Source organism: Talpa occidentalis, unplaced genomic scaffold (assembly GCF_014898055.3).
Source record: "Talpa occidentalis isolate TD23 unplaced genomic scaffold, MPIMG_talOcc4v2.1 talOcc4.16, whole genome shotgun sequence".
Lineage (NCBI taxonomy): Eukaryota > Metazoa > Chordata > Mammalia > Eulipotyphla > Talpidae > Talpa > Talpa occidentalis.
In genome coordinates, this window is record NW_023601653.1 from 44,033,296 (window position 1) to 44,321,653 (window position 288,358).

Below are 288,358 nucleotides of genomic sequence, written 5' to 3' on the forward strand. Positions count from 1 at the left end.
CCCCTATGTTTATAGCAGCACTATTTACATTAGCTAAGCTATGGAAACAACCCAAATGCCCAAAAATAGATGACTGGATCAAGAAGATGTGGTATATATTTTTGTTTCTTTTAAGAGATTGTGAGCTTCTGAGGTTGCTTGAAATATTGGTTGGAATTGCTGTTATTTACTTAAAGATTTTGTACCACATTATTAACCTCCACAGAAATATCTGCTTCTACTGTCTTCTGAAAAATCAGTCAGTCCCTGGCCACTCTTGTATCAGTTAAAATTTCAATACTTTGAGCCACTGTAATAGAGTTTATTAGAAGATCTTTTTAATACATTAAAAATTGGTGGAAATCCAGTAAAATATTGTGATGGGCAACAAAACAAAAACAGACAATTATAAACCAGAGATATCCTGCAGGGGAGGAAGGGGGAGCAGGATTAGAGGGAGGGAGGGAGGAGCACAGGGGACTGTGGTAATGGTGCACAGGTGCCTTGATGAAGGAGATTCTATGGGGACTACACCTGAGGTGGCGGGGAAAGCAAATATTGTTTAAATATAAACAATGATGTAAAAAATAATTAAAAAATAAAATATTGTGATGGGGTTAAAATTGAAGAAGAAATATACATGAAAATATCAGTTATATAACATTTTTACTTGGTTTATACTTTTGTGATTTTTTTTTATATAGAAGAACTGGAGTATAGGCCAGAGATGTTGGGGTGAAGGATTTCCCAGAGACAGAGTGGGGAGCAGAACAGGTGGATCTACTGAAATCCACTGCTAGGGGGAGAAGCAGGCAAGACAGGAGAGGTCTGCTGCACCCTAAGTGGGTCAGCTCCCTGGCTGGGGATCAACCTCAGGCCATAGCAGTGATAGAGCTGAAAGTTAACCGCTAAGCCACCAGGAAGACCTCCTTTTTTTTTTTAATATATTTTATGTCAAGCCAACACTTGGAAACTAAATCCTTGAAGGGTCATGTAGCTAGAGTCCAGATACTTTGCATCTCAGCTTGCCTTTCCACATTTATCTGCTGTGTTTGCTGCCATCTGCTCCGAAATGGTTTCACACCAGAGTATCATTGTATGTCTGGTTTCACACCAGACATAGTATGTCTCATGGGCTTTCCCTGCCACTGCTCATGCTATTTACTCCACTTAAAATTCTCTCCACTTCTGAACCACTCTTATTTCACTTTCAGCACTCATTTAAAACATTATCATACCATATTTTCTAATTCCCCATATAATTTTTATTACTTCTTTCCTTACCACACTGTATTCTGTATTTACCTCTTATTACATTGTGTAGTGAAAGTATCTGCCCCAGCAGTAAATCTATTAGAAACTGAGACTTGTTTTTGTTTCTCTAGGATCTAGAACAATATCTGACCATGATAAGGTCTCAAAAATTACTCAGTGCATAATGGGCAAACGAGGGAATTCATTAGTAACATGACTTAAATTATTTATTACTTTAATTAATTTAAAAAAAAAAACATGGTAAATACAAAGATTTTCCCCCACCACCACCACCATCATGTGATTTAAGGAAATACTAAGCAAAATTTTAGGAAGTAAAAAAAAAGCTTTTGGATTCTAAATCTGCTTTCTGTTCTGCTGTCTGTTTGGGGAGATTTGATTTCAACCTTTCATTAAGCTTTGTTTCTCCCTTGCCTCTGACATCTTCTGAAAATTTTCTAGTTCTGGAATATGGAACTCAAAGGATAGGTCACCTTCAGCCTCTCTCTTTGTGGAGAGAGTGAGACTCAGCTAATGAAGGAGACAGAGGTAAAATAAAGAATTGTAATAAAATGAAATAAGTGTGATACTGTTCATGTATGATGTTTACACATTCATAGATGATGATGTAATTGATTTCAACCTTTCATTAAGCTTTGTTTCTCCCTTGCCTCTGACATCTTCTGAAAATTTTCTAGTTCTGGAATATGGAACTCAAAGGATAGGTCACCTTCAGCCTCTCTCTTTGTGGAGAGAGTGGGACTCAGCTAATGAAGGAGACAGAGGTAAAATAAAGAATTGTAATAAAATGAAATAAGTGTGATACTGTTCATGTATGATGTTTACACATTCATAGATGATGATGTAATCAGCTCTATAAAGTGTGACCTCCATCAACTTCCTGCCTTTATAGCTACATATCTATATCTGTACTCTGTTATTATTCCATTCATCCTACAAATATTTATTATGCAATCACCATGTGCCACCCACACTCATTGCTTTCCCTCCATCTTACAGATATCTCTTCTGTTTCAGGCTACCACCCAAGGTTTGCAGAAGTAAAATATAACAGTGATTGAGCAAGTGGAGTTAATCTGCCTGAGTTCACATGATTTACATTGCTACGTGCCTTAGGTTCTTCATCCATGAAATGAACATAATCACATTTATCTTCTATGGGCATTGTTAAGGTTATGCAAAACAAGCATCAAAGCCCTACCCCAGTGCCTGAAATGGTAGGCTAGGCAACATCTAAGTATTATCATCATTAATAATCTTTTCCTTTCTAAGACAGTTTTTCATTTTGCCATATTTTCAATCTTTCTTTAATGGTTCCTTCTACTCATCGTAGCCTACAAATATATGCTCATGTCTCATCACTCATGAAATATCCCTAATTCTATATCTTTCTTTCACATATCCTGATGATTCTTTATATATACATATTATATATATATATATTATATATATATATAAATGTTCAGATATACTGACAGTCACTATTTTTCATTTCCTTACAGCAAATTCACTTTCCAGACATTTTTCAGCTGCTGCCTCTGACTAATAACTCTATAATTTCCAAGTCCAAAGATCATTTACTTGATTTACTGTAGCATTCCCAGATTTTCCTTCGTTGACTTTAGCACACTGATTTTTCTGGTTCTTCTTCAACATTTTGAACCATTTCTTTTTAGTGACTTTTGTAGATTCCTCCATCCATATACAATTAGTTCTAGACTTCTGCCATTATACATTCGTATTTTTCTCTTTGTTATCCACTCTTTTCACACAACAGTTGTCTTAGCTCCAATTCTTTCTACATCTTATTTAAATCACTGCAGCCATCTTCAAGGTGGCCTGCAGCTTAGCTTGTCACCCCTCCCTCATTTCCTGTGCAGTAGTCAAATGTAATATATTGCACATTTCCCAGGTCAAAACAGTATTTCTCCTTCCCCAAACTCTTAAACCCATGTAATCATGAAAAAAAATCAGGAAAATTCCAACACAGGGAAATTCTGCAATATACCTGATCAGTTCTCCTCAAAACTGTCAATATGGAAAACAAGGAAAGTCTGAGGAAATGTTACAGGTGACAGAAACTTAAGACAGGATAGTTAATTGGAATATGATATCCAGGCTGGGATCCTCAAGCAGAAGAACATTAAATAAATCTGAATAAACTGTGGACCTCAGTTAATAATCCTAAATTGATATTAGCTCATTAACTGTAACAAAGGTACATTACTAATTTATTAGTAATAGTGGCAAAACTGCAAGGGGTGGACATCTGGAAAATTCTATGCTCTGCTTAATTTTTCTGTAAAATGTAAACTATCATAAGAATAAATTTTATTAATTACATTAATTTATTTTTCTTTACAGCCCACCTCCTCCATGGAAGAACCTCTAGACCCCTTAAATTCCACTCCAAATATGGGAGCTGAGTAGTCACTTTGTTGTCTGCTATTTTTCTTCTCTCTTGTTTGGGCTTCTAAAGAAAAAAGAATAATGCCTTCTACAAAAGAGGGGGGTCCTCATTAGGGCACCAAAGCCAGAGCTGCTGCGCAACGATGAAAGTGTCCAAGTCCTTACAAAGCCCACAGATACCAAATATTCCTGCCAAATCCATTGATTCCACTACTGGGATTTGAGGACACGGTCTTGGGATTTGGGATTCTCATGGGCATCTTGTGAAATCCTCCTTTTAGAGTCATTGCTTTACACTGCAATTCTTTCTTCTTGTGGCTCAGGCATGAATCCAGAAGGACTGGGAAGGAAGACATTCTGTATTGCTAAGCGCAGTTTCACTGCTTTTCTGTCGTGGATTGCATGAGTCCTAAGACTCCTGCTTATGGATTGACTTATTTCCCAGGAACTTTCATGACTACTCTTGCAAACTAGTTTGGGCAACTAGCCCTCAAAACCTGTCCAGACATGTCTAAATCTGGGGGAGAAAACAGCACAGGCTCAAGTTACAAAAATATGATCATGTAGTTCCACTGTTAAGAATTCTTAGTGACTCCTTTCTGCCACCTACTATGGCTCTCACATATCTGCAGTGTATTACTCCAGCCTCAGCTGGAGACAAATTGCTCGGACTTTCTGGTCTAGTCCTGAATTATTTTCAGCACCTACATAGCATACATATTCCAGGCTTCTCATGTCTTCACGGTGTCCAGTTTGGGTTAGTTACCCACCTCTCACTACCAGACAAAAATATATTATAAAAAATATCGTATCTGTTCTGCTGTCATAGCTCATTGTGTGAGTTATTTATAGGTATTTAACAAATCATTCCCAAACCTACTGGCTTAAAAAAAAATCAACATTTATTGTACCTCAGTTTCTGTCAGGAGTCCAGGCATAACTTAATGGGATCTCCTCTCTCAGCATCTCTTACAAGGCTGCAATCAAGGTGTTGGTCCATGCAGTGGTCCACAAGAAGGTTCAATGTGAAGGTCCGCTTTAAACCTCACTGTTGCTGCTGTTGGCAGGCTGATGGACTGAGGGCCTCAATCCCTTGCTGGCTGCTGACCCAGGCTTCCCTCAGTTTCTTTTCATGTGGAACTCATAGGGCACTTCACAACAGGGTGACAGGTTTTCATCAAAGCAAGAAAGAAAGCAATAAAAGATGAACAAGGGGGCAACTATAGTCTTTTTGCAATCTACTCACAGAGGATTTATATACTCCTAAAACTTAAATGTAATGAGGTAAATCACATTTGTTGTACTATATTTATTAGAAACAAGTCACTGGGCTCAGCCCATATTCAAATGGAAGAGATTCTACAAGGGCATGGACACCAAGAGGCCAGGATCATTGACAGTGCATTAGAGGGCAATAAACCACCAGCCATAACTGGTTCACATTTTTGAACTGCTGTTCACACAAATGCACCAAGATGGTATGAAAATGTTTATTACCAACATAATGGCACTTTCTGGGAAATGTAGGGCAGGTTCAAAAGCCAGTCTGGAAGATCTTCAACCAAGAGAAAAACAGTGGCTTTGGTTTTTATTGTAGTTAAGGGGTGGGGCTTAGGTGAAGGTTCCCATGGAAATGGGGTTTGGGGTTTGAACTTTTCCACCATCAACGGATGAAGCTCCAAGGCTTTCTTATCATCTTGCTCTGATGTGAGGCCAAAGAGAAAGAGGGACGTTAGGGCATGAAAGCTATCAGGGTTCAAACAACAAAAATGAGTTCCAGTCAGACTGCTCATTACAAGGGGTGTGTTAGAGGCCGTCTACCACATCCATTATAATATAATTGCTTGTTTACCTGTTTGTCTTTTACAAGATAAAGAATGTATTTTATTCATCTTTACAGTCTCAGAACCTAGTGCAATGACTGTTTAATAAATGTTGATTGAATGAATAACTTAGCAGACTTCTCCTTCCCTCTTGATGATTGCCCATGTCCTTTTGCATAGCCATTGAACTTTCAAGATTCAAACTAAAATATTATTGCCTCTATGATGCTTTTCTTGGTCCAGTTCCCCTCCTTTTTGGTAGAACTGACCATGCCTTCCTTCCTGTACCCTACTGCACAGGGTACAGATTTCTTTCCTAAAACTGACATAACTAAGGGGCATTTATTTCTTTACAGGATTGTGTCCTTTATCAGTCTGAAAGCTTACCGAGTGCAAGAACTTACCTTGTTATATTTTTATTTTCAGTGTCTAGTATGACAGTACACACAGAACTTAGTTAATGGTATATGAAAAATTCAATCCTTTCTACTATGGAGAAATAAGTAAGAAAATGCTAAATATGAAGGAGACATTTAATCTGGAATTTAAAGAATAGGTAAAAAAATGATGGAAAGGAATACAGGGGAGGGAAGGAAGACTTTGGAGAAAGAATATCCTAGATACAATAAATAGAAGCAGTAAAGACAACAAATTGCAAGAAAGCATGGTATATTTAAGTAATAGTAAGATTTGGTTGGTGGAGATGAGGCTAAAAAAGCAGGTTCACATCCAAATTGTAAAACTTTGTAGTTGATATTAAGATCTATAAGATAACTGAGAATGGTTTAAACTTTTTTAAAAAAGAACATTAGGATATTGTTAATCTAAGTAAATCTATTCTCGAAAAGCAATTCTGACATCAGACTAGGCTGGAGTCAGTGAGGATGAGAAGTTGGTGGATGCACTTGGACAACAAGAATTCTACCTGGAAGAAATCAGAATGTAGATGGAAGACAGACATCAGCATTATAACAGCTGCTGAGAAGAAACTAGGAGCTCTGAGATTGGGGAATTGTGGAAAAACAGAAAATCCCATGGAAAGAATTATGAGGATATATAGACAATAGAGATAAAGCCCACAAAAAAATGAATCAAAGATTAACTTCAATTTTCTTGACAATTGTTCAGTTGGTATCCCCAACAAGGACTTTAGTTCACTTTCATATCGAATATGCACACATTTTATTTTTTTTAAAGATTTATTTATACATACAAGAGCTGGGGTACAGGCCAGAAGTGCGGGTGTGTGTGTGTGTGTGTGTGAGAGAGAGAGAGGATTCACCAGAGACAGAGCAGGGAACAGAACAGGCAGATTGACCAAAGTACACTGCCAAGGGGAGCAGTGAGTGAGCCAGGAGAGGTCTGCTCCGCCATGTGGGTTGCTTCCTGGAGGGCTGGCTGGGATCGAACTTGTGCTGCAGAGGCTGCAGACATCTTCCTAGGTTGTGTCTTAACCACTTGTGCCACCAGGGAGGCCCCTGAATACACACACATTGTAATCTAAGACTAATGAAAAAAAGAGAAGACCTATAATGTTCAAAGCATACTAATTAATATGTAAATTAGTTTTCCCTGTCTCCCTGGGACTAACTCTATAGAAGTGCATTATCTTCCCAAACACTGTTATTTTGGTTCTAAAAGAATTATCACACATTTCCGTATCAACTCTCAAACTATTTTCTAACATAGGAATTTCATAGCCTGTTTTGTGTCCAAAAAAGAATGCTGCAGTTGTTATAGTTTAGAGTACTTCATGGGCAATTGTGAGAAAGAGAACTAGGCATGTTTTAAGATCTTGTGTTTCTAATTTAAGCTGGAGTCTAAAAGTATTCTGGTTAGATTCTATACTCCTAAATGCAGTAAGGGCTACCCATAGCTAGCAGATGTGTAATACAGGTCATTGGGCAAAGAAATACCTATTAGTTCTCCTTTAAATTATCTGTATCATTCTGAAGAGTAGCCTAAGAATTATGCATAGAATTATTTTTCAAGGATTTTTAGAATTTTAGAACTAGCAGAAATCTCACCAAACATTCCAGTGGCTCTACATGCCCAAGCACTTGGTATCATGGTTCAGCTACTTTCACATTAGATTTTCCCCTTAAGAGTAGGCAAGATGGAAGAAGGAAAATTAAAGCCAGAAGGGCTTGGCATGTAGGAAGAGGAATGAAGACAGGCTTTTGAGATGCTGAAACTGTGTGAGAATGACTGTTCCACCCATCCAATTAAAAGAGTGTATTTGAAGTAGCATAATAATTAGACTCAACAATTTAGCCTCATTCAGTGTATCCTTCAAAGAAAAAGTTTGTGTTTTTGAAATGAACCATGGGGAAATTCATTTCAATGATGTTTAGAGCTCTGTAAAACACAGTTGCAGATGAAAAATCTCAAGAGAACTGGCATTCTTCTCTTCAAGAGCTTCTACTACATACTTTCTGATTAATCAGAATGTTGGACAAAGTGACATCTCTTTACATATCCCCTCATTTATTCTTTATGACTAAACCATTACTCTTAAAACTAAAATATAAAATTATAATTAGGTCTTATTTTTCTGAACTTATGCATTTCTTAAAAACCTTACTCCTATGACATACAGGGTTAGAAGTTAGAGACAGAAATTGAGTTATTATATATAAATCTTAACTGTGCATATTATTTATTTCAAATAATGAAACCAGGAAAATGACCACCTTAATGAAGAATTTAAATGCAGAATATTGTCACTTATTTCATTAAATACATCAAGTATTTTTTCTTTCCTTCAGGATGAATTTTACAAATGATACAAAATTTGATTGAGATAAAAGAAAGGTATGAATGCTATTTTTTGAGAATAAAGGGAACATTTGGCCTTAAACATAACAGACACTCCATATTGTCAACCAAAAATGTTTTTAAGTGAGATGGATTTAAACAAACAGTCACTTGTTGACACTTGAGCACTTTAGAAGTATATAAGAGAGTGTGATGTTATGTTCTGGCATGGAACCAGAATGTTTTATTTTTTTACCAATATTTTATTTCCCTGAACTCTAAAAGAAGTGACAGGTTATTTTGTCTGTAATGGTGGTTATTTTCAACTTCAAAAACTTTGCTGTGATCTTAAAACCTTATAATTTGTTCACAGTTACAAGTTAATACAGGCGCTGAGCAGCATCTGCATGTAATTTTAACTGAGAGATATAGTGGGGACTTTTGGTCCTCCCGGACTTATTTCCTTAGACATTCACTGTCCAGAACAAGTCTGTGGCAAGTGGAGCAGTGAGAGAGCTTAACTCCGATCTCTTGCTGGATCTCTAACTGGAGATGTGAATATTGATGCATTTTTAAAATAGATTTATTTTATTTATGCATACAAGAACTGGGATGTAGGTCAGAGGTGCAGGGGGTGAAATGATTCACTACAGACAGAGTGGGGAGCAGAACAGGTGGATTGACTGAAATCAAATGCTGAGGGGAGCAGCGGGTGACACAGGAGAGGTCTGCTTCACCCTATGTGGGTCAACTCCCTGGCTGGGGATCGAACTCAGAATTCAGGTTGCAGCGGTAATAATGTAGAGACTTAACACCTAGGACACCAGGGAGGCCTCCAATTTAGCTTCTTAGTGGCATCCCACATCAGTTTTATTCTCTGTCATCTGGGGACATGTACCTTAAACACCACACAGGAGTTGGCTATCCCAGGCTCTGTAGTTGTGCTTTCTCACATGTTTCATCATTTAAATATGAAGGAAGACTCACTTCTCTCTTGACACTACACCTTTCCAGCTATTTCTTTTTGAGTGTGATACCCCCTTCTGAGGCTGTCCTTCCGGAGCAATCATGGCGCACCACAGATTTTCTCCTCCCCCTCTGCTTTCAGGCATTTCTCTACAGTGTGACTGTGGCTTTCTAGAAATGTAGGACTTCACAAAAAGTAGGCTGAGAAGAGAAAGGATAAGGATGTCGGCAGAGCTACACCTCAGAACTCCTCAAATCACACAGAAACTGGTCCTCCCTTCATATAAGAAATCAATCTTACAGGCCTGTTGACATGAGGGATAGAAAAATTCAAAAGGAAAAAAAAGAACTTTCTATGGAAAGGTAATTCAGTTTTGGTTGAAGTTTCAATTATTAAAAATGTATGAAAGATTCGAACTTTGTAATAAAGTTGAAGAGTGTCATATATGTGATCTTCGGACCAATGTGGACAATGTGCATTAAAAGGTAACAAATTGTACAGAACTGATGGGAATTTTATGCATTTTCAAAACTATCTGCCTTAATATACTGTCTATTTGCAATTGTGCCAAACTATGAAAAGCTTAAACAAATCTTATCTGATACATTAGTAAATGAATTGATTAAGATTTTAGATGAAGTGACTTCTTTGTCGAATAGAGGTGTGTCTTTCTCACTGTAAAACAAAAGCAGGAACTCTGCTGATTATTATCCATGTAAGGTTCTTGGTGACTAGCAATGAGGAAAGAGACTGGGGTGCTTTGTGGTAGCAGCAAAAAGCTGGGAATGGAAAATATAGAACAATGGCTCTGTTATCTGTTTCCAATTCTTGCAGCATAGAGCTGGAATCTAGAAAATTTGCCACTTTGAATAATTCAACTTTCAAATCTGTAGGTGGTTCATGACCATTCTGATTTACTTTTCCTAGGTTCCTTCACTAGTTTCCCACCACCCCCAGCTTAAGTTCTTTGATTTTAGAATCAGAGTGGTGATCTCTTTTAAAAATGCTAAGCAAGACTGTGTAGTCAGAAACGGATATACAAAGAAAGATAGATGAGATAAGTCAAAAACAACTTCTAAAATAAGAAAAAGTCAGTTTGAATTTTACAAAGCTTTATGATTTTATAATGACCCTCTTACTTCACGCTAATGTTCTAGGAGAGCTTTAGAGCTCACATCTTGCCTGGAATCTACTTCGTAGATAACAAGGTTGACATGTTTCAAATATTTACAGTGGGGCTCCAGAGTGTTAGAGAAAATAAACCAGCCTCTCAAACATGGACCATGAAACCAGAATCTTCATTAGTGTTGCAAACGGTGATAGGGTGGAAATAAACAGTCTAAAATAGGCAAGCCTTGGCCTCCCTGGTGACCTAGGGGTTAAGTCTCAGTGGCATCACCATTACAGCCTGAGTTCAATCCCTGGCCAAAGAGCTGACCCATATGGCCCAGCAGACCTCTCCTGTATCACCTGCTGCTCCCCTCAGCAGTTGATTTCAGTCAATCCACCTGTTCTGCTCCCCACTCTGTCTCTGGTGAATCCTCTCAACCCCCGTACCTCAGGCTTACACCCCAGTTCTTCTATGCAAAAATAAAAATAAAATGAAATAGGCAATCCTGGGAGAGCAAGGCCGCATCAGCTAAATGGTGATAAACATTCACGTGTCTTCCCAATAGATATTCTGTTATATATGCTTGCATTTTAAGAAAATAATTTTGTTTCAATTAGTAAACAAAATGCAAAATGGAGGAGATGATTACTACTTTCCTAATAAAACCTGTGTTTTCTTTCTCTGCCTCTTTCCCTTTTGTCTTTTTCTCTTTCCTCTGTTCTCTCTGCCCCTTTCTCCTACAAACACACACACACACACACACACACACACACACACACTGTAAGGGTCAGGAACTGACACGGTGCAGATTTTCTGATCCAATGCAGACCAGGTAAAGGAGCAGTCAGAGTCCTCAGTGGTTTTTTGCAGGTCTTTTATTGGGGTTCACCAGGCGTATGGCAGGCAGGGGTGCTGGGGGGCCAGGAGGCTGGCAGTCCTCCCAGCCCCCAGCAAATCCACACTCTCTCTGGGCTCTCTGGCGTTCTCTGCTTCTGCTTCTTTGCTTCTCTCATCGGCTTCTTTCTCAGCTTCTGCTGGCATCCCCGTGACGCCACCCTTAAAAGCACAGTCTTAGCTCAGCTGAATCCCATCTACCTATGCCCACACCCTATTCCAGGAGCCCGCCATCAGGCATGCATTCAGGACAAGGATCCATCAGGTATCCTGATGGCGAAAGGGCAGAAAAGCCTAACATTTTCTTTACCCTACACACACACACCCACACACACTGCTAAACTTGCTTTTACTGACCTTCATTCACTCCTACCTCAAACTGACTTTGTCCACATTAGTGAACACGGCTGGGAGCAGCAGCTTCTGTGCAAACATGATAGCTTCATGCCTCTGAGGAAAGACATGCTGTCTCTGCTCTGTGCATAGTGCTGCCGTGGAATAATGCTGGTTAAGCTAGTTTCAGTCTTGTGCCAATACTGTACACTAATTCCTTTTGCTAAATCAATGGGAACCTCTGAATGGGCAGTTTGGTTTGTGTGCCCATGACTGGCAGTCTCACTGGTGGAGAAGTTAGAGCAGAGGAAGACCAGCTCCCTAAAGGAAGATGTGGCATCTGCTAGAGGAAGGGGAAAGGGACATGTTCAGCCAACAAAGATACAGATGTCAACTGTGAGAATTGCCAGATATGCTGTTTTGCAAGAACTGGTAATATGATTTTGTACAAAAGATGACGACGTGTTTATTATTTATTTAATAGACATTTATTTTAAGTGTCTACAAATGTAATCCTTGACATGCAGTTTCTTTTATGATGGGATAGAGGAGTGAGAAATAGCTGAAATTCAAATTCAGGCCCTTTCTCTGGTGGTGTGGTTCACCCATGCTTCTGGTGACATTAGAGTGTCCCCCTGCAGTGACCAGATGCTGTTTCCATAATACCTTAGCAATTCTGTCACTGGTCTTTACCAGTGACACTCTCACAGCCACGAAGGTTCCTCAGATTCCCATTTCCCCACTTCTATGGCCTGACTGAATCCTGACTTGGTGTTTGTCATCTTCCCTTTGATGCTTTGTTCATATCCTCATGGTTTTCAGTGTTTTCTTTTTTGCTGTCAGTTTCATCTTCGGCTGTGGTTAGACTCAGATGAAGAAACAATTTCTTTTGTTCAATGAAATAACTCTTAACTGGCTCCAAGATAGTATCCCTTCTAGTGCCCTAAAGATAAAAACCTGTTACTAGGCTCCATTTTTAAAGATAATTCACCTGAGACTTCCAAACCCAACTTTGGGAGCTGTTATTACAATCTGTGCCTTGCAGTTTCGTCCCTCACACACTTCTGCTAGCGCCCTAGGACTGAGTCCTTGTCCTTTTATACTGCTCACTCAGGGTCTCCCTGGGGATCAAGGGGGTAAGTTTTTGTGTTATCACCCTACAGCTTGAGTTCAATCCCCGGCCACGCAGCTGAACCACATAGGGCACAGCAGACTTCTCCTGTCTCGCCTGAGCTCCCCTCAGCAGTGTATTTCAGTTGATCTGCCTGTTCTGCTCCCAACTCTGTCTCTGGTGAGTCCTCTCACATCCCATCCCTTTGGCTTATTACTCCCCAGTTCTTCTACACCAAAAAAAAAAAAAAAAGAATAAAAAGAATACTGTTCAGGGCCTCCCCTGGTGGCGCAGCAGTTGAGCGCTGGGCTGCGAAGTTGCCCGCAACCTCTGCAGAGCTAGTTAGATCCCCGGCGGCTGGGGAGGGTCCCACATGGCACGCAGACCTCTCCTGCCACCTGCTGCTCCCCTCAGCAGTGTACTTCAGTCCTTTCGCCTGTTCTGTTCCCCGCTCTGGCTCTGGTGAATTCTCTCACCCTCCCGCGCTTCTGACTGTACCCAGTGCTTGTATAAACAAACAAACAAACAAACAAACAAACAAACAAATAAATATAAATAAATCTTTTTTTAAAAAAATACTGTTCATTCAGTTTCATCACAGACTGATTCCTCACAGGTCAGGAGTTTTGCTTGACTTTGGATTTGTTCAAGGGTCTCCATCACTGCACTTCCAAGTGGGCTTTTTGAGCTTGCATGCAACTAGAATCTCCCGGTGCTATTCTTTTTTTCCTTGCTATGTCCAAAATGTCCGGAATTTATGTTGAATGTGGATAGCATTTTGGACTTTTGTCTTGTACCCTTGCTGCATGACTAACCATAATATAAAACAGAATGAAGCAAGATCAAAAACTAAAGAACACAGACAAGGTCAGTAGAATATAACGGACTAACTGATTCCAACTGTGGAGATCAGGTAACAATTAAGCTCTCATACTTCACTCTTGTATTGATTAGCGTAGGAGGAGCCAGAGGTCAGGCAGCTCACGTGGGAAATGAGACACCACTGGACTTCATGAACATCCTCATCAATTTATCCAAGATTCCTCTTTTCCCTCTATCACTAGGAATTCATTTTGCCATTTTGCCAAGTGACTCTCTAGACTATTAGAGAGAATGGTTTCTGGAATACTTGGGAAATTCTTAGTAAGTCCTATGATGATGTATCCTTTAGATTTTAGCCAAGGCACTTCTAAATGTATTTCAATTTTGTAACTTTTCATTAAAATATAAAATGTTAAGAGAAAGTTGTACATTATCAGCAGGACACAGATCAGTGGGTTTCCACAGTGGACATATCTGTGAAACTAGCACACAACAGGAGCAATTCCCTTTCCAAGTCACTACTTACACCCACCCCTAATATTAAATACCATATTGACTTTTGACAGCTTAGAACAATTTTTCCCGGTTTTATATTACACAGTGGAATCATAATTTACTTTTTGTCTATTAACCTCAAGTCGGGAGAGACACAGCTGAATATTCAAGTAAACCAGAGAAGTCCTATCTTACATTATTTTATATTTGTAACTATGAATATGAATGAAAAAGTTCTTAGTTGGAGTGTGTGACATGCAACCAGAGAGCAATTTCCAAATTCAGAATCTGCCACTTCCTGGTGGCATAACAGGAATTCTCAGTACTTTATCTTCCTCAAGTAGAAAGCAGGGATGCTCACGGTATCCATCTTTTGTGGTACAACAATGCTAGCATTTAATGAGTTAATACATTTAAATAGTTTTGGTTATTGCTTGACCACAGTAATTTTTATCTATCACTTGTTTTAATTTCCTAGTAGTCTCCCAAATTATTCTTTTTTCCCTGCTCCTCTTACATTGCAATATTAGGGGGATATTAAGAGTATGAGCACATAATTTCTCTCAAGTATCCAAGTTCAAATATATTCTCTAATTAAGTGATGAATTAAAGTATATCCATTTCAGTTTGGGCATAGATGTTAAAATGAAAAGTGTATCCAGTTACTTAACTAAGGGTCAATTTTATTCACTGATTACATCAATTGGAGCTGGGTAAATTTTCAGATACTAGGGATTATTGTATCAGGGTTTATGCCTTTCAAGAATGGATAAGAGATTGCTGGACTGGAATGAAGAGATGTGAATTAAACTCATGGTTTGACAATACAACTGTGTGAATACAGACAAATCATTGTATTTCCTGGGTCTCAGTTCCCACATTTGACAAATGAAGGAGTTGCACGAGATGGAAGACATGATGAAGAGATGGACTCTGGTGATGGAAAGAATGGGTCCGTGTTAACTGCCACCCGACACATCTGTAGTCATGTGCAAGTTATTTCACCTCTCTAAGGATCATTCCCTTTTGTCCAAAAAGAGGGAGTTAATAGTACCTGTCTCTCAAGATGTTGTGAAGTTTAGAAAACTTATCTAAGTGCTGAGCTGTAAATGAGGCACATCATAAGGAATCCAGAATACTATTTAAATGACAAATAACTACTATTATTTTGGGTTTTATGGTTACATGCAGGGACCATCAATTAAGGCTGTGAAATTGGTATTTTACTGACTGCATTTCCAGAGGTCAGTCCTCCAACATTTGGCTACTGCCTCTTTCTATTGCTCTACTGATGCATTAATTAAATTTAACGACCTCCCTTTAGTAAGTAGACTCCAGTGTCATCTAAATACATATTCTTGTGAAAAAGTAACATATTGAAAGTACATTTGGGTCTTTCCACATGAAATTTGCCTACAAGTAATCTACCTACCTTTTATTCATCTATCTATCTATCTATCTATCTATCTATCTATCTATCTATCTACCTAAACACTTTGTACTGATTTTATAGTGTGCTATATGTTTGACTCTGCTAGGTGTTTGGGACATAATGTGAGAAAGACATGATCTCCACCCTTAATAGGCCTACAGTAATAACACCTAGAAATAAGAGAAAGCTCTGGTTCCTTCGAAGTTTCAGTATTCATGCATTTAAATTGGCTTTAAAGCCTATCTTTAGATGGTCACTTTATTTTTCCTCAGTATCCTTTGTACTAAGTGGGTGGGTCCTAATGAAAATAGCTTTCACGTAGGTCTGGCGCCACCACAAACCTCCCTAACCTTAAGGGACTTCTCAATATTTCCTAGTCATCCTTAAATGATGGCCCCATTATCTCCCTCTGTGGCCTCCTCAGAACAAAAATATGTTTTAAACCTCAATTTTTATGAAAATTCTTATCCCTTGCCCTTACCTTTCTCTTGAGGATATAACTTAGTTTCTTTTGTAAGGAAAATGGAGACAATCAAACTCCTTTTCACCTCCTGCAACCAGCCTCAACAACCACCAGAGGTGGCTTTGCATTCCTCCCAGATTTAGTTGCCCACACATGATAATGTGTTATCGCAAAAACTGCTTTGGGAAAGGAAATGCAAATGGCTAACACACACATAAAAAAAAATGTTCAACATCCCTTATAATTAGGGAAATGCACATTAAAACCACAATGAGATACCACCTTAGAAATACCACAGTAAGAATGGCACATATTAAAATAACTAGCAACTACAAATTTTGGCAAGGATGTGATAAAAAAAGGAACTCTCCTGCACTGCTGGTGGGAATGCAAACTGGTCCAACCACTATGGAAAGCTGTATAGAGGTTCCTCAGTCTACTAAAAATGGCGCCACCGTATGACCCAGCAATTCCACTCCTAGGGATCTACCCAAAGGACACAAAAACATTAATTCAAAAGAATACATGCGCCCCTATGTTTATTGCAGCACTATTTATAATAGGTAAGACTTGGAATCAACCCAAATTCCCAAAAATAGATGATTCGATCAAGAAGATGTAGTACATATACACAATGGAATACTATTCAACGATCAAAAAAATAAACTAATGCCATTTGGATGGAGCAACATGGATGGAGCTTGAAGGGATTATACTCAGTGAGATAAATCAAAAGGAAAAAGAAAAATACTGTATTGTTTCACTTATAGGAGAAATATAGGGGATAAGGGAAAAAAGCAATAATTACAGCAACAAAAAAACACAACCGTAAAGTCAGGAATACCCCAGTGCAGGTTTTCTATGATCCAGCAGACCGGGTAAAGGAGGAATCAGAGTCCTCAGTGGCTTTTTGCAGGTCTTTTATTGGGATTTACCTGGTACACAGCAGGCAAGGGTGCTGGGGGGCCGGGAGGCTGGCAGTCCTCCCAGCCCCCAGCAAATCCTCACTCTATATGGGCTCTCCGGGGTTCTCTCTCTCTCAGCTTCTGCTGCTCTTGCTTCTCTTTCATCTTCTTCTGCTGGCGTCCCTGTGACACCGCCCTTAAAAGCCCAGTCTCAGCCCAGGTGAATCCCATCTACCTATGTCCCCACCCTACTCCAGGTGCCCGCCACCAGGCATGCATTCAGGACCGCAAGGATCCATCATCTATCCTGATGGCAGGAGGGCAGAAAAGCCTGACATTTTTCCTTACCCTACAGTCCACTCTCTCAGGGTTTTCTGCCATACAGTCTTCATATATACAATTTTCTTAGCAAACATAAACAATGCAGCCATGGCCCACAAAAGCAAATACATCACAATATAACAACAAAATACAATAGAACACAAATAAGTCCAGGCAGGGCCCCAATCTAGTGGCAAATGACAATTATTGGTACCAGCAGATGAGCCACCAAATCTGCTGCCGAAGGCACTGCTCATACGAGGGAGGGGAACCACTCACGGCATCTGCTGTAACACACCAGGAGCCGTTAGGCTTCCTGGCCTTCTCTGGCTGTAGTCTCGGCTACAAGCCACACACAGCATCCATCCCCAGGATGCACTAGCTCTGGGATTGGCGATTCTATTCTACTGTTGGGGGTAATCACCCAACCCTCAGAGTTTCTGTCTGTAGTCGCTCCAACACTCGCCTTCATAGTCACCAATGCGACTCGCAGACCCCTGCACTCAGGCCAACCCACTGCACAAGCACATGGGTCGGGGATCCAAACTCTACATTCAGCTTGGGCTCCACCCCAAGCCACATTCCCCCCCCCTCCCCCAAAGACGGGTTCCTCAGCTCTTCACCCACACTCGACAATGAACAGGGCATCACCCACAGGTGATTTTACGAGACTCACTTGTCTTCAGCATACTCAGGCTGCTTAACAGCCACTCAGGGCTTCTCAACTTAGCATCAGCACTAGCTTTTGCCTTCTCAGTTGGCTTTTCTCCTCCATCTAGCTGCTGGGCATACACAGGCTGCTTTTGGCCATCCTACTGGCCACCCCCAGATTCCCAAAAGACATAATCTGCCAAGATCCTCTGCCTTCTGGGGGGATTGTCAGTCCAAGTCCATCAGTCCAAGTCCATTAGGCCTCTCCCTGCCATCAGCACCGGCGAGCTCCAAATCGTGGCCCCCTCTTCCTGACGATTCTTGCTGCCTCAGGGGTCTCCTCCTCCAGCTGAGGTCTCGTCCCGCAACTCCCGTACCTTGTCCATCTCCTGTGCCGCCACGACACCTCCAGCATTGTCACAGGCACACAGTCTGTTACTCCTCAGTCCCTCCAGGTCTTCAGAGGGCTCCATACCCATCTGCATGGATCATCTTGCCGACCTACTCCAATTGTAGGGGCAGGAATGGACACAGTGCAGGTTTTCTATGATCCAGCAGACCGGGTAAAGAGGAGTCAGAGTCCTCAGTGGCTTTTGCAGATTTTTAATTTAGATTACCAGGTACATGGCAGGCAGGGGCGCTGGGGGGCTGGTAGGTTGGCAGGCCTCCCAGCCCCAGCAAGTCTTCACTCTGGGCTCTCCGACCTTCTCTCACATTCTCTCTGCTCTTCCTATGGCTCTGCTTCTCTCTCGGCTTCGGCTGCTCTTGCTTCTCTTTCGGCTTCTTCTGCTGGCATCCCTGTGACGCCACCTTTAAAAGTCCAGTCTCAGCCCAGGTGAATCCCATCTACCTACCCCACACCCTACTCCAGGTGCCCACCATCAGGCATGCATTCAGGGCCGCAAGGATCCATCATCTATCCTGATGGCGGGAGGGCAGAAAAGCCATCTATCCTGATGGCGGGAGGGCAGAAAAGCCTGACATTTTTCCTTACCCTACAACAACAAAACAACAAAAATAAACAGACAACTATAAATCAGAGACATTCTGCTAGGGAGGGGTAGGGAAAGGGATCAAAAAGAGAGCGGGAAGAGCACCAGGGATGATGGTGATGGTGCACGGTGAATTGGTGGTGAAATTCTATGGGGACTACACATGAGAAAAGAAAGTAAACATTATAAGAGAAAAAATAGATTTTTAAAAAAGTGCTTTGGAGCACAGGCTCAGGGCATACACCTATGATTATGGACACTGGGCTGAGAAGTAGTAGAACACAGGCATGCACATATATAGGTGCAGACATCTGGGCTGAGAAGTGAGATTGAGAAAGAGAAGAGAAGCCAAAGGGAAGTGAAAGAGATGGCTGGGAGGCTAGGTTGCTCCACACTCCCTGCCTGCCCTCTGCCTGCCTCCCTGCCCACTGGTCTTCCTGTGTACCTGGTCCCCTGCTTAAGCATTAAAGGTCTGTCAGATCTACCGAGGACTCCAAGATTCTTTTCCATTTGCTGAATCAACCATGACCCTAGCCAGCCTGGGATAGTTGCATGACACAATTATCAGAAGGAAAATAGAAGTCTGAAGTAGAACTCTGCTCAACTTCTTTTCTGCTACACTGACATACTGATTTGAATTGTCACCCCCACTCTTTCACCATCTGGACATTATTTTCTGCTCAAGACTAACCCACCCACAGTGATCATACCCTTGCTCCCTTTTCTCCCCCCCGAAATGTTCAACTCCTCTATCTTCACTGGTTTTGTCTCATCAGTTTTTAAATATATTAAAGACACTTCTGGCTTCCAAAAGTTTAGAAAAGTACAAATTCTTTTCAACCATGTGTCTCTCAGACCCACTCCCTCTTCATAACAAAATTACTTAAAAGTGTTGTCTGGGGTCTCCCCTGGTGGCACAGACAGTTGAGCGCAGCGCTGTGAAGCTGTCCACAGCTTCTGTAGCGCCGGTTGGTTCGATCCCAGCCAGCAGGCGAGGGTCCCACATGGTGCGGCAGACCTCTCCTACCTTGCCTGCTGCTCCCCTCAGCTGTGTATTTCGTCAGTCTGTCTGTTCTGCTCCCTGCTCTGTCTCTGGTGAATCCTCTCACCCTCCCGCGCATCTGCCCTGTACCCCGGTTCTTTTGTAAATGAATTATCCCAAACCACTTTCATTTGGCTCCAGTTCCATACCAATAACCTCCAAGGTCATCAGTGAATTGTATTTTTTTTTTTTTGCGAAAGTCAGTAGACATTTATCATTCCTCATTTTATTTGACTTTCTCCCCACCTTCTTAGTTATCTACCCCCAACCTCCTGGAAATGTTTTCACTTCTAAAATAAGCTAATTTTGACTCAAATTTTAACATCCTCTTTTAGACAACATCCTAAGACTCTTTAAGACAATGTCTTGAATGAAAAAATCCCCACCAGTTCTGATTCCAATACCAGCTGTGATGAACCAATCCCACAGAGGTGGGAATATCTCTAGTTTTGTTTTATATTAAAATGAGAGAGAAAGGGATATGGAGGTATGGAGATGGGAGAGAGAGAGACCAAATGAGAGAAACAGAAGTAAATGTTGCCAATAAGCATAAACAGAAGTAAATGTTGCCAATAAGCATAATATGGAGGCCAATTTTGAGAGAAGTGGTGAGGATATGTGCTTACTTAGCATTCAGTAAATATACTGGAAAAAGGAAAATGCTGAGTATTGTATTAAATCAAAACAAAGACGGAGTGAGAGAGTTGGGTTTTAAATCAGTTCACCTGTGGGGCTTGGGAATAATAATTGCAGACTCTTGCCTGGCAATTCTCACCGATTAGTCATGGATGTGCTTTCTGTGGTGAGTGCACACATTGCTTTGGCTCCAACCCTGCTCCTCTTAAGTTACACTGAATAAATCACAGCACAAATAAGAATAATTATTCTTCTGGAAAACCACTGACAAAAGTAGATAAATAAGCCTACCATTTCTATTTTGAATTTATTCAAGGAAATGTATAGTGCAAGATCAGTGTGCATGTTAGAATGTTTCTTTCCTTCTAGAAGAATGGAATATGGAAGTTAAAAGAGGATAATATCTGAGATGTATTTTAGTATCATTTCTATTTTGGAGACCACAATCTTTGTGTGTTCTCAGCATCATCTCATAGGGAAGGGAAAGTTACAATACCATTTGTTTGTATTTATTGAAAATCATACCAGTGAAGAAAGAGTATGACATTTTGCAGGCAGATGTCATGATTTTTCAAGGTAATTCCTAAAAGTCACTTAGATTAACTGTCTGACTGAAGACAGTTTTATCTTATAAGTATATAGTCTTATATTAATTGTTACTAAGAGATTTGATATATTTGTTTTAGTTTAACAATGCCATTGAGCATCACTCAAATGAGCTCATATTTCATCAAATAAATGGCTGCGATGTTTTAAAAAAATGTGGTAATGTATATTGGCACAAAAAGACCTGGATGGATTTTTGCTTGGTGTCATATTCTCCTTACTGCAGACATTTACTTGACTCTGCAGACACTTAAGTCTTATATTTAAACCATTCAATCATCATGCTAGCCTGATGGATTGCCAGGTTAGAACAGAGTTGTATTATTAGCTCCTCCCATTGCTGCCAGGATTTTGTAATTCAAGCTGGCCACAGAGAGAGCACTGCTTCTTCTGCCCTTGGAACCATGCCATCCCTACCATCCTTAGCTTTAAAGTCTCCTTGCCTTATGTTCACCCCAACCTGGTGGTATTCCACCTTATTTGGCATTCAATCAAATCACTGGGATAAACTTCAAGATTGGCTTCAGTGTTCTCTGACCTGTCTTTATTTTCCTGGCAAAAAAACTCTACTGCCTATTATATGTCAAGTGTCCATTTCCAATTTACACCTCCCTAAGAGAAAGTTACTTTTGCTTTTTCTAAATATAGGATATCTTTGCTTTAGTGTAGAATTCAAAATGTATTAATGGTAATAATTTTTTGACCTTTTCTATTCATAATGTTTTGCCAGAGTTTTGTATTGCTAGCAAAATACATTGCCAACTATGTCACTTCTATAATTTATCTGAAAGGGAACATTTTATTTATATAGACTTTAGAGCAGAAAATATCAAGAAATTGTTTTGAAGAATGTCCAAAAGACCAACTTTTAGGAGCAAGAGAGATCAGTTGATTATATTTTGCAGAATTCCAGTATAGAGAATATTTAAACATAGACAATTGTGTAACTAGTTAGAAAAGTGTATTTCTTTATAAAACAGTTGAGTCTAATAATTATATTTCACCATCATGGACTGTTAATATATATTTTTTAATTTTTAATTTTATATTTTTAAATCCCTTTTCATTTTTATGCAATGTATGCATTTTTATCTTGGTTATAGTCCCTGTAAAATTCCCACCACTCTTGTTTTGATCCTACTCCCTTCTCCCCCCTTGTAGTGTGTCTCTGGTTTATAGCTGCCTGTTGATTTTGATTTTATTATTTATTTTTCCTGATCTCTTATTTGGGTCCTCTACTATCCTTCTATAAGTGAGACCATCTGGTATTTTTCTTTTTCTTTTTGGCTTATTTCACTGAGCATGATCCTTTCCAGCTCCATCCATGTTGCTGCAAATGGCATGAGTTTATCTTTTTTGATTGCTGAGTAATATTCCATTGTGTATATGTACCACATCTTCTTGATCCATGGACTGTTAATATTTTTGTTTAGAAAGGCAATGGATGTATATTCAGTGTGAACCCATTTTGTTAGAAAAATGCTTCTTAAATAATGCTATAATATTTGTGTAAACATCAGGTCATAGTCCATATATAAAGTAGAGTACAAAATGTCATTTACTAACAAATTATAAAAAGATGACTAGGCCAAACAGAATTCTACATTCTTTTGGGTGAATTTAGCACTACTTAGTTTAAAAGAAAACCAATGAATTAATCACGAATCCTTCAAAATTCAGGTAAATAGACTTCCTTTCTTCTTCCCTTCTTCCTTCTCTCCCTCCCGCATTCTCTCCAAGTGCCATGTAATTAGAAATATATTTCAATTAAATACAAACATGTTCTTTGATGATTACATACTCCTCTTTCTTTCCTTTTTCATTTAAAAAGAAATTTTCAATATGTGATTAAATGACTTAAAGTCATGGAAGATATTTTTGCCAGAATTTTTCTGATATTTTTATGTCACAAAATTCCAGTTATGGGATCTTGTTATTGGATTAAATTGTGTCTGGAAATAAATATTTACTCTAATGTATTATTTAACTACCAAGCATTTCTTTAAACTTTTTCCAACAAATAGTGGAAATTTTTTTAAAACAACATATTTTAATTCAAAACATCTATTACTGTATTACAAACACATTACAAGAAAAATTACATATATAGAGAGATATATATATCATTACAGGAAAATATGTATCAGGAGTGAAGATGTATGAACATAACCAAAACCACCTCTATAAATAAAACCCAGACTTAGAAACAGAATATTTCCTGCATCTTTGAAAACCCATCTTAATTCCAATTTATTATCCACATACCAATAATTAATCACTATCTTGACCATGACATTGGATAGATAGCCTGCTTTTGTCTATTGCATATAATAGCTTGAGTCATATAGTTTGTACTCTGGGTGTGGGGTTTGAGCCTTTCTCAAACAATATTTTTGTGAGAGTTACTGATATTACATGTAGTTAGAGACCATACATTCTCATTTTGTCTGGAATTCCATGCTGAATATATATCACAACTTGTTAATCTATTTTAGCATTGATTGGCTTTTGGAGAGTTTCTCAGTTGGGGCTTATAAAAACAATTCTGCTGTGAACATTCTTATACATGTCTGTTCTTGAACCTGTGGGGATATACAGGTTTCTCCTGCTATCTGAAAGTAGAATATTCCTATTAGGTATGATCTGACAGTTTATTTCTTGGGCCTGGGACAGCTATTACTATTAATTAATGTGGAAAATTTTTTGAGTGTACACAGATTAAAAACATAACCTACCAAATCATGCCAAACAGAGCTGGGGGAGTCACACACTATGGCTATGTGGAACAGCTCCTAAGGTTGAGGTAGCATTTTGCACTTCTATTGACAGTGTCTGAGTACTCTTCATCCTTGTCATGGTTTGACATTTTCATATTTTAAATTAATCCATTCTGCAGGGATGCAATTGAATAGTCAAATTTAAAATTGTGAGTTTTTTCCTCTGCATTTTCTTGATGACTAATAAGAATCAGCACATTTTTTATATTTATTGGCTATGTTGATATTCTCTTCAACCAAATGTATTTTTCAGTAGTTGAGGTATATTTCTATGTGTCTGTCTGTTTTTTTTATTCAAAGGACTTTTTCTCTAATATATTCTGGATTCAAGTTTTTGTCAGATTAATGTGTTACAAATAATTTCTCCCACTCTTTTAATTCTGCTCTTAAGAGCAGAAGTTCTTAACTTTAATTATAATTCTTATTATCATTTCTACCTGTATATATTTAGAAACAAGTTCTATGTCATATATATGATTACAAATAACTTATTTCACATTTTTCACTCTTCTACTGGCATCTTTTGATTAAAAGAAACTTACTTTTAACTATGCTCCAGGTTATCATTTTTGGTTGACAGTTTTGTATCCCTTTAAAGAAAGTTTTGTCTAATTCAGGGTCACAAATTGTTATCTTATGTTTTATTTAAAAGTTCTATTATTTTGTATGTCACTTTTAAATATATAGTCCATCTTGAATGATTTTGAGGATTGCTGTGAGGTAAAGAATTTTATTTCAATTTTATTACTTAATACATGTTTATTATTCAGAACAGGACAGTATTTATAATAAAATAATACCATCACTGACATTGTGGTATCTGTCTTTCCAACCATGGTTTTATTATTTATTAATTTTGTTACTTGTAGTGCTGTTATAAAAACTATTTTTTTTAATTATCAGCTATGTAAACTAAGAATAAGATATATATTTCTTTTTCTTGGGCTCTCACCCTTAACACCAATGAAAAATGGGACAAATTAAAAAAAAAAACTTGTTCTTAGGATAATGTGAGTGCCTTCTTAAATGAAGAATTACATCAGATGGGCTTAATAGACATTTGTAGGGCACTGTACCCCCAAAAGAGAAGTACATATTGTTCTCAAGTACACAAGGATTATAACTGGGGATAAACCACATGTTGGGTTACAAAACAGTGTCAGTAAATTAAAGAAGATTGAAATAATATTAAGTATCTTTTCCAATCACATTAGTATCAAACTAGAAATCAGTCACAAAGAGAAAGGTCACAAATCTCAAGTATGTGGATATTTAACAACATGCTACAGAATGACCATTGGATTAGTGAAAAAACCAAAGGAGAAATTAAAAAAAATATTTGGTGCAAACAAAAATGAAGATCAAAACCAAAAAAGAGCTACAAAACCTATGGGACATAGCAAGAGCAGCAGTAAGAGGGAAGTATGTAACACACTGCAGATTTACATCAAGAAACAAGAAAGGTTTAACTTCCTCCTTCCTTATTTGGATTCCTTGTATGTCTTTCTCTTGTCTTATTGCTCTGGCTAGGACTTCCAGTATTATGTTGAAGAGCAGTGGTGAGAATGGACATCCTTGTCTTGTTCTAGATCTTAATGAAAATGCTTTCAGCTTTTCACCATCGAAAATGATACTGGCTATGGGCTTGTCATATATGGCCTCTATGATATTGAGGTATGTTCATTGTATCCCGAGAATTTCAAGGGCTTTTATCATGAATGGGTGTTGTACTTTGCTGAAAGCTTTCTTGGCATCTATTGATATTATCATATGGTTTTTATATTTCTTTTTGTTGATGTGTTGGATTACATTGATTGATTTTTGGATATTGAACCATCCTTGTGTCCCTGGAATAAATCCTACTTGGTCGTGGTGAATTATCTTATGAATACATTGTCAGATTCTGATAGCTAAAATTTTATTGAGAATTTTTGCATGAGTGTTCATTAGAGAGATTGGCCTGTAGTTTTCTTTTTTTGTGTTGTCCTTGTTCAGTTTTGGTATTAGTGTAATGTTGGCTTCATAGAATGTGTTTGGTATTATCTCTTCCTTCTCAATTTTTTGAAAGAGCTTGTGAAGGAAGTTACTATCACTATTCACAGATGATATGATAATATACATAGAGAATCCCAAAAACTCCACAGAAAAACTAATTCAACCAATCAATCAGTTTAGTAAAGTGGCAGGATACAAAATCAACACGCAAAAATCAGTAGCCTTCCTATACACAAACAATAAATCTGAAGAAGAAGAAATTAAAAAAAAAATCCTTTTTATTATTGAAACAAAAAAAAAAAAACAAATACTTGGGAAAATATCTAATAAAAGAGGTAAAGGACCTATACAAAGAAAACTATAAAACACTGTTAAAAGAAATAGAAGAAGACACAAAGAAATGGAAAGACATCCCCTGCTCATGGATTGGAAGAATTAACATTATCAAAATGTCCATCCTACCAAAAGCAATTTACAGATTCAATTGCTATCCCAATAAAAATTTCAATGACATTCTTCAAAGAAATAGAACAATTATTGATGAAATTCATATGGAATCACCAAAAACACCAAATAACCAAAGCTCTCCTGAAAAAAAAAAGAAGGGAATGGAGGCATCATACTCCCAGACTTCAAACTATACTACAAAGCCATAATAATCAAAACTGCATGGTATTGGAACAAGAACAGACACACCGACCAATGGAACTGAATATAAAATCCAGATATAGGGCCTCCCCTGGTGGTGCAGGCAGTTGAGCGCAGCACTGTGAAGCTGTCTGCAGAAATAAACCCACAGATTTATGGACAACTAATCTTTGACAAAGGAGCAAAGAATATGCACTGGAGCAAAGAAAGTTTGTTCAATAAACGGTGCTGGGAAAACTGGGTCGCTGCATGCAAAAGAATGAAGCTTGACTACTACCTCACACCATGCACAAAAACCAACACAAAATGGATTAAAGAATTAGACATAAGACCTGAAACCATAAACTATATAGAAGGAAATATATGTGAAACACTACATAACATATACCTCAAAGGCATCTTTACAGACACATCACCCAAAGCAGTGATAGTAAAGGCAAAGATAAATAGCTGGGACTACATCACATTAAAGAGCTTCTGCATAGCAAAAGAGACAATAACCAAAACAAAGAGAAACCTCACTGATTGGGAGAAAAGTTTTGCATACAACACTAATGATAAAGGACTGATCACAAAACTCTACAAAGAGCTGATGAGACTCAACAAAAACAAAGAAAATAATCCAGTCAAAAAATGGGCAGAAGAGCTAAAAAGAAGTTGCCCAAAAATAGATGACTGGTTCAAGAAGATGTGGTACATACATATAATGGAATATTACTCAGCAATCAAAAAAGATAAACAGTTTGCAGCAACATGGATGGAGCTAGAAGGGATCATGCTCAGCGAAATAAGTCAGAAAGAAAAAGAAAAATACCGGATGGTCTCACTCATAGCAGGAATTTGGAAAACCTTAATAAGGGACCAGGAAAAAGAATAATTAATACAAAGTAAAAATCAAAATCAACAAGCAACTATTAATCAGAGACACACTACAGAGCGCGGGCGGGGGTTGGGGAGAGATGGGGATAGGAAGGATTAGGGTCAAAATAAGGGGGTGCAATTGTATGGGGAATATAATCAAAATGAAAATGCATACATTGTGCAATAATGAAAAATGATGGAAGAATTATATAAAATAAATATTTAAAAAACAAGAAAGGTCTCAAATAAATAATTTAACCTTCAAACTTAAGGAACTAGAAAAGGACAAACAAAAAACCTATAGAAGGAAGGAATAAAAATGAAAACAACAATAAATAAAATAGACATTAAAAAGTTAATGAAACAAAAATCTGGTTTTAAAAAAATAAATAGAACAGAGTAACCTCTAGCTTAGTGATCTTAGGATCACTAAGAAAAAAAGGAGAAAACTAATAAATAGAATCAGAAATGAAAGAAGAGAATTTACAACAGACATCTCAAAAATACAGAGGATCATGAGATAAGTATGAAGTTTTTATATGTCAATAAATTTAGCAACTTAGAGAAAAAGAACAATTTTTAGAATTGTACAATCTTCTGAGAATGAATAAAGAAAATACAGAAAACCTGAGCAGAACAATCAGTAGTATGAAAATTAAAATAGCAATTAAAAGTCACCCCCCCAAAAAAAAGAGCCCAGGACCAGATGGTTTTTACTAGTGATTGTTACCAAGCCTTGAAAGAGAAACTAATACCTATCTTTCTTAAACTTTTCCAAATTATTGACAATGAGGTAATGCTCCCAAATGCATTTTATGAGACCAAAATATTCTGATACCAAAAACAGAGTCATCACCACAAAGTGAAACTACAGAGCAGTGTCAATATCAACATCAATTATGTGAAGAAAATAAATGCAAAAATTCTCAACAAAATCTTAGCAAACTGAATTTAATAATACATTAAGAGGATCATTCATCATGGCAAAATGGAATTTATTCCAGAGATATACCTATGGTTATACAAATTAATTAGAGTGATTCAACACATCAATAAGAAAAAAAATGATCATGTCAGTATATGAAGAGAATGCATTTGACAAGATTTATCAGACCTTTATGATAAAAACTCCATAAAATGGAAAAAGAAGTAACACACCTCAATTTAACAAAGAACCTATATGGCACACGGAGTTATATTGAATAGCGAAAAACTGAAAGTTTAACTCTTAGATCAGGCACAAGTCAAGAATGTCCAGTTTTAGTTCCTCTATTCTACCAGTATTGGAAGATCTACCTAGAACAAGTAGGCAAGAGAAAGACACAAAGAAAAAAAAAAGTAAAACTCACTATTTGCAGATTACATGATAATATACACAGACAGCCATAGGCAACGAAGTCAATATGTAAAAATCTGTTGCATTCCTAAATACAAACAAGGAGTACACAAAGTAGAAAACAAATCAAGAAAATAGTCCCATTTATTAATTGCTATATATAAGAATTCAATACCTAGTAATAAACTATTTCAATTTGGGGGTGACATTTTTGCTTTTCCATATGTGTACATGTTCAATGCACCCTCCACCAAACCATGCCAATATCCCATCTACTTCCCCGCCTTCCTCTTCTTTCTTCCCATATTTACCTGTTTCACTAAGTCCAAGATGTATTTTGTTGTATTTTACCTGTGTATATTTTTTTTTAGTTACTTATCCTCTATAGATAAGTGAAACCATACAATATTTATCTTTCACTTTCTGACTTATTTCTCTTAACATAATCACCACAAGGTTCATCTATTTTGTCCCAAAAGTCACTATTGCAACTCTTTTAACAGCTGTGTAATATTCTATTGAGTACATATTCTGTACTTTCTTTATCCACTCATCTGTTGGAGGGCACATAGGTTGGTTTTATGACTTAGAAATTGTGAACAGTGCTATTGTGAACATAGGCATACATAAATCTTTTCATTTTATTTTTATATTTATAGGATAAATACCTAATAGAGTATTGTTGAATTATACAGAATTTCAATTTTAAATTTCTTAAGGAATTTCCATTTTCCATAGAGGCTGTACCAATTTCTTTTCCCAACAACAGGGGCTAAGAGCTCCTTTTTTACCATATCCTTTTCAGTTATATTTCCCAATGTTCAGAATTGGACCCACTGACACACACACATGAGTAAAGTTCTTCCAGGGAACTTCACAGTATTCAGGCGTGTCCCATTGTGGCTTGGAGAGCTGATGCCCAAACTGTTCACCAGCTGGAATACTCTCCCAGTCCATACTCTCCTTGCTTCCTCCCATTCCTTATTCTCAACAGTCACCAACCTTAGTTTGAGTTCTTTGTGGGAAATTCCTGTGACAATATGGGGGAAATCTGAATCTTCCTTTGAGCAATTATGATTTTTAGAGTGGTATATTTGTTTTGGGGGAGAAGGTGATCCCAACCTCTCTATTCTGCCATGTTGTGCCTATGAATAAACTTAACAAAGGAAGTAAAAAACATGTACAATGAAAACTACAAGACATTACTAAAAAACACAGGAAAAGACACAAAGAAATGGAATGGTGTTCCTTGATCATAGATGGAAAGAATTACCATTGTTAAAATGGTCATTTTACCCAAAGCAACATACAGATTCAGTGTAATCCCTTTGAGAGTTTTAATGACATTCTCCAAAGAAGTAGAACAAATATTATTGAAATTTATACGGAAATACAAAAGAACTTGAATAGTCATAGCAAGTCTAACAATAAGAAAGAGAGAATAGAGGTATCATATTCCCAGATTCAAAGTATACTACAAAAGTCATAGTAGTCAAAACAGTACAATATTGGAATAAAAATGTCTTTTCAACAAATGTTATTGGGGAGACTGGGTAGCCACACGAAAAAGAATGAAATTAGACACACTCTCACACTAACCACACAAAAAAATTCAATTAAAACTTGGACATAAGATCTGAAACCAAAAAGTATATGGAAGGAAACATAGATAAAACACTATGATACTGACTACAATGATATCATTGGGGACTCAACTCCTACAGAAAGGCAAAAGACAAAATAAATGGAACTACATCAAATTAAGAAGCTACCACAAGGCAAAAGAAATTGTTAATACAAAAGACAACCTACTGAATGGGGGAAATTTGCATAAACTACATCTGACAAGGGTTTAATATCCCACATCTATATAAAAGAACTCATACAACTCAACAAGAAGAAAACAAATAACTCAATTGAAAAACGTCAGAAGATCTAAATAGCTATTTCTCTAAATATGGCCAACAGGCAAATAAAAAATACTCATTATTACTAAACATCAAGGAAAGGCAAACCAAAATTATGAAGAGGTATCACTTCAAGCCTGTGAAAATGGCCCATATGAAAAAGACCAGAAACAAATGATGTGAGGGTATGGAGAACACTGTAACCCTCACACATTGTTACTAGGCATGTAGACTGGTCCAGACCCTGTGGAAAACTGTATGGAGATTTCTCAAAGTATAAAAAATATTCTTTCATATGACTCAGCAGTCATACTCCTAGGCATTGACCCCCAAATGCAAAACACTAATTAGAAGGGATATATACATTCCTATGTTTATTATAGTAGCATTTGTAATAGCTAAGCTATGAAAAATTAAGGCGCCATTAAAAAATGAGTAGATAAAGAAGATGCAGTGTACATATGCAGTGAAATATTACTTTGCTATAAAAATTAAATGTTTTGATAACACAATAAAAAGAAAAAAAGAAGAGATGAGAGCTTATTATTTGCAATACATGGATGTGACTGAAGGGTATTATGTAAGTGAAATAAGTCAGGAGGACAAAGATAAATATGGATGATTTTACTTTTATGTGGCATTAAAGAAAGCAATGGAGAGTAGAAAGAATCAAATCGAATTTGTATTTCTCAGTTAAAAATTATTCAAAATTCACCATTATTCTTTACCCATTCTTTTGGTTGGCTAACTTTTGTTCTTTAATAAAATATAATCTGAGTCCTTACATATTCAGAAGTATTTGCTTTAATATGCGTTTGAAAGAGAGCTTAGCTGGCTGGATACAGTCTTTGGCTAAAATTTTCCTTCTTTAAATATATATATATTTATAATATATGTTCATAAATTTTTTTCGTTCATTTGTTTCTTTGTTCCTTGGGGACTATTCCAAGTATATGTACATGGATCTTGAAAGCATATTTTTTTCTATTTGTTTTTATATAATATGTATTTTACATGTAATATATCACATATAATATGTTTTATATAATATATAATTTGTACACACATATAATCTATAAAACATCATTCCACTGTCTTCTAATGTTGAATGTTGTAGAGAAATATGCATAAAATCTACTTTTATTATCCTCGTACATCATTTTGTTTCACTGATCAAATAATATAATACCCAACAGCTTATTACAGAATATCTTGATGATCATTCTCAATTTTTGTACTCTTGTATCTTCCTAATATGTAGAGTAACATTTTATTTCAACAAAGCCTCTTGAGATTATAACTTTAAATTTTTTTCATTCATTTCATTTTTCCCTTGGGGATTATTCTAAACATGTGTATGTAGATCTCTAACGCATGTCTTTTCTATTTTTTTTCTCCCTAATACTTTCATTCAGTCCTTTTTTTCATTTCCTTTCATTCCTCTTTATTTACATTTCAATGTGGTCACTTTCCCCATTTTTTCCAGATTTTGTATTCTCTCTTATGCTGTTTTCAATTTTTTTTTTTTTTTTTTTTTTTTTGGCTATGATGATTCTCTCCCATACATCTTTCCTGAATTTTGTTAGGTTATATTTTGTTTCTTTCCATTGATTTTCTACCTCTTCTCTGACTTCCTGTATTTCTGATGTGAGGTCTTACATCAAGAGGATTCTCTTTATTTTTTAAAAAATCCATAACAAAATGGTCATTTTTTAAAATTTTCTCCATAGGCAATATTTTTCTGGTTTCTTCATCTATATGTTAATTTTGATGCTATTTCCCACATCTGTTTCCTATCATATATTTGCATTTATTTTCTGTAATCCTTAAAGAAACCAAAAAGTCACCCTTAAATTAAATAAATTTTCCTGGACCACCTATTTGTTGAGGCTGAGAGATGCAAAGTAGTCTTCTAGCTGCATCCTTTCTCTCCTGTCACAAAACAGACTTTTATATAGTTCTGTCTTCTTTTTGTTTTTATTTGCATAGCCCACTTCCTCTGCTTCTCAGGGCAAAATTTGATCTTGAAGCATTTCTGTTAAAAGACCTGCTTACATACTTAATCTCTGATGTTCCACACAAAGAATACAGCTTCACAAAACAAGTGAGTACTCATATTCAGAAAGTGTATTTTTCTGCTTTTACTTGACATCTGCCCCTCTGAAAAGTCTTCTTCCTTTCTGGATATTTCCCTTACTTCTTGCACAGTTTTTTTCTTTTAAAGATTTATTTATTTATGCATACAAGAACTGTGGTATAGGCCAGAGTTGCGGGGGGCGAGGGGGAGGTGGCGGGGTGGGTGTTGACAGAATCCACCAGAGACAGAGCAGGGAACAGAACAGGCAGAATGACTGAACTACACTGCCGAGGGGAGCAGCAGGCGAGTCAGGAGAGGTCTGCTGCGCCATGTGGGTTGCTCCCTGGGCGGCCTGCCAGGGATCGAACTTGTGGCTACAGATGGCTTCATAGGTTGCGTCTTAACCCCTTGAGCCACCAGGGAGGTCCTTCTTGCACATCTTTTTAAACCGGATATATTTATTATGTTATATCATCTGGGAACTCATATTCTTTTTTTTTTTAAATTAAAAACCATTTCCAAGAGGAGGTGAGCTATCCTATATATACAATATTCACTGTCAACAATGATTTTTACATGTATTTTCTCATACTTGAAGAATATGAAATATTTCAATGTCTATAGATAGCACATATGTGAAGAAATTTCAGATGACTAGGGAGAGGAACAAACAAAAGTATTAGAAGTTAACAGTATTTCCAGCTTATATGGGACCAGAAACCATGTCTGTTATCACTAATCAGACTAAAAAATGTTGATTCATAAACACGGAGGGGTCTTGCTCAGTAGTGGGGAATAATCATCTCTAGGCTGAGCACTGCTTCACTTTCATTTAATAAATTATAACTGCAAGATCGGAAAGGGTCTTTTTTCAAGCAATGGCACTACATCCCAGTACAATGCTGAAGATTTATAGGAACACAAATATATCCTGCAAAAATAAGGTAACACAATGAATTACATCCAAGACAAAATTATCAGGCATTCACAGAAACAGAAAACTATAACCAATACTGAAGGGGAAAATATCAGTTAATAAAAACTGACCAAGATTTTAGGATAAGTTTAGCAAGGTTAAAATAAACACCAGAGGAATAATTCCTGTTGCATTACATATGTTCAAACAGTTAAACAGTAAGATTAAAAAAAAAATAGAACTGAAGACCAAAATAATGTTATAGAGAAATAAACAATAATATGTGAGATGAAAGATACAATGAGTAGGATTAATGACAAATTAGACAATTCAGAAGAAAAGATGAGTAAATTTGAAGATAGCAACAAAAATGATCTACAATAAAACAGAAAGTCAAAAAATTGGGAGATGTGTGCTACTTCATTCAGCCTCATCAAAGTATAACAAGGCTGTATGGGATGAGAGATGGGGAACAAAAATTATATGTGAGAAAATAATGGCCTAAATTTTGTAAATTTGATGAAAATAATGAACTCATATCCCTCCCTCCACCCAAATGCTATGAACTCCAAATACAAAGAATTAAAAAAAATGATATCGAGGTATACTATTGCACAAAACTAGTGGTGGAAAGAAAATTGTAAATGCCACAACAAAAAGCCTTTGTACAAAAGATAAGACAGATTTTTTGTGTTAGAAAAAAAAAATGCAAGCAGAAGACAAAAGATCAATATCTTTAAAATAAAAGATATCTAAAAGAAAAAGGAAAAAAAAAAAAAAACGCAACAATGCTCAATCTAGAATTCACTACCCAGGAAAAAATAGGTTTCAAAAGCAAGGTGAATTAAAGAGTTTCTAAAACATGAAAGTTGAAAGAGCATCACCAGCAAACCTACACTTAAGAAATGTTACAGAAAACACTTCAGGCAGAAAGAAAATTAGATCAGATGGAAATAATTTTTTACTGAGGTTTAATTGACATGTAACATATTAGTTTTGGGTGTACAACATAATAATTGGACATCTATATACACTGTAAAATTATCACACTAAGTCTAGTTATAGTCCATCACCAAACAGACTTACACGTTTTTGTGAAGAGACCTTTCAAAATTTTCCTTCCTTCCCTCTTTCCTTTTATTGTGGCAGCATTGGTTTACACAACTGTTTGAGTTTTAGAAGGATAGGATGTCTCCCCTCACATTTGTTTCCAGCAGACCTCACCTACCACAAAACAGCCAAAGCTCACCAGCATAGTCCACAGTGCTCCCTCTCCCCCTTGCTCTGGCCCTTACCCTTACCCACTTCCTCTGGTAGCCACAGTTCTAAATTCTGCTTTCTAGGGTTAGCTCTTAGTTTGGTTGTATCTGACCCTTTGGTTTCTGAATAGGCCACATAGAAGTGATACTGTCTGGTATTTGTGTTTTTCCTTCTGATTTATTTCATTTAGCATAATCCCCTCCAGCCCCATGCATGCTATTTTTAATGGCAAGAGTCTATCTTTTTTGATAGCTGAGTTATATTCCATTGTGTGTAGATATACCATCTTCTTGATCCAGTCAGCTTGTCTTTGGGCATTTAGGTTGCTTCCATAGCTGGACTATTGTATTAATAAACACTGCTGCAATGAACTCAGGACTGTATATTTCCCTTTGAATTGGTGTTTTTGTTTTCTTTGGGTAGATACCTAGGAGAGGAATTGCTGGGTTGTAGGGCAAGAGAGGAATTGCTGGGTTGTAGGGCAGATCCATTTTTAATGTTTTGAGAAACCTCCATACTATTTTTTTAACTTTTTTTAAAAAACTTTTTTATTTTTTACATAATTTTAAAACAATGTTTGCTTCCCCCTACCCCATCAAGTGTAGTCCCCGAAGAATTTCCTTCACCAATGCTATTTTCAGTAGGAGCTAGACCAGTCTATATTCCCATCAACAGTATAAGAGGATTCATTTCTCTCCACAAACTCCTAGCACTTCTTGTTTTCTGTCTTTTTCATATGAGTCACTCTCACAGGTGTGTGGGGGTTTCTCATTGTGCTCAGGATTTGAATTTCCCTAATGATAACTGATGATAAACATTTTTTCATGTGACTCCTGGCCGTCTGTACATTTTCTTTGGCATAGTGCCTACTTTAGCTCTTCTGCCCATTTATTGATTGGGTTTTTGTTTTCTTTTTGTTGAGTTGCATGATTTTTTGTAGCTGTTGGATATTAACTCCTTGTCAGATGTATGGTGTGCAAATATTTTCTTCTACTCACTAGGGTGACTTTTTGTTTTCAGAGGGCTTCTTTTGCTGTGCAGAGCACTTTCATTTGATGTATCCCAATTATTTGTAGTCTCTTCTGCTTTCCTTGCTGCAGGGTTTGAAATCTCAAAGATACCTCTGAAGTCAATGTTGTAGTGTGTTTTGCTTAAGATTTCGTCTATGTGTTTTATGGTTTCAGGTCTTACATACTCATCTTTTATCTGAGTTGATTTTTCCCATGGTTTAAAATAGTGTTCTACTTTCATTGCTGTGCATGTGACTCTGCAGTTCCCCAACACTATTGAAGAGGCTTTCCTTGCTTCAATGTATATTGGCTCCTATGTCATAGATTAGCCGTCCATATAGGTGTGGGTTTATTTCTGGACTCTCAATTCTGGTTCATTGTTCTGTGTGTTTTATTGCTTTATAGTAAGTTTGAAAGCTGGGCATATGATTCTCCCATTTTTCCTCTTTTTTTTTTTTTTTTGGTCAGGATTGCTTTGGCTGTTTGGGGTTTTTTGTGATTCCATATGAATTTCAGTAATGTTTGTTATAGTTCCTTGAAGAATGCCATTGAAACTTTGATAGGGATTGCACTGAATCTGTATATTGTTTTGGGTAGGATGGCTATTTTGATGATGTTAATTCTTCCAATCCATGAGCAGTGGATAGCTTTCAATTTCTTCATTTCTTCTATTTTCTTCTATTTCTTTTAAAAATGTTTCATGATTTTTTTTTGGTATAGTTCCCTCACCTTCTTTTTAAAGTGTTAAATCACTTTATTTGCTGTCTTGTGGCACAATATCTGGTCAATTCTGGAGAATATCCCATGTGCACATTTATAGGTGTATTTATTTTTGGTATAATTGTTTATGGGATCATATACAATTGATCCCTGCATAAAGGAAGGTAACTGATTTTTTTCATTGATTTTGTAACCTGACACTTTGCTGAACTGTTTCAATTAGTTTTTCATTAGGTTTTTTGGTTTTTGGTTTATATTATCATGTCATCTGCAAATGATAGCTTTACTTCTTCTTTTCCAATTTGGATTCCTTTTATATCTTTCTTTTCCCTAACTGCTCTAGCTAGGGCTTCCAAAACTGTGCTGTATAGTAGTAGTAAAAGTGGATATCCTTGTCTTATACCCAGTTTTAGTGACAAAGCTTTCTTTTTTTTTTTTAGCCATTGAGAATGATGTTAGCTGTGGTTTTTCACATATGGCTTTTATTATGTTGAGATATGTTCCATTTCCCCTAGTTTTCAAGGGTTTATATCATAAATGGATGTTGAATCTAATCAAATGCTTTCTTGGCATTTTCTGATATGACTGTATGGTTTTTTTATCTTTCCTTCTATTGATGTGGTGAATTACACTGATTGATTTTCAGATGCTGAATGATCCTTGAGTCCCTAGTATAAATTTCACTTGGTCATGGTATATAATTCTTTTAATGCATTGTTGGATTAGGCTTGCTAAGATGTTGTTGAGAATTTTTGCATCTGTGTTGAATTGGGAAATTCATTTGTAGTGGGATGTGTTTGTGTGTGTGTGTGTGTGTGTGTGTGTGTTGTCTTTTCCTGGTTTTGCTATTAGGATAATGTTGGGCTCATAAAATGTATTTGGAAGTATTCGTTCTTTCCCAATTTTTTGAAAGAGTTTTATTTAGTAGGTATTAGTTCATCTTTGAAGGTTTAGAGAACTTAGTTGTGAAGTTGTCTGGTACTGGATTTTTTTTTTGGGGGGAGGGCTTGGTTTATTGTTTCAATTACCTTGTTTGTTATTCGTCTATGTCAGTTTTCTATTTTTCCCCTATTCTGTCTCATATGGATGTATAATTCTAAGAATTGGTTCATTTCTTATCGATTATTGAATTTATTAGTATACAAATGCACATGACATTTTCTATTATCCTCTTAATTTCTGCTATGTCTGTTGCAATTTCTCCTTTTTCATTTCTGATCCTATTTATTTGAGCATTCTCCATTTTTTAAGTATAAACCTAGCTAGAAGTTTGTCTATTTTGTTTATTTTTTAGTGAATAAGCTTTTGGATTCATTACTTATCTGGACTGTCTTTTTGATTTGTATTTCACTTGTTTCTGCTCTTCACTTGTTCCTTCCTCTGACTGGCTTTTTGATTTATTTTTTTTTCTATTTCCTTGAGGTTATTTGAGTGCTTTCTTGTTTTTTGATTTGGTCTTTACTGCTTTATATTTCACTCTAAGTACTGCTTTTACTATGTCCTGTAAGTTCTGGAAGGTTGTGTCCTCATTGTCATTTATCTCAAGGTATTTAACACTTTTCCCCTCATTAACTCAGTAGCCATTCGGTAGTATGTTGTTCAATTTTCAAGTATTAGGGTTTTTTCCTGGTTTTGTGGCTGATTTCCAGTTTGATACTATTCTGGTCAGAATAGATGACTGACATGATTTAATCTTCTTGAATTTGTTGATATTTGTCATGGGACACATTATGCAGTTAATCCTGGAGAATGTTCCTTATGCACTTGAGAAAAATGTATATTCAAAGTTCCAGGGGCACAATGACCAATAAATGTCTATTAAGCCCATGTGGTCTTGTTCTTTGCCTAAGGCTATTGCGTTCTCGTTTATTTTCTGTCTAGTTGATATCCATTGGTGAAAGTGAGCTATTGAGGTCTCCCTCCATGAATGTGTTTTTCTCAATGTCTGTTCACAGATTTGATAGTAATTGCATTATACATTTTTATTCTCCTTCATTTGGCGGGTATATAATTGATGAGTGTTAAGTTTTCTTGACATGTCATGTCCTCAATTATTATATAGTGTCCATTCTTGTCTTGTTACCTTTTTTAAGCAGAAAATATAGTTTACTTAATATAGCTATTGTTGTTCCTGCCTTCCTTTGGGTCCCATTTACTGGTAGGATTGTTATACGATCTTTTATTGAACCTGTGTTTATATTTGGAGTTTAGGTGCATTTCCTGGGGTCAGCAGAAAGTTGGTTTCTGTTCCTAATCCAACAAGACACTTTGTGCCTTTTAACTGGCAAACTTAGTTCATTTATATTTAGAGTAATTATTGATATAAGAAATTCTTTTGCTGCCATCTTGTCCTTAATTTTGTGATTTTTTTCTTTGTTCAGTCCTTTGTATATGTTCCTCTCTGGTTTGAATATGAGGAGAGCTCCTTTTAACATTTCTTATAGGGGGGAATCTAATGTTTACAAATTCCTTCACCTTTTTGTTTTGTCTGAGAAGGTCTTTATTTCTTCTTCATGTCTGAAGGAGAGCCTTGCAGGGTGGAGTTTTCTTGGCAGCAATTTTTATCTTTAGTTATTCTGATCAAGTCATTGTAGTCTCTTCTGCCCATAATGTTTCTTATTGAGATCCAGCATTAGTCTGATTGGTGTTCCTTTGTAGGCTATCTGTTTCTCCCTCTTAGCCAGCTTCTACATTCTCTCTTAGCAATATAGTATTATTAAAAGTCATCTGCATGACTTATTTATTTGATAACTAGTATTTTGTGACTTTGAACTCTTTCACCCATTTCAGGAATATCTAAATAACAGCAACAATACAATATGGGATTTCTAATATTTAACTTTTGCAACTGTATAAAGCACATACTACATTGTTAAATCCCATGATGACAACAATAGCACAAAGGTTGGAAGGGGAGCAACTGAACTGGTGTATCACTACTTGAAAGAAGACATAGATAAGTTAATGATGTATACCATAAAAGCTAGAGTAACTGTCTATATAACAAAAGAAAGAGTTACAGCTAACAAAGAACTAACAAAGAACATAAAATATGATAGAAGACCTTCAGTTAATTCAAAAGAAGACAGAAAATAGGGGTAAAAGTAACACATTGGACAGATAGAAAGTGAATAAAATAGTAGACTTGCAAACATGTTATTATATTAAGTATAAATGACAAATATTCTAATTAAGAGATACAGATGGTAACAGATTGACTGATAATGTACCTAATTATTCTAGGTTTTATAAGTTTGAGCATTAGTACTTATTCACTCAATGAATATTCATTTCTATTCCTTGGGGGGTTACAGAATCTGGTACTGGGAATGCTACCTCAAACAGGATGGCCCTCTCATGTGACCCTTATTATCTGTTGTTGAATAAAGACAAGTTAATAACTTGAACAGAGGTTAATAAGTGAGGAGCTTGAGTCTTTTCTGCAAACCTGGAATTATAATGCTTTAAAATTATTAAGACAATCACCACAACTTTTACTGTTTTAATGACAAAGAAGGTTAGCTTTCCACACCTGTTACAATTAATTAAGAATGAAGCAGTATCTATGGGACCTTCTAGCATACCCAATTCTGTGCATTTATCATTTCCTATGACTCTCTCCTTGGAGGTCAATGGTTCTCAACTGGGGCCAGTTTTGTTCCTATGGGGCATTTGACAATGTCTGGAAATATTTTGGGCACTAAATATTGTCACAAAATGTGGCACTACTGGCATTGACTTAGAAGAGGTCAGGGATGCTATTAACCTTTCTACAATGCACAGAGGAGTCCCCTATAACAAACAGTCACCTAACTCAAAAAGTGAGTATTACCTTGATTGAGAGACACTGAACTTGGGTGACCAATTCTCAAGTGTTAGCACTGAGAGTTTGGCATCTCAGGAAACTCCCCAGACTCAGGTAAAGATTGAGTACCTTTCCTCCTTACCTACAAATATTAGAAAAGCAGTCTGTATTTAAGTAATTATTCATTTGGTATGAACATGCAGGTCCCCTGAGTATTTTATGAAATAAAAAGTCATAATTAATATGAACATATATCAACACATATCTTGTATAATATTATGCCAAGAATGTTACCTGTATTATTTCTTTTAATCTACCTTAACATGTGTATGAGTTCACAATTATTGCCTCCATTTTACAACTGATAAAAGTAGGATTATAGATTTTAGGAAAATTGCTGAACTTTATACAGTTGATTATAGAAATAGGATTATAAAACATGGTCTATATTGAGTGCAGTGCATATAAGGAGCATATTCTTTTTTTTTTAATTATTTTTTTTTTTAAGATTTATTTATTTGTACAAGCACTGGGTACAGTCAGAATCGCGGGAGGGTGAGAGAATTCAACAGAGCCAGAGGGGGGAACAGAGCAGGAAGACTGATGAAATACACTGCTGAGGGGAGCAGCGGGCACGGCAGGAGAGGTCTGCGCTACATGTGGGACCCTCGCTGGCGGCCAGGGATTGAACCGTCGCTGCAGAGGCTGCGGACAGCTTCACAGCCCAGCACTCAACCGCTGTGCCACCAGGGGAGGCCCAATGAGCATATTCTTGTTTTGCAAAATTGAAAATATTTCTCCACACTGTGCCAACCTGATAGCACAGCTTGCATTTACAATGATGACTATTGGAATTACAAAACACGCAAACGTACATTTGATATATCTATGCTTTCATTTTTTGAGTCGTTGCTGGTTACAACTGCACTGCATCATTTTTGCTGGTATGAAGAGGACAGTTTTCTTTTAAAAGCATGGAATTTGAAACCCAGGAGATTTGAGTTTAACTTGATATGTGATCTGGGTGAATTACTTAAATCCTCTGGGTCCCATGGAGGGAATGCGTAAATTAAATGAGGTAATCTTTGCAAGGTTCCTTGTATAGTGCTGAGTATGTCCAAAAAATTCCACAAATGGTATCTATGCTTATCAATGTGAGGAAAAAACTTGATTTAAATGACTTATTAACTAAGCTTCTTAGTAGGCTTGGCCATAACATTTTTATTAGTAGAGGAGACGGAAGTGACGTGGGTAGTGTATGAAAACGTAACATTTATCTTGTATAAAATGAGGGAAATAATGTAATAAACAATAATGTCATGGATTACAAATTCCATACATCTTTCCATTGCTTTAACAAAAGAAAAAACAGCCCCATTCTTTTTTTTTTTTTTTTTTTGTGGGATCCTGGCTGGTGGCAGGGGAATGAACCAGTGCTTCAGAGGCTGCGGGCAGCTTTGCAGCCCAGTGCTCAACCGCTCCGCCACCATGGGAGGCCCTACAGCCCCATTCTTAACACAGTGTTTCCAAAAAGGTAGAGAAGGTGGAAAATGAATACCCTATTGCAAATACTTCTTTGAGTTACATTCAGTGATGGAAATGAAATTTCTCTTTTGCCTGCTGCTAGCAGTCAGATGGCCAAATGAACAGGTGCAGTTCTTTTTCTGTTATTTGCATGAGGGAGGGCACCGCTCCTCATGTAAATATGCCTTTCGAGTTGCAATGTAATACAAATGAGTCTAAATTATAATGCACTGAAGGTAACCACTAAATAGAAAGGTATGAATCAAGTCCATTTTGCTTTGTTTAGAGTAAGCGTGCTTAACTTAGGAAAAAAAACACTACAAGTCTAATTCCATGATGATTAAAATAAAACTTATGAGGAAGGGGTAAAAAGGAGGGGGGAATGATCCTAGAAGAATCATGGTCACCAAGCTGGGCAATTCCTTGGCAAAAGCAAGATTAAGCTCTCCTTGCTTGAACAAGATTGCTCCAACATTTGTGATAAACAACAGATGGATGATGTGTAAGATACGAAAGTAGGGAGGCCTGCCAGGAACTGTCCATTCAAAGGGAACACAATTTCATTTTCATGAGCTCAGAGGAGGAAGGGCAGCCAGGAACTAACTAGAGAGCATATTCCTTTGTGTTTGTGAAGATTTACTTACCATATCGGCCTTGACTTTTTCTCTATATTCTTTTTCTCTTCTGGTTGGACTTCATGACAACCTGACTACTTATTCCTCCCTTTTTGTTTTCAGAGTGGTGAGGAGAGACACCATCATGGAAGCTGCAAATCCAACAGGTGAATTTGGAAAAAGAGAAAGTAGTTCTGAAATGATTGCTTCTGCTGCCACTGAGGCCCATCTGAACAAATAAAAAGTGACACTATACAATTATATAATTGAGGATTATATAATAACTGAGGCTGATAGCTGTGGATATCAGCTGATAGCTGTGGATTCTGTGAAGGAAGGACCCACGAATACTCTATAACCACCACAGACAGACCCCAAAATAATCACCCACAGGCAGCGGAAGCTCCAAGTTCCGTGGCGCTTGATGTTCATACTATTAGGGGGGACCTTTTATACAGAATTAAGTACAAAAATAAATATCAAACCAAACATTGACATCGCAATAAGACGCCAGAACTTTCGAGACACAGATACTTTTCCTTCTGCAATTTTGAGACAATTGCTAGAACTTCTCATCAGAAGTATCAGTACTAGCTGATAGACATTTCAGCTTCCCTCGTCGACAAGAAACACTCGTATCCAGTTAACCTGGTGCCCACAGAGGTTCAAACGGGGCCTCACCACTCCAAGTCACAGGTGGCATCTTCTTCCGACTAGAATTCATGGAGCTCACGTTCTCTGGTCTGAGGACACCAAAAATGACCGGGGAATCCAAACAAGACCCTTCCCAGTGGATGCTTGCCGTTTCGGTGTGAAAACTCCAATCGTCACGTACCCATCACTTACTGGAGATCTGCCCATAGGCCCGTGGGAACGCCGGCTCGGGCAGGCTTGGGACGGCGTCGGGCCGCGCGGGACTCGCACCTCAGCGCGCGGCGCGGGGGCGGGGGCGCCGGGGAGCGCGCCCCGCGAGGGCCGGGGCGGGGGGCGGGGGGCGCGGGCCGGGGGCGGGGTGCGGGCCGGGGCGGGGCGGGGGCGGGCGCGCGCGGGCGTGGAGCGGCCGCGCCTCGCGCTGATTGGCGGCGCCGGGCCAGGGGCGGGCTTCGCCGCGCTCGCCGGCTGGGGGCGGCTATATTGGCTGCGCTCCAGCGAGGTCGGGCCGCTGCCTCGCGCTGAGCCTGACCGCGCGCGGGGGCTTCTGAGGGCGGCGCGGGCGCAGCGGACGAGCGAGGCTGCCGAGACGGCGCCGGGGCCGGTGGGGCTGCAGTGCCATGAAGCAGCGGCTCTGGGAGCAGAGGCAGGCGGCGTGGCGAGACGGACCGGCCGGGGGCCGGGCGGCTGCTCCGGGGCTGCTGAGGCGCCGCGGCGGCCGGCGCGGAGCGGGCGGCGAGGAGGAGGAGGAGGAGAGGCGGCGGCGCGCGGCGGGAGCCGGCGGAGCGGCGCGCGGCTGGGGTCGGCCTCCCGGGCTGGGATCCCCGGGGGGAGCCATGCGGGTGGCCAGGTGGCTGACGGGGCTGCTCTGCCCGCTCTCGCTCTTCGTCGCCAGGTCTTGCGAAGTTCACTTCCACCCCCGGCAAGGTGAGGGAGCCGCGGGCGCCTTCGGCCGCGGGCGGGGGGCCCGGAGGATGGAGGCGGGTGAGCGCGCGCGGTGGGGAGACTCTGGCCCCTCAGGAGCTCCGGGACGCCGCGCTCGGTGAGCCGGAGCATCCCGAGAGGTGGCGAAGGCGCGAGTTTTCGAGGAATCGCGCGCCGGGGGCGCGTCTCTGCGGGACCACGCGGCGGGGGCGCCGGGAGGGCACCGGTGGGCGGCGGCGGGGACTCGCAGAGGAACGGGGGCTGTTGGGAGCTGCTCGGGGCTGGGGGCGCCGGGGTCCTGGCTCGGAAGGAAGCGGCGATCGAATCGGGGTGTGGGAAAGCGGGCAGAAGCCGAGCGTACGTGTGTGTGCGCGCGCTAGCGAGCGTGCCGTTTTGTCGCGCGCGGGGGCTGTGCGACCCCGGGAACGTGGACCTTAGCTTGTGGAAATAGGGGTTGGGAGTGGCCAGCGCGGGGGGCTCAGTGACCGTCTCGCTGTGATTGCAGAAGCCCTGGTGAAGACTCTGCCCTCCTACGAGGTGGTGACTCCCGCGCGGGTCAACGAGTTCGGAGAAGTGTTCCCCCAGAGCCGCCACTTCAGCAGGAGGAAGCGCAGCTCCGAGGCCCTGGAACCCACGCCGTTCCGGACCCACTACCGAATCAGCGCCTACGGGCAGCTCTTCCAGCTAAACCTGAGCGCCGACGCGGCCTTCCTGGCCGCTGGCTACACCGAGGTGCACTTGGGAACCCCTGCAGGCGGGGCGGAGGAGCTGGGCAGGACACCCCCAGATCTGCGCCACTGCTTCTACCGCGGCCAGGTCAATGCACGGGAGGAGCACACAGCCGTCTTCAGCCTCTGCGGAGGCCTGGTAAGCCCCCCTCTCGAGGGGGACCCATTCCGAGGCCCTTGGCATTTTCTTGGGATCCATTCAAGGTTTTGACACGGTGGTTGGTAACCTGAGATCAGAGTGGGCTGTCAGAGGGATGAACACCTAGGTGAGCATAAGCCAGAGATCACTTCTTCCTGCGACTGGCAGAGGGGCTTGGGGGATCAGTGTGTCTCTCCCTGCTGGGTAAAATGGATCCTTCTTTGCAGACTTGCTTATAAGGGTCAGATGCTGGGCTAGTGAGTCAGGAAGTAGCCTCTGGGATCTTAACTATGAGTGTCCTTTCACTCAGATACACCCATTCCTGATCACCCATTGAGGCAGCATCCCTTAAATCCACTCATTTTCCTTATGCTTGTCCCTTGAATTTAGAATGACATAAGGAAGAAGGAATGAATAACCTTGAAATGAAAAGGTTTGACAGGGGAAACGTTGAATTTGCTGGTAGTATGAGGATGGTCATTAATTTGTGGAGTGCAGAGTAGGGGAGAGCGTGAATCTGCCAGTTTGAAACGCGTGGCATTTAAAAAGTAGAGTCTGTCTTCAAAGACAGGGGCGGCAAATAAGAAGTGGTCGTTAGAGTGACAAGTAAAAAAGGTGAAGACGTTGTAAAGCCTTACTGTGGAGAAAGGAAATGAAATAAGATATTGAGCTGGGTTTCATTTATTTTTCTCTCCAAAACCAGTTCTAAACCATTTTTCTCCCTTCACAAGAGTGGGGGAACCCAGGAATCTTAGCATCAGTTAAAATGCATAAAATGGCATACAGGTTACTCAATGGACTTTAATGCTGACAATAATGAAAAGATTACATAGCCATTGTGATGTCTTATATTTCACTAATGCATTAAATAAGATCTATTGGCAAAAGAGGTGTATTTACTACTATACTTTTGTAGTGGTGATGAGTATAAACAATTGAGATGGTTACATCAACCCTAATGTGATATAAATGGATAATTGTATTGGTCATGAAGTTTGGTTTTACCTTCAGTCATAATTGAAGAAAATGTTAAATATCAGTTAGAAGTTAGTGAAAATACAGATGTTAGTGAAAATAAAAATGTAACTTTTCCCATCCAAGTTTATGAAACCTGAGGGTAAGAACACCTGTTTTAAAACAAACAAACTCAGTTCATTATTAACTCCTCAGATAAATGCATGTTCAAGAGGAAACACCATTCTTCCCAAGTGTTCTCACTTTTGTTGGGCTAAAAATACATATATTTTAAATAAATCATTTTTTTTTACTAATTAAAACTTCAATAGCCATTCTCTTCAGATTAAATATAATACTTCCTCTGAGATTGATTAACCTGTCTTTTGGGCTCTGAGTATTGGTTATCACTAAGTACATTTGTTAAGTCTCTGCTCTTTTTCTTGTTATTATCTTGAACTACATTTTCATGAAATGCTTTAAACAATTTCTGCTATGAAAAATGCTTACAACATCAGAATGGCTGAAACACACTATTTACACAGCCACTATACATCAAAGGAAAGAAAAATATTATTTTCTAGAAACTTTCAAAATAATGTTTAGTTTGTATGGAAAATTCTAGATTTATTACCACACATTTGTCATGGTTGATATGTTTGCTTGATTTAGTATTTTATGGCATGGAAACATTCCAGATGGGAAGCATTATTAGGAAGCATTATTAGGAGTGCTCATGTTTACTCCTAATGTTAACATAGTTCAAAAATCATTATTCAATATTACCTCTTTGAAATCAGAAAGAAGTTGAAAATGTCTTTAGATCTCAGTAGAGTTCGACCTTTTTTGCTTGTCAACATCAGTTTGGATACAGTTGCCTAAGTTTTTAGGCATTATTCTGATTTATGTACATACTTTGTCTTTGAGATGCTTATTGATATTGTCAGCTTAACTCTTAAAAACTTGTTTTCATATCTATGCAACTTAGTTTTATATTATATTACATTTGTAAGACTACAGTGATAAAGATCCTAAACTTCCATAATAACTGCAAATGACTAGAGATAACAGGATCTTAAATTCTTTTCTTAGTGGTGTGATCATGACCAATATAAGTCTAAATTGCTAACGAAATTGGTGATGTTTCTTTGACTTTTCTTGTTTTTATATTAACACTAAAATAGACTGGGTGTGTGTGGGTGTGTGTGTGGGTGTGGTTGATTGTGTATTTTATTTCTATCCTTTCTCTGTCATGGACTTCCTCTCTTTAGTCTCATATTCATTTTCAGTCTTTAGTTGGACTAGTCGGGCAAGGTTTGCACATCAGCCTTGATGTGAGGCCCAGAAGGCAGTAGTGCTCACCTTCTCATCTTCCTCTTGCTTGCTCCCTGACTTGCCATTGTGACTGTGGGCAAGCCTGTGATGCTCTCTAAGCTTGAGGTTTGTTAAAGGATTTTTAGAACCAGATTATTAAAAGAAATCCTTTTCTTTTTCTAGTTACTTTTTTGCTGTGTTTTGGTTTTACTCTTAATCATGACTGGATATTATACTTAGTCAAATGCTTTTCTTTAATACAATAAAATGAGCATAGGATTTCCTCATTTTTTCCCGCTAGCTTGTATTTTCTCATACATTACTGGATTCAGGTATGATTCGCCATGGAAAGCTGACGACAAAGCCATAAAGACCCTGTGTTCTGAGGTCTTTGTCATGTTTGGGAGGAAGGTGGAAAACCATACTTCCCTCCTCTAGTCTATTTATATCTTGTGGTAGCAGCAGTTGAGTCTGGCCTTGAGAATCTGTGATCTTTCTTCTCATTGCTCAATTTGGGCTCCATGGTCTTGCTTCCTAGGCTCTCGGTGGTGCTGCATAGCCCTTTTGAGTTTTGGCTACAGTACCTACTTGATTTTTCATTTGGCTGGTATGTGGTGTGGCCCTTAGACACAGGGGACACTTTGCCTCTGCTGCAGCTCCCTGCCCATATTAGATGGTTTTGTAATGCTAGACTTAGTTCTGAGTGCTTGAAACCTTGGCATGGCGTTTGAAAGTCGAGGGTGACTTAGTTCCTGCCTTTGCCAAACCCTTCCATACCTCTGATTTCAGTGTGCGGGTATCTCTCTCTCCGAGTGCCTTCCCTTAATCCCACATAGCTAAATTGGGGACGCTCTTCTCTTGGCCTGTCACAACTTTTGTGTCTAGGATTTTAACCCCTAGGGAAGATGTAGCACATGGGCATCTTTTGATTGATATCTGTTTCCTTTGCATCCATCACTCTAGTCTCCCTGGAATCTACTGAGTTCCCCCTACACATCTCAGTTAGTTGGCCCATTCCCCTTCCATATTTCTACTTGAGGTAGTTTCTACCCTTCCTTTCTCTGGTGGCTATTGAGGAATGTAACTTTTAGAGGAAGGACTGAATGCATTTTCAAAATATTGTTCCTGTACAGAAAGCTTTAAAAAATTTGACACCCCAACATATTTGACTCCATTTAACTGCTAATATTGCATTAACCCCAAGCATTTGAACTAATGTTTTAATTTGGGTGGGTGATTTTTTAATGTTTTTAATGTTTTTTGATTTTTTAATGTTTTTTATCTGGGTGGGTGATTTTCACCCCACTTTTAGAAGTCTTGGTATTTAAGATGTGTTTCTCATTCACTAAATCACTGAACCATGAGTAGTCTTGTTTAGTTTAACTGCTTTGTGCTCAAGAGTCATAAGGGGTTAAGACTCTGCCAGGAATTTTCCTCCAAAATGAGTGTAACTTTTGTTTTTCTAATAGTTCCTTTTCTGTAAGTTTTCTTTCTCACTAGTGTAATTATTTATCATATAACCCCAGTGTTTCTGAATCGATTTATTTATGCATTTCCAGAATATTATAGTAGATATGATAATGGAGTGGAATAATAAAATTATCTAGAAGTAATATAATGGTTAATCAAACTTTGTTTTTAATCCATTGATAAACTAGCATAGAATATGTGGTTATCAGGCCCTGACTGTAAACTTATTTTTACAGGCCTTAACTCTAACCTTCTTTCCTCTTATCTTATATGTTAAACACTCTTGCCAAAGTCTGGATCAGTATTTAAGCTGGAACATACTTGGTGTCTATTGTCAGGATGGCGCTTTGCACAGAGGCCATTCCCAGTAACTCCAGTGCCTCTCCTGGCCCTTTTCTCATGTTACCTGGTGCATTCCCTCTTCCAAAGGTCCTCAGGGAGCTACCCGACCGCCTAGACAGCCTCAGTATTTCTTGATGGGGTTTGAAGCAATGCAGTCTTTTTGGTTGAAAGAAACAGTTTCCAGATGTCATAAAATCAGACATTGCATCTGGCTTATTCAGTATTCTCATGGAGTAGCTTGTAGTGGCTGTGTGTACTTTTTTGAAGTTTCTCACGTGAACCATTCTGCAGCATGTCAGGCACTAATGCTCTCTGATGACTGATTTTTGAGTTGCTGTACTAACTTCTTGTTCAGACAGGAAATAACTGTATGGAAACTGTCAGTAGTGTCTTTACTGGTTTTTGTCTATTCTGGGAAAATTTTAGTTTTATTTTCTAAGCTTCCAGTGTGCCCAAAACTAATGTAGCCCCCGATCATCGCACATGCCAGTTTCGTATTCATATATTTTGTTGGAAAAATTCATAAGTCTCTTTTAGTTACTCACACACTCACTGTAGTACTCTGATGACATTAGGGAGAGTTTCCTGTGTCTCTGCTCTCGGTATTTTAGTGTGTGTTCATCTAGGTCCCTAGGGGGTCAGATGCCAGAATGACTTTAAGGTGAGGGATTTTATGGAAGGAAAGTCCTGCATTAGAGAACCAATGAGCAGGGAAAATAAAATCTGAAACAAATAAAGAGAGGGGAAAAGGCAGTTGTGTAGGATCTGCTGGTCTGTTGAAACAAGGTTCCGTAAGCTAAATTTGGCCAGAAGATTGAGTCTACCCTTTGTGTCCCATTGTGTTCAGGTACTGACTGGGAGTAGGACTTGGGAGATACAGCTGGGCAGAAACCCTGTGAGGGATTTCAGAGTGCAACCTGAGGCCCTTGGCCAGATATGCTCAGCTTTCTCAGGGCTACCTTATAGTGACCCCAGGTGCATAAATGCTTAATAAAGATTCAGACTCTTAAGTGCTGTTAAGAATACAAAAAGGGTTTTAGGACAGCCCAAATACCCCAAAACAGATGACTGGATCAAGATGTGGTCTGTATACACAATGGGATACTACTCAGCAACATGGATGGAGCTGGAAGGGATGATGCTCAGTGAAGTAAGTCAGCAGGAAAAAGAAAAATATCAGATGGTTTCACTTACATGAAGAATATAGGGGAACAAAATAAGGGATCGGGAAAAAAATAATAACCTAACCCTAATAATAATAAACAAAAAATTAACCAGCAACTATAAATCAGATACATTCTGCAAGGGAGGGGGAGGCAGAGAGATCAAAACGGGGGAGGGAAGAGCACAAGGGACTATGGTGACGGTTCATGGGTGACTTGATGGTGGGAATTTTACAGGGACAAGACCTGAGAGGAGAAATTATACATTGTACAAAATGAACAATGATCAATGATGTGTTTTGTGTGTGTGTGTGTGTGTGTGTGTGTATACACATATTTATATATATAAATAAATACAAGGACTGTGTGATTTTTGTAGAAGTGATTAAAGACAGAGTAATTAAGAGTCTTAAGAATTCCATGTTGAGAAGACTTCTTAAGTGGACTTTAGGGTGGAGATGAGTGGACATATGTTGATAAAAGATTCAAAGACTGCTTGTGGGTCTGTGCAGGTAGGTTGGGTGGTGAGGGTGAAAGGTAATGTTGAAACCGATTGTTAAGGACCTGGAATGATTGAGAAGGAGTGAGAGTTTGAACTATAGGTGGTGGGTTAGTTTGAAATGTTAGAGGGGTCTCTCTGATCACGACCCCCTGTACAGCATAGAGAAGAGGCAGTGGGTTATGGGGAAGAATCCTGTCATTGTTCTGCTGTGGGTAAGGAAAAGAGCCATTTGAAGTAGTGGTGATGAAGAGTAGGTGCCTATGGATGGTGCACTGTGTAGACCAGCAGTTCTCATTGTGGGTGGTTTTGCCTGCTCCCCCATCCTCAGGAACATTTGGTAGCATCTAGAAAGATTTTTGCTTGTCACAACTTGGGGGAGGAGGATGCATACTAGCATCCTCCAGTATGCCTTATCCAGTAGTGGATAAGGCCAGGGGTGCTGCAGTACATGCCACAACGCACAACTTCCTACAACAAAGACAGCTCCAGTTCGATCCCCAGCCACCGGCGAGGGTCCCACAAAAACAAAAAAACAAACAAAAAAAAGACAAAGAATTACCAGGTGGCAACAGTGTTGAAGTGGAGTGAATTTGGAGGAGACCTGTTACACCAAAACGTTTCTTAAGACTGACGTGAGTGACTGGTCTTATGGCCATTAACCATGAAAGGGAACAACAGACCAAGAGGTAAAAAGAGAGTTATCCTAGAAACATTTGATTCTATCATAGGTTAATTTTAATTTTAATTATTGTTTGATTTTTTGTTTGTCTTTCTCAAACTATTACTTATCCTGCCAGATCCATTTTTGAGCCTTCCTATCTATTCCCCTATGTTATTGCTCACTAAGTCTTCCTTGTTCCACTACTGGAGTTTTTATGCATCATACTGAATTGAATTTTTTGGTCCACATTTTTATATCATTTTAAGTGTAGGGATGCTAGTCATGCTTGTTTTAGCACCTAGTACAGCATATAGAAATGCTCAATACATGTATGACTGAATGAGTTAAAGTGACTAACTTTAATTATGTTTTAATATGTGGCTAGTTATTAAGAGGTTAACTTTTTTTTAACTTAGTTCATTCAAAGCAGGGCTGTTTTGGCAATTTTACTTGAAGTATTTGGACATATTGAATGTTTTGATATATTTAAAAAGTTTTTCAGGTGGTAACTAATTGTATTCTTATTACTTCATTCATATAAATTTATATATGGTGTGACTTTATTCATGTTTTGCATATAACCATCATTTTCCATAAAACATTTAATTAAATGCTGATTCATATTAATATTTGAAAGAAGAAAAGTTTATTTTTTTAAAGATTTATTTATGCATACAAGAGCTGTGGTACAGGCCAAAGGTGTTGGGGGGCAATAGTGAGAGAATTCACCAGAGACAGGTGGGAAACAGAACAGGCAGATTGACTGAAATCCACCGCTGAGGGGAGCTGTGGGCGAGACAGGAGAGGTCTGCTGTGCCATGTGGGTCACCTCCCTGCCCAGGGATCGAACTTGTGCTGCAGTGGCTGTGGATAGCTTCATAGTGCTGACACTTAACCCCTTGTGCCACCTGGGAGACCCTATTTGTTTTTTTTAAACAAGTACTCATCAGTCATTTATTAGGTTCAGCCACTATTAGATAGTGCCTGGTACAATAACATCCTTACTGGTGGAACAGTATTAAATTTGCTAATTAAAAATATTCATGAGCTACATAAATACTTTGTTGCCACAGTAATAGCATGGAGAAGGCATGCTGACTTGACTTGACTACCTCTGCTTTATTTATTTATTTTTAAAAGGTTTGTTTGTTTGTTTGTTTGTTTGTTTATTTATTTATTTATACACGCACTGGGTACAGTCAGAAGCGCGGGAGGGTGAGAGAATTCACCAGAGCCAGAGCAGGGAGCAGAGCAGGCAGAAAGACCGAAGTACACTGCTGAGGGGAGCAGCAGGCGGCAGGAGAGCAGGAGAGGTCTGCGTGCTACGTGGGACCCTCCTCCTGTGGCTGGGGAGCAGTGGGGGATCAAACCTGTGCTGCAGAGGCTGCGGGCAGCTTCGCAACCCAGTGCTCAACTGCTGCGCCGCCACCAGGGAGGCCCGACTACCTCTGCTTTAAAGTGACAAATACCACTTATGAGAACTGGTTGCCTGGTTTTAATGAGACACAGAGGGCTAGAAAGTGGACAGTGACTAGTATAGGGAGAAAAGAGGAGCACAGACACAGGTGAGCTCCAGCAGATCTACCACAGGTGGCACTTCTGTCACCATTTATCACTTTGCTTTCTTCTTCCTGCACTTCAAGTATATTCATCTTGCTTACAAGGAGAGAACCCTGTGGGGGTGCTATCTTTGACTCAGTCCAGGATCTCTAGATAATGCTGTCTTCTTCATAAAGCCCAGATATGGCTCTTTGTGGTTTGGCAACTTATGAATTAAAAAGTCATTATCTGCTTTTCCCTCAACTCAGTAAACACAAAGAGGATGTCTGTAACCATAAGCTTAGCTTCCTATGAAGGGAAGGAGTGATATCTAGTAGTCACTGAAATACACTGCTGAGGGGCAATTTTGGACTTCCAGAATTGTGGGGACCTGCTATGCTGGCAGGTTAGTTTTATTCATCTTTCTGGAAAGTTGAGCAGTCTAATTCTTCCCATCCTTCTCCAAGCCCCAAAATAGATCTTGTGGAGAATTCTGTCAGGAATGCTGGGGTAATTCTGAGGATCTACAGGTTATCTTACAACCAACACAGTCAAGGCTTCTTCAGTGCAGGCTCTTGGTTTCTTTGACCATGTAATCCCTCAAAAGCTTTTGATGGCAGATCAAATTTTGATCATAACTTCAAGTTTGTTTGTTGTGACAGTTGCCATTTATGTTATATCTGGGAATGCCAAGAATCTATTATAAGGAAAAACAAAATAAAATTCTAGCTGCACTAAAAAAAATAACAAAACTACAATATTATAATCTTTAGATACAGAACTCATAGGAAGATATAATAACATGCAAAATCATTATTTACCTAAATAATTGAATTGTACCATATGCCAATTATTGTAACTATATTAAAAGATACAGTAGAAAAATATATCAGTATGACAGATGGTCTGGCAGATGTATGTCATGTGTTCTTTAGCTATTTTTAATGTATATATACATTTGTCTGTTTTTAAGTACCATTGGTGTCATATATATAAAAAAATTCTTATTAATTTCTGTTTTAGACTTCTAATTGTTTAATGACTTTAGGTTTTATGTCTTCATATATATTCTAGTAAGAGATTGGGAGAGGTCATTCTAAGTACCACTGTCCAAAGCCTACCAAATGCTGGCCATTTCTTTCATAGTTCTCTCTATTTTTAGCAAGTTTATATGATTTTAAGAAAAAACACCTTGGTGACTAAGAAAGAAGTGTTAATTTATTCCTTGTAATTGATGTTGCTGGGACACTATTTGAACCTGAGTCATTCCCACATACATAAATTGTGGGTAGATGAGTCCAGAATCTATTTTCCTGATCCTGATGGGCCAGGTCTGGGTAAAAGATCAGTCTCTGGTTAGGTAAGGATCAGCACTGGAGATCTAGAATCGTTCTCTGAAATGGGAAATATAAAATGCTGTTGAGGGAGAGGAGAGAGACCTGTTTTCTAAAACCATACATTGGATTTTTTACTTTATGCTTTTGGAACTGGTTATGTTTTCCTATCTTTCACTGATTCATTCATCATCAATAATATAATAATGAGGATCTGTAAGGGAGAGAAACTTTTTTTTTTAAGATTTATTTATTTATGCATGCAAGAACTGGGGTGCAGGCCAGAGGTGTGGGGGGTGAGAGGGTTCACCAGAGACAGAGTGAAGAGCAGAATAGGCAAATCTACTGAAATCCACTGCTGAGGGGAGGAGCGGGTGAGACAGGAGGGGTCTGCTATGCCATGTGGGTCAGCTCCCTGGCTGGGGATTGAACTCATGCTGCAATGGCTGGTGATAGCTTGATAGTGCTGAGACTTTAACCCTTGTATCACAAGGGAGGCCCAAGAGAAACATTTTTGAATGGAGTATCTCAAAATAAAAAATGAATCTGAATTGGTATTTAGGCAATATTGCATAATTATACTCTGCTTAGGGTAAAAGGATGGCTGTAACAAAAATATTTTCTCAGTATCGTACCTTGTTCAGGGATCCCTTGTTTTTGAATGTTGTTCTCTGGTTGCTAATGCTGATGTGCTAACAATGATTTGGAAAAAGAGTCCTAGTGGTTTATATTTTGTTCTTGCTGTTTTTCAGCTTAAGTGAAACCTGAGAGTGCATTGCTGGTTGTGGCTATAGTAGATGTGTTTGCCATGTATTTGGAAAAAGCTGTATGGATGAATGCCACAATATTGAAATAAGAACACTTTGGAAAAACAATTGTATAAAAATATTCCAAACATATACAAATTTTGACCAGTGAGAGTAAATTGGAACCAGTTGTATAAATACTTACTGCCTTTTAGAACAGCTTGGCAGATAGAAGATTGTTGCTCCAAGTAATTGGGAAACTCATGCTCAAGTGAAGACTAGTTTTGCTGCTTTTAAGTCATCAAAAGAGAGTGTTTGAAATTTGATTGGCATTTCTTGTGAATCTAATTGCCATGCCCATCTGCAGATTGGGTTGCTTAAAAATATGGCATGATCTAAATATAATTCTATGTACCACCTGTTAAGTCCTCCAGTTCCTTACCAGCTTCCTCTCCAAGTTAAAAAAAGAATCAAGTGCCTCCTTTGGAGCCTTTAGGCAAAGCTCTAATAATTTTATTATTTTCACAGAAATTTCTCTGCAGTAGTATTGATTATAGAAAATTTGGTGGAAATAAAATACTTTCAAGTCCTTCATTGATAAATATAAGGTAATCACTTTAGGGGCAAATTATTTGCCATTTTTTTCTTTATACTATAAAGGTTTTTTTTTGGTAAGAAAATTGGGCCATTATATTATAAAGGCAATATTCTCAGCAGGCTTGAGTACCCTAAGTACAGCTTAAAAAGAGCTGCTGATGGATTCTAGATAGAACTGCATTCGCTTCTCCCATGGAGGCACAGCTTGTATCCTGTGCAGTTTTATTGGGACATTATGATTAGAAGTATCTTCTATTCAGATTTTGCTCTGAAGGAATATAAACAATTTCCAGGTATTCATGCTTTCAGTGTTCTTGGGAAAATGTGACATTATTCATTGTAGCTTTGTAGGTGCATTTAAATGAGTAACAGGCTGACTCATGTTTACTTGTGTATTTTTTTTTAAGATTTATTTATTTATTTTTTATTTATACAAGCACTGGGTACAGTCAGAAGCACGGGAGGGTGAGAGAATTCACCAGCGACAGAGCGGGGAGCAGAACAGGCAGACTGACGAAATACACTGCTGAGGGGAACAGTGAGCCAGGCAGGAGAGGTCTGTGTGCCATGTGGGACCCTTGCCGGTATCGAACCGGGGCTGCAGAGGCTATGGGCAGCTTTGCAGCCCAGCGCTCAACCGCTGCGCCGCCACTGGGGAGACCCTACTTGTGTCTTTTACCAAGATACTATCAAATTTCCCTTCTTCAGCAAGATTTTTTAAAAAGAGTGATTTTTCAGAGGTCTGTTTATTTAGGTTTTGAAACCAGTGTCTTTGTTAATTTCATCTGTACTGATTTTTCTGGAAAGGAAGGAAAGTTAGAACTTAGGTGTACATTGAAAATAAGTAATTTATAGTTATGTAGACACTGGTAAAATGAAATATGTTAGACTATAGGACACTAGAAAACTATCCAAGCAACAGATAAATTCTGAATATATATATATATATATATATATATATATATATATATATTCAGCTTAATATATATAAAGCTTTTATTTTTTAGATTATAATTTCAACATCTAGAGTTTTCATTTTAAACCTTTAAAATGTGTAATCCTAACATATTAGCACATTGCCTAACAAGAATGCCTAAACATTTTATTTTTCAGCATTGAAAAAAACCAAAAAAGATCATGTAAATACATCTCAGACATCTCCCAAACTCCCATAATTTAAGAACAGAGAAAATTTAAAGATGCCAAAGGGTATATGGAGAAAAATTAGGTACTTTATCACCCTGTTACAAGAATATTCATTTCTACAGATAGGTCTTGAGTGCCTATTATGCTTCAGGCAGTGTTAGGTTTCAGTACTGTGAAAATATTAAAGGATTTGTTACTTTTAAGGAAACATTGAACTAGTAAGAATTGTGAATGCTAGGAGAACTCTATAACTATAGTTGCCACTAGTATTTAAATGACTTTAAGTGATTCAAATAGTGATATGAAATGTTTTTTAATTATTTATTTATGTGTGTATATATATATATTACATCATTGTTCATTTTTGTACAGTGTTTGCTTTCTTTTCTCAGGTGTAGTCCCCATAGGATTTCCACCACCAATTCACCAGTGCTCCGTCACCATAGTCCCTTGTGCTCTTCCCGCCCTCATTTTGCTGCTTCTCCCTCCCCCTCCCCAGGCAGAATGTCTCTGATTTATAGTTGCCTGTTTATTTTTGTTTTGTTTTGTTGTGATTGAAATATGTTTTTTATAATGAAATTTAAAACAATTTAAAAGTTGTTATCTCTGCATAAGTTTAATATATTTGCAGTTAAGAAATGGAAAGGAAGTCCCATTCTCTAAAACTGTGCTTATCATAGGGTCTGTAATTCAGTAATTCATTTCTGAATTGGTTCTTCACAGAAATAGGCTTTTTCTAAGAGGGAAATTTGTGAGGTTTTAACTGTTAGGCAAGTGTGTATTTTGTGTCTTCTGAGATGTGATGAGTGCTTTCTAACTTCCAGTGTAAAGAGTGCAGCTGGCTCCTCTCTGTCTAGCTTCATGTTCTCTCTGCTTGTCTCCTGTTGGCACAGTTTCAGCCTTACTGTTCTCTCTGCCACTTGAACCTGCTAAGCTTCCCCTTCTCGTTGCTTCTGTTTGGAGTATTCTTCCAGAATTTCCACATCCTGACTATCCCAGCCTCAGCTTACCTTCTCCCTCTGTTTATCTCCTTGCCATACTTTATTTTCTTTATTGCATTTTTCACTACCTGGCATATCATATTTTTATCTGTCTTTTCCCCAGTAAGTCCAAATTAATTGAAGGCCGGGATCTTTTCATGTTCACCTCTATATCTCTGGCCCCTGAAATTGTTTGACAGTATGTGTGTTCATTAAATGCTTGTCAACTATTTTTCAGCCTTTACTGAAATAGGCACATACTTATTGGTATAGTGTAGTGGGCTAAGGCATGAATCTGGGTTCACATCTTGGTGTATTACTTGGACAAGTTAGTTAAATTTTCAGAATTTTTTTTCAAGTTTTATTGTTTAAATCCTTGTTTATTGTTTTGTAATATAGTATTGTCCCCTCAGGTGTGGGCACCATAGTTTTCCTACCACCCAAGTGCCCACAGTCCTCTACCATACTTCACTACACTCTCCTCTCTCCCTCTTCTCTACTTTCTCTCTCTCCTCACCCTTCCATCTCTCAGGGTCTCAGATCTATGATCTGCTTTCAAGGGTCAGACTTACAGTTTGTCTTTGTCTGATTGTTTGTTTGTTTTTTCTAGATGCCACATTAAAGTGAAACCATGGGTAGTTTTCTTTCTCCTTCTGGCTCACTTCACTTAGAATAATCCCTCCCAGCTCCAGCAATGTTGTCCCAGATTCCATGAGTTTATCCTTTTTGATTGCAGAGTAGTATCCCACTGTGTATGTAGACCACATCTTCTCGATCCACTCATCTGTTCTGGGGTATTTAGGTTGTTTCCATATATTAGCTATTGTAAATATTGCTGCTATAAACATAGGAATGCAGGTTTTGAATTAGTGTTTTGTGCTCTTTGGCTAGATATCTAGGAGTGGAATTGCTGGGTCATTTGGTAAATCCGTTTTTAGTCTTTTTTGAGGAATTGCCACATCTCTTTCCATAAGGATTGGACCAGCCTGCAGTCCTACTTACAATAAATAGCATTCCATTTTCTCCACATCTTCTCCAGCACTTGTTGTTTATGGTTTTGTTTGTTTGTTTGTTTTGATATGGGCCATTCTTACAGGTGTGAGGTGCTATCTTATTATAGTTTTTAGTTGCATTTCCCTGATAATAGAGACAATACTTTTTTCATATGCCTTTTAGCTGTTTTCGTATCTTTGTAGAAGTGCCTATTTACTCTTTTGCCCATTTTTTGATTGAATTGTTTCCTTTTTGTTGAGTTGTATAAACACTTTGTAGATCTTTGATATCACTCTCTTATCAGATGTATGGTGTACAGATATTTTCTCCAGTTCAGTAGGGTGTCTCTTTGTTTTTGTCATGCCTATTTCACTGTGGAAGCTTTTTAGCATGATAGAATCCCAGTTATTTATTTTCTACTTTGTTTTCCTTGCTACTGAAGATGTCACCTTTGTGTTCCAACTGGCATACCATCATATCATAACTGCTGGTACTTTTTGCTACCATCCAAAATACAGTGTCACTAGATTAAATTTCATACCTTATAATAGTCATTCATTTGCTACAGATTTATCCAATATATGGCATATGATAGGCATGGAGCTTGAAGAGAGGACTAGAGGCAAAGTTTTGCTATCATAGAGTTTATATTTTTATTTCTGTTTGTTACTTGTCTGATACTGTCCACTAAAATGCATCAGGTCATGCTCCCCTGAAGAAAAAAGAAACTTGATAAAGGGGAAAGAGATTGAAGCCTGGGTACCACTTTTTATGTAGAGTGGTGAATGTCGAACAGAAATATGAAAAAAGTGATGGAGGGAGATCAGGAAGAAGTACTTGAAGCTGAAGGCTTATGTCCAAAGATGTTAGTTTGCCATGTTTGAAGAACAGCAAAGACTGAAAATAGAACCTTAAAGTGTGTCAAGGTGGAGGGAGGAAAGGGGAAGTCACCACTATTGGTTTTCTCTGCTTGGAGATGGGGTTGAGTGAAGGTGTAGGCAGATAACACAGAGCATCATAGACCATTAGAAGGGGTTTGAATTTTACTGAGTGGCTTAAAAAGTTGTTAGTTTACTTTTGTTTTTGTTTTGAAGAGTGACATGTTCCAGACATCAGAAAAGTTACGGAGATTCCTCTGTGTAGCCTATAGAGGGCTAGTGATTCCATTCAGGAAAGAGAATGTCAGATTGTATCATGGATGTGGTCCTTGAGTTTGGGAGAAATGGTTGGATTTTCACTGCACCATCAACACTGAGTCATCAGAATTTGCATGTGGAGTAAATATAAGAAGTGTACTCCACCTCAGAAATGCTAGTACCATGGTCATTTACTGGAATATGGAGCATTAAAGAAACAGCGGGTTTGGTCCAGAAATCTAGAGTTTAGCTTTGGGCATGTTAAAATTGAGAATGCTCTAGTTATGTAAGTCAGATGTCAAATAGCAAGTTGGATATTAGATTCCAGAACTCAGAAGAAAACTTCCATGACTCCCCGTTGCTTACACATGAACTCTAAATTGCTAGCAACTGAGATCTTTTATCAGACTCCAGCCTGAGTCTTGTCTTGGACTGTTATCTACTGTCAATACATAGTCCAAGCTAGTGAAGCTTTCTTATTTCTAGAATGTTCTAGAATTTTCCCATTTTGATGCCATTCATTATACTTGGAATGCCTATCATCTCAACGTTGCCGACTGGAATACTCTCCAGTCTTCATTGCTTTATACATGGGAATGGAGAGAGATAAGTGAGTCAAAATACTCATTTTAACAACTTTTAATGAAAAGATTCTAGGCTGTTTTGCTTTGGTGTGCTCATCTTAACAGCGGCATAGAATGCTTTCTCCTTTTTGTGACAAAAATGACTTTTTTTTTTTAGATGGGAACCTTTAAAGCACACGACGGTGAATATTTCCTAGAACCTCTACTGAAAGCAGATGGAAGTGAACATGAGGATGATCACAACAAGCCACATCTTATATACAGACAGGAATTAAAGAGGGACTATTATCTACAATTACATAAGCCTTGTGAAGTTTCAGGTAAACTATGAAGTAAAACTTTATAAAACTGCGATATAAACTTAAGCCTTATGGATTAGAATTTAAATATTTTCCTTGAATATTGAAATGTATGCTATTTTAGACACATCTTCTAGATCTAGATGTGAGGATGCATTAGAAATTAATTAGACTGAAAAAAAACAAAAAAGGGCCTCCCCGGTGGTGCAGCCGGTTGAGCACAGTGCTGTGAAATTGTCCGCAGTCTCAGTCCGCAGCGCCGATTTGATTCCTGGCCGGCCAGGGAGAAACCCACATGGCAAGGCAGACCTCTGCTTTCTCGCTCGCTGCTCCCCTCAGCAGTGCTTTTGGTCCATCTGTCTGTTCCACTTCCCACTCTGTCTCTGGTGAATCCTCTCACCCTCCTGCGACTATGGCCTGTTCGCCAGCTCTTGTATAAATAAAAATAAATCTTAAAAAAAAAACCCACTTAAAAAAAAGAAATTAATTAGACTGGCATTTAAATCCCAAGAAAGTATTCAGTATGTGAGATTTTTAGCAAATAATCACAGTAAACTTTACATCAATCTGTTAGTCATATTAATATGATTTTTCTCAGCAGAATTTTAGCTAATTAAATAAAAAAAACCCTGAACTTAAGTGCATGCTTTTAACCTTTAAGTAAAGGGAACATATTGCATATGGTTTTCTGTGACTTATTCTTTTTGCTCAGCATGGTTTCTGAGGTTTGTCTGTATTGTTGCGATTAGCAGCAGTTTATTCGTTTTCATTGCTTTACAGTATTTCATTGCCTCATTGGGTTCATGTATCTGTTTTCCTGTTGATGAACTTTTGTGTTTGCAGTTTTATACAGAAGACTGGCATGAATATTCTCATCTCTATCTCTGTATTTGAGTTTCTTCAGGGTACACATATGGTACTAGATAATTAAACATTATTTTGCAATGACTTTTGTTAATGTATACTTCTTCCAGCAATATACGAGAGAGGTATTCCTATAAAATTCAGATTACCAAAGCCTCAGAATAGATGAGAATCTAGAAATTACAGCTTTCTATAAAGTATAAGTCCATTGCTGGTGAAATGTACATGACATAGATGTCCTTTTTATCCAAGGTTGTGTCCATATATGTATGTGAAACTTCATTTTTCATAGAGTGATACATGATGATGTGATGGAGAAAATCACCTGCAGTTATCATCAAAGCACAAAATCCAGACAAAAGAGTGAGATTGGAAAGGATTTATTTGAGATTGTAGCTGTCCATAAACTATAGTTCTGAATGCTATCATGCCATCTGTTTTGGGATATAATGATATGTTGGCCTTTTGAGGGCTTTTCCTTGGGAATACACTTCCTAACCTTTGCTGTTAAAAGAGTGCCATTTTGGAGAGGTTCTCTCTGTGTCTCTCTGTATTCTCACTATGTTTTAAATCTATTGACATAATAGATGCTTTTCTTATGCTTTTAATATGAGCATAAGGGTTTCATTTTATGGCTTCAAAGAAAACACAAGTGGGTACAGCTTCACAATAGAATTCTACAGAAGGCAGCTTATGCTTGCTCTGATCTACCATTCAGGAGAAGCTTGTTTAATGAATTGTTTAGCTTCTTAAGAAGAAAACCACCAAGTAGGCACTCTGAATGCATAAATGTTTCTCATAATGATATGCAGGGTTTCACATTCACAGTCATTGTTATTAGGAGAGAAATGATTCAAGAAAAGCCAAGCCCTATGTTTAAAATATTTTTATCCTGAAGATTGATTATAAACACTACAAATAAAAAATAACTAAAAAGCTGTGGGATTTTTTTTAAAAATCATAAATGTATTTTTTACAGTATTTATTCACTAAAATATAAAAGTATCCATTCTTAATTGTTCTAAATTCTTAATTATACTAAAAATGGAAGTAATTTAACATACATAATTTTAATCATTAACAAAGGCAGTCATTAATGGCCTAAATAATTAGCTGCTAATCATCATTTTGTTAGTAAGAGAGTTGTGTTTAGTATGAATGTAATTCAGTAAAATGTTATTTAAGACCTTTTCTCTCTCCAGTTCACACATTGTTTTTCAGAAATTTCTGCAGGATCTTACATATCCTAAAATTAAATGTTTATTCAGAAAAATCCTTAAATAGAAATGTGACTCCCTTCCATATTTCTGTTGATGGATTTAATTCATTATGGTTCTACATGTTGCAATTTGTAGTGGCTTCAGCCTTGGAGAATTAAGTTGTTTTCACATCAGATTTCACCATGTGCCTTGACATCATACACATTTTGTTTGGCCTCTGACCTTGCTGTGAATGCCTGGCTCACAGGTAGATATAGATATCAGACATACTCTAAGTAAAATCCAGTAGAAATGGTAAAACATGAACAAGCAGCCTTTACACAGCATCATCAAAATAAAGCTAAACAATTAAAACCCAAAGAAGGGAAACCCTGAAAAGACTGACAGAAATGAAAACAAAACAATACAAAACTCTGGATTTGGTTAAATGTAGTTTTACTTTTGTTTATCCTTCCACAGAGGCTCAGAACTGGCCCATGTTCCTCAGGAGACTCTGATAGCCTTGCTCTATTTCCCCTTGTCTAGTCTGCCTGTCATCTCAGCTTCACGGCATAGGGATGTGGAAATAAAACCCAAATATCAAATTTCTTAACAAAGTTTAAATAGATTATCAAGCTGACTCCAGCTTACCTCTTCAACAGCACATCGTCTGGCTGTCTCCTGGTATCCCGCCCTTTTCTTATTTAACTGCTTTTTGTTTCCTAAATGATCAAAGCACTGTTTCACCTTCAGGTATCTGCAGATGCTGCTGTTACATTGCTATACTCCCTCCCTCTCCCCAGATAATTCCAAATCATCTTTTGGTTGTCAGATGAGTGATTTTCCCAAGCAAGTCCTTTATGACATCCACATTTCAGCTAGATCCTCCTCCTAAGTGTCCTTGAAATCATCTTCTGAATGAGCCTCACGTTTTCTGCAAGCAGAAAAGTTATTTTGGTACTAACATTTCCTCAACTGTTTGCATAGCAGTTGTTGACAGGGTATTAGTTTCTGTGAAAAATAAATGTAAACATTTACTTTAAGGAACATAAACACAGAATTTTAAAACTGACAGGTAGAATATAGTACAAACGGGATAATATTGGCATGCAACAAAATTAAAAATGATATGATAATGTTGATTATGTGCAGAATAAGTAGCACAGTCCCTGGCTATTCTATGACTAGGGATAACAAATTCCACACTCATGCAATTGTGAGGACTAGGGCACTTTTTTCATTCTAATTATAAAATAACAGAATAGTAATTTTCAACCATCTACAATTAGTAAAAAAGCTTAAAAAGGAATGTTTCCACTTTTATTTCCATAAAGAATACCTTAAGATTTAAATAGAGTTACTAGTAGCTCCAGAGATCAACATGGCAGCAGGGAAACGTTGTGAGTAAGATCTCCCATTAAAAAAAACGTTAATAGGGAGGAAAAGAGCAGGTTCCTGTGAGAACTGGGACACAAGATAAAGGGGCGACTCTGGCAAACTGCCCTAGGAAGAAAGTTGCCATAAAAGAGGACTAGAAGGGAGGAAAGCTCAGAACCCTGCTACTCTTCCCCCACCCACAAAGTTGGCACTCTCCAACCAGCAGAAAGGAGGAAAACAAACAAAAGCAACCAACAAGAACAAACTACACATCAAGAGGGACTGTGAGTGGAAAGGAACTATTTCAGGCACCACACCCTGTGAACTGGAACTGTGGAGAACAGGGCAGGAATCACTGTGGAGGTGGGTGAAAGGTTCCAGGCACCATTAAAGGAAGATAAGGACTCCATGGAGACCTACAAATAGCTCAAGACCAGCCGGTAAGCTTGTGCAGAAAAGCAACATGCTCGAAAGGTATATGCGGATTGCTGATCACAGCTGCCCAGGTCCCCGCGCCTGTGACCTAGGCTTGCGGGGAGACACGTGGGAGCCCTCATTGAGGTGAATGTCCCTCACTGAGTAATCAGAAACCAGGCGCCCAGACATGGGAGTGGGGTACAAAAGGCACCATTTCTGCAGACACTGAACTGGGCTACAGCCTGCATCTTGGATCTGAGGGCTTCAGAACAGACACCCGGGGCAGGAGATTCGGGGCACGGGATCCCCACGATGGTGGGGCACAGGGCAGACACAGCACCCCCATGCCGTTGAGGCTCTCCACACCACTCCCACTCTGTTCCCCTGAGCCCACGGGGTAAAAAAAAAGAAGCTCTGGAAGAACACTAGGAAAGATCTCTGGCGCCACCTAGCAACCAGAAAAAAAATCACCAACATCCTGATAATTGGAAACCAGGGATTCCAAAAACACCCTCAGGCTCTGAGAGAGGGTGGGCCACGCAAATGGGGGTAAGGAGGGAAATAAGGCGTGGAGCAAGACCCCATCCTGGAACTGAGAGCCAGGCGCAGGATCTGGGCATGGGATGCACCATACCAGCAGGGTGACAGCCAGTGTTTTGGATCTGATACCCGTGGAACTGAGACCTAGAGTGCAGAAGTCAGGGCGTGGGATCCATACAGCTATGGGCACAGCAGTGGGTGAACACGGGGCAGACACACCACCCAGCTAGAATTAGAGCCCCTGTGTTGAGGTGCTCCCTTCAGTACCCCCCCCCCATTTCTCAGGAAACCACTGAAAAAAGCATAGGTCAACAAATTCGGATTTCTGGTACCACCTTGTGACCAGAACAAAATCACCAACTAGTTGATTCCCTGTTGGAACTAAGTAAATACAGAGAGAGGAAACTGTAAGGGACAGCACCCAGCAACACAGCATCAACACCTTGGTGGAGTTTTGGCCTACCAGTGCTGGTCTCAGTCTGGTAAACAGTTTCTGGCACCCCCTAAAGGAGCACTCCAAAGAGATGCCTGCCAATACCAGTGGCACAACGTCCCAATGCATAGAACTAATTAGAAAGCAGACAACAAGGAGAAGAAAAAATATAAATAACCAAGCAAGCCTGCAGGAGAACACACCATGAAAAGAAATATGGTCACCAGAGCTCAACAATGACATGGAAGAACTTCTTGGTCTATCAGAGAATTAACGATCATCATGATTAAAAAGCAGAAAGAAAACGAAAAGGAAAAAAAATGATTTGAGACAAATAATCACTGAACTGAAGAATGAAATTGAGACCTTAAGAAAGGAAAGAAAAGAAACGCAGGAGATTAAAAGATTTTTAGAGGAGATAAAGAACTCTGGGAAAAGCAACGAAAATAGAATTGATGAAATGGAAGAACAGATCAGTACTATTGAAGATACAGAAATAAAAAGAGCCAAAAGAGAAAAGCAGAGAGAACTGCAAATGAAGCAGTATGAGGAGACTCTTAGACAATTATCAGACTCCATGAAGAGAGGAAATGTAAGAGTTATAGGCATTCCAGAAGGTGAGGAGAAAGACAAAGGAATTGAGAAATTATTCAAGGAGATAATTGAAAACTTCCCCAAAATGGAAAAGGAGATGAATATAGACATAGAAGAAGCGAGAAGAACTCCCAATTACCACAATGAAAACTACAGCAAGACACCTAATAGTAAAGCTTACAAGAGTCCATGACAAGGAAAAAATAATGAAATTGGCAAGAGGGAAGAAACCGGTAACTTAAAAGGGAAAACCATTCAGGTTAACGTCAGACTTCTCTGAAGAAACATTATGGGGAAGAAGAGAATGGAGTACCATATTCAGCAAACTTCAAGACAGCAAATGCCAACCAAAAATACTTTACAAAGCTCTCCTTCCTCTATGAAGAAAAAATATGGACCTTCTCAGACAACAGAAACTCCAGAAATTCATTACAACTAAACCCCCACTCCAAAAAATTCTACAAGAAGTCCTAAAGCCAAAACCAACGGAGGAATCAACAAGAAGAACAGAATAAAGCAAGGAATAAAATCACAAAAAGACAAACAAAATGGCAAACACAGATGCCAACATATCAATATTAACTCTAAATGTTAATGGATTAAACTCATCAATAAAAAGACACAGAGTAGCAGGCTGGATTAAATAACAAAATCCAACCTTCTGCTGTCTCCAGGAAACACATTTAACCACAAAAGATAAACATAGATTGAAAGTAAAAGATTGGAAAACAATCCTACAAGCAAATGGACTGAAAAAGAAGGCAGGAACAGCCATACTTATATCAGATGAAATAGACTTCAAATTAAAAAAGGTAAAAAGAGACATAGATGGACACTACATTATGATCAAGGGGACAATACATCAGGAAGATATAAAACTCATCAACATATACTCACCAAATGAAGGGGCACCAAAATGTATTAGGCAATTATTATTGCTGTGAAAACAGACATTAAAGAAAATACATATATAGTGGGAGACTTCAACACCCCACTCTCACCAATGGACAGATCAACGAGACAAAAAATAAACAAAGACACTAGAGCCCTAAATAAAGACATAGAACTCATGGACTTAACAGACATCTATAGGACACTGCACCCAAAAAAATCCGAGTACACATTTTTCTCAAGTGCGCATGGATCATTCTCCAGAATCGATCACATACTGGGCCACAAGACAAACATCAACAGATACATGAAGATCAAAATCATTCCAACTATCCGATCATAAAGGCATCAAGCTAGAAATAAATCATGAAAAGAAAACAAGGAATCCTCCCACTTCATGGAGATAGAAATCCACACTACTGGAAGACCACTGGATTAATGAGGGGATCAAAGAAGAAATTAAAAAATACTTTGAGATGAACGACAAGGAGGACACCACTTTCCAGAATGTATGGGATGCAGCAAAAGCAGTAATAAGAGGAAGATATATAGCAATACAGGCTCACATTAACAAACAAGAACTCAAAGAAACAACCTAATCTCACATCTCAAAAAGCTAGAAAAAGAACAACAAAAAAAACCCCTAAACCCAGTAGAAGAAAGAAAATAATAAAAATCAAACAGAAATAAACAAATTGGAAATTAAAAAAAAATCCAAAAGATAAATGAAACCAAAAGTTGGTTCTTTGAAAAAATAAACAAAATAGACAAACCTCTAGCCAGGCTCAGAAAGAAAAATTGGGAGAAAACACATATAAATAGGATTACAAATGAAAGAGGAGAAAGCACAGCAGACTCAGTAGAAATCAAAAGAATAATCAGAGATTATTATGAACACTTATAGGCAAACAAATTCAACAACCAAGATGAGATGGACAAATTCCTAGAACGATATAATCATCCAAAGCTGGGCAAAGAAGTAATAGAACAACTAAACAGACCAATTACAAGCAGCGAAATTGAGGCAATAATTAAAGCACTCCCTAAAAACAAAAGCCCAGGCTCAGACGGCTTCATAAATTAATCCTACCAAATGTTCAGGAGTGAATTAGTGCCTATACTACACAAACTCTTTCAAAAAGTTGAAAAAAAAGGAATACTACCAAATACGTTCTATGAAGCCAACATTACACTAATACTAAAACCAAACAAAGACAGCACCAAAAAAGAAAATTACAGGCCACTCTCCCTAATGAACACTGATGCAAAAATCCTTGCCAACTGAATCCAACAATGCATCAAAGGGATAGTACACCACGATCAAGTGGGATTCATCCCAGGAGCACAAGGATGGTTCAACATACAAAAATCAATAAATGTAATCCAACACATCAACAAAAAGAAAAATAAAAACCATATGATCATATCAATAAATGCTGAGAAAGCATTTGACAAAGTCCAACATCCATTTATGATGCAGGCCTTTGAAATTCTTGGGATAGAAGGAACATACCTTAACATGATAAAAGCCATATACAACAAACCCACTGCCAACATTATTTTCAATGGTGAAAAGCTGAAGGCCTTTCCTTTAAGATCAGGAACAAGACAAGGATTGTCCTCTTTCACCACTGCTTTTCAATATAATACTGGAGGTCCTAGCCAGGGCAATAAGACAAGAGAAAGACATACAAGGAATCCAAATAGGGTAAGAAGAAGTAAAACTAACACTATTTGCAGACGATTTGATAATATGCATAGAGAATTCTAAAAACTCCACAGAAAAACTACTCAAAATAATCAACCAGTTCAGCAAAGTAGCAGGATACAAAATCAACACCCAAAAATCAGTAGCCTTCCTATACACAATCAAAGAAGAAGAAATCAAGAAAACCATCCCTTTTATAATTGAAACCAAAAAAATCAAATACTTGGGAATAAACCTAACAAAAGAGGTGAAAGACCTATACAATGAAAGTTCTAAAACACTGCTAAATGAAATTGAAGGAGACACAAAGAAATGGAAAGACATACCCTGCTCATGGATTGGAGGAATCAACATTATTAAAATGGCCATCCTCCCAAAAGCAATGTACAGATTCAGTACTATTCCAATAAAAATCCCAATTACATTCTTCAAAGAAATAGAACAAATACTGATGAAATTCATATGGAACCACAAAAAAACATGACTAGCCAAAGTCCTACTGATGAAATCAAAGGAGAAAAGAGGGATCATACTTCCAAACTTCAAGCTATACTACAAAGCCATAATAATTAAAACAGTTTGGTATTGGAATAAAAACAAACACACAGACCAATGGAACCAAATAGAGAGCCCAGAAATAAAGCCACACTTATATGAACAACTAATCTTTGACAAAGGAGCAAAGAATATGCAATGGAACACAGACAGTTTGTTCAATAAATGGTGCTGGAAAAACTGGACCTCCACATGCCAAAAAAAAAAAAAAAAAAAAAAAAAAGAAACTAGACCATTACCTCTCACTGTGCACAAAAATCAACTCAAAATGGGTAAAAGAACTGGACATAAGACCTGAAACCATAAAATATATAGAAGAAAATATAGGTAAAACACTTCAAGACATACATTGCAATAACATCTTTAAAGACTCATCACCAAAGCAGTGATAGTGAAGGCAAAGATAAACACTTGGGATTACATCAAACTGAAAAGCTTCTGTACAGCTAAAGAGACATTAACCGAAACAGAGAGACACCCCACTGATTGGGAAAAAAATCTTTGCACTCCATTCAGCTGATAAGGGACTGATCACAAAGATATACAAAGAACTCACAAGGCTCAACAAAAACAAAATAAACAACCCAGTCAAGAAATGGGCAGAAGAACTCAAAAGACATTTCTTCAAAGAGGAAATGCAAATGGGCAACAGGCATATGAAGAAATGTTCAGCATCCCTTATCATCAGGGAAATGCAAATCAAAACCACACTGAGATACCACCTTACACCCTAAGAATGGCACATATCAAAAAAACAAGTAACAACAAATGTTGGCGATGATATGGTGAAAAAGGAACTCTCCTGCATTGCTGGTGGGAGTGCAAAGTGGTCCAACCACTGTGGCAAGCTGTCTGGAGATTCCTCAGTCTACTAAAAATGGAGCTACCATATAATCTGGCAATTCCACTACTAGGGATCTACCCAAAGGACGCAAAAACAGTGATTCAAAAGAGCACTTATGTTTATTGCAGCACTATTTACAATAGGTAAAACCTGGAAACAACCCAAATGCCCAAAACTAGATGATTGGATCAAGAAGATGTGGTCTATATACACAATGGAATATTATTCAGCAACCAAAAAAGATAAACTCATGTCATTCACAACAATGTAGATGGAGCTAGAAGGAATTATGCTCAGTGAAATAAGCCAGAAGGAAAAAGAAAAAAAAATATTGGATGGTTTCACTTATAACAGGAATATAGGGGAACCAAATTAGACATCAGTGTAAAAAAATAATAATAACAGTACAAAAACAACAAAGCAAAAACAGACAATTATAAACCAGGGACATCCTGCAGGGGAGGAGGAGGGAGAGGGGTGAGAGGGAGGGAGGGAGGAGCACAGGGGACTGAGGTGATGGTGCACAGGTGCCTTGGGGATGGAAATCTATGGGGACTCAATCTGAGGGGGTGGGTAGCAAATATTGTCTAAAGAAATGTAAAAAATGATAAATGTTAAAAAAAGATTTAAATAAACTCATATTTAGTTTTTTGTTTTTTTTTTTTTTTTTTGAGCAGACACCTCACACTGTGGAGGGGAAAAAAAAAATCATGGAAAATATTCTCAAGGGATAAGTGACCAAAAGTAAAGTACAGAGTCAAAGTAAAAAGAAGACGTTACTGAAGAGTGAGCGTGGTGACAGAGGAAGTGTAGGTCTACTTAGTTCTAGTGTGGAGGCTTACCTGTGCTGTCAAGTGATACTCCTAGAAACTGTACCAAGTTGCAGCAACTAAAACTCGTACATTAGAAATTTCAAAACAAGAAGTAAATCAAAAACAGAAAACTTCTATTTTGTAAAATTTTTTTTGAATTTTGGCATAGAAGAACTGGGGTTAGGACAAAGGTGTGGGAGGTAAGAGGATTCACCAGAGACAGAGTGGGGAACAGAAGAGGTGAATTGACTGAAATCCACGGCTGAGGAGAGCAGCAGGCGAGACAGGAGAGGTCTGCTGCGCCATGTGAATCAGCTCCTTGGTGGGGGATCAAACTCAGGCCGTAGTGGTAACAGAGCTGAGACTTAACCAGTAATCCACCAGGGAGGTCCCAAACCAGACAACTTCTTTATTGAGGTACAACAGAAAAGTAGATGTACCATATTTTTCAAAGAAGGAATAATAATATCAGTTGGTCCCTCTTCAGTGGTAGATTTGATGAACACATGAATCAGAACAGGTTAACATGAACTGAAAAAAAAAAAAATCAGAATTCCAATCAGCAGTCAAGAAACTCTGATTCACAAACAGTGAAAAGCAATCAAGTCATAACAAAAGTATGAAGAATATTTGGACACCATTATATTCATGACACTCTACCATGGAAAGAATTAAACCCACCAACAAATCAGGCCACAGTTAACTGTTTCACTAAGACATCTTGGCCTACTCCAAGAAGGCATTTTCTTTGGATCTTTGTTCCTGGGAAAAGAGCCAGAAAACTGAAGGGAAAAATCTCCCTCCCCACCTAACCTGTAAGTGTGGAGTCAGTAACTTCCTTTGCACACATACAAATACACCTGGATGTTAGATTAACTACTGGTGTTAAGTAACATTGACAATTACATTCTTTTAAGAAACGCTGATTTATTAAATTCTGAAATATATAAAATAGCAAAATACCTACTTAAAATGGTTCAGTCTATCAATGTACAAGTTGATTTTTCCACATTTTTCTCAAAAACAAAATTATAGACCAATAAAAACTGATAAAAGCAATGTGAATAAAAATTTGTTTAATGATAAAGATTTACTTATGCTTATGTTATCACATATAATTTTAAAAGTTTCATATTTGTGTTTGGCTTTCAAGTAGACTAAGTTTTTCAGTGTTAAGTTTACTTTGGAAATATATTTAAAAATAATCTTTTATTTTTTTAGAAAAAAAATTTTTTAAGATTGATTTATTTATGCATATAAGAACTGAGGTACAGGTCAGAGGTGTAGAGGGGTGAGAGGACTCACTAGAGACAGGGTGGGGAACAGAACAGGCAGATTGACTGAAATACACTGCTGAGGGGAGCAGTGGGCAAAGGCAGGAGAGGTCTACTATGCCATGTGAGTAGCTCCTGGCTGGCTGGGCATCGAACTTGTACTGCAGAGGCTGCAGATAGTTTCATAGTGCCGTGCTTAAGCCCTTGCGCCACCAGGGAGGCCCCTGAAAAAAATAAAAAATAATCTTTTAAGTAAGTAATCAAAGTATTCAAGGACAAATATTTCATATGAGAAGATAAAACTTCTGTAGGAAATGCTCATGATATTTCAACAAGCTAGTTAATAGTAATATCTAAAAAAGAGTAGTATTTGATGCCTGCATTTATAGAGCAAATAGAGAAGTTATAGTTCTTACAAATGTCTACTGTGAACTCGCTTTGCATCTGGGAAGTTATTTTGGAATGCTCACTACTTAAAATTACCTCAAGCCTTTTCTGGGGTGATTACATAGACATGAGATAGATTTTCAGACAGTGTGGGAAATTTTCTAGCTTAGGAGCAACAAGGTAAAATTCTGAAAAAAAAAAAAAAAATAAAGCAGAATTATATTAACCTACTGTTAAAGCATAGTAGCTTGACCTGGTTTGTAGTGTATAGCCATGAAGGCTTTTCTGAAAATAGGAAGATAGATTGATAAGGTAGAATTCTGTATTGTTTTCACTTTTAATAATCTTATGCCATATTCTAATATTACCAGACATAACATATGCTTGCTCACTAAATATAATGTTTAACATTAATTCTGAATAACTGATTCTCTTGAAATAATTAAAACTCGCATTTCACTGACATGTTCATATCTTAGGTAAACCCTTTAATTCATCGATGAGATTTACAAACATCTTTTCAAGTAGCAATAGAGTTTAGGATCTCACATATGGGCATGTATAAATGTCCCTCTAAAATCTCACATTTGTATCAGTTGGTTAGTTTTTCCTGAGAAAGGATAAGATTTGTAGGCTTGGGAAAGCACTTTTTATAACAAGATGGGCTACACAAGTATTTTTTTTTTTTTTTAATCCTTCAAGTGTAGAGGTTGGGATACCAAAACCTGGAAAAGACAGTGGTACATGTGTTTTTCACTAAAAACAATCTTAAAGGTTTTGAATTTGCAAATAAATGGTTGTTTTCAGTGTAACTTGTAGGACACCTGACTCAGCGTATTAGGGAACTCTGTCTCATTCATCTTTAGACCAATCCCCTGCATTGCCTTCTTGAGAATGTGGAAGAAGAAAGGGTATTTAGGCTCTGTAATACCTTTGTGTGCTCTGTCTTATCAGCGCACAGCAGAAGGAACTTGAATTTCTTAATGAATATGGGATTGATGGTGTAATTTAGGAAGTTTCTAGTGCCCTCTCTTTTCTTTTCAGGGTCACTGAGGTAAAAGGCAGCACTAGATCAAGTTTATGTGAGGCAGCTGAGTGCCTTTATAACCAAGCCTGAACTCAACTTTATGCTTGTGAAATGCAAGAAAGAATAGAACCCGTATTTTCATGAATATGACTAACTAATTCCTCTTAGTATTTTAGAAGGAAGCATTTTCCATTATGACACTGGCTCCTAAATTCTTAACATTCTACATGTATTACCACATACAACCTTTAAAAGAGTCATGTGATGTGAGTTCAGATGTAATAATTGATATTGTGGAAATATGAATTCATTTCTTTGTTATGCCACTTAATCAGCTGGTGGCCATTGAAATTTCATGCAACCTCTGTCACATGTCTGTTTAAAACTGTGTACTGTAATAGTAACTGATGCAGTGAGGACTAATGATGTAATGATTCTTCAGTGTTTCAGGTTTCAGCAGGCTACTGGCAAGTTCTTAGTTTTCTGCACAATCATTTCTTGTGGGTGGGGTTCTAAGTATTCATTTGAGAACTATTTGAAATAAAGCACTATAACATACTTTATAAGATTTGTGCTGGGGTTCTATGGTTGATATTTATATGGTTGAGATTCTATGGTTAATGGTTGAGATTTAGAATAATATCAACAAATAATAGTGGACTATAGATATTTATGTTTTTTATGTTGCGGAATACAGCTCTTTTGAAGAATAGATATGTTCCCAAATTATATTTTGTTAACTGCTATGAGCAGTCAACTTAGCCTTTCTTTTTCTCCATTTAAATATAAAAGGAGTGTAGGCATAGTACATACCTTATAGAATTGTTAATAATAAAGAAGATAACTAGGGAAGTGTACCGGTAGTACCTGATATATAGTAAGCATTCATTAGATATTATGTTTATTATTATTATTAATAGCAAAACTCAATAGTGAGGTGATATAGGACATGTAGAAGATCCAGTAACAGTTTAAATCATGATATGTTAGATTTCATAGTATCTGATTTGATCTCTATTTTAAAGCACAACCAGTTATTTGAGCTGGGAGTTCTGTTGGCCATTTAACAGGTGGTTTAAAATGTTGATGGTCTACAATAACCTCTGTGTGATTTTATGTCCTCATTTTTTAAATTAGGTGATGGTTACATGCTATTGGAGAAATACAGAATTTGTTTCCTTATCTGGTAAAATCCAGAGTGTTAATATCAATTCTAGCTTATAGTCAGACCAGAGTAAATACTGTACATGATGTTAGGGAAGTCAAAGGCAACCTTTTGCTGCTCTTGTACATCCCTATTAGTATTGCCCATACTCTGGTTTGCTAGCCTGATAAACTTTCTTTTACCTTGTTCTTCATTGTTTTCCTTTCTTCCATCTCTTTCTCTTCCTTTTTTTCCCATCTGCCTGTCAGCTTTCTGTCATCCTTCCTTTCTTGCTCCTAATCCTCTTTACTTCTTTCCATGAATATTTACTAAGCTCGTTCTCAGTCTTAAGTGAGCTTATAGCTTGATGATGGTGGTGGTGGTGATGACGTGTTTAGTGGTAGGTTTTCTCTTATGTGCAATAAGGATGTATGATGATTTCTTGAATAAGGGTGAGGTAAAGGGACGTTCTTAAAAGTGAATCTTTATGGACATAAAGGAAGGATCAATGAGAGGGACAAGAGGCTAAAGATAGTGGGGCCATTTATGAGACTTTGTCTGATTTTGCATTCAAGGTCTGAAGTTCTAAGGTGAGAGAATTCTGAATAAATTTAGAGTGAAGGACATTGTTGATAACAGGAGTAATGCAAGGAACAGTTTGAAGGGCAAATGGCAAAATCTGGGACTAAATACAAAGGGTTAGGTTTAGGTAGGATTAGGTAAAGATAAGGAGAGTGCAGACGAAGTGTAGAGTTTTGAGTGTGAATTACAGATATTAGGAGGTTATTGTTCTTACTAATAGAAATAGGGAAACTAGGAATAGGAAAAGAAAATATCAGTTTTATATATTTTGAGTATGAGGTGCTAGTATGATAATCAAGTAGAATTATGGGTTTCTAGTTACTTTATAATAATTTTTGCAGCAGTTTAGATTCATATGCATTGTTACTAACTTTGACAATCTTGTTGCTAGAATACACTATGCTCTTTTAAGGATTCTTTTCTCTGATGTAATCTTAAGTATGTTATGTTCTTGTGGACAGATATTACTATTCTATGATATCCATAATTGAGGATTGATTGGATCTCAATTAGTTTTGGGGCATAACACTTATTTTTAATAAAGGACAAGAAAGCACTTTAACATGTGACCCCATAGTACATAAATAGAAAGGTAGGCATTGCATAGAATGATATAATTGAGCTGACAAATAAACTTTGAATAATAGCCACTAGTTTAGAATATTTGGAACAAAGTCATTTTTTAACTACTTAAGTACAGATATCCTTTCCCTATTTATTTCTATATATATATATATTATATCATTGTTCACTTTTGTGCAGTTTGTTTTTCCCTCTCAAGTGTAGTCCTCATAAAATTCCCACACCAAGTCACCTGTACACCATCATCATAATCACTTGTGCTCTTCCTGCCCCTGTTATAATCCTGCTCCCTTCCCCTCTCCTGCTGAATGTCTCCGATTTATAGTTGCCTGCTAGTTTTGTCTTTTTTTGCCCCTGATCCCTTATTTGGCTCCCCTATATTCCTCCTATAAATGAAACCATCTAATATTTTTCTTTTTTCTTCTGACTTATTTCACTGAGTATAATCCCCTCCAGTTCTATCCATATTGCTGTAAATGAATGGCATTAGTTTGTCTTTTTTGATTGCTGAATAGTATTCCATTGTGTATATAGACCACATTTTCTTTTTTTAAAAGATTTATTTATTTATTTATTTATTTATTTATTCACTTATTCATTTATATAAGCACTGGGTACAGTCAGAAGCGTGGGAGGGTGAGAGAGAATTCACCAGAGACAGAGTGGGGAGCAGAACAGACAGACTGATGAAACACACTGCTGAGGGGATCAGCGGGTGTGGCAGGAGAGGTCTGTGTGCCATGTGGGACCCTCACCGGTGGCCAGGGATTGAACCGGCACTGCAGAGGCCGCGGGCAGCTTCGCAGCCCAGCACTCAACCGCTGCGCCACCAGGGAGGCCCTAGACCACATTTTCTTGATCCAGTCATCTATTTTGGACATTTAGGTTGTTTCCATATCTTGACTATAGTGAATAGTGCTGCAATAAACAGTAGTGCAGATATTTTTATTTATTTATTTTAGATTTTAAAAGAGATTTATTTATGCATATAAGAACTGGGGTGTAAGCCAGAGGCGTGGGGACTGAGAGGATTCACCAGAGAGAGTGGGGAGCAGAACAGGCAGACTGACTGAAATCTACTACTGAGGGGAGCAGCAGGTGAAGGAGGAGAGGGCTGCTGCCCCATGTGGGTTAGCTTTCTGGCTTGCCTCGGATTGAACTCATGCTGCAGTGGCTGTGATAGCTTGATAGTGCTGTCTTTAACCCTTGTGCCACCAGGGAGGCCCAGTGCAGATATTTTTAAATAAGTACAGATATATTAAAAAAAAGATAATGTGCCAACTTTGTATCTTGAAATTAGTTTGCTCAAACATTCCTACCAATGTCAAGCACCATTTAAAACGTTTTCCCCACCTATGAGCAATAGGACCCTATTGTGGGGAGTTTGTAAGTTATTTTAAGTATTTCAAAAGCTTATCAGAAATCATAGACTGAGATGCCATCACCATGGTAGCAATATAAGAAGGAAATCCTTTGCTTATTACTCCCAAGAGGAACAACTAACAATTGACTAGTGGGACCAAGAGAGCCCTGTTACTTAGAGTAGGACTGAAGCACCCCATTGACAAAACCCACAGAGACTTCACAGAAGAGACACAGGAGAGTCATTCATTGCTGAACAGAAGGTGAATGGAAGGAACCACTTGAAGTCTGATCTGAATGGGGGACACAGTAGTACTGCAAACCCAGCCAGAGGCCCAGGGTTGGGGACCATGGACATGGTGTCTCCACACAGCCTTGATCCAAAGGAAGCTCAAACAGAGGAGCTTAGGTGTCCCACACATTCCAGTATCCCTGTAAGGGTTTTAACTACACACCCCACCTCCTTTCCCACTCTTTGTGACCGGTACTGATGAGACATGTACCAACAGTGGACATGCTACTGAGTGTCAGATCTGGGACCTCAGAGAAAAGGGATATCAGTGGTGCCACAAACATAAACAGTCCCTCCCTGCCAAAATATTGTTACTGTTCCTGGATGCCTCAATATTCCTCCCCACTCTGTGGACCCTGTAAATGAAACGTATTAGAAGCCTACAGAGGCCAAGAAAGAAAATAAAATCACAGTGCCACCTGCTGGAAATGTAAAAATAGTTCAACCCCATAATTTTTAGATACTGACAGTTTAAAAAATAGGGAAATTTAGGGCCTCCCTGGTGGCGCAGCAGTTGAGCGCTGGGTTGCGAAGCTGCCTGCAGTCTCTGCAGCGCCAGATCGATCCCTGGCCACTGGGTGAGGGTCCCACATGGCGCGCAGACCTCTCCTGCTGCTCCCACAGCAGTGAGGGTCCCACATGGTGCGCAGAACTCTCCTGCTGCTCCCACTGTGTCTGCTGCTTCCCTCAGCAGTGCACTTCGGTGGTCTTTCTGCCTGTTCTGGTCCTTCTGCCTGTTCTGCTCCCCGCTCTGGCTCTGGTGAATTCTCTTACCCTCCCGTGCTTCTGACTGTACTCGGTGCTTCTGACTGTACTCGGTGCTTGTGTGGATAAATAAATTAAAAAAAAAAAAAAAAGCACCACGCTTAAAAAAAAAAGGGGAAATTTAAATTAGCAATACGGGCAGACAAAAATCTTAGCACATGATGACTTGGGAACACAAAGGAGTATGACATCATAGGAGAGACCAATTATTCAGAATTAAGCTATAAAAGCATGGACAATTACAGTTGCTTAGTTCAATGTTGTTCTAATTAAGAAATTCAGAGATTGATGAACATTCAGAAAGCAAGTCGAGTAACAAAATTCAGAAAAACTAATCAAAGAGACATCAAAATCCTCAGAAAAATAAATAAATGACTTCAAAAGTAAACCTGATAAACAGCAGAAGATGTTGAAGCTTAAAATATGAAAATAACAGATTCAGGGTATACAATAAAGGACCCAATAAATGAAATCAAGTGATTTAGAAAAACTTATAAAAGTATAATATGCCAAATGAATGCTTGATTCCGTTATTTTGAAGAAAGTAATGCACAAAAGACTCAAATGGAAAATGAGAGAGAGGTAAAAAAATAAAATATGAGAATTATCTCACTATTAGGAAAGGCAACATAAGGATAACGGGGTATCTCAGAAGGGGAGGAGAAAGAGAGGAGAACAGGGAGCTTATTCAAATAATAGTAGTGGAAAGCTTCCCCACCCAGTGAAGTTATCTAAACTGGTTTAGAAAACTGGTTATCTAAAACCTGGTTATCTAAGTGCAACACAATAATAGAGGGGGACTTTAACATCCCACTTCAACAATGAACTGATCATCCAGACCAAAAAAAAAAAAAAAAAAAAAAAAATCACCGCCGTACTCTTTTTCATCGTGACTGAACCAGTTTACATTCCTACTAAGAGTACACAAAGGTTCCCTTTTCTCCTCATCCTCACCAATACTTGTTATTTCTATTCTTTTGGATTATAGACATTCTAACAAGTGTGAGGTAATATCTCATTGTGGTGTTGATTTGCTCTTCCATTATGATTTTAATGATGCTCACTTTTTAAATGTACTTATTGGCCATTTGTATATCTCTTTGGAAAACAATCCATTCATATACTCTGCCATTTTGAAATCAGATTGTTTTTTGCTATTGAGTTGTATGAGTTCTACATATATTTTGGATATTAACTTCTTATCAGATACATGATTTGAAAATATTTCCTCCTAATCAGTAGTTGTCTTTTTATTTTGTGATAGATTTCTTTGCTGTGCAGAGATGTTTCAGCTTTTTGTTGTCACTCGTTTATATTTGCCTTGTTACTTTTATTTTTGGTGTCAGATTGAAAAATCATTGCCAGGACCAATGTCCAGGAACTTACTGCCTATATTTTCTTCTAGGGATTTTATTGTTTCAAGTCTTACTTTCAATCTTTAATCCATTGTGAGTTAATTTTTTGTGTATGGTGTGAGATAGTGGTCCATTTCATTTGCATGTGACTGTCCAGTTTTCCCAACAGCATTTGATGAAGTGATTGATATTTTCCTATTGTATCTTGGCTACTTTGTCATAAATTAATTGATTATTTCTGGGCTCTCAGTGAGTCTGGTTTTTGCCAATATCACACTGTTTTGATTACTGTAGTTTTGTAATATAATTTGAAATCGGGAAGCATGTGTCTCAAGCTTGTTTTCTTTCTCAAGATAGCTATTTTGGATCTTTTGTGGTTCCATATATGTTTTAGAATTATTCCATTCCAGGGAAAATGCCATTGAAATTTTGATAGGGGATTGTGGTGAATATGTAGTTCGCTTTAGTAGTATTGATATTTTCACATTATTAATTCTCATTATTAGGAATTGAATTAACTGGGTTCTTTTCTTTTTTTTTTTTTTTTTTTGAGTTGTGGGACTTTTCAAAAATATATTCTAGATATTAAATCCTTACCAGATGCAGTAGATTCTGAATAATGTTTCATTCAGTGTCACTTAATTGTAATGTTGATGAGAAAAAATATCCTTGTAAGTATTGAACAAGATCTTATTCAAGAGTCTTTTTTCATTATGCCTCTTTTCACTTGAAGTCAGTTTCCAAGAATCTACTGATTATTTTAAGTGAGGACTGACTGCATGCTTTGCTGATATTTTCTCCCATTCAGTAGGTCATCTTTTCACTTTGTAGATTATTTTCTTTGCACACAAGCTTTTAAGTGTGATGTGTTCCCATCTGTCAATTGTTTTTGTTTTTGAGGATAGTTTGGTTTACAACACCGTATATGATTTAGAGGGACAAGATCACCCTGTTCAGGTATATGTTACCATAATACACCCACCACCAGAGCACCTATAGCCCTCCAGCAAGGCCATGGTTTATTTTTACTTTGGTAACATTGGTTTACACAACACTGTTTGTGATTCAGTCATATAGAATCACACCTTTTCAGATAATAGTGCAACTAAATCTTGATTATTTTGATATTATTTGGTTTATGAAGTATACAGGATCTTTTATTTCTTCTTACCTGATTGCTTAGTCTATTTTTGGAACAAGTAGAAAAGGAAATATGTTGACCACCTGTGCTACCTATGAATTTTTCTTCCACTAGCACAAATAATCAATACTTTAGAAATGACTTCTATAAGTGCATAGGACTTAACTACTTAAAAGTAGTTACCATAACTTTATAATGTTCACTAATCATATACACATATACATTTATATAGAAGAAAATAGAACTAATCAGCTATTTTATATACTCAAGTATAAAATTTATATCAATATTTAGCTTTATAGACTCAGAAAACCAACTATTGTTCAACTGATTGGCTATCTTTTACTCTTGGTGTTCTTTTTTTTTTTTTTTTTTTAAAGATTTTATTTAGGGCCTCTGGTGGTGCAGGTGGTTGAGCGCCACACTGTGAAGCTGTCCATAGCCTCTGCAACATGAGTTCAATCCCGGCCGGCCAGGGAGATTCCCACATGGCATGGCAGACCTCTCCTGTCTCACCCGCTGCTCCCCTCAGTGGTGTATTTCTTCAGTCTGCCTGTTTTGTTCCCCACTCTGTCTCTAGTGAGTCCTCTAACCCTCCCATGCATCTGGCCTGTACCCCGGTTCTTGTATAAATAAATAAATCTTTTTAAAAAAAAAGATTTTATGTATTCATGCATACATTTATTTATTGTATAAATAAATAAATCTTAAAAAAAAACATTTTATTTATTCATGCATACAAGAACCAGGGTACAGGCCAGATGTGCGGGAGGGTGAGAGGATTCACTAGAGAGAGAGCAGGGAACAGAACAGGCAGACTGACAAAATACACTACTGAGGGGAGCAGCAGGGGAGACAGGAGAGGTCTGCGCACCATGTGGGATTCTCCCAGGTCGGCCGGGATCAAACCCATGCTGCAGAGGCTGCGGACAGCTTCACAGTGCAGCGCTCAAGCTCAACCACCTGCGCCACCAGGGGAGGCCCTTACTCTTGGTGTTCTTTACATGTTTGACTCAAGTTTGTTTTGGCCTATATTTTATGAAGTTTCATCCTAAAAAATGTGATTATTCTGTATGAGGTTGAATGATATCAGTGGCTTAAGGACCCAGTGTTAGTATATAAGATATTTATGTACTACAAAAAACATTGGTGTTAGCATGTGACTAAGGGGCACCCTGGGACTCCCAAACTTGCACGCATCTATGCACACAAAAGTAAAGGAGACCCTTAGTGTCAAAGAACTTTCATAGAATTAATATACATAGAGAAGAAAGTATATTAGTGACCCAGTAAAACACCCAAGATAACCTATCTCCTTATGGGCACATGTCCAATCAAACAGGATTGCCCAAAAAGAGGGCTGCTGAGGCCTGAAAGTTGGCCACAACTCTAAGGCATCTTCTCGTAGGGAACCATGGGAAAGGCATCCTGAAACAGATTCCAGAAAGCTGGGACCAAAGGAGATACCACATCAAGGTGATGGCTGCCATTGTCAGCCTATGTATCTTTTCACCCACGTGTCTCTTCCTGGTGTGTCTGCATGTCTCTCTCCCACTTGTCTGCTTCCTTGTCCTCCAAGTCCCTGGGGCAAGTTCAAAGCTGAGAAGCAAATATATTCTCTTCCTGAGTCTGCCTGCCTTCCCTGTTACATGCTTCATCTCACTTCTCAGCTACACTTCATTTGACTTCTCAGCTACACTATCCTTCAGTGGGTTGGGGAACATGGTACCTCCCCCTTTTATGGAGATGCCTCTGTAACATAGGGACTTTTGACTTATGTTTATTTTATACCTAGAGGCTAATAAATGTCTTTGTATAGTCATAGCTGTTGACATAAGATTTAGGTATAGTTTTAGTGGAATCTATGAAAATGTGAACATTTTATTACAATGGATAGTAATGGTCAAAAGAATACTGTCTCACACTGTTTTAAATTACTTCTTTTTGTCATTTTATTGTTTTACATTGGGAGCAGATGGGTAAATAGCCAATATTTTTGGCTATTCTGTTGTGTACAGTAATTTTGTTTGCTTTTAATTTCATGGCTCTACATTATATTCTTTTTTCCTGCAGAGAGCCAAATAAAGAAAACTACTTTACCATTTCACAACTACAGCAACATCAATGAAGATTTTAATGTAAAGAAGAAAATGGTCTTAGAATACCCTTCAAGAAATATATCATTGGAAGATGAAAGAAGTCAATTACATTCCAGGAGAAAACGTTTTTTATCTTATCCAAGATATGTGGAAGTTATGGTCACAGCAGATGCTAAAATGGTTCATCATCATGGGCAGAATTTGCAGCACTATGTACTAACTCTAATGTCAATTGTAAGTAGACGCGATAAGCTCTTTACATTTCCTAAACTTTAATGTTTTTACATTTAATTAAAAATGTTTTTTCCAAACTCCAGATGTAGTTGAACTGTATCTAGATTGAAGCCAAAAATAGTTCATTGAAATGTAGTTTTTGTCCATAACAGCATGCATGCCCAGTCTAAGTAGACAAATTTCTAAAATGTTTAAAAATCTTCGAAACCATGTGGAGAAAATGCTTAAAATATTCTTTACTTCCTCACATGAATGGTTTCTGCCCTGTAGTGACAGGGAAGAGCCTAGTAGCATTGCTCTTTTGCCTTTGAATATGGTTTTAAAATATCACTCTATTTCTGCACATAGAGGAGGGGACATACTTTTTACTGTTGCTACATTTGTCAGATCAAATGATATTTTTACCTGTAAATATATGCATGGGCTAAAAGGATAGGCTGTTACTAGTAGAGCTGCTGCAGCAAATTGGAGATACAAGATTACAGTAGCTATGAGTCTTTGATCTGAAATCACTATTTCTGTCCTATAGTGTGGTGGTATCAGCATCCATAAACTAGATGAGAGGTGGTGAAGAACACTGGTTCTGTTAGCTGTAGCTATCTGTAACCCCCCCCCATATATGCAAACATATACATGTATAGGCATAGCCACATCTTGTACATATGTCCACATGCAAATCTTTTTTTTTCCTGTGATACTTCCTTTTTGTGTTTTGTCCCTTCACTTTCTCCTTAGTCACTTGCCTTTTCTTTAAGTCTTTCCTTTTATTATATTTTATTTTTTAATGTAGAAGATCTGGGGTATAGGCCAGAGGTAAGGGGCAGAGGTGTGTGTGTGTGAAAGGATTCACCAGAGACAGAGTAGGGAGCAGAATAGGCAGCTTGACTGAAATCCACTGCTAAGGGGAGCAGCGGGTGAAACAGAAGTCAGCTGCACCCTATGTGGGTAAGCTCCCTCCCTACCTGGGGATCAAACTCAAGCCACAGCAATGATAGTGGTGAGACTTAACCCATAGGCCACCCAGGGGGCCCAAAGTCTTTCCTTTTTACTTCAATCTTTTTTACTGTTCTTCTCACTTAATTTTTCTCCCTGGACACTATAATTTCTTCTCAGACACTTCCCTCTTCCCCAAGATTTCCCTTTTCTCTTTGATACTTTCCTTTTTCCTTCTGATACTCCTTTTTTTTTCCCTTTAGACAGATTACATTTAGCCAAATTTCATTTCTGTTTAGACACTGCAACTTCCGTTCCAACTAGAACTTCACTGAAGTTTCTCTTGAAACACTTGCTTTTCTGCTCACTTTGCTGTTTTCCTCAGACATCCCTATTCTCTTCAAACTCCAGTTCTCCTCAGAAATTGTCCTTTGCTTTGGCCACTTCTCTATTCTTCTCACCGCTCTCCACAGTGTCTTCCCTTTTTTTCTCAGTTCCTTTCCTTTTCTTAGTTCCTTTCCTTTTCTTCTCGGACTGCCCTTTTCAATTCATATGCTTCCCAGTTCTCAGAAATTTCATTTCTCACACACATTACAGTTTTTCCTTAGGTACTGTAATTCTCAGACATTTCTCTCTCCTCCTCAGGCTCTTCCTTTATTCCTATTATAGATGTGTAGGGGTACACATTTCTTTTTGAATTAGTGTTTTTGTGTCCTTTGGGTAGATTCCTAGGAGTGGAATTGCTGGATCGTATGGTAGATCCAGTTGTTAGTGTTTTAAGGAACCTCCACATCATACATCTGATAATGGACTGATTTCAAGGATCTACAGGGAGCTCACACAACTCAACAAAAACAAAGCCAATAACCCCATCAAAAAATGGGCAGAAGAGCTAAAGAGAAAGCTAAGTAGATACTTCTCCAAATAAGAAATGCATATGGTCAACAGGCATATGAGAAAATGTTCACTATCACTTATTATTAGGGAAATGCTGTTTAAAACTATGATGAGTTACCAATTCACATCTGTGAGAATGGCCTGTATTAAAAAAAATAATAACAACAAGTGCTGGCAAAGATGTGGTGAAAAAGGAACTCTCTCACACTGCTGATGGGGATGTAAACTGGTCCAGCCACTATGGAAAGTATCTCTTTTGAAGTAGTTTGGGCTTCTGTAGATATATGTTTTACTTCTTACCCATAATCAAATTTCAGATGATTCCTAAATTGCCTGAACTTAATAGTTTTTTATTCTTTTTTTCTCTCTTTCATTGAAAAATGTTTAGATAAGGATATGGGAAAGTCAGGAGCCTTTATGGCTCTATACATTTGTTGTTATTTTATTAGTGATAAAAGTAATCACACTTAATTTCATGGATGCAAACAATATAAAAGGTGAAAGGAAACGTAGAGAAAAAGTGACAAACCCTCCTGTTTTGCCTGGAACTTTCCTAGTTTTTGTATTAAAATTCTTGTTTATCTGGAAGCCCCTTAGTCCTGGGCAAACTGGAACATTTGCTCACATTCACATTACATAGAGATCGCCAAGTCTAGTCCAAATTATTTTATTTCCACTATGAAGTCTATTTCTAAAACTGCTTTAAAGAGGTAAGTATAATAATAAGTATCCTGAATGTGCTCACTTGAGTAAGGAGCCATTCATTTATTGTATATTTTGTTTTAATATTTTAGAAAACATTAGCTGCTTTTGTTCAAATATGCACATTTGTAATATTGTTCTTGTGTTGTAACACTTGTTAATGTATTGTAGCTAAGAAAATTTGATTTAAACTTGGAATATCATTGTAAGCCATTTAAATATAAGCTCAATGTCTAAGAGAATAGTGGGGAAATAGCTAAAACCTTTCAGCATTGAACCAACTGTTTCATAGATACAATTTAGAGAGAAGGTAGTCTACCCTTACCCATCTGGCACTAAGTAAATAATTATGCTGTCTTCTCAAACTTTTCTTGCTTTAAAAAAGTTGCTTTTCTGAGTGCTGTATGCATGTTGTAAAAATAAATTAGTGACCTCTATTTTTCAAAGGATTTCTGGAATTAACATTAAAATTTGTGGGGAAGAACACAATTGTAGTATATAGTATATCTGGTAAAATAAGTGTTTATGTTAAATAAGTGGAGATATTCAGTTAATTGATATTCCAAAGCTTTTATCCTTAGACAATTTGGAAGATGGTATCAAGTTAAAATGGCATTTACTTGGGCATTACTACACTATCAAAGTATTTGTAAACCAGAGCAATTACTTTCTTCAACAGATTTATTTTGATATTCACTGACTTGTTATTTAATAAACTTTGAAAACATCTCTATGTAGGAAATCTTTATACTCCATTGTGTTTACAAAGGTTTTACTTTATAATAGTCACTTTGTAATAGATTTAATAATGCAAATTTAAGAAACTATGGGATCCTAAGGGACTAGCCCTGTTTATTAAAATAGTATTATTAGTTATTTACAAACTGAAGACCCTCACTTCCATTAAATTAACTTAGTATCTTTGTTTTCAATTTTTTGAGTTGCTTTTACTGATGAATTTCAGGATAGGGAAATTCTTCAACCACACTAAAATAAAAAGAATCATATACTTTCATAATTAAGGTATATTCATTTATTTTTTCCTTTTTCCAAACTCTGTGCTCTGTTTATAAATTCTATATGTTTACTTTGTACCTCTGTGGAATATCCTTTTCTAAAAAAAAGATCTTTCTGACAAGTATAAAGACCAGTGATCTTTATAAACAAAATGATGACTTTTTTATGGATGTCTTTATACTTCCCAATGAGTGCTGTCTCTAAACATGCTACACGTGAACATTTGCTAAAGCTGTATGTAGAAATTAGTTCAAAATGGATGGTCAATTAATGATGATAGTGATTTGTTTCAAGTTTTGCATGATTTGTTGTTTTGCCTAGAATTTCCTTAAAATATTTAAACAACATAATTATTACCATTACTTCTGTACTTTTTGCTAAATAGCCATGAGGTAATGTTTACTATTTTATGAGACATGCAGAACTACGCACTCTATGCCAGAGAAATAAACACTGAAGAACAAAGAGTAGATACATCTTAATTAGATCAATAAAACTCTACCAGCACTCTAGATAGTGAATGCAGTAGTATATATCAATATTATATCAATATTTATAGTATGGGAAGATACCTAAGAAACTTGGTCTAGCATTTTCTAAGGAATAGGATCCTTGTTTTGTGACATGCTATGTGAGAGGAGAAAAAGATCTATGGTCAAATAGTTGTGTGAAATATTGCTTACACTTCTCTCCCATAGATTTAATGTGTTTGTGTGTGTAGTGTGTTGTGTGTGAGCTTTTTGATGACCCTGGAGTTGTCTCTCTTACTCAAACATTTCTTAAAGTGGAATGATTTTGTTCACTAAAACCAGTGTCCTCCATACCCCTAATAGTACTTGTTAAATATTAATCCAGCACACTGGGATTTTGTGACCAAGGTTGCCTAGTGCCTCAACATAGTTGGATATTTTGAGAGAAAAAATAGATAAATCCATTTCCAGAGTTGACCAAATGGCTTGTAACTAGCAATAGAGCTACTTTGTAGCCCAAGCTACTGTAGCCCAGGGCTTCTGAATGACTTGCTCTTCCCTAACTCATGGCCAATTAACAAGAGCAAGATAATGTCGGGGCCTAAAAGCATAAACCATAGAAAGTTTCTGAAATAACTTTTGTACCAAGAGCTCATTTTGAAATACTTAGGACAGATTGTTGAAATTTCATATGGTTATATACAGTAGAGCTAAACCCAGACTGCCTAGGATGGAAATTTTTCTCTTCCATATCAACCATCTATCTTTCAGGGTGTTACTTAACTTCTCTGCATCTTACTTTCATTATCTGGTAAATGGGCAGAATAATAGTCTCATAGGATTTGTTGAGAATTAAATGAATTAGTACATTTAAACTTAGAAGGTGGAAAGGGCCTAGAGCATGTTAGGAAGTGGGCACAGTGGCCTGTAGTGAAGAACTGTGGCTATACATAGTGACTGCACTGTGGCCTGTACTTTCAGAATACTAACAATTATGTAAACCAATGGATACCTCAATAAAAAATATATACTTATTCATTCATGAGGCAATAGCAAACATGGTACCTGACCATCAGAACAATATAATATAGGGGGGTAGTTTTCAAGATGAAAAAAGTGTTGAATATGCTAGTTAGAAAAACCCCTGAGTAACAAATTGGCATTCACTATTCAACTTAATTGAATAGTTATTCACTAATAGCACCTTTAAACATCCAAATATATGAAAAAGTGTGTGTGTGTGTGTATATATATATAATGAACACATAAATTATAAAGGTCAATACAAGAAACAGTAGAAGGTATATACAGTTAAATGATCACTGTGTCTTTTTTTTAAAGATTTATTTATTTATACAAGCACTGGGTACAGTCAGAAGTGCGGGAGGGTAAGAGGATTCACCAGAGCCAGAGGGGAGAGCAGAGCAGGCAGACTGATGAAGTACACTGCTGAGGGGAGCAGTGGGCGGCAGGAGAGGTCTGCGTGCCATGTGGGACCCTTGCCTGGTGGCAGGGATTGATCCAGTGCTGCAGAGGCTGTGGGCAGCTTCGCAACCCAGTGCTCAACTGCTGCGCCACTGGGGAGGCCCAGTAAGGTGTCTTTAATTCATTAAAGAAACTTACATTTTAGTAAAAAAAAAAAAAATAAAGCAGAATATTAACCTGAGGGTTTTGTTCAGGTGTTTGTGAATAATTATTTGGAATTAATTAATGGAATCTTTTATTTTTAATCTCCCCCCCCCGCCACAGACTCTGTTTTTTAAGACTCATGTGTATACATTATGTCTTTTAATTACACAGTGTTTGATAAGCAGTAGATATGAAATAAGAATTGAAAGAGGCAATGAAACTCTGATGCTTCTGATGGTCAGGTACCATGTTTGCTTTCAATTCAAATCACTCCTTGGTGTCAGGGTGCATAAGTTCTAAGATTAAAATCCACATATCCTCAAGTCCCTGTATAAATGGCGTAGATTTACATATAACCTATGCACATCCTCCTGTATACTTTATATCATCTCCAGATTAGTACGCCTAATAAGTAAATGCCATGTAAATAGTTGTTATACTGTACATTTTAGGGGACAATGACGGGGAAAAACATTCCATTTGTTTACTACAGAAATAACTATTGTAGGCCTAACTACAGAGTATGTTTTTTTTCAATCTGTGGTTATTTGAATCTGCATTTTTGAAGTAGTAGTAATAATAATAATAACAATCGTGAGTGATCCCTGATATAAATGCTTTTTGCACACCATCTCATTTAATCCTTATAGCAACCTTTTAAGTAGGTGCTATCAACAAGTAGAAGTTAGAATTTGAGGCTATTTAAAAGGACTGTGTATTATAACATTACCTATCTTGCGTAATAATTATTTGAATTCTTTTCCCTTACATTGCAATTTAAGGAAATTTTGCTGTGCTAATATATTTTAAAATATACTTTCAGAACACTAGGAAGATATTTCCAAATTCTAGCTGTTAGTTTGCCACCTTTCAATACAGGTACAAAAGCTGTTTCCTTCTGAAAGTGAAAATATTTTGGCAATTATTCATTTTATAACTAATGTAACATCCAGATTTTCATTTGTAGTCAACATATTTGGGAAAATAAGTAGAGAAATGAACCATTTAGATACCTCATAGCTCTTAAACGACTTCTCTCTGGAGTGCTGGGAATGTATGATCTCCTGTGACATAGAAGTTTTCACAACTGTTTTTAATTTTTAGGGGGAAAGAACTTTTGTTCCTACCTTTGGGGTACATTCATTGTTTACCTTGTAATTTGATTTAGAGAGGCATCTACTTTTTAACGCACAGGAACTAAGGATAATTGTTAGGTCACAAATATGTATATACTTTATTTTCTATGGTAGATATATTTTTAGAAGTTGCATGGGAAGTGAAGATCATTTCAGTGCTACATTTTCACAGCCCTCATTCTGCATTACTAACAGACCTGCTTGGCTTCCGCTTATTTGACTGTTGTTAACTGAACACACTGTCATCCCCACAGTGGTGACCACCACTTTTTTTTTTAACTACATTTATTTTCTTACATCATTGTTCATTTTTCTACAGTATTTGATTTCTCCCCTTAGGTGTAGGTCCTGTAGTTCTCCCACCAACATAGTACTTGTGAATCATCTCCATAGTCCCTTATGCTCTTCCCGCCCCTGTTTTAACTTGTTTCCCTTCCCTTCACCTCCTGGATGCCTCAAATCTATGGTCAGCTTGCAAGTTTTGCCTTTTTCCTGACCATTTGTTCATTTTCTCTGGATTCCACATATGAGTGAAACCATCTGATATTTAGCATTTTCCTTCTGACTTATTTCACTGAGCGTAATCCCAGCTCTATGTTGCCACAAATGAATGCATTTATCTTTTTGATGGCTGAGTAGTATTCCATTGTGTATATAGACCACATCTTCTTGATCCACTCATCTGTTGTTGCATATTTAGGTTGTTTCCATATTTGGCTATTATAAATAGTGCTGCAGTGAACACAGGGATGCAGTTTTCCTTTTGAATTAGTGCTTTTGTGTCCTTTGGGTGGATTCCTAAAAGTGAAATTGCAGGATCATGTGGTAGCTCTATTTTTAGTGTTTTGAGGATCCTCCACACAGTTTCCATAGTAGTTGGACTGGTTTATGTGGTGACTACCACTCTTGCCAAAAACAATGTCACCACCATAATCAGAAGTGTCACTGCAGGTAGAGATGACAGACCTTAAGTATTTGTGGCCACACAACTAAAACAACAGGAAAGATGCCAGAAAGTGCATCTGGGTCCATGCCAACCTCACAAAGTCAGCAGTTTCAGGGCTGCTTTTAGCTCTTGTTCTGGTAATACCCAATTTGGTGCAAAATTCATCAACAATCATGTGTATGCATTATGTGGAAACAGCTTCAGCTGCCTCATTACTGGCACTTCTGGCAAACTTCAACCTCCATAAAATCAGGGGCCATGTTCTTTTCCTTAGTTCTGGGTCTTGAGGTAATAGAACAAGGAGCAGATGCAGAATATTTATTAAGTGAAAAGTAGCACTTCTTGAAGCAATTGCTGTCTTGGTTTGTGCGGTTAGTCAGGAGATGGTGATTCAGGTTTGGAAACAATTGCTATTGTGCAGGTGGTTTATGTGTCTGAGGGATACAAGGAAGAGTCATTGCATATGAAGACACTCTTACTGTAATGGTGATGACTCAAGAAGAGGGAGGGCCTCTGTGGTGGCCTACGGGTTAAGTTTCAGCTCCATCACCACTACAGCCTGAGTTCAATCCCCAGGCAGGGAGCTGACCCACATAGGGTACAGCAGACTTCTCCTGTCTCACCTGCTGCTCCCCTCAGCAGTGGATCTCAGTCAATCCACCTGTTCTGCTCTTCACTCTGTCTCTGGTGAATCCTCTCAACCCCCTCTGGCATACATCCCAGTTCCTTCACATAAATAAAATAAAATGTTCAAAAACAAAACAAGAGAGGAATTTGTGAATTGGAGAGCATTTCAACCAGGAAGCACAAACCAAGCCCATACAGAGTGCCTCATACACTTGTATTCTCCAGTTTTGAAAAATTTAGGACCAGGATGTGACCTGGGACTCCTTCTATGGCTTTTCTGTCATTCTGGATGAGCCAGTCTGCATGGATTCCAGTAGTGTTAAACATCAAAAATAGCATAGGTGTACTCATATTTAAAAATACACAACCATGTCAGGAAAGATTGGGTAAAACTACCAGTGAAGATGAGGTTAAGCTAACTTTTATGGAGACCTATGGTTAAGTAAATTGTGGATTATGATGTAGAATGAGGTGAATTTCTTGCTGAATCATCGAAAACAGTAGTTTCCAAACTCTAATGTATACAGATCACTGGTGACTCTTATTTTTTTTTCCTACTTATTTCTCTCTATGTATTTTACATCTTTATTCATTTTTGTAGTTTGTTTTCTCCTCTTAGGTGTAGTTACCATAAAATCCCCACCACCAAGTCAACTGTGAACCATCACCATAGTCTCTTGTGCTCTTTCCACCCTTGTTTTGATCCCTCTCCCTCCCAATCCTCTGTTGAAATGTCTCTGATTTATAGTTGCCTGCTAGTTTTCTCTTTTTTCCCCCAATCCCTTATTTGGTTTCCCTATATTCCTCCTATAAGTGAAACCATCAGTATTTTTCTTTTTCCTTCTGTCTTATTTCACTGAGCATAGTCCCTTCCAGTTTCATCCACATTGCTACAAATGGTATAAGTTTTTCTTTTGTGATTGCTGAATAGTATTCCATTGTGTGTATAGACCATATTTTCTTGATCCACTTAGATCTGTTTTGGGGCATTTAGGTTGTTTCCATATCTTACCTTATTATAAATAGTGCTGCAATAAACATAGTGATTCAGGTATCCTTTTTAATTAATGTTTTTGTGTTTGGATATATTCCCAGGAATGGAATTGCTGGGTCATATGGTAGTTCCATTTTCATTAATTTGAGGAACCTCTACACAGCTTTCCATAATGGCTGCATCAGTTTGCATTCCCACCAGCAGTGTAGGAGAATTCCTTTTTTTCCAAATCTTTGCCAATATTTGCTGTTGCCAGTTTTTTTTTTTTGTTTGTTTGTTTGTTTGCTTGTTTTTCATATGGGCCATTGTCACTGGTGTTAGGTGGTTTTGAAATTATTAAAATGTAGATTCTGACTCAGGATACAGGCATACTTTGGGATTCCTAATCTGCTTTAGGTGATGTGGACTCTCCTGTTCTCTGCACAAAGCTCAGTCTGGATCTCAAACTTGGCTTCACATTAGACTCATAAAAAAAATAATGGAGAATTTCAATAGATGCTGATGGGGGCATCTCAATCCTAGGGCTTCTTACTTTTTTGGTAAGGGGCGTGGTGTGAGTATCAGAATTTGAAAAAAGCTCTGAGGAAAGTCCAATATACAGCTAAGTTGGAAAAAAAAAATGATGGGCTAGGCCTGGTTTCAGTGTGCTTTGAGAAAAATTACTCATCTTAGACATCTAATCCTGCATCTTTCCCTTGCAGGTTGCAGCAATCTATAAGGACTCAAGTATTGGAAATCTTATAAACATAGTTATTGTAAAACTAGTTGTAATTCACAATGAACAGGTAAGAAACAGGTCTAAAATTATCATTTTTTGTAATAGGTTTGGAGTGGGAATATACACATAGATCAGAAACATTTTACAAATGAGACTTAAAGTTGATGTGAAACTTGATTTGAAAAGGAGTGAGATTACCTTTTCTGTTGTGATGGAAACAAAATGGAATGATAGAGGAAGTGTCAAGAATCATTGATTAAAAATTCTAAGGTTAAACCCTAAACATATGGTTTACTTTTTGATATGCGCAAATGGTGCATTACTCTAGGTTGAAAATTCTATTTTTTTTAAAGATTTATTTATTTATGCATATAAGAATTGGGGTACAGGTCAGAGGTACAGGGGGTAAGAGGATTCACCAGAGAGAGTGGAGAGCAGAACAGGTGGATCTATTGAAATCCACTGCTGAGGGGAACAGCGGATGAGATGGGAAAGGTCTGCTGTGCCATGTGGGTCAGCTCCCTGGCTAGGGATCGAACTCATGCAGTGGCTGTGGATAGCTTCATGTACTGTGACTTAACCTCTTGTGCCACCAGGGAGGCCCTGAAAATTCTATTTTTGAAGGATTTAAAATAAGGTAATTTTTACAAGTAGTTTGACATTAAATATGGAATGATTACATTGTGAATATCTAATAAAATTACATTTTGATCCTAATTTTTGAGTATTGCTAAATACATTTGAGATGTGAGGGAAATTCATTTGTGTGAAAAAATGCTATTTGATAAATTGAGTGACAAAAGGCCAACACACTTGGAAGGAAAAGAGACCATGAGTATTTTGGTGTAATATTGAATTGCTTGCTTTTTTGTGTAGGAAGGACCAGTCATCAGTTTCAATGCTGCAACCACATTACGCAACTTTTGTTTATGGCAACAATCTCAGAATATTCTTGATGATGCTCACCCTTCCCACCATGATACTGCTGTTCTTATCACTAGGTACCATTTTAGAAATCACCCTTTCGACCCTGTTTACTCTTTCTCTCCTATGTGATCCTTGACACTTCTAAGTACCGAATACCAATAATACATACAAGTGTTCTGTGAGAACATGTGTTACAAATGATACTGTTGAAATAAAGTTTTTTACTTTCTTTCAGATCAGAATGCTGGTTGATTCCTTAGGAAATTAGCATTATTAGGTTGCTAAGTCATGTTTGGCTAATCAGAATAATTGCCTTAATATTATTATATTTCATAATAAATTTAATTTCCATATTATATTAGTGACAGAATAAGAAAGCTTAGAAAAATATTTGGAAATTGACATAGTTTTAGGACTAAGCAAGTTTTGTTCATTCTCTTGATCTTTCAGTCACTTGGAAAGAAGAGCTTTACAATTTATTTGGTTGCCTACTCTTTTGGACTCCCTGTACTTTTAAAAATCTGTTCTTTGTTTTGATGCCCAATATATGTAATGACTAGGCTGCTTTTTATAACCTTTTATCAAACCTAACAGCTTCTGCTATTATAAAATGATTACCCATTGTACTGTACAAACACCAAGACATATTGTAAATTCACACCTTCATTTTATTTATTTTTTTAGATTTATTCATTTATTCATAGAAAACCTGGGGTGTAGGCTAGAGGTATGGGGGGTTGTGAGAGGATTCGCCAGAGACAGAGTGGGGAGCAAAACAGGCAGATCTACTGAAATACACTGCTAAGGTGAGCAGTGGGCGAGACGAGAGGTCTGCTGCACCATGTGGGTCAGCATCCTGGCCGGGTATTGAACTCAGTTCTTGGTGCTGATAGCAAATATCAGTATATTTAGACCTTAGAATACTTTAGACTTGGGGGTCAAACAATCAGTTTTCTAGAACCCTGAAATGAAAATCTTTAGTCTATGTAAAATAGTTGACAGTTGTTCATGTGCTTTTTTTTTTTTTTCAGTTTTCAGAACTAAAGCAGAATTGACTTCATTTTTATATACAGTTTTCTGTCATTTACAGAATTAATCCAGGTTCTGCCCTGGATTGCAATTTGTAATTAGAGCTAAGCAACAAAGACTGGTAAGAAGAGAGTAAAGATAGGAGAGAAAAAAATATTCTTAGAGGAAAGCATAAGGAAAGACAAATGACATGTCAAATTGAATAGTGAGGCACTAAGTAATGTGTAATCAAACAATTCATTCAAGTTGGTAAAGTATGAGAACATTATTTATTATTTTGCGGCAGAGAATAATAAAACTCATGATGACATTGAAACATCAAGAAAATGATTATGGTGGAATATTTTAGGTGCTTTGGTGGTAGGTGTGGTGTGATAACATACATATATATAGGTACGAATTTGTACTCCTAGAGTATGTACTGTGTTGGACATCAAAATTAGCGTAGTCAACATAATTAAAAAAAGAAAAGATTATATTGCACATAGTACAAAAGTGAAGGCAGAAATGTAAAAAATGTACTTAGAAAGCTTTTCCTTGAACTTCATCAAAGCTTCAACTATACTCAAGCATTTCTATATACCACCTGTTGCTAATTGACATGCACTAGTAGTACATTACTCTAGGTTTAGACTTATTGAAAGTATAAGAAATGGATTTTGGAAAACAATTTGTTGTAATAGGCACACTGTGGTTGAAGATGCTTTATTTTTGCTTTGGCTTGTTGCAAAAATATTTTCTGAAAATGCTTCATAATACATTTTTTTTGTTTTGTTTTGTTTTAAGGGAAGACATTTGTGGAGCCAGAGAAAAATGTGATACATTAGGTAAGTTATTTTGGGAATGAAACATAGCTTATATTATTGTTTAATGAGTTATTTAAATAACATTTAGTCTGCCTTTTATTTTACCTTTTAATCATTTTGATTAGTTGTCTCCATTGATTACAATAACCGCTTTTATTGACTTTGCTTCTATAAAACTTAATAAGAATAAAGACTAATATTTATGAGCCAGGTATTGGATTTCATTTGCGATGCAAATCATATTTTAAAGTGTGATCCATATAAAATAATGCTTTAACCCATATGCAAGTTTAAAGTAAAATGGTAGAACAAATAGTCATGAATTCTCCACCAGATTTAGGAGGAAGGACTTTATTTCTCACCTTGATGGCCTATGCTAGGTCCTTATCAGATCCCTTGTGTTTCCCTACTTTCCCATTTGTATTGTGCTTCTCCTTGCTTTTTATTTTTTAAAAGATTTTAATTTAATTTTTATTTTATTAAAATTTTTTTTTACTTTTTTAAAGATTTATTTTATTTATTTATGCATATAAGAACAGGGATATAGGCTAAAGGTACAGGCCATGAGAAGGTTCACCAGAGAGAGCGGGGAGCAGAACAGGCAGGTCCACTGAAATTCACTGCTGAGGGGAGCAGTGAGCAAGACAGGAGAGGTCCGCTGCACCATGTGGGTCAGCTCCCTGGCCAGGGATCAAACTTATGCCACAGGGATGACAGCCTGAAACTTAACTCCTGTGCCACCAGGGGGACCATGGTTATCCAGTTTTAAAATGAATTTTCTTATATCATTCTTTTTATTTTAGTGTGGTTGAAGGATTTCCCTATCCTGAAATTCATCAGTAAAAGCAACTCAAAAAATTGAAAACAAAGATACTAAGTTAATTTAATGGAAGTGAGGGTTTTCAGTTTATAAATAACTAATAATACTGTTTTAATAAATAGGGGTAGTCCCTTAGGATCCCATAGTTTCTTAAATTTGCATTATTAAATCTATTACAAAGTGACTATTATAAAGTAAAACCTTTGTAAACACAATGGAGTATAGAGATTTCCTACATAAAGACGTTTTCAAAGTTTATTAAATAACAAGTCAGTGAATAACAAAATAAATCTGTTGAAGAAAGTAATTGCTCTGGTTTACAAATACTTTGATAGTGTAGTAATGCCCATGTAAATGCCATTTTAACTTGATACCATCTTCCAAATTGTCTAAGGATAAAAGCTTTGGAATAGCATGTAACTGACATCTCCTCTCATTTAACATAAACACTTATTTTACCAGATATACTATAAAACATAAAGATGTTTTCAAGGTTTATTAAATAACAAGTCAGTGAATATCAAAATAAATATGTTGTTGGGCCTCCCCGGTGGCGCAACGGTTGAGCGCTGGGTTGTGAAGCTGCCCGCAGCCTCTGCAGCACCGGTTCGATTCCCGGACTGCTCCTCGGCCACCGGAGGAGGGTCCCACACGGTGCGCAGATCTCTCCTGCTGCCCGCTGCTCCCCTCAGCAGTGTACTTCGGTCCTTCTGCATGTTGTGCTCCCTGCCCTGGCTCTGGTGAATTCTCTCTCACTCTCCCGCGATTCTGACTGTATAAATAAATAAATAAATCTTTAAAAAAAAAAAATCTGTTGAAGACAGTAATTGCTCTGGTTTACAAATACTTTGATAGTATAGTAATGCCCATGTAAATGCCATTTTAACTTAATATGTCTTTTAACTAGATACACTAAAATTTACTTTGCGGGGTCTCCCTGGTGGTGCAGTGGTTGACCACTGGGTTACAAAGCTGCCCGCAGCCTCTGCCGCGCAGGTTCAATCCCGGCCACTGGGTGAGGGTCCCACATGGTTTGCATACTTTTCCTGCCCGCCCACTGCTCCCCTCAGCAGTGTATTTTGTCAGTCTGTCTGTTCTGCACCCTGGTCTGGCTCTGGTGAATTCTCTCACCCTCCCACGCTTCTGACTATACCCAGTGCTTGTATAAATAAATAAATCTTTTTTTTTTTTAAATTAACTTTGTGTAAAGCTGTCTCCTATAAAGCAATACTTTAGATAACTGAAACTTTGACTTCCTCTTGACTTACATGGTGTCGTTGTCCACAATTTTATTTCCATAATTTTGCAAACCTTCCTTACTAAAGGTTATGTTTTGTATACAGTATTTGTTTAAATTTATGATTATGTTTGTAAATTTTTCATAATTTCTTCTGTATCTCCAGTGTTACATCTAAGGGAATTTTCCTTTCTTCCCATGCATTATAATCTTTAAATAGTCTTTTAAGTGAAATTAGTGAAGAATTGTCTATTTTTATTTTTCTGGAAATATCTTTATTCATTTTTCTGGGCGCCAATTCTGTGTTGACAGTTATTTTCTCTCAGGTTTTAAATATATCATTTCATTATCTTCTGATTTTGCCCTTGAAAAACCTGTAGTGTGTTTAGTGGAAGAATCTTTGGTGATCTTTTATTCACTAGTCATCTGAAAAACCTTTCTTCGTCTTGAATATAAGGCAGTTTTGTCAAAATTGTGTCTGTTTTTACTTTTCCTGCTTGGGATATTTGTAACTTCTGTATGTATTGATATATTTCAACTGTTCTAAAAGTTTCCCACCGTTATAATTTTTTTTTCAAATTTTGCTCTTTTATTTGATTTGTCTGTCTCTTGTGTGGCCCTGATTATATTTGTACTAGGATTCCTTATCTTGTTCTCCATACTTTCATTTATTTTTCTCTTACTGCTTCATTCAAATAGATCTGATATGTATTCTATAGTTTTTCTCTCTTGTGTCTAATTGGATATTTTACCTATCCTCTGAATTTTCCATTTTGATATGTATGTTTTCAATTTAAACATTTCTGGTTAGTTGTTATTGAAAATATACTCTTGGCCTCCCTAGTGGTGCAAGGGGTTAAGTACCACACTATGAAGCAATCCGCAGCCTCTGCAGCACAAGTTCAATCCCCGGCCAGCCAGGGAGCAAACCACATGGCGAGGCAGACCTCTCCCAACTCTCCCGCTGCTCCCCTCAGCAGTGTATTTCAGTCAGTCTGCCTGTTCTGTTCCCCACTCTGTCTCTGGTGAATCCTTTCACTCCCTGCATCTCTGGCCTATACCCCAGCTCTTGTATGCATAAATAAATAAATCTTAAAAAAAAAAAAAGAAAATCTACTCTTTCATTGTGTTTATTCTTTACTTTTTAAAAATACTTTCTTATATCTGTAATTGTTCATTGTGCTTAAAAATTTTCATATGGAGTATTTTTTTATTAAGGCAACATTGGGTTATAATGCTGTATATAATTTACTTTATTTAAAGATTTTTTTTCTAATTGCCTTGACCAAGTTACCTGTGCCTATACCCCATCTGCCTCTGTACCCCATGCCGTCCACCCTTTCCCCTGTTCCCTTTGGTAACCATTATCTTCTTTGTTTGTTAGTTCAAATTTTTATTTTTTCTGTTGTTTGCATGCCATCTGTGAATAGTGTAAGTTTCACTTCTTTTCCAATTTGGATTACTTTTATGTCTTTTTCAGGCCTAAGTGCTTCAGCTACGATTAACAGGACTATGTTGAATAATAGTGCTGGTAGTAGATAACCCTGTCTTGTTCCTGATCTTAGTGGAAATGCTTTCAGCTTTTCACCATCGAATGTGATACAAGCTTTAGGTTTGTCATATATGGTTTTTATAATGTGTACTTACTAAGTTCCATTTATTCCCATTTTGGGGAGAGTTTTTATCATAAATGAATGTTGGATCTTGTCAAATGCTTTTCTGGCATTTATTGAGATGATCTTGTGATTTTTGACTTCCTTTTTGTTGATCTGATAGATGACATTAATGATTTATGTAGGTTGAACCAGTAGTTTTGAAGCCTATTTGATCATTGTGGATTCTTCTCTTGATATGTTGTATACGATTTGCTAGGATTTTGTTGAGAATTTTTGCATCTATGTTCACTGGTAATATTGAGCTATAATTTTTGTTTGTACTGCCTTTGTTTGGTTTTGGGATCAAGGTAATACTGGTCTCATAGAATATATTGGGTAGATTTCCTCCCGCTTCAGTTTTCTTGAAGAATGTGTGTAAGGTAGTATTACATCTTCTTTTTAGGTTTGGTAGGACTCACTGGTGAAGCCAGCTGGTCCTGGGATTTTGTTCTCAGGGAAGCTTTTTATTACTCTTAGAGTATCAGCACTTGTGATTGGACTATTTAAATTGACTTTTTCATCTTGGTTCAATCTTGGAAGTTATATGAATCTTAGAATTTGTCCATTTCTTGTAGGTTGTCCAGTTGGTTTGTATAGAGACTTTTATAATAGGTACTTATTACTGTGTGTATTTCTGCAATATCCATTGTAATTTTACCCCTTCCATTCCTGAATCTATTAATTTGGGTTTTCTGTCTTCTTTGTAAGCATAGCTAATGGCTTGTCAATTTTATTTTTTCAAAGAGCGAACTCTTGGTTTCACTGATATTTTGAACTGTCTTTATTTTCTAATTATTTCTGCTTTAATTTTTATTATTTCTTACCTTCTACTGGCTTTTGTGGTTCCTTTTTCTAGTTTAACTATAGAGTTAGATTGTTAAAGTGGGATCACTCTTGTTTTTTTATTTGGTCCTGTATCGTTATGAATGTTCCACATAATATTGCTTTTAAAGCATCCCATAGGGTCTGGTAGCTTGCCTCTCCATTTTCATTAGTCTCTAGGTAGGTTTTTTTTTAAATTTCTTCTTTGATTTCTTCCTATTTCGCAATGTAAATAAATCACAGTGACCTTTAGAAAAATGGACTGTGAAAATGAAAGCATTTTTGTATCCTTTGTTAAGGATGATGATGATGATAATGGTAGATAGATCTGAGTGTTTACTATATATAATGTACTATATTAAAGCTTTACATGACTTAACCTATTTAATATTTACAACAAAGTTAGCAAGTAACAGCAACTATTGCATTTTTTATAGGTGAGGATAAATAATTTGCTCACAGCTACACAACCGTATTTACACAAGTATTAATAACTTATGTTCTCATCTAAAACACCTGGAAAAATAAACTAAGGATAGTAATGACAAAAATAAATGGTATTGGGAGAATTACCATGTTTCTTGCTGTATCTCTTTTTGCAAGTATTGCTCTCCTAGTCTCTGATCGTTTCTATAAAGTATGTTGACAATTGCTGTGTATTTCAAGATGCAAGACTGAGGGTCTCTGCAGCTTCTCGCACTTCCAGACACAGGGTCCTGTATCAAGTTTGGACTTATGCTACTTTATTCTGCTTTTGATCACTTTTCAAAAACCTTGAATGAGCTTGAATGAATCTAGGTATCAACTAGCTGCTTAGTACCATAATGGTAGGCATTCACTTTGATTTTTATTGATTTTGTCTGTTAATAGTAATGTTTGAATTTAATTATATCCAGTGCATATTTTCACAAACCTATTAAGTAAATAAAGAAATGTTCAGTTTAGAATTGATATGTCTACAAGCATGAACATAAAATTTGGGTATTATGGAGTCAATAATATGTTCCCCAAACCTAGGACATCTCTGAAAAAGAATATGTTGGGTTTAAGCCACTAGGCAAATTGAAAATACTAATGAAGGCATGGGAACAGCAGGCTATTCAGAAAAATATGATGCATTGAGTTTTAGCTCATTTTTAAAATTTTTAAAATTTCTTAGAAAATTGACTAAGAATTGCAGCTGGAAGTACAGATTTTATAATCTTAAGGAAAACAGTAATTTCCTCATGCTTCCACATAGAAATATTAAAGAATATCTAGCTCTTTTTTTTCTTGCTTGCTTTTGGTCTTGATTCTAATTATGGAAAAGCTTTTTGGGGGGAGGGAAGAACTTAGCCCAAGACATTTTATTCAAATGTATAAGAAAAAGTGCAAAACTTCCCCGTTTGTTGAAAAGTATTGGTGAATGAACTTGTTATTCTGACTTTCCCACCACTTTTAGATTCCTTAGCTCAACTTCTGTCTCTTTTAAAGCACAACAAAAATATTCCAATTGTTAGGAAAATCTACCTCAAATGCTAAGAAAGTATCAATTTTTTAAATCCCAACTATTGGCTTTCTTCACTTTTACTTTTTGACACATGATTGTGAATGTATTAGACAAAGGGACTAAAAATATTGATTTGATTTTTGTATTGGATTGCGTAATTGTGTTCTTTTTCCTTCATCTTATAAAATGTTTGTGCAGTATAAACAGCCAAACTCTGCATTCATCCTCGGTAAAATTCCAATGGTAAATGCTTTAAAAATTATTTCTCAATGCTTTTGGTATATTTCCCAGTTTGATGAAATGTAAACATGAAATTTTTCAGGGTTAGCAGAACTAGGGACCCTGTGTGACCCTCTGCGGAGCTGCTCGATTAGTGAAGAAAATGGACTCAGTGCTGCCTTCACTATAGCCCATGAACTTGGGCACGTGTAAGTTTTCCTTCCATCACCTCAGTGCCATGTTTTCAGAATGCTTGACATTCCCTCTTCAATTGAGTCATTAGCGCCTTTATTTCTTTATAAAATATTAGTGTAAATTTCATCCTTGAAATGCTAACTCTGGCTCTTTTGTGATCTAGGTCAGGTCAGACAGGCTGCACAGACCAACAGACTAAGCAAAGAACTAGAACTTGGGATTTCTTTTATTTCATTTACTGTATTGGATTACAGACAAGCACTTCTGGCCTCTGTCCCTTGTTATCCTATACATGACCAGGTACTGTCCTCTACCATCTTACGGGAGGGCCTATAGGGGCTCCTGGTTCTGGGGAACTCCTCCCCAATACTTGTATTACCAACTATTTCTTGCTGGTAAAGCTCAGAGCCCCAGCAGAAAATGGGACCTGTGGGAATTTCTTAAAAGATATTTTCAGAAGTTTTTTTCCCCCAGATCCCTAGTTTTTTTGTAAAGACTTGGGATTCTTCTATTTGATTCTGCATTATTAAAAATTCTGCTAATGTTGTATGCACTAAGATTTGAGGCTATGATTTTCTGTGGTGCCCTTGGAGTTCCACTGGAAAGTTAGAAACACCTAGAAACACCTAGAAACTCATTACATTTCCCAAATGTGCCCCTCGTACTCCAGGGGTTCATGGTTTTCTGATAATAAAGAATGGAGGCTAGTGTGGCCTTGCTTATTACTAAGATTACTTTTTCCTGATCATACTTGATATCACTAATAGCTTGGATAATTCAAATGAAGGTCATTTTTCACTGAACTGGTGACGCTTAAGTTCCCTTCTCGCGTAGTTGTACATCATGGTGACCAGCAAGGTAGACAGTTTGATCTTTAAGTTGCTTGTTGTAGCGGGGGCAGGATCAGGAGCATACCTGAAGACTGTAGGTATCTGGCAGTGATAGAGAGAAACCATTATGTGCTCGTTTTCCAGACTGCTAGCTAGTGGAAAGCTGTTCTTACAGAGTACCCTCTTAGACTTCTACCTGAGAAACTACTTAGGTGTCTTTAGAATATGGGTAAGTAGTTTAATTAAAATACTGATTTTTAAATGCAAATTTCAGCTGCCTAGCTCCTGAATCAGCTGGCATTAGTGTTCTTTATAATTTCTGTTTTCCTGTTAGCTGCACCAAAGGTATGTCCTTATTAAAGGGCTTGAGGCACAGGATCAGTATCAAAACCCCCCAAAGTCCTATCAGTTTAATAACAATGGGAAACCCTAAAAATGGAAAACTGAGGTGTCAGGGAAGAAGCTCTTGGCTCAGGGGCACTGGCATCCCTCCTCATGGCACTAGATCTGGCCTTAGGGCTCTTGCTCTTGAAGTGGGGGCAGCCATTGTCTTGGGGGAGCCATCAGTGAAGGGCCAAGGACCCTCTTCTGGGGTGTGCCGACATCTGTATGCCCAGGGCTTTGTCTAGCTGGCCAGAGATGGAGGCTAATGGGTTCATAACAGTCAGCCAGCGGTCCCTGGTGGACAGCAGGGTGTGGTCACCTCGGTGCTATACACCTGTGTCTGGCTCAGGTGCTTTTCTTTCTGACAGTTGTAGAGATGAGAGAGCCAGGCTCATGCCTTCTGGTCCAGATGCTCCCATGGCTCCTTGTCTGGTCTAGTCTTACTTGACAGTGACTTTTGGATCCTTTCTGGCCCTTATCTCCCCCCTGCAAGGATCCTAGCCTTCAACCCTAGGGTGCCTCTGAAAGTAGACACTGGGCCCTGGGCCACTACTGCTAACCCTGGAGCCCAGGGCCGGCAATTTCAATTGCTCCCCATCTCCATCTACCAAGGCAGCCACAGGAACCAAGTGTGGAGGTTAGGCAACACCCCCCCCGGCCCTGCTCCTCCAGGACTTGCTCCCGGCCACTGGCTCAGTAAAGCTGAGCTGATCCTATGAGCTAATCTTAGCATTCCTTTTAAACTTAAGTTTATACCTGGATCCTCAAAACTTTTGTTGCTGATCAACTAATTATTTAATATCATTGCATTTGTGAAGATTTGGTTGCCCTTCAGGAATGTGTTCTATGGATTATCACTCAAGGGTTATAAACCAGTACTTAGGCTGCTGCTTCATGTAAGATAGATGCTTTTGAATTCTAAGAAATCAGGAAAGAGGTTCCTTTTGATACCAGTTGAGTCAGTGGCATAGAAGTTAGCATGTATCATCACCTTTACCCAACCTGTGCACACACATCTCCTAAAATATGCACATTGAAACCTGATGTTATTTTTATGGGTTATTGCTATGCAGCTGTTTTTATGATGTGTCCTTATTGCTGCAGATGAGCTAGAATCCAATTATTTTCACTATTTAGACTCAGATATCACATCAACAGGCTTTGCTAGCAATCAAGTTTATCTAAAGAGCAAGTCCCTCCAAACATGAAGTTAACTCTAGTTTTATAATGCTTTGAGGAGAAATTGAGAGTATAAATTCTGATGTATTAGATTTGTCTATATCTTACATTATAAATGTAAGAGATCTGTTACTAATGTTGTACATATATCTCAGTATTCTCAAATGCTTATGTTTGTTTTTAGATTTAATGTTCCACATGATGATAGTTTCAAATGTAAGGAATCTGGAATTAAACATCAGTATCATGTAATGGCTCCAACATTAAATTACCATACAAGTCCTTGGACCTGGTCAAAATGCAGTCAGAAATATATCACTGAATTCCTTGAGTAAGTCTAAATTTATGATGCTGGAATTTTCTTCATTTTATTTTTCCCAATTTTATTAATTTGCCAATTGTGGATATAAGTGTGTGATTTGGGGAGTATAGCTCATAACTTCATATGTGCTTGTGTTATTCTTCTTCTCCATCAGAGTGCAATGTATGTTACTTTATTTATACTTCAACATTTACTACATTATAAAATGTGGTATTTGTATGTTCTTTTAAAGTGCTTCTGTTTGTTTGCTTTTTCATTATCTAAATTTCACATTATAAATTTGATTTGTTTATGACATGATTAACAATCATGTACAAATTTTTCTTTCCTTCTGACTTATTTCATTAAACATAATCCCTTCCAGCTCCACCAATGTTGCAAATGGCATGAGTTTATATTTTTGATGGATGAGTAGTATTCCACTGTGTATATGTAACATATCGTTTTGATCCATTCATGTATTTTTGGACATTTAGGTTGTTTTGATATCTTACTTATTGCAAATAGTGCTGCACTAAACATAGGAGTGCAGGTTTCCTTTTGAATTAATGTTTTTGTGTCCTTTGGGTAGATTCCTAGGACTGGAATTGCTGAGTCCTATGGTAGATCCGTATTTAGTAATTTGAGGAACCTCCATAATGCATTCCCACCAGTTTGCATTCCCACCAGTAGTGTAAGAGGGTTCCTTTTTTCAACATTCTCGCCAACATTTGTTGTTGTCAGCTTTTTTAATGTGGGCCATTCTCTCAGGTATGAGGTAATAGCTCATTTGTGGTTTTGATTTGCATTTACCTATTATAAGTGATATTGAACATTTTTTTATATATCTGTTGGCCATTTGCATTTCCTCTTTGGATAAGTTTCTTTAAGCGCTTCTGCCCATTTTTTGACTGGTAGAATCCCCTCTTTTTCAAAAAAATTATTTATTTATGCATATAAGAGCTGGCGTACAGGCCAGAGATGTGGCGGTGTGTGTGTGTGTATGTGTGAGTGAGAGAGAGAGAGAGTGAGAGAGAGAGAGAGAGAGAGAGAGAATTCACCAGAGACAGACTGGAGAATAGAACAGGCAGATCTACTGAAACACAATGCTGAGGGGAGCAGCGGACGAGACAGGAGAGGTCTGCCTCGCCATGTGGCTTGCTCCCTGGCCTGCTGAGGATGGAACTCTTGCTGCAGAGGCTGTGGACTGCTTCATAGTGCAGTGCTTAACCCCTTGCACACCAGGGAGGCCCCAGAATCCCTTTTTTTTATGAATATTTATATTCATAAATGTGTCACACAATTATGGTCAATAGTGATACTTGCATGGGGACTTGGTTTAAAAGCATGTCACACAGTTGCTGAGCTACACATGATTACATATATCAATAGCTTGGCTCAGTGGCTAGCTGAGGTACTGATGTAAAATACCACTGGGTGTGGTTATTTTGGGGATGGGGTGATGTGATTCTCTCCAAGGGAAATTTCAAAAGTTACCTGTTCATTAGTTTTGGACAGAATTTAATGTGTCTTTAGCCAGTATAGGTTAAAAAAATTATTTTAATTGTAATGGAACAAATTGTTGTTTTTAATTCCATTGGAACTGTTGAACATTTTTACCAAGTTTTCTGTAGACTGGATATTCAACAAACTAGGAGTAACAAATATACATTTCCTCTTGATTTTTACCACTTTTTAAAGTCTTTTAAATACTGCAGATAATATATGCTAGTAGCAGTTTGCAAGATAGATATTACTACTCTCAACTTACAGCTGCAGAGACTTAGATTTAGGGAGATTAAGTAACTTCCTCAGAGCCATGTATTTTGGGAAGTGGTGGAACCGAACTGCAAGTTCCCAGTACTGGCATTCTTGACTGTTTTGCAGTCCTTGAGAAACCTCTTTAAGGTAGAGACAGTACTTCAAAACTTCATTTGTTTTGTTGTTGTTTTCTGAAATGGATTCAAAAATATATTTTTACATTTCAACAATTTGGTCATTATAGCATAGCAAGCTGAAACGAAAGTGTGTAATCAACATGTACACATTTCATAAATTTTATTCTGGTGTTTATTATGTTTATTATTTGTCTTTTTGAAATTGTGATCTTCAAAGCAGCTGTGGAGATCAAATAAGGGCAAGCACGTAAAATATCCTTTAACAACTGTGAGATTTTTGCTGACTTTGATAAGTTGGTTTTAAAATTATGAAAAGATACTGATATTCTCTTTGACAGTGCAGAACTACAGAAAATGTGCTAAGGAATCTTTTTTTTTATTTAAGATTTATTTATTTATGCATACAAGAGCTGGGATACAGGCCAGAGGTGCGGAAGGGTGAGAGGATTCACCAGAGACAGAGTGGGGAACAGAACAGGCAGATTGACCAAAATACACTGCTGAGGGGAGCAGCGGGTGAGTCAGGAGAGGTCTGCTGTGCCATGTGGGTTGCTCCCTGGCTGGCTGGGTATTGAACTAGTGCTGCAGAGGCAGTGGATTGCTTCATAGTGCAGTGCTTAACCCCTTGCACCACCAGGGAAGCCTGTGCTAAGGAATCTTGTACTGAAATCTTGTACTGAAACCCATACGTATTCATGATATTTTATTTTCTGTCATTGGTCAAGTACTGGTCATGGAGAATGCCTCCTTGACAAACCAAATGGAAGAATTTATGATCTTTCTTCACAACTTCCTGGATTAATATATGATGTAAACAAGCAGTGTGAACTGATGTTTGGTCCTGGATCTCAAGTATGTCCCTATTTGGTAAGAAAAATTCTTTTTGTTTGAAAACTACCATAAAGTTGTAGATAGAATGTATTTTAAAATGTCACTGAACAGAGGGTTCAAAACTAAATGTATCTTGAAAGGTTTATGTCTTAGAAAAATTTAGTGTTTATAAGAAAGTTCTTTTTTAAAAAGGGAAAGTAAAATTTATTGAGTGCTTTTTAAATGTTAGGTACTGTGTTTTCTAACTCTTACAAAAATCCTATAAAGTACACTCATTTAGAAAATAAAGTCATGAAAACTGCAAAAATTTTCAAATGTTACTAAAAGTTTAAAGCATTCAACTATTCTTTTTTTTATAATAAATTTTATTTTTATATTCCCCATACAATTGCAACCCCCCCATTCTGACCCCAATCCCTCCCCTCCCGCCACCCACCCCCCAAAAAATGTCTCTGGCTCATAGTTTTTTGTTGATTTTGATTTTCACTTTCTTATAGTTATTCATTTTCCTTGTCCCTTATTTAAGTTTTCTAGATTCCTGCTATGAGTGAGACCATCCGGTATTTTTCTTTTTCTTTTTGGCTTATTTCACTGAGCATGATCCCTTCCAGTGCCATCCATGTTGCTGCAAATTGCATGTGTTTATCTTTTTTGAATGCTGAGTAATATTCCATGGTATATATGTACCACATCTTCTTGATCCAGTCATCTATTTTTGGGCATTTGGGCTGTTTCCAAAGCTTAGCTATTGTAAATAGTGCTGCTATAAACATAGGGGTGCAGGTGTTCTTTGGAATGGATGTTTCTGTGTCCTTTGGGTAAATACCTAGGAGTGGAATTGCTGGATCATATGGAAGCTCTATGTTTAGTAGGTCCAGAAATCTCCACACAGCTCTCCATAGTGGTTGGACCAGTTTGCACTCCCACCAACAGTGCAGAAGAGTTCCTTTTTCTCCACAACCTCGCCAACATTGGTTGTTGCTAGTTTTTTTAATATGTGCCATTCTCACTGGTGTAAGATGGTATCTCATGGTAGTTTTGATTTGCATTTCCCTGATTACAAGTGATGTTGAACATTTTTTCATATGCCTGTTGGCCATTTGCATTTCCTCTTCAGAGAGGTTTCTTTTTAGCTTTTCTGCCCTTTTTTTGACTGGGTGATTTTCTTTGTTGTTGTTGAGTCTCATCAGCTCTTTGCAGATTTTGTGATCAGTCCTTTATCATTAGTGTTGGGTGCAAAAATGTTCTCCCAGTTGGTGGGGTTTCTCTTTGTTTTTGTTATTGTCTCTTTTGCTGTGCAGAAACTCTTTAATTTGATGTAGTCCCAGCTGTTTATCTTTGCCTTCACTATCACTGCTTTGGGTGATGTATCTGTAAAGATGTCTTTGATGTGCAAATCCCGTAGTGTTTCGCCTATATTTCCTTCTATATATTTTATGGTTTCAGGTCTTATGTCTAGTTCTTTAACCATTTTGAGTTGATTTTTGTGTATGGTGTGAGGTAGTGGTCAAGCTTCATTCTTTTGCATGTAGCAACCCAGTTTTCCCAGCTCCATTTATTGAACAAACTTTCTTTGCTCCAATGCATAGTCTTTGCTCCTTTGTCAAAGATTAGTTGACCATAAATCTGTGGGTTTATTTCTGGATTTTGTATTCGATTCCATTGGTCTGTAGGTCTGTTCTTGTTCCAATACCATGCAGTTTTGATGATTATGGCTTTGTAGTATAGTTTGAATTCTGGGAGTGTGATGCCTCCATTCCCTTCTTTCTTTTTTAGGAGAGCTTTGGCAATTTGGGTTTTTTTGTGATTCCATATGAATTTCATCAATAATTGTTCTATTTCTTTGAAGAATGATGTTGAAATTTTGATTGGAATAGCATTGAATCTGTATATTGCTTTTGGTAGGATGGCCATTTTAATAATGTTTATTCTTCCAATCCAGGAGCAGGGGATGTCTTTCCATTTCTTTGTGTCTTCTTCTATTTCTTTTAACAGTGTTTTATAGTTTTCTTTGTATAGGTCCTTTACCTCTTTTGTTAGATTTATTCCCAAATATTTGATTTTTTTTGTTTCAATAATAAAAGGGATGGTTTTTTTGATTACTTCTTCAGATTTATTGTTTGTGTATAGGAAGGCTACTGACTTTTGTGTGTTGATTTTGTATCCTGCCACTTTACTGAACTGATTGATGAGTTGAATTAGTTTTTCTGTGGAGTTTTTGGGGTTCTCTATGTATATTATCATATCATCTGCAAATAGTGATAGTTTGACTTCTTCTTTTCCTATTTGGATTCCTTGGATGTCTTTCTCTTTTCTTATTGCTCTGGCTAGGACTTCCAGTATTATATTGAAAAGCAGTGGTGAGAGTGGGCATCCTTGTCTTGTTCCAGATCTTAATGGAATTGCTTCAGCTTTTCACCATTGAGAATGATACTGGCTGTTGGCTTCTCATAGATGGCCTTTATGCCCAAGAATTTCAAGGGCTTTTATCATGTATGGGTGTTGCACTTTGTCGAAAGCTTTCTCAGCATCTATTGATATTATCATATGGTTTTTATATTTCTTTTTGTTGATGTGTTGGATAACGTTGATTGATTTTCGGATGTTAAACCATCCTTGTGTCCCTGGAATGAATCCTGCTTTGTCGTGGTGAATTATCTTATGGATACATTGTTGGATTCTGATAGCTAAAATTTTGTTGAGGATTTTTGCATCAGTGTTCATTAGGGAGATTGGCCTGTAGTTTTCCTTTTTTGTGTTGTCCTTATTCGGTTTTGGTATTAGTATAATGTTGGCTTCATAGAACGTGTTTGTATTGTCTCTTCCTTCTCAATTTTTTGGAAGAGTTTGTGAAGGATAGGCACCAATTCATCTTTGAATGTTTGGTAGAATTCGTTTGTAAATCCATCAGGTCCTGGGCTTTTGTTTTTGGGGAGGTTTTTCATTACCATTTCAATTTCGCTGCTTGTAATTGGTCTGTTTAGGTGTTCTATTTCTTCTTTATCTAGCTTTGGGTGATTGTAGAGTTGTAGGAATTTGTCCATCTCCTCTAGATTGTTGAACTTGTTTCCATACAACTCTTCATAGTAGTTACTGATTATTCTTTTTATTTCTGCTGTGTCCGTTGTGATTTCTCCTCTTTCATTGATGATCCTGTGTATTTGTGCTTTCTCCCTTTTTCCTTTTTGAGCCTGGCTAGGGGTTTGTCTATTTTATTGATTTTTTTTGAAGAACCAGCTCTTGGTTTCAGTGCTCTTTTGGATTGTTTTTTTAGTTTCAATTTCATTTATTTCTGCTTTGGTTTTTATTATTTCTTTCCTTCTACTGGTTTTGGGGTTTTTTTGTTGTTCTTTTTCTAGATCTTTGAGCTTTGAGATTAGGTTGTTTCTTTGAGTTCTTTCTTGTTTCTTGATGTGAGCTTCTATTGCTATATATTTTCCTCTTATTACTGCTTTTGCTGCATCCCATACATTTAGGATATTGGTGTCCTCCTTGTCATTCAATTCAAAGGATGTTTTTAATTTCCTCTTTGATCTCCTCATTAGTCCAGTGGTCTTCCAGTAGTGTGGTTTTTAGTCTCCATGAGGTAGGAAAGTTCCTTGCCTTCTTTTTATGTTTTATTTCTAGCTTGATGCCTTCATGGTCAGAAAAGATAGTTGGTATGATTTCAATCTTGGTGTATCTGTTGATGTTTGTCTTGTGCCCCAGTATGTGATCGATCCTGGAGAATGATCCGTGTGCGCTTGAGAAAAATGTGTACTCCTTTTTTGGGGGTTTAGTGTTCTATAGATGTCTGTTAAGCCCAAATGCTCTAGATCCTTATTTAGAGCTTTAGTTTCTTTACTTATTTTTTGTCTATCCATTGTTGATAGTGGTGTGTTGAAGTCTCCCACTACATATGTGTTTTCTCTGATGTCTGTTTTCAGAGATGACAACAGTTGTCTGATATATTTTGGTGCTCCTTCGTTTGGTGAGTATATGTTAATTAGTGTTATTTCTTCTTGAAGTATTGTCCCTTTGATCATAATGTAGTGACCGTTGGGATCCCCTTTTATTTTTTTGAGTTTGAAATCTGTTTTATCTGATATAAGTATAGCTGTTCCTGCTTTCTTTTTTGGTCCATTTGCTTGTAGGATTGTTTTCCATCCTTTAACTTTGAGTCTTTTTATCTTTTGTAGCTAAATGTGTTTCCTGGAGACAGCAAAAGGGTGGGTTTTGTTTCTTAATCCAGGCTGCAACTCTGTGTCTTTTTATTGAAGAGTTTAGTCCATTTACATTTAGGGTTAATATTGATATGTTAGCATCTGTATTTGCCATTGTGTTTGTCTTTCCTTTGATTTTATTTATTCTTTTAATATCTTTTTTTTCCTTGCCTTCTTCGTTGTTATTCGTCCCTCTGAGGTTCTGGCTTTAGGATTCCTTGTAGTATTTTTTGGAGTGGGGGTTTATTGGTAATGAATCCATAGTTTCTGTTTGTCTGGAAGGTCCTTATTCTTTCTTCATAGAGGAAGGAAAGCTTTGCGGGATAGAGTATTCTTGGTTGACATCTGTTTTCTTGGAGTCTGTTGACTATGTCCCTCCTCTCTCTCCTTGCCCGTAGTGTTTCTTCAGAGAAGTCTGTTGTCAGCCTGATTGGTTTTCCTTTGAATGTTATTTGTTTCTTCCCTCTTTTCAGCTTCATTATTTTTCCTTGTCCTGGATTCTTGGGAGCTTCACTATTATGTGTCTTGCTGTATTTTTCCTTTCGTCATGGAAGTTTGGTGTTCTTCTTGCTTCTTGTATATCAATTTTCAGCTCCTTCTTCACATTGGGAAGTTCTCTTCATATTCTCCTGGAATATTTTCTCTGTTCCTACATCTCTCTCCTCTCCTTCTGGTATTCCTATAACTCTTATATTTCCTTTCCTCATGGTGTCCGATAGTTCCCGAAGTCTTTCTTCGTTCTTTTTCCTTCGTACTTCTCTTTCCTTTTCTGTTTTGGTTCTTTTATTTCTGTGTCTTCAAGAGAACTTATTCGTTCTTCCATTTCATCTATTCTGCTTTCATTGCTTTTCCCAGAATTCTTTAGTTCTTCCATTAATTCTTTGATCTCCTGCATTTCTTTTACTTCCCTCTTTAGGGACTCAATTTCATTTTTCTGATCATTGATTATTTTTCCCTTATCATTGTTTTCCTTTATGAGTTCTGTCATTTTTTAATCATGGCAATTTTAAATTCTCTTTCTGGAAGGCTCAGAAGTTCTTCCAAGTTACTGTCGTTACAATCTGGGGGCTGGTTTTCTTTTTGTGGTGTGCTTCTTCCCTGAGGAGTTGCTATGTTGCGTGTGGTTCTTCTACTCCCTACTGTCTGTTTTCTAATTTGCCATATGCGTTGGTACACTGTGTTGCTGGGACTAGCCGGCATCTTGGGTGAGCTTCTCTGCTCCCCTCTGGCTCCTCCGGGCGCCATCTGTCAGTTTCAAGCAGTCTTTACTGAAGAAAGGTCCCTGTTCTAAAATGCCGATGTGGGGACACACTCCCCTGTGCTCCTGGTCTGCCCCGGCAGTGGGTTCCCTCTCCCCCTCTGGGCTTGGACTGCAGGCCAGAGGTGTTCTGGTGTGGGCGAACTTCCCCTGCTCACCTCTGGCTCCTGAGGGAGCCTTCTGCAGGCAGTCTTTACTGAAGAAATGTCCCTGTTCTAAAATGGCGATGCGGGACACACTCCCTGCGTGTCCAGTCTCAGGCACACTCTTCTGCGTGCCTGGTCTGCCCCGGCTTTGGGTACTCACTCCCCTGTGGGCTCAGACTACTGGTTGGCAGGGGCCCGGCGTGGGCTAACTTCCCAGCTGGCCACTGGCTCCTCCAGGAACCTCTGCTGGTTTCAAGTCGCTAGGTGGCGCCTGAGATCTCTCCTAGAGCCCTTGGGGAGCTGTTTTTTTTTTTTTTCACCCCGTGCGACAGGAAACAGAGCGGGAATGGTAGGGTAAACCTCAACGGCTTTGGGGTGCTGTGTCTGCCTTGTGCCCCACCATCGTGGAGAACCCACGCCCCGAATTTTGTGCTCCAGATCTCAGTTCCAAAGCCCTCAGGTCCAGGACGTGGGCTGTAGCCCAGTTCAGTGTCCACAGAATGGCGTCTTTTGCACCCCACTCCCGTGCCTGGGTGCCTGGTTCCTGGATACTCAGGGAGGGACTTTCACCTCAGTGAGGGTCTTCGCGTGCGTCTCCCTGCAAGCCTAGGTCGCAGGCACGGGTACCCGGGCAGCCGCGGGGACCTGGGCAGCCGCGATCCCAATCCACGTTTGCTTTTCAACCGCGCTGCTTTTCCGCGCTATCCCGATCCGCGTTTGCTTTTCCAGTGCACAGCTTTTCCGCGCAAGCTTACCGGGCGACCCGGGGCTGTGTGCTGGTCCTGGCCTCCTCCTGGGGGGCGGGGTCTCTGTTTAATGGCGCCCGGAGCTCACCTCCACGGCGAATCCTGCAGGGTTCTCCGCAGCTCTCGTTCACGGGGTGTGGTGGCTACAATAGTTCCTTTCCACTCACAGTCCCGCTTGCTGCGTAGTTCGTTCTTGTTGGTCGTTTTAGTTTGTTTTTTTCCTCCTCTCTGCCGGTCGGAGAACGCCGACTCTATGGGTGGGGGAGGGGAGCGGGGTTCTGCACTTTCCTCCCTTCTGGTCCTCTTTTATGGCAACTTTCTTCTTCGGGTAATTTGCTGGAGTCACCCGTTTATCTTCCGTGTCCCAGTTCTCACTGGGACCTGCCACTTTTCCTCCCTATTAACTTTTTTTAATGGGAGATCTTACTCGCAGCGTCTCCTCTCCACCATGTTGCTCCGCCCTCCCATTCAACTATTCTTTTCAAATAATATTAATATGGGCACAGGGAAGAAAATATAAATGCTTTGATGTACTCCTGTGAATGGCCCTAAGAATCAAATGTGTACTATGTATTTTTTTAAGATTTATTTATTTATGCATTCAAGAACTGGGGTATAGGCCAGAGGTGTGGGGGATGAGAGGATTCACCAGAGACAGAGTGGGGAACAGAACAGGCAGACTGACTAAAATACACTGTTGAGGGGAACAAAGGGCAATACAGGAGAGGTCTGATGCACCATGTGGGTCACCTCCCTGGCTGGGATTGAACTTGTGCTGCAGTGGCTGCAGATAGCTTCACGCATGCTGTATTTTAATGTATATAGATTTGAATCCAAAGATATAAAATTCGGGGCCAATTGTTTAGACTTATTAAGGTTGTTTTACTCTATGACTTATTTTCAGAAATTTTCACAAGTTAGAAACTTTAAATTTTTATCGAAATAGCTGATTTAACTTGTTTGCTAAATCTGTAACCATGATTTTGTTTTATTTGGGCATAGATTTAAGGTTGAGTTTGAATAAATGTCATCATTTTGGTGGATCCCTGTCCTGCTTTCCCAAACAGAGTAGTTACTCTCTTTTCTCCATTCCTGGACAAAAATTTGCCATTTGCTTACTACAGCTCCAGACTGTAAATATCCTTAGGAATACAGCTTCATTCATTCTTTTAATTAAAGGTATATTCCCAGTGTTAAGGATTTACCATATAATCAGTGCCACAAAATAAAAACTACTGAATGTTGAATGAATGAATGTTACTAAACAGTAAGCAAAGTGATGTAAAAACCACAGTGACTATCACTGTTAAAATCTTAAATTTATAGGGCCTCCCTGGTGACACAGGGGTTAAGTTTCAATGCTGTCAGTCTATTGCCATCCACTTCAGTCAGGGTTCAATTTCCCAGTAAGGGAGCTGACCCACATGGCACTGCAGACCTCTCCTGTCTCATCCGCTGCTCCCCTCAGCAGTATATTTCAGTAGTATGCCTGTTCTGCTCTCCACTCTGTCTCCGGTGAATCCTCTTACCCCACACCTCTAGCTGATACCCCAGTTCTTGTATTCATACATAAATAAAAACAAATCTTTAAAAATATTAAATTTATTATCCCACATTTTAATAAGCCTTTAGACATTTAGTATAGTGGAAGATTTGCTTTAACTGTTTGTTATATAAGATGCATTTCTTTCCTATCTGATTTAGATTCTAAATAAACTCTCAATTTAAATTCAGAGAAAGGAAAGCATTACTGACTTACAGTTCCTGTGTGACTCAGTGGATTTTCAGTTCAGAAACCTTTGTTCAGAAGTTGAAAGTCTGCATTATATCCACAAAAGAGGAAGCCAGTGTACATTATGCAGTTTTTTATGCACATTATTCATACTGCTGGATCAAAAGGGGCTTTTGGAAACTTTGCAAGTAACATTAAACAACAAAAAGCCCTTTAGAAAACTGTCTTGAAAAGAATAAAAAAGGTCTCACATAATTTTGAATATTTCCACTCTTGATTTCTCTCTCATTGCTTAATGTAGCATAGATATCCCAAAGTTTTTCAGAATGAAAGCTTGCTGTTTTATGTGTTTAGAAGAAAATTGATAACTCAAACTTTGTAAAGATTTGTACTTATTATTTCCAGCTTTGTTCGGGAAACCATATATCGGCTCAACTTAGGAGCCTGTCATTATATAGAGTTGGTCTGGTGCTTGTAACATGGTTTTCACTCCTGCCCAACACCTTTTGTCACTCCGCAGAAGCAGTGCAGGCGTCTCTGGTGCACGAGCGCGGAGGGCGTCCACAAGGGCTGTCGCACTCAGCACATGCCTCTGGCAGATGGAACCAGCTGTGGTCCTGGGATGGTAGGTTTCCTCCAAGGGTGAGTCTGGTATCGAGACAATCCGAGGATGGAATGGCTCCACGTTTCATCACTCTTCAAAACTCACTGTCAGCTGGTGTCCTGCCAGTTGAATTAATGTGATCGCCCTGTTTGTTTGAATGGTACATTGTCAAGTGAAATACATTTTTAACTTTACCCCCCTTTTCAAGATCAAGCAGATGAAGATTACAGTTCTCTCTAGTTATTAGACAACTAACTATATGGATGTATAGTAACCTAAGTACATAATAAATAGTCTCGTCATTAAAAATGAGTATAGACCTAGAATTTCTAATATTTCAGTAAAAAACCCAAATTCAAGAATATTACCATTGCCTGCATTTCCTCTCCTAAAATTTAGGCAATCATAATTGAAAGTTTATCGCTACAATAAACTGCCTGCTGTACTATATCTTTATAATTCTAACACCAGTCATGGATTCTCCTAAATTTGCCAGTATGATAGTGAGAGGTGGAGTTCACTATGATAATGAAACATGCAGTAAGGCTGAAGTCAGATGTACTTGGTGCCCCAGGGTAAAGTCATCTTCTTTTGTCCTTGGTGGCTAGTACTATCAGCACTTCCTAACTTGCATCTCTTAGATGCCTCTGAACTACAGCATTGTCAAGGAAGCCTGCCTATTTTGTTAACTTCACATTAGCTAACATCAGTTCACTGACCGAATTTGTATCTTTCCACCTGTTGCTCCATTGAAATATTTGTACCCGCTACTGGTTTTCTCTTGAATCACTTTTCTATAAAAATCACATCTGAATTGATTTATTTGGATATCTGCAATTTTTGCAGTAACTGAAATACTCATCAAAATGGTCTAGAACTCATGATACTTTTTTTTAATTTTAGCATCAAAATTCTAGTGGCCTTCAGTTTATAGATTTAAGATCAAACTGAATTTTAAAATTTATTCTTTAATTTTTAAAAGTTTCTCTTTATGAAAATAACAATTAATAAAAGAATAGATTTTTTCTCACTTCTTATTACCAATAGTGACTGATTTTTTTTTTTTTTTTTTTTTTTTTTGTGGTGGTAGGGGAGTTTTGTGGTGGTAGGCATTTGTGAGAGTTATGTGAGAATGAGCAGAAAAAAATCTTTTAGAGTTTGAGTCCTGGGCTGCTGATATTAGGTAGTCTTGCTCCAAAATAGTCACCTGATTGAATTCTCAGGTTAGGCCTTAACCCTTGCCTTAGAAAATTTTCAAATAATTATATGCCATGGATGCGATGATTGCATGTAGCTAAAATAATGATTGCTGTATTTACAGTTATCAAGAGACATACTATTAATAACTAATTCATTGAACATAACTGATTCAGTTTGAGCATAAACATGAGGTTTTCAATGGGATATTATTCAGCCTTAAAAGAAAGGAAATTTTGACACATGTTACAACATGTGTGGACCCTGAAGGAGTTTATGTTAAGTGAAATTAGTCTCAAAAATGTGAAGATTGTATGACTTCAATTATGATACATCTAGAGTACATGAATTCATAGAAAGAAAAAGTAGAATGGTGTTTTGAGAAGAAGGGAGAGTAGGAGCTGTTTAATGGGTATAGAGTCTCAGTTTGGGAAAATTAAGCAAGTTCTGTGAAAAGATGGTGTAATGATTGCACAATAATGTGATTGCACTTAATGTCACCAAGCAATAACCTTAAAAATAGGTGATAATAAATTTTATATAATGTATATTTTACCACAGTTCAAAATCAACTGTAAGATCATTTTTAATTGTTAAGGTTTATAAACAAAAATTTCCTTGGTCAGAATCCTATAAGCTTCTGAATGGTTTATTCTTCATTTTTGTGCTCATTTCTGAGACAGATTCTGGATAGGTCGACAGGGAGCTATATTTGGTCTAAAAGACCCTAGAAATGAGCATTTTGGGGGTACCTGTTTTCGGATGTCCCCTCCCTGCAGGAGAGAGCTGTCTGTTTTCTTACTGCTAAATAAACTCTAAAACTCACTCCTCGCAGCCCATGTCCTCAATTTTTGTGGAATGGGGACAAGTACTCGCCACCATGTGCCATCTCCTCACAGACTGACAGCGAGTAGTTCATAGACCAGCATCAGTGCATGAACCACGTTTCTCTTGGCTTTAATGTAGAGGAGACAGGAGTGGTGATGAGGCAGGATTGATGAGAGAATCCTTGGGGTGATATTTTGAGTAGTGAGCATATCAAGTACATGGGTGGGGGGGGGTTGCAGTTGCAAGGGCCATGGATTTTTTCAGTTACTGATAACTGAGAAGGAGGAGTACTAGGCACAAATGCTCTTGGGCAGATAGAAGGGGTATTGGGAAGTTGTGGGCAGATTTTCCTTTAAGTTCCCATTTTCTTGATGAAAGTAAGGAACAAAGTGTCTGTGGCACTTTGGATGAGATGGAGTAGAAAGTTAACAAAGTGAGTGGGAGAGTGACATTTCACATAAATGGGAACATGGCTATATGCTCTATTAATATAATATATAACATATTTGTAATTAATATAATATATAATATAATGCTCTATTAATGGAGTTTTTATTTGCTTGTTTTAAAAAATAATTTTCATTTTACTATCTTAGTTTTCCCCATAGGTTTTCCCTCTACCACTAAGACTAGATCTTAACAGCAAATCTAACTTTTTATTTTTATTTTTTATTATTTTATTTTATATAATTCTTACATCATTTTTCATTTTTGCACAATGTATGGGAAATATAACCAAAATGAAAATGCATACATTGTGCAAAAATTCCCACCCCACTTATTTTGATCCTAACCGCCCCACCTCTCCAGTAGTATGTCTCTGGTCTATAGTTGCTTGGTGATTTTAATTTTCTCTTTATTATAATTAGTCTTTTTCCTGGTCCCTTATTTAGGTTTTCTAAATTCCTACTATGAGTGAGACCATCTGGTATTTTTCTTTTTCTCTCTGGCTTATTTCAGTGAGCGTGATCCCTTCCAGCTCCATCCATGTTGCTGTAAATTGCATGAGTTTATCTTTTTTGATTGCTGAATAATATTCCATTGTGTATATGTACCACATCTTCTTGATCCAGTAGTCTATTTTTGTGCATTTGGGTTGTTTCCATAGTTTAGCTATTGTAAATAGTGCTGCTTTAAACATAGGGATGCAGGTGCCCTTTTGAATTAATGTTTCTGTGTCCTTTGGGTAAATACCTAGGAGTGGAATTGCTGGATCATATGGAAGCTCTATCTTTAGTAGGTTGAGAAATCTCCACACAGCTTTCCATAGTGGTTGGACCATTTTGCACTCCCACCAGCAGTGCAGGAGAGTTCCTTTTTCTCCACATCCTTGCCAACATTTGTTGTTGGTAGTTCTTTTAATATGTTCCATTCTCACTGGTGTGAGATGGTATCTCATTGTAGTTTTGATTTGCATTTCCCTGATTACAAGTGATGTTGAACATTTTTTCATATGCCTATTAACCATTTGCATTTCCTCTTTAGAGAAGTTTCTTTTTAGCTCTTCTGCCCATTTTTGATTGGATTATTTACTTTGAATGAAAGAGCTTCTGTACAGCAAAAGAGACAATAATCAAAACAAAGAGAAACCCCACTGACTGGGAGAACATTTTTGTACACAACACTAATGATAAAGGACTGATCACAAAAAGCTATAAAGAGCTGATGAGACTCAGCAAATCTAACTTTTTAAATGTCATAGATCTTGTATTTACTCAGTAGATACTCAGAAAATGTTCATAAAGTGGCATCAGATGTGATCATATTCTGGAATTAATAGCATTTTGCTTTAAATTCTGCATATCTTGTTCTAATGATCATTATGTTGCTATTATTCTTACTGTGATGTTTCATTTCCATGCACAAGAGTCATTTCTCCTGTGCTGGTTTTTGCAGCATTGCCACCACGGTCTGTGTGTCAACAAGGAGATGGAAACACGCCCTGTGGATGGAGAATGGGGGCCATGGGGACCTTACAGCTCTTGTTCCAGAACGTGTGGAGGTGGAATCAAAAGTACAACCAGGCTCTGTAATCGTCCCAAGTATGTCTTTTTTTTTTTTAATATAACTGTAAGTTAAGATTATAGCAAGTCACCAGAAAGTAAACATTAGTTTTATTCTTGTCTCTAAGTTTTCCCATCTTGTGTTAAAATGCTTGTCTCCTAGGCATATGTGAATTTCTCCAGCTGGGTCACCGTGCCTGCAATTTTGTTTCTTTGTCTCCTCCTTTTAACTTGGTGGCTAGTGAAGGAGAGGGGGGATGCTGAAATGCAAAGACCCTCGATGACAGTCTTATTGTGCAGGGTGGACATTCCATGTGTAAAAATGTCTGCTGTGTCTCCTTCCCTTGCTCCCCAGAGCCCATACTCTCCACTGTTCACAGATTCCACACTCCAGGGTCCAGTCTCTTTGCCACCTTCACTGTGGTACATGCAGGTCTCTCCCTCTGACTCCTAGGAGCAAAAGGGTAGGGGCTTCCCCCATCTGCACCACTGCAGCCACATTCTTTGTGACTAATCATACAGTTCTAGCACCCATGTGGGTATAGATTTTTATTCCTTCCCCACTAAAAAAATTCCCCTGCAATGGCTGTGATCCACACCATTCATGCTTGTCCCATTTTTTTCCCCCAGTTGTCTGGCTTGGCCAGTGCCCTGGCTATGGCCTTCTTACTTTCTTCCTGTTTTTTCCCATAGCAAGCCACCAACCTTAGATTAAAATATCCATGGGTCTGTCCCTCATCACCAGTCATGACCTGCTGAAATTTGCTGTAAGCAAAATTTAATGTGTTCCTGTTGTAATTAGTGGAGATGTTCATCAGAACCTCACAATTCCACCATGCTATAGGTGGAGCCTGGAAGTCTTCGTCTTTAAAAAATGCTGACACAAATAGTTTTTCCGAAAATAATGAGATGGATGACAGTGAAACTCTATATATTTTGATAATCCCTGATATAAAGAGATGGATGATACAATTAGTAATGAAACTCTTTAAACTGCCAGGAAGGATATATATCACAAAGGTGCACAAAGATTTTTTTTTTTTTTATGTAACATGGTGTTATCTCCCTCTGTTTTCTGCTTTGGCTCAAGTAGTATTTCTTTTTGTTCTCTAGAAAATGAAGAAACCATTTTTTGAAGTTTTAAAACAAATCCCCATCATCACTTAATTCTTTGCTAGTCTAATCATGACTAAAATATTATTTCACTCTGTAGGCCGCCTTGTCCACCCTAAGATGGATACTTTCGCATTTGTTAGTCTTAGATTAGTTAAAATATCCTGTTACATTTGTTAAAAACAAAACAAACAAAAAGAAAACATTAGTGGGACATCAGTAGTTACCAGATCCTGGAAGAGAATGGAGTAGATTTGGAAGTAAATGGCAGAAAAATATTGTACTGATGTGCTTCAAAATGTAATGAATTTGACTAGGCCAAGAAACGGAGGAAAGTTCTGTGTGGGCCGCAGGATGAAATTTCGGTCATGTAACACTGATTCATGTCCAAAAGGCAAGCAAGACTTTCGTGAGAAGCAGTGCTCTGACTTTGATGGCGAACATTTCAACATCAGTGGCCTTTCCCCTAATGTGAGGTGGCTCCCCAAGTACAGTGGCAGTAAGTGCTCCAAATATTACATTTATTGTAAGACTTTTTTGAGACCTAGGAAAGCACAGCCATTCATTGTACAAACAATGTTTGACGTGTTGTTACAGTTGCCATAAAAGATCGCTGTAAACTCTACTGTCGGGTTGCTGGAACCACTAACTTCTACCAGTTGAAGGATAGGGTTGCCGATGGTACTCCTTGTGGGACTGAAACCAATGACATCTGTGTTCAAGGCCTGTGTCGGGTAACTAAATGTATTATACTTAAAGTGACTTTGAGAATGATATTTTGTCTCTTTATTCAAATATTCCTTCTATTACTTCAGAATGTATTCTTTTAAAAAAAATTTGTGTGGGGTGGGAGAGAAGAATTGGGGTGTAGGCCAGATGTTTGGGGGTGAGAGGACTCCCCAGAAACAGAGTGGAGAGCGGAACAGGTGAATGGACTGAAATACACTGCTGAGGGGAGCAGCAGGCTAGACAGGAGAGGTCTGTTAAACCCTTTGTGGGTCAGCTCCCTGGCCGGGGATCGAACTCAGGCCATAGTGATAGTGCTGAGACTCATCCCCTAAGCCACCAGGGAGACCCAAGAATGTGTTCTTGTGAATCCCAGTGCAGCAGCCTTTGGTGTTGTGCTCATACTGTCTACAGGGTGGCCTTAGGAGACTTGTAACTAGGCAGTTCTCTGTCATTAAGAGTGATTCAGGGGCCTCCCCGGTGGCATAGCGGTTGAACGCTGGGCTGCGAAGCTGCCCGCAGCTCCTACAGCACCGGTTCGATCCCCAGCTGCCGGCCGAGGGTCCCACATGGCTCGCAGACCTCTCCTGCCCGCCTGCTGCTCCCCTCAGCAGTGTACTTCGTCAGTCTGCCTGTTGTACTCTCCGCTCTGGCTCTGGTGAATTCTCTTACCCTCCCGCGCTTCTGACTGTACCCAGTGCTTGTATAAATAAATAAATAAATCTTTAAAAAAGAAAAAAAAAGAGTGGCTCAGGAAGCATTAAGGTAAGTTTGCTGATTTTGTTTTGCCTTTGGTACTCAAAATCAAGCTGAGTGAGGAGGTCAACTCCCTAAGAAAGAGAAATAATAGGACAGAAGGGCTAGAAAGTCTTTTTAGTATTTTGAATGTGAACTTTTTTCCCTCTGTGTTAAAAGTGGTGTTCCCCACCATTATTCCCCCTTCCTGCCTTGTCTTTTACTTCCTGTGCACATTCAAGTAACATTTACTGAGTACCTGTTGGATGTCAGATACCTTTCTAGTCACCTGGTTGAAAGAATGCAACAGAGCCCCTGCCTCACAGGCAGTCGCAGATTTGTTAGGGTAGATGTGTTAGCAGTCAGATTGCAGAGCTCTGAGGTCATGCAGAAAGTGGCACGAGACACGATTTTATGTGGCCATGGCAAAGCATTCCGAGAATGCCCATGGATGGTATGAAGCTTGAAGTAGTTGAGGATGAGTAGGTTTTAGAAAGGTGAGGAAGGAAGGAAGGGGCCAAGGATGGAGCTGATTGTTCTTATATTTACTTTTTTCTGAAATCCTCGGAGCTCCCTGGAAGGATTTGGAGTTGAGCAATATTTGTGATTCTGAAGATCCTAACAATGTGCTGGATTAGAAGATTGGCTATAGATGGGCCATTTAGTAGTATGCTTTGTGAAAATAGATGAGACTCTGAATTAAAGCACTTTCTTTTGCAGATGGCAGTCTTAAAAATGCTTGGTGAGTATGAGAGTAGGATAGTGAATGCTATATGAAGAATACAAATTGAGCTTTATGAATTCACTCTTTTGGTTAAGGTGAAACTTAAAAGGACCCTACAGTTCTTTCTATAATCCTCTATTACCAGTTACTTAGGTGATTAAAGGGCCTTACACCCAAAGCATTACTGAGAATTAAAAAAAAAAAAAAGCATACACATTGGAAATCATGTAAGTACTCAGAAAAAGGGTACTTGGTGACCTGAAAAACCTATATTTTACCTAAATTAACAGCCAAATGACATACACAATGAAAAAATATGAAGATTATCAGGATTTATAGATGTATGCTATATGGAGAAAATAACTGGATAAAATTTTTATTTTGAAAATAATTGCGTTATGTAGAATAAATTTTTTTTTTTTTAAATATTAAATTTTATTTTTATATTCCCCCATACAATTGCAAACGCCCATTCTGACACCAATCCTTCCCCTCCCGCCCCCCACCCCCCAAAAAGTGTCTCTGGTTCATAGTTTTTTGTTGATTTTGATTTTCACTTTCTTATATTCATTTTCCTGGTCCCTTATTTAAGTTTTCTAGATTCCTGCTATGAGTGAGACCATCCGGTATTTTCTTTTTTCTTTTTGGCTTATTTCGCTGAGCATGATCCCTTCCAGTGCCATCCATGTTGCTGCAAATTGCATGTGTTTATCTTTTTTGAATGCTGAGTAATATTCCATGGTATATATGTACCACATCTTCTTGATCCAGTCATCTATTTTTGGGCATTTGGGCTGTTTCCAAAGCTTAGCTATTGTAAACAGTGCTGCTATAAACATAGGAGTGCAGGTGCTCTTTGGAATTGATGTTTCTGTGTCCTTTGGGTAAATACCTAGGAGTGGAATTGCTGGATCATATGGAAGCTCTATGTTTAGTAGGTCCAGAAATCTCCACACAGCTCTCCATAGTGGTTGGACCAGTTTGCACTCCCACCAACAGTGCAGAAGAGTTCCTTTTTCTCCACATCCTCGCCAACATTTGTTGTTGCTAGTTTTTTTAATATGTGCCATTCTCACTGGTGTGAGATGGTATCTCATGGTAGTTTTGATTTGCATTTCCTGATTACAAGTGATGTTGAACATTTTTTCATATGTCTGTTGGCCATTTGCATTTCCTCTTCAGAGAAGTTTCTTTTTAGCTCTTCTGCCCATTTTTTGACTGGATTATTTTCTTTGTTGTTGCTGAGTCTTATCAGCTCTTTGCAGATTTTTGTGATCAGTCCTTTATCATTAGTGTTGGGTGCAAAAATGTTCTCCCAGTTGGTGGGGTTTCTCTTTGTTTTTGTTATTGTCTCTTTTGCTGTGCAGAAGCTCTTTAATTTGATGTAGTCCCAGCTGTTTATCTTTCTCTTCACTATCACTGCTTTGGGTGATGTGTCTGTAAAGATGTCTTTGATGTGCAAATCCGTAGTTGTTTCGCCTATATTTCCTTCTATGTATTTTATGGTTTCAGGTCTTATTCTAGTTCTTTAATCCCTTTGAGTTGATTTTGTGTATGGTGTGAGGTAGTGGTCAAGCTTCATTCTTTTGCATGTAGCGACCCAGTTTTCCCAGCACCATTTATTGAACAAACTTTCTTTGCTCCAATGCATAGTCTTTGCTCCTTTGTCAAAGATTAGTTGACCATAAATCTGTGGGTTTATTTCTGGATTTTCTATTCGATTCCATTGGTCTGTATGTCTGTTCTTGTTCCAATACCATGCAGTTTGATGATTATGGCTTTGTAGTATAGTTTGAAGTCTGGGAGTCTGATGCCCCATTTCCTTCTTTTTTTTTCAGTAGAGCTTTGGCTATTCGGGGTTTTTGGTGATTCCATATGAATTTCATCAATAATTGTTCTATTTCTTTGAAGAATGCCATTGAGATTTTGATTGGAATAGCATTGAATCTGTATATTGCTTTTGGTAGGATGGCCATTTTAATAATGTTTATTCTTCCAATCCATGAGCAGGGGATGTCTTTCCATTTCTTTGTGTCTTCTTCTATTTCTTTTAACAGTGTTTTATAGTTTTCTTTGTATAGGTCCTTTACCTCTTTTGTTAGATTTATTCCCAAATATTTGATTTTTTTTTGTTTCGATAATAAAAGGGGTGGTTTTTTTGATTTCTTCTTCTTCAGATTTATTGTTTGTGTATAGGAAGGCTACTGACTTTTGCGTGTTGATTTTGTATCCTGCCACTTTACTGAATTGATTGATGAGTTGAATTAGTTTTTCTGTGGAGATTTGGGGGTCTCTATGTATATTATCATATCATCTGCAAATAGTGATAGTTGACTTCTTCTTTTCCTATTTGGATTCCTTGGATGTCTTTCTCTTGTCTTATTGCTCTGGCTAGGACTTCCAGTATTATATTGAAGAGCAGTGGTGAGAGTGGACATCCTTGTCTTGTTCCAGATCTTAATGGAATTGCTTTCAGCTTTTCACCATTGAGAATGATACTGGCTGTTGGCTTGTCATAGATGGCCTTTATGATGTTGAGGTATGTTCCTTGTATCCCAAGAATTTCAAGGGCTTTTATCATGAATGGGTGTTTGCACTTTGTCGAAAGCTTTCTCAGCATCTATTGATATTATCATATGGTTTTTATATTTCTTTCTGTTGATGTGTTGGATAACGTTGATTGATTTTCGGATGTTAAACCATCCTTGTGCCCCTGGAATGAATCCAACTTGGTCGTGGTGAATTATCTTATGGATACATTGTTGGATTCTGATAGCTAAAATTTTATGAGGATTTTTGCATCAGTGTTCATTAGGGAGATTGGCCTATAGTTTTCCTTTTTTGTGTTGTCCTTATTCGGTTTTGGTATTAGTGTAATGTTGGCTTCATAGAACGTGTTTGGTATTGTCCCTTCCTTCTCAATTTTTTGGAAGAGTTTGTGAAGGATAGGCAATAATTCGTCTCTGAATGTTTGGTAGAATTCATTTGTAAATCCATCAGGTCCTGGGCTTTTGTTTTTGGGGAGGTTTTTCAATTACCATTTCAATTTCGCTGCTTGTAATTGGTCTGTTTAGGTGTTCTATTTCTTCTTTATCTAGCTTTGGGTGATTGTAGAGTTGTAGGAATTTGTCCATCTCCTCTAGATTGTTGAACTTGTTTCCATATAACTGTTCATAGTAGTTACTGATTATTCTTTTGATTTCTGCTGTGTCCGTTGTGATTTCTCCTCTTTCATTTATGATTCTGTGTATTTGTGCTTTCTCCCTTTTTCCTTTGTGAGCCTGGCTAGGGTTTGTCTATTTTATTTATTTTTTCAAAGAACCAGCTCTTGGTTTCATTGATCTTTTGGATTGTTTTTTGAGTTTCAATTTCATTTATTCTGCTTTGGTTTTTATTATTTCTTTTCTCTAAGGTTCTGGGGTTTTTTGTTGTTCTTTTTCTAGATCTTTGAGCTTCGAGATTAGGTTGTTTCTTTGAGTTCTTTCTTGTTTTTTGATGTGAGCTTCTATTGCTCTATATTTTCCTCTTATTGCTGCTTTTGCTGCATCCCATACATTTAGGATATTGGTGTCCTCCTTGTAATTCAATTCAAAGAATTTTTTAATTTCTTCTTTGATCTCCTCGTTAGTCCAGTGGTCTTCCAGTAGTGTGGCTTTTAATCTCCATGAGGTAGGATAGTTCCTTGCCTTCTTTTTATGATTTATTTCTAGTTTGATGCCTTCGTGGTCAGAAAAGATGGTTGGTATGATTTCAATCTTGGTGTATCTGTTGATGTTTGTCTTGTGCCCCAGTATGTGATCGATCCTGGAGAATGATCCGTGTGCGCTTGAGAAAAATGTGTACTCCGTTTTTTTTGGGTTTAGTGTTCTATAGATGTCTGTTAAGCCCAAATGCTCTAGGTCCTTATTTAGAGCTTTAGTTTCTTTACTTATTTTTTGTCTTGTTGATCTATCCATTGTTGATAGTGGTGTGTTGAAGTCTCCCACTACGTATGTGTTTTCTCTGATGTCTGTTTTCAGAGAGGACAACAGTTGTCTGATATATTTTGGTGCTCTTTCGTTTGGTGAGTATATGTTAATGAGTGTTATTTCTTCTTGAAGTATTGTCCCCTTAATCATAATGTAGTGACCATTGGGGTCTCTTTTTATTTTTTTGAGTTTGAAGTCTGTTTTATCTGATATAAGTATAGCTGTTCCTGCTTTCTTTTTTGGCCCATTTGCTTGTAGGATTGTTTTCCATCCTTTGACTTTGAGCCTATTTTTCTTTTGTAGCTAAATGTGTTTCCTGGAGACAGCAAAAGGTTGGGTTTTGTTTCTTAATCCAGGCTGCAACTCTGTGTCTTTTTATTGAAGAGTTTAGTCCATTTACATTTAGAGTTAATATTGATATGTTAGCATCTGTATTTGCCATTATGTTTGTCTTTCCTTTGATTTTATTTATTCTTTTAATAACTTTTTTTTTTTTGGTCTTCTTTCGTTGTTATTCGTCCCTCTGAGGTTCTGGCTTTAGGATTCCTTGTAGTATTTTTTGGAGTGGGGGTTTAGTCGCAATGAAATTCCGGAGTTTCTCTTTGTCTGGGAAGGTCCATATTCTTTCTTCATGGAGGAAAGAGAGCTTTGCGGGATAGAGTATTCTTGGTTGGCATCTGTTTTCTTGGAGTCTGTTGACTATGTCCCTCCACTCTTCCTTGCCCGTAGTGTTTCTTCAGAGAAGTCTGATGTCAGCCTGATTGGTTTTCCTTTGAATGTTATCTGTTTCTTCCCTCTTGTCAGCTTCATTATTTTTTCCTTGTCCTGGATTCTTGGGAGCTTTACTATTATGTGTCTTGCTGTGTTTTTCCTTTCGTCGTGGAAGTTTGGTGTTCTTCTTGCTTCTTGTATATCAATTTTCAGCTCCTTCTTCTCATTTGGGAAGTTCTCTTCAATTATATCCATGAATATTTTCTCTGTTCCTACATCTCTCTCCTCTCCTTCTGGAATTCCTATAACTCTTATATTTCCTTTCCTCATGGAGTCAGATAGTTCCCGAAGTCTTTCTTCATTCTTTTTCCTTCGTACTTCTCTTTCCTTTTCTGTTTTGGTTCTTTTTATTTCTGTGTCTTCAAGATTACTTATTCGTTCTTCCATTTCATCTATTCTGCTTTCATTGCTTTTCCCAGAGTTCTTTAGTTCCTCCATTAATTCTTTGATCTCCTGCATTTCTCTTACTTCCCTCTTTAGGGACTCAATTTCCTTCTTCTGATCTATCACTTTTTTAATCATGGCAATTTTAAATTCTCTTTCTGGAAGGCTCAGAAGTTCTTCCAAGTTGCTGTCGTTGCAATCTGGGGAGTGGTTTTCTTTTTGTGGTGTGCTTCTTTCCTGAGGAGTTTTTAGGTTGCGTGTGGTTCTTCTACTCCCTACTGTCTGTTTTCTAATTTGTCGTATGCGTTGGGACACTGTGTTGCTCGGACTGACTGACATCTTGGGTGAACTTCTCCGCTCCCCTCTGGCTCTTCCAGGAGCCATCTCTGTCTTCTGGGGGAGCTTTCTGCTGGTTTTAGGCAGTTTTTACTGAAGAAATGTCCCTGTTCTCAAATGGCGAAGCGGGATGCAGTCCCTGCGCCTCCGGTTTCAGGCACACTCTTCTGCACACCCGGTCTGCCCCGGACGTGGGTGCCTGCTCCCTCTGTGGGCTCAGACTGCTGGTCGGAAGGGGCCTGGCGTGGAATAACTTCCCGGCTGGCCACTGGGTCCTCCAGAAACCTTCTGCCCTTTTCAAGCAGTCTTAAGAAATGTCCTGTTTTATAGGGTGTTAGTGACTTTTTTTTCCTGGTCGCTAGGTGGCGCCAGAGATCTCTCCTGGAGCCCTTGGGGGGCTGTTTTTCGCCTCCCCCCACCCCGTGGGACAGAGAACAGAGCGGGAATGGTAGGGTACACCTCAACAGCTTTGGGGTGCTGTGTCTGCCTTGTGCCCCACTGTCGTGGAGAAACCACGCCCCGAATTTTCGTGCCCCGGGTCTCAGTTCAAAGCCCTCAGTTCCAGGAAGCGGGCTGTAGCCCAGTTCAGTGGCGCGGGAATGGCGCCTTTTGCACCGCTCCCGTGCCTGGGCGCCTGGTTCCTGCTCACTCAGGGAGGGACCTTCACCTCAGTGAGGACCTCCGCGCGTCTCCCCGCAAGCCTAGGTCGTCTCCCCGCAAGCCTAGGTCGCAGGCGCGGGGACCTGGGCAGCCGCGATCCAGGTCTGCACTTGCTTTTCAAGCGTGCTGAGCGAGCCGCTTTCCCGCGCCAGCTTACCGGCAGCCCGGGCTGTGTGCGCGTCTCCCGGGGTCTTTGTTCTTCTCTAATGGCGCCCGGAGCCGTTTGCTCGCCGCCGCGGCGAATCCTGCAGGGTTCGCCTCAGCTCCCGTTCACGGGGTGTGGTGGCTGCAATAGTTCCTTTCCACTCACGGTCCCGCTTGCTAAGTCGTTTGTTCTTGTTGGCCGTTTTGGTTTGTTGTTTCCTCCTCTCTGCCGGTCGGAGAGTGCCACCTCTGTGGGCGGGGGAGGGGAGCAGGGTTCTGCGCTTCCCTCCCTTCTAGTCCTCTTTTATGGCCAGTTTCTTCTTCGGGCAGTTCGCTGGCGTCACCAGTTTATCTTCCGTGTCCCAGTTCTCACTGGGACCTGCCGCTTTTCCTCCCTATTCACTTTTTTTAATGGGAGATCTTACTCGCAGCGTCTCCTCGCCGCCATGTTGCTCCGCCAGATGTAGAATAAAATTTATGAAGAAAACACATTTTCTTAACTTTGCTGATGATTAAGTTTAGACATGTATTCTAAAGAAAAAAACAGTTATTGCCACTTATTCAGAGGTATAACATCTGCATGGAGATGAGCTGCATTATACTTTTAAACCCCTGAGACAAGTGATTTACTTACGCCTTTACTCATTTATCTTTTCATAGATGCCATTTATTAATGCTGGATACTAATTTTGGAGAAATTGTGTCTTTTTTTTAGATTATTTATGCACACGAGAGCTGGGGTAGAGGCCAGAGGTGCCGGGGGTGAGAGGATTCTCCAGAGACAGAGTAGGGAGCAGAACAGGTGGAGTAACTGAAATCCACTGCTGAGGGGAGCAACACATGAGACAGCAGAGGTCTTGCTGTGCTGTGTGATCAGCTCCCTGGCCGGGGATTGAATTCGTGCCGCAGTAGCTGTGGGTTGATTCACAGTGCTGATGCTTAGCCCTCGCCAGCAGGGAAACCCCAGAAATTGTATCTTTCAAATGTGCTCAATTTATTCCCAGAGTTTTAACATCTTGAGATTAAAAATGAAAGATAAAAGGCATTTTTTGGATATTTTTTAGTGTGTTACTTTTTGTCTCCTTGAATTATATTTACTTAAAGTGTGGTTTTCAGGGCATCTGTGGTGGCATAGGGATTAAATCTCAGTTATCTCACTGCTAAGGCCTGAGTTTGATCCCCAGCCATGAAGCTGACCCGCACAGGATGCAGCAGACCTCTCTTATATTGCCTCCTGCTCCCCTTAGCAGTGGATTTCAGTGAATCCACCTGTTCGTCTCCCTTCTCTGTCTCTATTGAGTCCTCTCACACTCCCATCCTTCTACCCTAATTCTTCTATCCCAAAAATAAAGTGTGGGTTCCAAATGATAATGGGTATAAGATTCACTGTCAATGTTTGCTAAAATGAAGATTCTCCTAGGCCTTACCTCTGAGGTTTTTAATTCAGAATACTGGAAATCTACCTTTTCAATGATACCCCATACAATTTTGATACGGGAAAAGCACTTTTTATCCATCCATGTCAATTACTCATCCACATCAACACATGTGTGAATAGATTAATGTACTACAAGATTTCTGAAAAGATGTTGTGATATCAAATGTCCTATTAATTGAGGTATTTATGAAAAGAACTTTGTAAAGTAACATGCTTAACCTTAGTTATTTTTAAATGTTGATTGTCATTATTCTGTTTTGAAGCAAGCTGGCTGTGACCATGTGTTGAACTCCAAGGCCAAGAGAGACAAATGTGGAGTGTGTGGTGGGGACAACTCTTCATGCAGGACCATGGCAGGCGTCTTCAATAGCGCTCATTATGGTAATCTGTGTATTTGTTTCCACTTTTCCCTTTCATTTGCCATGATGGAGTATATCGTGAAGGTATAATAGCAATGACTTATTATTTTTACTTCTCTAAAGTTCAGCTCCATAGTTCAAATAATTGCTAAATAAGAATTTCCTAAATACAAAAATTAAATGGTCTATCACATGTAAAGTACATTAGTAAATTCACTGCTCTTTGACAATTATTTATTAATAGTTCCCCATAATGAATGAAGTGTTTTTATTGTTCTTGTAATATGAAATGTATATATTTATTATTTTTTCCTGGAAACTCCTTGCAATATTTATCATCCTTTGAAATTCTTTTTTCTTTTGATATGGCCTGGCTTATCTGTTCTGTTTACTGTTAATTACATATTGAAAATTATCAAAGATAAAGAATGAAATCACTAATTTAAAAATTGATTGAAATTATCATGATGTTTGATTTTTCCAGGTAGAATCTGAATTGATGTATTGATATTTGACCATTTTTTTCAAAATTGTTACAAGAATATAATATAGCAGATATTTTCCATTTTAAAATTTTCTAGGAAATCATTTTTTCCTTTTATGGTAATAAAAATATTCCTTGCAACCTTCCTTGATCAACAATAATGTATTTTTTAAAATTTTATTTATTTATTTTAAACATTTATTTATGCATACAAGAACTGGGGTACAGATCAAAGGCATGGAGGGGGCTGGTGAGAGGATTCACCAGAGACAGAGTGGGGAACAGAACAGTCAGACTGGCTGAAATACACTGGTGAGGGGAGCAGCGGGTAAAACAGAAGAGGTCTGCGCCATGTGGGTAGCTCCCTGGCCATCCGGGATTGAACTTGTGCTGCAGAAGCTGTGGATAGCTTCACAGGGCTGTGCTTAATCCCTTGTGCCACCAGGGAGGCCGTAATAATGTATTTTTTAGAGTCCTGTTGTTCAGTTTCATTTTTTAGAGTCCTGTTGTTCAATTTTTGTGTTCACGTGTTCAGTTGTATTAATTCCTACAGTGAAATCAGTTTGAATAAAACACTATTTATATTTCTATCTGTGTAAAAGTATACTGCATTTCATAATTTGCTGATGGTTATCAATCTTAATTACTGGGTGATTTAACATATTATTTTTCTACTTGTTTTTATTATTTCCTGAGAGCCACATACATTCGCTCCATTATAACCAATGGTGCATATTTATCTGTATCAAGCAAAGATTTTTTTTACTGTATAAATCCACACATACTGAATCAAATATTTAAACTTTCCACAATTGTAGTACGAATTAATTGCTTGGCAGATAGAAAAAAGTTAAACCTTTGCAAAGTCTGAATGAAATGCTGCCCCCTGGTGGTAGCATTTGTCATGTCACCTTTGCAATTAATTGTTGATTGGTCACCTCTAACAACTATAATGTAGTATGTGCAAATTCATCAAACATTCAACAATAAAAATACATTATTGTTGATCAGTTCCTTTAAAGAGATATTAATAAATTAAGGCTGCTCTAAAAACCTTCAAGATAATTTCACATCAGGGTTGCAAACTAAGTTCTTGTAAATCCCCCTTTTCCTACATTTTTTCGATATTTATCAATGTTAGTATATAAGAAAAATTACAGCTCCTTTTTCAATTTTTTTAAATAGAAGGGAACAATCCTAATAAATATGAAAAAGGTAAAACTTAGAATAATATCATTAGAGCAAGGTTAAATGTTACCTGAATCCTGAGATTATTTGGATAACTATGTTATGTGCATGTTTTTAGTTTGGAGAAAACATTCTTCTTTAACACATATTTTATGTGGCAGTTCCTCATCTTTTGAGCAGTACTCACAAAATGGAAATAATATTTTCATTTTTCTCAAACTAACTTTTTGTTTTCCTCATGACAAGTTCGTTAGTAGACTTTTAACAGCTATGTGAAAGGGATTCCTATGTAGATTCCTGCTTATACTATAAGCTAAAAGCTTAAGAAAATATCTTTCTCATTAATATTGATTATTTTTCTGTTCACTGAGTTTTTGTGACTCACAAAGGCCTATTTTAGTAACTCATGGGTTTCTTATAGCACTTGAAAATCTGTTTTTTTTTCCCATTGCAAAGTATAAAATGTAAAAGTATTAGTCAAAATTAAAAATTAACGTGTATTAAATATCTAAGGAACTAAAATACTAGCTTCACTGCCATCCTATATTAGAATTCCAGAAGTAAAAAGAAAAAGACAAACAGAAAATTAGGAAAGGTTGTATCTTAAATGTCCCCAACCCTCTGGTTTTAGGTAATTACCATTTTTTCTCAGTCCTAGAATTTTGTACAAGGCATTGATTCAAGAAGAATAGGCACTATGTCATTTTTTAAAAGATAAAATGAAACTATATCTGACTCTGTTTTTCAGCTTTTCAACGACTCAGCAGTAATAACTCTGGACCATTTGTTTTTTGTTGAACTTAACATATATACAATTATATTGCAGGTTATAACATTGTTGTAAAGATTCCCACAGGAGCAACAAACATTGATATTCTTCAGCACAGCTACTCAGGAAAACCAGAAGATGACAATTACCTTGGTAAACATTTCTAGTAAACAGCAGCCAATATGTAGTTTGTGTCTAATTTCACGGAGGTCTGTGGTTGATGTAAATTCTTGGAAGGCAAGAAGAGCCCCTTGAACAAACATGCAATTTCAGTTCCTGCTGAGTTTAAGTTGTCTGGTTCCCTATATGTGTGTTCTTTCCTTTTTTAAAAAAATATTCTACATATTTTTACATCATTTTTCACTTTTGTACAATGTATGCATTTTCATCTTGGTTATAGTCCCCATACAATTCCTACCACCCATTCACCCTGCCTATACATGTTTTCTTCTCGTGCTATACATAGGTCCTGTTTTTAAAAATATTGAACCAGATTCTGAAAAGTACTTTTAAGAGTTTTGCCGTAAGAGATAACCAAAGATTATATTCAATTGCAAGTTGCATGTGTATTTAGAATAAAATTATTTTATCTAAAATTAATCATTGACCTCTTAGGAACTGAATGTTTTAAATAATTTGCTGAAGTGTTTCTATCATGTAGTAAAAACATTTAAATACATTTTTTTAAGGTCTAACAAAATAGAGCTAAGCTTTTATATTCTTGATTGTTAATGTGAAGGTCACAATATATTATTGTGTAACTATTTCTAGAATATAGGCTTTGTTTACATTGTTACTTTTTAGAAGTTAGCTTTTAGGTTTAAAGAATTTCACATAGTACCAAAGACAAAAAGAATGTTTGACAAACCTTTTGCTTTTGTCTGAGAAACACCTTAAAATTCACTGTAATTCATTAAGCTGGAATAGGTGGTGGCATAGAGCTGATGGAAGATTGCCCTGTTCACATTAATGAAATGTGAAATATTCCTCCTAGGAATAGATGCTTATAACTGGGAATCTGAATTTATAATAAACAACATTTCTTCATAAGGTCCCATATAGAGATTTCCCTTTGGGGTGATGAAAACATTTTAGAACTAAATAGAGATGGTATTTGCACAGCATTATAACTGTTGTAAGTGTATTAAATACTGTGGAATTACTTTATAGTGGTCATGCCAATGCCCCCTCTATAAAAAAATTACACTACAGTAAAATAAAGCTTATTTCCTTACTACTAATTTTCACTTACATTCTTTAATTTCTAATTATTTTCTGTGCTATTGACTGATTTTACTGTTTCATGAACACTATCCTTTTGCAGCATTATCTGACACTCAAGGGAATTTTCTTTTGAATGGAAATTTTGTTGTAAGTATGTCAAAAAAGGAAATCAACATTCAAGGAGCTATTTTTGAATATAGTGGCTCAAACAACTCAATTGAAAGAATTAATAGTACTGATCGACTGGAAGATGAACTTGTTTTGCAGGTAAATTCTCTAAAGTTGATAATAAAATTTGCCCTGACTCATATAGAACTGCGATGGTTAATTTATTTGCATTTATTATTAAATATAAAAGTGAACTAGACCTATGGTGCTGTCATTTGCTATATACATATGTCAAGGTGGGAAGTTGTGTGTCTGAAATATATGCAGTGCTGTAAACCACTGTCTTCAATTAAAAAAATGGTAAATGTAGAAGTAACATGTATGACAACAAATCAGTGTCTTTTCGTGAGGACAAAAGAGTAAGTGGAAATCAGTAAGTTCCTTGGAATCTTTTCCTCAAGTAGTAAGGGAGAAGCTACAAAGAAAATATTCTGCACAGGGCTCATGAGCGTTGTTTTGTTCCACACGGGCTTAATGGCAAACCTTAGTTGGTGTTTCACCACCTGCCTTGACATCATCTAGGACTTTGAGTGTTGAACTTAAATGCAGTCCATATGCAGTTGACTTATCAGTTGAATTACACCTGAAACTTGCATGATGTAATAAACCCAAGTCACTTTGATAGAATTTTTTAAAGACAGAATGCATATTTGGTGAATTAATTGTATGCTCCTTCATATTTTTGAGGTTTTGTGTGTGGGTAATTTATACAACCCTGATGTGCATTATTCCTTTAACATCCCTATGGAAGAGACAAGTGACCTGTTCGTGTGGGATCCATATGGCCCGTGGCAAGACTGCACCAAAATGTGTCAAGGTATATGGGGATGAAATGAAAAAACAAAGTTGGTGCATGCTGGTGTAATTTGGGGTATTTTACAGTCTGCCTTCCAGAATCCTCCCCACTGTCTAAGCAGTATATCACACAGACAGACATGCAAAGTTTTCCTGGCTTTCTTCCCTTCCTACCTTTCTCCCTACTCATTTTTTCTGTTTCTTATATTAATGGTCTCACGTATTGTGTCCTTTTCAGCAGTCCATACTGCTCCTTCCCTTTCACATTCTCAATCTCTTGGTCACACTTACAGCAAGTTTCTCAAACTCCTGTACAATTTTCCAGTGAAATACCTGTCTTCTTGACACCTCCTCTCCAAACATATTTCCAGCAACCTATCTCTTCCATATAGTGTTGGGGTATCAAACATTCTTTGATTCTTTTACTCCCCATCTGTGACCACAGGGAAAATATTTGCCCTGATAGCATGAATAACTGAAAGGATCCTACTAGGAAATGGAAAAGCAGGGAACCACAGTAATGAAAATGAGGAAACTGGAGTCTTTGATCAGACTTTAATCAGAGATACTTAATTGCATTATAATATGTTCTAATCAATAAAAATTTATTGTGGGACTACTTTGTTTCAAACTAAGACCCTGATTCTGCTTTCAAGTCTTAAAGCCTAGTGGACAAAACAGAAGGCATGAGCAAATTACTTTAATTTTAAGTGCTAAGTATAAAGCTATAGGTGTGCTTGGAGACGATCATAGAAAAGGTAGCGGGAACAGTCTATGAAGAGATAAGTTTGAAGACATAGCGAGGTTTGATAGAGTGGAAAAGCTGTTTTCATAGGGACTAGGGAAAAGGTTTGGGAATTTGGGCAGCAGAAGGTCAGAAAAGAGGATGCTTAGCTCATTGTGGAGATGAGCTAAGAGAAGGAGAGTGGCCAGAGGCAGTGACCAGTCACCAGAAATTTGAGGGATAGTCAAATGAACTGACCTCAAAGTGTTAGAGGGATGGTGTCATTCCATTCCAATAAAAAGCATAGACTTGGTCCTATAATATTGGGACAGTGGTTCTAAGGCCCAGGCATTCCTATTGGACAGTATCTCAGTAGGGAGACTGCAGTAGATGATGCAAGGCTGACTGGATGAATGATATCAGTAGAAACAAAGAGCTGGAGTAACACAGAAGGAGAAATTCATTTTGACAGAAAGACCCTGGGTATATTTTCCATAAGAGAATGTGAGTTCTGGGAACTGAGGCCAGCCTTTCAGCTTTGAGTGGGAAAGCTGTTCTGTGTTAATAAAATGGCCAACTAGGAACCAGTCCTAGGAACGAGTGGAGGATCACCCTAAAATGTGGGGAACTCACCAAGCAGACTAAATGGAAGGTTGGACAAGATATGGTGAGAAGGTTGGGGAGACAAACAAGGAGAGGTTTCTAAGCAGCTCTCCAGGGGCCTTCTCCACAGGGCACTATTATTATATTGCCCCTTTCTGAATAACATTTTGATTTCTCTAAAGTTAAATCCAGTCGATGTCATTTGTTTACTTGTTTTTCTGTGTACTGAAAGCTATCTGTCCCCAAAGCAAAAACTTAAAATTTTGTCTTTATAGTCTCAAGAACATTATTTAATCTATTGGTTTTGGTTTTTCTTCCCTTTCACTTCATCTGTTGTTACCATAGCTCTTTTCTCTTGCTCTATTTTGAATTGCTTTTCTAGACCTGCTATATGGTTGTTATTTTGAGATTCCCTTTCATTGTTATCCTGGGAATTCTCTTCAACTTTCTCCAGTGTTGGTTTCCATGTAATTATAAATCCCATGAATTCCACTTTTTGATTTCTTTCCCCACTGGGTAGAACCTGTCATTTTCTTGAAAAAGAAAGGTAATTTTTTGAGCCCTTTAATATCTGAAAATGGCATTTCCCCAAACTTACATTTGATCAGTAGATAGACTAGCGTAAAATTCTAACTTAGATCATGTTCCTTAAAATATTGAAAGCCTTGTCTGATTTCCTGTACTTGTATGTAATACTTTCTTTTCTGGAAGTTTGAGGACTGTTTAATTCAAGAGCTGTGAAATTTCAGAAAAATGTACCTTGATGTGGGTGTTTCTTTCATCTCTTTTAGGATGTTAGGGTGCCATTCTGATTTGGATACATACATCCTTTGTCTTGAGAAATTTCACCACATTATTTTATTTCTTAAATAATTTCCTGATATTAAATTTCCTCCCTTTCTGAGGTTTTTGTTTGGTTGTGTGACTTCCTGGACTGATTATTTTCTTATTTCTTCTCTCAGTTTACATAATTATTTTAATACTTCTTCTTAAAATGTAGCTTTTGTTTCATTAATGCAGTACCTTTTATTATGTATTATGAAGATATTAATCATCATCTTTAAGCTTCTTTCAGTTCCCTGACATACCTGTTTCATTGTAGTTCTATTTTGTTTTCATTCATTTTGGTCTGTGTAAGTGGCTTCCTAAAGTGTCTGCTGAACTTTGCTGGTTGTTCACATTTAAGAATTACTAAGATGCACGTTGAAAGTCCCCTGTGGCTCACACAAATCAAATAGGGGCCTCATTATGAGTATTATCAGTAGCCCTCCCATGTGTCCTATGACGGGGAGCCTTCACTGTCATTGTCAGTTTAACTTTCTTTTGGGGCTGAAAAGTCTCCCAAGAGAGGAATTCTCCCATCTTCTGATGGTTAGTGAGGAAATGGGAAAGTAATATAATTGGTTTGGAACCAGCCAGAAATGAAGAATCCAGTGAGCCTGGATCTTATAATTCAATATGGAGATGTTTACTCAGTCACCCAATTTTCAGTGCAATGCTTCCTCAACTTTCCTTAGTGTCTATACTTCAAGTTCACCTTTTCTGGAGCTGTTCAATATGGTAGTCATTGCCGCATTTTTCTAGGCCATTGAAGCATGCTCTACGTATGAAGTACAAAATGAATTTCGAAGACATTGTAACAAAGTAATATAAAATATATTATCAATTTTTATATTGATACCACACTGAAATGTTCATATTTTGGATATCTCAGGCTAAATACTATTATTAATTTCACCTATATTTTTTTAGTCTATCGATATGGTAGGAAATATACATATGTGGCTCACATTTGGTGTGTAAGGGTGGGAGGCTGATTGTTCTTTGTAAATACTTTCCAGTTAGTTCACCATCTTCTCAGCCTTCCCCTGGCACACTCACCCTGTGGGGAGCTGTTCTTGGATTCTGTGGCAAGAATGATTTGTTTTTTATTCACTTTCCCCCTCCTCAGGCTTAAGTTTCAACTTCCTTGGCTTTTTAAGTAGCTATTTTCATATTTAAAATTTCTTTTTCTGCCTGCTCTGTTTCCTTACTCTCTTTTTTTTTTTTTGTATTTTAGGTATATGCCTTTCCAAAATACCTTATGGTTATTTCAGAGGATATTTAGGAAGGAACAGATAAAAATATAAATTTATTTTAGCTAACTGGAAATAATACAGTTGACCAAGTAGAAATTCGATCATATCCTGACTACTTGAAATTCTTTACTGTCGCCTCATTGCAGAAAATATGTAGTTCACAGTCCGCTCACTCATTATATAACCACTTTTAGATTGCCTTCACTGGGGTTATGTGACATCCAAACAACTGCCAGATCTCTCTGACTTTGAACAAGGATTTATTTCTTACTCCTACTATGTTTTGACTGCAAATTGGCTATGATGCTTCTCCAGTTTGATATCTGTATGCTTGTCATTAAATATTAAAAGACTTTATTTTTAGGGAAGTTTTAGATTTACAGAAAAATTGAGCTGAAAGTACAGAACATTCCCTCCTCCACTTTCCCTATTTAACATCTTGCATTCGTGTGGCACATTTGTTACCACTGATGCTTTATTGTTAACTAAATAATGTCCACACTTTATATTGGGCTTCATTCTTTGTGTTGTACATTGCATTGGGTTTCACAAAAGTATTTTGACATGTATCCAATGTGATGGTATAAAACAAAATCTTTTCACTGTTCCAAAAATCCCTCCCTTTGTTGGGGGGAGAAGGATGTCCTGAACAAACTCCACACATAGGTTTGATGGGCCCAACTTCTACCCTAGACCAAAGAGATCCAAGGCACCAAGGATTACAAATCCCATAGTGCCATAACCACCAAAGGGAGGGTTGCTGGGAACTGAGGGTGGAGTTAAGCAGCCATGTTTGGTTTATAACCAGGCATGTGGCTTTTGGGACCTTTGGTTTTTTGCCGGGCTTCAACATGCTATTGGGGTTCCAGCTCAGCAGAACTGGTAGGACACATTCACCAACTTACCTCTATTTCTCCCTGAGTTATTCCTTTCTTCATTTCCTCTTTTTGTAAATAAACCCTATATTGACCTTTTTGTGTGTGCCTGCAGTTGAATCTCATTATAAATCCCTTTTAAGCATGTGGATGGGGACCCCATAGTCAGGCCACCCCATTTCACATTGGGGTTGCCCTGGAACACCACCATCTTCCTGAAACTGTGACAGCCACTATTCTTTTATTGACTTCTCAAGGCTTTTTCAGTCATGATTCCAAGCTTTATAGATCAGCATCATCCAGGAAAGCCTTTTTTTTAGAGATAGAGGGAAAAGGGGTAAGAAAGCAGGCAGAAGCATGAAGTGCTTGTAAAGCTTCTACTTATAGCTGATGAAGCAATCCCATCCCCTTATGTGAGTTGGTTGATACAAGCTTGATAGCAGTGAGCAGGAGGTTGCTGTAACATTGCAGCAAATGGAGATGTGTGGTTCTTACAGAGAAAAAATGGGAACAGCCATTCAGTCTACTATGTACATCAGCACCAGCCAGGCCACTCAGTTCTCCACTAAGAGTCCCCCATCTAGTTATCATGAATTTCATTCTAGTCCATACTGTCTTACTCTCTTATTCTCTCATTAAACAAACTTTCTAATCTCCCAGGATTCAGTTTATGATAGAAAGTCCTGCTTGACAAGATTAATATTTGAACTTTGTGCTGTGTTGGACTTTTTTGCCAGCTTAACTGAATACTTTGGGCTATTAGCAGAATTAAATAACTATGAAACATCTAATTACATGAATTTTCCTTTAATTTTTAAATTTCATTTGACTTTGGCCAAGGTCTTCATGGAAGGAAAATTACCTGCATCCGCAAGAGTGATCATATGGTCGTGTCTGATCAAAGATGCAACCACCTACCACTTCCACTCTTTGTGACCGAAAACTGCAATATGGACTGTGAACTAAGGTAAAAGAGAAATAATATATACTGTAACCAGTGTATTATAACTAGATTAAAGTGGATAAATAATTTAAAAACCAAAACATCAAGTGCAGGGCCTGCCACAGAGCAGACATGTAAGTAATGTTGATCCTTTGTCCCTGCCATTAATGAATTTCAGACTCACTAATTTATTGTGAAATTCAGTAATTGCTTGGAATTTTCATTCGCACTGTTTGCTGAATGCCAATAGATAGGATTCTATCAGGAAGTGGAAACATTTGTCTGTAAAATATAGGTAAACGCTAATCTGAAAAGCCATGGTTTAAAGATATGAAACAATAAATTTTGTAATATGATTCTGTTGAACTGATGACTCAATAAATTTCTTAAGTTTGTAGATTAGGGAATCAGTAGATTGATTTCTCTGATGACTTGTCAGTATTTTGTCCATTTAACATTAGGAATGTGGTCCTAGCTCATGACAGGGAAGTTTTTTCTGCCAACCTAAATTTGTCATTGGGCTTTTTTAAAATGGGTCTGAGAGTAAAGCTATGGACAGTAACCCCATAGAGCAAGTCAGTTATAACTGCAGTCAGCAAAGATAACCTCATACCATTCGCAGCAAATGGATAGAGTTGGAGGGGATGATGCTCAGTGAAATAAGCCAGAAGGAAAAAGAGAAATATTGGATTATTTCACTTATAGGAGGAATATAGGGGGACCAAATTAAGGGATAAGGAAAAAAAAAGACAAAATACTTGCAGGCAACTATGAATCAGAGACTTTCAGCAGGGGAGGAGAAGAGAAAGGGGCTTAAACAAGGGTGGGAGAAGCACAAGAGACTCTGGTGATGGTTCAGTGGTGACTTGGTGGTAGGAATTTTACAGGGACAGCATCTGACAGGAGAAATCAAACATTGTACAGAAATGAACAAAGATGTAAAATATATATGTGTATATAAAAATGATATAAAAAATCTCTGTATTTATGATGCTGTCTGAAGACATACAGCAAGCACCTAGTGATAGAACTTTGTAAATTGACTCCAGTGTAAATTGCGTTGCAATGGAGTGAGGAACAGTGAAGTATCTAAAATGCTCTTGGGGTGGAAATAAACTCTGTGAACTCTGTTTTTATGCTGGTGTACTCCTGTTATCTGATCAATTGCTTGACTACAGTGGGAATAATTTGACTAAAACCAGTATAAAAATATTTCCCCTGAAATCATGTCTAAAAGTAGATGATGTGAATTAATGAGAGTCTGATGTACTTTACAAAGATCTAGTTTGCCCATCTACAGGCTTTATCTTTATTGATGTAGTCAGATTCCCAGATGTTCCCTCACCATAAATCAAAATCATCTCGGGGATTTCATAGTGAGAGATCCCTGATAGGAAGTCAGATATACTCAGTCACAGTTTAAATCTGCCACGAAGTAATTGAGTAATCTTGATCTAGACCAGTTGGGGGAAGCCTGGGGTTCTTTGTCCTCCACAGTCTTCAACAAATGCAAGGTTGAGGTCAGTGTGTATAGTGCTGGCTCCTTGTCACCAGCCCCAGCTAAATGAGCTCGATTTGTATAGATATGGGGAGGAGGTTAGATTTTCATAAGAAAGATTTCTGACAAAAAGAACCAAGCACTTTATCCATTCAAATATACGGTATCTCTGAACCTCATTTTTAAAAAAGATTTATTTTTATTTATTTGTACTTATAAGAACTGCAGTCTAGGCCAGAGGTGTGGGACATAAGAAGATCACTAGAGACAGAGTGGGGAGCAGAACAGGTGGATCTATGGAAATCCACTGCTGTGGGGAGCAGCAGGTGAGACAGGAGAGGTCTGCTGCACCATGTGGGTTAGCTCCCTGGCTGGGGATCAAACTCCTGCTGCAGTGCCTTGGGACAGTTTGATAGCACTGTCTTTAACCCCTGTGCCACCAGGGAGGCCCCTGAACCTCATTTTCTCATCTCTGAAATAAATGTTTGGGCTATATGATAGTTAAGAACTTTTCATCTATAATTCAGAGATAGGCTACATATTTTCAGATGACTTGTTTATGAACTCTAACAGAATTTTTTGAGTCTTATGCTTTACTGGCTGAGCTAGCTGGGCAGACACCTCTAACAGAATTTTTAAAAATTGAATTGCCTGCATGACATTCTCTGAATTCAGTTACATTGGGTTGTCAGAAAAGTCATGATGCACTTTTGCATAGAAAACTTAGAAAAAATATGCCATGACTTTTCCAACAGCCCCCAATATGTCATATTATTTGGCATGTCTGGTAAGTGTAATAACACCCTTTTTTCTAGGTGGCACATCACTGGCAAAAGTGAATGTTCATCTCACTGCGGTCAAGGTTACAGGTCTTTGGATGTCCGCTGCATGAAATATTCCATCCATAAAGGGCAGACTGTGCCAGTGGATGATCACTACTGTAGAGACCAGCTGAAACCTCCTACCCGAGAACCTTGTCATGGGGACTGTGTTTTACCAAGATGGCATTATTTAGGATGGTCCCAGGTACAAATAAAAAACTTGCTTTAACAAAAGATGCCCTATTGTTTTCTAAAGAAATTTTTACTTCATTCTAAAGTATATTTTGAAATATATTTTCTTTCCATTTATCACCACTTGTTTTGAAAATCAGTGTTCCAGAAGTTGTGGAGGAGGGGAAAGATCTCGAGAGTCTTACTGTATCAATAACTTTGGCCACCGTCTTGCTGACAGAGATTGTCAAGAACTTCCCCGAGTGACGAGAGAGGACTGCAATGAGTTCCCCTGTCCCAGTTGGGCTGCTAGTGAGTGGAGTGAGGTAACCGTAACACACAAGGCTTAGAACTGTTGCAATACTGTGTAGGAAAGCTTTGTTATCTGTGACTTTATGCAATTTAAAAGTATTTTCATTTGGGCCTCTCTGGTGGTGCAGGGGTTAGAGTCTCAGCGCTATCAAGCTGTATCCAACCACTGCTGTCTGAGTTTGATCTCAGCCAGGGAGCTGACCCACATGGCACAGCAGACCTCTCCTGTTTTGCAGGCTGCTCCCCTCAGCAATGGATTTCAGTAGATCCACTTGCTCTGCTCCCCACTCTGTCTGGTGAATCCTCTCACCCTCTACCTCTGGCCGATATCCCAGTTCTTATATGCATACATAAATAAAATAAATCTTTAAAAAAAAACTTATAAAAATTATTTACTTTTATTCTATCATTTTGTAAATAACTTTCATACCAAGGCAATAAATTAAAAATGGTTTGTTCTTAAATTATTGGGAGTGTCTGGCTAACAGTGACATTAACTAGTGTTTGATCCATAGCCAAGTTCACATGAAAGTCCTTGCTTAGTAGCCTGAGATATACTTACTCTGAGATTAGTTTTGTACCTTTGTTCTAATACAGTTGAATATTGCACTGGGATTTGAGCTGCAGAGTTTTGGGTGGCAGATTTGAGTCAGTGAGTATCTCTGCAGCAGTGAAGGGAAAATGTGTTAAGGCATGATCCTGTCACTGAATTTTATTTATTTATTTATTTAAAAATTTATTTATTTATGCATACAAGAAGTGGGGGCAGGTAGGCCAGAGGTGCAGGGGGTTAGAGGGTTCACCAGAGACAGACTGGGGATCAGAACAGGCAGATCTACTGAAATACACTGCTGAGGGGTGCAGTAGGTGAGACAAGAGAGCTCTGCTGCACCATGTGAGTCAGCTCCCTGGCCAGGGTTCAGACTCAGGCTGTAGTGGTGACAGAGCTGAGATTTAACCCCTAGGCCACTGGGGAGGCCCTTGCCACTGTATTTTAATATGCAAGTTGATAATCTTTAATCTTGTAAGTGGCTTGTACTAACTGATACTGAAGATAAATAATGGTTAGTTCTTTCTTACAGTGTCTTGTTACATGTGGAAAAGGAACACATCAACGGCAAGTATGGTGTCAACTGAATGAAGATCATTTGAGTGACAGCTTCTGTGATCCAAGCACCAAACCTGAATCTCTGAGACCATGTGAGCTTCAGACATGTGCTTCCTGGCAAGTAGGACCATGGGGCTCCGTGAGTATAGTATTAGAGTTTTTCTGATTAATCTGTGTTTTCACAATAGCATACAAGTTGTTATATATTCATTCTTTTAGTGAATGCAGCTAAATTTTAGTTGTTTTATTGGGAAAATACCCCTGAAATAAAAACAAGGCTTTATCTACCAAATATTGTTAGTACTGTAATGTTGCTGTGACAATTATATTAACATTGCACTGGAATTTACATTTTTAAAATTAAGGTAACATTGATGTAAAACAATATCTAGACTTCAGGTGTGCAGACTTACAAACCAACAAATGTATATATTATATGATATTTGCTGCCAAAATTTAGTCCCCATTCATCACCAGTTGACACCTTTTACCCAATTTACCCACTTCTTTTCTCTTCTGGTAACAACTGCTGTGTCCTGATATCTGAGTGTTTGTTCTTGTTTTTTTCATTTGTTTTGTTTCTTTACCCATGAGTGGAGTTTCTTTTTCCATCCACTGACTTCACTTAGCATAATGCCTTCGAGATCAACCCATGTTGTCACAAATGGAAGATTTCATCTTTTCGTATAACTGAGCAGCATTCCTGTGTGTGTGTGAGTGTGCGTGTGTGTGTGTGTGTGTGTGTGTGGTGTGTGTGTGTACAGCTCTTCTTCATCCACTCCTTTATCGATGGGCACTTAGGCTGTTTCCAGCTCTTGGCTATTGTGAATAATGCTGTGATGAACCTGGGGTGCAAGATAGCGTCTTCATATTCTTCAGAGAAATACTTGGCGGTGAACTGGCAATGGTATCATATTTCTAGTCTTAATTTCTTTGAGGAATTTCCAGACTGCTTTTCAGACTGGCTGCACCAATTTACATTCCCACAAACAAATTTTATGTTTTCATCTGCTTTGTTTAAACTGTAAATATTTTCATTTTTCTGTATGTTATTCTCTTTACTTTATATAGTATAGCTATTTTTGAGAAGTTTTGCCAAGCAGGCAACTAGAGGATCTCTTTGGTGGCCTAGTGGTTAAGTCTCAGCATTGTCACTGCTATGGCTTCAGTTGGATCCCAGGTCAGGGAGCTGACCCACATACGATGCAGCAGACCTCTCCTGTCTCCCTTGCTGCTCCCCTTAACAGTGGATTTCAGTAGATATTCTTGTTCTGCTTCCCTCTCTGTCTCTGGGAAATTCTCACCCCCCACACCTCTGGCCTACACCCCAGATCTTGTATGCATAAATAAATAAAACAAACAGGTAGCTAGAAATTTGCAGGATAAGCAGGGAGCAGGCTTTTTAAGGGTGGCAGCTTATTTTCCTGTGGAGGTTGGCACCCACTGTTGGTGGGGAACTCATCTTCCCTTTAACTTTGTCAAGTACTCTCATCTATTTAAATTTATTTAGCTAATAAAAGACATACATAAACCAGACAGCTTTTTAAAAGTTTCCCTAAATTTTGCTCACTCTGTTTCCAAACCACCAGGTTTCTGCTATACTGATATTTTCATATTGTAACTTTTTAAAGATATATTAGCATATCCATTTTAACGTTTGTGTTTTATTAATATTGACTAAATATGAAAAAAGGGCCTCCCCGGTGGTGCAGCGGTTGAGCGCTGGGTTGCGAAGCTGCCTGCAGCCTCTGCAGCACCGGTTCCATCCCTGGTTGCTCCCTGGCCACCAGAGGAGGGTCCCACATGGTGCGCAGACCTCTCTTGCCGCCCACTGCTCCCCTCAGCAGTGCGCTTTGGTCCTTCTGCCTGCTCTGCTCCCTGCTCTGGCTCTGGTGAATTTTCTCACCCTCCCACGCTTCTGACTATTCCCAGTGCTTGTAAAAATAAATAAATCAATCTTAAAAAACAAAAAACTACTAGATCTGCATTCTTAAAAAAATATAAAAAATAAATAAATATGAAAAAATATGTGTATTGATTAAATTTGCTCATTTTCAGTCTGGGAGCTGGTGTGAAGGGCTAATAAAAGACCTGCTGAAAGTACACTAAGTGTATTAAAAAAATTGAGGTCATGTATCTTCTACATAGCTGTGGTATTTGATACCTGCCTGTATTCTTTCAGTGCACAGCCACGTGTGGAATTGGGTATCAAGTGCGTGCGGTGAAATGCGTTGCTGAGCAACTGAATACAGTGTTAGATGACAGAGCGTGCCATAGAGCCAGCCGCCCAAGCGACAGGCAGGTAAAAGACACTTCTTTATGGATCATGAACAAAAAGTTTTGAGATTTAGGAGGATTATGTGTGTCAAGACTTTTTCCATATGTATTTCCCCCTAAATTTTTAGATGTGTGTCAGAGAATTTATTGCTTCTAGTTTTGCCAGCTTTATAGATGACAATAATTTTTAGTTCAAAAATTAATTATTTAATTTAAACATTATTTAAAATTTAAAGTTATTTAAATTTAAATTCTTCAATTAGGGCCTCCCCGGTGGCGCAGCAGTTGAGTGCTGGGTTGCAAAGCTGCCCGCGGCCCCTGCGACGCCGGTTCGATCCCCGGCTGCTCCCCGGCCACTGGAGGAGGGTCCCACATGGCGCGCAGACCTCTCCTGCCGCCCGCTGCTCCCCTCAGCAGTGTACTTCGGTCCTTCTGCCTGCTCTGCTTCCCGCTCTGGCTCTGGTGAATTCTCTCACCCTCCCACACTTCTGACTATACCCAGTACATGTATAAACAAAACAAACAAACAAATAAAATAAATAAATAAAAACATGCCTCTATATAAAAAAATAAATAAATAATAAATAAATAAATAAATTCTTTAATTAAAAATTATTTTAAATTAAAATTATTTAATTTAAAAATTAATAATTTTTTCTCTCACTTGAACTGTAGAAGGAGGATCTCTATTACTATGAAAACCACAAACTTGGAAAGTGTGTTGTACTGTTCAAGATTACATTCTGTGTCCATCCAGAATGTTTCTGCTGGCTGGCATTTTGAAGGCCTGGTGCTCTTTTCATTTGCTGTCATCAGAGAGATCCAGTGTTGAAGATTTGGTCTTACTATCCATTTCTGTTCTTTGACAGTACTTCCTACCTTTGAAAAAAGTCTTTATTTGTGATTCAGCATTCATCTATTCTTGAATTAGACATGGAAGGAGAAGTGAAATATAGTATATAGTATAAATCAGAATGTTTAATTAACTGGTGTTTTATGAAAACCATTTTTCTTTTGAATAGGACTGTGTAGTTACTTCCTGCCCAATAATCCCTAAAATCAGGGCCACCTCATTACCAGCTGTTCCCATGGGAATGATGGCACAATGGCGACATGGTTCTTGGACCCCAGTAAGTGAATTACTTCAAGAAATACAGTGTTCTTATTATGAAGGCTCTAGACTTTTTTTTTTTTAAAGATTGCTACAGCTTGCCAAAGTTGAGTTATACATACATTCTTGGATATTTTGATGTTGTGGTAAAGAACACAGGGTTTAGGTTTAGGTAATCTCTAACAGCTAAGTCCTCTTATGTCTTTTAAGACCTGTGTCTTAAAATGGACATAGGACTTTGGGCAAGACATCTACAAAATGGACCTAATTGTGTTTATGTCACATGTTGTTATGAGACACAGATATTGGGCTTTTTATTAAGCTTAATCTAAATGGTCAACATTCTCACACTTTTTTAAACTTAAAGCTTAAATGTATTTGAAGGATGTACTTTACTTTAATACTGTGTTTAATATATATTAATATTATTTATATATAATATATATCCAAGCTTTAAGTATTTTCTGAATGTTTTATTTATGGGATTATATACACTCTATTATTTAGGTCTTTCATGGTTATTTTAAATGATCGTCTAAGTTTCTCTTCTATAGAATGTTTTTTGTATCTCTAATTTCAGCAAATAACTACTCAGTATTTCAAAAGGATAAGTATTTTATCCTCATTATTGTACATATTTAATTTATGAAATTTATTATCTAAACTAATGGGGATACTTACTTTATAATTTGTTTTCTAGAGAAACTCATTTTAGAAATTTGAACATTAGCTACACATAACAGATTCTGGCATGTAATATCTTGGTGTAATTCAAATTTTTTTTTAAGTGCTCTGTGTCTTGTGGAAGAGGTAATCAAGCCCGCTATGTAAGCTGTCGCGATGCTCACGATGGAATAGCGGATGAATCATATTGTGCCCATTTACCCCGCCCTGCTGAGATATCTGTCTGTTTCAGCCCTTGTGGAGAGTGGCAAACGGGGAACTGGTCGCCTGTGAGTATTTTTATGGGAATAAAATGAAATGCAAAAGTTAACTGTAATATCTGATTCTTAATGATATTGATGAAGTCAGTGCATTATCAATGTTGACTGGCTTTGTGATCAGTGTTCAGCTTCCTGTGGCCATGGAAAAGCAACTCGGCAAGTTTTATGCATCAACTACAATCAGCCAGTCAACGAGAAGTACTGTGACCCCGGCATTCGCCCTTCCATAGAACAAGAATGCAACCTGGAAGCCTGCCCGCCCACATACAACCACTTTCCAAGTTCCTCTGAGCAGCCAGGCCATTTTCCAGGCAGGAATTTTCCATTAACTCACAAACCAGAAGATAATCAAAATCAGGGAATCTATTCATTAATCAGAGGGAATCAATGGCGAACAGGACCATGGGGATCAGTAAGCCTTTTTGTTATTTTAATCTCTTATAACCTTTTAACAGATATGTCTGTAATAACATCAGATGCTTTCAATGCCAAACTTATCTGAAGATCAATCATTTAAATCTTAAAAGGATTAATCAGTTTTTCATGCAGATTACAAATCCCCAGAGTTCTTATTGAATTATACTAATGTGATATTGTGATTACAGAGGAATGTACTTAAAAACAATCTGATTTGAGTCTATTATAATAAAAACAAAAGAAAATATTTTAGGATGTAAGACTACAAATGTTTATTGAGAAATAAAAATCAGAACCAGAAATTACTGATAGCAAATGGAGGAAGCGGGATTAAATCATTACAGGGCCTAGTTGTTGAGTCTCAGCACTATCACCACTAAGGCGAGGATTCAATTCCCAATCAGGGAGCTAACCCACATAGAGCACAGCAGACCTTTCCTGTCTCATCCACCACTCCCTTCACCAGTGGATTCAGTAGATCTGCTTGTTCTGTTCCCCACTCTTTCTCTGGTGAATCCTCTCACACCCTGCACCTCTGGCCTACACCCCAGTTCTTCTATGCAAAAATAAATAAAATCTTTAAAAAAATAAAATCATGTTAAACTATAAAAGGCACAATTATAGTTCCTATTTTGCATGCTATTAATGATACAAAATAAAGGAAAACACCAGTGTAGAGAGTTATGTAACCTTTCCACTATTTTATTATTGTTATTATTATTCCTTTTTTTGTTTATGTGAGAATTCAGAACTAAATTTGTCTTAGCATTTAGGGTGAATTTTCTATTATACACTTTAAAACTTTTTTTCATCAGCAAAATTTCTTGAAGTATCTAGTAGTAAAACTCGAGTGTTTGCACAGCTTTTTGCGATTGACAGTGTGATTCCAGTGAATGGGATTTTAATGTAGAGTTTGATTTTGAGTGAATTCAGAATACTGATTTTATCTCACTATGTGACTTCAGGCTGTGGGCCTGCAATGTGTGTGACTCTATTTTGTCCCTGGCAGTGCTCAAGCAGTTGTGCAGGAGGCATCCAGCGGAGAGCGGTGGTCTGCCAGGACGAGAATGGACAAAGTGCCATTTACTGCGATGGGGCCTCCAAACCCCCAGAGACCAGACACTGTGATTCAGGACCTTGTCCGCGGTGGAATTATGGAAACTGGGGAGAAGTAAGAGCTAATATTTCCTAAATTTGTAGAGACTGTGATCTTTGTGGAAGGTAGCTGTGCTAACCACTATACCACCAATGCTCCAGCAGGACTATATTTCTGCAGACCAAAAGTTAAGTGCTTTATCCTGTTACTGTTAGATAATCTTCACTTTACTAATCAGATTTTCAACTGAGTAAAATCATGTATTTTTAAGAGATATCCTGTCATGGAACCAGTCTCTTTTATGATGTGATATACATGCTTTATTCTTTTCTGCTCGTCGATATGTCTAAACAATGACACTTTTCTAAAATTAGTATTTTAAGATTATTATTTAACCTTAGATTAGGTTGATACAAAGATAAAAAATTATTTTGATATAGATCATGTTTATATCCTATTACTAAATCACTCACTTGATAAACCTTTTTCTTTAAAACAGGTAATTGTCAATCATTGAGCATTTGTCTCACATCCTGGCATTTATCTCAGCACCAGGGCTAGGAAGATATTTATTTATTTTATTTTTTAATTTTCTTACTTCATTATTCATTTTTGTGGAGATAATTTTTAAATGGTTGTAATAAATACTAATCCCGCCTCTATTATGGATGAGAAGAATAAAGACTGACATTGGTTTGGATGAATGACATCAACCACCCAATTTAATCAGTCAAGTATCATTGCTTTGTAATACATAGTATATATTTTCTCTCCAAAGGGATTTTGGAAATCACTGTTTATAGATATACTTCTGCTATATGTTGTTTATAAAATAATAACTACCAAGTAGTTTTTAAAATGTACATTCACTATTTTATGAAATAAAGGTAACTTTGTTTCTTAGTTTAGGCATGCTGTGTGTGTGTGTGTGTGTGTGTGTGTGTGAAAGTGACAAAAAGATAACAATTTTCATTTGATGCATTTCCTGACCTTTTCTGTTGTGTTCAGAAATAGGTTTCTAGATCATATGTTGTATCCTACCTGCTGTTTCCATGCAAAACTCAGTTTTCCCTGGTTATAAATTAGATCTACCTTACAAGATTTCATTGTTACACAGTAACCTATTGATTGGATACCATACATTATGTAGTTAATACTTATTACTTAAATAAATCAATTTTGTTTCTGGCTTAATCTGCCAGACTAACTTGCTAGGCGCAAATCTATTTTATAGGCTTTCAATCTCTTATTGACGTATCTTATGGTACCAGCTCTCAAAATTTTGTCTTTTTATAAAATTAAGAAACTAAACTGCATTTTTTTTACCCAGAAAGAAATGTTGACACTTGTGTCAAGATAAAAAATTTAAACTTTAGCATTACAAATTATCTATTGAGTTTTAAATAAATCAAGATAGTATTCTCTTGAAAGGTCATAGTTCAATTTTTCTTTTTTGTTATTTGTTGGTTTTTTAGTGTACACAGACATGTGGAGGAGGAATAAAATCAAGATTTGTAATATGTCAATTTCCCAATGGTCAAATATCACAAGAGGAAAACTGTGAAATCTTCAACAAGCCCCCAAGTGTGGTGCAATGCCACATGCATGCTTGTCCTTTTGATGTGTCATGGCGCCGGGGACCCTGGAAATCGGTACGATAGTGTTCTTGTTCTTATCCTTTTATTTTATGGTGTCCTATTTAATTTCTTTTCTTCACAAACTGTGGAATGCACATTCTATATTTTCTTGTTTTTTTTTTTTTAAACAGACCATGGATCATCTTGGCTTATATAATTAAATATGATAGTTTAGAGACATAAACATTCAATTTTAAATACTGTAATATATAATAGTTTTATAAGTATTTATTTTTTATAACTGAATTTTGAAACATAACACTATGTTAATGGAAATGTTTTTCTCAGTACATCTTTGGCTTGCCCTCTCATTAATCAGAAATATTTTGCTGTTCACATTTGTACATAATGTAACATTGTCCTCGTAACAATGGCAAATTAAGGTGTGTCTTGTTTGAACATATATTGTATGTGGCTTTTGTCTGTCAATGTCTGATAAAGATCCAAAAACAAATAACACTCTTTAGGACTTTGTTTTTGTCAATGTTAACCTCAATATTTTATTTAGAAATGTGAAAATTTTTATATTAAAAAAGAGAAATTTACTTACATAAAGTAAATTAATTGTTTACTGTTTGTAACATAGATTACGGAAGAGTATGGTTTATAAAGTAATTTATATGAATATTCATTTATTCCACTATGTGGAATTACTGTATTTTGAAGGTATTTAATATTTTGTTTTGTTATTATTTTGGAGCCATAGACAATATTCATAAATATTATTTTTGAATGTTTTTTTTCTCTAGTATTTTTCAAATATCCAGTTTTTGAGGAATAATTAATGCAAAAATATATTGCAATTAGCATTTAGGATTTAGGTCACTTGGTATTTTAAATCATGAACATCCCCAAGCACAATTCTTTCAGGTGCAAAACTGATTTAAGTCTATAATTTATAATTAAATCTATAAAGCTTAAGTGGTTGTTTATGTAGAAAACACTCTGGTTTGATAACCATCCATGACACCTGTCCTTGTTTTGCTTAGCCCAAATCAAACCTTTACAGTGAGATATAAACCCAGTTTTCACTCATGCTATTTGACAAGTAGGTAAAGTTCTAGTTAAGGAAAAATCTATCTTTGTAGTCAGTGTGAGTGATGATGTGAAACAACAGAGCGTTTTAACTTTATAGGAGAATTTTAAATTGCTGCATCAGAGAGCCATCGATTTATGGGAAAGTAACAAAAGCCATCATTTAACTTGGAAGGCATTAATGTATTTAATAAAATATTTGCTAACTGTCTCTATATATAGCTTAACCACTGTTTTTACAGAGAATGAAGACACTTCTTACTCCTAAGGGGAGTTCACAGTCTAGTTGGGGAGATCTAAAATACTGTAGGATCTCTTACCATAAAATATCATTTTTATTAGTCCTCTTGGATTGGAAATCCATGTTCTTTTTATTATATCTCTGTTACATTTTCTTTCATTTGATTGGTTTTGGTTTACAGGTAGTTATTGGTATGGCTATGGAGTACCTTCTTAGAATTTTGCCCCTACTCGGGAGCAGACTCCAGTCACAGTGAGAGGTTGATGAATTGTATGGGGGTCAGCAGACTATGGCCTGTGCAACAAATCCAGCCTGGTGCCAATTTTTGTAAACAAGTTTTATTGAAACATAGTGATGCTTATTTTTCATGAGTTACTTATGGCTGCCCTTGCATTATAACTTAAGCAGAGTTTGTTAGTTGCAATAGAGAGTACAGTCCTCAAAGCCTGAATATTTACTGTTTGGTCCTTTTTGGATTTACATATATTTTTTGGAGTCACTTTTAGAGGTTTTTGATCCTTTGTTTAATATTTTAAGACTTTCTAAGGTTTATCAGCCTTCTCTAGCTATACACTATGGTGTTCATACAATATATTTTTCCAGTTTTGTTATGATGTGATTGACAGATAACATATGCTAAGTTTAAGGTATACAGCATCACACAATGCTTATTTATTGTATTTGAATGTATCTAATAATATATTCCAAATTCCAAAACCAAGTTATTTTTGGATGTCAGTGAAAAATCAGAATGTTCATTAAAATCCTGTGCATAGATAATGTTTTCAACCTCCCAAAGACAAATGACTAGGAAAATAGAAATAATCACAAATCACAAAACAGTGAGACAGAAGTACATAATTCTTCATTGTTTTACACATGGAGTTTATTGTATAATTCAGTCTTTGCACTAGTGAAGAACTATAATATCTATTTTTTTGATAAGTTGAAGATAAATTTTTTAACATCACAAATGTTTATATCAGAATTTTTATAAACTTATTTATTTACTTTCAGGTGTATATAGTACATTTATATCAATAAAGTGCCTGGTTTTCTTTTATTATATGAAGAATTTTATTCCTTAAAAATAGCCTTTTACATTAAAAGGATTTAAGGGAACTGGAGTTGTTTTTGTTTTTTTTTTTTGTTTTGTTTTGATTTTTTGTTAAAACCAGATGTAACCTTACACCTCTTTCAGTGTTGCTGTATATTAGCCAAACAGAATACCTCTTATTAACAGTCAGGTTAATGTTCTCTTTAATAGATAATTTGAATTTCATTAGATCCTGTTCACTAGTTAGAAAATTAGGAGTGTCTCCTTCTCTCTTTCTCTCCCTTTTCCTCTCCCCCCCCCCACACACACACACATACACAACTTGAATTCTCAGAAATTTTTCATTTTAAAGCAAAATTAAAATATGAAGTACTGAATCATTGAAATGTTATAAGGGATGAAGATGTAAATATGCATTTAAATTTTGTACATGTTCTAGGAAATCCTGTAATGTAATTTATAAACAAGGAATAAATAAATCTTAACCTATGTCTGTTAACTTAATGGTTGTATTTTTGTGACTGGTCAATGTGAATTGATTGTATTTTAACCCTTGTTTATTAATGACATGCTGTGGCTTTGTGCTTTGCAAAATCTGTATGTATGTTGTATTTTTACTTTTGGATTAATACCTAAAATGCTTTAAGTCACTGAATAGTTCCTACGTTGTATTGTATGCCTCTTTTCTGTTGATGCTATTTTCTTCAATAACAAACTGTTAATTTCTCTTATTAAACATTTATTGTTGAATAGTGTATGTTTCCATAATTTTACTTAGTATATGTATAAGCTACTGCTAATTTTTCAGTTAATCCTTTTGGAAACTAACATTGATTTTTAAAAACATAAGATCTATTATTTAGCTATCAATTTTTAAATTGTAGGAATTTTTGTATTTTTCTTTCTATATTTTACAAACAATGAAATAAAACTTACAGTGTAAATAAATATACTAAGATAACACTAGATGTGCTTCTGATCAAGATAGTCTTTAAAAGGTGAGTTAAATTTTATTTTTCTCTTTTTTATATATGGTAAGGAAGTATGTATCAACTGTTCTAGCAAATGCACTCTAAATAAATTCATGTTAATCTCTACATATTTTTCCACTAAGTCTCATTTAAGTGATTTGTTTTCTTAGACTTTTTATTGCTTACATAGAATGAAAGTTTGGTTGCAGAATGTATTCCATTGTGTTCTGGGGTAGTGATGAGTTTCGTACTTGAACGTTTTTGGTTCTAATGCTTTCCACCAAGATGTTTCTTTTGTAAAAAAAAAAATAGCTTTTGAACACTGTATAAGTAAAAACACAGATATACACACATATAATTACACTACACCTCTCATATGATACAATGGAACACAAAGAACAGAAGCATTTGCAGAAAGGAGCATGTGGTAGCATCACAAACCCAGTAAACCTGCAGTTTGCCAACTTAACCACTTTCTGTAGTAAAATGACATTAAGGGGTGGAGCGGGGGGCTCAATTCCACTGTCCTCAGTAGCCCCCACTCGAGGTGGAATGCACTCAGCAGCTGCCAGGAGAACATGGTAATGGGTGGAAAAAGGGTTCTTGAAACTCAGTTCTTTGTAGAGTATCCAGTAAAAACATTTATATTAATTAGTTATTTTCTTAAACCTGGAAAAAGACTCAGTAGCATAATAATAGGCTGGAAATCTTTTCCCAAATTTTCTACAAGTTAGGCATTGTGCTAGTCACCAGTGATAAACCAGACACAATCCCATGTGTGCAGGAGTTTGCAGTTTATTTTTTAAAAATATTTTATTTATTTTTGCATAGAAGAACCAGCTTATAGGCCAGAGTTGCAGGGGTGAGAGGACTTACCAGAGACAGAGTGGGGAGCAGAACAGGTGGATTGACAAAAATCCACTGCTAAGGGGAGCAGTGGGCGAGACAGGAGAGGTCCGCTGCACTGTGTGTGGGTCAGCTCCCTGGCTAGGGATGGAACTCAGGCCTTAGGGGTAAAAGCACTGAAACTTAACCCGTAGGCCACCAGGGAGGCCCCCAAGGAGAAGTTTGTAGTTTAATGATAAAAGTAATGAATAGACAGGTGATCAAAATCCAGGGTGGGAGTTATCTCATTTCAGTAGCAACTGAGTGATTTATAATATTGAAAACTCATAATATTTGGGGTTTAATAAGTCATAATATTACGAGGATTAGTCATGAGGCATGTTCCTGATAGTACAATAATTCTGCCAGTAGAATCTTTATGAAAACCTAAAGTAATAAGATAGATAACCTGACAGGAGATAGACAGTGCTTATCCACTAGAAAAATTGTTTAACTTTGAAAAATTGCAGCATCTTCCTTTTTTTTTGTTTTTGGCACAGTTTACATGCCTCATCAAAAGAGAGAGTATTGATGGATTTACAGTGTGCCCTAGAGACTATGCTCTGAAAGTAATTTTGGAGTTGCCAATGGATCTTGCACATGTGAAATGTATGACATAGGGAAAAATGAAGTAGATAATGCAATTAATGATGAGATCACAGGACATTGAGTGTATACATCTATGGCATCTGAAAAAGATGTACTGTACCAGGGAACGTCTTGTAAAGAAGTGTATTGTCAAGAGATTAGAGTGAAGGAAAGTCATGATGCATAATTTTGAGACTGGTGAAGTTTGGACTTGAAGAGAGTAAAAGGTTTGGACAATGTGTCAAAAGTGAACGAGAACACTAGGATGACAAACTGCAGGTGGAGGGGTCCATTCGAGGATGTACAACATGATTTGTATTGGTCTTCTATAAAAGTAAAGCAATCTTGATCCCACCAAGAAAAATGTAAATCTTCATTTACCAAAAAGAATTGAAGAAATATTATTCTTAAGCCTGCTGAAATATTAGCTATTAAGTTTATCCTTGATCTTATAGTTATGAGTAAGAAATTTTTAATGGGTCTCCTTGCCATCACTATCCCCCATAACGGTAAACACTATTCTCAGTCAAATATAGGTAAGTTTGTCTTTATATAAATAGAATTTAGATAATTTGTGAGTCATTTTATAATACATGTGAGATTCATTCATTTTTATATGATTGTAGTTTCTCATTGTAATCTAGCATTAATTGTATATGAGTATAATTGCATGGCTCTTATGAGTGAGTGAATATGATCTATAGGAATGCCTGTTCAACAGTTACCATGCATTTAGGATGGTTTTAAATTGGGAGCTTACAAATAATGCTGTCATGAGCATGTGTCACTTTTTGGTGAACACTGTGGACCAAAATATTGTATGTATTGCCAGATGTTGCATTGCAGGATCTAAGTGCATGCAGAGATTCAGGTCTAGTATGTGTTATCAGATAGTTTGCTAAGGTGGCTCTTTGAGAATTCCAATTGCTCCAGATCCTTCTCAACCCTTTTGAATTTTAGTAATGCCAGTGGATGTATAGTGGTATTTATTTGTGGTTGTGATATGCATATCTTTGATACTTAATTAAGTTGAGTGCCTTTCCTAGATTTAGTCCCATGGGAAATCCTCTTTTGTGAGGTGCTTATTTGCCTATCTTCAGTTGCCTTGTCTTTTATTTCATGGATTTCTAGGGGTTAATTTTTTTATTTTTTCAATTTTCTTAAATTGTTTATTTTTGTACAATAGGTGATTTCTCCGCTTATGTGTAGTCCCCATAAATCTCCCATCACCACATCACTCTACAGGTTAATTTTATTCTGTTATATATATATATATATATATATATATCTTACAGAATATATATATATCTTATATATATCTATATATATATATATCTTACAGAATATTAATCTTTATTTCAGGTATTTTGCTATCAATCTCAAACATAGATACTAACAAGTGGCAATAGTGAAAAAGTTTCCTTTTCCCCTTAAGTATGCAGATAAAAGCTCCAAAGTGGATTCAAATAAACAAAAATGGGGAGAACTGTAGGGCTGATGACATGTTTATAGTGAAATTCATTTTCACATGATTTTTTTTTTTTGCATAGAAGAACTGAGTGTGAGTGAGAGGAGCAGGAGGGAGCAGAGGGAGTGAGAGTATTCACCAGAGACAGAGTGGGGAGCAGAACAGGTGGGTTGACTGAAATCCACTTCTGAGGGGAGCAGCAGGAGAGACAGGAAAGGTCTGCTGTGCCATCTGGGTCAGCTCCCTGGCCAGGGATTGAACTCAGGCTGTAGCAGTGATAGTGCTGTGACTTAACCCCTAGGCCACCAAGGAGGGCCCCATTTTTTTTTTTTATTTTTTTTTTTTTTAATATTAAATTTTATTTTTATATTCCCCCATACAATTGCAAACGCCCCATTCTGACCCCAATCCTTCCCCTCCCGCCCCCCACCCCCCAAAAAGTGTCTCTGGTTCATAGTTTTTTGTTGATTTTGATTTCACTTTCTTATATTCATTTTCCTGGTCCCTTATTTAAGTTTTCTAGATTCCTGCTATGAGTGGAGACCATCCGGTATTTTTCTTTTCTTTTTGGCTTATTTCGCTGAGCATGATCCCTTCCAGCGCCATCCATGTTGCTGCAAATTGCATGTGTTTATCTTTTTTAAATGCTGAGTAATATTCCATGGTATATATGTACCACATCTTCTTGATCCAGTCATCTATTTTTGGGCATTTGGGTTGTTTCCAAAGCTTAGCTATTGTAAACAGTGCTGCTATAAACATAGGGGTGCAGGTGCTCTTTGGAATTGATGTTTCTGTGTCCTTTGGGTAAATACCTAGGAGTGGAATTGCTGGATCATATGGAAGCTCTATGTTTAGTAGGTCCAGAAATCTCCACACAGCTCTCCATAGTGGTTGGACCAGTTTGCACTCCCACCAACAGTGCAGAAGAGTTCCTTTTTCTCTCTACATCCTCGCCAACATTTGTTGTTGCTAGTTTTTTTAAATATGTGCCATTCTCACTGGTGTGAGATGGTATCTCATGGTAGTTTTGATTTGCATTTCCCTGATTACAAGTGATGTGAACGATTTTTTCATATGTCTGTTGGCCATTTGCATTTCTCTTCAGAGAAGTTTCTTTTTAGCTCTTCTGCCCATTTTTTTGACTGGATTATTTTCCTTGTTGTTGCTGAGTCTCATCAGCTCTTTGCAGATTTTTGTGATCAGTCCTTTATCATTAGTGTTGGGTGCAAAAATGTTCTCCCAGTTGGTGGGGTTTCTCTTTGTTTTTGTTATTGTCTCTTTTGCTGTGCAGAAGCTCTTTAATTTGATGTAGTCCCAGCTGTTTATCTTTGTCTTCACTATCACTGCTTTGGGTGATGTGTCTGTAAAGATGTCTTTGATGTGCAAATCCCGTAGTGTTTTCGCCTATATTTCCTCTATGTATTTTATGGTTTCAGGTCTTATGTCTAAGTTCTTAAATCCATTTTGAGTTGATTTTTGTGTATGGTGTGAGGTAGTGGTCAAGCTTCATTCTTTTTGCATGTAGCGACCCAGTTTTCCCAGCACCATTTATTGAAACAAACTTTCTTTGCTCCAATGCATAGTCTTCGCTCCTTTGTCAAGATTAGTTGACCATAAATCTGTGGGTTTATTTCTGGGATTTTCTATTTCGATTCCATTGGTCTGTAGGTCTGTTCTTGTTCCAATACCATGCAGTTTTGATGATTATGGCTTTGTAGTATAGTTGAAGTCTGGGAGTGTGATGCCTCCATTTCCTTCTTTTTTTTTCAGTAGAGCTTTGGCTATTCGGGGTTTTTGGTGATTCCATCTGAATTTCATCAATAATTGTTCTATTTCTTTGAAGAATGCCATTGAGATTTTGATTGGAATAGCATTGAATCTGTATATTGCTTTTGGTAGGATGGCCCTTTTAATAATTTTTATTCTTCCAATCCATGAGCAGGGGATGTCTTTCCATTTCTTTGTGTCTTCTTCTATTTTTCTTTTAACAGTGTGTTTATAGTTTTTCTTTGTATAGGTCCTTTACCTCTTTGTTAGATTTATTCCCAAATATTTGATTTTTTTTGTTTCGATAATAAAAGGGTGGTTTTTTTTTTGATTTCTTCTTCTTCAGATTTATTGTTTGTGTATAGGAAGGCTACTGACTTTTGCGTGTTGATTTTGTATCCTGCCACTTTACTGAACTGATTGATGAGTTGAATTAGTTTTTCTGTGGAGATTTTGGGGTTCTCTATGTATATTATCATATCATCTGCAAATAGTGATAGTTTGACTTCTTCTTTTCCTATTTGGATTCCTTGGATGTCTTTCTCTTGTCTTATTGCTCTGGCTAGGACTTCCAGTATTATATTGAAGAGCAGTGGTGAGAGTGGACATCCTTGTCTTGTTCCAGATCTTAATGGAATTGCTTTCAGCTTTTCACCATTGAGAATGATACTGGCTGTTGGCTTGTCATAGATGGCCTTTATGATGTTGAGGTATGTTCCTTGTATCCCAAGAATTTCAAGGGCTTTTATCATGAATGGGTGTTGCACTTTGTCGAAAGCTTTCTCAGCATCTATTGATATTATCATATGGTTTTTATATTTCTTTTTGTTGATGTGTTGGATAACGTTGATTGATTTTCGGATGTTAAAACATCCTTGTGCCCCTGGAATGAATCCAACTTGGTCGTGGTGAATTATCTTATGGATACATTGTTGGATTCTGATAGCTAAAATTTTATTGAGGATTTTTGCATCAGTGTTCATTAGGGAAATTGGCCTATAGTTTTCCTTTTTTGTGTTGTCCTTATTCGGTTTTGGTATTAGTGTAATATTGGCTTCATAGAACGTGTTTGGTATTGTCCCTTCCTTCTCAATTTTTTGGAAGAGTTTGTGAAGGATGGGCACTAATTCGTCTCTGAATGTTTGTAGAATTCATTTGTAAATCCATCAGGTCCTGGGCTTTTGTTTTTGGGGAGGTTTTTGATTACCATTTCAATTTCGCTACTTGTAATTGGTCTGTTTAGGTGTTCTATTTCTTCTTTATCTAGCTTTGGGTGATTGTAGAGTTGTAGGAATTTGTCCATCTCCTCTAGATTGTTGAACTTGTTTCCATATAACTGTTCATAGTAGTTACTGATTATTCTTTTGATTTCCGCTGTGTCCGTTGTGATTTCTCCTCTTTCATTTATGATCCTGTGTATTTGTGCTTTCTCCCTTTTTTCCTTTGTGAGCCTGGCTAGGGGTTTGTCTATTTTATTTATTTTTTCAAAGAACCAGCTCTTGGTTTCATTGATCTTTTGGATTGTTTTTTTAGTTTCAATTTCATTTATTTCTGCTTTGGTTTTTATTATTTCTTTTCTTCTACTGGTTTTGGGGTTTTTTTGTTGTTCTTTTTCTAGATCTTTGAGCTTCGAGATTAGGTTGTTTCTTTGAGTTCTTTCTTGCTTTTTGATGTGAGCTTCTATTGCTATATATTTTCCTCTTATTACTGCTTTTGCTGCATCCCATACATTTAGGATATTGGTGTAAGGAGGGCCCCATTTTAATTAGCATGTTTTAAAACAACAATTTTTCATGAGAGAAAGCTTGCTATTTTATTCTGTTAGCATAATTAAGAAAGATTAGCCAGTCTCTTCCCCAGTTCTTTTTTTTAAATGCTACATCAACGATTAATAATTTTCATGAACTTCTATTTCTTATTTGTTCAGTGTTTATATAGCAGTTTTTAAGTGTCAAATGATTTTTATATAGTACTGGGTGTGCAGGATGAAAGTATGAATGGATCAAGGCATAGAGTTCATATTACAGCCGGTAAAAAAAAAAAAAAAAAAAAAAAAGGATGAAAGCAAAAAGTATATTTAAAACAGGTGAATATCGGGGCCTCCTGGTAGCTTAGGACCCAAGCTAAGTCTTAGTGCTATGACCCCTACAGCCTGAATTCACCCCTGGCCAGGGAGCTGACCCACATGGTGCAGCAGACCTCTCCTGTCACGCCCACTGCTCCCCTCAGCAGTATTTTTCAGTTAATCTGCCTGTTCTGCTCCCCACTCTGTCTCACCCCCCACAACTCTGGCCTATGCCCTAGGACTTCTCTGCAAAAAAACAAAACAAAAAACAACAAAATACAAGAATTTCAAATTATTTTTGAGACAAATGTTCCATTCAATGGGATATTTACTAGTAGCAAGAAACACTAAACTAGTTCTAAAATATAAATAACATCACTGAAAATACTGTAGCAAGCAGGCAGATATTTGGGGAGGAAAACATTGGTGCAATAATTAAAATTGTCAGAAAAAGGCTTGCCCACCACACCATAGAACCATTTCTGTTTCTAGCCCTTAATTTTTTCCCAGGATATAAATATATACAAGAAAGTTTGCTTCCTCTAGATTTTACCCATCATAAACACAAATATAAGAAGATTCAATAGGCAAGACTAGAAAGCACGTGGTATAATTAATCATTCTGTTTGGGATGTCATTAAACAGTATGAGAATTAAAATGTGCCAGTGATACTGTGTAAATGATGTCTACCCTGTGAGAATTCATTCTTTTTAGGAGACTGAATGAATAAAGGGGAATTTATATGCCACACTAATTAAAAATGACTTCCTATTCTGTGAACCAGAGTGAGAGCTCATGCTTCTATTTCAAGGAAACTTCACTATTTATTCATAGGTCTTAGGAGAATTTACACTTCTAGAAGTAGGGACAGGGAAGATAAGCATGACTCTTCCCTGACTTGCGATCATAATTTCAGGGTCAGGAAACAGACACATTAATAGTAGCTCTTAGGAGATTTCTAGCAAAATTGTCAAGATCTCAATCTCATGTGACCAGGAGGAGCCCCTTCTTATCTCTGCTGATCCACAGGACACACTGTAGAATCAAAACAACAAAAATCTTGGGGAAAGAGATTAATGACGCTTACCTTAGGGTAATTCAACTATCCCATTCAGGTAAAACAGAGTTCCTATTTCAAAGCTCTTTGTTGTATACATTTGTTCACATAGTTTTCCTGCATATTATTTACTTGATTTTTTGCTTATTCAGTAAATATTTATAGAAGTGGTTTCTACCATAAATAACTTTAGAATTCTCATTTATAATTGTTCAACAATTTTATAGTGTGGGGCCTCCCTGGTTGCACAGGGGTTAAAGTCTCAGCGCTATGAAGCTATAGACAGCCACTGCAGCATGAGTTCAGTCCCAGACCAGGGAGTTAACTCACATTGGGCACAACAGACCTCTCCTGCTGCTCCCTTCAGCAGTTTATTTCAGAGATCTTCCTGTTCTGCTCCCCACTTTGTCTCTGTAGAATCTTCTCACCTCTGGCCTATACCCCAGTCCTTGTATGTATAAATAAATTAAAATAAGTCTTTTAAAAACCCACAATTTTATAATGTGAGCAGATTTTGGTAAAGTTTATATGTGAAATTCCGAATATCTGAATTTCTATTGTGTTAATAAGGTATAACATTTATTTATATGGGATAAAGTAGGTTATTAAATATTTTCGTCTATATTGAGAACTAGAGGTATATTTCTTATTTTGTGAAATTGAACATTGTTTCCAAGTTTTTCTATGTGTCACAAAGTATGAGAAATTTTATAATTTTATGTCACAACATGAAGAAAACTCAGTTCTTATAGATTGTGAACATGTTCCCTGATATATATTTTTAATGGTTAGGAAAACTAGAGTTTTTTAGCATATTATATATTTTTATTAAGGCATAATTGACATACAACACTAGTTTTTTTTTTTTAAAGATTTATTTATTTACTTTTGCAAGAACCAGGGTACAGGGCAGATACACGGGAGGGTGAGAGGATTCACCAGAGACAGAGTGGGGAACAGAACAGGCAGACTGACTGAAATACACTGCTGAGGGGAGCAGCGGGCAAGACAGGAGAGGTCTGCCGCGCCATGTGGGACCCTCACTGGCCGGGATCGAACCAGCGCTGCAGAGGCTGAGGACAGCTTCACAGCGCTGAGTTCAATCACCTGCGCCACCAGGGGAGGCCCCATACAACACTAGTTTCAATTGAACTACATGATTCAATATTTGCATATAATGCAAAATGCTCACCACAATAAGTATAGTAACTTCCATTGCCACAGCTAAAACTTTTTTTTAATGTGATGAGAACTTTTAAGATCTACTCTTAGCAACTTTCAAATATGCAATACTACATTATTAAGTATAGTTCCCATGTATATTATATCCCATGACTTATTTATTTTATAAATAGAAGTCTTTACCTTTTAACTTCTTTCACCTATTTTATCTCCTATCTCTGACAACCACAAACCTGTTCTCTATATATATGAGTTTGAGTTTGTGGGTTTTTTTTTTCAGACTCCACATATAAATGATATCATACCATGTTTGTATTTCTCTGACATTTCATTTAGCAAGTGTCCTCAAGGTTCTTACATGTGGAAAGTGGCAGGATTTCATTCTTTTACAAGACTGAATAATAATCCACAATATGAATGAGTGTGCGCATTTCACTTTATGTTTGTCTTTAAATCTGAAGTGAGGGCCTCCCCTGGTGACACAGCGCTTGAGCGCTGGGCTGCGAAGCTGCCTGCAGCCTCTGCAGCTCCAGTTCTATCCCTGGCCACCAGCGAGTGTCCCACAAGGCGCGCAGACCTCTCCTGCCATGCCTGCTGCTCCCCTCAGCAGTGTATTTCGTCAGTCTGCCTGTTCTGTTTCCCACTCTGGCTCTGGTGAATTCTCTCACCCTCTAGCACTTCTGACTATACCCAGTGCTTGTATAAATAAATAAATAAATCTTTAAATCTAAAGTGAAGTTTATATATGCATGATATAGATGGGTAATGCATTTTAATGTAACCTGTCATTCTCAGTCTTTTAAGTGGTAAGTTCATGGTTCAGGTGATTATTGATATATGAGGTGTATTTACTGTTATTCTACTTTAGGTTTTCAGTTTTATTTTTCTGTTCTTTTTCCATGTGTTTATCTGTTTGTTTTTTTATCAGCACTAATTCCACTCACGTTCCCTCAGTTTCTTCATTTCTTCTTCTAACTCTCTCTATTCTAGCTTTTGGTTTTGTGGCTACCTTGAAGGTTGTACAACCTTTTCATATCTAAAATAGCCCCCCCCCCGTTTTTATTACTGTTATCCACTCATTGTTTGAATATACAAAATCTTTCCTTTTCTTCCTCTTCCTTAATGATGTGTTTTTTCATAGTATTTAATTTATGTTTCTGATCTATGTTACTATTTATCAACTTATTCCTTATTTTTTTCTTTTCATGTGGAAGAGCTACTTTGAACATTTCTTGTAGGGCAGGCCTGAGGGTGGTAAACTCCATTTGCTTTTGTCTGGGGAAACTTTTGTTTTTCCTTCATATTTAAGTGATAATTCTGTGGGATAGCGTACACATGGCTGGTAGTTTTTGTCTTTTGGAATTGTAAATATATCATTCTACTTTCTTCTAGCATTGAGAGTATCTGCTGAGAAATCTCATGAAAGTCTGATTGAGGTGACTTTTTATGTTTCATTCCTTTTTCCCTAGAAGTTTTAATATTTTTTCATTATCACTGACTTTTGACAATTTAGCAATGTTGTGCCACGATTTAGGTCATTTTGCATTTTGAAATTTTGATGTTCTTTCTGCTTCCTGGACAACCATGTTGAATTCTTTCCTTAGGTTTGGGACATTCTCAACTGTTATTTATTTTATTTTATTTTTTTGTGGCACCCTTGCCGGCGGCCGGGGAACAAACCGGCGCTGCAGAGGCAGCAGGCAGCCTCGCAGCCCAGCGTTCAACTGCTGCGCCACCAGGGGAGGCCCCTCAACTGTTATTCTTAAGGTCTGTCCCTGCCTCCTTCCTTCTTTTTACATTCTAGAGTAACCATTATCCTTATGTTTCCTCTTCTAATGGAATATGATATTTTTTTGGAGTTTCTTTATTGTTCCTGAAACTATTTTTCTCGTTTATGTTGGTCATTTGTACATTTGTTTCTATAATATCTTAAATTCTTCTAGCTGAAGTGTGCTCGGTATGCTTTCTATATTCTCATTTTATTCAGCTCCTCTTTTTGCATGTTTCTTATTATCTTTATCTATTCAGTGAAGAACTCTTTGTTCCTGGATATGTTTGCTGAGATCCTGGAATCTGTGTTTGTTTTGCCTTCTAGGATTTCACTGATATTCTTTACAAATGCTATCCTGAGATCTTTGTTAGGGCCTTGAATTCTATGTCGTTTGGGCTTCTTTTCTTCTCTTTCACTATTTCCATCTTGTTTTCTGATGTTCCTATTTTCCTATGCATGCGTGTGGCTTTAGTTTTTTTTTTTTTTTCTTTTTTCCCTGTTGTGGTGCTGTGACTTCAATTTTATGTTCTTTGTTTAACTTGGTAGCTGGTGAGGTAGGGGTGGGAAGTTGGAGTCCACAGACTTCTTATCAGTCTCAGTGGAGATGGAGGGCTATTCCAGGTAGAGAGATTCACACTACTTGCTCTGCCCTTTCTCAAGTGTAAAATCTGCTCCTTCCTTCTTGACACCTAAATTCTAGTGCCCTACCTCCTTGTCACTCCCTTCTGTGTCATAAAGTGTATTTCATACTTCCCAGCAAGAAAAGTGAAGGAGTCTTTGTCAACCATGCTACTGGTAGCCGTATTTTCTGTGACTGAAGCAGTGGTCCAGCACCCTAGTGCATGCAGGACTGGACTCCTCCACTCACTGAAGAGGCTCCCCATGCATGGTCCATGTCCCTCGTCGCCTGTTTCCTAGCAGTTCTGGTTGACTGGAGTGATCTCTGCTTTGACCGAAACTCTCTTTGCTTTTCCCTGTTCTGTTCCCAGAATGAACCACTATCATCAGTGCAAAATATCTTTGGGTCAGTTCACTATTACCAGGATTGAACTGGTGAATTTTCTGTGAGCAACTTTAGTTTTTCCTAGTTCTGTTTAGGGGAGAGGTTTATCAGGACCTTCCTATGCCACTATATTGTGGGTAGATTTCTTTAAATAAATTTTCTATGACTCTCTCTTCCTCTGAGACTCCTAGAATATGTTATTTCTCTTTCGGCCATCCCAAAGTTCTTGCAAGATTTTCATTTTTTGTTCTCTATGTGGTTGTCTATATGTTCTCTGCCACTTTGCTTTCAAGCTCACTAATACTCTCCATTGTGCTTGTCTGCTATTGAGACCATCCATTATTTTTTAATATGCTTGCAGTGTTTTTAGAGACATTTGTTTTAGTTATAGCAGTCTCATATTTTCTTGATCTTTGTTGTATTCCTGTTTTACATCATCAGTTGTTTTTATTTCCTTTTTTAATATTTTATAAAATTCTTACATCATTTTTCATCTTTGTACAATGTATGCATTTTCATTTTGGTTATATTCCCCATACAACTGCACACCCCCCTTATTTTGACTCCAGTCCTTCCTTTCCCCACCCCTCCCTACTCCCACCCCGTAGTGTGTCTCTGGTTTATAGTTGCTTGTTGATTTTGATTTTTACTTTGTATTGATTAGTCTTTTTCCTGGTTTCTTATTTAGGTTTTCTAAATTCCTGCTATGAGTGAGACCCTGTGGTATTTTTCTTTTTCTTTCTGACATATTTTGCTGAGCATCATCCCATCTAGCTCCATCCATGTTGCTGCAAACTGCATGTGTTTATCTTTTTTGATTGCTGAGTAATATTCCATGTTGTATATGTATCAAATCTTCTTGATCCAGGGCCTCCCGGTGGCGCAGCGGTTGAGCACTGGTTGCGAAGCTGCCCGCAGCCTCTGTGGCGCCGTTCGATCCCCGGCTGCTCCCCGGCCACTGGAGGAGGGTCCCACATGGCGCGCAGACCTCTTGCCGCCCGCTGCTCCCTCAGCAGTGTACTTCGGTCCTTCTGCCTGCTCTGCTCCCCGCTCTGGCTCTGGTGAATTCTCTCACCCTCCCGCGCTTCTGACTGTACCCAGTGCATGTATAAACAAAAACAAACAAATAAATAAATAAATAAAGCAGCCTCTATAAAAAAAAAAAAAATCTTCTTGATCCAGTCATCTATTTTTGGGCATTTGGGTTGTTTCCAAAGCTTAGCTATTGTAAATAGTGCTGCTATACACATAGGGTGCAGGTGCCCTTTGGAATTAATGTTTCTATGTCATTTGGGTAAATACCTAGGAGTGGAGTTGCTGTATCATATAGAAGCTCTATCTTTAGTAGGTCAAGAAACCTCCACACAGCTCTCCATAGTGGTTGGACCAGTTTGCACTCCCACCAGCAGTGCAGCAGAGTTCCTTTTTCTCCACACCCTCGCCAACATTTGTTGTTGCTAGTTTTTTTTTTTAATATGTGCCATTCTCACTGGTGTTAGATGGTATCTCATTGTAGTTTTGATTTGCATTTCCCTGATTACAAGTGATGTTGAACATTTTTTCATATGCCTGTTGGCCATTTGCATTTCCTCTTCGGAGAAATTTCTTTTTAGCTCTTCTGCCCATTTTTTGACTGGATTATTTTCTTTGTTTGTGCTGAGTCTCATCAGCTCTTTGCAGATTTTTGTGATCAGTCCTTTATCATTAGTGTTGTGTGCAAAAATTTTCTCCCAGTCCGTAGGGTTTCTCTTTGTTTTGGTTATTGTCTCTTTTGCTGTGCAGAAGCTCTTTAATTTGATGTAGTCCCAACTGTTTATCTTTGCCTTCACTATCACTGCTTTGGGCGATGTGTCTGTAAAGATGTCTTTGAGGTGGATGTCATGTAGTGTTTCGCCTATATTTCCTTCTATGTATTTTATGGTTTCAGGTCTTATGTCTAGTTCTTTAATCCATTTTGAGTTGGTTTTTGTGCATGGTGTGAGGTAGTTGTCAAGCTTCATTTTTTTGCATGTAGTGACCCAGTTTTCCCAGCACCATTTATTGAACAAACTTTCTTAAGCTCTCCTGAAAAAAAAAGAAGGGAATGGAGGCATCTCACTCCCAGACTTCAAACTATACTACAGAGCCATAGTCATAAAAACTTCATGGTATTGGAACAAGAACAGACACACAGACCAATGGAACCAAATAGAAAATCCAGAAATAAACCCACAGATCTATGGTCAACTAATCTTTGACAAAGGAGCAAAGAATATGCACTGGATCAGTTGTTTTTCTTAATCCAGCAAACATACTTATAGTTGTGGCTTTGAACACCTCCCAGGCATATGCTGCTGTTCTGTTAGATGAATATTTCTCTTAGGATTTTTTTTTGTTTTATTTTTCTCTAGCATATGTTCTTCTAGCTCTTTATTTTTTAGTTTTTATTATTTATCACAGGGTGTTTCATGTACTTACTTGAATAAATTGGCTTTCCATCCCTCCTACAAGAAGCTGGTATTTTCCTAGCTTTTTTAAATTAGAATCTTTAGATGTCCATTTCATATACCTCTGCCATTTCATCCATACAGATCACTAGGGTACTGGTGCCATAGGGGTAGTAAGTATGAAGGGACTGTGTCATAGGAAACAAAAGTTTGCCTCCAGTGATCATCAAGATTTTGAGTTCCCTGCTGAGCTGCAGGTACCCAAGACGTTTGGTGGGGATCCACAGTGATAAATCTTTGCTGTGGTTGGGCAGTAGATGTAACTCTGGGTGAGGTCTGTACTTGAGATGAAACCACAAACTGGTAATTGTCCTCTTTCTCTGAAATATGAAACCTTCAGATCCTGTATTTTCTCCTGTTACAAAATCCAGGTTCATAACCTCTGATTCATGAGAGCATTCAGTTGTCTCAGTTTTAGCCCTGGGTGAGAGTAGCAGGTGTTTGGACATCACACTCTCCAACTGTGTGCAGTAGCTTTGTCTACCAGGAAGCACAGGTGAGTCAATCATGCATTCCCTGCTGGTTCAGTCTTCAGCTATTCTAGGATGGGCGCCTCAAGCTCAAGGAAGGAGTCATCATGCTGCACCATTATGCCTCTAATTCTTCAGTGGTTCACTTCTGCCACACTTGACTGCTTTGTGCACCCCCTCAAGAGTAGTGCTGGGTCTCCAAAGTTTGGTGTGGGCATGTGCTCTTGACAACACCAGAGATGTTCAGCATTGCAGCCATATATCTTTCTGATGGGTTTCACTGCTCCAAAATCACGTCAAACATAGTGTAATAACAGTTATCCCACCCTTTTCTGTGGCCTTGTGGTTCCAAGTGTATGCGGAAGTCATGCGTCTTTCATAGTTGTTGAGTTTGTTCTATTATAACTTAGTTGTGTACACATAGAGGAGGTGAGATCAGTTTCTTCACTCTTCTGCCTTCTTGTTGGACCCCTACTAATAACTTGAATAACTAAATAATGGCATATTCTTCTGCCAAAGGATGCCCTATGATGTAGGTGCAGAAATTCACATTTTCTTATTTGAGTTCACAATAACACAGCATTTTTATAAACTCATAAATATATATCTTAATTTTTTAAATACATATTTTTGTGATTCTTAACATGTATAAAAATATAGTTCTCTTTTTGATATATTTTTAAAATTCGGAGATATTTCCAATTTCCTCTATTTTTCTACATAAAGCTTAAATTATGTCAACAAGTATCTCAATGGAGGTACAATTTCCATATAGCAAAACTTTCTAGAATTGGAGGTCATACCATAACACTGTACAGCACATTTCTTTTTAGGAAAGTTGTAGTCTTCATTTTGAGCTAAAATTTATTATGTATTTAAAAATTTCTGTAGAAGCATTAAAAAGAGGAAATTGGAATAATCTCCTGATCCACATGGCACCCTACAGAATTAGGACAACAACAACTCCTGAAGAGATCTATTTATTGCGTGAAGTGTATGTACACACACACACACACACACACACACAAAATATTCACCTGTAATTCTCATTCTGTAACTTGTAGTAAAAATACATCAAGTTCTACAGGCAGAATATTTAAGGGCATCTGTTTTTCTGTTTTCCTGGCTAAACATTTCTCTTTAGTTCAACTCTTTAATCATCACAATATTTTCATCATGACCATTTCAATACATAACATTCATTCATTAGTAAAAATGGGTGAAGTCTAAGGAATATAGTTCTAAAAGAATATTGTCAGGCCTCCCCGGTGGCACAGCGGTTGAGCTCTGGGTTGCGAAGCTGCCCACAGCCTCTGCAGCACCGGTTCAATCCCCGGCTGCTTCCCGGCCACCGGAGGAGGGTCCCACATAGCGCGCAGACCTCTCCTGCCGCCCCCTGCTCCCCTCAGCAGTGTACTTGGGTCCTTCTGCCTGCTGTGCTCCCTGCTCTGGCTCTGGTGAATGCTCTCACCCTCCCATGCTTCTGACTGTACCCAGTGCATGTATAACAAACAAACAAAAAACAAACAAACAAATAAATAAATAATACATGCCTCTTTTAAAAAAAATAAATAAAAGAATATTGTCATACTTGCTATGAACAATATGATTAATACTGCATCAAAGTTCAATTTTTTACCCAGTCTTCTTATGCTGACCTTACATTAGTATAAACTGTATGTATAGTAGATGTCGTTATTAAGTAATGTTTTCTTATTATAGTACATAATATTTTTTAAGATTTATTTATTCATACATGCAAGATCTGGGGGTACAGGCTGGAGGTGTGTGTGGGGGGGAGAGGATTCACCAGATACAGAGTAGGGAATAGAACAGGCAGATCTATTGAAATACACTGCTGAGGGGAGCAGCGGGCAAGTCAGGAGAGGTCTGCTGCACCATGTGGGTATCTCCCTGGCTGTCCGGGGATTGAACTCATGCTGCGGAGGCTGCGGATAGTTCCACAGTGTTGTGCTTAACCCCTTGTGCCACCAGGGAGTCCCAGTACATAATATTTTTAAGCACAAGTGTAGAATGTTTATTTTTCCCTGATAGCCTATATTTGTATATTTTAAGATTCTCATTTGAGTTTTTAATAAGTCTCCCACCTTTATGTCATAAGTAAATTGGGATGTATACTTTTCATAGCCTCATGTTGTAATTTATAGTGTCCTCCATAACAAGTTGATAGATCCCCCAGTTTGACATTAATATCCAGTAATCAACCAAATATCATTAGTAATAATTTTGAATACAGACCTTATCAGCATAGCACATGTACACAGTTAAGAAAAAAATGATGCAAAAAAATGATAAAGAAAAAGAACTGTTTTTGGTTGTTGTTTTTCCTACCCCAGAGGTAGTCTTCAATCTATTTGATTTGTGGCTTCTGATGTGTACTTCTGTATTTCCAAATAATAGACTTTTTCTGCATTAAATGTTAATTATTGACTTCCATTTACAGAGGTGGAGAATTGAAATCTCTTATAAAGACTTTCAATCCCATAATCCTGTTTTCCAAATAAATTTTATTAAGTCAATACTCAGTGCTTTTCATCACAGTGGAGCCAAATAGAAAGTAGCTCCATTCCTTATCCTGTACAACTCTTCTATTTTCTTGGAGATGATAATTGCCTCATTCAAAACTTGCCTAATGGATCATTTTCATATAGGGAAAATGTATTAGTTGACTAAAACACAAATGATCTAACAGCATACAAGAGAAGCAAAGAGATAGACAGACAGATAGATGATATATAGCTAACAAAAACTTGCTTAGATTTTTTTATATTCCAGTCACATTTTCCCTCTGTTTAATGCTTTACCATATGTAAATTTTCTATATATGTTTGTTTTTATAAACTTAGATATTTCCTTTCTCCTGGGCTGTTCCCAATACCGTTCCCCTCAACTTCCCCTGATCTGGTCTAGGTGAAGTTAACCATACCATATCATTCCTTTATTCTGTGAAACATTTCTCATCTCTAATTTGATGACTTTTTCCTGTATCAAATCTGTTTCTCATTTTAAAATTTATTCTTTCATTCTAAACATTGTGATCCTGAAAAAAAAAAAGAAGAAGCATTTTTCTGTTTGTGTTAATATGTAGAAGTAATTCTTTGATTAATACTTTGCTGATTATAGGATTCTAGCTTGAAAATAATTTCTCTGAGAATTTTTAAGATACCACTAAATCCTCTTTTTATTAATCTATCCTCTCCAATAGCAAAGAGACACTGTAAAACTTTGATAGTAAAAACTGAAACTCCAACTTAAATTTTAACATAATTTGTTTTAAAAATATGATTAGATTTTCTTGCCTCAGACTTTTGTTGCATATGACAGACATAAATGTGCAATGGTTACTGTGTTTTTAAAGTTCAACTCTTTTTCCTTATCAAAGCTTTCATAGAATTCACTTTTTATTTCTCATCTGAGAGTTCTTTGTGCATATTCCTTTTAAGACCTTTATAACACAACTTGAAAGAAAACTTCTTGGCTTTATTTCTGTTAACTCCCACAGCTACCACAAAAACATTTGTAGAAATCAGAAAACCTGCTATTCTGCTGGTGCTTGATTTTAGGAATTTTGTAAATGTTAGCTTAGTAAGTAGTGTCTTAAATGTCAATGTTTTTTTAAGTGTGCTTATTATTTTTCTGATCTCTTTACCTTTTTATGGTCTACACACACTGAATAGTTTTCTTTTTATGCTCCTTCCTGGAAGGCAGATACTCTAGGTTCTGGATGTAGGCTTCCAGGGAATAAGATGAGGTTGGAGTTTTCATCATGAAATGTACCATATATTCTAGCAAAAGTAATGTCCTAGTTGTGATATCTATAAAAACAGCAAGCAAGAAAGAGTAAATTTGTAATAATGATCCCAAAAGAATTGCTAAAATTAGACAAGTTTTATGTTCTCTATTGACAATAACATTTTCCCTATTTATGTGTAATTGTAAAGATTCATGTTACTCAGTGAGTCAATAAAAACACTTAAAAGGAATTCTAGATGAATTCCACTTGCTAAACACATTTTTATGGAGGAATCTGTAATGTTGATTATCCCCATGTAGTCCACACAAACCATACTATTAGAAAGGTAAAGAATAAATTATAAGCTTTAAGCTGATGTTAGATTTTCCTAAGTACATTTTTTTTGCTACAAATACTGTGTATATCGTGAACTTAGTGTACTCTGTGTGTGTAAAATCAATTTAAAAACATATTTACTACGCTTCTAGCAAAATAAACAAACACAAGTTCATTAACATATATTTGTAATGATTCCTCACCAAATATTATTAATAGTAAAACTAATGCAATAGTTCAGCTCTTAAGTTATCAGTTACTGGAGTGATTTTTCATCCTGACTTTCTGGTATTTTGTGTGTGGAAAACATACATAATTGAAAATTTCTGCATAAAGTACTTGTATGAGTTATTACTACTTTGTTTCAGGTTTTATATTGGAAGTGAAAATGGTAAAACTTTTTTTTAAAGTATTAATTTCAAAATATTATAATCAGTAAATTATTTTTAAGTATTACATTCAATTGAACTAGCCAAGTGAGTTATATGTGAAATCACTCATGTTGCATTGCTTGGCTTGGAGCTATAAATCTTTACATGTGTACATATATATATATATATATATATATATATATCTCCACTCAAAAATAAATTTTTAGAACCTAAAAATTAAATTTAATGTTATTATAATTATATGAATGTTTGCTCAATGTATTTCTTGTTAAGCGTGTATTTTTGACCTTTGAGTTGGAACTCAGTATTGCAGGTTAATACGACTTTTAAAGCATTTAAAATGTCTGAAGTTACAAATTTTAAATATATTCAGATGTAATGCAAGAGAATGAAATGCTTTAGTAATAAATATTTTTAAGGCCAAATGCTGTCTTGGTTTATTAAAGTTGCATAGTCAAAGGATGTCTGTAACAGGTTAAAAAGGAAATTTTCAAACTCCATTAAACTTTAAAACTCTTGAGTATAATCTTTCAGGAAATACTATGAATGGGGTCCCTTGTTGATAGATTTAGTATCTTACTCCTTCATGCACATGTGCATTGAATTAAAGGAACAGTAGCAGCACTATTTTACAGACTTGACACTCTTAATATGCATGTTTTATCAGTTCTTGGTTTTATTTTAAACAGAAGAATATCCAATTCTGCCATACTCTATTTTACTTTACTACTTTAATGTTTTACTTCTCTAATAACTGAGGAGCTCAGTTTGAAATAGTTTTCTACCACTGTAGGGAATGCCCTTAATTATAAAATTTTTGTATAAAACTCATATCTAAGGTTTTACTGTAGTGAGACTTTTCCCTTAGATATTGTTATTGGCTTCCTGAATATTTAAAAAAAACATGCTGTTTCTGGGGTTTAGATGTAGCCTCGTTAGAGAATATTATAAGCATCCTTAAAAAAAACAAAGAAAAATATAACAGGAATATGCATGGATGTATATATACAATATCATTTTATCCCACATAGTATCTAATTTATGGTCTGTTTTTTATCTGAAATTGTGTCATCTCCCTTCTTAATGTCGTTTTATAGACTAATCTGTTTCATAATTGTGCTATACAGACATTTACCATAATCTCAAAAATGTCATTTAGAAAAGTCTCTAGCATAACAGCTATGATAAAATTTTCCATTTAAATGTTTTAACTTCTCTAAAGAAGGATAAAATAGTTGAGTTATGAAAAAGATCAAAGCGAAGATAAATAATACATATTCCTATACTGAGAAGTTCATTGAAATCCTCTCAAATTATCCCAAGAGACATTCTAACATCTGATTGTGTTTTAACTATTACAATATGTTTGTTTTTAAGTCAAAACTACACATTATACATTGTAAGTTGATAATCCTTATTCATTTGTACTTATCTTGATGGAAATGATTTCTGGTTTATGATGAGGTATATGTGGATTTAGTTTAAAAAGAAAGTTAAGATTGCTATAAAACTAAATGCTGCAAATATTAACTGTCTCTGAAATGATTTGTGGAAAAAAATTGAAGAAAACATTTATTATTAAATTTTGAAATATTCTGTTTAGTTTTAAATACTTGCTATCAGCAAATAAAGAGGAATGTTAGGGGGCAAGTAGTTTTATTGTTATAATATACTTCTAATTCTAATTAATTCATCTTAAATGACTGACCTTTGCTCATTTAAACAATAGGTCATTTGTAGATTTACTGTCTTCTAGTCATTTTAGAGATCTGGAAATTATTTAGACTATACACAAAATTATTTAGGCTATATACAAAATTAATTTAGGAGATTTTCAATTAAAAACAGAGATCTATATGAATTGCTAGGCTTTTCATTAAAATCACCATTCTCACTAGCTGTTCACTTATCTTAATAGTCATTCAATATATTTAAGTAGAATTTACATTCAGTGTTAGGGCTCTTTTTAAATACTTAATATTTAAAAATTTCATACAATTTTTAAATCTAAAGTGTTGAATTTAATAATTGGAACAGTATAATAAACATTTACATGAGGAACACAGAAACATACATTCATTCATAGATGGCATTATGTAGTAGCATATGAAATAGGCATTCCTAGTTAAATTTCTAGTCTAGCAAATTTTCTAGTCAAACTAAACTAAAATAGGCCCTGTGAATAATTAATTCTCCCTCTTTACTTTGATTTCACTGGCTATTCTGTATGCCAAACTTTAGATTCTTATTTTTTTCTTGTTCTGTGGTTTTCAAATAGTTAGCTAAAGGATTTTAATGGCTAAAATTAAAGGTGAGCATTACTGTGTAACATAACCATTAAATTTGAAATGTACCATCTAAATATCAGTTCCCGTGTCACCAGTGAAATAGCCCATTTTAGAAAAAGACTGACCAGTGAATTATTGCAAGGTTCTATGGCTCATGGCAATTGCAATTATTTCCTTTTAGAAGAAGGAATATATGGTTCAAATCATTAAATTAGAAACAAGTGATTCTGTGTTCTTTGGTTTTCATGATTGCCTACAATATGTCTTTTCTCAGTAGAATTTTATCTGGCAGGGAAAACAGACATGAAACCGATAATATAGGTGCATTGAGATGTAACCGCCTGTAAGAGACACATATAATCTGAACTAGGTTGGACATTAAAGATGCAGCACCAGGGAAGGAGTCTCTGTAGAGAGAATGAAATTTAGAATAGCACTGAAAAATATGTGAGGATGAAATGGAGGGAAGTGTGGGATGTGCAGGAATGGTTCGTGCAAAGTTTGAGAACTGCCGAGTATTTTCCAGGAAACAATATTCTTGATCTATTTCATCTTTCTATTTCCTTTGTGTGATGGAAGACATTTGCAAATGTATTCTCATGTAATCACCATTATGTTCTATAGGATTCATTTCTTCATTGGTGTTAATATTTTCGGTATTTTGCTATTGTATTAAAATGTCTTTAGAGTTTTTCCAAGTTTGGTCATTTTCTTTAAAAAAAAAAAACTCCTTTCTATGTAACTTTACTCAGAGACACATATGAAATAGGTGTTCCTTTATAAATATTAAATATGAAAAAGGAAGGTCAGTTAAAGAAATTACCTGTGGTTACTCAGTTTGTCAATTCCACAAAAGATAGTTGGTGCATGACTAGGTATAGGGTGACAGTTACTTTTCAGGGTAGTTTACCTCTCATTTGGGTATTCTATTTCTCTCTGTTTCAGTAGGTTTCTTACTACTGTCAAAGAGAGTAGGAAATCAGATCAACACAACAGTATGGGACCTCCCTGGTGGCCTAGAGGTTAAGTCTCAGCACCATAACCCCTACAGCCTGAGTTAGATATCTGGCCAGGGAGCTAATCCACATGGCACAGCAGACCTCTCCTGTTTGTCCCACTGCTCCTCTTAAAGTAGTGGATTTCATAAAATCAACAAGTAGCTACAAACCAGAGACACACTACAGGGAGTGGGGGGAAGAGGGAACAAGATCAAAACAAGGGCGGGGGGTGGGAATGGTATGGGGACTATAACTGAGATGAAAATGCATACATTGTGTAAAAATGAAAAATGATGTAAAAAATGTATAAAATAATAAAAAAAAGCAGTGGATTTCAGTCAATCTGCCTGATCTGCTCCCCACTCTGTCTCTGGTGAGTTCTCTCACCCCTCCCCACACACCTCTGGCCTATACCCCAGTTCTTCTACACAAACAAACAAACAAACAATTCCAACTCTGTCTTGTAATTGATAGTACCAGCCAAGTGGCACAACTCTGGAGATTGCACTGAAGTTTTAGGTATTGCAAATTGTACACTTGTTTTAAAATGCCCTGTTTTCATTAAGCGGACATAATTTATCAGATGTCAATTCAAGTTACTTGTACTTAACATTACCACATCTAAAGTGAGTTGCTTCCTGTATCCACTGTTTCATGGTGATTATGGAAAAATCTTAGAAAGTGTTGAAAACCGTGTCAACTACTGATGATAAAGGTGACTTTTAGAAATACTCTTGACAAAAGTATTGTAATTTAATTATATAGCATTCATAAAATCTGAAAGGAATAGGATAGTATCTACCTTAAAATAGAGGAAAATGCTAAAAGATTGTTGTTGTAGTATCAGAGAAAATAATTGCAATGTTTGGATTTTCCTACAAATTGAACTATTATATGGGATCTTTACAAGTCAGAATGTATTGTGGTTTGAGTCATTTCACTAGTCATTTATTCTATAACAGCCTAATTCCAACTAAAACATGCATAATGTCTTTTTTTTTTCCACTTAGAGAATTCCACATGGAATTCATCTTACCTGATAAAAATAATTTATTTATCCCTCTTCATCTTGGGGAAAGAGAGCACCACTTACAAAGTGTAACCACAGCATTATTTTGCAATTTTTCATTTTGTAATTTTTGTCTATCTTCCCTAGAGTGCATTGACTTTATTAACCAGTTAAGTTAATAAATTTTTAATTTATTCTCATGCAATTAAAAAATTTTACATAAATTATTCTAGAGTTTAATCAAAATAAGAATTGCTAATACCAAATATCAACATCATTTAATGAGCTGATATTAATTACAGCTGCCGAATTATGGGTGATTAGCAGAAGGCTGGGCAGATATGGCATGTGAAAAAAGTATAAAATGATGAAGTGCCAAAAGCAGAATGAAACTCAGAAAAGTTCAGGGAAGTGCAAAATTGATTTGTATTTACATTAGACACCAGATTGTCCTTACAGCTTTAAGGATAAATAATGTTTAGAAAAGTGTCAGACGAAGTGTATAGTAGAAAAGGAAGTAATATGAATTAGGGACTGTTATTGCATGAATATGTCACATTAAAAATGATCCAGCCTCAGCGGCTCCCCCTTGAGTCCCAGCTACTCAGGAGACTGAGACAGGATGGTGCTTGAGCCTGGAGTTCTGAGCGACAGAGAGCGATACCTATTGGGTGTCTGTGCCAAGTTGGGCATCAATATGGTGACCTTCAGGAACAGGGGACCGCTAGTTTCCCTAAAAGGGGGGGGGATTTGAACTGGCCCAGGTCAGAAATGGAGCAGGTCAAAACTCCAATGCTGCTCAATAAAAAGAAAATAAGTTATATTAAGTTATATTTTGCCTGAATACAATAGAATAAAGGTTGCATGTGGATAGTCACAGAATATAAGTTTGGAAAAATTGCTGACTGAAATTTGGTAGATCAAGAAAGTAGAGTAAAAGTTTTGGTTTACTATTAAAGACAACAGAGAACCACTATCAAACCTTGAGCAAATGAAAAACTATGTGTTGAAAATTTTATGTAATAGTCTTGGTTATAGATTATATTACGATGAAGAAAAGGAGTCAAAGATGATTTCAAAATATAATGCACAACACTTCAGTTTTGTGAAGAAAAAATGTGTTCGATTTTTCTGTGCTATAAGATCCAGTTTATATTTAATGTATAGATATTGCTGATAAGAGGAAATACACTGCTGAATTCTAAAGTAGAATCTTCAATAGAACTTTGTGCCTATATAGATTTGTAAATGAATTGGTCATTTTCATCAGAAATAGCAGCAATTTACTGATTCTTGGATTTTGACACTGTTAAAAGAACTGAGAATTTTACAAAACATGTCTAGAAAAGATACGTCAAACATATATATAACCATTCAACTTTGTCTATTAACAAAACTACTTCTTCAAGACTGAGTTTAAATATCACCGTCCCTTGAGTACTTATGAAATAGCCCAGAAAGAAATATACTTTTCATGACTTTCTTAAATTCCATCATTTTTTTTTTTTTTTAAAGATTTATTTATGGGGCCTCCCCGGTGGTGCAGCGGTTGAGCGCTGGGTTGCGAAGCTGCCCGCAGCCTCTGCAGTGCTGGTTCGATCCCCGGCTGCTCCCCGGCCACCGGAGGAGGGTCCCACATGGCGCGCAGACCTCTCCTGCCGCCCGCTGCTCCCCTCAGCAGTGTACTTCGGTCCTTCTGCCTGCTCTGCTCCCTGCTGTGGCTCTGTTGAATTCTTACCCTCCCACGCTTCTGACTGTACCCAGCGCTTGTATAAATAAATAAATAAATAAATCTTTAAAAAAAAAAAAAAAAGATTTATTTATTTATTTATACAAGCGCTGGGTACAGTCAGAAGTGTGGGAGGGTGAGAATTAACCAGAGCCAGAGTGGGGAACAGAACAGGCAGAGTAATGAAATACACTGCCAAGGGGAGCAGCGGGCATGACAGGAGAGGTCTGTCGCACCATGTAGGACCCTCGCCGGCAGCAGGGGATCGAACCGGCACTGCAGAGGCTGCGGGCAGCTGCATAGCCCAGCACTCAACCGCTGCTCCACCAGGGGAGGCCCAAATTCCATCATAAGTTTTACTGTATTATTTAAATAGTCTTTAATGTCTTGTAATATTAGTTCATTCCCCCCCTGATCTTTATGGATTTAATAGTATTTAAGTTATCTAATTTAATAGATGGTATGTGTCATTTAGATTAGAAGCACCTTGAGGGGGCCTCCCCGGTGGCGCAGCTGTTGAGCGCTGGGTTTCGAGGCTGCCCACAGCCTCTGCAGCGCCAGTCCGATCCCCAGCTGCTCCCCGGCCACCGGAGGAGGGTCCCACATGGCTCGCAGACCTCTCTTGCCGCCTGCTGCTCCCCTCAGCAGTGTACTTCGGTCCTTCTGCCTGCTCTGCTCCCTGCTCTGGCTCTGGTGAATTCTCTCACCCTCCCGCGCTTCTGACTGTGCCCAGTGCTTGTATAAATAAATAAACAAACAAACAAACAAACAAACAAACAAACAAATCTTTAAAAAAAAAAAAGAAGCACCTTGAGGATGAATCAGTCAGAAGACAAGAGATGTCATTTAATTAATTTGTATTCATCTGAAAATCTTGGTATATGGTAGTACTTAAGTACTACTAGGTTGATAGTATGAATACTCACAGTAATTATTACTTTTCTAAAGGGGATAAGGAGAGTAATGGGTGTTCTTTGGGCCAAAATTTCACAATTTAAAAGCTAGAAAAAATAATATACACCAAAGGAGGAAAATATTCTTCCATGTGTGAACAGATATGCGTCCTTCCTGACAACATGTGTTTAATAGCCATATGTGATATATTTGGTGTAAAATATATTATGCTATTTGAAAACAACAAAACAATGCAGTAAAGAAACCATAGGAAAGTGCCCAATATAAGTAGCCAGAAAGAGTAGTAGAAATAGGTAGATCTGAAAGAGTAAGTCAATAGCAGAAAACGATGTACAGTAAATACAGTTCGGGAAGAATCATTAAAAATTTTCACAGAATAGGGCCTCCCTGGTGGCACAGGGTGTTGAGCACAGTGCTATGAAGCTGTCCGTAGCCTCTGCAGCGTGGTTTCGATTCCTGGCCGGCCAGGGAGATACCCACGTGGCGCGTCAGACCTCTCCTGTCTTCCCCCTGCTCCCCTAAGCAGTGTCTTCGGTCCATCAGCCTGTTCTGCTCCCCACTCTGTCTCTGGTGAATCCTCTCACCTTCCCACACCTCTGGCCTGTATCCCAGTTCTTGTATAAATAAATAAATCTTTAAAAAATAATAAAAAAATAAATATTTTCACAGATTAAAACAGTATATAAGAGCTTTGTTAATAGGATGAAAGAGAACATCTCAGCTATAACAACCACTCGCCCTAATAATCAAGGCTCTGAGTTACATTAATTTCCTTCAAAAATGGGATATAATTTTCAAATAATAGAAAAAGGTAAATTATTTTCCAAACCATATTTTTATCTTACAAGATTTTAAGCATATAAAAGTCTGTATTAGGTAGCTTGATTGCCTTTAAACTCATAATATACATAAAATGCAGGATATATTATCTAATGTTCTCAGAACTCATTATACGTTTCTAAACGAAACCATATCGTCAACATTCTCTTTGAGATATGAAGGAAACTGTAGACTGGGAAGCTATTATTTACTGAGGATGCACAAAATTAGATATTTCCTATTCTTTATGTCATGTTGACATTCATAATAATCTGTATCAATGATATTATCCCCATTTTAATAATGAGGAAACTAAGCCTCAGAAAAGTGATAAAATGATGGCAAAATGTAGTAAGGGATAGAGCTGGTGTACAATGCCTACACTCTTTCTAACCTCACTCATAAAATGGCAACTGGCTGAAAAATAAAGTCAAATCATTGTTTTTACCTGTATCTGTATCTGTATAGTGAGTTTAGTTATTATGTATTATTAAATGCATTAGTGGATTGATATTAGAATAATCCAGCTTCCAGACTGATGCAAAAAGCAAACCTAAACTGAATTGCACTTTAAAAAACTAAAATATTTTGCTTTTTCAATCAATTTTGTGCACTGAGAGGTTATTGAATTTGTTATTAAATTCCATAACACACTGTGTACTGTGGAAAAGCATATAGAGTCAAAAATAGAATAAGTGGCAACTATGTAAAATTGAAAACAAATTAGAGTATGTAAGATAACAGGAGTTCATTGCAGAGAGTCTTTAACATCAAGAGAACCAGGGAAGTGTTTGGTATATTGTGGACATTTTTGCATAGACTATCAACTTCAATTAGATATCAAATTAGTGACATTTATATTGCTTCATTTTGTACTTATAAATAAAGTACTTATAAATAGCTACAAAATATTATAAAAACATACAATTAAGATAAATCAAGCATATTCATATTTATTTTCTAGTGCTCTGTGACTTGTGGTAAAGGTTTAAAGTACCGTGAGGTGCTTTGCATTGACAAATTCCAAAGGAAATTAGAAGAAACAAATTGCAGTCATCTTCAGAAACCCCGAACTCACAAAGCCTGTAGGTCTGCTAGATGCCCCTCGTGGAAAGCCAACAGATGGAAAGAGGTATGTGATGTTATGTTATAAATATATCTGCATATTTCCATTTAAAAAGTAACACAATTTAATCTCTATACTTTCACATTGAAAGTTTTTTTTTTTGTTTTTTTTTTTATCTTAAATTTTATTTTTATATTCCCCCATACAATTGCAAACGCCCCATTCTGACCCCAATCCTTCCCCTCCCGCCCCCCACCCCCCAAAAAGTGCTCTGGTTCATAGTTTTTTGTTGATTTTGATTTTCACTTTCTTATATTCATTTTCCTGGTCCCTTATTTAAGTTTTCTAGATTCCTGCTATGAGTGAGACCATCCGGTATTTTTCTTTTTCTTTTTGGCTTATTTCGCTGAGCATGATCCCTTCCAGCGCCATCCATGTTGCTGCAAATTGCATGTGTTTATCTTTTTTGAATGCTGAGTAATATTCCATGGTATATATGTACCACATCTTCTTGATCCAGTCATCTACTTTTGGGCATTTGGGTTGTTTCCAAAGCTTAGCTATTGTAAACAGTGCTGCTATAAACATAGGGGTGCAGGTGCTCTTTGGAATTGATGTTTCTGTGTCCTTTGGGTAAATACCTAGGAGTGGAATTGCTGGATCATAAGGAAGCTCTATATTTAGTAGGTCCAGAAATCTCCACACAGCTCTCCATAGTGGTTGGACCAGTTTGCACTCCCACCAACAGTGCAGAAGAGTTCCTTTTTCTCCACATCCTCGCCAACATTTGTTGTTGCTAGTTTTTTTAATATGTGCCATTCTCACTGGTGTGAGATGGTATCTCATGGTAGTTTTGATTTGCATTTCCCTGATTGCAAGTGATGTTGAACATTTTTTCATATGTCTGTTGGCCATTTGCATTTCCTCTTCAGAGAAGTTTCTTTTTAGCTCTTCTGCCCAATTTTTGACTGGATTATTTTCTTTGTTGTTGCTGAGTCTCATCAGCTCTTTGCAGATTTTTGTGATCAGTCCTTTATCATTAGTGTTGGGTGCAAAAATGTTCTCCCAGTTGGTGGGGTTTCTCTTTGTTTTTGTTATTGTCTCTTTTGCTGTGCAGAAGCTCTTTAATTTGATGTAGTCCCAGCTGTTTATCTTTGCCTTCACTATCACTGCTTTGGGTGATGTGTCTGTAAAGATGTCTTTGATGTGCAAATCCCGTAGTGTTTCGCCTATATTTCCTTCTATGTATTTTATGGTTTCAGGTCTTATGTCTAGTTCTTTAATCCATTTTGAGTTGATTTTTGTGTATGGTGTGAGGTAGTGGTCAAGCTTCATTCTTTTGCATGTAGCGACCCAGTTTTCCCAGCACCATTTATTGAACAAACTTTCTTTGCTCCAATGCATAGTCTTTGCTCCTTTGTCAAAGATTAGTTGACCATAAATCTGTGGGTTTATTTCTGGATTTTCTATTCGATTCCATTGGTCTGTATGTCTGTTCTTGTTCCAATACCATGCAGTTTTGATGATTATGGCTTTGTAGTATAGTTTGAAGTCTGGGAGTTTGATGCCTCCATTTCCTTCTTTTTTTTTCAGTAGAGCTTTGGCTATTCGGGGTTTTTGGTGATTCCATCTGAATTTCATCAATAATTGTTCTATTTCTTTGAAGAATGCCATTGAGATTTTGATTGGAATAGCATTGAATGTGTATATCGCTTTTGGTAGGATGGCCATTTTAATAATGTTTATTCTTCCAATCCATGAGCAGGGGATGTCTTTCCATTTCTTTGTGTCTTCTTCTATTTCTTTTAACAGTGTTTTATAGTTTTCTTTGTATAGGTCCTTTACCTCTTTTGTTAGATTTATTCCCAAATATTTGATTTTTTTTGTTTCGATAATAAAAGGGGTGGTTTTTTTGATTTCTTCTTCTTCAGATTTATTGTTTGTGTATAGGAAGGCTACTGACTTTTGCGTGTTGATTTTGTATCCTGCCACTTTACTGAACTGATTGATGAGTTGAATTAGTTTTTCTGTGGAGATTTTGGGGTTCTCTATGTATATTATCATATCATCTGCAAATAGTGATAGTTTGACTTCTTCTTTTCCTATTTGGATTCCTTGGATGTCTTTCTCTTGTCTTATTGCTCTGGCTAGGACTTCCAGTATTATATTGAAAAGCAGTGGTGAGAGTGGACATCCTTGTCTTGTTCCAGATCTTAATGGAATTGCTTTCAGCTTTTCACCATTGAGAATGATACTGGCTGTTGGCTTGTCATAGATGGCCTTTATGATGTTGAGGTATGTTCCTTGTATCCCAAGAATTTCAAGGGCTTTTATCATGAATGGGTGTTGCACTTTGTCGAAAGCTTTCTCAGCATCTATTGATATTATCATATGGTTTTTATATTTCTTTTTGTTGATGTGTTGGATAACGTTGATTGATTTTCGGATGTTAAAACATCCTTGTGCCCCTGGAATGAATCCAACTTGGTCGTGGTGAATTATCTTATGGATACATTGTTGGATTCTGATAGCTAAAATTTTATTGAGGATTTTTGCATCAGTGTTCATTAGGGAGATTGGCCTATAGTTTTCCTTTTTTGTGTTGTCCTTATTCGGTTTTGGTATTAGTGTAATATTGGCTTCATAGAACGTGTTTGGTATTGTCCCTTCCTTCTCAATTTTTTGGAAGAGTTTGTGAAGGATAGGCACTAATTCGTCTCTGAATGTTTGGTAGAATTCATTTGTAAATCCATCAGGTCCTGGGCTTTTGTTTTTGGGGAGGTTTTTGATTACCATTTCAATTTCGCTGCTTGTAATTGGTCTGTTTAGGTGTTCTATTTCTTCTTTATCTAGCTTTGGGTGATTGTAGAGTTGTAGGAATTTGTCCATCTCCTCTAGATTGTTGAACTTGTTTCCATATAACTGTTCATAGTAGTTACTGATTATTCTTTTGATTTCTGCTGTGTCCGTTGTGATTTCTCCTCTTTCATTTATGATCCTGTGTATTTGTGCTTTCTCCCTTTTTTCCTTTGTGAGCCTGGCTAGGGGTTTGTCTATTTTATTTATTTTTTCAAAGAACCAGCTCTTGGTTTCATTGATCTTTTGGATTGTTTTTTTAGTTTCAATTTCATTTATTTCTGCTTTGGTTTTTATTATTTCTTTTCTTCTACTGGATTTGGGTTTTTTTTGTTCTTTTTCTAGATCTTTGAGCTTCGAGATTAGGTTGTTTCTTTGAGTTCTTTCTTGTTTTTTGATGTGAGTTTCTATTGCTATATATTTTCCTCTTATTACTGCTTTTGCTGCATCCCATACATTTAGGATATTGGTGTCCTCCTTGTCATTCAATTCGAAGAATTTTTTAATTTCTTCTTTGATCTCCTCATTAGTCCAGTGGTCTTCCAGTAGTGTGGCTTTTAATCTCCATGAGGTAGGATAGTTCCTTGCCTTCTTTTTATGATTTATTTCTAGTTTGATGCCTTCGTGGTCAGAAAAGATGGTTGGTATGATTTCAATCTTGGTGTATCTGTTGATGTTTGTCTTGTGCCCCAGTATGTGATCGATCCTGGAGAATGATCCGTGTGCGCTTGAGAAAAATGCGTACTCCGTTTTTTTTGGGTTTAGTGTTCTATAGATGTCTGTTAAGCCCAAATGCTCTAGGTCCTTATTTAGAGCTTTAGTTTCTTTACTTATTTTTTGTCTTGTTGATCTATCCATTGTTGATAGTGGTGTGTTGAAGTCTCCCACTACGTATGTGTTTTCTCTGATGTCTGTTTTCAGAGAGGACAACAGTTGTCTGATATATTTTGGTGCTCTTTCGTTTGGTGAGTATATGTTAATGAGTGTTATTTCTTCTTGAAGTATTGTCCCCTTAATCATAATGTAGTGACCATTGGGGTCTCTTTTTATTTTTTTGAGTTTGAAGTCTGTTTTATCTGATATACGTATAGCTGTTCCTGCTTTCTTTTTTGGCCCATTTGCTTGTAGGATTGTTTTCCATCCTTTGACTTTGAGCCTATTTTTATCTTTTGTAGCTAAATGTGTTTCCTGGAGACAGCAAAAGGTTGGGTTTTGTTTCTTAATCCAGGCTGCAACTCTGTGTCTTTTTATTGAAGAGTTTAGTCCATTTACATTTAGAGTTAATATTGATATGTTAGCATCTGTATTTGCCATTATGTTTGTCTTTCCTTTGATTTTATTTATTCTTTTAATAACTTTTTTTTTTTTTGGTCTTCTTTCGTTGTTATTCGTCCCTCTGAGGTTCTGGCTTTAGGATTCCTTGTAGTATTTTTTGGAGTGGGGGTTTATTCGTAATGAAATTCCGGAGTTTCTCTTTGTCTGGGAAGGTCCATATTCTTTCTTCATGGAGGAAAGAGAGCTTTGGGGGATAGAGTATTCTTGGTTGGCATCTGTTTTCTTGGAGTCTGTTGACTATGTCCCTCCACTCTCTCCTTGCCCGTAGTGTTTCTTCAGAGAAGTCTGATGTCAGCCTGATTGGTTTTCCTTTGAATGTTATCTGTTTCTTCCCTCTTGTCAGCTTCATTATTTTTTCCTTGTCCTGGATTCTTGGGAGCTTTACTATTATGTGTCTTGCTGTGTTTTTCCTTTCGTCGTGGAAGTTTGGTGTTCTTCTTGCTTCTTGTATATCAATTTTCAGCTCCTTCTTCGCATTTGGGAAGTTCTCTTCAATTATCTCCTGGAATATTTTCTCTGTTCCTACATCTCTCTCCTCTCCTTCTGGAATTCCTATAACTCTTATATTTCCTTTCCTCATGGAGTCAGATAGTTCTCGAAGTCTTTCTTCATTCTTTTTCCTTCGTACTTCTCTTTCCTTTTCTGTTTTGGTTCTTTTTATTTCTGTGTCTTCAAGAGAACTTATTCGTTCTTCCATTTCATCTATTCTGCTTTCCTTGCTTTTCCCGGAGTTCTTTAGTTCCTCCATTAATTCTTTGATCTCCTGCATTTCTTTTACTTCCTTCTTTAGGGACTCAATTTCATTCTTCTGACCATTGTTTTCCCTCTTTAGGGACTCAATTTCCTTCTTCTGATCTATCACTTTTTTAATCATGGCAATTTTAAATTCTCTTTCTGGAAGGCTCAGAAGTTCTTCCAAGTTGCTGTCGTTGCAATCTGGGGAGTGGTTTTCTTTTTGTGGTGTGCTTCTTTCCTGAGGAGTTGTTAGGTTGCGTGTGGTTCTTCTACTCCCTACTGTCTGTTTTCTAATTTGTCGTATGCGTTGGGACACTGTGATGCTCGGACTGACTGGCATCTTGGGTGAACTTCTCCGCTCCCCTCTGGCTCTTCCAGGAGCCATCTCTGCCTTCTGGGGGAGCTTTCTGCTGGTTTTAGGCAGTTTTTACTGAGGAAATGTCCCTGTTCTCAAATGGCGAAGCAGGATGCAGTCCCTGCACCTCCGGTTTCAGGCACACTCTTCTGCGCACCCGGTCTGCCCCGGACGTGGGTGCCTGCTCCCTCTGTGGGCTCAGACTGCTGGTCGGAAGGGGCCTGGCGTGGAATAACTTCCCGGCTGGCCACTGCAGAAGCCTTCTGCCCTTTTCAAGCAGTCTTAAGAAATTTCCTGTTCTATGGGGTGTTAGTGACTTTTTTTTTCCTGGTCACTAGGTGGCGCCAGAGATCTCTCCTATTGTCCTTGGGGGGCTGTTTTTCGTCCCCCCCACCCCGTGGGACAGGGAACAGAGCGGGAATTGTAGGGTACACCTCAACAGCTTTGGGGTGCTGTGTCTGCCTTGTGCCCCACCGTCGTGGAGAACCCACGCCCCGAATTTTCGTGCCCCGGGTCTCAGTTCAAAGCCCTCAGTTCCAGGACGTGGGCTGTAGCCCATTTCTGTGGCGCGGGAATGGCGCCTTTTGCACTGCTCCCGTGCCAGGGTGCCTGGTTCCTGCTTACTCAGGGAGGGACCTTCACCTCAGTGAGGACCTCCGCGCGTCTCCCCGCAAGCCTAGGTCGTCTCCCCGCAAGCCTAGGTCTCAGGCGCGGGTACCTGGGCAGCCGCGATTCCGGTCTGCACTTGCTTTTCAAGCTCCCCGAGCAAGCCGCGTTTCAGCGCCAGCTTACCGGCAGCCCGGGCTGTGTGCGCGTCTCCCGGGGTCTTTGTTCTTCTCTAATGGCGCCCGTAGCCGTTCGCTCGCCGCGGCGGATCCTGCAGGGTTTGCCTCAGCTCCCGTTCACGGGGTGTGGTGGCTGCAATAGTTACTTTCCACTCATGGTCCCGCTTGCTGCGTCGTTTGTTCTTGTTGGTTGTTTTGGTTTGTTGTTTTCCTCCTCTCTGCCGGTCGGAGAGTGCCGCCTCTGTGGGCGGGGGAGGGGAGCAGGGTTCTGCGCTTCCCTCCCTTCTAGTCCTCCTTTATGGCCACTTTCTTCTTTGGGTAGTTTGCTGGAGTCACCCGTTTATCTTCCGTGTCCCGGTTCTCACTGGGACCTGCCGCTTTTCCTCCCTATTAACTTTTTTTAATAGGAGATCTTACTGGCAGCGTCTCCTTGCCGCCATGTTGCTCCGCCCCCTCCAACCCCCCACATTGAAAGTTTTACAACACTAAAATGTGCTTATTCCGTTACACATTTTTTTTTACTGTGCTCTGAGTTAAAACTGTACAGTGTTAAAAAAATACTGTACAGTGTTAACACACTTGCTATGTTTATAGTTAAATAAATTAGTCATTTGCTTTTTTGTGGCCATAAACTTTAGAAAGAATCATGTTACTGAATACTAGGGGGGGCTACTAATATTATTATAATATTATTATAATATTATTACACTTATTATAATATTATTCCACTCATCCCATAGTAAATATATATAATGATGTATTTTGCAACAGCCTTGTTTCCACATCAAAGTCTTGGATTTAAGGTGAGTTTGCACTTTAGAGAACCAGGTAACCCAGGCTGAGCTAAATAAGATTAAAGTGGACACATGTGGAAAGATTCAACAAAAATGAAGTTAGTTCATAGATAAAATCCAGGCCTAGAACTCAGTTTACAAAAGAAGGATGATGGATACCTGCCCTGCATACTCAAGTTCAAAATCTAAATTGGGGGAAACACACATTTCAGTGTGGTTGTCAAGCAATGAGTTTGGGAAATACTAAAGAGGCAAAAGCTCTAAGGAGTAAGAATCATTTACTGGAAAAGCTCCCTGAAGTCTGGTTTCCATGGGGCGAGGCTTTCAGCAGAGCCATCTGGCTGCTGTCAGAGGTGCTTCATGCTGCATATCCACGGTTTAAAGAGCCTAGTTGGACAAAAAAAGGAGGACTCTATGTTCTGGTGATGGAACTGTTGTGCAAGCATGCATGGGGCAGGTTCATTATGGATTTGGGCAGAAGGATAAAGGAGAGTTCTGGAGCCCTTGGCAGATTGTTCAAACTTTAATGCTCTCAGGGAACCAGGTACACAGGCATGCCAGGCAGGGAGGCTGGCATACAAGGAGGAAGGCACAGTCTGGGCAGAGGCTGGGCTGGGAGGCAACCAGGCAACTGAGCCACCCAGCCCCCCATGAATCTTTATGCTCTTTCCCTGTGCTCTCTCTGGTGTTCTCTCATGGTCTCACCTCTTCTGTAGTCATTGCACTCTGTCTCTAGTGACACTGCCATTATATCTCTGGCCTCTAGGGTCAGGTGTGCTTACTAACGCATGCCTACATCTATGCTCCAGGGGTCCACAGTACCCAGATTCCTTGTTCCGAAGTGCCTGCTGCATCAGCTTAATCAAGGCTGCAGGTGATGACCACAAAAGCCAATGGTGTAATAAGTCTGGTTAATTCCATGTACCTTACAGGAACTTCCTTCCTTGTCTGATGTTGGAGCTATGTCTGTCAGGAAAATGGAAATTCAGACAGGAGGTAGAAGAAGGGGTGTGCCCCTTGGCTCCTAAGTCAGCACCTTTTATTGTAAGAAGTCAGACCTTCAGTGCAGGGAACTGGCTTTTGAGTGGGCACTGTGTCAGTGCATCATTGCATTAACAAAATGCTCCCAAATTCAGTGAGCAGCTGAAGTTTCTTTGTATAAAAGACAGCCTCTGTCAAAAGTTAGGGTGCTGTGGTTAATATTTGACTAAAAACTAGGAAAAATATGTCTCTTATATCATCCCAACAAAAACATACAAAGCTTCTACAGTGAGCTTTGGTAAAGTAAATGTAAATCATTTTCATGCTTTAGCAGAGGCCAGGATTTAGAAGATTCTCCCATTTACTTGTTTAATTAAGTGAACACCACAGCTACCTGCTAAGCTGTTTGAGAGAGAAATATTATATCCACCCTGTCTCCTCCTTGACCCTACAGTTAGTCTCCAACAAGTTCTCTCTATTCTCTTGTCAAAGTAACTCTTGACTCTCCATTGTACCACTCCTCCCCCAACTAGTTCATCCTCACCTCTTTCAAGTGTAAGATGGCCTCCCAACTTACATACTTTTGCTATTATTTGCCCCCACATAGTGTGAACTCTGGAAGTAATCAAGTATGAGTGTGTTTCTTAATATCTTCCTTGACTTACCATTATCTTCAGGTGTTAAGTCTAACCCTAATCCATGTCTATTTCTTCAACATTTTCTCAGGCCATTGAATCTTAAGAGACAATGGACATCTTGGTCATGAGGCACCTAGGTTAGCATCTAGCTAAACACTTCTTTGAATAATGTGATTTAATGGGAAGAAAACACCACCTCTTAATTTATTAATTCTATTTGTCATATTGTGGTTTTGCTTAAAGTGGAGGTTTGCTTTACTTCACCAGAATGTGACAGAATAATGGCAAAGTAGATTCTCTGAAAGAATGAAACTATATAAAGGCACTGGATACCTCTGATTCTGACATCCGGCAGGAGCCTGGGGGAGGGGGTAAAAGTTGGAGACCTTTTGCTGCTTGACCACCAGCATTCCTGCTGATCCCTGGGATTCTTTTGCTGCTCTGCAGCTGCTGCAGCTGTTGTGGTTAGTATTCAAGAGGGACACTTTCCAACCCTTGACCTTCACAACAGTGAATCAATCATCAGTGCTAACAAATTGACCTTGGCTTACCACCAAGAATGAAATTATAGAAGATTCTCTAAAGGCACATATTTCAGGGGTTTCTAAGATACAGATATGGATTTTCAAAGACGATAAAACACACTGATGCTTTTGTGTGAGACTGCTTTCTTCTTGGGAATTAGTTTTCCTTGTCAGAGAAATTAGCTTCAAACACCCACACAGTTCCCAAATCTCTGCCAGAAACAAATGACCACTTGTGAAATGGTTGGCTTTTGATTTATTCTATAAAAAGTACCCACATGAAGTTAACAATTGCAGGCTGTCACTGTACGACATATAATAACATATTCAACAGAAGTGTAATTTCAAAGGTAGTTACAAGATAATCACTGGTTGCTACTTTGTTCAGACTGCATAAATTGTAACATTGCTTTAATATAAATGCTCACTATAAAATAATTTCATTTCATTACTATTTTACATTGTACTTCAAATGGAAAGACTCATCTGGCAAATTGTGACCACAGAGGTGCTCAAATGGGTTTTGAAGGAATTTGGTATTTAGCATCATTTTTTTAATGAAAGGATTTAGCAATGTATTTTAATGACTGCTACTAAAGAGAAACAAAAATTGCTAAATGGGGCTCTTTTTCCTCTGAGTTCAGATGAATACCTTTAGAGGCAAATTAAATACTAGAATCATTTAAAAAAAAATCCCTATCCCCATTCTGCAATCAAGGAGTTTTATTTCACTTAATTTTACCAGTTTGGGAAGACCAGCTTCACTTTATAAGTTCAACTTTCTAAGGATAGCATAGTATCCTGATAGAAAAGAGGAGAAATGGAAGTTTCAAAATCTGACTTCAAACTATACTACACAGTGATAGTAATAAAAAGAGTGTGGTATTGAAACAACAAGCAGAAACAGAAAAGAGAACCTAGAAATAAAACCACATAAATATGGACTGCTAGTCTTTGATGAAGGAGCTATAAGCATACAATGGAAAAAAAATAACTTTAACAAATGGTGGTGGAAAATATGACAGTCACATAAAAAAAGAAAGAAATTCTGTCATTAACTACAAACATAATAATTAACTCAAAATGGATAAAAACCTGAATATAAGACCTGAAACCATAAAATACATAAAAGAAAACATGAGATGCCTTCCTGAAAATCAACTGCACAGATGTATTTTGCGACAAAACTTCAATAGTAAAGGAAACAAAAGCAAAAAATGAACAGACTACTTCAAAACTAAAAAGCTTTTGCACCAGGAAAGAAACTACCACAAAACAAAAATGCAACCTATGGACTGGGAGAAGATATTTACACCTCATACTTCTGTTAAGGATTAATTTCCAAAACATATAAAGAGCTCAACAACAAAAAAGAACTCAGCAACAAAACTCAGAACTCATAGAACTCAGCAACAAAAAAGCAAACAGCCCAAAGAAAGAATGGGCAAAAGGCCTAAAGAGACACTTCTCCAAGGAGGTATTCAGAGAGCCCAAGGAAACTTAGAAATGTACAATATTTTATTTTATTTATGGAAAATGCAAATCAAAGCCACAAGGAGATCCCACTTCACCCCGGTGAGAATGGCCCATGTCAAAAAGACTGACAGCAACAAATGTTGGCGAGGATGTGGAGAAAAAGTAACTGTCATCCACACTGTGAAAATGTAACATGGTATAGCTTTTATGGAAAATTATAGATTTTTCAAAAAAATAAAAATGAAACTATAATATGAACTGGTAGTACCACTTTAGGTATTCACCCAAGAATATGATACAAAAAGATATGCACTCCTATGTTCATAATAACATTATTCAGAACAGCCAAATCATGATACCATCCTAACTGTCCATCTCTCAGCTATTAGATAAAAATTATGGACTGTATAGTTAATAGAATACTACTCATCTATAAAAAAGGTAAAAGAGCCCTTTCAGAGAAAATGGATGGATCTAAATAAAATAAGTCAGAAAGTTAAAGATGGTTACTGAATGATTTCACTCATTTGAGGGATATAAATTACCAAATAAACAAACAGGCAAAAAACACAAAAATTCTCAAACTGAAAATATGGAGTTACCAGAGGGTAGAAGGGAAAGGGAGAGAAGCTGATAGGGTTATGGCAATGGAGGTTTGGTGGAGAGTGATTGGGGAATATTCTTATATGGAAGTTTAAATTGTAGTCCCCGAATTATGTGGTTATATAAATGAGTGGCACATCAATAAAATTTGAGAGAAAAAGAAGAAAGTATTTTCAAACAGTAGAATTATCCAATAATTGAACGTTTTCAGGATATAGTGAACAGACTGAGGCTATAAAATTTTCTATTGGATTGCTGGTCATTCATTCACTATTATAATAATAAGGATTTAAGAATTGAAGGGAAATTGGGAATAGCTAATCCTAGAGTCTTTTCTAACTCAAAATGTTCTGTTGCTGCTAGCAATTTCCGCTGCATTATTGATTTACTGAAAACAAAACAAAGTCACAACTAATTGACTATAATGAAATAAAATCTTAATTCAGTAATAAAAATGATCAGTAACTTATCTAAAGAGACAACTTCAGCATTTCCATGTTAAATAATTTTTGATTGGTCCTCCCTGGTGGCACAACGAGTTAAGATGCAACTTATGAAGCTATCTGCAGCCACTGTAACACGAATCCGATCCCTGACCAGGGAGCTACTCACATGGCACAGCAGACCTCTCTTACTCACCTGCTGCTCCCCTCACAGTGTACTTCAGTCGATCTGCCTGTTCTGTCCCCCATGCTGTCTCTGATAAATCCTCTTACCCCCCCCCACACCTCTGGCTTGTACCCCAGTTCTTGTGTACATAAATACATCTTTAAAAAAATAATTGTTTATTAACTGTCAGAGTGAGTCAGCCTTGATAAAACAATTTTTGCAATGCATATTCCAACATTTACCTCTCTCTACAATAGCAAAGATAGCTTTAGTACCTGTAGATTGGCTAAAATTCTGTTTCTGATTTTTTTTAAGATTTATTTATTTATTTATACAAGCATTGGGTACAGTTAGAAGTGCAGGAGGGTGAGAGAATTCACCAGAGCCAGAGCGAGCGGGGAACAGAACAGACAGACTGACGAAATACACTGCTGAGGGGAACAGCAGGCGGCAGGAGAGGTCTGTGCGCCATGTGGGACCCTCACCGGCAGCCGGGGATCGAACCAGCGCTGTAGAGGCTGTGGGCAGCTTCTCAGCCCAGCGCTCAACCGCTGCGCCACCAGGGGAGGGAGGTCCTCTGATTTTTTTTTTTTTTTAATTTATACAAGAGCTGGAGTACAGGCCAGATGTGTGGGAGGGTGAGAGGATTCTCCAGAGACAGAGCCAGGAGAAGAACAGGCTGACTGAATGAAATACACTGCGGAGGGGAGCAGTGGGTGAGACAGGAGAGGTCTGTTTCACCATGTGGGACCCTCGCCAGCCGGGCAGGATCGAGCCTGCGCTGCAGAGGCTGTGAACAGCTTCACAGTTTGGCACTCAACCACCTGCACCACCAGGGAGGCCCTGATTCTGATTTTTTTTTAAAGATTTATTTTTATTTATACAAGAACTGGGGTACAGGTCAGAGGCACGGGAGGGTGAGAGGATTCACCAGAGACAGAGTGGGGAACAGAACAGGCAGACTGAATGAAATGCACTGCTGAGGGGAGCCCCGGCGAGGCAGGAGAGGTCTGCTAGCCATATGGGAATCTCCTTGGCTGGCCAGGAATCAAACCCACACTGCAGAGGCTGTGGACAGCTCACAGCGCTGTGCTCAACCAGCTGCACCACCGGGGAGGCCCCCGTTTCTGATTTTTTAAACTTGGAGCATCACAGTTGGGGACAGTGATGGGTCCCCAAATATCTCTGCGTATGACATTCAGTCCCTTCTAAATAACAAGGAGTATATACATCAAACTCACAATTAAGTGAATATTCTAGGCTTTTTGCAGACTTTATTAATGATGATATCACAACTCTTAGTCATGCTCAAGTTCTGGTGGTATATATCCTGGTGTTTTAGAGCAGAAACAGACCAGAGAGACTGCTAGATCCTTCTGCTTCTTGCTAGAGGCAGCACAGTGAGATCTCAGTATGGAGGCCAGGAACTGTGCTTCAGCCTCTTTATCACTAATGAGAGGTAGCATCTCAGACAGAGGACTTCATATCTCTAAGTCTCCAAGTCCTCAGCCTGGCACCTTCTTTGTAGATCTTTCATCAGGAATAAAAGGCCTGGGAAGCGATTTGAAGGATGTTACAAATAATACAAAATCATTTTTGTACCAAAATGAGGTTAACAGGAGTTTGTCTAAGTTTTCAGCTTTTAAACCAGCTTCCCCAAACTCTTGTCCATTGAAATATCAGAAATCAACAAATTAGCAAATATTTGAATCTCAAACTATAGCAAACACTATGGGCATAAACTTGGAACTTTTTTTGTGTGGAAGATTAGATTTATAGGTAAGCATTTAAAGGATGCTCCAAGGTTAAAAAATCAGAAGTGAAGAAGATGAATTTTAGCCAACCAACAGATACAAAAGCTATTTTTGTTATTGTAGAGAGAGATAAATGTTGGAATGTACATCACAAAAATATTTTCATCCAGGTTGACTCACTCTGAAATTAATAAACAATTATTTAACATGGAAATCGTGAAGTATTTCTTTAGATATGTAACTGATCATTTTTATTACAGTATTAAGATTTAGCAGAACAGCTACCTTTTGTGGTTTCATCCACGTGATATATAAGTCAGAGCAAAAGTTAGCAATTTGGACGGGGAATCTGGTATAGCGTGATTAGCCCATCACGGTTTGTGTTAAGATGCCAATATTTATTGTGAAATAAGGAGAATCTATTTATATATTTGTATAGCTGCTCCAGGCCAAACAATGTTGAAAATATTTATTGTGTATAGTTTCTATCTAAGGCTTGGTATAATAGCACAGTATATTTAAAATAGACGGAAAAATAGGTCATAGCTCTATTTTGTTATTTTCATGTATTTGATATTTGTTACCTAATTGTTCCAATCACCTGGACTCCTTTCTAGTGCTCTGTGACCTGTGGCTCTGGGGTTCAGCAAAGGGATGTGTACTGCAGACTAAGAGGTGTGGGTCGCGTGGCCGAGGAACAGTGTGATCCGTCCACCCAGCCTTATTTTCAGAGGCAATGTTGGCGTCAGGACTGCGTGCAGTACCAGTGGGTGGCAGAAGAGTGGCTGCCTGTGAGTACTGACAAGTAAACATTCAAAGACAACTTTTCAATAAGAGTGTGTGATTCACTTGGCCATTGTCTTCCTAGTGCTCCACTTCATGTAAGAAAAAAGAGACACTTCGGCAAGTGAAATGCGTGGATGCACAGAACATTCAAGTGAATGAAAGTTTCTGTGAGCCTTCAACCAGACCTGTTTCCGTCCAAAAGTGCAGGACTCCTCCCTGCAAGTATATCGTAGTCACTGGAGACTCATCTCAGGTAAGGCAGAGAAAGGAAATCGAGGATTTTTGCCCCTGAAGAAAAACAACTCAATCTAAACTTTGACCAAGTTAAAACTTGATCTGAATTTGAGTAACAGGGCAGATAATGGTATGCATATGAGTCTAAGGACAAAACCACTAAGGGCAGTGGAATAGCGTAGAGTAACGTGGGTATGTGATGGAACTACCAGAACAGTTTGGCAGGTCGGCTTTATAGGTGCCTATTTTGTTAAAAAACAGTTTCGTCGAGGTATCATTGACATAAATAAACTGCAAGTATTTACAATGTACTCATTGCTCTGTTTTTAAATATGCACACACACATAAAGTCATTACCATATTCAAAATAAAGAGCTTTGCCATCTCCCAATAAGTTTTCCTAGGTTAATTTATAATTTTTCCTGACTCCTCATTTTACATAAATGGAATGATACAATGTGTACAATTTTTTTTGTTTGATGTAGTATAAATATTTTAAGATTCAGTTGCATTGTAGCATGTATGGATAGTTTATTCCCCTTTATTATTGAAATTCCCCTTTATAATTGAAAATATTATTGAACAATAGTTGAATATTTTTAAATCTACTAACCATTTTTATCTGGTGTCTAATCTGTTATTTCACTGCATATTGTGAAATGAAAAAGTATCTTTTTCATTTTGGTGTAATACTCTTTGGAGGTTTGATATCACAGTTTTTATGTCTTCAGTGTTTCTACTTATTTTTTGAACATATGACAATTAGTAATAACTTTTTAATGTCTCCTGCTAATTCTAATATTTATGTGGGTGTGTTTACAATTTAGTAATTTTAGTATATTCACAAGTTGGGACAATTATCTCCATGATATGATTCTAGAACATTTAACCATCCCCAAATTAACTCCATTCCATTAGCAGTCACGTCTCATTCCCTCCTTCCCCCAACATCAGACAACCACTAACTTAAATACTGCCTCTATGTATTTTTCTGTTATGGAATTTCCTGTAAGTAGAATTATACAATTTTGTGTCAAGCTTCTTCATCTTACATGATACTTTCAAGATTCATCCCTGCTGTAACATATATCAGTACTTCATTCTTTTATGTAGATGAGAAAAAATTCCTGTGTAGGTTAGGTTAATATTATATTTTTAATTTATACATTAATTGATGGGCATTTGAGTTGATTTACTTTTTACTATTATGAATAAGACTTTTAGGAATATTTAGGAATTTAGGTAATGCTGTTATTTAGGTTATTTAGGTAACACTGTTATTTTTTTTTTAAAGATTTATTTTTTTATTTATACAATAGCTGGGGTACAGGCTAGAGGTGCGGGAGGGTAAGAGGATTCACCAGAGGCAGAGTGGGGAGCAAAATAGGCAGAAAGCACTGCTGAGGGGAGCAGCAGAAGCGACAGGAGAGGTCTGCCATGCCATGTGGGAATCTCCCTGGCCAGCTGGGAATCAAACCCATGCTGCAGAGGCTGCGGACAGCTTCACAGCGCTGCATTCAACCCGCTGCGCCACCAGGTAGGCCCCATATTTAGGTAACACTTATTTAGTCACAATGTGTTATAGTTATTAGGTAACATTGTCGGAAATCAGTTGACCATAAATGTATGAATTTATTTCTGAAGTCTCATTTTGAGAGTTGGTTACTTACTGTGTTTTGTAATAGGATTTGAAATTAGAAAATATGAGGGAAACAACTTTGACTTCGTTTTTAGAGTTATTTGTTTATTTTGTGTCCCGTACTTTTCCATATATGTTTTAGGGCCAACCTTTCATAGTCTGTGTAATACTAAGCTTCGGGATTTTGTTAGAGATTGTTTTGAATCCTGATCAATTTGAGGAATACTGTGGACTTAATAATACATCTTCCAATTCATGATCATGACATTTTTTTTCTCCTTAATTCGGGGGTTATTCATTTCTTTCAACATGTTTTGTAGTTAACCATGTAAAAGTTTTGACCTTTTTGTTAAAGTTATTCTGAAGTATTTTATTTAGTTTTTATTCTTCTATAAATGGAATTGTGATCTCAGTTTCATTTTCTGAAAGTTCAATGCTAGTTTATCTAAATAGAATTGATTTTTATATATTGAATACATTTATTGGCTCTCATATTCTTTTTGTGTGTGGATTACCTTAGCATTTTCTATATACAACTGCAAATAGAAATACTTTACTTCTCCTTTTAAACCTAGATGTCTTTTACTTCTTTTTCTTTACTAATAACCCTGGCAAGAAAATAACCCTGACAAGACAAAAAATAATTTATCCGGGTGCTATTGTTATATCAGGTTAGAAGGAAACTATTCTGTTACTCTGTTTTTGCTACAAGTAGAAACCTATTATCCTATTTTTGGTCTAGACCTTTAGTTGACATCTGAATCACTTATTATAGCCAGTTGGCATTACACATCACATCTTATATATTAAATAATTATATACTAATTTATATGCCCATTTTTTGAATTGGGCAATTTATGCTTCTATTGTTGTATTGTTTCCTAGATTCTGGGTCCCAATATTTATCAGTTACATGGTTTACAAATCTGTTCACCCATTCTATGGTTTGAATTTTTACTATATTGATAATGTCTTTTGACATTAACAATAAATCCAATAAGTTCTTATAACTTATATTACTAATAATACCCCTTATTTCAGGTAAGAACCCCTAATAGATTTTATTTCTTCAGATTTGTGCCTCCTGCGAGGTAAAGTTTCATTCAATTAAAATATTCTTAGTAGTGTAATAGAAAACAGACAAACATGCATGCACACACAAATAGACAATTAATCCTAAATTTGGATCCTTTCCTTTAATTGGTACAACTCTGAGAAAGCTACCAAATGGCTCTGAATTTTTATTTATTCATCTGTAAATGAAGCCAATATGTAGGATGGTTGTGGGAAGTACGTAGTATAGCATATATTAAGGACCTGACAAATATTAGACCCTGGCTAGGTTTAAGGCATCTCCTCTGATTGTGATTTATTTATTTGTCAGTGTACAGGTAACTGTGGATTTAAGCACCGACAAAGGATTACAGATTGCATCAGGATCGACTCTACTGAGAAGTATATGCTCCATCAGCTTTGGCCTGTATATTATGGAAAATGTCCCGTGTTGCCTTCCCCTCAGGTTTACAAATGCAATTTTAGGAGCTGTTTGCATGTAGCCACTTGGAAAGTTGGAAAATGGAGCAAGGTTAGAATATAATTATAAATGTAAACCCTTCTGAATGGGACTGTCTCATTCAGAAAAAGTATGGGTATGGGGTAGTTTGGAATGGCTGGTAATTTCTTTGTCTAACTATATGCTCAATTGTCACATGTCCCTATTGTCTAGAAACCACTGTATCAGTTATGTATAAATAGAAATATCTTACCTGTTTTTCTATGCTTGTCATATCCTGCTTTAGAATAGAGACCATAACTACTACTTATTTTCAATAATGTTCCTTATACTTTGAATAGGTGCTGAAGCAATATTTATTGGTTTGGAGAAGTAAAAAGTCTAATGTATGAGTAATAAAAATAATTTACGCTATATTCTATTCCCAGTTTAATTGATAAAAAGCAAGTAAATATTGCTTTTCAAATGTAATATGCAATTTAATGAGAAAAACTCAATAGTATTAATAATCATAATTGATTATTATTTAGGAAATATTGACAATGTACTGTTACTATAACTATACAAGGGCCTCCCCTGGTGGCGCAGCAGTTTAGCACTGGGCTGCGAAGCTGCCCGCAGCCTCTGCAGTGCTGGTTTGATCTCCGGCCACCTGCGAGGGTCCCACATGGTGAGACAGACCTCTTCTGCTGCGCCCGCTGCTCCCCTCAGCAGTGTATTTCATTGGTCTGCCTGTTCTGTTCCCGCTCTGGCTCTGGTGAATTCTCTCACCCTCCCACACTTCTGACTGTACCCAGTGCTTGTATAAATAAATAACTAAATAAATAACTAAATAAATAAATAAGAAATCTTAAAAAAATATAACTATACAAAATATATTAAACAAAATCCAGAAAAACAATGGGTTCATACTCCTGCACTCAAGTATCCAGAGTATTTTTGTACCTGCAGTAGATTTAGCCATGACACATCATCAGTTTGTTCTAAAATTACCGAGCCTAAGAGGAAGAGACATGGATTTACTAGTTTTATAATCTATTATCCACTTTACCTTCAAATTTTTGTCTGTTCACAGTGCTCTGTGACTTGCGGAATTGGGATAATGGCAAGAAGAGTGGAATGCATGACCGAAAATGGTTTTTCCAGTGACTTATGTTTAAAGCGTTTAAAACCTGATGCTCAGAAGAAATGTTATGTAAATAACTGTAAGTAATAGGCTTCAGCTATCTCCCTGTACCTAAGAAGTGACTCTATGTATATGACTGAGCTAAACTCATGCTGTGCTTGTAATTTGCTCAGTTTTGATAAGTTGTATTCACTCATCCTTGAAGGTAAAACTTATGCCAGCTGCAAAGAAATTCAGATGAAAAACAACATTACCAAGGATGGTGACTATTACCTTAACATTAAGGGAAGAATAATAAAGGTACTACAAAAGCTGTTGTTCTTTGATTTTACCATTGGCCATTTAATTTAGAAAAACTTTTTCTAGAATTTTGTATTTTCCCATTAGGTCTATTGTGCAGGCATGTACTTGGAGAACCCCAAGGAATATATATCATTGGTCAAAGGTGACGAAGACAACTTTTCTGAAGTGTATGGTTTTAGGTATGAGTTCAGTTTTGGCTTATCTGTTCAATTTTATGATCCTTTAAGAAAATCAGAAGTTCCAGTGTAAGAGTGATCCTTGAATAACTCGCAAGAGGGATAAGTATTTTGGAGTAGGTGCACATATTAGGACCGAAGCCGGATGTTACCCACGCTTGTTCAATATGAAGACAAGGGTATTAACATATGCGCACAAAGACTGATTAAGAACATGTGGGTTAGCAGTGGGACAGCAGACAAGAAAACATAAGACCTATGTGTATTTTCATCATCATCAAATTAATTCCAGTAACAAAGCTAAGAGAATGATAGTTGAAATATTTTTCCATGAACTGCTTTTAATTTTCCCATTGAGAATTGTGTATCTTGTCTTTGACTTTTATTCTTTCTTAATTGATACTATAATATTTAAGAGCAGGAGTGTATCTTTTACTTTCCAACTTCCAAAGGTTACCATATGGCTGATGATTCATCTAATACTAAAAATATTCTAATGTTGTTACAGATTACAAAATCCATATGAATGTCCTTTTAATGGAAGTAGGAGGCAAGACTGTGAATGTAAAAATGACTACTTGGCTGCTGGGTACACTGTCTTCAGTAAAATAAGAATTGATCTCACTTCTATGCAAATTAAAAGTAAGTGCTGAATTTCTAGTTATAAAATAGAAGTCTCCATTTGCAAATTGAAATGTAACAATATCATAATATATATGGTATCCAGGGTATAAAGAGGGACTTAGTATTATCCAATAATTCCTTAATTAACAAAGTGTTACCACTTGCACTTCTATGTTCATCGCAGCACTATTCATAACAGCTAAAATATGGAAATAATCTAAATGCTCCAAAACAGAGGACTGGATCAAGAAGATGTGGTCTGTATACATAATGGTCAATATTCAGTTGTCAAAAAGACAAACTCATGCCATTCACAGCAACATGGATGGAGCTAGAAGGGATGATGCTCAGTGAAATAAGCCAGAAGGAAGAAGAAAAATATTGGATGGGGGAATAGAGGGGCACCATACATGAGATGAGGGGGAAAAAAGACAAAACTTGCAGGCAAATTATAAATTGGAGACATCCATCAGGGAAGGAGGAGAGAAATGGATCAAAATAGGAGGGAAGAGCACTAGAGTCTATGGTGATGGTTCATGGGTGTCTTGGTGGTGGGAATTTTATGGGGATACTACCTGAGAAAAGAAAACAAACATTGTATAAAGATGAACAATGATGTAAAAAATATACAAATAAATAAATAAATGATAAAAAAAAGTGTTATCAGCTATGTAAATCCTCTGCCATGACATGGACTATGAAGACACTTAATAAAAATGTAGTGGTAATGACAGTAATAACACAGTGCCCTTTCAAGTTATAACCCTCTACCTTAAAATCCCTAATGGCATTAGGATAAAGAAGTTAATATCCCATCACAGCTGTATATGTTTTTTAAAGTATTAATAATTAGTCTTAGTTTCATATTGTCAAGTATTTTCCCATAAGTTTGTTACTTTAGCTTTTTAGCAACCTTGTATTCCTAGAGACCAACATTGCTTGATAGGGTTGCAAGTAATGAAATGAATATTCACATATAGAAATGTAGTTACTTGTCCCTACTCAGAGTTACTAACTGCCTTTGCAGGAAGATAAAATTGCATTAAAACACCTCAGATTATGGTTCTGATACCTTTCTAGGAAGTAATTTTTAATCAAGTCAAGTCAAAACATATCATGAAACCTAATAAGTGCTGAGCATAATGAAGTCTATCATCCTGAAAGTTGCATATTTACATAAAAAGGAAAAAAATAATTTTATTATTTTTTAAAGATTTATTTTTATTTATGCCTACAAGAATTGGGGTATAGGCCAGAGATGTGGGGGGTGAGATGATTCACCAGAGACAGAGTGGGGAGCAGAACAGGTGGATTGACTGAAATCCACTGCTGAGGGGAGCAGCGGGCAAGACAGGAGAGGTCTGCTGTGCCATGTGGGTCAGCTCCCTGGCCAGGGATTGAACTCATGCCATAGCAGTGATAGTGCTGACACTCAACCACTAGGCCACCAGGAAGGCCCTGAAATTAATTTTTTTAAAGATTTTTATTTTTTATTTATACAAGAGCTGGGGTACAGACCAGAGGCACACAAAGGTGAGAGGATTCACCATAGACAGAGTGGGGAGTAGAACAGGTAGACAGACCAAAGACACTGCTGAGGGTAGCAGCGGGTGAGACAGGAGAGGTCTGTCGTGCAATGTGGGTTATCTTCCTGGCTGGCTGGGAATCGAACCTGTGCTGCCAAGGCTGAGGACAGCCTCATAGCACTGTGCTCAAAGTGCTGTGCCACCAGGGAGGTCCGGCCCTGAAATTAATTTTAGAGTCAGGAATGAACTCAATTGCAATGGAATAGTTTATGCCTAATAGAGCATAAACTATACAAGAACACAGAAAAATATTTGTGAACATAGTGAATGTACAAATATGAAATATCAAAATTCATAGCCATATGATGATCAACTACTACTGATAGTGATAATAGTGGAGAAACATGCTAGTGTCACAGTTTATAAACTCTGGAGTTTGACTGGTTGTAAATCCTTTACCTTCATTTAGCAGTTATGTGACCTTTTTTTTTTTAAAAAAAAAATATTTATTTATTTATACAAGCACTGGGTACAGTCAGAAGCACAGGAGGGTGAACAAATTCACCAGAGCCAGAGCAGGGATCAGAACAGGCAGACCGATGAAATACACTGCTGAGGGGAGGAGCGGGCATAGCAGAAGAGGTCTGTCTCGCTATGTGGGACCCTCATGGGCGGCTGGGGATCGAACCGGTGCTGCAGAGGCTGTGGGCAGCCTCGCAGCCCAGCACTCAACCACTGCGCCACCAGTGGAGGTCCAGTTATGTGACCTTTGACATAGCTTTAAATGTAAATTCCCTCATCTGTAAAATAAGAAACTGCTCATATTTTCCCATTTTCCCCCTCTTCTTTATTCCATTCTCTCTTTTTTTCTTTTGTGGGGAAGGGGTTGATTTTTTAAAATTATGTTTATTGAGGTAATTTTGATTGATGACATTATATGTTTTAGGTGTATAGATCACAACTCTACAAATATGTATTATCATACCACACCCAGCTCCAAAACACCATAGTCTACTGAATAACTTTCCCCATTTTTCCCCCATCCCACCCTTCCCACCAGGAGCCTCAATTCTATGGTCAGATGTCTAGAAATTTTAAATGTGTCCTTTCCTTTGTCTACTTAATTTATGTTCCACATATGAGAGAAAACATCCAGTATCTGTCTTTCTCTTACTGACCTATTTTGCTTAGTCTTGTCCCCTTCAGTTCCAGCCATTCTGTCACAAAAAGTATGATTTCATCTTTTTTAGAGCTGAGTAATATTCTACAGTGTGTATAGATCACATCTTCTTTACCCACTTGTCTGTCACTGGGTACTTAGACTTTTTCTTAACTTGGCTAGTGTAAATAGTGCTGCAATGAACATAGGATGCATACATCTTTTAGAATTAGTGTTTTTGTATTCTTCAGGTAAATGCCTGGAAGAGGAATTGTTGGATCCCTCTAATATCTTGAAAAGCCACCATACTGTTTTCATTAGAGGCTGAATTAACCTATATTTCCATCACCAGTGTGTAAGGATTCCTGTTTCTGCACACCCTTTACAATACTTATCTTCATTCTTTTTGATGTAGGGCATTCTTCTGGGTGTAAGTGGTGTCTCACTGTGGTTTTGATTTGTATTTCCTTGATGATAAATGATGATAAACATTTTTCATGTGTCTGTTAGTCATTTTATTCTTCCTTATAGAAGTGTTCATTTAGCTCTTCTGCCCATATTTTGATTGGGTTAGTTATATTTTTATTCTCTGTTACATACATGAGTTATTTGCATATTTTGGGTATTTGTCCCTTGCAAATGTATGATGTGCAAACATTTTCTCCCATTCGGTAGGGTATCTTTTTACCATTATATTTTCTTTTGCTGTGCAGAAGTTTTTAATTTTGTATAGTTACATTTGTTTATATTTGCTTTTGTTTCTTTTTCCACTGGATTTGCATTACCAAAGACATGATTGAAGCCAAGTTGTGAAGTGTTATGCTGATGTTTGCTTCTATATATTTTATAGTTGCTAGCCTTATATCAAAGTCTTTAATCCATTTTGAATTAATTTTTTACTGTCTTGGTTTGACAGTGGTCTAGTTTTATTATTTTGCATGTAACTGTCCAATTTTCCTAGCACCACTTGTTGAATAGGCTTTTCTTTCTCCACTGTTTATTCTTGACTCCTTTGTAATAAATTAATTTATTACATATAGGTGTGAGGCTTTTTCTGGCTTTCAATTCTGTTCCATTGTTCTGTAAGTCTATTTTTATTTCAATAACATACTAGTTTGATTGCAATTGATTTAAACTATCATTTGAATCCTGGGAGCTTAAAACATCCATTCTCTTTTTCTTAGAATTACTTTGACTTTTTAGGAGTCTTTGTGGTTCCATATACATTTCAACAATGTATGTTCTGTTTCATTAAAGAAAGCTATTAGAACTTTGATAGAGATTGCATTTATATTGTTTCCGATATGATGGACATTTTAGCAATGCTAATTTTTCCAGTTTGTGAACATGGAATATCTTTCCTTTATCTTGTTTTCTTTTATTTCTTTTGACAGTGTCTTATAGTTTTGTTGTAGAGGTCTATCACCTCCTTTGATATATATTGTTAAGTATTTAATTTTTTTTAAAGATTTATTTATTTATACAAGAACCAGGGTACAGGCCAGATGCGTGGGAGGGTGAGAGGATTCACCAGAGACAGAGCAGGGAACAGAACAGGCAGATTGCCAAAAAACACTGCTGAGGGGAGCAGTGGGCGAGACAGGAGAGGCCTGCCACACCATGTGGGATTCTTGCCGGCCGGCAGAGGCTGTAGACAGCTTCACAGTGCGGTGCTCAACTGCCTGCGCCCCCAGGGGAGGCTCATTTAATTATGTTTGATACAATCATAGATGAGATTGTTTTCTTGAATCTTTCTCTTCTTTCTTTCTTCTAGTTAGTTATTTGTATACAGGGATGCAAAAGACTTATATACTGATTTTGTGGTTTTTTATGTTTATTAAAACACCATCTATAGATATTGATAGTTGATTGTCTCTTGTATTCCCTTGTATGTTGAAAACTATCTTTATTGCAGTGTCTGGTTTTCAATTTTATCTTCTTTGTTTCTTCCACATGGTTTATATATAGGATCCTATATTTATAACCTATTTTAAATTGAAAAACACTTTAATATTGAGTTCCTTTTACCAATCCCAATTTTTATTTTTCTTTCCCCTCCTTATTTTCTTTCTTTACTTCTGAATGAGGTTTCTATTTGTTTTAAAGCAGTTTAAAAGGGACTGTTTGAAAAATGTGGAAGCCTGTTTGGAGGAGAAGAATTTCTCCAACTATTGTTGGTGGTGAATTGTTTAAATGCACTGATATACATGCTGTTCATAAGCACTCAAATATTGCTTGGTCATAACTTATTTAGCTTTTAATAATATTTTCTTTTTCAATAATTTTGTTCCTGTCACATTTCCTCTATTTTCAATAGCCACTATGTTATAAAATATAATAAAGTAGTTTTTAAAGATATTTTTTATTTATTCATGCAAGAACTGAGGTGTAAGCCAGAGGTATGGGGGTAAAAGGATTCACCAGAGACAGAGTGGGGAGCAAAATAGGCAGATCTACTGAAATACATGGCTGAGGGGAGCAGTGGGCAGACAGGAGAGGTCTGCTGTGCCCTGTGGGTCAGCTACCTGACGGGGGATTGAACTCAGGCCACAGTGGCTCATGTTGCATTGACTGGCAATAGCTTGATAGCACGGAGAATTTAACCCCTGCACTACCAAGGAGCCCAGTATCTAGTTTTTAAAGCAATTGTATATTACAGATGTACCTGCCATTTGAGGGCAATTTTTGAAATGAGCGTTTTTGTATTAAAGAAAAATTAGTTTTTGAGAGTTTGATCTATGTGGCATAGGATAACTGAATGGCATTTTTGCTAAAACCTTGAATTCATTATCTAAACATATTTAATAAAATAAAATGAAGACTGCATTTTATAAATATATTAGAAAACATAATGTTTGGATTCTAAAGAGTTCCATTTATTGTTTTCTAGCTACAGACCTTCATTTTGCCCAGACACTATTTGGTAAAGCGGTGCCATATGCCACAGCTGGGGATTGCTATAGCGCTGCCAGATGCCCACAGGTACTTCATAAATTTTTTATTATTTTTTCTTCACTATGAATAATAATTATACTTTTTCACTTCATTCACTTTTTTCATGAAAATATTGCAATAAACTTAAGTAAATAAAACATGTAAAACTTCCTAGACATTAAATATTTTAAATGATTGAGATCTTCCATGATAGTTTATCATATTTAATTTTCCACTTCATTCCTGGAAAATAATGGATGTGTTACAAGGTAGAGGAATGAATCACAAACATGTGAATTTCATGCACTGCCACTAACATCATTTATGTCAGCCTATGGGCTAATACATTGTAGTAACATTTGGAGAACAACTTTCTATTATCTGTGAAATAGTGCATTTCATGTCTGAGTTTACTTCCTTTCATGTCAAGATGTTTCATATCCTGCATTTATCCTTTATTTCTGGAGATGTCTTTATACATTTTTTTGACATCTTTATGCTTTCCAATATAGAGTGTACTTTCTAGAAGAAAAATTTCCATTTCGCTTTTAACAAGGTGTTTTATAAAGTCTGTGTGAATAACACTTTTGTGATAAAATAGAGAGATATAAACTAGATTCATATAACATTGTTAGATTCACAACTAATTGAGAAATAATGATAAGAGGTAGTAATGAATATATTGATTTCATTTGGAAGAGAAAATAGATAATGGTTTGCCATAACTATCTTCTGTAATTTTCCTTTTATCAGTTCACCAGTCCACTTAGGAAAAGCTACAGAATTTTCTTATCACTTGACTTTCCCCTTAGAAAAAGCTTTGTCTAATTCTCTTGGATATAGAGGTAGAAACCACTTATGGGTGTGACACCTGTTCTCTGTAGGTAGGATGCGTGGGTTGGTGGTACTCCTTGGTCTTCTTGGCTTGTCCTTTTCAGCATGAAACCTCTGTCCCACTGGTGATTTTGATGGGAGTGATTTGGACTTTGTGTCCTTGGTCTGCCATAATTATAGTAGATCCTCTGTTCTGTGATCAGGTACTGAGTAAAAGATTGGAGCTTCAGATTATATTAACTATTTTTGGTTTGCTATGACCATTCTTGGTTATATTTGCTTGAGTGTGTGTCCCACAGAGGTGGGTAAGGTGAGAAATACTGTTGGTTTGTACCTCCCAGGAAGAAGCCTTAGTCCTAACAAGGAGTTTGAAGAAATAGAATTGTCTATTTCCAGATGCACCCATGAAAAGTAGTCATCTTGCTGGGGGAAGGGGGAAGAGAGGACAGGTTGTGGTTTAAATATCACAGATGCTTACTGTTCTAACCCGGATTTCATAGATTTTCTTGAATAAATGTCTCTCCATTTGTTGTATAACTCTAGGACATTTCCTAGAGACTTTAAATGGTTGCTGTATTTTATAATTTTTTAAACAATTACATTTGTTCTATTGGAGTGAATCTATAAGGCTTGTCAAGTTGCCATTCCAGAATTGTTTCCTCTCTAGGCTGAAATTTTAAATTCAACCAAGGAAACTGCAGCGGAATCCCATATACCCATTCATTCCTACTTCTCTCATATCCATCTATTGTGTGATTGTTCTATCTTCCAGACACAGTCTCTCTGACATGTGTCTTCTGTCCAGTTCCTTCCCAGAACTGCCCTTCCCTTAATGAACTTCCCCTTCTGAAATTTATACTATATCTCTTTAGATACCTATTCTAAAGTTAAGGATGTATAATTGAAACTTTTAGTATTCAAAATAATCATTTCCCTCAAATATAAATTTTTAAATAGCACTTGGATTTTGATCCTGTAAAATAAGATTATTCATTCTCCAATGGTTAACCCATGTCAAGACTGGACACCTTTTTCCAATAACCCATCCTCTTTCTTCGCTATGCCTACTGACTATATACTTATGTGATTAGAAAAAATAACTTGAGAATGTGATCTAGAGATGTGAACAGTTAGCTGATGCAAGGTCTCATAGATGCAGTTATTTTGGAAAGTTGACAAAGTTCTGGGAATCTTGTCCTTGTCATTACATGTTGAAATTGAATAAGGTTATTCAATGAGAAACCAATAAAATTTACAAGAGACTGGTAGACAAGTTAATTAAATAACTGGTAAAGGAATCAAACTCCTTTAACCTCATTAATGAACTTTCCTTATAGGAAATATCTTAACAGAATGCTTCTCAGTGTGTGGGATCTGAATTAGAGATATAAATACAACAGGATTTTAAATAAGACAGTTATTTTCATTTCTTTCTAACTCACTTTCTTCACTTTCTGTGTAGCTCCACTTATAACCTTAAAGTATCTTGACAAAATTACATAGATGTAAATTAAATATTTGTAATTGAAGATCCTTAAGAAAATAAGAAGCAGGATCAGTAATAAAATGCTCCTCTCTGGCAATCCTAGTGAGATACCTCCCTCTCAAATTTCTCTAGGCATTTTTGCAATGCAAAAAATCTGTTTCCAAAATTCATAGCTATCAGCAGAGCTATGCCCACTATACTCAATCTGTATCGAACCACCCAAGATTACTGTTAACAAAACTCAAACTGCTTAGTGTTCTTGGGATGTTCTGTAGAATATATAAACCAAATTCTTTGTTAAGTTACACAACATTTGCATGAATACTATCCAGATGTTCGATGTCACAGAAAGGAGTTCTTCTGTTGTTTAGGACTCATCAAAACCACATCCTCTGTGTTTGCCTATGACAGGTTACTCCTGGACATAAATACTAAAAAAGAGAATGGAAACATGTGAAACTCTTTTTTTTTAAGATTTATTTATTTATCCATAAAATCACTGGGTACAGTCAGAAGCGCGGGAGGGTGAGAGAATTCACCAGAGCCAGAGTGGGGAACAGAACAGGCAGAGAGATGAAGTACACTGCTGGGGGGAGCAGTGGGTGGCAGGAGAGGTCTGCACGCCTTGTGGGGCCCTTGCCCAGCAGCCGGGGATCGAACCGGCGCTGCAGAGGCTGCGGGCAGCTTTGCAATCCAGCGCTCAACCGCTGCGCCACCGGGAAGGCCCCCAAACATGTGAAACTCTTTATGGAAAATAAACATTACAATATAAGCTGAAGTTAAGGATTGTGATGTGACTTTAGAATACATATATCAACAATGAAATAAAGAGTTTTTTTACTTTTCTCAGAACCTCAATTTATAACAAAAAATAAAACACCAAATGTGTATCTCTAACTGGTTTGTAACTAATATTGATTACATAAAAGTAAAAAACATGACCACATTCAGATCCCATTTTTGAGAATTTTAAAATCTGTATTCTTTATTTTATTATTATTATTATTTTAAAGATTTATTGTATTTATTTATGCATACAAGAACTGGGGTCTAGGCCAGAGGTGCGGGGGTCGAGGGGACTCATCAGAGACAGAGTGGGGAGCAGAACAGGAAGATTGACTGAAATCTACTATGGAGTGAAGCATCAGGCAAGACAGGAGAGGTCTGCTGAGCCATGTGGGTCAACCCCCTGGCCAGGGATCAAACTCAGGCTCTCGCAGTGAGACTCAACCCATAGGCCTCAAGGGAGGACCTTTTATTTTCCTATGAGAAATAGGAAATAGGAACATGGTATATGTTTGTTTGCTTTTACAAGAAATTACCGAACTGTTTTTTATAGAATGGTTATCCCATCTTATATTCCTACGAGCAAAAATTAAAGTTTTGGTTGCTCTGTTTCCTTATCAGTACTTTGTATTGTGAAGTTTTTGTTTGTTTCCCCATTTCAGTGGTACCTCACTGTGGTTTTAATTTGCATTTCCCTAATGGCTAATGATGATAAGTCTCTTTCATGTGCTGTTCTGCCATCTTTGGTAAAGTATACATGCAAGTCTTTTACCCACTTTCAAAGTTGGATTATTTTCTTACTCTTGAGCTTTGAGTGTTCTTTATATATTCTGGATACAAGTCTTCCTGGATATATTTCCAAATATTTTCTTCAAATCTGAAATTTACCTTTTCTTTCTCTTAAGTGTCTTTCATAGAGCAAAATTTTTGATTTTAGCGAAGTATAATATATAATTTTGTCTTTTATGGGATGGGCATTTAGTGTCATACTTAAGAACTTTTTAACACAGTTACACATATTTCTCCTGTTATTTGCACAAACATTTATAGTCATGTTTTACAACAGACTTATGTTGAATTTTGAATTAATTTGTATGAGGTCTAAGGGGTTGAATATATTTATCCAATTGTCCTAACACCATTTTTTTTACTTCTAAATTTTTATTTTTTATATATATTTTTTACATCATTTTTCATTTTTGCACAATGTAGGATTTTCATCTTGGTTATAGTCCCCATACAATTCTCACCACCCTTGTTTATTAAAAAAGGTAACATTTTCATCATTTATTTGCCTTTCCACCTTTGCCAAAAATTAATTGGATTTTTATGTGGGTCTATTTCTGGGATGTCTATTCTGTTCCACTGGTATACATTTCTTTCTTTTTTATCAAATTTTAAATTTTCTTACATTGCTGTTCATTTTTGTACAGTATTTGATTTCTCTCCTCAGGTGTAACTCCTGTAAGTCTCTCACTACCACATCACCTGTGAACTGTCATCACAGTCCCTCATAGTCTTCCAGCAGTGTGGGAATGCAAACTGGTCCAGCCACTATGGAAAGCTGTGTGGGGGGCCCTCAAATTATTAAAAATTGATCTACTATATGGCCCAGCAATTCCACTCTTAGTAATCTGACCAAAGGACACAACACATGAATTCAAAAGGAAACCTGCACTTCTATGTTTATTGCAGCACTATTTACAATAGCCAAGATATGGAAACAACCTAAATGCACAAAAACAGATAAATGGACCCATGTCTCTCTCTTAACCAACATACCACTGTCTAGGATATGACAGTTTTATAAGAGTTAAAATAAGGTAGCATGGTCCCTGCAACCGTGTTCTCTTTTTTTTTCAAACTTGTTTTAATTAGTTTAATTCATTTGTTTTTCCATATAAATTTTAGAATCAGTTTTCTATATGTATGGAAACTTCTGGTGGAACATTTATTGGAATTGCATTATAGATACAGATCCCATACATAGTAAAATTTGTAAATTCATGTAAAAAAATGTGAAATAGTGATTAATGAGCGCATATGAACCAAGTAGCCAGTTGAAGAAGCAGAACATTAAAACGTGCATCTACCTATATACTTCTCTTCTACCTTTTTTTTTAAAAGATTTATTTATTGATACAAGAACCTGGGTACAGGCCAGATGTGCGGGAGGGTGAGAGGATTCACCAGAGACTGAGCAGGGAACAGAACAGGCAGACTGATGAAATACACTGCTGAGGGGAGCAGCAGGTGAGTCAGGAGAGTTCTGCAGCACCATGTGGGATTCTCGCGGCCGGGATCAAACCCAATCTGCAGAGGCTGCAGACAGCTTTACTATGTGGCACTCAACCCCCTGTGCCACCAGGGAGGCCCCTCTGTTCTATCTTATATCCATAATTAGTTTTTCTTTGATGCAGTCAGTTGCTTTCAATTTGATTGAAATTTATTGAATTCCTGGATCATTTGAATCACCTTAATTTCCACTTGTGATATAACTATTATTTTTTTATTTTTTATTTATTTTATTTTTTACATATTTTAATTTTTTTAATTTTATTTTTATATTCCCCATATATTTGCAACCCCCTTATTTTGACCCCAACCCCTCCTTTCCCCACTCTCCCCCCATAGTGTGTCTCTGGTTCATAGTTGTTTGTTGATTTTGATTTTTTCTTTCTGATAGCTATTATTTTTCCGGGTCCCTTATTTAGGTTTTCTAGTTTCCTGCTATGAGTGAGACCATCCGGTATTTTTCTTTTTCTTTCTGGCTTATTTCGCTGAGGATGATCCCTTCCAGCGCCATCCATGTTGCTGCAAATTACATGTGTTTATCTTTTTTAAATGCTGAGTAATATTCCATGGTGCATATGTGCCACATCTTCTTGATCCAGTCATCTATTTTGGGGCATCTGTGTTGTTTCCAAAGCTTAGCTATTATAAATAGTGCTGCTATAAACATAGGGGTGCAGGTGCTCTTTGGAATTAATGTTTCTGTGTCCTTTGGATAAATACCTAGGAGTGGAATTGCTGGATCATATGGAAGCTCTATCTTTAGTAGGTTGAAGAATCTCCATACAGCTTTCCATAGTGGTTGGACCAGTTTGCACTCCCACCAGCAATGCAGGAGAGTTCCTTTTTCTCCACATCCTCACCAACATTTGTTGTTGCTAGTTTTTTTAATATGTGCCATTCTCACTGGTGTGAGATGGTGTCTCACTGTATAACTATTAAAATTTTACTTATTGTGGTAATCTCTTCTAAAAAATATCAAGAGAGTAGGAGAAGAGGTAAATTTCATCTTAGATTTTAAAAATATACCTTTTTAGCAGCTCCTATGTTGAACTAATTTTTCATGTTAAAGACTAGGTTTAAGGAGATTTAAATTCTATTATTGATGAAGTCTTAGAATTGAATTAATCAATGAAAACATTCATGTAATCATTTATTACTACTGAGGTTTCATAGAAATGCACTTGTAAATTTTTATGGCCCCTATAATTCTCTGCATTGCACATACACTCTTACTTCTCAGCCTTTTTCCAGTTTCATTGGAATATAATTATAATATATATATTTAAAGCATACAACATGATTTGATATATATGTCTATATATTAAAAAATGATTGCCATAATAATTTAGTTGCTTCACAGTTAGAATTTTTTATTCTGATTAGAACATTGAAGATCTACTGTCTTAGAAACTTTTAAGTATACAATACAGTATTGTTGGCAATAGTCACCATGCTGTACATTGCATTCCAAGAACTTATTCATTTTATCAATGGAAGTTTGGAATTTTTCTACCCTTCATTCATTCTACCCACCACCTCTGGAAACCAGACATCTATTCTTCGCTTAGATTTAGTGAGACCTGTATCTGCACTCCCATCAGACTTAACGCCATGTCTGCACTCACCTAATCTTGAACAAATGAATAAAATGTATCAACATCATCCAAAATTTCAGAAGAATTCTGATTATTTATTTGAGATTATATCATATTGCTTCTTTTTTAATAAATTATTTTCTTTTATATAATTCTTACATAATTTTTCATTTTTGCATAATGTATACATTTTCATTTTGGTTATATTCCCCATACAATTGCCACCCCCTTTTTCTGACCCTAATCCCTCTTCTTCTCCCCCTGGCCCCCACTGTAGTGTGTGTCTGGTCTATAATTGCTTATTGATATTTATTTTTACTTTATTGCTATTAGTCTTTTTCCTGGTCTCTTATTTAGGTTTTCTAAATTCCTGCTATGAGTGAGACCATCCAGTATTTTTCTTTTTCTTTCTGGCTTATTTCTCTGTATTGTATTGCCTCTTTTTTTTTTTTTTTTTTAGATTTATTTATTTATTCATACAAGCACTGGGTATAGTCAGATGTGCGGGAGGATGAGAGAATTCACCAGAGCCAGAGCAGGGAACAGAACAGGCAGACTGACGAAATACACTGCTGGGGGGAGCAGCGGGCACAGCAAGAGAGGTCTGTATGCCATGTGGGACCCTCGCCTGCGGCTGGGGATGGAACTTCGCAGCCCAGCGCTCAACGGCTCCACCAGCAGGGAAGGCCCCTGTATTGCTTCTTAATGAAGATGAAGAACAGAAGTAAAGCCCATGAAACTCAGTCTGGAGAAATGGAATGATATTTCTGAACCCAGCTGTTTGTGTTAATGACCATCGGTCTCTCAGTAGTCAGTGGGATCTTTTTCTTTCATGTCTAATGTATTTGAATACTTCCAGTCAACCTTGAGCAAAGAGATAAAGAATAAATGAAATTAGAATGTTAAGTTGTGGGACCAGCCTGAACACTCAATAAGTGACTGCTTGCCAGAAACCTATATCACAGGATATATTTCCATGTTTGAGGAATTTGATTTGGTGCGAAGCTTATTTGTGACAGGTGGTTGAAAGTTTCCGTTGAAAAACCTATGTTAGATCATGTATCATAGTCTCTCAGACTTAGTTCTCATTCAAGTATTAACATAAAATGCTAATGTATCTGGTATTAACATCACTCATTATCATGGAAAATGAAAGATCTAGAGGTCTATTTATATATTTACCTTTTAGATTTTTTTTTTTTTGTTGATGTAACATTGGTTTACAATGTAAGGGGATAGGTTCACATCTCTGATGTGACTTTTGGTTTTAAGTTATAAAGGACATAATACTGCTAAAAAATCTAGGTTAATACATAAAATTTATCTATAATTATTTTTGGTAATGGTATTAATTCATAGTTCAATTATTTAAGAAATCTTTGCTTTCTTAAGATATTTCAGTCTTAGGCCATTGGAATACTGTGATGTGATCAAAGAATGTTAAAGATCTAAAAATTAACAAAAATGTTAATTTTGCTGAGTTAGTGTGTACCTCTACTTTTCAAAGTGTAAGTCGATAAAATCATATCAATGTGATATAAATTTTACTAATTTTAATTACACATTTTCTCAATCAACAAATATTTAAAGTTCAATTCTTTTTTTTAAAGATTTATTTATTTATTTTATACAAGAACTGGGGTACAGGCCAGATGCGTGGGAGGGTGACAGGATTCACCAGAGACAGAGTGGGGAACAGAACAGGCAGATTGACCGAAGTACACTGCTGAGGGGAGCAGCCAGTGAGACAGGAGAGGTCTGCAGCACCATGTGGGACGCTCGCCATCGGCTGGGATCGAACCCACGCTGCAGAGGCTGCGAACAGCTTCACAGCGCGATGCTCAACAGCCTGGGCCACCAGGGGAGGCCCTTTAAGTTTCAATTCTTTTTTTTTTTTAATAATAAATTTTATTTTTATATTCCCCATACAATTTCAACCCCCCCATTTTGACCCCAATCCCTCCCCTCCCGCCACCCATCCCCCCAAAAGTGTCTCTGGTTCATAGATTTTTGTTGATTTTGATTTTCACTTTCTTATAGTTATTCGTTTTCTTAAAAAGATAGTCTGAAATGTTTTGACACGGAAAGAAGATTCTTATACTTGAAAATCATTCTATCATCACACCACTAGGGGGCTCACAGACCTTGAATGTAAATCATGTGATATCACATGTTCACACGTGCTTGTAGGTACTTAACAAGCACAAAATAGCCAGGAGAATAATGTCATAATCAATGTTTTTGTGTGGTGGGTTAAGGAATGATTTTTTTTACCACAAAGGGAAGGACATTATAACAGAGGATTCTAGAAAATATACTAAGCAGTGTTAACTTATCACAGAAGTTAGTAACAAGGGGTTAAAAATTGAAACTGGAAAAATGCTAAAATCTGACAATTATTAGTCCCTGTAAATATCCTTCTGGAAAGATGTGCTACAGAATAATTAGTTCTTGCAGTCCAGTTGAAGAGTCTCACTGTTGCATAGAAATTCTTTAGTACATGTAGTATTAAGTCAGCTATGTCTTGTAATCAATTTTAAAATTCTTTGGCGGATTCATTTCCAATAGAGTTCTATCAATATGGTTTCATTTTAGGACTTTGTTCAATTTTTTTTTTAATTTCTGGTCATCTTCCCAGGTAGAATTTTTAAGGTTTATTTATTTTTTGTGGTTGGGGTGGGGTAGAAGAACTGGGGTGTAGGGCAGAGGTGCAGGGAGGTGAGAGTATTCATCAGAGACTGAGCAGGGAGCAGAACAGGCAGATCTACTGAAATATATTGCTGAGGGGAGCAGTGTGTGAGATAGGAGAGGTCTGCTGTGCCATGTGGGTCAGCTTCTTGGCCAGGGATCAAGTTCAGGCCTTAGTGGACCACCAGGCCACGAGGGAGGCCCTGGGATTTGTTCAAAAACTTTATGCATGTCTTCAAAAATAAGAACTTTTTTAGGGTTATATGCATATTTCCCCTGTGTGTATACCTTTTCAAACTTTGTATAAATTTCACACTCAAGATGCTTATAGCCGAGAACATTCTTAAATATTTTATAAAAATCCATTATTTCTTTTTGTTTGCCTTGTTTACAATCCAGGGACAATTCAGCATTAATTTGGTAGGAACTGGGATGAAGATATCCAGCACGGCAAAGTGGCTTGCCCAGGGCAATTACGCCTCTGTCATCATACACAGATCACAGGTAAGTCTTGCTAAACAAGAAGGTCTGTGACAAATATATTTGTGCTAAGAGCTAGCATTAAAGATCCTCTATCTTAAAATTAGAATTCTTCAAAGTGAATGGCGAATGATTTGTTGTATATAATGAGGTATATTACGTATCATGGGGAATTATATTAACTTATGAAATTATGGAATTGAATTGATGCTTGTTTGTGCACATATAGAAGTTTTATGCACATACAAATTAATTACAAGTTGCAGATCTCTGAACCTAAAATATCAAACGTAGAGCATATAGATTTTATCTTACAGGAGTTTGGGGCTAATGAGTTGACATGCATGTACTTCAGAAAGAGCACCATCATTTTTTTTTTTCCGATTTCATTTATTTATTTATTTTGAATGTATTTATTTTGAATTTATTTATTTATTTTCTTACATTGTTCATTTTTGTACAATATTTGACTTTTCCCCTCAGGTGTAGTCCCCATAAATCTCCTACCATTGCATCACCTGTGACTATCACCATAGTCCCTTCTAGGGACTGGTACTCTTTCCTCCCATATTTTGACCCCTCTCCTGCTGGATGCTTCAGATCTATGGCCAGCTTGCAAGTTTTGTCTTTTTCCTGACCCTTTTTTGGGTTCTTCTATATCCCCCCTATAAATGAAACCATCCACTATTTCTCTATTTCTTTCTGATTATTTCACTTAGCATCATCTCTTCCAGCTCCATCCATTCTTTAATAATTGAAGGCTTTAAAGGTTGTAGGTTTTATTATATCAAGGTAAGGGGAAAATTTGCCATTTATTTACTTTGATTTGGTGTTTGTGGTATGTTAGAGCCATTTGTCTTTTAACAATTATCCTTCATAGTTTCTTCAAGAATTATGACTATTTTTTATGATTTATGTCTATTTTCCTGTATCTGAATCTAGATAACATTACTGGATAACATTATTATGCTAGAGGCTTCCACCTCTAGCATATGTATTATATAATATACAAAGAAGCCACTTAATTTTGCTGCTGGTGTGCTGTTCTAGGTATACATGTTGATATGTCTTCTTTCACAGTAAATCAGGATCTAGGTCTCGCTAGATTGCACATAAATCAGCACTATCCAAGCTTCTGCCCACTCTAGTATTTCATGGTTTTCTCTCTCTGATAAATCTGATTACTGTTACACTCCAAGTTATATGAATATTATTTGTAAATAAAATTCAATGGCCTTTAAAACTATTTCTGAAATCTCTGAAACTGGGGCTCACCAATGAAAGAATATTAATTTTTATTATTTTTGTCATATGGGTAAGCAGTAGGTTTTTAAAACAGCTGGCTATTTATCTTTAAATATTTACTAGTCATAATTAAGTCTAACCCCTATTGGAAGAAAAATGGGAATTATATTCTGAACAGGTATAAATGTGGAAAACACAGTATAATTTTCTGAACTTAGGCAGCTTTTAAATCTCTTTTGATTAAATGTAAAGACTGAACTCAGATCTCCAGTATATCAACATATGAATATTTAGTGCAATCACTCCTCATTTTCTATTTAAGTCTAAGATTAATTATTTATTTAACTGAATTTCTACCTAAATTGTAAATGTTGCAAATGAACATATTCCCTAAAATCTGATGCCTGATATGAAACTTAGGCTTGCGAAATCCAATTATCATATGGAAATGCACTTATATTTTCATTTGCCAACAAATTTAATTAAGCTTAAGATTTTACTTAATCTTCTCCAAAGAAACACTATGGGCAAGGAGGGAGTGGAGGGACATAGTCAACAGACTCCAAGACAATAAATGTGAACCAAGAATACTCTATCCTGCAAAGCTTTCCTTCCTCTATAAAGAAAGATTAAGGACCTTCCCAGACAAACAGAAACTCTGGAATTTCATTATGACTAAACCCCCACTCCAAAAAATACTACAGGGAGTCATAAAACCAGAACCAACAGAGGGATGAATAACAATGAAACAAGGCCAAAAAAAAGAAAAGAAAGTTATTAAAAGAATAAATAAATAAAATCAGAGGAAAGACAAACAAAATGGCAAATACAGATACTAACATATCAATAGTAACTCAATGTAAATGGACTAAACTCTTCAATAAAAAGACATGGAGGCACTGCCTGGATTAAGAAACAAAACCCAACCTTTTGCTGTCTTCAGGAAACACATTTAACTACAAAAGATAAAAATAGACTGAAAGTAAAAGGATGGAAAATAATCCTAAAAGCAAATAGACCAAGAAGAAGGCAGGAACAGCTATACTTATATCAGATAAAAGGGATTTCAAACTCAAAAAGGTAAAAAGAAACCCCGACGGTCTACATCATGATCAAGGGGACAATACTTCAAGAAGAAATAACACTTGCTCAGCGAAATAAGTCAGAAGGAAAAAGAAAAATACCAGATGGTCTCACTCATAGCAGGAATTTAGAAAACCTAAATAAGAGACCAGGAAAAAGACTAATCAATACAAAGTAAAAATCAAAATCAACAAGCAACTATAAACCAGAGACACACTATGGGAGGGGGCCAGGGGAAGGGCGGGGAAAGGAAGGACTAGAGTCAAAATAAGGGGGGAGGTGCAATTATATGGGGAATATAACCAAAATGCAAATGCATACATTGTGCAAAGATGAAAAAAGATGTAAGAATTATATAAAATAAAATATTTAAATACAAAAAAGAAGAAATAACACTCATTAACATATACTCAACCAATGAAGGAGCACCGAAATATATCAGACAACTGTCATCATCTCTGAAAACAGACATCAGAGAAAACACATATGTAGTAGGAGACTTCAACAATCATCAAAACTGCATGGTATTGGAACAAGAACAGACATACAGACCAATGGAATCAAATAGAAAATCCAGAAATAAACCCACAGATTTATGGTCAACTAATCTTTGACAAAGGAGCAAAGACTATGCATTGGAGCAAAGAAAGTTTGTTCAATAAATGGTGCTGGGAAAACTGGGTCGCTACATGCAAAAGAATGAAGCTTGACCACTACCTCACACCATATACAAAAATCAACTCAAAATGGATTAAAGAACTAGACATAAGACCTGAAACCATAAAATACATAGAAGGAAATATAGGCGAAACACTACGTGATTTGCACATCAAAGACATCTTTACAGACACATCACCCAAAGCAGTGATAGTGAAGGCAAAGATCAACAGCTGGGACTACATCAAATTAAAGAGCTTCTGCACAGCAAAAGAGACAATAACCAAAACAAAGAGAAACCCTACGGACTGGGAGAAAATTTTTGCACACAACACTAATGATAAAGGACTGATCACAAAAATCTGCAAAGAGCTGATGAGGCTCAACAACAACAAAGAAAATAATCCAGTCAAAAAATGGACAGAAGAGCTAAAAAGAAACTTCTCTGAAGAGGATATGCAAATGGCCAACAGGCATATGAAAAAATGTTCAACATCACTTGCAATCAGGGAAATGCAAATCAAAACTACCATGAGATACCATCTTACACCAGTGAGAATGGCACATATTAAAAAAACTAGCAACAACCAATGTTGGCGAGGGTGTGGAGAAAAAGGAACTCTTCTGCACTGTTGGTGGGAGTGCAAACTGGTCCAACCACTATGGAGAGCTGTGTGGAGATTTCTGGACCTACTAAACATAGAGCTTCCACAGGATCCAGCAATTCCACTCCTAGGTATTTACCCAAAGAACACAGAAACATCAATTCCAAAGAACACCTGCACCCCTATGTTTATAGCAGCACTATTTACAATAGCTAAGCTTTGGAAACAGCCCAAATGCCCCAAAATAGATGACTGGATCAAGAAGATGTGGTACATATATACCATGGAATATTACTCAGCATTCAAAAAAGATAAACACATGCAATTTGCAGCAACATGGATGGCGCTGGAAGGGATCATGCTCAGTGAAATAAGCCAAAAAGAAAAAGAAAAATACCGGATGGTCTCACTCATAGCAGGAATCTAGAAAACTTAAATAAGGGACCAGGAAAATGAATAACTATAAGAAAGTGAAAATCAAAATCAACAAAAACTATGAACCAGAGACACTTTTTGGGGGTGGGGGGCGGGAGGGAGGGATTGGGGTCAGAATGGGGGGATTGCAATTGTATGGGGAATATAAAAATAAAATTTATTAATTAAAAAAAGGAAAAAAAATAAAATAAAATCACAAGTGATCTTCTAAGAAAAAAAAAACAAAAATGGATAGATCAATGAGACAAAAAATAAGTAAGGACACTAAAGCTCTAAATAAGGATCTAGATCATGGGCTTACAGACATCTATAGAACACTAAACCCCCCAAAAAATCTGAGTACACATTTTTCTCAAGCGCACAAGGATCATTCTCCAGGATTGATCATATACTGGGACACAGGACAAACATCAACAGATACACCAAGATTGAAATCATACCAACCATCTTCTCTGATCACAAAGGCATCAAACTAGAAATAAACCATAAAAAGAAGGCAAAGAAATCTGCTACCTCCTGGAGAGTGAAACCAATACTACTGGAAGACCACTGGACTAATGAGATCAAAGAAGAAATTAAAAAAATACTTTGAGTTGAATGACAAGGAGGACACCACTTTCCAGAATGTATGGGATGCAGCAAAAGCAGTAAAAAGAGGAAAATATATAGCAATAGAAGCTCACATCAAGAAAAAAGAAAGAACTCAAAGAAACAACCTAATCTCCAAGCTCAAAGAACTAGAAAAAGAACAACAACAACAAAAAAAAAACAAAACCAGCAGAAGAAAAGAAATAATTAAAATCAAAGCAGAAATAAATGAAATCTCAACTAAAAAAACAATCCAAAAGATCCATGAAACCAAAAGCTGGTTCTTTGAAAAAATAAATAAAATAGACAAACCCCTAGCCAGGCTCACAAATGAAAAATGGGAGAAAGCACAAATAAATAGGATCACAAATGAAAGAGGAGAAATCACAACAGACACAGCAGAAATCAAAAGAGTAATCAGAAACTACTATGAACAGTTATATGCAAACACGTTCAGCAATCTAGAAGAGATGGACAAATTCCTACAACTCGACAATCACCCAAAGCTAGATAAAGAAGAAATAGAACACCTAAACAGACCAATTACAAGCAGCAAAATTGAAATGGTAATCAAAACGTCCCCAAACAAAAGCCCAGAACCAGATGGATTTGCAAATGAATTCTACCAAATGTTCAGAAACAAATTAGTGCCTATCCTTCACAAAATCTTTCAAAAAATAGAGAAGAAAGGGATAATACCAAACACATTCTATGAAGCCAACATTACCCTAATACCAAAACTGAACAAGGACAGCACAAAAATAGAAAACTACAGGCCAATTTCTCTAATGAACACAGATGCAAAAATCCTCAATCAGAATCTGAAAATGTATCCATAATATAATTCACCACTACCAAGAAGGATTTATTCCAGGGACACAAGGATGGTTCAGTATCCAAAAATCAATCAATGTAATCCAACATATCAACAAAAAGAAATATAAAAACCATATGATAATATTAATAGCTGCTGAGAAAGCTTTTGACAAAGTACACCACCGATTTATGATAAAGGCCCTTGAACTTCTCAGGATACAAGTAACATATCTCAACATCATAAAGGCCATATATGACAAGCCCATAGCCAGTATCATTCTCAATGGTGAAAAGCTGAAAGGATTTCCATTAAGATCTGGAACAAGACAAGGATGTCCACTCTCACCACTGCTCTTCAGCATAATAATGGAAGTCCAAGCCAGAGCAATAAGACAAGAGAAAGACTTACAAGCAATCCAAATAGGGGAGGAAGAAGTTAAACTATCACTATTCAAAGATGATATGATAATATACATAGAGAACCTAAAATATCCACAGAAAAACTAATTAAACTAATCAATCAGTTTAGTAAATTGGCAGGATAAAATATCAACACAAAAATCAGTAGCCTTCCTATACACAGAAAATAAATCTGAAGAAGAAGAAATAAAAAAAAAACATCCTTTTTATTATTGAAACAAAAAATATCAAATACTTGTGAATAAACCTAACAAAAGAGGTAAAGGACCTATACAAAGAAAACTATAAAACAATGTTAAAAGAAATAGAAGAAGACACAAAGAAATGGAAAGACATCCCTGCTCATGGATTGGAAGAATAAACATTATTGAAATGGCCATCCTACCAAAAGCAATAAACCAATTCAATGCTATTCCAATAAAAATTTCAATGTCATTCTTCAAAGAAATAGAACAATTATTGATGAAATTCATATGGAATCACAAAAACCCCGAATAGCCAAAGCTCTCCTGAAAAAAAAAGAAGGGAATGGAGGCATCAGACTCCCAGACTTCAAACTATACCACAAAGCCATAATCATCAAAACTGCATGGTATTGGAACAAGAACAGACCTACAGATCAATGGAATGGAACAGAACAGAAAATCCAGAAATAAACCCACAGATTTATGGTCAACTAATCTTTGACAAAGGAGCAAAGACTATGCATTGGAGCAAAGAAAGTTTGTTCAATAAATGGTGCTGGGAAAACTGGGTCGCTACATGTAAAAGAATGAAGCTTGACCACTACCTCACACCATACACAAAAATCAACTCAAAATGGGTTAAAGAACTAGACATAAGACCTGAAACCATAAAATACATAGAAGGAAATATAGGTGAAACACTACGTGATATTCACATCAAAGACATCTTTACAGACACATCACCCAAAGCAGTGATAGTGAAGGCAAAGATCAACAGCTGGGACTACATCAAATTAAAGAGCTTCTGCACAGCAAAAGAGACAATAACAAAAACAAAGAGAAACCCCACCAACTGGGAGAACATTTTTGCACCCAACACTAATGATAAAGGACTGATCACAAAAATCTGCAAAGAGCTGATGAGACTCAACAACAACAAAGAAAATAATCCAGTCAAAAAATGGGCAGAAGAGCTAAAAAGAAACTTCTCTGAAGAGGATATGCAAATGGCCAACAGGCATATGAAAAAATGTTCAACATCACTTGTAATCAGGGAAATGCAAATCAAAACTACCATGAGATACCATCTTACAACAGTGAGAATGGCACATATTAAAAAACTAACAACAACAATTGTTGGCGAGGTTGTGGAGAAAAAGGAACTCTTCTGCACTGTTGGTGGGAGTGCAAACTGGTCCAACCACTATGAAAAGCTGTATGGAGATTCTTCAACCCACTAAAGACATAGCTTCCATATGATCCAGCAATTCCACAAATAGGTATTTACCCAAAGGACACAGAAACATTAATTCAAAAGGGTACCTGCACCCTATGTTTATAGCAGCACTATTTACAATAACTAAGCTGTGGAAACAACCCAAATGCCCAAAAATAGATGACTGGATCAAGAAGATGTGGTACATATGCACAGTGGAATATTACTCAGCAATCAAAAAAGATAAACTCATGCCATTTGCAGCAACATGGATGGAGCTGGAAGGAAACATGCTCAGTGAAATAAGCCGGAAAGAAAAAGAAAAATACCAGATGGTCTCACTCATAGCAGGAATTTAGAAAACCTAAAAAGAGACCAGGAAAAAGACTAATTGCAATAAAGTAAAAATCAAAATCAACAAGCAACTATAGACCAGAGACACACTACACTGGGGGGTGGGAAGAGGAGAAGAAGGATTAGTGTCAGAAAAAGGGGTGGGAATTGTATGTGGAATATTACCAAAATGAAAATGCATACATTATGCAAAAATGAAAAATGATATAAGAATTATATAAAATAAAATAATTTATATATAAATATACAAAAAAAAGAAATATGGAAGGTGGTCTAGAGAAAAAAAATCTGTCATATTTTGACTAACCCCTTTACACATCACAGTGGAAAAATTGTTTTTTAATCTCCTTTTAGTCCTTTTCTAATTGTAATTACAATTTTCAGCCCAATTTTCTCTCGTTTACCAACTTTCCCTATTTTTCTTCAGCCTGTATTTCTAATGCTCCCATGAAATTTTTGAGTTTAGTGGATAGAATATGATTTGTATACAGTAAAGGTCAAGTTTGTGAAATAGCTGTCTTTTATTTAGTCTATGAGAATCTTATATAAAATCATGTAAATATTTGACAGCAAATTGGGAGAGTTTTTAGTAAACACATTGAAACAAATGGATACCTTGACCAAAAAAATATGTGGACTGAGATGAATTATCTACACTACAGTGTAGTTTATAATCATCAAATTGCTAATTCAAATCTTAGGTTATCCAATTCCTGTGACCATGAGCTTGAACTACTCCTGAAATTTGACCTTAAATGTAATTTTTTAAGAAACTTCAGTTAATGATTTCAGCCATGTGATTCAAAACTTTTGCTTTTTCTGTCTTGCGCATGCAAATACCAGTTTGTTTAAGATTATCCTCTTGTTTCTGCCTCTTATTTTCAGGATGGAACCAAGGTATATGGCAGATGTGGAGGGTTCTGTGGAAAGTGTGTTCCTCACATGGCTATTGGTCTCCCGGTTCAAGTCATATAAACACCCAATAGTAGACAGTATGTCCCCAAGAGAAGACTGTCTCTGAAACATCTATATAAACGGTGCTCATTTCTTTCCTGTTCTCTTCCTGCAAAATGTCTGTGCCTTTTTTGTCCCAAGGTGCTCACTTAGTGATTCAAATCATTGCTTAATTTTTTTCAAGTTCTCACATTAAAGTTAACGGACATATGGCTCAAATGAGAAGCCTTTTTAAAGAACACGATAATTTATCGTGGGAGATACAGGGTGTTTGAGTGAATTATACCAAAACAATGTTGCTGTTAACTTGGATTGAACCACAGTAATATTATGCCTATAAATACACACGTCAATCTCTATCGTATCCTATTTATAACAAAATGTTTATTCTACTTCTTGTTAAAATGGGGCAATTTTTAAAATTTGTAAAAATTAGGAAAATGAACTTAATCAAACTATAATTATTATTGATCAAGTGACTAGTGAATCAATAGTTACATTTAAAAAGTACATAGCCATTATACTTTCTGCTGATACAGTTTAGATACCCTGTTTCATATTTCTTCTAATTTTTAATAGTGGAATATTGTTTTTCAAATAAAAAACATAGTCCTAAATATGTGGTACAATATCTGTTTATAAAAACATATGCTTGGGCTAACTATGAAATTTTGTGGGTATAATACAGAAGATCTGACATAGAGTTTTATTTAAAACACCTACCTCTAATTTGACTATGCTTACAAGAGCAACAATTTTTTGTATGTTTATATTCTATTATGTCTTTATAACTCATATGTGTATATATCTACTCTTTAAAAATCCATTTTCTCAAATTATATACTATATTTATTAATGAGTAGAGAAGTAAGAAGATTTAAAATTTTGAAGATCTTATGTTGGTAAACATAAAATTTTGTTTACATCTGCACAATTTTTATTAGAGATGTGCAGGTTATTTTCTATCTGAGGTTTCTCAAAAACAATATAAATTATAATGTAAGAATTAAGTGTTCATGGGCAAATTCTCAGGTATTAAGGGATTTTTTCAGATGGATAATTTAATTGTATATTCTATATTATTATAATTTTCAAGAAATGATAAATAATATTTTTCTAGGAAGACCTACTTTGTAAACCAAAAAAAAAAAAAAGAATCTACTAATAGATTTTTTGTTAGTAAATATAGTATATTAGTTTTATCCACAAAGTTCTTTTTTTCCAGACGCTTATTAGGGGTATATTGTACCACAAAAGGTACTAAATTGACTTTGTATCATGAGGTTAGATAAACATTTAGGGATCTCTGTATCAGAAAAGAAGTATTTTGCACTGTGTGCCTTAAACCAGATATAATAAACATTAATATGAAATGTGTAACATTATCTAGAAATGTTCTCCTTTGAAATTAAAGTCATAACTTATAAACATTTAAGTAATAAAGATATTTATGCAATACATTAGCATGTGATTTTCATTTTCATTAGATATAAAAAAGGAATCATTCACCAAAAAAAGTTCATAGCTCTGAAATCACTTCAGAAATTTGAAGTAACAGTCCACTGAAAGTGTTGCATTTGGGATGGAAATACCTCCTTTTGTATTTGTAGATCCCTCTCCTGACACAGGGAATCTGGGTAGGAGACTGACACAAACTTGTAATGCCTTTAAGAGCTTCTGTTCAAGCAAAAAATACCCATGTCGACTCATATTCAATTGGCCAGGACAAATCATCTGAGCAATCCCCTACAGGGCGGGATGGCAGATCTATGGAAACAGGTGAGGACTTAGAATCCTCTACCAGGGGAGAGGCTAGATCTTTGTGAGCAATAATATGTTGGGCTTATCAATCTTCAGTTTTCCTGGAAATTGCCCAAGTCTTCTCCAATGCAATTAAATCAATGGAAATTGCCGCTGGTTGTCAAAGTTGCCACAGGGTTGTCAAAGTTTTAGCCACACCTTGAATGATACAAGATGATCTTCTCCTGTGGGGTACAACATAGTTAACATGTGTGAGTGAAAGTAGTACCTGTGAATGTATAGAGAGTTAAACATCTGTTCTAGTTTGTACTTTCCAACTGAAAATGACTGGGGAAAAATTAACAATATTTTTAAGGATATTGAACAAAATGTGAAAATTGGGCCTCCCTGGTGGCCTAAGGGTAAAATCACTGTGCTGTCACCACTGTGGCCTGAGTTCAATCCTCTGCCAGGGAACTACCCACATGGGGCGCAGCAGACCTCTCCTGTCTCACCCATGGCTCCCCTTAGCAGTGGATTTCAGTCAATCCACCCATTCTGCTCCTCATTCTGTCTCCCACCTCACCCCTCCCAGCACCTCTGGCCTATACCCTAGTTCTTCTATGCAAAAAAAGGTGAAATTTATATGAAATGATAAAACACCTTGAATAGCCAAAACAATCCTGAACAGAAAGGAAAAACATACAGGCATTGCATTGCCCACTTTTTTTTTTCCTTTTTTTTAAATTTATTTTTATTTTTTTAGTTGTCTTTTTTTTTAAATATTTATTTATTTATACAAGCACTGGGTACAGTCAGAGGTGGGGGAGGGTGAGAGAATTCACCAGAGCCAGAGCAGAGAGTAGACCAGGCAGAGCAATGAAGTACACTGCTGAGGGGAGCAGTGGGCAGCAGGAGAGGTCTGCATGCCTTGTGGGACCCTCGACCGGTGGCCGGGGATCGAACCAGCTCTGCAGAGGCTGCGGGCAGCTTCGCAGCCCAGAGCTCAACCGCTGCGCCACTGGGGAGGCCCTGCATTGCCCACTTAAACTGATCTATACGTCAACAGTAATTAAAACACTATGGATGTGGAATACAAAAAAACACCTGGATAAATAAGACAAAGTTGAAAACCCAGAAATAAATCTTCATACATATCAATACTTACTTCATGATAAAGGAGCAATGACTACGCAGTGGGAAAAGGAGAGGTGCTAACAAATGGGGGTAAAAAATCTGGAAAACCACAGGTGGATGAAGAGACATCACATACATTTTAAGGAAAAAGAGGGTGGAGACTTCCAGAGGCCAGACTTGCCTTTTTTTTCAGTGGTACATCTGAAATTTCTTTCATCGCAGATATTGACTGATGAGGTATTAAGACCAATTATGTCTTCCAACAGAACTAGGAGGCCCAGAGACAAGGCAATTTTCAAGCCATCATCCTTGCACAGCAAAGACATGGAGGTGAGGGGAGAATGGTCCTATGGGGCAGGAGCAGGAATTGTCAAAGAATTGTGGAACTTGATCTTATATTACAACCAGTCATGTGGGGAATCCAGCACACTTTTGGGTGTCCTGGGCACCTCACCAACAATACAGTTGTTGGTAAGAACTCACTTTGAGAGGTTTATATGATCAATTCCTTTTTATTTTGCTGGTTTTCTACACGTGTAAATATTATACATTGTGTATGTATTTTTCCACTCAGTAGAGTGTCTATTTAATCATCTTGTATTTTCTTTTGCTGTATAGAAGCTTTTTAAAATGAGGTAATCCCAATTGTTTAACTTTTGTTTTTAGTTTTTATTATTTCATATTTGCCTTTCTCCTCCTGGCTTTTTTTTTTTTTTTAACATAGATCTTCCAGCTCTGTCCATGTTGCCACAAATGGCATGTTTTTGTCTTTTTTTGCTGGCTCAGTAGTATTCCACTGTGTATATACACTACATCTTCTTGATCCATTCATCTGTTTTTGGGCACTTAGTTTCTTTCTAAAATAGTGTTGGAATGAACATGGGAGAGCAAGTTTCCCTTCTTTAAAGGTAAATAATAAGATCCAATCATACATTACCTTGTCACATTTTCAGGTAGATACCTAGGAGTGCAGTTGCTGGGTTATATGGCAGATTTGTTCTTAATCTTTTGAAAAAACTCCATACTGCTTTCCAGAGGGACTGTTTTCTCTTCTTTGTTTTTGTTTTGTTTTGTTTGTTTGTTTTTGATGCAATCTTTGGTTTTGGGATCAGGAAAGTGTCCTAAATTATGCTTTGGGTGTCTCCTACACCAAATCCCTGCCTTTGATTCCATTTCTTGGAAGATGTTGAGAAGGATAGATATTAGATCTTCATTGAAAGTTTGATAAAATTCACTAGGTCCGGGTCTTTTGTTCCTAGGGAGATGTTTGAATACTGTTTCAATTTCTGCAATTATGAGTAGACTTTTCAAGCTATCTATTTCTTCCTCATTTATTTTTTGAAAGATTTTATGATTCTAAAATTCCATTTCTTCTAGGTTTAATATATAATATAATATATTATATTATAATATAATATAATATAATCTATTGGGATATACTACATCTTTGGATTAAATATGGTTACCAATCAACACTTGTCATTGAATCAACATCTGACTTCTAAACATGATTGCTATTTTCAAGCATGGAAGGCTTTTCCTTGTTAATTTTTTTTCTCATAATTTAGTTTATGTCTTTTATTTGCCAAGTGTCTAAACCATATTTTCTTTAAAGGTAAGTAATAAAATCCAATCATATATTATCTTGTCACATTTTTTAAGAAGATGAAATTATGATTTTTGTTATAGTTCACTTAACCCTTTTTATTGTAAAGACATCTCTATTTGAAACTTGGAAGAAAGACATGTTTACAACTGACAACAGTGGCATCTGCTGGCCACTCGTAAGTATTCCTCAGCAGAATAAAGAAATCATGTCAAAGTGATTTTCCTCCATAATTTTCTGAAGAGTTGGAGGAGCTACTGATTGCAATGCATTACTCTCTGATTTCTCCTTAACCTAGCAGAGCCACTTATATCCATATTGTGTTCATATCTGTAACTGTATCACATGGACAGACTGGTGTTCTTTTCAGGAATTCAATCTGAGAATACTGTAACAATATTAAAAAAAAATCAAGTTGTTGGGCCTCTCTGGTGGTGCAAGTGGCTAAGACAACCTATGAAGCTGTCCTGCATCTCTGGCCTGTACCCCAGCTCTTGTATGCATAAATAATCCTTTAAAAAATCATGTTGTTTTCATACAATATTTTCTTTGGATACTATCTTTTTCCTTTTTTCTTTGTTTTTAAAGACTTATTTATTTATGCATGCAAGAACTAGGGTACAGGTCAGAGGTGTAGGGGGATGAGAGGATTCACCAGAGACAGAGTGGGGAACAGAACAGGCAGATTGACTGAAGTACACTGCTGAGGGGAGTGGTAGACGAGTCAGGAGAGGTCTGCTGTGCCATGTGGGTAGCTCCCTGGCCAGCCAGGGATTGAATTTGTGCTGCAGAGGCTGCAGACAACTTCATAGGTTGCATCTTAACACCTTGTGCCACCAGGGAGGTCTTGGATACTCTTGATGCTCTAAACAAAATTGCAATGGGAACAAGGCTTTGGAAACATCCAGAATTTTAAATCAGGTTTTAATATTAATAAATGTTATAAATGAAGAATTTTAAACCTTTTTTTTTTATTGTGTTGACATTGGTTTACAATACTGTAAGTGATTTAGGGGAATATGTTCACACCTCCTCAAAACCTGTCACCTCCCCCACCACCAAAGCTCACACTATTCTTTGCTTTAGACCTCTGGCCCCCTTCCCACTTTGTTCATGCTCCCAATCAACTTCCCCTTCTAGTAGCCTCAATTCTGCAGACATATGTCTAGGGTTCGTTTCGCCTTAGTTTTTTCTATTCCTTTGTTTTGTTTTTCTCTCTCCGACATAAGAGTGAAATCATGTGGCATTTGTCTTTTTCCTTTTGATTTATTTCACTTAGCATCATCCATTTCAGTTCCAACCACATTGTCACAAATGGCAAGAGCTCCTAGTGTCCCATCATGTTTATGCACCACATCTTCTTAATATAATGCCTCTGTTTTGGGCACTTAGGTTGTTCCCATAACTTGGTTATTGTAAACAGTGCTGCAATGAACATAGCGTGCTTGTATCCCTTCCAATTGTGTATTTGCTTTCATTGAATAAATACATAGGAGTGGAAATGCTGGGCCATACGGTACATCTAAATAGTGTAAATTAAACTTTGGTTTTGAACTTGGATTTGAAATAATTAACTTCTAAGTTATTTTCCATTCCTAAAAGTTTATATGTGTGATTTGTGTCTGGTGCATTATTTGGCACTTGCTACTTGTTATATAAATAAAACAATCTAGAATTTAATGTGAGTAAAATGCACAGTTTTCAGGTGGGGAAGAGATCATCTCTCTTTCACTTTACTATATGGAAACTATTCAATTTACCACAAAAAGTAAAAGTATTACCCTTTCACAATTTAATATCTACTCTTTCAGAGTAAAAATATTGAGCTTTTGGCATGCTTTGCCATTTTCTCACTCATAAGACATACAATATGAACCTCAATATTCTAAATTGTAAAGTGACTAGGAGAAAAGTTGCTCTGCTTACCCTCCTAATATAAAAATTATGAATAAATGAGTTATTGTTTGTGAATATAATTTGAATAGTATAAAGTGCTAACTATCCTTTCAATTTAAATATGGAAATAGCTTTGAAAGTATGATAATGAGTAGGAGACAGATTTCAGGGAGCTAAACTTCAGTTCTATTGCTTATATAAGCTCAGATCCTGGAAAATCATTTATTCTTTCCAAATTTCATGAGTGTAGCTATAAATTTGCGATATTCATATTATCTTTCTGTCTGTTAAAAATATAGTCTGTGAAACATTGGCTCTATGTCAGACACATAAGTGGTAAGGATTAATTTTTTTTTCACTTTTACATTTTTAATTGTGTTAAAATACACATTAGGTAATACAATTTTAAACATTTTAAAAATATTTTTCAAGTACTATATTCAGTACTTTCATATTTTGGGGCAGTCATTGCCTCCATCCATCTCCAGAACACTTTTTATTTTGCAAAAGGAATCTTTTGAAGAAACCCTATTATACTATGAGCAAGCTAAGAAACTGAATATAATAAAAACAAATTTCTCTATATTTACCCTTGAGATGACAGAGATCAGGAAATGTGCAAACACACTTCCTTCGGGCACCCAGAGTGAGCATTAATCATTCAAGTCATTCCCTGCTAATCAGCACAGATGTTTACTCAAAATTCTCTTTAGTGTAGTTCCCTGAGGAAATAGGTCCAATTTGTCAAATTTAGCACATCATGGCACACCCCTCTGTTTTCTCTGACCAACCTGTGTGGGATCCCGGCCCTCCTTGTTCTCCAGATTATGTCTTGGTGCCCAGAGTTCTTCCTGCTGGTCCACTAGGAATATAAGAGGGTGGTCCCCACAGGAAGGGGAAGTGCCAGTTTCCCTGTCCCACCCAAGGGTGGATGGGGATCCAGAAGGAGACCTGGAGGAGGCACATGCGTGGAACAGAGACATGTGAAGAAGCTGCGCTTGCTTCTTGGTCCTGGACTCGTTGAAACAGACGTGGGTGAGAGACCCGTGGAGAGGTTAACAATGGCAGCTTTTATCCTGATTTTGATTTTGCTCCTTTTGTCCTAGATGTGCTGAGCCCCTTCTGCCCCTTTCCTGTGGGTCCCCAACAGGAGGTTCCTTAGACATGTGGCAGGCTTTCAGGCCTCAGTGGCCCTATTTTAGGCCAACCCTGTTTGGCTGGACATTTATCCACGAGAGGATGGGTAACTTTGGGTGCTGGATTTGGAAACTATTAATCCCCTTTTCTGTATTGCACAGTAATTATATTAAAGTTCCTTTCTATTGAATGTCTTACACACTAGAGTCTTAATGCAGCAGATGGCAGAACCTATTTAGAGTGGGCAGTTTTGGGGGTTCTGGGGTGCCCTTCTCCCTGTCTTATAGTAGTGAGAAGAAAAAAATGAGTTATTGTTTCTTTGAGATATAGTGGGGCAAGTCCTAAATTTGGAATTTGGGTTGGGGTATGAGAAAACTTAACTGAAAAGGAAAGATTCTAGGGCAGAATCTAGAAATCTACAGTAAAGTTAGTTTAAAATCTAGATGGAGACAGACTCTAGAAGACAGTGATGATGTAATTTGTTGTATGGCATCTAAACTGCCCTTTTTATGTTTCACAAATGCCCAGTATAATCCAGTGGAAGGTATTTTGCAGTGTAGAGGCTGAAAATATCAGATATTTGCTTTCTTGACCATTCTTATGGCTAAGACAGTCACATGACCATGCCTATATCAATTGGAAACGCCATTGCTGATCTTAGTCAGAAGTTAGAGATTTCACATTCATAAAAGAATCCAGCCTAAGGATCATGGTGATCCTGGTGATGCCTCTATCCCTGTCCCAGGGACATCAGTGGAAACCCTGGTGCTCATGTCCTGCACCAGTGAAGTAAGGATGCTGTCTCAGTAATCAATATACCAACTATGAGAATAATTTTGGCTTTTTTCATAGCTTCAACTAGCTAAACTTTAGTAACTTGTATTGTCTTCAATAAGGTTCTGCAACAAAGAACAACAAAAATTGTCATTGTATGTTCAGTGTTGGTAGATGTAGCTCTCACAATAATGTAGAGACAGAAGCCTATTTCTAATTCTAACAATATGCCAAATCATAATCCTCATAAGATAGTTCAATTTCTTTTCAAGATCATCATGGTTGTCTTGAGTGTTTAAGACTCTTTTCCGGGCCTCCCCGGTGGCGCAGCGGTTGAGCGCTGGGTTGCGAAGCTGCCCGTGGCCTCTGCGGCACCGGTTCGATCCCCAGCTGCTCCCCGGCCACTGGAGGAGGGTCCCACATGGCGCGCAGACCTCTCCTGCCGCCCGCTGCTCCCCTCAGCAGTGTACTTGGGTCCTTCTGCCTGCTCTGCTCCCCGCTCTGGCTCTGGTGAATTCTCTCACCCTCCCGCGCTTCTGACTGTACCCAGTGCATGTATAAACAAACAAACAAACAAATAAATAAATAAACATGCCTCAAAAAAAAAAAAAGACTCTTTTCCTAAATTAAATTTTGGGATAAAGACATATGTTTCACAACTAAGCAAAATAAAAAGCATGGGTCTTAATAGACTTGAGTAAAATTAGAAACCAGGAATTTTCCATAGGAACTAGGCCAGCCAAAATGCCCACTGATGATATACAAAGGTTCCTTTTTCTCTCTATCCTCTCCCAAATTTGTTTTTGCTGATTTTTCTCAGAGGTATGTTTTTGATTTGTATTTCCCTGAGGATAAGTGATAATGAGCTTTTTTTTTCACTTGCCTCTTTGCCATCTATATGTCTTCTTTAGAGAAATGTCTATTTAGCTCTTCTGACCATTTTTTAATTGGATTTTTTTGTCTTCTTTTGTTGGTTTGTCTGAGTTCTTTATAGAGCTTGGATATTGGCCCTTTGTCAGAGGTGTAAGGTGTACAAATATTTTCTCCCATTCAGTAGGGTGTCTGTTATGTTAATGATTGTTAATTAGTCTGTGTTGAGCTTTTGAGAATGATGTAGTCCCATTTGTTTGTTTTCACTTTTGTTTTCCTTGTTATTGGAGTTCACTTCCCAAAGACAGCTCTGAAGTCAGTGCTGTGGAGTATTTTGCCCATGTTTTCTTCTATGTATTTTATGACTTAAGGTCTTACATCCAAATCTTTAATACTCAGGTAGACCTGCTATATCATTGTAACTCTTAGGGTGGTATTTAGATAATAATAAATCACCTTTTGATTTACACAAATCTACTAGATCTACAACTCTACACGATGTTCATTTTTCATCTCTGAAAGTATAAGTGGAATTGAACTGCTGGGCAGTTGGTATGAGACCAACATTGAATCCTTGGAATAAGATATGTCATAGCGGGGAAAACAGAGCCTCCCAAATACCCCCACTTCCAAGAAGTACTATCACATTTTAGTAATGGAGTTGTGGGGTGATGGCAGAGACTAGTGCCATTCTTAAGGATCTATTGTATGCAAGGGTAGTTTTCCCTAACATATTTCCATTTATTATTCACAAGTCTGTTACACTAAGAAAATCGTTAGATCGTGAAGATGACTATAAACTGCCACAAGCTTAAATAGATGGTAGCTGTCAACACAGTCTTGGCACAGAAAAGATTAATGACTCTGGATTCATGTCCTGCAGTAACTGATTTGCCGAATATATGCTTCTTTATCCTAATAAAGTCCATCCTAAGCAGCTCACAATCATATGAATCAGACAAAAATATGCACTTTCAGTTTTGTCCCAGGGGTCTATTAGATCTCTCACATTCCTCTTTATTTATTTATTTTAAATTATTTTTAAAAATTATTTCACTGGGCCTCCCTGGTGGTGAAAAGGATTAAGACGCAATCTGTGAAGCTATCTGCAGCCTCTGCAGCACAAGTTTGACCCCTGCCCAGCCAGGGAGCAACCCACATGGTGCTGAAGACCTCTCCTGACTTACCCGCTGCTCCCCTGCAGTAGTGTATTTCAGTCAGTCTGCCTGTTCTGTTCCCCACTCTGTCTCTGGTGAATCCTCTCACTCTGCCACACCTCTGGCCTGTACCCCAGCTCTTGTATGCGTAAATAAATAAATCTTTAAAAAAAGATTTATTTTACTTATTTATGCATACAAGAACTGGGGTACAGGCCAGAAGTGTGGAGGGTGAGAGGATTCACCGGAGAGTGAGTGGGGAGCAGAACAGGTGGATCTACTTAAATACATTGTTGAGGGGAGCAGCAGGCGAGACAGGAGAGGTCTGCTGCGCCAGGTGCATCAGCTCCCTGGCTGGGGATCAAACTCATGTTGCAGTAACTGGCAATATCTTGATAGTGCTGAGACTTACCCCCTTGTACCACCAGAGAGGCTCCTTTACACCTGTATTCAGCAGTGATATTAGCCTTTAGTTTTCTTACTGTCTTTCTCTGGTTTTGATATCAGGATGATGCTAGTATCATAAATTGATTTTTAGAGTTTTGCTTCTTAATTTTGGGGAGAGTTTAGGGAATAATATTAATTTTTCTTTAAACATTTGATAAACTTCACCATTGAAGCCATTTGGTTTATAACAGCATTATTCCTAATAGCTAAAGCACGGAAGAAAGAAAATCTCTATCAACAGTTGAATGGATGCAATGATGTAAATACAAACATTTCATTTTTTATACCAAAACAGCATATAAGAAGTAAAAAGAGCTCATAAGTGCATTTTAGAAGGAGCAACCCAAGTCTTGCTCAAACACAAAAGTGACTCATAACCCATTGACATTATGAGCCACAGTCAGTAGAGGATGCTGTTGCATCTTTTATAAAATTCTCTTTCAGGGATAACTTTCCAGAGTTGTGACCCTCAAGTAAGAGCAGGAAGGGAAAATGAAAGTGAGTTGCAGAGATGGGGACTGCCTGGTGAAAATGATCATGCAATTTGACTTACTGCTGGGCAAAACAGCAAGGACTGAAAATCAAATGAAATTATAAGCAGATGGAGGCTTTGGTGCCAAAACTGTCCAAAGAGGAATACTCCAAGGTGATTTAAAAGACAAGAAAACTATATAATTGAGGTACTTGTATACTGCTATCTCTTTCAATATATGTTCAACAAAAGTCGACCATTCCTGAATTTCTGGAACTTTGATCTTAAATAAATTTGCTCTAATATGGGACAACAGGTTAGGACAAACTTTGAGTTACTCCATCGCTTTTTGAAATTTTGCAAGGTCAAGTGTGTATACTATGGTTTGCAGCATTTTCCTTTTGGTCTAAATGGTAGATTTCTTTCATTTATGCATGGAGATGTGTCTTGGAGAATTTTCAGAAAAATAATAGAAGTCATCCACAGACATTTGAAGAGAGGTAGTACAATTATATACTGACCAAGAGTACAGGAGCAGAAAACTACTGGCTGGTACCAGTTGTAGGTTTCTCAAGCTTGTTATGAGAATAGACAGGTTGTTTCCCCTCTTTAAACCTCATTTCTTTGTAAATTGTTCTCCATGATGGTTTACATAGAGTAAACTCTCAGCATGTGTTAACCTTATTTATAAATTACATCCACTGTCTCTTGATTTTCACTACATTTATAAGATGGGTCAACAAAGTATTTTTGTCCTCACTTTAAAAAGGAAGAAAAAGAGGTTTGGAGGGTTCAAATTGGGGGATGACGTTCCCAAACCTAATAAAGGCTAGAGTGGACTTCCAATCTAGCTTTGTCTGAAGTAAAAGCTATACTTGTAAAAAAGTCATATATACCTGACTGGATCAAGAAGATGTGGTACATACACACCATGGAATATTACTTAGCAATCAAAAAAGATAAACTCACGCAATTTGCAGCAACATGGATGGAGCTGGAAGGGATCATGTTCAGTGAAATAAGCCAGAAAGAAAAAGAAAAATACCATATGGTCTCACTCATAGCAGGAATTTAGAAAACCTAAATAAGGGAGCAGGTAAAAACCCAATTATAACAAAGAAAAAATCAAAATCAATAAGCAACTATAAACCAGAGACACACTATGGGGGCGGGGAGGAGGAGGACTAGGGAGTAGGATCAAAACAATGGTGGTGGGAATTGTATGGGGACTATAACCAAGATGAAAATGCATACATCGTGCAAAAATGAAAAATGTTGTAAACAAATATATAAAATAGAATTTTAAAAATATATTTTAAAAAAGTCATCTACACCAGTGCTTGTGCTGTGATCACTCATGATATTAAGATTACTTGTGCGTGTTTGTGAAATTCAGCTTCCAGTTGAGTGAGACAGCAGTGAGGCCTATAGTCCTGATTTCAAAACCTCTGCAGTAATTTGGGGGCATCTCCCGGAAGCATAATAATTTTGACCTCAGATCCACTGAATCCAAATATGCATTTTACTAACTTCCCATGAATATTAATTTGTTAAAATTTAAAAAACACTGGGGCCTCCCTGGTGGCGCAGTGGTTAAAGTCTCAGTGCTATCAAGCTATTGCCAGCCACTGTGACATGAGTTCTATCCCCAGACAGGGAACTGACCCACAAGGCGCAGCAGACCTCTCCTTTCTTGCCCACTGTTCCCCTTAGCAGTGGATTTCAGTAAATCTGCCTGCTCTGCTCCCCACTCTGTCTCTGGGGAATCCTCTCACCCCTCCCCCACTCCACACCGCTGGTCCCACACCCCAGTTCTTGTATGCATAAATAAATAAAATAACTCTTAAAAAACACTACCAAAGAACAATGGTCGGGGCCTCCCTGGTGGTGCAAGGGGTTAAGCACCACATTCTGAAGCAATCCGCAGCCTCTACAGCACCAGTTCATCCCCTGCCAGCCAGGGAGCAACCCACAAGGCGCAGCAGACATCTCCTGTCTCGCCTGCTGCGCCCCTCAGCAGTGTGTTTCAGTCAATCTTCCTGTTCTGTTCCCCACTCTGTCTCTGGTGAATCCTCTCCCCATCCCGCATTTCTGGCCTATACCCCAACTCTTGTATGCATAAATAAATAAATCTTTAAAAAAAAGAACAATGGTCAGAAAATTTTATCTGTAATTGAACATTATAGTAAATATTTTAGATCTCTGCCATCTCTGCTGATTCCTTTGCACACTAAATTCTTACAAGCTCTGGTTTAATTCACACCTTCTACCTCCATGAAATCAGAATAGTGTCTGATGAACAAAAATTTCATTGAAGACCCATGAGTACTTTTTCCCTGGAGAAGCGCCATAAACTTCAAAGTTCCAAATTTTTGCTTGACTACAAATGGAAAAGCACCAATGTCTGTGTTCACTGAAATTCCACTGAATGGAAATGTCTATATCCATATGAGTCTTAACCACCATTTTATGATGCCTCTTTTAAAACTCTTAGGAACAACATAAAATACTGAAACAAGAATCTTAAATGGCACTTTTCATAAGAACAATGTGGGACTTTTTATAGAATGCAGATGGATTCTGCCACAGAGATGATTGGAAGTTGTAGGTAAGATCCAGGCATATCCCTCTGAAAACTGTTGTCCTGGTGATTCTGAAGCAGACAGTCCACGGATACCTTGACAGAAACTGGTATAACTGAAATTAGATTTGACAGAAGAACTTGAACGAAGTCTTTCAATCGAGAGAGTGTTAAATAATGTTTTTTTGATGGCTGAATCAGATTTCCAAAACTTTACAAAATAGTTGGCTATATCCACTAGAGGTCATGTTTGAGTCTATATCAAGACCAAATCAATCCAGTTTTGTCTGGTCAAATGCAGTGGTTCTCAGGCCTTTTGGTTTTGGGATCTCTTTAAATGCTTAAAAGTTAGTGAAGACTCCAAAAATGCCTTTAGTTGAGGTGGGTTATATCTGATATATGTGTGTGTGTGTGCATGCATTTGAGTGTGTGATATATGTATATAATATTTATATATTATTATGATATATATCATAGATATAGGATATATAGATATCTAATATATAGATATCTAAGCATATCTCTATATGCTTTATATTTTGGTAGGCTATATTTGCTGATATATATCATATACAATCATGTATCTATATATTATACACCTATACATCTATGATATATGCATATCCATATTATATAGGTGTATATTTCAAATATAATATGATACACTTATAAGTAATTATATAAATATGTATTTTAAAAATATTATACATTTGTATATATGTAAATATACATTTGTATTATACACATAATACATTTGTATATAATAAAACCAGATCTTTTATAAATATTTAATTTGTATTATCAGATAATTATACTAAATCACTACATTAAATATAGAAATAATATTTTCAAATAAAAAATAACTACTATTTCCAAAGGAAAAACAGTATAATGGCATGAGTTTCTCTCTTTAAAGTCTGGCTTAAGAAAAGACACTTTGATTCTTGTATCTGTTTCTGCATCAAATCTTTTTTGATGTCACATGTCATGGAAAACTCTGCAAACTCCTGAGACAAAGAAAGTGACCATGGCTATTAATGTCTTAGTATTATTAAGATAGTAATCTTCATTTCATGGACTCTCTGAAAGTCTCATGTTTCCTTAGTTTCCCTAGATCACACTTTGAGAGCCTCTACTTACAAACAAAATAAAGCCAGTATTTCAAAAGCTGGGGAGTAATAGTCCAAACTCTGTATCTTAGCATTCTCAGACTTTCACAATCTTTCTCCAGCCATCCTCTGTAATATCTATCATTTATTTCTCTGCTACTTCTCAGTTGCTATTAATTAGATGAGTTGCTATTAATCTTCTTATTACCATACTATTGAATATTTGCTCCTTTGAACTCATGCCTCTGCTTATTTCGGTTTATTTATTGGACTACCCTTATTTATTGGACCACCCTTATCATATCATATTTACTATATCTTTATCAAATAAGATATTTAAAAATCCATAAGGAGTTTTTTGCAGAGTAAAGTCTTTGCTTAGCTCTGGAGAGAATACATTGAGAAGTACAAATTGGAACCGAATTCAGAGGAACCCGCAGCAAGGGACAATACTAGAGTGCCTCATGATCCCCAGGGGACAATGCAACTGAGCATGACAGAAGGGACATAGAAAATTTCATTTTAAGTGAGCAAAGGGTGAGTGGAAGAAGAGGTGGCTGTTGGGGCAGAAACTGTGATTCAAATCTGTAGCAAAGTTGAATGTTGGTGATCCAGCCGTGGGAGATGAGTGTGAGTGCTGTAGGGGAGCCAGGACACTGGGGGAGGGGTCCTCAATGAGGAAAACAAAACCCAGAAAGATTCTCCTGAGATCTAGAGGTTATAATGAGATCAAATGGTAGCACGCTCAGATAGCACAAAGATCCAAACCTGCAAACTGCAGAGCTGTGGTTGTGAGTCATAGATAACAGGACCATAGGTGATGACCTCACTAGGTGCAAGTCAAGCCCCATGGGTGACTGACACCTTCCACTACTGTAGATAAATTATAGCTACATATTAGCTCTCCCTGTCATACAGTGCCACCTACTGGAAAGGTGGGAGCTCTGCATCCTGAATTTTCAGAAAACAAATAATGAAGAAAAGAAAAACCATAATAACTGGAAAAATGAAACCTGAGGGAAATTCTATACCGCAGAGAAAGAAAAAAATTTCCAGGCCCCAACCACAAGGGGATGGAATATCTTTTCTTCCTATCAGATACAGATTTTAAAATTGCCATGATAAATATATGAAAAGAAGTAGAAAACTTGGAAAAATAAATGAAGGTCTTGAGAAATAATTTTTTTAAAGATCAAAATTGAAGATTTATATAAAAAATGGAGTTTCATAATGTAAAAAAAATCAATATATGAGATAAAAAAATTCTGGAGAAAGCAACAGAAACAGAATAGATCAAATGGAAGATCAAAGCAATGACCTGGAAGATGATAATGCACAAACAATTCAGGTAGTGGAGGAAAGATATGAAAAAAAAAAAAAATAAAACACTTTGAGAAATAGCTGACTCCACAAGGAAAAGCAATATAAGAATAATGGTATTCCAGAAGGTGAAGAGAGAGAGAGAAGGGAACCAATAATGTATGTATGTATGTATGTATGTATGCATTTATTTATTAGATTTTTTTATTTTAACATTTATCATATTTTACATTTTTTAGATAGTATTTGCTTCCCCTAACCCCTCAGATTGAGTCCCCATAGAATTTCCTTCCCCAAGGCACCCATGCACCATCACCACAGTCCCCTGAGCTCCTCACTCCCTCCCTCTCACCCCTCTCCCTCCTCCTCCCCTGCAGGATGTCTCTGGTTTATAATTTTCTATTTTTGCTTTGTTGTGTTTTGTACTGTTATTTTTTTTTTGCACTGATGTCTTATTTGGTTCCCCTATATTCCTGTTATAAGTGAAACTATCTGATATTTTTCTTTTTCCTTTTGGCTTATTTCACTGAGCATAATTCCTCCTAGCTTCATCCACATTGTTGTGAATGGCACAATAAAAACAAAATAAACAATCCAGTCAAGAAATGGGCAGAAGAACTCAAAAGACATTTCTCCAAAGAGGAAATGCAAATGGCCAATAGGCATATAAAAAATGTTCAACATTCCTTATCATCAGGGAAATGCAAATCAAAACCACACTGAGATACCACCTTACACCAGTGAGAATGGCACATATCAAACAAACAAGCAACAACAAATGTTGGCGATGATGTGGTGAAAAAGGAACTCTCCTACATTGCTGGTGGGAGTGCAAACTGGTCCAACCACTGTGACAAGCTGTCTGGACGTTCCTCAACCTGCTGAAAATGGAGCTACCATTTTTAGTAGATCCCACTACTAGGGATCTACCCAAAGGACACAAAAACATTGATTCAAAAGAGCACCTGTACCTCTATGTTTATTGCAGCACTATTTACAATAGGTAAAAGCTGGAAACAATCCAAATGCCCAAAACTAGATGACTGGATCAAGAAGAAGTGGTACATATACACAATGGAACATTATTCAACAATCAATAATTTATTTAAAGGAATAATAGAGGAAAACTTACCCAACCTGGAGAAGAAAATAAACATGCAAATTCAAGAAGCTTTGTTAAACTTATCTTAACAAAATGAGAACTACAACCAGGCTCATCATAGTGAAACTCCAAACTCCAACTCCATAGTGAAACTCCAAACTCCAGACTAAGAAGGAATATTAAAATTGGTTAGAGGAAAGAAATAGACAACTTATAAAGGAACCCCAATCAGACTTAAATTGGACTTCTCTAAAGAAACTCTATAGTCAAGGAGAGAACGGATAATATGATAAAAAATATGCAGAGATAATCTATCCTGTAAGGTTCGCTTTCATATATAAGGGAGAAATAAAAGCCTTCTCAGATAAACAAAATCTGGTGGAATTTGCAAACACTAAACCCGCTTCCCCAAGAACTGTTGAAAGGAGTTCTAGTATTTAAATTAAAAAAAAAAAATCCACAAAGAAGTAAACAAGGAAATAGCTAGGACCAAAAAATTAAGGACAAAATGACAATAGCAGACTTTCATACATCAATAAGCACTCTAAATGTATGTGGACTAAACACACCAATTAAAAGACAGACTGTATGATTGGATTAAAAAAATAATCCAATGTTCTGCTGTCTTCAGGAAATGAACTCCAAAGATAAACACAGTCTCAGAATAAAGGCCTGGAAAACAATCCTACAAGGAAATGGTACTCAAAGGAAGGTAGAAACAGCCATACTTAGACAAAATAGATTTCTATTAAAAAGGTAATAATATTAAAGGAGCAATACATCCAGTAGCCATCATACTCACCAAAAGATATACACCAAACAAAGGAGCGTCAAAATATATAAAGTAATTACTAGAAAATCTGAAAAAGGAAATTGAGAAAGATACATTCATGGCAGGGAACTTCAACACCAGACTTTCACCAATTAATAGATCAACCAGACATAAATAAGACAAAATAGACTTAAACAAAGAATTAGAGCTCATGAGCTTAATGGCTATATATAGGACACTGCACAGATACACAGACCAATGGAGCCCGGAAGTAAACCCACACCTATATGGGTAGTTAATTTTTGACAAAGGAGAAAAAATATACATTAAAGCAAGGAAAGCCTCTTCAAGAAATGATGTTGGAAAAACTTGAAAGCTGCATGCAAAAGAATGAAACTACACCTCTATTTCACACCACCATTCATACACATCAACTCAAAATGAATAAGAGTTGAACATAAGAGCTGAAACCATAAAATAAAATACATAGAAGAAAGCATAAGCAAAACAGTCCATGACATAGGCTTCAGAGATATCTTTATGGATTCATCTCCAACAGCATGGGAAACAAAAGATAATATAAACAACTGGACTACATTAAACTCAAAAGCTTCTCTATAGTGAAAGAAATTGTCACTAAAACAAAAAAGATACTCTACTGCTGGGTAGAAAATATTTTCACACTTCATGTATGATAAGGGGTGAGTATCCAAGATCTAGAAAAAAAAAAAAAAACATGCAATTCAATAAAAAGAAAACAAACTACCCAAACAAAAAATGGCAAAAGAGCTAAATAGTTACTTCTCCTGAGAAGACGTATGTGTGATGAATAGGCACATTTAAAAAATGCTCATTGTCAGTAAGGGAAGCGCAAATCAAAACCACAAATGAGATACCAATTCACATCACTCACATCACATCACTTCAGGGGGAATAAGCTAAGTCAAAAAGCTCAGAAACAACAAATACTAGTGAGGATGTGGGGAAAATGGAACTTCCTTACACTGTTGGTGGGAATGTAGACTAGTCTAGCTCCTATGGAAAATAGTATGGACATTTGTCAAAATATTAAAAATGGAGCTACCATATGACCCAGCAATTCCACTCTGAGGTATCTATCTAAGAAATGCAAATACACTAACCCAAAAGAAAGCATGCACTCTTATGTTCATTGCAGCAATATTTACGATAACCAAGCTACGGAAACAACCCCAGTGCCCAAAGACAGATAGATGACTGGATTAGTACTAGGTGCTGATAATGGAATACGTATGTGGCAGCAGGAAGCTGAAGGGGATAAGCAAAATAGGTCAGAAAGGGAAAGACATACTGGATGGCATCACTTACATGTAAAATATAGAGAAACCAAACAAAGTGTCAGAAAAAGTCAAACTACAACAAACCCTAGAAAACTGACTACAGAACTCAGCTATAAGAGGGGGAAGGGACGAGAGGGAGGGGTCAGATCAAAGTGGGTAAGGGCCACAAGGGATCATGGAGATGGAGGGCGGGTGCTTTGGTGTTGTTATAGTAACATCTCTACAACTCTAACAATTATGTAAACCAATGTGACCGCAAAAAAAAAAAAAAAAACCTTTAATCTCTCAAAAATTTATATAGATATATATTCAAGTTTAGTCTTGAATTTAGATTTTCTCTATTCAGAATAATTTGCCTTTTCAGAAATATCTTTCTTGCTTTGCCCCCACTAATTTTGGATTATTACATTTTGATAGTCACTTCAGCACAAATTCTATTTTCCTTTGCTAACTTAAAAGCTCTTTGTGGATGCCCTAGTATACCATCACTATTTCTAAATATGATTGCTATTTCTATGTTAATGAAATAAATGTACTGTTTTTATATGAAGACACTGCTACTTAGGTCTTTCAAGGGACATTTCCAAAAATGTCAAACATTTTACAATATTTCTTTAAAATGTCAAAATTTTGAAAGGAAGACTGAATCTTAAATTTTTAATATTTATATAGAATGAAAACAGATAATTTCTTAATTGAAGTGTTACCTAAATCTCCAGATAGCCATCCGCATATATCAAAAGGTGGTGAGCTAAATGTTAGAACTAAATTCACCTGTGATTGAGCATAAATTTAAGAATATTTCAAAAGAAATATTTTATCTTTTATCTAAGACTATAGATATCATTTTAGGTGTTATTCTATCACTTAGAAAGGATCATTTGGAAATGGGTTCATGAATTTGAACCCTATATTTCATGGTTGTTTTCTGTTATTCAAACCGTGTAACTAACATGTTTGCAGTCAATTTCATATGTTTATGCATATTTCTCCACATGCCTGAGGAAGACATACACAAAGTTTTGTAGTATCACCCATTAGGCTGTCAGTCTGAAAAGTACCAGTTGTAAACATATTTGAAACAACAAAATATTCCCTTAGTAACTAACAGAGAGCAAGAAAAAAGTTTGCATCTGCCATGTTACTGTTCCTTCTGTATTTTATATGATTATAAGATTTTCAATGGAAAACTTTCAAATATGAATTTTCTGTGAGCATAATGTTGTTAACCACACATTTGAATCATTTGAACTCTTCCCATGATAAGATACATGGGAAAAAAAACCAACAACAGGACATACATTAAACTGTTCATTTCATCCATCTAAATGTCCATTAACATGTCTACATTAATTTTTATTTAGCAGAGAAAACTTTAATATTCAACAGATCATGATTTAGAGCTTAACTTCAGATTTTTTTTTCAAGTTAGATACATTTCTGAGACTGTTTCCTCATTAGTTTAAAATAAAAAAGATAAATAAAATAAAAAAGATAGCTTGGAAAGTTATGACCACTTATTATGCAGATAATGGCCATGATTTGTGGGGCATTTTATATGCATTATCTTATTCAATCCATACAACAAATTCATGTTATAAATATTGTGATTTTTCTCCTTATGGAAATGCCGATTTTTTAAAAACATTTTTCTTTGTTTTTGAGATATAATTTATACAAAATAAAAACCTTGGATCTTAAGTGTTCAAGTAAATGTAATTTGCAAATGCATACACCCAGCAACAAACACCGCAAATAAGGTAGGCAATATGTAGGAACTATGACTTTAATAATCTTAAACTAATTGCTAATCACAGCTAATTGCTGACCTGGGAATTTGCTGACCTAGTCAATATGGTTTCAGATGCTCTTCACTCCTCTGTAAACCCTCAGCTGCTTTTCAGTTTAACCCTGGCATTAAAAGAAAGAGAGGGCTAGGTTAAATTATGCTATCCCAACATCTCTATTGTTTTACTGGCATGATCTACATTTATTAAATGCAAGCTGGCACAGCTTCTGTTATCCACCAGTTTGCCTACTTTCAAGTCAGTTTTCCTGAATTAAATAGTTTTATTTTTTCTTATGTAAACCCACAACCAAAGTAGTTTATATCGGATTATCCACTGATAAGAGACTCTTTTTATAAATTTTGATAAGAAAAATGCCCCCAAAACAAGTTCAGATTAACTGTGTGATCATGTAACAGGAAAATTTGGAGGCAGACAAAATCAGGAGGTATTGTTGGAGACTCTTGAAGATTTAATTATTTATTTTAGAAGCCATCTAAACAGTGACTTAAGTCATGGGTAGGGTTCTTAAGCTTAAGTCCCTTGTGCTTGCTTTTCTCCAAGTCTACTCAGGCCAGTGATGGCCAATGCTAAGTACTTGTTGGAAACCCGTGAGTCAGAACATGATAGCTGACACTTCGCAGGGGACAGAGAGAGGAGTTTAACTGATGCACAAATAAATGCTTCTGTGCTTCATTTATACGTTTTCTCAAACAGATTCTCATTTGTTCCAAATGGACTTTAACAGACTATTTTATGCAGTTTCATCACTTCCTTATGTTTACTTTAAAAGTAAAGATCTCGGGCATCCCCTGATGGCGCAGCGGTTGAGCGCTGGGCTGCTAAGCTGCCCGCAGCCTATGCAGCGCTGGTTCAATCCCTGGCCACAGGCGAGGGTCCCACATGCGCGACAGACCTCTCCTGCTGTGCCTGCTGCTCCCCTCAGCAGTGTATTTCATCACTCTGCCTGTTCTGTTCCTTGCTCTGGCTCTGGTGAATTCTCTCACCCTCCTGCGCTTCTGACTGTACCCAGTGCTTGTATAAATAAATAAATAAAAATCTTTAAAAATAAAATAAAATAAAAGTAAGGATCTCCACTTTTTTATTTTTTATAAATAAAAGTTTTATTTAGGGTGGGACTGTTAATGGGAAGAATTTGTAAATTGTAAAATATCCAAATATATGAATGGTAAGCCTGGCCTTGTAAACTAAGACACTAAAAATAACATAATGGCAGTTTGGATTTGGATTATATTATTATACTGAGGTGCTAAAAGCACTTTGTAAACAAATACTGACTTTTTAAACCTTAAAACTACCTTATCAATGAAGACAAGTGGATTATGTATTGCTGAGAGCAGTATTTCATACTTGCTTCAAATCTTGTCTCCCTGTACAATGACTTTGAAGGTGAACAAGTTCAAACAAAAAAAGACAAGCAGGCAAATCACTTAACTGCTAGCAGCATTACAAGTAACTGGAATACCTTCCATCCCCAATACTGCAGAACTGCGAAAGACAAAGTGAAAAATGGGGAGAGTGGATTCTCACATTAAAAAATCTCTCTGTACATTAGGCACCAGCTTATGTGACTCATTCTTTTGTTCACCTATAAATATTTCTTAATTTCTGTTGTACAACATGTGCTTAATAAATATATATTTATTAGCTAGTGCAAATTAGTACTGTACTACAAAAATTTACATTTTAGTAGAGGAGAAACACAAATCAACCAATCTGAGAAAGTCAGAATGTAGTTGATGCCCCCAAACAAGTTCAAATTAACTTGTATGATCATGTAACAGGAAAATTTAGAGGCAGACAAAATCAGGAGGTATTGTTGGAGACTCTTGAAGATTTAATGATTTATTTTAGAAGCCATTTAAACAATGACTTAAGTCATGGGTAGGGTTCTATATTTAGATATTTAGAGGGAAAATTATTAAATATAGCTTGTCAAGTAGAGAAAGTAGTTAGATGAAGGGGAAATAGTGGCAATTTGTGGGGCATGGTAATAGAGCACTAAATCATTTGGGGAAACTTAAGCAATAAAATAGTAAAACGAGAGACAAATTCCCACTAGTAGATCCTGTCAATATTCCCACCACCAATGGGAGAAAACATGGAACAAAAATTTGACATTGAATTATGGCAAAAGTCATGAAAAATTTTCACTAGACTCCAACACGATTAGTGCAGTGCTTAATGCGGGTTAAACTACAGAGGTGTCTAGAGTGCCTGTGAGAAAGAGAATGAATCACTGGAATTATCCAGAAATAACCAAAGTAAAGTGACCATTGGAAGGAAATGACAAGACAAGAACCAAATGGGCTGGCAGAAATGGAACCCGTGAGACTTGTTGACTAGATGGATGAAGAGTGAGAAGAATAAAGGTTGGGGGGCTAACAGATTACTGGGACTTCCACTTTGAGTAGACAGCAGAGCTGTCCCTATTGGGACAACTAGAAAAGCATAAATAAATATTGTTGAAACAACTAAAGTTCTAAAGTGATGGGCAGATGATCTCCACTTTCTCTTTTTCTGCTTGCCTGTTGTGTTGAGCATGGCCACAGGCAAGCTTGGTTTACCCAAGTGGAGGGAGCTTCTGGGTGAGCAACAGAGATCAGGAAAGTTTACTGATACAGAGGACTGGTACGTCACAGATTTCATTCATATGTGGGAGATAAAGAAACAAAGCTAATGAGCAGACAAAACAAAACCAAACTCCGACATAAAAAAACAAAATAGTGGTTACCCAGAAGGGAAGAAGGTGGGTGCATTGGGTAAAAGGTGTCATCGTATGGTTAAATATGGAAAATAGACTTATGGGAGTGAATATAACACAGTTTAAACAGATGCTGATGTCTAATGCTATATACCTAGAATCTATATAATGTTATAAACTAATGTTGCTTCAATGAAATTTAAAAAAAAAAAAAGAGAATTGAGATGATTCCAAGTCACTGAATTCTGCTCAGTTTAGGAGTCCTGGAACTAGGTCTAAGGTTTTATTTTATTTATTAATTTTTCATTTTTTAAATTTTTTTAATTTTTTAATAAATATTTATTTTTAATTTTTTTTTTATTTATACAAGCATTGAGTACATTCAGAAGTGCGGGAGGGTGAGAGAATTCACCAGAGACAGAGCGGGGAACAGAACAGGCAGACCGACAAAATACACTGCTGAGGGGAGCAGCAGGTGGCAGGAGAGGTCTGCGCGCCAAGTGGCACCCTTCCTGGTGGCGGGGGATTCAACCGGTGCTGCAGAGGCTACCGGCAGCTTTGCCACCCAGCGCTCAACCGCTGCGCCACCAGGGGAGGCCCTAGGTCTAAGGTTTTAGAGGCCAAATAAATGTAGTATTGTAGTTCTGGGGAACATAGGCTGCTTCATAGCATTTACAGGCCTCCCACTCAAGATATCTGACAGATATTTGAGCATGGGGACGGGCAACCCCACTGGACTATCTCAAGAACAGAGCTGGATCCCCATAGTTAGGGGTGAGGTGACAGAGGTCTGGCAGGCTTCCATCACAGGCCTTGGGAACAGGGAAATCCTGAGTCAAATGGTATAACCATTTTTAATCTTTTGAGAAACCTCCATTCTGCTTTCCATAGGTGCTTGATCAGTCTACAACTCCCCCAACAGTGAAGGAAGCTTCCATTTTCTCTAGACCTTCTCCATGTGCTGGTTCAAACCCATTCTCTCAGTCTCTTTTAAGATGGGTGTTATTCTTGATGACTTTTAGTTTTCAAATTGTATATTGGATTTTATCTTGTCCTCTTTATAGCACTATGTATTTGACTTAGCTGTTTTTTTCTTGTTAATTCTGAATTCTGCTATTCATTTTACTTCTATTTAAATTTTGTCATGTTTGTTTCACTAGAATATTGACAAAAACATGCTAAGAGGATGCAAATGCCTTTCTTTATGTTTTTAATTAATTTTTATTGTTAAATGTCTTTAAGAACATGGCTGCAAATGATATCACTGACATGAGTGGGGGGATTCTATTACACAGAGAAGCTCCTTTGTTATGCTGTGGAAGGTTTTGCTTTCTTGATTTCCTTCACATCTGGTTGTTCCAAAAACCAGTCCACTCATCAGAAGCAAGTGACTGATATAAACAAGTTCAGCACATTCCAGAGTGTTTACTGACATGTTGGGTAAAACAAAGATCAATTTCCCCAAAACCCAGCACATTTCTCAGAAGACTCAGGCTTTTCCTGGCCTGCCGTCACTCTGGCTACCCTTCCCAGGACCCCAAACTCCATCTGGTCAACTCAACAGTCCCTATCTTTTCTTTTCTCTATTTTTCTTTCTTTTTTCTTTTCTTTATTTCATTTGTTCTCTGTTTCCTTAATATTTTTCACATCTACAGGGAGGAGTATCTATGGTAAAGACTACGGGTGCCTTGGTGGTGGTGGGTGTGGTGTGAGCCTGTATCTTAGTGTTGTCTATCGTCTAGGTTCTTGTGTTCCAGAGAAGGAGGAATAATCACTGACACACGGGACTGAAGATTAGCAAGCTTAGGTTTATTGCAAGAGAGACTCCTGACAGCAGGAGGAGGCCCAACGGAGGAGCCCTTGACTGTTGGGAGTAGGTTTACTTTCATAATCTCTCATGGGGACTTCTCCATTACCCCTCTTTGCCTCCTTGCCCCTCTTTGCCACCCAGAACTGTGAAGCCACCAAAGCTACTGGGTGCCTCTATATGCCTCTTGTGGTCACCAACCTCTGCCTGCGAGCTCAGTGGCAGGCAGCCTTTGCCTGTCAGCTTTCTGCTCCCCCCAGTACCCAGCCTCAATCTGCGATCTTACAAACTGCCCTTGCCAGCCTGCTTGCAGCCAGTTCTTGCTGGCCAACTCCCTAGCCCGCTAGTTTTCTACTCCCTCATTAGGAGGTGTGAACCCATTCCCCTGAATCATATACAATGTTGGAAACCAATGTTGCACAAATAAATAAACATTCCATAAAAATAAACATGTCAAAGTTTTTGATCATTGTTATCATTGGAATCCAATTATTCTATTTGTCTTTTAACCTTTTGCTCTTTTAGTTGAAGTTGAACTTGACTTCCTTCAGCAGATACAACATTTTCCAGCATATTTTATATGTTGTTTTTTTCTTCCTTTTTCAAGTATCGTCATGAACATGTAGCCTAGCACAAGCTCTGCCAATTGTGGTTAAACCACTTTCCCAAAAGTTGATAAGTCATATTGGTACTTCCAATTCAATTAAGTTTCTTCTATATTTTTTCTAACAAAAGAACTTATTAATATATTTTCTCCCTTTCCACTAAATTTGTGGGGTTTTTTTGTTCAATGCAGATCTTTTCTTTTAATTATTTATTTTTGCATAAAACTGGGGAGCAGGCCAGAGGGGTGAGGGGTGAGAGGATTCCCCAGAGACATAGTGGTGAGCAAAACAGGCAGATCTTCGGAAATCCATTGCTGAGGGGAGCAGCAGTCAAGATAGGAGAGGTCTGCTGCACCATGTGGGTCAGCTCCCTGGCCAGAGATAGAACTCAGGTCACAGTGGCTGGTGATAACTTGATAGTGCTGAGACTTAACCCCTAGGCCACTAGAGAGACCCTGTATATTATGTTTAAATGGACCTATCAAACAATTTGTTCCAATTAGAGTTTCCCCCAATTTTGAATTCTCCATTTCCCTTTTCAGTAATCCTGAAGTTGGATCTAAATAAGCTGCTGCCATTGAGTATGCTAATTCTGTGTGAAAAACAGAAAAGAAATCCCAGCCCTCCCCAAGGACAGCCCAAATACTACACAAGCAGGAAATTCACAAGAGCTCAGAGAGCATCCTGTTCCATAGCAAGGGAAATAAAATGGGTATTACAGGCAAATATGGCTATCAGGTTTTACCCAAAATTCATGTTCATGAACATTTTATCTAAAGCAGTTTTATTTGTGTGTTCTGGCTTCTGAAAGACATTTGAACAACTGTAGATGTAATGAATGCAAAAAAAGAAGAAGAAAAATGCAATGCTGCAATCATCAGTATATCTCAGCTCAGGCAAACCAATTCGGAAAGAATGCCAGAAAGCACAACAGAGCGTACATCGAGAAATGTCAGTAATGTTTACAACTTTGCCCAGAGTTCAAAGTAGGGCAATTTCTCTAGGTCACAATATTTTTATGTTGTTGTGTTCCACTGGAGGCAGCTCATAAAAGACATGAGCATATCTAGATTATGTACAGCTGTGGATGATACCACCCACAGAGACCAAGTCTCTGACCAGGTGTGAGAAATTCCTTTTTGTCATTCCCAAAGGGGACTGTCAAGGGTGGGGACTGCATACCCACCACCCGTGCTGATCTGCGTGCTCCCCAGACCCTGACTACCTGCCTGCAGCCAGGTTCAGCTTCCCAGAAATACGCATTCTTTTTGTAAAGCTGTAATCCAACACACATTTTTCCACTCTTCTTTTAAAATAAGATACGGGGCCTCCATGGTGGCACAAGGGGTTACATCTCAGCACTATGAAGATATCAGCAGCCATTGAAGCACAAGTTCTGTTCTCCTGCTAGGGAGCTGACCCATATAGGGCGCAGCAGACCTCTCCTCTCTCACCCGCTGCTCCTCTCAGCAGTGTATATCAGTAGATCCGCCTGTTCTGCTCCCCACTCTGTCTCTGGTGAATCCTCTCACCCCCTGCACCTGACCTCCACCCTAGCACTTGTTTTAATAAATAAGTTTGTTTTTTATTTTTTAAAAAAAAAAAAACACCACAATTTTTTTAGGAAATAAATAAAGATACTGACCCATTGCCCATCTCTAAGGCATTCTTGTTCCCAACTGTGTGTCCTCACTACGGTAAGACCTTGAATGCATATATTACTTCCTTATGCTTCCTCATCGACAGAGAAGACTTTTGGGAATATTTCTCAGCCAGGTGTATCTCTCTAACCCCTAGATTTTGTTAACACAGCTAGTGTCTTTTAATTCCAATCTAGTTTCAGGGTTTCCCTTTGAGCACTGATTTCAAGAATCCTGAACCATCGGAAATAGTCGGTTTTCAGACATTTTGTTAAATCAAACACAATTTCATATGGTTCAATCTAACACCTTATGTGCTCCTTTTTACTTTATTACCATACATTTATACTGAGCTATATACTATAAAATTGGTTAAACCTTTTTTTTAATCCCATCATCTTTAGTCTTCTGCTTCACTTATAGTTGTAACTGAGCTCTTTCTTTGTGCCCTCCTTTGTTAGGTCATAAGAACATATGTTAAGGTAGCATAGTGTTATCTAGTGGTCAAGGGCACAGATTTTAGAGCCAAGAGCACAGATTCTAGAGCCAAATAGGACTCATGCCCCATCTCTGCCAAAATCTAGGTGTGAAATTGTTACACAAGTTTCTGGATGTTAGCAGAATGGAGATAATAATTGTACCCTGCACAGTTGGGTTAATATTGGTAAAGTGCTTTAACAGTATCTATGCAGTAAATAACACACTTATTCTGTATCTATGTAGAACTACAAATTGTCTTTCTTTTAACTTACAGGTAAAATAATTAAAAAAAATAATTTTTATGTCTTATTTATATCTTATCTTACCTGTGATTGGATGTTGAGATCTGTAGGATTTTATATAGTCCTGAAGATGGCCCTAATCAATGGCCTGTTCATGCCAAAATTGTTGAAAAATCCAGAATATGTGTAAGAGTATGTCTCTATTTTATTACTCATACTCAAGGGGAGGTGACTTTTCTGTTGAGGTCTAGTAAAGAATTCAAGATATCGTTAACTATAAAGAAATGGAAAATGCAAATAAGAGCCTTCAGAAATTCAATGTTATTTATGTGTGGAAATAAGAGAGATATAAAATTTTAATGAAATAATGATTTCCTTTAGTCATTAATTTGTAGGGCATACAAAATTCTCTGTGACATATCCCTGCTGTTTTCTTAGCACTGATATCTTACTCAGTGGAGTAATAGTATAAATAGTAATAGTAATAATATAAATATTTACACAATTTCAAGAAGAGTTCTGTCAGTTGTTGGGGAAAAATGGATGATGTCGGGGAAGGGGGAAAATCAGTTTTGTAATCTGTCTCTGCCATAAATATGTAGGGGTTTGAAAGTGCAATGTTTCAAGAATTGCTTGATTAAGAAGTTATATTAAAAAGATTGGGGGCCTCCCCGGTGGCGCAGCGGTTGAGCGCTGGGTTGCAAAGCTGCCCGCAGCCTCTGCAGCGCCGGTTCAATCCCAGGCTGCTCCCCTGCCACTGGAGGTGGGCCCCGGCCACCGGAGGAAGGTCCCACATGGCACGTAGACCTCTCCTGCCGCCCGCTGCTCCCCTCAGCAGTGTACTTCAGTCCCTCTGCCTGCTCTGCACCCCGCTCTGGCTCTGGCGAATTCTCTCACCCTCCCGCGCTTCTGACTGTACCCAGTGCTTGTATAAATAAATAAATAAATCTTTTTTTTTTAAAAAAAAAGAAGATTGGTGGGTGGTCAATTAAAAAGGTAAAATCATGGGAAGTAGAGATAAGGACCAGAACAAAATTCCCTTGGGAAGGAAAATCTAAAATTTATAAATAAATGTGCAAGGAGTAAATTGGTGAAACAACCAAATAAAAAGAGAGACATTAAAGTCGGTTTCAAGAAGGAATAGGGGAGAGTAGACTGTGTATCTAAACAGGGGGTGGGTTCAAAGGCAGCGTAAGAAAGCAGATTCTGTAGAACTTCCTAATTCTCATTGTAGTAAAAATTGTTCAATTTGTCTTCCATTTGTTTCATTGAAAGCTTTCTGAAAACAAAAACCAGGAGTTAATTGCTTTCAACTTTACCATGTTATAGGTAAATAGCCACAGGGTAAAAGGCAATATAAGAAATTCTTGGAATATAGATGTTCAAGAATGATCAACTGAATAATTGAGTTGTATTAGACTCAACAATATTAGGGAGTTGTCTTTAAGGTGAAGTTGAATTCGTGGATTCCATGATGTTTTTGAATTAGTGAGTTTTATTTCTTGGTATGATGGACTAAACTCTTACCACAAAAAAAAAAAGATCTGCAGAAAATGATTGTAAAATCTGAATGTAACAAAAAAAAAATTACTTGGAGTTACTGGGCAGTGAACAGAAGAAGACAGGCCTGGTGGGGGGGCTCATTCTCATTTGGAGGAACACATGTGGGGAGCTCTCTTTAACTTAATTCCATTTCTATAGTTTTTATCCTGGACTAAGTGTTGTCCAAAAATTTTCCAGAAGAGGCAGGGATTCATGTAGAAAAACTCAGACCTTCTTGCCGGGAAAGTAAAAACAGGTAGCCACAAAATATCTGACCCTCTGAGTATAGCAGTTAACCTCACAAGTGTAAAAGACAAAAAGGAGGAACCTAAATTCTGTCTGCCCACATTCTGACAGATTCCTAAATCAAGTGTGAATGAAATTGTCTCAAAGCAGCCCAACTTAAGGCAAAATAGCAGAACTGAAGCTCAAATGATGAGAAGAGTTTGAAGTTCAAGCTTAGCAGAGAAAACTACTTAATAGAACAAAAGAAAGAAACAATGTTCATTAGAGAAAAGGAACAGAATCTGCAATCTCTATCACTGAAAAGTCATAATTTCCAGGATGCAATCCAAGGTTGCCCCAAATGAGAAAACTGAGCAAATGAAATACAGTCTCAAGAGAAATGAAAATGTATCTGACCTGAGCCTTAGATGAAGTACATTTGGAACTATGAGATAAAGATTTTAAAGTGATGTAACTATCCTAGAAAAAGTTAAAAAAAAAAAGAGAGAAAACAAAGAAAAAAATCAGAAAGACAGATTTCCAAAAGGAAACAGAAATTCAGCAAAGACATGGAAGCTGTAAAAATGACCAAATGGAAACTCTCAAACTGAAAAATGAACTTTATAAAATAAAGATAACCTAAACAAATGGGAAGATATTCTTATGAATTGCAAGGCCATTTTCATAAATTGGAAGATTCAGTTTTGTTAACATGGCCATCGTCCCTAAAGCAATCTATATTCCACTGCAATCCTACTCAAAATTCCAATAGGCATCATTGAAAAAGCTTATGAATCAATTAAAAAATTCAGGGCCTCCCTGGTGGCCTAGGGGTTAAGTCTCAGAGCTATCACCTCTACAGCCTGATTTCCATCCTGGCCAGGAAGCTGACCCACATAGGGTACAGCAGACCTCTCCTGTATTGCCAGCTACTCCCCTGGGGAATGCACTCCCCTGCAGTGCATTTAAGTCCATCCAGCTGTTCCACTCCCCACTCTGTCTCTTTTGAATCCCCTCAACCCCCACCCCTGCACCTCAGGCCTATACCCCAGTTCTACTATGAATAAATCAATCTAAAAAAAATTCATACCTGAAATTTATATGTTAGATGCAATTTTTGAATACTTTTTTTCATTTTATGTAATTCTTACATCATTTTTCATTTTTGCACAATGTATGCATTTTTATTTTGGCTTTATTCCCCATACAATTTCCACCACCCTTATTTTGACCCTAATCCCCCCTCTTCTTCCCCTCACCCCAGTAGTGTGTCTCTGGTCTACAGCTGCTTGTTTATTTTGATTTTTTCTTTACATAATTAGTCTTTTTCCTGGTCCCTTATTTAGGTTTTCTAAATTCCTGCTATAAGTGAGACCATCCGGTATTTTGAATACTTTTTTTTTTTTTTAATTTGAGCATAGAAGTGTCACCAGCAGTTCAACGCCTAAGCCTATCTCCAAAAGATTTAATACTTGTGCAAGGATGTTAATAGCATTAGTTACAGTAGCCAAAAGAAAAAAAAAAAAAAAATCACGTGGAAAGGCAGCTATCCCAAAACTCTTTAGGTAGATTTGATTATGGGACTAGATAATTTTTAGCAAGGACAGAATGGCAACATTCCATTTACCCGGTGACTCCTCTATCTAGAAAAAATTGGCTACATATAAGCATATGTCCTTGATCAGGGAGAGAATAACAACACAATGTTCCTGCTCTGAGTTACATCAGGGAAATAAGAGACAACTCTCCCACCATCCATATAAAACATGCTGGTTTGAATAGAGCAATTTACTGTTTGAGAGTGTGTGTGTGTGTGTGTGTGTGCACATGCATGTAATGGAATAGCAAGTCCATGGCAAGATCCTCAGATACAAGTGTCAGATAGAGATAGGAAGTAATTTACACACACTTTGGGATTCATTGTGATTGTTACTGTGAGTGTCGGCTCCCATTTTATCACACATCCGAACTACTAACATGTTCTTTTTTATTTAACATTTATTTTTATTTATTTTTGCATACAAGAACTGAGGTGTCTGCCAAAGGCATGGGGAGTGACAGGATGCACCAGAGATCAGAGTGGGGAGCAGAACAGGCAGACTGACTGAAATCCACTGCTGAGAGGAGCAGCAGGCGAGACAGGAGAGGTCTGCTGTGCCATGTGGGTCAGCTCCCTGGGCAGGGATCAAACTCAGGCCACAGTGACTGCAGATATCTTGATAGTTCTGAGACTCAACCCCTGCACCAGGAAGACCCTACTAGCATGTTTTTTTTTAACATACATACCTTGAGAAAAATCATTTGGATACTATATGAAATTAAAGTTATTTATTTTAAATTCTTGGTCAACTGTTAACTACAATTGACATTCAGTTCTTCCTAGGGCAATCAAGCAGTGCATCAGGGACCATGGGACCATTGTTGGGAATGAGTATTTTTTTCTTAAAAAATAGTGAACACCCTATGAAATGAAAAAGAAAATGAATTCTCAGTCCAGTGAATACCAAGGACATGTGTGTCCCACTAGTGGGTTGTTGGAAAAGTCATGACACATTTTTGCATAGAAAACAGAAAAAATATGTTGTGAGTTTTCTGACAGCCCAATATTTAAGAAAGTAAAATTATAATAAAGTCATCATAATGACAGTAAGAGAAAAACTGTTATACAGCTTCTACATATTTAATAAATGACCAGGTTCTATTGATTATATGAAGTATCTTTATTTCTCTTATCTTTGTTTAACACCTCTCCCCTAATTCATTGTTATCAGATTACTAAAATTGCCAGAATACCATAATTTTTTGAGTGTTGTAGGGAGCATGTAACCATTAAGAGTATGTATACTAAAATACCTACGGGTAACTCTTGGAAGTGGAGAGGTAAAAACCTCAAAGTTGTTCAATTGTAACTGAGATTTCTGGGAATTTGGGCTCTTTTACAGCATTTAGCAGAAAAATATTTAGTTGCACTGATGACTGAAATTGATTCTTATTTTAATTTCTTAATCAGCCTGATATTCCTAAAATTAGTACATAATTTCAAAATGTGGAAATTCAGAATGATTAACTCATCTCTGCCCAACCCAAATAGTTAGTTTCAACCTTGCATGGAAATGAGTAACTCAGCTATAAAGAAAAAGGATTAAATTTTGATGTAGATATGGTCAAGAGATTATTAAATTTTGATGTTGATCTATTCAAGAAGAATAGTAGACTATCAAATGTGTATTGTGTTTAATTGTTTGCTCCATTTTAAAAAATGTCACTGAGCTCTTTCTGTGCTTATATTTTCCCAGATTGCTATTCTGACCATTTTAGTCAGACATCACAGGGCAGCCAACTTAGCCCTAAAATGACTTTTTTTTTCCTAGCACATTTTTCAGTGTTGTTACTTTTCTCTTTAATAAGCTAGAGATTTCATTATTTCCCAGACAACAGGCCAAGGCCAGCCTGCATCAGAAACATCTGGAGTGTTTACTAACAATGTACACTTTAAAGCCTAGACAAAGACTGATGGAGAATGTGTATTTCCTATGAAACTTTTGATGGCATTTATACCCACTAAAGTTTGAGAAACATGGAACTATTAGATAATGCTGAAGGTATAACTGGACAGTTATCACCCACCTTCTGTTTAGAAAAAGCAAAGTCATGATGTAAAATGGGGGCAATGTGAAATGCTCTTTTGTAAATCTGATTCAATCTTGGGTCTGTGTCTAGGGGGAGACTCTACAACAATGATTGTCCCCTGGACAGATTTTGGAGATTTTGGTTTCAGAGCTGAACCACCAAAGTTAAGACTTCATCAGTTTTAGAGGGGGATTGACAGTTAAAACACAGGATGCCTAGACAAATATAAAATTTAGATAAACAACAAATAACTAATTAGTATATATATGGCCCAAACATTGCATGTAATGTACAGATAGTAAAAGTTAAGTTTTTATCCAAAATTCAAAATAGCTGGTTTGTCTTATATGTGTATTTGTTAAATTCAATAACATGACTTTAGACTCAAATAGGTGTTGGTGTGAATCTGCCAAATACTAGCTAGGTGATCTTGAAAAGTTTTCTTCACCTCTCTAAACTTCAATTTCCCAGACAGAAGCTAAAGCAGCAACTACAACTAAAATCATTTAAAAAAATTTAAAAGCTACCATTGAAACAAAATTCTACAAAAAACTACTTTAAGGGGTTATTAGGAAAATTACACAATGTGTATTACATGATGTAATCTTTCCACATATAGTGCACTATGTATAATGTCTGGTATGTATTAGAAGCCCCTGAGATGTCATTTTTATTACTGCTAATAATATAAGTCAAAGAAAGCTGCTGACGCTTTTAAAAACATATTTTGCTGTCAATTGAAAATTTACAACGGGGGCCTCCCCAGTGGCGCAGTGGTTTGAGCGCAGCACTGTGAAGCTGTCCACAGCCCCGGCAGCACGGTTTCTATTCCTGGCCTGCCAGGGAGAAACCCACATGGCCTGGCAGACCTCTCCTGTTCTGCTCCCCGCTCTGCCTGTTCTGCTCCCCGCTCTGTTGCTGGTGAATCTTCTCACCCTTCCGTGCCTCTGGCCTGTACCCCAGTTCTTGTATAAAAATAGATAAATCTTTAAAAAAAAAAGAAAGAAAATTAACAATGGATAGGTTTTTAGACAGCATATTACTAGACCATAAAAAGACAGCGAATTCAACATTCTATTTTCTGTTCACTGACCCCTTCTTTTGTTTGAATTATACAATTATTGTACAAAAGGAACAGGGCACATAAATCTATGGATTTTTCTTTTAAGTATTCTTGCAGTTATAAATTTTACAACTGATTTAGGGAATCTAAATGTGCTCCTTATTTTAGAACATTTAATAATAACTCCAATATTATTACATAATCTTTCATACAAATTGAGGTCATACCATTGCACTTCCCTGAGTATCAGCATTTAAAGAATTAAAATTAATATTGTAAATATTTTTTTCAATCCAAATAGTATTAGCATAGATACATATGCATATTTTTGATGTCTCCTTTCCCGGTATATTAAAAAATTATTTTAGTTGAAGAAATGCATCTTTATGAATTATGCTGTTGAATAGTTCCAGTTTTCCAGATTCCGAGTATCTTGCAAGTAAGAAATGAGGATGCCATGGAGTGTCATGTATCAAATTATTTTTTCATACTTGAAATTTCTTACAAAGCACTTGCTGTCTGCTAACAAATGGGCAAATATGGAGCTTAATTAGGCAGTTTTGTAACAACAATTTTCAAAGTGCTTTTTTAGTTTATTTATTTATTTATTTTAAAAGACTTATTTATTTATTTATACAAGCACTGGGTATAGTCAGAAGCGCGGGAGGGTGAAAGAATTCACCAGAGCCAGAGGGGGGAACAGAACAGGTAGACTGACGAAGTACACTGCTGAGGGGAGCAGCGGGCTGCAGGAGAGGTCTGCACGCCATGTGGGACCTTCCTCCGGTGGCCGGGACCCACCTCCAGTGTCAGGGGAGCAGCCTGGGATTGAACCGGCGCTGCAGAGGCTGCGGGCAGCTTCGCAGCCCAGCGCTCAACTGCTGCGCCACCGGGGAGTCCTGCTTTTGTAGTTTAGAGAATATTTTTGGAAAAGCTTTTATTTACCATGAACATATTTTGTCTGTAATAAATAAGCTACCAAAGTGATTTTGTAGTTCTATGCAAAATTTATAGTAAAGTATTTGTTAACTTACAATGAATGTATTCTTTCCAGAATACATAAACATTTATAGAGCATATTTTAGATCCTCAATTAACCAAACACTTATTTAAACAGAAATAAAATCAACATCTGTAAATCTCAACCATATCATGTCGAAAGAAAAAGTGTTGCTTGTCCTCCCTGGTGGCGCAGGCAGTTGAGTGCCACACTGTGAAGCTGTTCGCAGCCTCTGCAGCTTGGGTTCTATCCTGGCCGGCTGGGGAGAATCCCACATGGAGCAGCAGACCTCTCCTGTCTCGCCGACTGCTCGCCTCAGCCGTGTATTGCATCCGTCTGCCTGTTCTGTTCCCCGCTCTGTCTCTGGTGAATCCTCTCACCCACCCGCACATCTGGCCTGCACCCTGGTTCTTATATAAAAATAAATAAATCTTTAAAAAAAAAAAGAAAGAGAAAAAGAGTTGCTGATGAAATGTAAACTGGATATCAATGCAGGCGTACCCCATTTTCCATAAGTTCTTTCCTGCCACTTTGATTTTAAGAAAAACTTACATTAGTAGCTGTTTTTGCCAATAAAAGAAATTCAAAGAGGACTTTCCTTTTTATGACAAAAGGCAAAAAGTGGAAAGTGCTCAGCATTTATTTTGCATTGTTAAGCTCCACCCAGAACAGTGAGGGTGGGACTCAGAACTACCCGTGACTGCACAGATTCTGAATTTATCACCTCTCCTACCTTAACTACCTTTTAATGTATTTTAGGTTATGTGTTAATTGGCATGCTTTCAGTAGATTATTTTAGGGTCTGGGAATGCTCAAAAAAATTTCTCTCTGAATTAATGTTACATTTACTCCTTGTTTTATGCCATTTTTGTTGATGAAAGATTTCATAGGAATGCTCTACTTTCAGATAGCAAGGGAATCTATGTGTGTGTGTGTATTCATATATATATGTATATAGCAAATGAATGCTGTACAAAGTTTATGACTGTATTCGGGATAGTAAAAGTATAGGCATGCAAGGGAACTGTACCCATCCATGGTGGATTAATGTTGACCTTAACATGTCTAAGGTGAATGAGCTCAAGGTGGGTGCTACAGCTTAACTATATTTATTCTATTTTTTTAAATATATATATAATGTATTTTATTTAACTTTTGCATAAAGAACTGGGGTGTAGGCAAGAGGTGCGGGGCATGAGAGGATTACCCAAAGATGGAATGGGGAGCAGAATAGGTGGATCTACTGAAATCCATTGCCTGAGTGGAGCAGTGGGCAAAACAGGAGAGGTTTGCCATGCCATGTGGGTCATCTCCCTGGCCAGGATCAAACTCAGTACTTAGCAGTGATAGTGCTGGACTTAACCCCTAAGTCACCAGGGATGTGCTATTTTTGTTTTTTAAAAGAGAGAGATAAGTAACAAATGTGGCAAAACATGGAAATTTAATAAAGCTGAGTGATTGCACAGAAAATTTTCATTATTCTCTATAATTTTTTGTATGTTTGGAACATTTCATTTAAAATAAGGTGAGCATACCTATTGATGATTATCCTTCACCATACTCATCTCACTGACCAGGAGGTGTGGAACCAACCTGGAGGCACATTAGGACATAACACTTACCCAGAGTCCGAGTGCAAGGGTACCAGTGGGTGGACCTCAGAGAGCCAGCTTAGAACAGAAGAGAGATGTCTGTGCTTCATGTAATTATTTTGCTCACTGACCCAGAGATCTGTGTGCATGCAATTGCCTGTGTGTGTGTGTCTGTGTGTGTTGCAGTAAGCTCATAGAGTGAGGGATCAAAGATGAGAATCTTTGTGACATGTGTCTGTGGAAATAGGATGAAGTAATTCAGCTCCTCTTTTTAGGAAGGGGTTCCAGAGTGATGACATCAACAGATAAATAGGGCACAGTGAAATTCTTTCCCACATGGGGAGAATGGCTTTCATCTGCAAAACTGGCATTGTCCAAACCCATGGCATAAAAGGATGTCTTAATAATTGTCCTTTCTTTCCTCTTGGAGTTCACAGTTCAAAGTTGGTGGGGAAGAACAGACAAGGAAGCAGACATCACCAGTGCTATAAGTGTTATGCTGGCAGGTATGGCACTAAGCAGGTGTCAACAAAACCCACTTTGCATTGCCATATAGTGTGTTGATTTTTCCTATGACTTGCAGAAGTGTTTTGCCTTATAAATTTGCTAATTTTATTTCTCTGCTAGCAGATATCAGTCTTTACTTGATATACTATTCTGCATAAAAAGAAGTTGAGAGTAAAATTAAAAAAATCAGACAATCTAAAGACATTTTTACAAAATACTGTTAACTTAAAAAAGCATCCTCTGGGAAACATAACTCTTCAGAACACTTTTTTCTCCTTCCAATTAGAATCCTACCACATATGCATGACAATAAAAAAAAATCCTATTTAACTGTATGAACTTCTTTCTAACACTGCTTCAGGTATTAATTTTAAGTCTATGAGAAGAAGTGCTATGTCTATGTCAAACAAGTGCTACAAAGAAAAGTTAAAGAGAGTTTACAATTTTTGGAGGAGATAAAATTTTAGCAAATGTATCCACTTTTTTTTAATAGACTTATTTTTTTTTATGGATGAACTGGGTCTACACCCCAGTAGATCTACTGAAATCTACTTCTGAGGGGAACAGGGCAAGACAGGAGAGGTCCGCTGCGCCATGTGGGTCAGCTTCCTGGCCAGGGATCAAACTCAGGCTGTGGAGGTGATAGCACTGAGACTTCACCTCTAGGCTACCAGGGAGGCCCATGTATCCACTTTTTGTGAAATACTTTATTTAGTAATCATTGCAACAGCAAAATTTGTGTTTTAGAGTTCCTCATCATATGACTTAAACTAATACTGGCTAAGTTAGTGAAATAGAGGTAAAAAGGACAAACTGAGTTGTCTCTTTCAAGTCTCCAACATTACAAGTCACCCATGATTCTCAGTATGATTTATTGAGTTAACAAGGAAACAAAACAAAACACTTCTTCAAAGTCCAACTTATGTAAATAAAGTGTGGCATTTCAGTCTTACAGATATTTCTACATCTTGGATTATTTTAAACAAACCCTTTAAAGGAGATGTTTGAGGATTTTCATCAAAACAAGAATACCTTCTCAACAGAGTGTATAGTTACTTTGAAGGCCTGCTCTGAACATTTTTTTTTTTTAATGCAGAGAGGAAGATATTTATTTTAAAGAATTGGTTTATGCAAATGATTGGGGACAGTAAATTCTGCAGGCTAGAGACTCAGGGAAGAGCTCATGGTGCGTCTTCAGACCCCAGGCATCTGGAGGGAAAATTCTTTTCTTTTTTTCATGATCTGCTCTGAACTTTTATTTATTTTTGCGTAAAAGAACTGTGGTATAGGCTGGAGTTGTGGGGGTTGAGAGGACTCACCAGAGACAGAGTGGGGAGCAGAACAGGAGGATTGACTGAAATCTACTGCTAAGGGGAGCAGTGGGCGAGACAGGAGAGGTCTGCTGAGCACTGTATGGGTCAGCTCCCTGGGACTGGATTGAACTCAGGTGGCAGCAATGATAGCACTGACACAAATCCCTAGTTCATCAGGGAGGTCCTATTCAGAACTTTAAAATGTATTTTTTGGGGAATACCTGGGGAGAGGGAAGGGAGGTCTTAATATGTGAATATCTTGACAGGTATAGTGTGTGAACATGAGAATTATACCACCCACTGGAAAATTTATTTGAAAAAATTTTGCTTGACAAATAACTTTATTCAATTGTAAAGATTTTAAATGAATTTTAAAAAATTGAATTAGGCTAGAGAGACAGAATAAGACTAGAAAAAGGAAATGGTAAAATTCTGTTTGTCTTTGTCCTGAGGCCCTTCTCAAATTTCTGGCTCATTGTGGCCATAAAACAAATTGTAAGACTCTCTCTAGAAACCTCTGTGACTTTGGTTTCAGTTTTGTCATTTTTCATTCTGTGCTTTTTGTATTATGCAGAGAAAACTATCTTTGGAGCAATCATTTTGCTACTGAAACATGCTATAGGAGAGGCAGTTTTTTATTTTAAAAAATTATTATTTTATTAATAAAGTACCGTTGTTTTATATTTTTGTTATTATTTTGTCAATATAGGATGTCTCCCCTTAGGTGTGGTCATTGTAGCTTTCCCACCACCAAAACACCCATACTCCTCTGCCCATTGTCTGTTGTGCCCTCCTCCTGACCCTATTCTCATCCCTCCATCACCCTCTCCCCTCTTGGATGCCTCAAAACTATGGTCATTTTTCTTTTTTTTAATTTAAATTTTATTTTTATATTCCCTATACAATTACAACCCCCTTGTTTTGACCCCAAGCCCTCCTTTCCCCGCCCCCCCTAGTCCCCGAGAGGCAGTTGTTTTAAGATAAACATTTTCTCTTAGAAAATAAAAATTTGCTTGCCAGGAAGGAAAACTTGATGGCAAAGACACCAGTGTCCTCTCTGATGTGTTTTTTTCCTAGTGTTATTTGATTTAAACATAATAGCAATTCTGATAGTGACAACCAACGAAGAAAAATCTACCTGTATTCTGTAATTTCAGAAGACAGTCTTATCTGACTTTGGAGAAATATCTAACAATATTTTTTGTCAGTAAATAAGATGGTGTGTTTTTATACAAAGGAGTTCATTTTATAAGGCCATAGCTTGATAGGCCCATATTGGGTTTTGTTTATCCTGGCTCTTGGGAAGGGGTCTGTGCTCTGTTTCTGATAAATTTCCCCTTGTTTTCAGTTTTGATGGATATTACTCTGAATATAGTGTATGAAAATATTCTAGCATCAAACCAAGGATATATAACCTTATTTATGTCTGTATTCTGTCCTTAAACACAAACAGCTGTGCACACATACATCTGTCTCACATCTGACCAAGTCCTGCTGTCCAGGACTTCATATACACAAATAAATGTTCCCCCTTTTATGGGAAATTGTGGCTGGCCCAGCAGGAGTTTTAAAACCCACATGCATTTTTCAACTCTTACTTGCACAAACAAAAAGAGGAAAAATACAGACAAACCAGGTTTGAAATCGCTGACTGTTACAATCTATACAGAATGACTGAAGAATCTCTACTTTGACCAAAAAAAAAAAAAAAGTAAGAGAGCATGCATGGAAAAAAGTTGCAATTTTTCCAGTTTTTAGCATCTAAGTTTTAACTTTGAAAAGGAAAAAGAAATTTAAGTCTTCACAGAAGAACTTTCTAGATGACCTTTATAAGTAACTGACTCACTGATCATTAGGAAGACCAGAGAAGCAAAATATTTGACACCTCTTTGTTCCACTATTAAACACTTTGAGAAGTCACAGGCAAAGCAGAGATTCCAAGAGTCCCTCATACTAGTTATAAGATTAGGAAATATGTTTATTTCAATTCATACTTGTGTGTGTTCCCCAATTTTCTATGATGAACACAAAACACTTTTATGAAAAAAGTGAAAGATTATTAAGCAATAATTTCCCATACTTTGTCTTGAGCTGATAAATCAAACTATCTTAAATACCATGTGAATATTTTTTAAACATATATTACTGTTAGTATAGCTTTAGAAAAAAATTTGTTCTTTGTTTTACCATATTTGGGAAAAGTTAACCACACTAGCCTGGAGAACTGATTTCAAAATAAAGTGAACAAATGAAAGCAAGTGGCAGAATCTGTGAATAACAAGGGAAAAACCAAGAAAGTTCCTGCAGATACTACCTAGCTCTGTTGTAATAGATGGTTTGGTTTTGTTTCACATTTTCATTTTATGTCTTTATTTTTTCTATATGGGTAAAAGCCAACCAACATGTCTAAGAAGATTTGAAATCTTTCTCAAGAATTCATCAATTATTTATATTCTGATGGCCAGTGTAAGATGGCAGATAAATACATCTTTAACTTACCTTCATACTCAACCCCATTAAATTACAGTAAAGGCATATAAATGAAAGTAAGTCCACAGCAGCAGAGACTGAGAAATCCCAACTGAAAGATCGATATGAAATTTATTTTTTTGAAGGCCACAACAGAGGGAATCCATGTTTTCTGAGAAAGCCTTTAATAAGTCTGTTTAGGGCAGTTATGGGAAGGAAGAGAACTATAATTTGGTTAAGGGACTATGTGCTTGAAAACAAGGAATGATTGAAGACCCAAATCTATTAACCCCAAAGCCAGTAAATATCTTCTAAAAGAGATTGAGAGCTACGTTAGAGAGGGCAAAGTGATTGATGAAGGAGGTTAAAGTGGTGGGTGTCAGTTCCTCTCCTGAATCTACCTGTCCCCTCCTAGCCCAAACTATGCAAAAGGAAGCTTGCCAGGTAAGCACTCAAGAATATCTTGTTCTGGAGGAAATAACAGAGATAACTCAGAGAAAATGCCATGTGTATCTGTGCATGTGATTATGTGTGATACTTTTTAACACAAAAATCCTCAAAAGGGAGGATATTTTCTCCTTTAGAATTTCAAGTCATAATTATGCTGGTTTGAAAGGGCCAGTTCCACAGAGTCTGTGATGAAGCAAGATCCATTTTTATTTTTTTGTTTTTTTTTAAAGATTTATTTTTATTTATTTATTTATACAAGCACTGGGTACAGTCAGAAGCCGGGAGGGTGAGAGAATTCACCAGAGCCAGAGCGGGTTGCAGAGCAGGCAGAAGGACCCAAGCACACTGCTGAGGGGAGCAGCGGGCGGCAGGAGAGGTCAGCGCGCCATGTGGGACACTCACCAGCAGGCCAGGATCCAACTGGCACTGCAGAGGCTGCGGACAGCTTCACAGCGCTGCACTGCGCTCCTTGGCTCCCGCCACAAGGGGATGCCCCATAGATTGACATTTATAAAGGTAATATGGGGTCTCCCTGGTGGAGCAAGGGTTAAGTCTTGTGCTGTCAAGCTATCACTAGCCATTATAGTCTGTGTTTGATTCCCAGCCAGGTTGTTGACCCACATGGAACAGCACTCCTCTCCTGTCTCACCTGCTGCTCCCTTCAGCGGTGGATTTCAGTCAACCTGCCTGTTCTGCTTCCCACTCTGTCTCACCCCCTGCACCTCTGACCTACATCCCAGTTCTTGTATGCATAAATAAATAAAAATAAATCTTTCAAAAAATAATAAAGGTAATATGATCAGAAATATATTTCAAAATAGAGAGCCAGCAATGTCCATATAAGTTATAAATATAGGTATTTAAATTCTCTCTTTCCTGACTATCATGAACCAATCCTAGGTCAAGATTGTCTGGGGTCAAATCCTTTAACTGTGTATTAGCAAGTCACTTTAGGTAAGGAGCTTAAAAACTATACCTTAATTTCCTCAGCTTTAAACAGCTACAGCAAGCACACACACCCCACAAAATATCATGTGGACTAGACGAACTAATATATATATATATTAGTACTTACAAGGCAAATCCTGTTCTAATAAGCATTATCTAATAAAAATTTATTAGATAAGCATTTACAATTATATAAGAACACTGAGCCTGCTTCATGGAACTTATAATCAAAGACATTGTAGAAAAATGCATTTAATCACAAATAAGTGTCTTGAAGGAGAATAGGGCACAATAATATTTTTTTCTTATTTCACTGAGCATCATCCCTTCCAATTAGATGCATGTTGCTGCAAATGGCATGACTTTATCTTTTTGATTGCTGAGTAGTATTCCATTATGTATATAGACCACAAAATGAGGAGGCAAACTACAAATTGGAGATATTAGCAGGGCCGGGGAGGAAGAGGGGTTAAAATAGGGGTGGGAAGAGCACAAGAGTCTATGGTGATGGTTCACGGGTATCTTGATGGTGGGAATTTTATGGGGACAACACCTGAGAGGAGAAATCAAACATTGTACAAAAATGAATAGTGATGTAAAAATATATAAACAAAAATGAAAATAAAAGAAAGAATATTTTAAAAATCTTTAAAAAAAAGTAAGACTTTGCTCTGAATTGGATGTTGTCAGAAATGAAATAATGGTATAATTGAGTATTTTATTAAATCTTATATAGAAAGAGGGATGTCTAGACCGAATTTAAAGCAGTAATTGGTAAAGAAACAGCAGTCACTCTTATTAGCCCAGATAGAGAAATGCTTGGTCAATTTGTTGTTTGAATGATGTCTGTGCTTTTGTCTATGGTCATACATGACAGAGGTGACATAACACTTGCGTTTTTCATACTGAATTATCACAGTCACAGAATGGCCTTGTTTGATGTCACTGTCCTAGGAAACTGTTTATTTCAACTTAAGAGCACCATGATGTGACAATTTATAATAAGAAAGGTTAGAAACAAACTGAATGTCCATTAACACAAAAAAGATGGATATAAAATGAGATGGAGCTTTAAAAAACATACCAATCAAAATTATATATGCAGCATAGAATGCCATTAAATGTATGTACACAATATAAATTTTAAAACATACAAAAGACACAATGTATTGTTAATGAATATATTATATGTCATGAAAGTATTTTTAAGACTCTAATAACTGGGCCTTCCCAGTGGCACAGTGGTTGAGCGCTGGGCTGCGCCGGAGCTGTCCACAGCCTCTGCAGCGTCAGCTCAATCCCCAGCTGCCAGCGAGGGTCCCACATGGCGTGCAGACCTCACCTGCTGCGCCCGCTGCTCCCCTCAGCAGTGTATTTCATCAGTCTGCCTGTTTTGCTCCCCACTCTGGCTCTGGTGGATTCTCTCACCCTCCTGCGCTTCTGACTGTACCCAGTGCTTGTATAAATAAATAATAAAAAAAAAAAAACAGAATCTAATAACCTACAACAAATTTAAGATAGTGGTTACCTGTTATATAGAAAGAAAGAAAGGAAACTGATGGAAAGGGAAAGCATGAAATATTCAATTTTAAAAAAAATTTCAAATTTTGACAAAATACCTACCTATGATAAATTTGAACTGTGGTCACATGGGTGATTATTTATTGTTGTTTGTATTTGGTTCTTGATTTTTTCATAATTATAGACAATTAAATCATAGTTTCAAAAATTTATATATGAAAATTTTCAGGAATTTTCCTTCTGTATCCTCTGCTGACCTGGAGGAAAAAAAAAAAGGAAATGATTCCCAACTCCCTATAAAGTTGGAATCACCCATTAAACCTTTGCCGTCCAAAAGGGAATTAACATAAGAGAGCATTATATGTCCATTTTAGATAAAGTTTATCTAGAAGTAGTTTGCTCCTATTCTCAAAGACCTTGAAGATGAAGAATGGAGGTAGGAATATCCTGAAGTGTAAATACAGTTAGGTAAGCTGCCAGAAATCCTAGTTGAGTTATGCAAGCATTTTAGACTGCAGCTGACACATCCTGTTAGCACACATCTCATTAGCAGTTACAAATTCCCCCCAGGTAGTAATTTTAATGTGATTTAGGAAGCTTGTGTGAGTTATCTGCTGGATCAGATTAAGGCAAGAAGGAGGAATCTTAACAATGGAACAATTCAACAATTCTCCATTCTCTGGGTTCCATCCACCCCATTATAACCTGCCAACATCTATTTTCAAAAATGAGAAAAAAATATGAAAATCCACTTTAATGACAGGAAATAGTATTTGGGGATAATTAAGAAAATGTATCACTTTCTGGAGTGAAATACAGTTTTTAGAACAATCTTTAATATGTGGAAATTTCTTAGATTAAAAAAATATATTTATTTATTTAAACTGCTTCTATTCAATAGTAATATTACCTGTAAGAAAAAAATGGTGTAGGTTTACAAATTGATTTGAGTCCTAGTGGTGACTGATCACTTATTTCTTGTTTCTTTTCCAAATTAAAGCTACTTAGCTCTTTTACTTGACTCTCTAACTAAATTTACTTTCAGACCAATTCTTTTTACACTTTGGAGTGTCGCTTTCGATCAAAGAAAACTGAAATCATGAGTTCATATTCAAGCTTTATTCTAGGGCCTGACAAGTTTCAGGCCACCTATTTATAAATGAACATTTTATAAAAGTTCTAAGAAACTCTATAGGGATAAACCTGAACAGTATTTTTAAATATGACTTATTTTTAATTAAGATTTATTTACTTACACAAGAACTGAGGCACAGGCCAGAGGTGCAGAAGGGTGAGAGAATGCACCAGAGACAGAGTGGGGAGCAGAACAGGCAGAAGGACCAAAAGCACTGCTGAGGGGAGCAGCAGGCAAGACAGGAGAGGTCTGCCATGTCATGCGGTCTTCTCCCTGGCTGGCCCAGGGATTGAACCCGTGCTGCAGAAGCGGCAGACAGCCTCACAGAGCGGCGCTCAACCCGCTGCGCCACCAGGGAGGCCCGACTTATTTTGTGTTTTTGTGGACACGTGAAAAAGTAATGACATGAAATTAAAATTTTGGGCAAATCATGTAAATTTATTTGCCTGGTGAATGATAAAATTGGAATTTCACTGGTGAATTTAATGTAGTGTACACAGATGTTGATTTATAATGGTGCACACTTGAAACATTTATGTTGTAATGCATTGCTACCTCCATTAAAAATAAATCACAGTGTTAGAAAACTAAAGAAAAAAATAAAATTCTGCAGAAATACTTGGTACATTTAACATGATAATCAAAAATCTACAAGAAACAGTCAATTCCAAAAGTTACTTTAAATTAATCTGAAAATAAAATATTAAAGAGAGCTGAAGAAGGGCCTCCCTAGTAGCTCAGGGGCTAGAGTCTCAGCACTATCAGCCTATCACCAGCCATCGTAGCCTGAGTTCGATCCCTGGCCAGGGAGCTGACCCACATGGGGCAGCAGACCTCTCTTATCTCACCTGCTGCTCCCCTCAGCAGTGGATTTCAGTTGATCAGCCTGTTCTGCTCCCCACTCTTGTGTCTGGTGAATCACCCCCACACCTCTGGCTTACACTCCAGTTCTTGTATGCATAAATAAATAAAAAATAAATCTTTAAAAAAAAGTGCCGAGATAATACTTTTAGGGTATTCATTAAAAATGATAAAGAAATCTGTTTTCAAAGGGAATGACTGCAGTAGGAACTTGCTTGGGTGAGAACAATTGGACTCAACTAGGAATACAGGGTCAAGTTAAGATTCGTAGTCATTGGTGTAGTCCCCATAGAGTTTCTTTCACCAATGCACCTATGCACCATCTCCACAGTCCCCTGTGCATTTCCCTGAGGTGGGGGGAAGGGGAGCAAATATTGTTTAAAAATGAATACTCTTGTAAAAAAATGATCCATAGTCATTGGGTTCATAGCTATTGAATGGAAAATTACTAGAAGAAAATATCAAAGCTAAGTGATTCTGGCTAACATGACTTGACAGGATTCTTGCTGAAGGCAGGCCAGGGTGAGAAGACATCAAAAGTCAAGGTCAAAAAAGACTCAAAAGATACTGAAGTTTGATTAAAGAGAGAATTTTTTATCAAATGTTAGCGTAAGTGTGTTGTTAGACCATGGGAAGGAACAATGATGGGGCTTGGAGAAACTGAGATAGAATACTATAAAATATAAATTCTAAACTTTGTTTTCATATTTTGTTTATTGAGGTAAAGTAGGTTTACCTCATTGTATCTGCTTTGGAGGTTATAGGTTTACAGCTCTACAAAGGTATATTTTCTTTCACACCCAGCCCATCACCAGTGCCCCAATAACCTTCCACTATGTTCCTTTGGGACCCTTCCCTCCCACACTTCCATCCTGCCAGCCTCCCCCTCTGGTTACCTCAGTTTTACAGTCACATAGTAAGAGTTTATTATCGGTTTGAATTTGACTGATTTTGTTGTTTTCCATATTCCACATGTAAGTAAGACCATCCGGTATTTGTTTAGACTTTTTAGCATGGCTCTTTATTATCTAGCCGTGATTCTAGTTTTTGTTGTTATTTCACAGTTTTTATTTTCTTAATTTTTTTTAATTGAGGTAACATTGGTTTACAACACTTTGTATGATTAGGAGGTATGGGATCCTACCTTTGAGATGTATGTTACCACACCACACCCACCACCAGGACCCCTATAGCCCTCAGTCCTGTCTTTGTGCCCCCCCACCCACTATCCCCCACCCCATACACTTGTAGCCCCATACACTTGTAGCCACACTATAGTCAGATTTCTAGGATTTGTTTTCTTTTGCTTTATTTAGGTTTGCTTTCTCTATATTCCACATACAAGACAAATCATCAGGTCTGTCTTTCTCCTTCTGACTTATTTCTCTTAGCATCATTCCCTCCAGCTCCATCAATGTTGTTGCAAATGGCAAGAATTATATTTTTATATAGCTGAATAATATTCCACTGTGTATCTATACTGCATCTTCCTAATTCACTTGTCTGTCATTAGGTACTTATGTTGTCTCCAAAACTTGGTTAATGTAAGTAGTGCTACAATGAACACAGGAGTGCATATATCCCTTTGAATCAGTATTTTCGTGTTCTTTGGGTAGGTACCTAGTTGTGAAATAGCTGAATCATATGGTAGATATATGTGATTTTAGTTTTTAACTCTAGCCAGTACCTCCAATAACTGAAAAGGACTGAAAACATTACTAATGAAAGGGAGTGTGACCAGTAGTCCATGCCTCCTGGTCAGAGGTGTCCTTTTTAATCAAGATGGCACTCTTGTGAACTTCTAATGGTGAAACACTGATGGAAGAAGGAATAATATGTGACTCGAAACCTCAGCATTTGCAATGGAAACAAGCAAAGAAATAACAGTCATTGTTCCTTTCACTTTCTGGTTCTTCTCATAGGTTGTAATAAAGAATTCAAGGTAATGTGGTCTTGGGAATGATGCTTCTACTAGTTTTGTTTCATGATGACTTGGAGAAATCCTCCAGTGTAGTCCAGTTTGGAGCTAGGACACTAGTGGACTGAACACTGGACATTGCACAGAAATCCTCTAGCACCACCCAGCCTGATGGAGCTGAGGACGACCTATGACAGGGGACATTTTAAAACCCATGGGTACCTTATTTAGGTTTTCTAAATTCCTGCTGTGAGTGAGACCATCTGGTATTTTTCTTTTTCTTTCTGGCTTATTTCTCTGAGCATGATCCCTTCCAGCTCCATCCATGCTGCTGCAAATTGCATGAGTTTATCTTTTTTGATTGCTGAGTAATATTCCATTGTGTATATATTCCGGGAAAAAGGCTAACTATAATAAAGAAAAAAATCAACAAGCAACAAGCAACTATAAACCGGAGACACATGACAGGTTGGGGGGTGGCGGGGAGAGGAAGGATTAGGGTCAAAAAAAGGGGGGCTGCAGTTGTATGGGGAATATAACCAAAATGAAAATGCATACATTGTACAAAAATGAAAAATGATGTAAGAATTATATAAAATAAAATATTAAAAAAAAACACGAGTCTAGAATAAACAGAAAAGGTGCTGAAATTATTTATTCGCACATCTGTTTGATCTTTATTCTATGAATGTGTGTGTGCATGAAGTAATCAGTAAGGACCCTGGATTCAGTACAAAGTCAGAATTAGAACTTAATTCTTCCACATCTTTGCTCTGTGATGAGTTGCTTAATTGTGCCTCAGTTTCCTCAATGATAAAATGAGCTGACAGAGGACAACATTGTCCAGATTTTGTACTTCAAACACCTGAGGAACAGAATTGTAATTTTCTCAGAACATTTGAGTAGAACCTAAAGATTCCTTCACTCATTTTGGAAAATTATTATATAAATTCTTCAGTTGGAATGCCCCTAAAGATAAGCAATCTTGATCATAGCCCCTGGGGAGAAATGTATCTTCATCATAAATTTTAACAGATGATGAACTTGTATATGGAATTGTCAATATTCAAATTAATTCTAGGCTTACAGACATTTTATCCCAGCTGCAGAAAAGAGTTAAATAAAAGCCTGGCCCAATCCTGGGTTTGTATTCTGAGAGTAAAATCATGTCGGGGATATGCACTGATTTTTCTGACATGATAGAGTTAAATAGATCGAGTGTTACAGTCAAAGTATGAATAAGAGTGAAGGCCAAGGGCCTCCCCAGTGGCCTAGGGGTTAGGTCTCAGCACTATCATACCTATGGCCTGAATTTGATCCCCTGCCAGGGAGCTGACCCACATGGCACAACAAACCTCTCCTGTCTCACCCACTGTTCCCCTCAGCAGTGTATTTCAGTCAATTTGCCTGTTTTGTTCCCCCACTGTGTCTAGTGAGTCCTCTCATCCCTTGCACCTCAGGCCCAAACCCTAGTTTTTCTAAAAAAAAAAAAACAAGAGAGACGGCCAAGAATTACCTAAAAGGAGCAGTTATCAGAGAATGGGAATTTGAGAGGGAAGCATAGATGGCTCCACACACTTCCAACAGGCAGCTGCTGATGGAGACCAAAGTCTTTAGAGAGTAGAGGATATGTCTTCAAAGCCTCAGCAGCATCCACAGTCTGCAGGAAGGATTCTATGGTGACTAAAAATCTGTTATTGAGAAGAAAGACACTGGGAAGACTGATGCTGTGGTCTCAGAAGCCAGAAGTGTGAGTTTAGATCCAGTTGCTACAGATTGCCAGTTACATGAGGGCAGCCACTGAAGTTCCCTGTGCCTCTGTTTGCTTAGCTGTATAATGGGGATGATGGTAAGATGCCTGCAATATAGTGTCACAATGATTAAATGAGTTATATACATTTTAATATCTTATTTGATGTATAATGAATATCATCATTTGTATTATAGTATAGCATAGACTGTATAGTGAATAAAACTTGATTTTCTTGGGTAATAAAAATGATAGTTTCCACAGTTCTCTATGTTTATAGGACTGGGATTAAAAATAAATCAGGGGCATCCCTCGTGGCCTAGGGGTTAAGTTTCAGTGCTCTCATCACTACGTTCTGAGTTTGATCCCACGGTGCAGCAGACCTCTCCTGTCTTGCCTGCTGCTCCCCTCAGCAGTGGATTTCAATCAGTCTGCCTGTTCTGCTCCCCTCACTGTCTTTGTTGAATCCTCTCACCTCTGCACCTCTGGCCTACACCCCAGTTCTTCTTCATACACACACACAAAATTTAAATTAATATTTACCTAGAAGAGCCAAAAATATTACTGTATGTGGGTATCCTGAGGTGGTACTTGTATTTCATAGTGTGATTTCAAATGTATTTGGCTTTTGTTCCACTTCCTTGGATATATTCAATACATGCATTTTTGCTTTACAAATAGAGTCAAAATCCAATAAACAAGGCATCTTCAAACCACTCATAAAAAGTTTTGGTGGACTAAATTATTGTATCAGATTATTTTAGACTGTCCTTTCAAAAAGTTTTTACATTATGACATCTATAGTCTCCTAATTATTAGAAATTTACAATGATTTTTGGTCACATGTTGGAAATGGAAAATTGTCCAGCACAAAAAAAAAAAATGCTTTTGGAATTTAACAAGTGAGCACTGTTGATGAAGGATGACATTTACGGGAAATTAATGTTTTAACAGAAGATTTTAGCTCTTTCCTTATTTCCTCTTTCCCTGCCCATAGTTCCTGACTGCTGAATCTGCTAATGGGCTTTTTAGCAGGCTTTGGCCTGTTCCAGTGGTTGAACCAAGTCTGCTGGGGCAGGAAGTCATGTTTGCCAGATTTTCTGAGGGGGCTTCGCATGAGTCATACTGGAGGCCAGCCTGGTTACTGGGCCAAAGTGGGGCCCTTGCAGCTTTATCCCCTCTGGCCCTTTTCTTCTCCTCCCTGGTGTTAGGTCAGGTTTCTGCCTCTTATTCCACTTTTTAGAACATTTTATGAAAGAAACAGAAAATTAGAAGCCTTGTAATTCCTGCCAGTAAGTTCATGGTAATGAAAATATTACTGCAATATGCTGTATTGGGTGATTGCTGAGATACGGTTTGTATGTTTTGGGGGGTAACATTGGAGTTGATAGCAAAATTGAAACCATGAAAATGACTGAAAAAAATTTGAGTCATTGATTTGATTTAGAAACAGTTGTTTGGTTTGATTTAGAATAGAGCATACACGGAACTTCTCACAAATAGTATGATAAAATAGTTGAAAAGCTGATAACAGAATTTGATATCTGTCACGTGGACCTACTTTTTGCTCTGGAATGACTGACAATTTGATAGATGATTTCCTGAAATCCTTCTGAGCATTAACTGTTAGTACTACACTGAGGGCATTCATCATTTACTTGACTTATTGACTTATTATTGGAGTAGGTCCTTTGTGCTAGGCGTTGGGGAAATAAAAGTGAGCAAGATTAACAGCACCAGCTTTATATAGCTCAGAGTAATAGAGAAAGTGCTATAGTCACTTTCCCCAGGGCAGGAGTGTCAGGGAATATTTCCCACTGAAGGGTGAATTAAAGAGAAGCATCATTCATTCACTCCGGGAGTGTGTACTTAACACCCATATGGGATGAATCCTCTTCTGGAGCTAGGCTTAGAATCATGAAGAAATATGCCCCAAGCCCCTGACCTCATAGAATTTATATTCTAGTGATGGGACAGAAAAATTAAATTACAGTTATTTTAGGTGGTAATAAAAATTTATGAAGAAAAATCAAGGAGGGACGAGGGAGCAGGAGCTCATGGAGAGGATGCAACAGAGAAGAATGCTGGGTTGTGGGGTTGTACTGAGAAAAGAGTAGGGATGAGCCATGTTGCTGTCTGAAGAAGGTGCTCTGGCAGGGGACACCAACAATAGACCAGACATTCTGGAGGCACCCTAGGGAGATCAGAGTGACAGGAGTTAATAGATGATAAGAGCCAATAGATGAGAGCAGATAAGTAATGGGAAGACCAGATTGTGTAGTGCCCTTTGGGTTTTCTGCAGTAAATTTGGCTTTTACTTGGCCTGATTGCTAGTTACTGCTCTTTAGATGTTGGTGCTTTATTGAGAAGACAAATGTCTCCCAGCTGTAGGGCTCCTGCAGCCTTCTTCCAACTGGTCTCTCCCTCTGGGTGCCAAGAGACCGGCACATATTAAAAAGTCTTCCAACAGAAAATGCTATAGTGGACGCAGAGAAAAAGGAACCCTCTTACATTATTGGTAGGTATTGCTGTGGCCATTTTGGAAAGTGATTTAAATTTATTTATTTATATTTAAATATTTATTTATTTATGCATACACGAACTGAGGCACAGGCCAGAGACGTGGGGGGTGAGAGGATTCACCAAAGACAGAGTAGGGAGCTGAACAGGTGAACTGAAATCCACTGCTGAGGGGAGCAATGGGCGAGACAGGAGAGGCCTGCTGCGCCATGTGGGTCAGCATCCTGGCTGGGGATCTACCTCAGGCCATAGCAGTGATAGCACTGAGAATTGACCCCTAGGCCCCACGGTGGCCCCGCAATTTGAATTTACATGAAAAAAACAACAACAACAACAACAACTAAGTATGTAAATACTGTATACCTAGTTCCCATTTCTGGGCATCTTTTCAAGAAGATGAAACCTGCAAGTCACAAAAATACATGCACGCACCCCAGTTCTTGTATGCATAAATAAATAAATCTTAAAAAAAGAAAAAATATATATGCTCTATAATGTTTATTGGAGCATTCTTTTATTTATATCCAATAAACATTATAGAGCATATATATATATATATATATATATATGTTTTCTTTTTTTTTACAGATTTATTTATTTATGCATACAAGAACTGGGGTGTAAGCCAGAGGTGCAGGGGTGGGGGTGTGAGAGCATTCAACAGAGAGAGTGGGGAGCAGAACAGGCAGGTCTACTGATATCCACTGCTGAGGGGAGCAGTGGGAGAGGCAGGAGAGGTCTGTTTCACCATGTGGGTTGCTCCCTAGCCAGGCAGGGATCGAACTTGTGCTGCAGTGGCTGGCGATAGCTTGATAGCTTGATAGTGCTGTCTTTAACCCCTGCACCACCAGGGGGACCCTAGTGAAGCATTCTTTGCAATAACTAGAACATGGAGACAACCTACGGGCCTATTAGTAGAGGATTAGGTATACAAGATGTGAGCGTTTTCTTACTAGCCATAAAAATTTGTTAACAAATGGAAGGAATTCAAGGGAATTATATGAATTAAGATAAAGAATGACAAAGACAAAGATGGGCTATTTACATAGTAAAGGATTCATCAAAGCAAAATACTTATAAAAATAAGTGAACTCTAGAAGGGAAGTGAGATTTGAGGGGTTAAAAGGGAGGAGGCAAGGAGAAAGGTGAATGGAGAATAGGGATAAAAAAAAGCAGATAAGGAATTAAACATGCAATTGCCCTGTTTGGATGCACATCACATTAGGGTTGTGAGGGGAACCCCTCTGTCCACAGAAGGCAACCTAGTCCTAGAAGAGAAACTTGTACTGGTTTGGTAAACAGCATGACTATCCACTGATGGACATTCATTGTTGGCTGTTATGAAAAGTGGCATTACTGGAGCCATATTAAATAGGAACAGGGAAAGTCACTCCAGGGAAAAATACCAGCTTTTAGTGTCCTCTGTCAACTCAATCCGACCTTTGAACTGAACCAAACTGCCACCATTCCATGAAACAACAAGAGTGAGAATATCCTGTTTGAAAGGACCAAGAGAAAGAACTTTCAGTTACTTTCACTTTCTGACCCCTTCACCTGACCACTTTTGTCCTGTGATTCCATCATCACACATATCCTGGTTCCTGGCCTCATCCTCCATTATCTCATCCTTTTTCCCTCCAGTAGAACCCCTAATCCTGAGTCCCTCCTTGAAATATGTGTTAGGTTTCTACCTAAATCTTCGTATCCTAAATTTCATGTCCCTCTATTCCCAGGTAAATGTATTTTGGCTTTCCTTTGGAGCTTACTGTCCTCTTGTTGAAGGCTAAGTGTGTTCTGAGGTCCTTATTCCTTATTTGGCATTCACTGCTGATTTGGTTTAGGGATCTAGTTATTTCGATGTCTACCAGGTGATTTCATGGATTCCCTGGGAGTGTTATCTGCAGTGAGGGGATCCTGAGCAGCAGCAGAGTGCACTGTGAATGGTGGTAGGCACGTGTGAAGTGCTCATCTGCTCTGGAATGACCCAGCACAGAGAAGGAGACACAAAAGGGCTGACAGCAGTGGTAAAGTTAGCAGGCAGAATGAGGGGCACCCCTGGATTCCCAAACCTACACGCTCTGAATAGTTTCTGTCATCCACCCCATCAAGACAAAACATACTCTTAGTCAATAAGACCTTCAATAAATTATTACAATTAGTGTGCAACACAGAGAAGAGAAAGAGTATAGTTAAAATATCTTCCAATTATACACCCAAAGTGACCAATTCCCTTTTGGGTAAATGTCCAGCTAAACAGGGTTAGCTCAAAGCAGGACTGCTAAGGCCCAAAAGCTTGCCACAAGTCTAAGTCACCTCCTGGTGGGGACCTATAGGAAGGAGGAGAAACAGGCAGACACATCTGGAAGGAAAAGCACAAAATTAAAACTCAAGTCAAGATAAAGGCTGGCACTGTCTGCCTCCCCACGCTCTCTCACCCACATCTCTGTCTCTTTCAAGTGCCTCTTTCCATGTCCCCCAAGTCCCTGGTACAAGTCCAAGGCAGAGAAGCAAGTGCGCTTCTTCGCATGTGTCTGCTCCTCATGTCTCCTTCTTTTTTCTTCCTTATTCCCCTCTTTTCTAGCTTCTCCTCACTGCTCAGCTCTACCTTTGTTGGGTGGGGCAGGGAACCTGGAATCTCGCCTTTATATGGAGAAGGTGCTGTTACTGTGATGGTGATGCTGCGGGGTGGGGTGTGGGCTCTCTTGATTTAGATCCTATGAGCCCATCCTCTCTTGGCAGCAACAGAGTACCAGCGCAAATCGAATATTATCAGTTTAGTGGGGAGAGATCAGGTTTTCTATGTCTAATCATAGTAATAAATAGCCATCACCTTGAACAAAACAATACAACAATAATTCCTTAAATTCAACAAATGGTTTTGAAATATTAGAATGATTTGATGAACTACAGTCATTCTGCTTATATCAGTCGGTAAGAAATTCTCTGTTTTTCTCAGTTTATTCAGAAAATATGGGCTGTATCAGTGGATTTCTACATTAAATTTTTACTTTCTATTACTAAATGGAAGGTTTCAGATTCCCTGTCCCAAACAATGAAAGGTGGAGCTGAGCAGGGAGGAGAAGTAGAAGGAGGTAAGAAAAGGAACTGGAGGAGGCAGTTGCTTCTTAGTCCTGGACTGGTTGAAGCAGGCGTGGGTGAGAGACCCGTGGGGAGGCTGACAATGGCAGCCTTTATCTTGACTTGGGTTTTGATTTTGTGCATTTCCTTCCAAACTTGTCTGGTTCCTTTTGCCCTTTGTCTATGGCTCCCACCAGAAGGTGCCTTAGACTGTGACAGGCTTTTGGGCCTCAGCAGCCCTGCTTTGCACCAACCTTGTTTGGCTGGACATTTACCCACAAGGGGAGGGGTAACTTTGGGTGCTTGATTTGGAACTATTGTCTTTGTCTTTTCTGTATTGCACACTAATTGTATTAAAGTTTCTTTTTATTGATGGTCTTATGCACTAGAGTATGTTTTGTGTTGATGTGACAGATGGCAGAACCCATTCAGAGCATGCAGATTTGGGGGTCCTGGGGTGCCTCTCAGTCTGCCCCCTAACAGATTCTCATTTGTCTTGATGTTTTGTTGAGTTTTGCCTAAGTTCCCCGGGTTGTTCCAGTTCTAGGTGATTCAGGAATGCAGGGTGTGCTACAACTGAAGGAGCTTCATATCATGGGAGGAAAGTAACTGTGTCCTTTGGCTTGTTAACATAAATGCAAACTTTACTTAAATGGGACCAACCTTCTTGAACATATCATTGGTTAGATACTGAGGATTTTCGCAGTGGGTTATCTTTGGAAATAAGCTTGGGGCTGAATCGCAGCAATTACAAGCCTGAGATGAAAGGCATCACGTACACACAGGCCTCTTAAAAACTCAGTCAGACTTCATTTCCTCTCACGATGGGAGGCTTTAGGCCTTTACAGACTAGGATGTAACCACAACAAAACACTATCTCCCTGTGTGAGCTCTAAAAATAAACAGTACAAATGGCATCTTAGGGAAAGGAGCATAGAAAAGTCAAGTTAAAAAAAACAGACAAACAATACTTGAAATCCTTCGCTCTTTTCTGACTGTTCTTCCTTGCAACTGTGGCCTGGAAAACTCATTTATTACTGCATTGCCCATGAGCAGCTCAGCTTCCCCAGGTTGTGCTTCGGAATCTGATGACTTTAATATAAATATTATTATAGATAGGCTATGATCTGGGATCTTTGCAAAGACAACAAAAAGCCTCCGGGCTTTCAAAACAAAATACATAGAATATGCATTTGTTGCCTTGGTTACATTATTGACAACTAAATAGTTCTTCAGAGACTTGGAAGGTAGGGTCAAGGCAAGTCAGCCTGAATTTTAGGAGTATTTAATCAGCTGATTAAATGACACAAAAGAATATATCCTTGCACTAGATGTTTCATTTGCATAGTTTATCTGTAGGAGATTTTTCCATCAATTTGCATATTCAGCTGAGTTCACAATTAGGATGAGGAGAAATCAAGTTCTACAAACAATGGCTACCAGCTAAATCTAAGTGTAGGAGGAAAATAAGAATTTATCCTGACTGCTGTCATCATCAACTTGTAGTTGTAATTATTTCATTGCTAGTCAGCAGAAATTGACCAAGGTCTGCAGGTTTCATTTTTTAAATTATTTAGATTTTATAATTATTTTAAGTGAAATCAACATTCTAGTAACTTATGGAGATTAAATCACTAGGTAAAAAAAAAAGAAAACTAGTTAAGATACACTTTATATTCAAATATAATTTGAATATATGTGAATGGGGTTCTTACTTAGAAGAATCTCCAAGTATATAAAAATTACAAAGCCAACACATTCATATTAAAATGCAATTTTTGTAAAGGATAGTTCCATTGATACTAAATTATCTAATTAAAGAATACAACATCTGGCCAACTGCCAGCTATTTTTTCTACACAAATATCAAAACTCTGACAAATGAATAGCTATCCAAATATGTAGATAATTAAGGTTATAATTATCTAATTGTTTCTTTGGAATAGTTTTAAGATAACTTTATTTTTTTTTTTTTTTTTTTAGAGGCATGTTTTATTTATTTATTTGTTTGTTTGTTTTGTTTATACATGCACTGGGTACAGTCAGAAGCACGGGAGGGTGAGAGAATTCACCAGAGCCAGAGCAGGGAGCAGAGCAGGCAGAAGGACCGAAGTACACTGCTGAGGGGAGCAGCGGGCGGCAGGAGAGGTCTGCGCGCCATGTGGGACCCTCCTCCGGTGGCAGGGGAGCAGCCGGGGATCGAACCGGCGCCGCAGAGGCCGCGGGCAGCTTCGCAACCCAGCGCTCAACCGCTGCACCACCGGGGAGGCCCAGTTTTAAGATAACTTTAAAGGTCAACCCACTTTTAAAATCCTGCTATTACTTCTGATGTTCTGAAAAATCCTAAAACTGAAACAAAGGTACCGTAATAAAATGCAATAGAACTTCAAGATGAATCAGGTTCCAAGGCTTTCCATTTTTTTTTCTTTTAAGGTAACTATAGCTGGAAAATGTTACATTATCCAGTTGTATGACAGATTATTTTCTCAAACAAATTCAAAGTTTGTGCTGTCTTGGGCCCAGAATGCCCTTCCCACACATATGCCTGCTAATCAGAAGCTTTTTCTTCAAAAACTGGGCTTAGCAATTTAACATCTTCCTCCATAAGAGAGAGATGACTCTTTTTTTTTAGCTTGTCACCTTTGTAGCAATTATTTTATTATAATAATGTAACTATGATATTGTTTCTTTCAGAATGGACTTTATTTATTTGTTTGTTTGTTTGTTTATTTATTGATTTATTTTCTTATATCGTTGTTCATTTTTTGACAGTATTTGATTTCTCCCCTCAGGTGTAGTTCTCTTATTTCTCCCACCACCACGGCACTTGTGAACTGTCACCACATTCCCTTGTGCTCTTCCCTCCCCTGTTTGGACTCCTCCACCTCCCTCTGCCCTGCTGTATGCCTCAGATTTATGGTCAACTTGCAAGTTGTGTCTTTTTCCTGAACCTTTGTTTAGTTTCTCTATACTGCACGTATAAGTGGAGCCATCGATATTTATCTTTTTCCTCTGGCTTATTTCACTGAGCATCATCCCTTCCAGTTCCATCCATGTTGCTGCAAATGGCATGAATTTATCTTTTTGATTTCTGAATAGCATTCCAGTGTGTGAATATTCAAATATACCACTCCTTTTTTTTTTCTTTTATATATTTTTACATCATTTTTTGTTTTTGAACAATGTATGCATTTTCATCTTGGTTATATTCCCCATAAAATTCCCACCCCCCCTTGTTTTAATCATACTCACTCCCCCCCCAGCTTCCCCCCCAACCTCAGCCTCCCTCCCACCCCCATTGATCTAGTCATCTATTTTGGAGCATTAAGGTTATTTCCATATCTTGGCTATTGTAAATAGTGTTGCGATGAACATAGGAGTGCAGATTTCCTTTGGAATTAGTGTT

General features: G+C 37.4%; 1 protein-coding gene across 3 annotated transcripts; it reads left to right on the top strand.

Moving 5' to 3' along the window:
- The first annotated feature begins 43,931 nt into the window (after window positions 1–43,931).
- On the top strand, window positions 43,932–229,330 carry ADAMTS20 (ADAM metallopeptidase with thrombospondin type 1 motif 20). 3 transcript variants are annotated; one of them, XM_037514122.2, is made up of 39 exons: window positions 43,932–44,052; window positions 44,555–44,916; window positions 60,535–60,697; window positions 82,895–83,154; window positions 93,207–93,290; window positions 94,100–94,224; window positions 95,966–96,006; window positions 102,331–102,436; window positions 105,000–105,146; window positions 107,740–107,881; window positions 116,450–116,554; window positions 120,455–120,600; window positions 121,992–122,173; window positions 122,272–122,408; window positions 131,824–131,941; window positions 134,418–134,513; window positions 135,685–135,851; window positions 136,440–136,569; window positions 141,668–141,794; window positions 144,084–144,294; window positions 144,422–144,586; window positions 145,655–145,819; window positions 147,863–147,982; window positions 148,980–149,087; window positions 149,857–150,021; window positions 150,134–150,424; window positions 151,439–151,600; window positions 153,001–153,177; window positions 184,417–184,584; window positions 198,581–198,754; window positions 198,832–199,002; window positions 202,007–202,207; window positions 203,211–203,340; window positions 203,467–203,561; window positions 203,649–203,743; window positions 204,249–204,382; window positions 209,940–210,031; window positions 220,067–220,171; window positions 228,637–229,330. In XM_037514122.2, the coding sequence occupies exons 1-39, from the start codon at window positions 43,962–43,964 to the stop codon at window positions 228,724–228,726; spliced, it is 5,748 nt and encodes a 1,915-aa protein (XP_037370019.1). In that variant the 5' UTR covers window positions 43,932–43,961; the 3' UTR covers window positions 228,727–229,330. The 3 variants fall into 3 exon arrangements, with proteins under 3 accessions (XP_037370019.1, XP_054552263.1, XP_037370020.1); XM_037514123.2 differs by lacking the exons at window positions 43,932–44,052; window positions 44,555–44,916 and adding an exon at window positions 60,307–60,403; XM_054696288.1 differs by lacking the exons at window positions 203,467–203,561; window positions 203,649–203,743; window positions 209,940–210,031; window positions 220,067–220,171; window positions 228,637–229,330 and having other exon boundaries at window positions 204,249–204,379.
- The last annotated feature ends 59,028 nt before the right edge of the window (window positions 229,331–288,358 follow it).

Coding starts and splice junctions, on each gene's coding strand:
- ADAMTS20 (XM_037514122.2), top strand. CDS start 43,962: ATGCGGGTGGCCAGGTGGCTGACGGGGCTGCTCTGCCCGCTCTCGCTC. Junction 105,147..107,739: donor TATATCACTGAATTCCTTGA/GTAAGTCTAAAT, acceptor TCATTGGTCAAG/TACTGGTCATGGAGAATGCC. Junction 150,022..150,133: donor AAACGGGGAACTGGTCGCCT/GTGAGTATTTTT, acceptor CTTTGTGATCAG/TGTTCAGCTTCCTGTGGCCA.